The sequence below is a fragment of the Nomascus leucogenys genome, chromosome 24 (assembly GCF_006542625.1).
Source record: "Nomascus leucogenys isolate Asia chromosome 24, Asia_NLE_v1, whole genome shotgun sequence".
Lineage (NCBI taxonomy): Eukaryota > Metazoa > Chordata > Mammalia > Primates > Hylobatidae > Nomascus > Nomascus leucogenys.
Window position 1 is genome coordinate 13,874,284 of NC_044404.1, and position 288,358 is coordinate 14,162,641.

The 288,358-nt window shown below is 43.5% G+C and overlaps 2 protein-coding genes and 1 non-coding gene across 12 annotated transcripts in view; 2 read left to right on the forward strand and 1 right to left on the reverse strand.

Annotated features, from left to right (window-relative positions):
- The window catches only part of PDPN (podoplanin), a 44,792-nt gene extending 20,476 nt beyond the window's left edge, over nucleotides 1–24,316 (forward strand). Inside the window, 5 exon segments of the mRNA XM_030805532.1 lie at nucleotides 12,702–12,826; nucleotides 15,950–16,079; nucleotides 20,023–20,061; nucleotides 20,629–20,740; nucleotides 22,258–24,316. Of these exon segments, the coding sequence (XP_030661392.1) occupies nucleotides 12,702–12,826; nucleotides 15,950–16,079; nucleotides 20,023–20,061; nucleotides 20,629–20,740; nucleotides 22,258–22,264 (413 nt within the window). The 3' untranslated portion in view covers nucleotides 22,265–24,316.
- A 73,088-nt stretch (nucleotides 24,317–97,404) lies between these two features.
- Nucleotides 97,405–97,529, reverse strand: LOC115833118. The gene has a single exon (XR_004028559.1).
- Nucleotides 97,530–101,997: 4,468 nt separating this feature from the next.
- Nucleotides 101,998–226,142, forward strand: PRDM2 (PR/SET domain 2). Of its 10 annotated transcripts, XM_030805238.1 has the most exons (11): nucleotides 116,514–116,587; nucleotides 119,143–119,271; nucleotides 119,960–120,108; nucleotides 130,823–130,940; nucleotides 132,643–132,746; nucleotides 142,139–142,291; nucleotides 149,448–149,574; nucleotides 174,133–174,243; nucleotides 179,507–183,923; nucleotides 217,532–217,675; nucleotides 224,222–226,142. In XM_030805238.1, exons 5-10 carry the CDS (start codon nucleotides 132,738–132,740, stop codon nucleotides 217,650–217,652), a joined length of 4,938 nt encoding a protein of 1,645 aa, XP_030661098.1. In that variant the 5' UTR covers nucleotides 116,514–116,587; nucleotides 119,143–119,271; nucleotides 119,960–120,108; nucleotides 130,823–130,940; nucleotides 132,643–132,737; the 3' UTR covers nucleotides 217,653–217,675; nucleotides 224,222–226,142. The 10 variants fall into 10 exon arrangements, with proteins under 10 accessions (XP_030661103.1, XP_030661092.1, XP_030661097.1 ...); XM_030805232.1 differs by lacking the exons at nucleotides 119,143–119,271; nucleotides 119,960–120,108 and adding an exon at nucleotides 102,000–102,018; XM_030805234.1 differs by lacking the exon at nucleotides 119,960–120,108.
- The last annotated feature ends 62,216 nt before the right edge of the window (nucleotides 226,143–288,358 follow it).

The window sequence follows — 288,358 nt, forward strand, 5'->3', positions numbered from 1 at the left end:
TTCCCAAACACACCCCACTGAGAAGCTCTGCTCCAGGACAGCACTTCTAAAGCAGGTTTTTGTCATTTGGTACTAAGTGGCCCTCCCTAGAAGGGGAATGTTCATGACACCAGCCCTAGCTGAGTTCCAGAAAAGTTTATTACAGAGCTGAGATTTCAGTCTACAAAACTGTGAACTCATTTCCTCTTGGACTGAGAATGTTCTGCTTTGGTCAAGAGAAAAACGTCTCCCCAGGTTGAGTAATCTTGGTTGGGTTGTAATCAGCAGCCTCTAATGTGAACACTGAGCAGTTCTGAGCCATGTTTGTGCTTGATGAGTGTGTTGATTCACTCCCATGAACTCTGAAAACTATGAATGTCATTCAACCATTCATTCAGGCAGCAGAGACTGTGCTAGTGGCTGGGCCATAAACTTACAGCAGGATGGGGCGTTGCCCTCAAGGAGCTTGTAGATGCTGGTAGGGAGGAGGCAGTAAATGCCAAAATGTTATCAGATTCTGTACTAGTTTAGAGGAGATTACTTTCTCCTGGCAACTTGGAAGAGCTCTGAAGGGAAGTTGATTTTACCTGGGCAATGAAGGAGAGGTGGGGCTTGGAAGGGCACTGATTGAGCTAAAAGATGAACCTGCAGGTGCCCTTGGCAGCCCCTCCTCAATAATCTCCTACAGAAGCCGCCATCAAGGGCAGCTCAGTCTACTCCAGACCTTTCTTTAGAAGTAGAGAGGAATATAACAGGGAGCTGGTCAAGAGTAATCGGTGCATGTGAAGACACAGTGGTTGGGAGCATGGGTTTGAGAGTCTGAATAGATGGCAATGTCTAATCCATGCATTGGCACTTGCTCATTTCATGGGCAGTTGACTTAACCTCTCAGCCTTACCGTTGTCAGCTAAAAAATGAGGATGATACTAGTTTGCAAGACTCTGTAAAGAACAAGAGAGCGGCCAGGTGCGGTGACTTATGCCTGTAATCCCAACACTTTGGAGGCCGAGGTGGGCAGATCACCAGGTCAGGAGATCGAGACCACCCTGGCTAACACAGTGAAACCCCGTCTCTACTAAAAATACAAAAAAAAAAAAAAAAAAGCCGGGTGTGGTGGCAGGCACCTGTAGTCCCAGCTACTCGGTAGGCTGAGGCGGGAGAATGGCGTGAACCCGGGAGGCAGAGCTTGCAGTGAACCGAGATTGTGCCACTGCACTCCAACCTCAGCGACAGAGCGAGACTCCCTCTCAAAAAAAAAAAAAAAGACCGAGAGCATGCACCTGACGCCACAGTTTGCACATTCTCCCGTAAATCCAGCAAATAGCACTTGTTATTAAAACACCTCATGGATTATCTTAGAGGTTAAATGTAAAGATCTGTGAAAGATACACATGAGATGTCAGTTCTTTCCCTCTTGAAAGGGGAGAGAGAATAGATCTGATTGAGAGATAATGTCATACCTGTATTATGTCGTAAGGATCTTATATCCTATCCCTTCTTGATGATGTGGCTGTGAGCAAAACATCAATATTCAATTTGCCTAGTGACTTAATGTGACTCCTTGCTATTGAAAGGAAAATGGAGTCCCTCTCATTGGCCCCTCTTCTTCATTGCCCAGTTCAGCTGCAGAAACCCTCAAAGTGTTGCCCTCAACTTTGGGAGGTGACCCAAGGGGACACCTCCCCCGTCCCAAAGAGCCCAAAGCAAACTCTGGGGCAGGGGGTACTGTGCAGACTGCCTCCCAGTTTGTAGTCAGGGAAAGCGGTTTCACATCTTCATGTGCTGGATTTCTCCTGATTTCTCCAGAGGAACTAGTGACACGTGTCTGATCTCCTCAGCTTTGACATGTTTCTCTTACATTTTACAGAAGAGTCACACACCCCCAGTGCCATTAGCACACAGTCAGGTCTCATCTCGTCATTGGCCTCGTCCCACAGGGGCTGACAGGACCTGCCACAGTGAATGGGCATGGCGCTGCTCACGCGAAGTCGAACGGCAGGGCAGCCAAGTTCCCCTTCGCAGGTGCCGTGCTATCTTCAGCTACGCCGTCTCTTTTCATTACAGGGGAAGGTGTTTAACAACTCGGGGGTGAAGCCTGGTGGACAGCGGCAGGGACATTATAAATACAGAAGATAATTTTAAAGAAGTGTTCCGGCTGGGTGCAGTGGCTCACAACTGTAATCCCAGGACTTTGGGAGGCTGAGGCGGGCAGATCACCTGAGGTCAGGAGTTCGAGAGCAGCCTGGTCAACATGATGAAATCCCGTCTCTACTAAAAATACAAAAAATTAGCCGGACATGGTGGCAGGTGCCTGTAATCCCAGCTACCTGAGAGACTGAGGTGGGAGAATCGCTTGAACCCAGGAGGCGGAGGTTGCAATGAGCCAAGATTGTGCCACTGCACACTAGCCTGGGTGACAGAGCAAGACTCTGTCTCAAAAAAAAAAAAAAAAAAAAAAGTTCTACCTGAATGTATAAATGTACTTCTGCTGTCACTCAACAGGCATCTGCTAAATACCTACCATGGTGCCAGACTCTAGGAATCTATGGGGCAGTGTGGACTTCAGTTAGCGCTGTGTATGCCTGGAGGAAAATTCAGTGAGGGGACATGTCTGTGGGTACAGAGTGGCAGGCAGGCCAAAGCCTAGATTAATTCACAGTTCTCTAGATTTTCCAGGGCCAAACTTTTGGTCCAGTAAGCAATTTACCAGATCCATGGAAGGGGTGAAGGGGGGAAAAAATTCACTGGCCACATCAGTGATTATGTCGATCATGCCCAGTGGCTGCTCGAAGTTGAGGGCACACAGCTCTGGGTTTAGGGAGTGGCTTTCTTCGTGTAAAGGAGCTTTGGGAATTCAGAGGTTAGTGGTTGCATCAATATTCCAGACGAGGTCAGGCGTGTTCAGGGTGGTGTGGCTGTAAGCAAAACATCAATATTCCAAAGGAAGGCTTCAACACTAGGTCAGGAGATGGGCCAGGCTACGGGACATAAGGGGCAACTCAAAAGATACAGCTGATAGAGGGAAAATTCTAATGCCTTTCTCCTGATTGTCGGAACCCACTTCAGGATGACTGAGGGAAGCAACAGCAAACAGCTAAGTTTGGGACATTTTTGAACTGAGCTGAAGGACTGTAGAGAGATATGAGCACCTCCGTGACTGCAGTCGGTGGTCGGCAGAGTGCTGGAAAATGTTGGAGGTTGGCACCTTTCTACTGTTTGGGGTGTGTTTATTTTCAGGCTTCTGGGCTCAGTTTTGAGACGTGACAGAAAAATAATACACAAAAGCCTTTGTTTGGGCAAAAGAACAGAAGTAGATGTTTTTGTTTTTCAAATAGACATTTTAACATCTCTTCAAAAGCATAACTTTATCTCGAGTGTAATTGGGGAGGTGCTAGAGTTAATTATTAGTTATCCTAGAGTTCTATAGGGGAAAACCAGAACTTCCTAGAATATGAATTTAAAAAAAATTCTGCTTCTCAACAGCCACAAGTCATTCCAACACCATTTCGTCATCCATCTACAAAGACATTTATTTGTGCATTTAGACACAGGGCTGCCCAAGATGCTAGAAAACACTGAGCAACATGAAAGACCCCTTTAATCTGTTGACTAATACCCTAAGTTTCCTTTGAAAATCCCGAGGGTAACTCAGCTTGTATCTTGTTTACTTTAAAAATCAGCATCACCAGTTCAAGATAAAATGCTGTAGAAACTGCTTCTCCAGTGGTCAGATTAGGGAGCTGCAGGTCTGCAGAAATAGGAGTGAAAGAAACTTCTCACTCACTCACGTCAAGATGGAAATGGCACAGGAGCTCTTTAGCTAAATTTTATGTAGAGGACTTAACGAGAGGAAGTCCCCATCTAAAGACTCAGCATCGCAAAGGGGCAGCCTTCTTTGTTCAGTAGATCTGTTTCTACTCTAAATGTTGTTTGTCAGTAGAGCTGTAACAGGTGGTAAAATGAATTCTCACTTTGGGAGGCCAAGGCGGAAGAATCGCTGGAGCCCAGGAGTTTGAGACCAGCCTGGACAACATAGTGAGACCCTGTGGTCTACAAAAAAATAAACCCAATTAGCCAGGCATGGTGGTACGTACTTATAGTCCCAGCTACTCGAGAGGCTAAGGCGGGAGGATCACTTGAGCCTGGAAAATCGAGCCTGATCCTGGCACCTTCCCTGATACACACATTCTATTCACTTACTTGAGTTAGAGTGGCCTCTGGGCCTCAACTGAGGTCATCCCCTCCTCAACATCTCCTGGCTTCCCTTCACATGCCAAATGCAACTGAAACCCCATCCTTACAGCAGTTCTACCGAACCCCCGCTCCCCACCTCTCAGCCCCCTGTCTGCCCTCCTTAGCCCCTCCACCCGGCCACACTGACCACCCTCCCTCCCGTGCAGCGACCCATACTCGTTCTGGGCTTCGGGGTTAGTTAGCACTGGCTTTTCCCCTATCTGGAACTCACCCATTCACTCAACAGCTACTTACTGAGTGCCTGGTATGTGCCAGGGATTTCAGACATTGTGGACATTGAGATGAAGCAGCCTTTATCAAGCTTTTATATTCCAGTAGGACAGACAAGTAGCGAGTTAGGTAGCAGGGTGGGGGTAAGCATTCAGGTATATGTGCCGTGGAAGAGGGGAGGGGTACTCGCTTAAAAGGACAGTCCAAGAAAGTGCCCCCCTCTTTTTTTTTTTTTTTTTTTTTTTTTTTTTTTTTTGAGATGGAGTCTCGCTCTGTCGCTAGCCTGGAGTGCAGTGGCGCAATCTTGGCTCACTGCAACCTCCTCCTCCAGGGTTCAAGGGATTCCCCTGCCTCAGCCTCCTGAGTAGCTGGGACTACAGGTGTGCACCACCACGCTGGCTGATTTTTTGTATTTTTAGTAGAGGCGCGGTTTCACCATGTTGACCAGGATGGTCTCGATCTCCTGACCTTATGATCCACCTGTCTCAGCCTCCCAAAGTGCTGGTGGGATTACAGGTGTAAGCCACCATGCCTGGCCAGAAAGTTCCCTGAAATCTGAAGGCACGAGGGAAGCTATCTTGATGTGTTCAAGAAGCTATCTTTTCTTTGTTGTTTTTTTTTGTTTTTCCGACAGAGTCTTGCTCTGTCACCCAGGCTGAAGTGCAGTGGTGCAATCTCAGCTCACTGCAACCTCCACCTCCTGGGTTCAAGTGATTCTTGTGCCTCAGCCTCCTGAGTAGCTGTGATTACAGAGGCCCACCACCACACCTGGCTAATGTTTGTATTTTTAGTAGAGACGGGGTTTCACCATGTTGGCTAGGCTAGGTTCGAACTGCTGACCTCAAGTGATCCATCTACCTTGGCCCCCCAAAGTGCTGGGATTAATAGCTTATCTGATGTGTTGCTTATTTTTTTATGGTGACCCCACCCCACTCCAAGAGTACTCAAGTCCTTAAGAGTGGAGACCTTCCTTACCTGTTCACTTCTCTGTCTCTAGTGCTGAGAATGTGGCCCAGCGCATAGCAGGTGCTTGGTAAATATTTGTGGAAGGAATACAAGTGCTGGGAGCTGGGGCTGTAGAGGTGAACTCATGCAGGCTTCAGTCTTGGTTTTTGCTGCTGCCTTAACTTGCACAGTTAAGAGGAGAGAGGGCTGCTGCTGCTCAAAGAAACACCTCCTTTTAGAGTGAGTCATACCTTCCTTCTAACCTGCCGTTGCTGAAAGTTTAGATTCGTCCAGATTTCTCCTAGTAAGGGGACACACTGGAGGAGGTCAAGACTGTGGTCATTAAATAAGACTGGAAGATTCTAACAAGATGGGATTTCATAAGAGGCAGTGAGGTGCCAGGGGAAGCGATTGTTCTGGGAAGATGAGGATGGCACGTGGGCAGAAGGGGAAGGATCTCAGAACCCAGGGAGGGAGGTAGCAGGCATTTTAGCCCAAAGCTGCCAGGAGAGCACATCACGAAAATGCACAGCTGCTTTTTAGTTGTGTGTTGGTGAGTCCAGGGATGCGGTCAGAACATTTGGCTTTGTGTCCGCTAATGAATCACATGAACTTGGCGCGTCACTTAACTTTTTTTTTTTTTTTTTTTTTTTTTTTTTGAGATGGCGATTCACTCTTGTCACCCAGGCTGGAGTGTAATGGCACAATCTCAGCTCACTACAGCCTCTACCTCGGTTCAAGCGATTCTCCTGCCTCAGCCTCCCGAGTAGCTGGGACTACAGGCCTGCGCCACCATGGCCAGCTCATTTTTGTACTTTTAGTAGAGAAGGTGTTTCACCACGTTGGCCAGGCCGGTCTTGAACTCCCGACCTCAGGTCATCCACCTGCCTTGGCCTCCCAAAGTGCTGGGATTATAGACGTGAGCCACCCCGTTGGGCCACATCACTTAACTTCCAACCTTGTTAAAGAAACAATAATTCTGACACTTGTTAAAACTGTACGGAAGACTTTAGTCAAGACCACTGTAATAAGGGGCATTGCCATAGGGAAGAGAGCTCAGGTTCACCTCTGGGTGAAAGGAAAAGTGGGGATTTGTATCCCACAAGCAGAATGAGGGGGTCAGTGGGTGGAAAATTCCTAAGAGATGGGGTTGGGGGGACTCTTGCTAAACTGGCCTAACAAGATTCTTTCTGAAGGCAGGCTAAGGGCCTAGCCACCACAGTGCTGTTGTGAAATAAAGTCAGTTGGGAGACACCATGTAAACCCTACATTGTGAGTAGCAAATGTGAGTGAGAGGGTGTTAGGACAATGAGGTGTCTTCCACGTGAAGTGGAATTTACAATGATGGCGTCAGTGCCAGATCTTGAATGACCCCAAATGCACCTGTGTGAATACTTACTTTTCCTCCTTGCCCTAGACACTGAGTTTTATTCTAGCTATTCCCTGGTCACTGATTTAACTCAGCAGCTGTCAGCTGATGTGAGGAGGAAGAGGGAGCTTACAGTGAAGAGAGCACAGATTTAGAAACAGGTTCTAGAGACTCTGCAGACAGAGGGCCCATGTGGAGTGGGGATAGGTGGTAGTAGTGTCCAGGCCACTTAAGCTGGGCCTTGTGCTAAGTTTCTCCTGTAACTGTGACATAGTATTTGTTTGTGTGTTTTGGGACCATGTCTTGCTCTGTCACCCAGGCTGGAGTGCAGTGGCACAATCTTGGCTCACTGCAACCTCCGCCTCCTGGGTTCAAACGATTCTCCTGCCTCAGCCTCCTGAGTAGCTGGGACTACAGGCGTGTGCTACCATGCCTACTTAATTTTTGTATTTTTAGTAGGGACAGCATTTTGCCATGTTGGTCAGGATGGTCTCAAACTCCTGGCCTCAGGTGATCTGCCCGCCTTGGCCTACCAAAGTGCTGGGATTACAGGCCTGAGCCACTGCACCCAGCCATGACATACTATTGGAAAGGAAAGATTGTCTCAGTGAGAGCTAGTTTTGAAGCAATGGGGAAAAGAGGGTTTATCAGGGTGATTGGCTAATCTTTTGGGGGGAATTATATTTCTGTTTTATTATAATACTTCAAAATAAACATAAGACAAATAGAAATATTAAACATAAATACAATACCATAAGGAAAATATAGGTGAATATTTATATGATCTTGAGGAAGGGTTTGTGAGTGTGACGTCAAAGAGAAAACAAGTTTAAGAAGTTTGACTACTGATAGCTTGGTCATTTGCAGAAGAAAGATGTAGGCCGGGTGCGGTGGCTCATGCCTGTAATCCCAGCCCTTTGGGAGGCCGAGGCGGGCGGATCACAAGGTCAGGAGATCGAGACCATCCTGGCTAACACGGTGAAACCCCGTCTCTACTAAAAAATACAAAAAATTAACCAGGCGTGGTGGCGGGCGCCTGTAGTCCCAGCTACTTGGGAGGCTGAGGCAGGAGAATGGCGTGAACCCGGGAGGCAGAGCTTGCAGTGAGCCCAGATTGTGCCACTGCACTCCAGCCTGGGCAACAGAGCAAGACTCCATCTCAAAAAAAAAAATGCCAGCAGCATTTAGGCCAAAGAATACATTCTTAAGGTATAAACAGTGCTTACAAGAGGGAATGCCATATGACCATTACAAAAACAGTCACAAAAGAAGACAAATGGATGAAACAACTCACTCCACAAATCAAAGGAGTGTAAATAAAACCAAAAGACTGAAATCACGTATTCAAAAGATTTTTATTAAGAATTTGGACCATTACAATAACAGCCTGATAGCCTGATTGAATGTTGCATCTAAACTCAAAAGTACTTTTTTTTTTTTGTCTCCCAGGCTGGAATGCAATGGCTCAATCTCGGCCCACTGCAGTCTCTGCCTCCCGGGTTCAAGTGATTCTCCCACCTCAGCCTCCCGAGTAGCTGGGATTACAGGTGTGCACCACCATGCCTGGCTAACTTTTTTTTCATATTTTCAGTAGAGACGGGGTTTCACCATGTTGGCCAGGCTGGTCTTGAACTCCTGACTCAGGTGATCCACCTGCCTCAGCCTCCAAAAGTGCTGGGATTACAGGCATGAGCCACCATGCCCGGCCAACTCTAAAGTATTTTTAAAGAAATGGCAAGCTGGGCACAGTGGCTTATGCCTGTGATCCCAGCACTTGGCAAGGCCAAGGTGGGAGGACTGCTTGAACCCAGGAGTTTAAGAGCAGCCTGGGCAATGTAGTGAGATCTCGTCTCTACAAATGTATATATATATAAATAAAACGAGATGTCATCTTTATAAATACAAAGGAAAGAGAGAGAGAGAGAAAGAAAGGAAGGAAAGAAAGAAAGAGAAAGAAAGAAATTCTGTTTAAAAAAGAAATGCCCACTTTGGGAGGCCGAGGCAGGCGGATCACCTGAGGTCAGGAGTTCAAGACTAGCCTGGCCAACATGGTGAAACGCCATCTCTGCTAAAAATATTAATTATCTGGGTGTGATGGTACACACCTGTAATCCCAGCTACTTGGAAGGCTGAGGCAGGAGAATCGCTTGAACCCAGGAGGCGGAGGCTGTAGTGAGCCGAAATTGTACCATTGCACTCCAGCCTGAGTGACAAGAGTGAAACTCCATCTCAAAAAAAGACAAAAGAAATGCCATCCTGTAATGTGTACAATCTAAAGAGTTATTAGACATGAATGCAAAGATAAAACTTATTCATACTGATTTCATATAAATAAGCATTGCTTAAGTTTATTTGTTCTCAAAAATTAAGAACCCCAAGAGACAGTTGATTTATCAAATCATCTTCTCCTAGGAAATAGAAACTTCAGCCTAGCTTTTTTTTTTTTTAAGACGGAGTCTCACTTTGCCGCCCAGGCTGGAGTGCAGTGGCATGATCTCAGCCCACTGCAACCTCTGACCCCCGAGTTCAGGTGATTCTCCTGCCTCAGCCTCCCGAGTAGTTGGGGTTACAGGCGCCTGCCACTGCGCCCAGCTAATTTTTGTATTTTTAGTAGAGACGGGGTTTCACCATCTGGGCCAGGCTGGTCTTGAACTCGTGACCTCGTGATCCACCCACCTCCACCTCCCAAAGTGCTGGGATTATAGGCGTGAGCCACCGCACCCATCCCAGCCTAGCTTTTTAAAATAATCACAACAACAACAAATTTCAAAGTAAGTGGATCGTTTGCTGCCGCATTTGGAAACTTGCACTGAGCCGTGTTTGGCTGAGGCTGGGTGTGGCAGGAAAGGGTGTTTATGTGAGCACGCTGGTACACCACTCCAGAACTGAACCTGCAAGCTAGGCTGTGGGTATTGGTTTATGATGGCAAATTCGTCACTCTACGCTTGTAGAAACAATTGTGTGTCTGCACATATGTGCATCCGTGTATGTGTGTGTGTATGGGTGTGTGCGCGCATATGTATGCCTGTGCACACATGTGTCTTTAGGGAAAAGAGGATTGGAAAGTGAAGGCATCAGTACATGATTTGAATTTCACCAGGAAGGGGAAAAGAACATGATGAGATGCTGACTGGAAACTCAGCAGCTGGCCTAGTAGGAACTCTTCACCCAGGGAAGCCTTCAGCCAAGATAGTAAGAGGGACAACCGGGGATCTCTTGTTAAAGTTCAACTTTCCCATGGAGCAAAAAGAATGCCAGGGCGGTGAGACAAAAGACATGCATCTTAATCCTGACTGTCATTCATAAAACGCCTTTCGTCCATTCAGAGCGATTTTAGTACTTGGCTCTGTGGGCCAAGGGTAGAAAAGAACAAGAAGGAATTTTTATAAAGTTACGCTTTCAATGAACTGAGCTTTCTATGAAAGAATTCAATCTAACTTCATTGAGCACTTGATTTTTTTTTTAAAGCAAGGATTGTTTTAAGTTAGATACACCAAATAAGTAAGTGATTGTACTAAACAGCTCCAGAAAACATTTTTAAAATTGATGATTTGTTAACTAATTTCAAACCAGGGGAGGAAGAAAATAAAATGGGAAGCTTAATAAGTTTTTTAATAAGGACTACTTGTCTGGCAAAGGGATATTTCCCATTGAGCTCAATAAATACACACTAAACGTTTGCCTACACCACAAGTCATACATTTTTGTAGGAGCCAATCACCAACCCTCACCGCTACCCCTACTCCTGCAAAAGGCCACATGGAGAGGCAAACCATTTGCATGCACGGAAATATTCAGTTATTGCTAACTGGCAAACCCCTCGCTGTACACCCCCAGATTAAAAAAAATGTGTAGGTAGCTCATCCAAAGCCATCTCTACTGATTCTACTCTAGAATCAAAGAGCAGGCTCACAGAACAAGTGAACTTACTTCAGAGGCTTCCTCCCTCTAGGCATCAAAGAAGCTATAATCAAATATTTATTAGCTGTGCCTCTGGCTGGGCTGTCTAAGCAGTGGGGAGAATAAGGTATCTTAAGGCAAGGAATGGATTGCTAATATAAGTGCTGCCTAGAGACAAACAAACATCTGCCCTTTAATTACACAAAGAAATCTCCAAGCACCTCCCTCCCCTCGCTCCTGGGATGTGTATGCTTGTTTATTTTGCAACTGTATTTAGTCATGGAATTTCCAGAACCAGTGGAGTCTAGGGAAGAAGCCCATGGCCAGTGAGTCACATTTTTAATGCATGAAGAGGGTTGTTTGGTGATTTTTAGAGATGATGATTGAGCATGGTCATGAGTAGTTTGGGTCACTGCAACAGAAGTTGAAGAAGAGGATACTGCTGTTATCTGCTCTATCTCTCATTGTAGAATTCAGCCTGGTAGTCCACTCCAATTCCCTGCTCCAGCAGAAACCTTTTTTTTTTTTCTTTGAGACGGAGTCCTGCTCTGTCACCAGGCTGGAGTGCAGTGGTGTGATCTTGGCTCACTGCAACCCCCACCTCCCATGTTCAAGCGATTCTCCTGCCTCAGCCTCCTGAGTAGCTGGGACTACAGGCATGCGCCCCCATGCCCAGCTAATTTTTGTATTTTTAGTAGAGATGGGGTTTCACCATGTTGGCCAGGATGGTCTCGACCTCTTGACCTTGTGATCCGCCCACCTTGGCCTCCCAAAGTGCTGGTATTACAGGCATGAGCCACCACACCTGGCCCAGAAACCTTTCTCATTGGCATGACACATCATTTGTCCAAATGTTAATGCGGAAAAGCCAGGGCCGGGGGCAGTTCATTAGTTTGGCTCTTTTTCTTTTTTTTGAGATTGAGTTCAGGCTGGAGTGCAATGATGCAATCTCAGCTCACTGCAACTTCTGCTTCCTGGGTTCAAGCAATTTTCCTGCCTCAGCCTCCTGAGTAGCTAGGATTACAGGTGCCCACCACCACACCAGGCTAATTTTTGTATTTTTAGTAGAGACAGAGTTTCACTGTGTTGGCCAGGCTGGTCTCAAATTCCTGACCTCAAATGATCCACCCACCTTGGCCTCTTAAAGTGTTGGGATTACAGGCGTGAGCCACTGCACCCAGCTCGTTTGGCTCTTGGTGTACTAAGTGTTCTATTGGTATCTTGGCATCCCTAAGCATATTACTGACCCTCCCCTGTAGACAGTAATCTCAACTGTAAAGTAAGAGGTAAAACTACATGTCATCTACAAGGTCTGTTGTCAGAGCCTATGGTTCTAATTGTCCAAGTGAACAGCAGTCTTAAAATTAAGTGGAGAGAGAGTTTGCTTTTAAAAAGATGGAAGTTGGATGTGGTGGTGAGCACTTGTAGTCCCCGCTACTTTGGAGACTGAAGCGGGAGGATCGCTTGAGCCCAGGAGTTTGAGGTTATAGTGAGCTATGGTTGTGCCACTGCACTCCAGCCTCAGCAACAGAGGGAGAGCCTGTCTCTTAAAAAAAATTAATTTGAAAAGGTAGAGAAAAAAAGAAAAAGATGGAGACCCCACTTTTGCATGGAGTCTGCAAAGGGGTATGTTTAGAAATCTTTCCTGTTGACTCTAATTTAGAGTTTTTAGGTCTAGATGAATATATTAATTCATCATATGAAATGACACCAGGAAGAATCTGGTTCCTTACTGAAAAGGAAAGATGTACGTCCCCTGTCCAGGCCACCTCGGTGGGGCCCCAGGGAGGGGCTGGCTGCTCTACGTTTTAATGTTTTCATTTTCCTTTGCTTTGCAATGGAGATAACCAGGGTGTTGATGTGCCAGAAGTGCTGCAAGGAGAACGGTTTGGTTTCTGGCACCATAGTAAGCCAGAAAGAGGACCAAAAATAAAACAAAAATTTCCAAAAGAAATGGAAAAGAAAATAATCCAAATGTAGCTGACAAGTTCAGTCTGCTTATGCAATTTCCACCTTAAGCTCTGACTCAATCTTTCTTCTTCAGCCAGCACAGGCCAGCCAGAAGATGACATTGAGACTACAGGTATGGAAGGCGGTGTTGCGATGCCAGGTGCCGAAGATGATGTGGTGACCCCAGGAACCAGCGATAAGTCCGGCTTGACAACTCTGGTCAGTGTCCTGGGAAGAGAGGAATTTTTTCCGTAGGCATGTGATCACATGCAAGGCTATGATGTACATTAATTTACTTTATATATAAATAAATCTATCTATAAAATCAGCATGAGCCACCATACCAAGGAATAGTTATGTGGCTCAACAAAGAAGAATAAGTCCTCACTTAACGTTGTTGATAGGTTCTTGGAAACTGTGACTTGAAGCAAAATGACTTAGAAAGAAACAACATTATTTGAGGACCTGCTGCATGTCATTTTCCTTAAAGTCACAGTTTCCAAGAATCTATCAACAACGTTAAGTGAAGACTTACTGTCCTTCCCAATTTCATCCATTTAGCTGGTGTGCTGATCACAGGTGGTTTGAGAATAGAAGCCAGAGCTTCTCAAATTGGTAAAAGGAGCCAGGATTTTACATTTCCAATCTGTTACAGCCCAACTTTCAATACAGTGAAAGTTTTCTTGGGTGTTGTGGCAATGTCATTGCTATAAAGGGTTCTAAATATGTCTTCTTGGCCGGGCGTGGTGGCTCACACCTGTAATCCCAGCACTTTGGGAGGCTGAGGCAGGTGGATCACCTGAGGTCAGGAGTTCAAGATCAGCCTGACCAAGATGATGAAACCCTGTCTGTACTAAAAATACAAAAATTAGCTGGGTGTGGTGGCGTGCACCTGTGATCCCAGCTGCTCGGGAGGCTGAGACAGGAGAATAGCTTGAACTCGGGAGGTGGAGGTTGCAGTGAGCTGAGATCGCACCACTGTACTCCAGCCTGGGCAACAAGAGTGAATCTCTGCCTCAAAAAAAAAAAAAAAAAAAAAAAAAAAAGTAAGTAAGTAGGTCTCAATTTCTTTTCTCACTATATAGACTGGTAATAAACAGGACTAGAATCAGTCCACAGACCACAAGATTATAAACTATTTAGCCTCTCGACCAACACATTCTTAACCTGCTGAACTTTAATTAACTCATGTGTTACATACCTACCATAGACAAGACAAGGTACCAGGCATTGGGAGGGATTGAGGAGGTCATTGAGCCACATCCTCGACCTTTGAGGGAATCTATGATTTCTTTGGTAACAGAACAGAGGTTCCTGCCTGCCTGTCTGACCTGTACACCAGCATCTCCTTCACTTTCTCTTTTTCTGCCATCTTGGCCTTTCTGACCTTTGAACACACTAAGCTTGTTCCAACTTAGGCTTTTGTTTCCTCTGCCTAGAACACTGCCCAGATCTTTCCATGGCTGACTTTTTCTTAATAATTCTCAAGTTTGATGCCATCTCAAACAGCCTAAAGTAATCTTACCCCCACATCTGTTGAAAGTAAAGCTCAGAGTCACAGAGAAAACGAACACTTAAACAAAAGATTTTTCACCAAGGCAAATTTATTTCTGTAGAAGGGTGTTTCTCACAGGATGGTTGTCGCAAGAGCACACCGAACAAAGGAGGGAAAGGGTTTTTTTATTCTTAATGCAGTTTGTCCCTACTACTGTGTCCATTGGCTGGAGTTGGACAGCACAATTTGAACTGAGCCCGACTGGCTAACTTGAAAGACAGTTTTGGCGGGAAGAGTCGTTACAGTGGGAGGGGTAAATTACAGAATGGCTGACTTTTTCTTACACTTCTCAAGTTTGATGCCATCTCAAACAGCCTGAAGTAGTCTCACCCCCATCTCCATCAGAAGTCACCCTCTAGCCCTTAGGTCAGCAAACTACCCACCAGATTTGGCCCACCCACTGTGTTTATAAATGAAGTCTTATTGGAACACAGCAATGCCCATTCAGTTGAGAATTGTCTGGCTGCTTTCCTACTGTAAAAGTAGAGCTGATTAGTTAGAACAGAGACTGTGTGGCCTGTACAGCTGAAATATTTACCCATCTGGCCCTTTACAGAATAAATTTTCCAAAGGCTAGTCTAGTCTAGTCTAGACAAGACTAGCTTGTATTTCTTTCAAAGCACTCAAAATCATATCAAACCACCCTTTGTACTTACTTACCTACTAAATGTTCATATTCTGCTACCCTGCCCCAGAATGCCAGCTTCAAGAGAGCAGAGAATTTATATTATTCACATTATAGTCCCAGGGCTTGGAACCATGCTGGGCCCATAGGAGGTGCTCATTAGAATATGTTTTTTATTGTGGTTAAAAAAATAACATGAAATTTATCATCTCAACCATTTTTAAGTGTACAATTCAGTAGTGTTAAGTATATTCACATCATTAAACCGATCTCCAGAACTTTTCATCCTGTAAAACTGAAACTCTATACTCATGAAACAATAACTCATTCTTCCCTTCCTCCAGCCCCTGGCAGCCGCAATTCTACTTTCTATCTTGTGAATTTGACTCCTAGGCACCTCCTGTAAGTGGAATCATACAGTACTTGTCTTTTGTGACTGGTTTATTTCACTTAGCATAATGTCCTCAAGGTTCATCCATGCTATGGCATGTGTCAGAGTGTTCGTCCTTTTTAAAGCTGAATAGGCTGGGTGTGGTGACTCACGCCTGTAATCCTAGCACTTTGGGAGGCCGAGGCAGGCAGATCACCTGAGGTCGGGAGTTCGAGGCCAGCCTGACCAACATGGAGAAACCCCATCTCTACTAAATATACAAAATTAGCGGGGTGTGGTGGCACATGCCTGTAATCCCAGCTACTTGGGAGGCTGAGGCAGGAGAATTGCATGAACCTGGAAGGCAGAGCTTGCGGTGAGCCGAGATTGCACCATTGCACTCCAGCCTGGGCAACAAGAGCGAAACTCCATCCCAAAAAAATAAAAACAAAAAATAAAAAAATAAAGCCGAATAATGTTCTGTTGCATGTATAGACCATATTGTGTATCCATTCTTCTGTCCGCAGACGTTTGGGTTGCCACCACTTTTGGCTGTTGTGAATAATGCTGCTATGAACATGTCATAGCATGAGAATAGCATGAGCCCAGCATGAGGACAACTGTCTCTTCAAGATCTAATTGTTTCTGTTGGTTTTCTTATTTCTACTTGAAATTCATGCCATCATGTCTTCCATATTTTTATGCCACCTTAAATCCTTTTATAAGGCAGGGTATGTATTTTAAAGACAGTAGGCTTTATTTCCTGTTTTTCCTCATTTACACCTACAATAGGTGGCAACAAGTGTCAACAGCGTAACAGGCATTCGCATTGAGGATCTGCCAACTTCAGAAAGCACAGTCCACGCGCAAGAACAAAGTCCAAGCGCCACAGCCTCAAACGTGGCCACCAGTCACTCCACGGGTAAGAAAACCAGCCACCTCCATGGGGGCTGATCTACTTTTGCATGATCGATATTCCAAAGTCCATCAACAAATGTAATAATCAATAGGGGGCATATTGGGATGCAAGAGTGACTTCTGAACCAAGCTTTATATGGTAGGTTCAGAATTCGATTTGAATTGATACATTTGGTTTAGTGGATTGCTCAACATACCTCTCTACCTAGAATAACTAGTGATAACACCCACACAGGGTGAGTTAAGTAGCTACTGAGGTTGCGTGGTGGACCCCAAGCGGATAGAATGTGACGTGAAGAACTTTGTGTTGGCACCCAAGTGCATGACACTCAGCCATCCTCTGTAAATCTTAATAGATTCTCTAGGAATACTTAGCACCTTACCTTGAGTTCATGTCTGTATGCATGGTGCAAGAGTCTGTTCTCCGCCTGGCGCGGTGGCTCACGCCCGTAATCCGAGCACTTTGGGAGGCCGAGACGGCAGATCACGAGGTCAGGAGATCAAGACCATCCTGGCTAACATGGTGAAACCCCATCTCTACTAAAAATACAAAAAAATAGCCAGGCCTGGTGGTAGGCGCCTGTAGTCCCAGCTACTCGGGAGGCTGAGGCAGGAGAATGGCGTGAACCCGGGAGGCGGAGCTTTCAGTGAGCCGAGATCGCGCCACTGCACTCCAGCCTGGGTGACAGAGCGAGACTCCGTCTCAAAAAAAAAAAAAATCTGTTCTCAACCCATCTTGCCGGGATTTGGGTGGTACTTGTGGCTCACAGTTGGCACCTGCAGCAGCGTGAATGGAACTCCTTGGAAAAAAACTTTGCAGAAGTTTTTTGAGTCTTTGCTATTATTCTATCTAGACCATCACTGATGAGAATGAGGAAAAATGATTGTCAATTTAAGAAATAGAGATCACATCCTATGTCTAGAGGTTTCTTGAGAAATTTAGTTGTTTGGGATTTTTAAAAAATGCCTTATTTTATAGTGGATAAGGGTGGGAGAGAAAATGAACGAATCCTCTAAAAACCTCAATGAGTGCTGGCTAACTTGAGAAATTTTATGTGAATCTTTTAATCTAGATAGGTCTTACACAGAAAGATCATGTCGAAACCTGTGGTTTCCTAAACTAGTTGCAAATCTGAACACCTAGAAAGCTCTTCTTTATTGTCCCTTTTACATTTCCAGGATCAATCACCAATCTGGTTTTAAAAAACTATCATACTTTTTAGGATTTAAAAAAATGCTTTTGGCCAGGTGCGATGGCTCACGCCTGTAATCCCAGCACTTTGGGAGGCCGAGGTGGGCGGATCACAAGGTCAGGAGATCGAGACCATCCTGGCTAACACAGTGAAACCCCGTCTCTACTAAAAATACAAAAAATTAGCTGGGAGTGGTGGCGGGCGCCTGTAGTCCCAGCTACTCGGAAGGCCGAGGCAGGAGAATGGCGTGAACCCAGGAGGCGGAGCTTGCAGTGAGCTGAGATGACGCCACTGCACTCCAACCTGGGCGACAGTGTGAGACTCCGTCTCAAAAAAAAAAAAAAAAAAAAAAAAAGCTTTTTTTTTTTTTTTGTACCCCCATGTTTATAGCAGCATTATTCACAATAGCCAAAATACAGAAACAACTCAAGTGGCCATGGATAGATAGATAAGCAAAATGTGGTGTATATGACGGAATATTATTCAGCCTTGAAAATGAAAATGCAGACACATAATACAACATGGAGGAACCTTAAGGGCATTATGCAAAGTGAAATAAACCAGGACAAAAAAAATACTGTATGTCTCTACTTATATGAGGCCCCTTGAATGGTCAAATTCATGGAGACATAAAGTAGAGTGGTGGTTGCCAGGGGCTGGGGGAAGAGGAGAATGAGGAGTTACTGTTTAGTGGGTAGAGTTCCAGTTTTGCAAGGTGAAAGGGGTTCAGGAGGTGGATGGTGGTGATGATTGGACAACAGTATGAATGTACTTAATACCACCGAACTGTACATTTAAAAATGGTTAATTTAGTACATTTTATCCTGTATGTTTTACCACAGTGTTCGTAGGGGGGGAACCTTATAAAGGGCTTTGAGATAAAACCTGAAGCTCACTCCAAGCTGTTAAAGAAATGGTTAACATTTAAACGCCAAAGAAAGCCAAGTTGAGCTAAGCAATGAAAGAATAATCAATATAAATGATCATTAGAAAACATTTCAAAATTTTGGAGAATTGCTCATTTGTAACATGGGTTGACAGCTAATTAGCAGCAGAAAATTGTGCCATCCATGTTGAATATTCTGTCATACTTCATACTCCTTTTCTATTCCTTTAAAAAAAATTGTCACTTGCCTGGGAAATAACTCATGTTACCATTTCTTCCTGTCCCCTGCCCCACCCTGTCACAAAATTGCCCCTTCCTGTCACAAAAAATTGTGACTTAGTGCACATTCCTACTTAATACATCATTATCCCAACACATTTTCACATGTGAGCCAAAATGTCACTATAAGCATTCAGTTTTGAAGGGGTAATTTTATTAGGGCAGCAGATGTTCAGTTTTGCTGTGAAACACCCAAATACGATGACGTGCACATGTATGATGCATGCTCATGATCACAGTGCCATTGGGAGGGAGATGGGAAATATGGCACTAATAAACTCTAATTTAATAAGAAATCCTCCACAAACATTAGTAATATATTTTTTAACCAATGGTGTCTTTGATAATGGTATATTAAGAGCCTGGAATCAGCAGCCACGTGGTAGGACGTGATAAGCAAATGATTGCCTTATCTCTGCGGGCAGTTGACTTCTAGCAATGACATTTGGGGAGTTGATTTGATGCCGTCTTTGTTCTGGGAAAGCTCAAACCCAGCCGTGTCCTATATGGTGGGGTAGCACAGTCAGCATGAGCTCTTACGTGCTTATGGGCTCAGCTTGTGCACGGAGTGCTCGCTTCTGGGACCTGTACCCTGGGGCCATCTTGAGGAGGCGCCTTGTGCTGAGGAGAACCTTGGTACGAAAGGGATGGTTCATCTTTTACATGATAGTTGGCTAGTTTTACCACTGATTAAGGAAGCTACTGGATATCTGGGGTATTTTGCAAGCTGTGAACTAAGATTTTAGGGCAGGGCCTGATTGATGATTAACTTCTCCAATTTCTTAGTAAATCAAGGCATCTTGACTTTTTCTCTATCTGCAAACTAGTCAATAGCCACCACCCAGAGGACTTAAGGACTCGTTATATAAAGAAGTCAAGAAGAAAAAACATTTTTATTTTTAAATAGGTTATTGCATAAAATTATTCCAAAGAAACTCACAATGACAAATATTCACATTGTAACTATTAGAATGGATTTGACTGCAGATGGAAACGCTAAAATAACAGTGGCACAAACACAAAGGGTGTATTCGCTCATGAAACTTAGCTGGGCCTATTGTTGCCTTGTAAAAATCTGGATTTTGCTACCAAAGAAGCAGCAGGAAATAGATACTGAGACTAATCACAATCTTGGTCACATCTTCCCAAACTAAAGTATTAATCTCAAAATGAGTAATACCTCTTCACAGTCTGTCCCTTCTCCGTGATCTTGACATTGGACTAAGAATCCACAGCTCTGATTCTTCTGCTGCCTTAACCTCTGACACTTCTTGATCATTTATTTAAGATCTTTGTGGCTCAGTTTCCTTTACTCTGCTTTCTAAATTAGATGAGAAAAAATTAATACGTAGAAAAGTGCTATGAACCCATTGGTGTGAATAAGGGTTCATAAATTAGATAATGATAGTTACAAAGATGGTGTCACATCGGGGCTTGCTTAAAAATCCTGGATCCAATTTATTTAAGAAGCCATCCTCTTGGTTTATGTTTTGCTACTTTCCACTTGGGTAAATTCATCTTTGGCCAATTGTTAAATTATAGTTATTAAACCCTAATAATTCTACATTATTATATCTTTCTCTTCACAGAGAAAGTGGATGGAGACACACAGACAACAGTTGAGAAAGGTAGGCTAGATTTTGGCATCAAAATACTCTTACTGGAGGTTTTTAAAAATTTCTTTGAAGCTAATTGTTGAGATGAATTGCATTCTTTTCTGGATTGCAGTCAATGAGAGCAGAATAGAAAACCTTCCGAGAACAGATTTCAAGCCTTTTTTTTTTTTTTTAAGAGCGAAAAGGGAATTTCTTGTATTTGAAAATAAGCAAACCTCAGATGAGTCTATTCCCTTAATGTCAGATATGGGGAATGGTATCATATCACAGTTTATCATTACTAAGGATGAAAATAGGGGCCAACTTAATAGGCATACGTAAATACTACCCAAAAATTAACACTTAAGCCAATGTGAGCGTTATGTTGATAGATCCTCAGACCCAGAAATCTTCCCATTCGTAAAATAGGATTAGACTAGCCCAGATTTTCTCCTTTTGGAAGAAATGCTCTATGCTGAAATAACATAGAGCAATATTTGCTATGTACAGTAGGGAAGTGGCTTTGTTTATATATTACATGTTTTATCACCGATGTATTTTTTCTCTGGGGCTCATGCTTTTTTTCTCTCTCTCGTTCAGATGGTTTGGCAACAGTGACCCTGGTTGGAATCATAGTTGGGGTCTTACTAGCCATTGGCTTCATCGGTGGAATCATCGTTGTGGTTATGCGAAAAATGTCGGGAAGGTACTCGTAAGTAAATAACTTATACCCATGTGATAGGTAAATGAAGACTATCATGTCTAGAACTCAAATCTTTGAACTAACAAATCTCTAATATAAGCTGGGTGTGGTGGCTCGTGCCTGTAGTCTCAGCTGCTGGGCACCTGCAGACCAGCCTGGGCAACATAGTAAGACCCTGTCTCAAAAAAATAATCTCTGGTATAATGGTCATGTTCCAAAGTTCCTTACTTGGGGCTCTGAGTGCAGTGGCTCACACCTGGAATCCTAGTGCTTTGAGAGGCTGAGGCAGGAGGTTCACTTGTCCCCAGGGGTTTGAGGCTGCAGTGAGCTATGATTGTACCACTGCACTCCAGCCTGGGTGACAGAGCAAGACTGTGTCTCTTAAAAATAAGAAAAAGCCTCTTAATCTTCAAAAGGACTACATCTGAAGTTTCCCCAGAAGGACGAATGTCTACTTAGACCTTATAAATTTCCAAAATAAGAGAGTCAGAGCCAGAGGTGGCTTGTAAGTTGACTTCTGTTGAGATCTGACCACGTTTGATCTCTTGTTTTAATTTTCCAACTAACTGAACTTGGAAGAAAACCCAAACCGAGTTTTAACCTGATGCCTAATCAGCCTGTCTCCAACCATCAGAGATAGGTGGCTTTTAGAAAACCACCTGTCACAAAGTTAGCAGCCCATTCTGATGAGGAGTTCCACTGAGGATGGGGTCTTTTTCGTTGAGATCCCCTACTCTTGCCCTGCCTGCACCCACACACGTGGACATATAGACTCCTAGCTTTGACTATTGATGAAGGGAAGGAGTTTTTTCTCCTTATTAAGCTTCCTTAAGAATTCAGAATATCTACACTCATGGCCAGAGGAAACCTTTTTCTTTTTCTTTCTTTTTCTTTTTTTTTCTTTTCTTTCTTTCTTTTTTTTTTTTGGGGGGGACAGTCTTGCTCTGTCACCAGGCTGGATGGAGTGGTGTGATCTCAGCTCACTGCAACCTCTGCCTCCCAGGTTCAGGCGATTCCCCTGCCTCCGCCTCTCGAGTAGCTGGGACTACAGGCGTGCACCACCACACCCAGCTAATTGTTTGTATTTTTTAGTAGAGATAGGGTTTCACCATGTTGGCCAGAATGGTCTCAATCTCCTGACCTCATGATCCACCCGCCTCAGCCTCCCAAAGTGCTGGGATTACAGGCATGAGCCACCGCGCCTGGCCAAAAACCTTTTTCTTATATGTGTTGGAGGGATGATATATGATAGAGGTGAGGGGAGAGGACAAGTGATACACACCTGGAGGGTTGAGGGATACAGGTGACAACACAGCTGTGGACTTAGCGTGCTTGGAAAAGCCGGGAATCTGACCCTGCTGTGTGAGGACGAAGGCATGGAGGAGGAATGTCAGGAACAAGAGATGATCACCAGGTGTCAGAACTTGGAAGATTTAGAGCAAAGGACAACAGGAAAAAGGACTCACTGGGTTACTATTCACAATGCCAGTAAGAGACACGACCGTCACCCTTCTCTATTTTCACAGGCCCTAAAGAGCTGAAGGGTTACGCCCTGCTGCCAGCATGCTTAAAAAAGACCGTTTCTGACTCTGTGCCCTGTCCCTGAGCTCATGGGAGAAGATGACCCGTGGAACACTTGCCCGGCCCACTCAGAATCCACGGTGACCTCTCCGCTTGCCAAAATAACTGAAGGAAAGACCGTTCACCAGACTTTGGCTCCTCTAAACATTTGCTTTTCAAACATCTTTTTGAATATACATTCTATAAAAGATGATTTGAAAGACAAAATTCGTAGAAAATGGAGCAAAACTGTATAAACTGATTTGTAACTAAGACTGGACCATTGGATCGATATTATATGCTGTAACCATGTGTCTCCGTCTGACCATTCTTGTTATTGTTAAAATGCAGAGGAATCTGGAAATATTTATATCCACGGAGTCCTTGGATCCAGTGCTACGTCAGTAAATAGCACCAGCATTTTGCAATTGCTGATCTGCTGAAATGTACACATTCTGGTCTAGTTTGGTCTATCTTTTAAAGCCTGATCTGGTGTGAATAATCAAGTAGAAAATCTAAACTTGGATAACACGTGATGAACAACTGCCTTTAGCTGGTCCAGATTAATCATTTCAAAGACATCCATTTTAGATCACAAGCAGGAAGTCTGTAGTCTCAAAGGCACTTTGTTTCTCCCAAGTAGGCCACCAGGCAGCCTCTAGAGTTGCTTTACCCAAATCCTTCTCCAGCCATGACTTGGTGACTCCAAGCTTACTCCCACCTGCCCCCTCCACTTCCCTCAGATGATGAGGAACCAGGGCTAAGGGGGCAGCCTTCTCTCTTCCCAATGATGCACATCCTTCAGATTGGCTGCTTTGTTCTGGAATATGGATATCTCAGCCTGGATGCCGAGGAAGCTGCTGGATGCTTAATGGTGCTAGAGGCTCAAGTGTTTTTAAACCAAGAGCCAGTTGGCCCCCGTGCAGAAAGAAATGCTGTGTGATCCTCTGGTATGAGAAATAAAACCTGCCAGTTTTATGACATTCACTTTCTGCCTCTGAGGAAAGATACAGGGAACAAAAATCAATTTGTACAATCTTAATTTTAAAAGCAGCTGGACTAAATACCTGATCTAAAAATAGAAGATAGCCTCAGTCCTCATGACATGCCACAAGTATCTGTGGGGTCCTGTTGAACAAAATAAAGGAGCCCAAGGGGTCATTCTGTCTCAGCACCATCCAACCTGGCACTTCTCTTCCCATATATCCATTGGATTTTTTTTTTTTTTTCTAAACAAAGTTTTTATACCGAGCAGATGCTCTGTCATGATTGTGGTTGTGCAATTCTGGTATCCTCTAAATTTGTAAGCATTCATAAAACAGGAAAAAGTAAACTATCAGTCGGAAGCACGGCCCATTCCTCCCATTTTTTGCAATAATGTGTGGATGTTATTTTAAACAGTGTGTCTGTGTGTTCCCAAATCCAGCTGGCCCCACCAGCTCAGATTCCATTTTTTTTTTTTTTTTTTTTTTTTTGAAACGTAGTCTGCAACCCTGCCTCCCAGCAATTGTACGTGTGTCAGGACGTCGAAAAGCAATTCTCCTGCTTCAGCCTCCTGAGTAGCTGGGACTACAGGTTCCCGCCACCACACCCGGCCAATTTTTGTATTTTTAGTAGAGATGGGGTTTCACCGTATTGTCGAGGATGGTCTCTATCTCTTGACCTCGTGATCTGGCCGCCTTGGCCTCCCGAAGTGCTGGGATTACAGGGGTGAGCCACCGCACCCGACCTCAGATTCCATATTTGAACATCAGCTGATTGAGAGAAGGGGAATGAGAAAAGCTGGATGAGTTCAAATAACTTCCACTTTCATTGTTCAGATTCCTGAACACGAGTTGGGATAATGGCCATCTTTTCTTTCCTATCCTTTCTTCCCCCCTCACTGTGAAAAATACCAGTCCACCCCAAGTCATACACTGGACCCAGTGCCTGCGGGGACAGGACTGTGGGTTTCTTGGTCACACCTGTGTTGGTGCTCAATGCAGTGTAGACATGTTTTCAAATAAAACAAATGATTGTGTACAACAATGAGTCAGACTTTTGTTGGAAAACACAAGTCTGGGCCACACTTGGGAACATCTCCAGATAAGATTACAACTTAGGTAAATGCCTGCCTGTTGCCTTGCTTGAGAGTGGGTGATAGATGGCCAGGGGAAAGAATTCCACAGGAGGGAAACACACCTACACCTTTCAGCTAGGTCTGCCAAGGTAGAGAGGTCAAGCAGAAACGTGAGCAGGGGAGACATGTGGCACCTGGGGGCTGTCTCCCTCTCTGGTCCCAAAGGGTTAATGAGGTTTTGCCTGATTTTTTTTGTTTTGTTTTGAGATGCAGTCTTGCTCTGTCGCCCAGGCTGGAGTGCAGTGGTGTGATCTCGGCTCACTGCAACCTCCACCTCCTGGGCTCAAGCAATTCTGTCTCAGCCTCCCGAGTAGCTGGGACTATAGGCATGCGCCACCATGCCCAGCTAATTTTTGTATTTTTAGTAGAGACGGGGTTTCAGCACATTGGTCAGGATGGTCTTGATCTCCTGACCTCGTGATCTCTCCCTGCCTCTGCCTCCGAAAGTGCTGGGATTACAGGTGTGAGCCACTGTACCCGGCCACCTGATTCTTCATTTCTCAGCACTGGAGGGTAAAACCAGGGGAGGGAGCAATTTCATCTTGCCCCTGCTAGTCCTCCCTAGAAACCTCACCTCAGGAGAGGTGAATCCCTGTTGCTGGGGGTCGCCCCACAGTTCCTTGCTCACCCGACCCTGGAGATTGCCCTGGCCAGCTCCTGGGTGGGTGCTGCAGCTCTGCTTCTCCCGACTCCACCTCACCGTTCCATGTGCATTTCATCCTCCTGATGCGGGTCCCTTCCCTGCCAGCTCTATCCCCACTTGTAAGGGTCAGGCGCTAGGAGCAGGAGAGCAGTTAGCCCCATGACTTCCTCGAAATAAATATCCAATATTGTTAAATTAGGATTGTTGAAGTTGTCCGTTGTCAGTAATCCTGGGTGCCATTTTGAGTTCCAAACAAGGAACCATATTGTATGCCTGTAGTTCCCACTGTTTGGGAGGCTGAGGTGGGAGGATAGTTTAAGCCCAGGAGTTCAAGGCCAGCCTGGGCAACAAAGTGAGAGCACCATCTCTTAAAAAATGGACCAGGGTTCTAGTCCTGTTCTGCTCCTCCACACCTGTAACCCTTCAGGGAAGTCATTTAACTTCTTTGGGCTGCAGTTTCTTCTAAGAACTTTAATGAGATTGTCAGAAAGCATCCCTTTTCTAGCAGAAAACTAACAACGTCTACCTAGTCCAACAGATTGAAAGAGAATGGACCCTCAACTATGTTACATGTAAATTTACATTCCATTACATGCCACCCCCAGGAGATGACTGGAAACTGGTGGAGCTGCCAGGGTTCTGGAAGTTTAGGGAAACAGCTCTATCAGAGACATCTGGGAGCAGGGGATGCTGAGGTTAGCTCTTTGCATGATATAAAGGCCTTGTTTTTAACCCCTACATTTTCCTCTCAACCTGGGAAAACCAGTTGAAAAACCAGGGCTTAGTTCTGCTTCATGGGCCACCTTCAAGGCTTGGCTTTCATGAACAGGAAAGAGCGGGGAACTGTTAATCCCTGTGCTGTCTCTATTTTTATTTTAATTCAGATTTATTTAGTATTCAGGGCATGGGGCGGTTTGTGACATGCTTCGATTGGGGAATGATACACATTGTGATATTAAAACTTTTGCCAATTAAAAGTCCATTGAAAGTGGAAAAAGAATTCTCCCCAAAATACAGCTGCATATTAACACATATACTAAAAATAGAGCCATCCGCTTGTGTGCACTGGTGGACTTGTTCCCTGAAACATTGCCTTTTTCTTTGCTCTTCCTGAAGCTTAAAATCGGGTTAGAACATATAGTAGATCCTGGATTTTTCAACTCAGTAAATATAAATGATGTAAGTGTGGTTATTGGTCAACACTGCAGAATGAATCTCAAACCACACCCACTGGTGTGAATGGGAGTTTTTTGGTCCAGGGGCCCAGCATACAGGTACGTAGCTGGTACAGGCAAAGCCAGCTTCAAAGCACTAAACACTATTCCTCAGCACTGTTTCTTACTCTGAGATTATTTTATCAGATGCTGACTCAAAGCACGGCATGTTCTATTTCTGCATCCAAGGGCTCCGGGCCATAGTACAGACAGTCCTATGCGTGGTTCTGAGACCTTGCTCCTCCTCCCATTTTTTCTTTCCTACCTCCTTGTCTACTGCTGCCTCTGCCTTTCCACTGATGCAAGTCTTTGAAATAATCACGTGCCGGTCACATACTGGGGCGATCAGCAAATGTTTCTGAAGTGATGGCTTCCCTCTGGATGCTGCTGAAGTAGTCAAAGAGGTCGTCTGAAATATGTGCTTGAATAAAAGCACTTACGGTCCTCCACATGTAACCTCAGGAAGGTGTGCAGGTGTCCTGACCGAAGCAGGAGGTGGACCCCTTCCTCTTGCTCCCGTTCCCACCCTTCCACAGAGCATCTGTAGGTGAGGCTGGATCTGTGGATGGCCCAGGGCTCACTGGAAAGGGAGTACATGGTGTGGATGCTTGTCCAGCAAGATCCAAAAACAAAAGACACTCCTTTGGGTATAACTGCTGAAGAACTCTCACGGGACAGGAGTAATCTGTTCATTTGTTTATTTATTCCTTCAGACATTTATGTTCAGGCCCGTCCCAGGTGCTGGGAATCCATAGTGAATGAAATCAATGAAAATTCCTGCCCACATAGAGCTTACAATCTAATGCTGGAGACTACAAAAAAATAAGTAAATCATAGAGTGTGAAAATGAGAGACAATGGAGAAAAACCCAGGAAGGAGAGGAGGTTTGGAGGAGCTGCGGCGTGGAGTCTGGGGTGGAAGAAGGCCTCTCTGAGAGTCAAGCCATGTTCCTGAAGTGGCAGGGTGAGGAGTGATCCTGATGGGTACCTGAGGGAAAAGTATTCTGGGCAAAGGGCATAGCAAAGGTCTGAGGCAGGAGCACCCTTGGCATGTTTTAGGGAATGCAGGGAAGCTCAGAAGGCTGGAGCAGTCAGCACAGGGGACCATGGTAGGAGATGACGTCAGAGAGGTGGAGTGCCCTTGGAAGTGGGGAGCCATGGGAAGCTTTTGAGCAGAGGAGTGACATGATCTGACTTACATTAAAAAAAAGAATCCTCATTTCTGGTTGGGAACTGGCCAGTGTGAGAATCCAAGCAAGAGATGATGGCAGTTCAGACCAGGATGATAGCAGTGGACGTGGTTTAAGGTGGTCTGGTTCTAGTGATAATTTGAAGTCAACAGAATTGTCTAATAGATTGGATGTGGGATATGAGAAAAATGGGAGGGTCAAGATGACACCAAGGATTTTGACTTGGGCAACTGGGATAATGGAGCTGCTATCAGTTAATAGGGCAAGGCTGTGGTTGCTGCAGGCTTGAGAGGGCAGAGTTGGAGTTCTGTGTTGAACATGCAGAATTTGAGCTGAGTACAGATATCCAGCTTGGGGTATGAAGCAGGCAGTTGGGCACATGAGTCTAGAGTTTAAATGAAAGATGACTGGAGACATAATTTGGGAGTTGCTAGAACCTGACAACCATGATGCTGATGAGTTCACCATAGGCATGAGTATAAATAGAAATAGGCAAGTCCAAGAACTGAGCTGTGGTCTACCTCAAGGTTAAGAGTCAGGGATATGCAGAGAGATCACCAAAGGAGTCTTCCATCATGGATTGGATGAAATACATTTCAGGATTAGCCATTCCAGGTGTTCTCTTCTGTGCCATCGAACAGTCTTCTGATTAAAAATCCAGCTCCCAGCTGGGCACGGTGGCTCACGCCTGTAATCCCAGCACTTTGGGAGGCTGAGGCGGGCAGATCACGAGGTCAGGAAATCAAGACCATCCTGGCTAACACTGTGAAACCCCGTCTGTATTAAAAATACCAAAAAAATTAGCCAGGCGTGGTGGCAGGCGCCTGTAGTCCCAGCTACTCAGGAGGCTGAGGCGGGAGAATGGTGTGAACCCGGGAGGCGGAGGTTGCAGTAAGCCGAGATCATGCCACTGCACTTCAGCCTGGGCAACAGAGCAAGACTCCGTCTCAAAAAAAAAAAAAAAAATCCAGCTCCCCAAGTAGCTTAATACTGGAATAAGGGTGTCCTGGATAATGGACACAAATATTCCCACCACTGGAAAAGAATATTAGTTGAAAATTACTAACTTGGCATTTGGGGTTATAATCAGTTTCTTATGAGTTGATTGGCATGAGTTAGGTCCTAGGACCTGCTCAACCCTGGATACTGTTACGCAACTAGGATTTTAAAACTATAAATCTGCAGGCCAGAATGATGACCATATCAAAATACTCCTGCATGTTGGGCATCCAACTCTCTTCCCTAGACAGCACTTCTATTGTGAGTCCCAACTATAATGGTTCCTACTGACCTCTCAGTTTAGCGTCCATCCGCTGCACTGAGTTGCTCTGATCAAGCTTCCAAATGACCTCCTGTGTGTCAATTCCAGGCCCTCTTCTTGGTCTTGTCTTCATTCATCCTCTGCAGCCATCAGCCCTGTTTTTGGTCCCCTTCTTGAAGCCATCTTCTCTAGCTTGGTTTGCATGACATGCTCCCATATTGGCTGCCCTTCCTGGTTCTCTGCAAGCTGTTCCACTGGCTCTTGTCTTCACTTCCCCCTCTTTGCCCACAGGCATGCTTCAGGCTTACTTTTTGCTTCTCTGTGGTCTTTCCCTTGGAGAACTCATCTATTCTTAGAGCTTCAAATGGCATAAGCTCCAGAAGAGCAGGCATCTGTTTGGTTCTCAGCTACATCCTTAGCCCCTGCAGCAGTGACTGGCACGTAACAAGTGAACAGTGCCTCCCCCTTTACATGTGCACCACCAGCCTCCTGATTCAGATCCTCAAGCAAAATCTCATCACAATTGCAAACTTACATGCCCACATCCCCTCCTCCAATCTGATCTGCATTCTACCAATGGGATCTTCCTAAAATGTACTTTTTTTGTTTGCACATGCCACCACATTCTAAAAATGATCCAGTGATTTCCTACAAAATGACTTGATGGTCAAGAGCTTCTACACTTTTTTTTTTTTTTTTTTTTGCTTAAGAGATAGGGTCTTGCTATGTTGCCCAGGCTGGATTTGATCAAACTCCTGGACTCAAGCAATCCTCCCACCTCAGCGTCCTGAGCAGCTGTGACCATAAGCATGCACCACAGCACCCAGTGGCTTATACACTCCCATCCAAGTACCAGCCAGGTCCGACCCTGCTTAGCTTCTGAGGCACGTCCAGGGTGGTATGGCTGTAGGCGCTGGCAGCTTCTATACTTTATCATGGGGCTGATATCACGTTTGTACATCCACTGTATTCAAGTGAAAAGAGCATGGCTCTAGACCCTGGCTATTGCAGCTTTGGTTCCAGGCTGTCCTACTTCCAGTGTGGAGGAAATTGCTTAACGTTTTTACGTCATTGCACTCTTGATTTAAAGGAACCAAGACTCAGAAAGAAAGCATCCTTATGCAATGCTATGTGTTACATGTATACATGTGAATACATGGGAAATAAATCCTATGGGAACCCCCAAGCAGCCACATCGCTCAGCCTCCAGGAACTGAGAGTTTTCTATACAGCACTGGATTCTGGATTATCTTGACACCTCTACCACTGTTCTGGACAGTTTTCCTGTGCTCCGGTGAGTCTGGTCTCCACTTTTCCTCCCCTGACTCTGTGACCTGAGAGGTTGACTTGAATAGACTACATCAACCAAGCTCTCTTGCTCTCAAGGTTCTGGTTGGGTTTGGCCAATGGAAGGCACTGAGAGGTGATCCAAGGGCAGCAGAAGAGACAGGCTGAAGTATTTATTCTTCCAGCTTCTTCACTGCAAGGCCACATGCCGCCAGTCATCGTGTTTTTTTTTTTTTTGAGACAGATTCTCACTCTGTCACCCAGGCTGGAGTACAGTGGCACCATCTCGGCTCACAGCAACCTCCACCTCCCGGGTTCAAGCAATTCTCCTTCCTCAGCCTCCCGAGTAGCTGGGATTACTGGCGCGCACCACTACGCCTGGCTAATTTTTTGTAATTTTAGTAGAGACAGGGTTTCGCCATGTTGGCCAGGCTGGTCTCAAACTCCTGGCCTCAAGTGATCCACCCGCCTCAGCCTCCCAAAGTGCTGGGATTATAGGCCTGAGCCACTGTACCTGGTCCAGTCATTGTGTTTTTCTACCAAAAACCCCAGCTCCTGTTGGGTGGCCCTTTGCTTTTACCATAAGTCTCACCAGGTTCCAGGAACAAACTCCTCTTTTTGTGTCTTTAAACTTATGGATGCTAAGGGCTTCTTACAGTCACTAACCTTCAGTTGCTTCACCGTCCGTTTTTGGTTTCTTAACCCTGTGTTGCCACTGGTAAACAGTTCCTTCATCCGACTCTCTGTCATCACTCTTTTGAGGGTGCCATGTGTTTCCTGCTGGCACCCTAACTGATAAAACCACATGGGCATGTGTTGGTGCCCAATATTAGGGTGACCTAGCCCCTCATTTTTCTTCCCTTTGTAATTCCTACCACTACCAACCAATGCATTTATTTTCTGCTCTGAGCATCTATTCTCTACTTCCTGGTTTCTGTTTATTGATAATGTCCACTGATTCACCCCTTAAATCACACATGGACTGGTAAGGCCCCACCCTGCCCCCATGGCCTCTCTTTGTGTATTCTCTCAGCTTTAGCCCTGGCTACCAGCAGACTGATTCACTCCACATTTCCAGGACTTCTGATGTCTAAGGAAATCGGGTTGGCCTGGCTGGTCACCACGGCCTCTGTTGGCCAGAGCTTCCTGTGCCGGGCCTCAGGTCACTGCTTACCACAGACACCCACTCTGCCCCCGCAAGTCATTGTCCGTTCCTTGTTGACGGGTAGTTATGAAAAAACGAACGTCCAAAAAGGTGTGAAAAATAATACTTACATCACAAAGTTTTTATCAGCTTTAAAGTAAATAATGAATGCTTAATGCCTATATGAAAACACAGAGACTATTCTGTAATTAACACAATTATTCCAACAACCACTTCTTACTTCTATTATTACAGTCAGTTACTCTTATATCATCCCTGTGAAGCAGGCAGGGCAGAAATTATTTCCAATTTGCAGGTGAAGAAATTGAGATTCAAACAGTTACGTAAAACTAGAGTTACCCAGTGCCCGAAGTACTAACAGGATGCAGGTGTCTTGATTTGTTCTCCATTCCTCTTTTGATTCGTCTGCTTGTCTTTTTTCTTCTCTTTTCTTTTTTCTTTTTCTTTCTTTTTTTTTTTATTTTTATTTTTTGAGACAGAGTTTCGCTGTTTTTGCCCAGGCTGGAATGCAGTGGCACAATCTTGACTCATTGCAACCTCCGCCTCCCAGGTTCAAGCGATTCTCCTGCCTCGGTCTCCTGAGTAGCTGGGATTACAGGTATACGCCACCAGGCCCAGCTAATTTTGTGTTTTTAGTAGAGACAGGGTTTCACCATGTTGGCCAGGCTGGTCTTGAACTCCTGACCTTAGGTGATCCATCCGCCTTGGCCTCCCAAAGTGCTGGGATTGCCTGCCTGGCCCCACTTGTTGTCTTTAAAATCAGTTGTCTCCCCATCAGCTCAACAGTTGTGCATTTCAAAGACATAATTTCTGCAGCCAGTGGGGAATAGGGAAGTTATTTATTTATTTATTTATTTATTGAGATGGAGTCTCACTCTGTTGCCCAGGCTGGAGTGCAGTGGCATGATCTCAGCTCACTGCAAGTTCTGCCTCCCAGGTTCATGCCATTCTCCTGCCTCAGCCTCCTGAGTAGCTGGGACTACAGGTGTCCGCCACCATGCTCGGCTAATTTTTTTGTATTTTTAGTAGAGACAGGGTTTCACCGTGTTAGCCAGGATGGTCCCGATCTCCTGACCTCGTGATCCACCCGCCTCGGCCTCCCAAAGTGCTGGGATTACAGGCGTGAGCCACTGGGCTCAAGCGATTCTCGTGCCTCAGCCTCCCTAGTAGCTGGGATTACAGGCATGCACCACCACGCCCGGCTAATTTTTGTATTTTTAGTAGAGAAGGGGTTTTGCCATGTTGACCAGGCTGGTCTCAAACTCCTGACCTCAAGGGATCCGCCTGCCTTGGCTTCCCAAAGTGCTGGATTATAGGCGTGAGCCACCATGCCCAGCCTTTTCTTTTTTCAAATAGGAAAGGAATATTCTTGATGTTGATTGGGAATTTCTCCACGTAACATTTTATTCATTTTATTTTATTTACTTTTTATTGGTGAATGGTAGATGTAGATAGTTTTGCAGTACATTGAATACATTGATCTTTGAATACATCAATGAATACATTCATATAATGTGTAAAGATCAAATCAAGGTAACTAGGATATCCATCCCCTTGACACGTATCATTTGATCATCATCATTTTCAGAAAGTAACTGGAGCCAACCCCACTTGTAATGGGTTGAATGGTGGCGCCCAGAAAGACAGGTCCAAGTCCTTACCCCTGGTCCCTGGGAAGTTGACCTTATTTGAAAAAAGGGCCTTTGCAAATGCAATTAAGTTAAGAATTTTGAGATGAGATCATCCTGGCTTAACCGGGTGGGCTCAAGTCCAATAACAAGCGTTCTCATAAGAAGAGGAGACACAAACAGGAGAGGAGAAACACAGGGAGAAGGCCACACTAAGAGGCAGAGACTGGAGTGATGCTGCCACAAGCCAAGGAACACCTGGCACCCCTAGAAGCCGGAGGAGGCCAGAAGGCCCCCCTAGAACCTTCAGAAAGAGATGGCTCTGCTGACACCTGGATTTCAAACTCGATGCAAGAATACATTCCTGTTGTTTTAAGCCACCCAATTTGTGGTCATCTGTCACGGCTGCCCTAGGAAATGAATGCGCCTTCCAAACAACCATCTGTGAGGGCAGCTTCCCGCTACCCATCCAGCCCATCCCAGATGGAAAGCAGCACTGACCTTTGCACTCTGACCCCGCGCCATTCCCTTGATCCTTCCAAACAATGGATTGGCAGCCAGCGTGCTTCCTTTGTGACAGACAGATGTTACCAGACCCTTCCATACTGTCATTCCAATTTGTCACTCATGCTGGAGGAATCCATGGTGAAAGAAATGTGGCCGAGAACAATAGGCAGAGCCCACCCTTGCATGACGAGCGGAACACACAGGCAGACCTCGCTGCGTCAATTCCTCCACCCCATGATGAGTAACCCTGAATAACTTCCTTACCCAACATTCACCTTCAGTGGTCAGAAACACTTTGATGAATTAAATCTCAATGTCTATTTAGTGAGCATTGAACAGATATTCACTAAGTGTCTCCTCTAATTTAGACACTATGCCATAGATGTTAACATTGAGATGAAAGTACTCTAGGCCGGGTGCGGTGGCTCACGCCTGTAATCCCAACACTTTGGGAGGTCGAGGTGAGTGCATCACTTGAGGTCAGGAGTTCGAGACCAGCCTGGCCAACATGGTAAATCAGCCGGGCGAGGTGGCGGGCACCTGTAATCCCAGCTACTTGGGAGGCTGAGGCAGGAGAAGCGCTTGAACCCAGGAGGCAGAGGTTGCAGTGAGCTGAGATCATGCCCCTGCACTCTAGCCTGGGCGACAGGGTGAGACTGCATCTCAAAAAAAAAAAAAAAAAAAAAGAAAGTACTGTAATAATCTGTAAAGTATGCCAGTAAAAATATTCCTTTGGGTCTGTTGCTAAAGGAGAAATAATTTGTTTGGTCTGGGAGTATTGTTCATTTATGGAGCACCAGTGGCACTAACTTACATTATTGATGCTGTCTGCAGATTACAATCAGGCAGCCAACCACGCAGCAGCACAGTTTCAAAATCGAGGGCTTCTTTGCCACCTGCCCACCTCCCGTTTTTTCCCCACTCGCCCCTGGCTCCTAGTCTCTGCCCTATTCCCATGGGGTCTACCCCCAGCAGGCTGCCAACTGATCTAAGACAAGAAAACCATGCAGTAGCAGCAGTCAAGTGTGAGAAGACCTGATTTGCAGTTCACGTACAGACTATTACCTGTCTGTTTCTTTATCTGTAAAACAGAAATAATAATACAGTCCGGTCTAGCTCAGAAGACTTCATCTGGAGCAAACAGATAGTGCTTGTAAATGTTTTGTACATTATAAAGCAACACACAGCAGCAGTACAGGCTACTGTTTGGCAACCATCACGTCCAGGCACCATGCGTTCTCTACACACATTGCATCTGATTCTTACAGCAACCCTGAAATGTGGGTATCATTTTTGTCCTTCTTCAGGTGAGGAAACCGAGAGCTGGAATGGTTGAATTACCAAGGCCACCCAATAGTAGGTAGAGGGGTTGGGCCTTCGACTATGCCACTGTGTCCCCAGTATAAGGTATTATATCTGCAGAGGCTCACTCAGATGAAATACTGTGTCTGGTCTAGAGAAATAAATTGTTTTAAAAATCCAAGAATCAAAGGAATATCACCAATGGTGGAATTTCAGGCACTGGGACCGGTAGTAAAATATCTTTTTAAAAGAGGCCCTGCTGGACGCGGTGGCTCACACCTGTCATCTCAGCACTTTGGGAGGCCAAGGCAGGTGGATCACAAGGGCAGGAGATCAAGACCATCCTGGCTAACATGGTGAAATGCTGTCTCTACTAAAAATACCAAAAATTAGCCGGGCGTGGTGGTGGATGCCTTTAGTCCCAGCCACTTGGGAGGCTGAGGCAGGAGAATGGCGTGAACCTGGGAGGCGGAGCTTGCAGTGAGCCAAGATCGCACCACTGCACTCCAGCCTGGGCGACAGAGTGAGACTCCATCTCAAAAAAAAAAAAAAAAGAGGCCCTGCGGGACGTGGTGGCCCACTGCTGTAATCCCAACACTTTGGGAGGCCAAGGTCAGGAGATCAAGACTAGGCTGACCAACATGGTGAAACCCCGTCTCTACTAAAAATACAAAAATTAGCCAGGCGTGGTGGAGCATGCCTGTAATCCCAGCTACTTAGGAGGCTGAGGCAGGAGAACTGCTTGAACCCAGGAGGCGGAGGTTGCAGTGAGCTGAGATCACGCCACTGCACTCCAGCCTGGGTGACAGAGCAAGACTCTGTCTCAAAAAAAAAAAAAAAAAAAAAAAAAAAGAGGCCCTGCCAGAGTCACCGATTTTATGGCATGGAAGTGGCCACCTGCCCTCTGTATACACTTGATGTCTATGTCAGACCTGAGATGTGGTTTAATGCAGTCTTACTCTTTGTTGCAGCCCAGTCCACCGCTGCCACCTCTCCTGTTTATGAAAGTCAAGTCATTGCTATAGTGAATGTGTATTGTGCAGCCATAAAGCCTCAGGCGGGCACCACAGCAGGGCACACAGAGGAGTGTCCCTGCTCATCACTCACACCCCAGCACACAGCAGCTACCCAGAGCATATATCTGTAGCATGCCATGCACACTTTGTCTCTTAAAGTCAGGTGGAGCTTTTAGGGTGCCTTTAAAATGTTCCTATTTTTCTTATTTAGTGGGTATGGCATGGTTCCTCCAGGGAAGGGCCTGACAAAGGGCATGGCAGGTGGTAAGGAGGGGACAAGAGAAATTCTCGGGAGGAGGACTCACTTTGCTAGGTTTGGGCTCAGATTCTATTCCCAAAATCATCCATTCCCAGCTCAGTGCCCCAAATCATGATAATCCATATTTTCCAAGTCTCCAAGAGACTTGCAAGAATCAAAACACAAACTTATTGAGCTTCTGCATGTGCCCTGGGCTAAACTAGGTAAGAGTGTCAAGTTTGATTAGCCAAGCATGGTGGCTCAAGCCTGTAGTCCCAGCTACTCGGGAGGCAGAGCTGGGAAGATCGCTTGAGCCCAGGAGTTCAAGGCTACAGTGAGCTATGATGGTGCCACCGCACCCCAGCCTGGGCAACAGAGCAAGACTCCATCTCTAAAAATAATTTAAATTTGAGTATACTAATCAAAAACTTTTTTAAAAAATTGAGACAGGATCTCACTTTATGGCCCAGGCTGGAGTGCAGTGGCATAATCTCAGCTCACTGCAACCACTGCATCCCGGGCTTAGATGATCCTCTAACCACAGTCTCCTGAGTAGCTACTGCAGGCATGCACCACCATGCCCGGCTAATATTTCTATTTTTTTGTAGAGATGGAGTTTTTCCATGTTGCCCAGGCTCTGATAAAAAAAACTTTTGACCACATGTCCCTGGGAGTAAAAGATCTGTGAGCACTCGCACCTAATATGCTGTTAGGTTGAACCATATGAAATTGCCGTTTTTGTAGGGTGAAAAAGAAAAGTTCAACAATGACGATTCCATATTGTCCAATCCAATATATCGGGGGAAATTCAGCCAGATATCAGGTGAAATTCACCCCCAGTATTTCACATAGGTTCTTTTCTATTTTCCCTAAGTGTCGGCCGGTCTGAGAAATAAAGGGATAGGTATAAAAGAGAGAAATTTTAAAGCCGGGTGTCCGGGGGAGACATCACATGTTGGCAGGTTCCGTGATGCCCTACAAGCCACAAAACCAGCAAGTTTTTACTAGTGATTTTCAAAAGGGGAGGGAGTGTACAAATAGGGTGTGGGTCACAGAGGTCACCTGCTTCACAAGGTAATAGAATATCACAAGGCAAATGGAGGCAGGGTAAGATCACAGGACCACAGGACCACAGGGCCGGGGCGAAATTAAAATTGCTAATGAAGTTTCAGGCACACATTGTCATTGATAACATCTTATCAGGAGACAGGGTTTGAGAGCAGACAACCAGTCTGACCAAAAATTTATTAGGTGGGAATTTCCTCATCCTAATAAGCCTGAGAGCCCTGTGGGAGGCTGGGGCTTATTTCATCCCTATGGCTTGACCATAAAAGACAGCCGCCTCCCAAAGTGGCCATTTTAGAGGCCTACCCTCAGGGACACATTCTCTTTCTCAAGGGTGTTCCTTGCTGAGAAAAAGAATTCAGCGATATTTCTCCCATTTGCTTTTGAAAGAAGAGAAATATGGCTCTGTTCCACCTGGCTCACCGGCGGTCAGAGTTTAAGGTTATCTCTCTTGTTCCCTGAACATTGCTGTTATCCTGTTCTTTTTTCAAGGTGCCCAGATTTCATATTGTTCAAACACACATGCTCTGCAAACAATTTGTGCAGTTAACCAATCATCACAGGGTCCTGAGGCGACATACATCCTCCTCAGCTTATGAGATGACAGGGTTAAGAGATTAAAGTAAAGACAGGCATAGGAAATCACAAGGGTATTGATTGGGGAAGTGATAAGTGTCCATGAAATCATCACAATTTATGTTCAGAGATTGCAGTAAAGACAGGCATAAGAAATTATAAAAGTATTAATTTGGGGAACTAATAAATGTCCATGAAATCTTCACAATCCATATTCTGCCATGGCTTCAGCCGGTCCCTCTGTTCGGGGTCCCTGACTTCCCACAACACCAATATATGTTTCTAAATGGTAAATGCAGTAAATACATGGACCGCTGCTAATTTTCCTGTTGAATATTAGAAAGGCTTAATTTCTTTCTTTCTTAAAGATACAAACTAAATATAAAGAATTCTTGGCTGGGCATGGCGGCTCACACCTGTAATCTCAACACTTTGGGAGGCCAAGGCGGGAGGATCACTTGAGGCCAGGAGTTTGAGACCAACCTGGGCAATATAGTGAAACCCCATCTCTACAAAAAATTAAAAACTATTAGCCAGGCATGTTGGCACACACCTGTAGTCCCAGCTACTAGAGAGGCTGAGGTGGGAGGATTGCTTGAGCCAGGGAGGCCAAGGCTGCAGTGAGCTATGATTGTGACACTGTACTCCAGCCTGGGTGACAGAGCAAGACCCTGTCTCAAAAAAAAAAAAAAAAAAAAAAAGAATAAAAGAATTCTCACATCTTCTTGTATTCCAAAGAACCATGGTGTGTGTTCTCCACGCTGGAGACCACTGCTGCAGATGTAGGAGTGCCATGGACGCTATGACATGAAGGAGGGATATTTAAGCTGAGCCTTCAGAACGGGTGGAATTGCCTTTGTCCAGTGGAGGGACTTCTTGAAAACAGCAGAACCTAATCACAGAGGTGTGAAAGGGCGGTAGGCTGAGGGATGATGGCAATTGCGTGTCAATATCCTTAGGGCCAGCCAACCACTCACCAACATAAACACAGCCAGAACAGAGCCCCTTTCTGGAAAACCCTATTTGGCAGGATAGATAGCAATTAGATTTGTTTTCCCACATTCTGCTCTCTAACATTCTTGGACTAAGAGCACAGAAGAGAACGTGTCTGGCTGTAATGGGTTCCATGGTGGCCACCCCAAAAGCTATATCCACGTCTAAGTCCCTAGACTCCTTAAATGTGACTGACTTTATTGGAAAAAGGGTCTTTGTGAATGCAATTAAGTCAAGGATCTTGAGGTGGGGAGATCATCCTGGATTACCTAAGTGGGCCATGAATCTAGAGACAAGTGTCCTTCTAAGGACAAGACATAAGCGGAAGAGGAGGAAGCCATGTGACCGTGGAGGCAGAGACTAAAGTGATGCAGCCATAAGCCAAGGAATGACCAGAGGCCACCAGAAGCTGGGAGAGGCAGGAATGATTCTTTGCTAGAGTCTCCAGAGGCAGTGCACACCTTGATTTCAGACTTCTGGTCTCCAGAGCCATGAGAGATTAGATTTCTTTTTTTTTTTTTTTTTTTGACAGAGTCTTGCTCTGTCGCCCAGGCTGGAGTGCAGTGGCGCAATCTCGGCTCACTGCAAGCTCCGCCTCCCGGGTTCACGCCATTCTCCTGCCTCAGCCTCTCTGAGTAGCTGGGACTACAGGCGCCCGCCACCACACCTGGTTAATTTTTTGTATTTTTAGTAGGGACAGGGTTTCACTGTGTTATCCAGGATGACCTCGATCTCCTGACCTTGTGATCCGCCCGCCTTGGCCTCCTAAAGTGCTGGGATTACAAGCGTGAGCCACCATGCCCAGCCGAGAGATTAGATTTCTGTTTTGTCAGGCCACTGGGCTTGTGGTACCTTGTTATGGCGCCTCAGGAAACTAGTACAGTAGGCAAATGCCCTTCAACCCCCTGTGCAAAGATCATCTACCTTTGCTACATTAATGCAAAACTGGGTGGGGGGGAGAGGAGATCTATCTTTGAACAGCTCCAATCCAGCCCACAGAAGACCCTCCAAATGCAACCATCTTAGCATCACATTCAAGTCTCTGATGGAGCCTGCTCTTCCTGTTGCCCAGTGCTTTGCACCAGAGCATGACTGTTCATGGGGAAAAAGCTTTGTCGCCAGGCAGCCCACTTGGGGTCAGGACATGCTCAGTAATTCGAGCTCTGAAATCAGCTCTGGCTAATCCCAGCCCACCTTGGGAATCAATCTGTGGTTTATGAAGGAGTTCCACAGTGGGCAACAAGATGAAGAGGGGACACACAGCTAGGGGATGGGGAACCATCAGAGCGGATGCTGGTAGCAGCAAGGATCTAAATCACAGCTTTGGCTGCCCTCCAGCTGTAGCAGAGCCCACTCAGTAAATGAACCCCGCATCACCCCAGCTATGTGTCTCTTTGCATCTGTGGATTTAGGCATGGAACCAATGTTACAGACCCCTCTTGATAACAAACAGTTGGGTGAAAGTACAACCTCCTTGCTTGTTAAGCTCTCGATGCTGAGGAGAGAGTTAAACCCCTGTGCAAATCACATTTGAGGGCATTTCTATTTCATACCTTTGCTGGCATACGTTTCCAATGTCCAAGGGAGTCGTTCCCATCGCTTCTGCCTGGAGGCTGTCCCTCATGGGAACGGAGCATCCTGGGCGTGGAGTGGGAATGAGCATGAGGGAAGAGGAGCTGGTGTTTTTTAAATTGAATCAGGAAGGTTCTCTGCATTCAGTAAAGAGATAATATGCTTAAAGCACCAATCCCCTGCGGTTGTTGAAATGAAAACATCTTATCACATTGAATGCATCTTTCAGACACCTTGATACGGAAAGCAAAGATCTGCTGTAGAGAAAGCCTGGGTCCTTTAAGACTTCCAGGATCACTTTGTTGTGACTGGAGGGAAGCCAGAATTTATGTGTAGTGTGAGTGATCTGAACCCTGTGCCTGATCAGGTATACCGAGTTTCTTCAGAGACGGGTTTGTACCCCCCACCACTTGCCCTCCAAATGGTTTCCATCTTCCAAAAGCACACAGGGACTCTCATCTCTTCCTCAATCCCAGCTTCCTTCAACAGAACTCTCCAAGCTAATTCACTTTCTTCTTCAAAGCTTTAGTGAGGTTTTGTTTGCTAGAAAATTCACTGTGAAGACTTTTGGAAATTAAAACCCCAGGATCTGAGCTGGACCCTGGGATCTGAGCTGGACCCCGGGATCTGAGCTGGACCCTGGGATCTGAGCTGGGCTCTGGGATCTGAGCTGGGCTACAACCCTAGCAGAGACAGCACTCAGGTTATTCGATGCTCTGAATAGTCAGGAATAGAGAATCAAGAAGCAGAGCATTCCGCACCCATAAGGAAAGAAAGGCAGCAGCAGAGAATGTGAATGAAGAATCTGTTCACTGCTTCGTGAACTTCAGGCAGGATCCACCATAAATAGCTCGTTTCACATTAATGATGACTTCTTGAATTTCTAAGGTAGAAATTCAATACAAATGAACAATTACAGTATAAAGAGTACACTCTTTGGTGGCTTCAAAAATACTTAAAATTCTATTTAAAACATTACATACATCCAGTGGAATCTCGTTTTAGATAGCAGCTTGAGAAAATGCAATTTTGCATCCAAATACTATAGTCCAGAGAAAACCTCAAAATCTCTTTTGATGACACATAATTTATTCTGGCACAACACTGAAATTTGAGCTTTGGATTCTGGGCTCTCTGGCTTTTTTTTTTTTTTTTAAAGACAGGGTCTCACTCTGTCGCCCAGGCTAGAGTGCAGTGGCATGACCTCAGCTCACTGCAACCTCCGCATCCCGGGTTCAAGCGATTTTCCTGCCTCAGCCTCCAGAGTAGCTGGGATTACAGGCATGTGCCACCACACCTGGCTGATTTTTGTATTTTTGGTAGAGATGAGGTTTTGCCATGTTTGCCAGGCTGATCTCGAACTCCTGACCTCAGGTGATCTGCCTGTCTCGACCTCCCAAAGTCCTGGGATTATAGGGGTGAGCCACTGCGCCCAGCCCCATGACTCTCTTACATAAGAGTCATGCCACCTCATTATCTGAAAAGAAAGGTAAAGTCTTGACCTAAACCTTCAGAGTCAGGGTATATATTGCAGAGGACGCGGGATACAAACTTGGGATACTCATTTTATCTAAGATGAAGCAAGTAATGCTGTAATTTCAGAATTTATCTTTAATCCTTCATCAGTCATCATTTATCCTGAAAAACTGTAATTGCATTTAAATAATTGTTTCAGTGGCAGAAATGGGATCTGGATTTGATACACTTTTGGATCAAAGCTGACAAGCTAGCTTTAAAATGGGTGCTATTTTAAAGTTAGCTTGTCAGCTTTGATCCAAAATTGTATCTAGATTCCATTTCTGCCATTGAAAAATTACGGATGATTAGTTTGTGGGATGTGCTGCACCTGGTTCACCATACAAGTTCAACACACCCAAACTGGTCTATAATGGGACTTTTTACTGGCTTCAATAAGATCAGTCACTGGTCATAAGCTTGGATGTCACAGTAATGTCAAAGTGCTATAAAAATTTCTCAGTGTTTACTCTCGATTTCTGTATTTTCTTTTTTTTTTTTTGAGAAGGAGTTTTGCTCTTGTTGCCCAGGCTGGAGTGCAACGGCGTGGTCTCAGCTCACTGCAACCTCCATCTCCCAGGTTCAAGAGATCCTCCTGCCTCAGCCTCCCAAGAAGCTGGGATTACAGCTGCCCACCACCATGCCCGGCTAATTTTTGTATTTTTAGTAGAGATGGAGTTTCACCATGTTTGCCAGGCCAGTCTCAAACTCCTGACCTCAGGTCATCTGCCCGCCTTGGCCTCTCAAAGCGCTGGGATTACAGGTGTGAGCCACCACATTCGGCCCTGATTTCTGTACTTTTTGGTCATGAATGAGTAACAAACAGTTCTTAGGACAGCACTAGTCTACAAACTGATCCAACCTCTCCTTTTTTGCAGATTTATTTATTTAATCATTTGTTTATTCAGCAAATGCAAAGGCCCTGGGAGAGGAATGAGTTTGGTGTCTTTGAGAAAGAGAATAAAGCCAATGTGGCTGGAGTGGAGTGAGTGAGAGAGAGGGGAGTTAAGAGATGAGGATAGTTTAGTAAGGAAGGGCTGGATCACATCAGGCATTGAGGCAAGAAGTTTGGTAAGGACTTTAGATTTTCTTCTATGTGTTATGGGAAGGCTAATGGGGATTTGTAAGCAGGAAAGTGAATTTTCGATTTGCAAAAAAAAAAAAAAGGCTGGATCCAGTTCAAGTTGAGCAAGTTTGTGGGAATGACCCCAGTGATTCTCACCTTGTGATGGTCACACCCTCATGGAGACCTCTTCAACATTAAATAGGTCCAATCTCTGTAACCAACAGAATATTGCAGAAATGAAGGAGAGTGACTTTGAAACCTAGTTCATAAAAAACATTATGGTTTCCTTTTTGCTTTCACTTTTAGATCATTTGGCCTAGGGGAAGTCAGCTGCCATGTTGTGAGGATGCTCAAGCAGCTGTATGGAGACATGCACATGATAAAGAACTGAGGCCTCCTAACAACAACCAGCACTGACTAGCCAGTCATGTGAGTGATGCCACATTGAAGTGGATTGTCTGGCCCCAGTCAAGCCTTCAGCTGACCACAGCCCAGGCTGACATCTTGACTGCAACCTCATGAGGGACCTTGAGAAGAAACACAGAAACAGCTAAGTTGCTCCAGAATTCCTAATTCACAGAAACTATAAGAAAATAAGAACTTATTGTTCTTTTAAGATGCTAAACTTTGGAGTAACGTGTTATTCGGCAAATAGCAGTTGAGGCTAGAGCAGGGAACCCTTCAGAGATAGTCCTTACCCCTTTGTTGTGGTGGAGACAAATTATAAAAATAACAAATATGAAATATAATTTCATAGTAACTTGTTATGCAGCAACAGATAACTTAGTATGGGGAACAGTTTTGAATCTTGGAGATTAGTTTACCAACGTAGCTTGGAGGATAGGAGATCCTAAAAGGAAAGTTTTCTGGTACATGAAGGTAAAGATGAATAGTGAGTGTTTAGAAAAGCGCACTAAGCTCAACCCTTGTCAGTGAGAGTCCTACAAAGCAGGATGAAATGTGCATTAGGGAAAGTGGAGGAGAATGCATACTTTGGCTATCACACAAAATACTTGGGACAGCTCAGTGAAGATCTATTTCCCAATATAAGCAATCTCTGAAAAGAGACTAATCAGCTTTTCTGAAATAAGACAAGAGAACTGTGAAGCTGACCTCATTCATCCATTCAAGAAATATTTATTGATAGCCAACTCTGTGCCAAGTGCTGTGATAAGTATTGGAAATCAAGCAGGAAACACCATTTTGGCTCATGTTCGTATGAATATTTCTGTCATGGGATAGGAAGACTAACAGCAATCAAATAATCACACCAACAACTAGTTGGTGCGGTGGGGTAAGTACATTGAAGGATAAGGAGGTAAAACATGCCAGTGTCTTAGTCTGTTCGTGCTGCTATAACAAAATGCCCAAGACTGAGTAATTTATAAAGAACAGAAATTTATTTTCTAACTGCTCTGGAAGCTGGAAAGTCCAAGATCCAGGAACAGGCAGATTCAGTGCCTGGTGCAAGCTTCCTCTCTGCTTCTAAGATGGTGCCTTGCTGCTGTGTCCTCACGTGACCAAAGGCAGGAAGGTAAAAGGGACAAATGTGTGCTCACATGGCAGAGGAAACAGAAGGGCCAGGCAGCTCTCTGAAGCCTCTTTTATAAGAGCATTAATCTGGTCGGGCGTGGTGGCTCACGCCTGTAATCCCAACACTTTGGGAGGCCGAGGTGGGCAGATCACGAAGTCAGGAGATTGAGACCATCCTGGCTAACACGGAGAAATCCTTTCTCTACTAAAAATACAAAAAATTAGCTGGGCATGGTGGCGGGCGCCTGTAGTTCCAGCTACTCAGGAGGCTGAGGCAGGAGAATGGTGTGAACCCAGGAGGCGGAGCTTGCAGTGAGCCAAGTCACGCCACTGCACTCTAGCCTGGGTGACAGAGTGAGACTCTATCTCAAAAAAATTTAAAAAAATTTTTAAAAAAAGAGCATTAATCCCATTCATGAGAGTGGAGCACTTGTGACTTTTAATCACTTCCCAAAAGTCCCTATCTCTTAATATTATTACCTAGGGTTTTAAGTTCCACCACATGAATTTTGGGGGGACATATATACTCAAAACATAGTACACAAGGACATGAAAGCTAGTTTGGGGGGTTATAGAGGTCTCCCTGAGGAAATGATGTTTACATGGGGTCTGAGGGGCTAGCAGGAGTCAGGCCAAGACAGGACAGATGGAGGAGCATTCTCAGTAGAGGAAATAGCATGTGGCCAGGCTCTCAGGCAGGAAGGAGCCAAGGAAGGCCAACGTGGCTGTAGTGCAGAGACCAACGGGAGCAGCAGGAGAGGAGGCCGGGCCAGTGAGTGGAGTCAGGTCATGCCCAGCCTCACAGGCATGTGAAGGATTTGGGTCTTGATCTTAGTGTCAATGGGAAGCCTGATGATCCCGATTCTGCCATTGGGCCTCTGTAATATCAATTTAAACCCCTTCTTATTGACTCTCCAATTTGTTTTTGTGTGTTTTCCTAACAAGGTAACACATCCACACAGACCATTGGCCAAGTCCTAAAATATGAGAAGAGTGTTAGTTGATGATGGTAGAAGCTGGTGCCCAAAGGACGCCCATTTGCCTTCAGTTATAGATCAGTGCATGCTGTGAGTTATCCACACCACAGCTGCCCCAGAAATAACACTGCAAAGAGTCAATTTGTGGTCTGGCAGCATTGCTCCAGCTTGAGCTTTGGATGAAATTCAGTCCATTTATCCATATTTTAAAGAGGCTCCTTTAGAATAAAGGCTAAGTGTCTTCAGCCTTGCATTCAGCCCTGAAAACACAAACAAATATTTGCATGTACTGACCTTCCTAAATTTGTCAGATGACTGTCCACATAACCTATGATTACTGCTAATTTTTCTTCATAGCACACACAGTTTTCTTACCTCTGAACATGCATTCAGGAAATGAAAACATGACCATTTCTTCAACTGAACTGTTACTCTGGAGAATTACATTTTGTGCTGTTGTGAGGACAGTCAACGGCTATAGATTAGGAGGTCAGGGCAACACCATTAATACATCTATCAGAGTTGTATTAAAAGGACTTTGATACGTCCAGCAGTCATTAAAGTACCAAGCCTGACTGTCAAAGGAAGAAGAGGGACATTGAGCCTGTTCTATAGGGCCCTGAGGCTGCCGTACCTGTGCCCAGCTCACCTAGTGATAGTCTCCAACCACTGACAGCTGAAATCGTGGAATGAATTTTGCTATTCAGTGAGAATGGTCTAATCCACAGTGAGATGCTGCACCTGTCTCTGGCCATTATTGCTGTACAGACTTGTCATTCATAAAGAGAGGTGACAATCTGTCGTCAACTCCCCAACATCCATTGCTCCCAAGCAGTCAATCTAATTCAATCTGGATCTCATTTCCCTTGCCCGTGATTGATTTAGAAGAGGCATGGGGACTAATCCTGACCATGGAGAAGAGAAGAGAATTGTGTTGTGGGTGGGAGCCTCTGGGAAAGTTTTTCTTATTCCTAAAAAGAGGCCCAAGAAGAAGATGGCTTTTTTTCATTTTAGAAGTGGTTATTTCTGAGTGTGCTGCCTGGAACTACTGCTCCCATCTGGCATCCACCCATGGGACTAAGGCTCAGCCAAAAACAGAAGAGATGAGAGAGACAGAGAAACAAGGCCAGAGCCACAACAGACTAAGCCTGCAGCCTGCCTTACCTGTGGACTTATTGCTATGTATGAGAATCCATTCCCTTATGTTTGTCTTAGTCCATTTGTGTTGCTATAAAGGAATACCTGAGGCTGGGTAATTTATAAAGAAAAAAGGTTTATTTGGCTCATGGTTCTGCTGGCTGGAGGACTGGGCATCTGGTGAAAGCCTCAGGCTGTTTTCGTTCACAGCAGAGGGCAAAGAAGCAGGGCAGGCATGTGCAGAGATCACATGGCAAGAGAGGAAGTGAGAGAGAAGGGAGGTGCCAGGCTCTTTTTATAGGTTGGTGCAAATGTAATTGTGGTTTCAAACCATGAATTTTAAATCATTATAACTAGGCTCAAATACATCTTTATTAATCAAAATAGAAACCATTATAATCAACACATTTTTGCCAATGAGAAGTAAGTTTCTACATTCCTGTAGCATAAAAATTCATGCATCAGGATTCAACAAACTCTTGGAAAGTGTTTTCTGCATCCTGCCGGTTGTGGAAGCATTTTCCTTGCAAAACGTTGTCGAGATGTTTGAAGAAGTGGTAGTCGGTTGGCAAGAGGTCAGATGAATATGGCAGATGAGGCAAAATTTTGTAGCCCAATTTATTCAACTTTTGAAGCATTGATTGTGCAATGTGCAGTCAGGCATTGTTGTGGAGAAGAGTTGGGCCCTTTCTGTTGACCAATGCCAACTGCAGGCATTGCAGTTTTTGGTGCATCTCACCGATTTGCTGAGCATACTTCTCAAGTGTAATAGTTTCACCAGGATTCAGAAAGCTGTAGTTGGTCAAACTGGCAGCAGAGACCACCACACAGTGACCACGACCATTTTTGGTGCAAGTTTGGATTTGGGAAGTGCTTTGGAGCATCTTCTTGGTCCAACCACTGAGCTGGTCATCACTGGTTGTCATATAAAATCCACTTTTCTTTACTTTTTTTTTTTTTTTTTTTGAGATGGAGTCTCGCTCTGTCACCCAGGCTGGATGCAGTGGTGTGATCTCGGCTCACTGCAACCTCCGCCTCCCGGGTTCATGCCATTCTCCTGCCTCAGCCTCCTGAGTAGCTGGGACTACAGGCACTCACCACCACACCCGGCTAATTTTTTTTTTTTTTTTTGTATTTTTAGTAGAGATGGGGTTTCACCATGTTAGCCAGGATGGTCTCGATCTACTGATCTCATGATCCACCCACCTCGGCCTCCCAAAGTGCTGGGATTACAGGCGTGAGCCACTGCACCCGGCCTTAAAATCCACTTTTCATTGCACATAACAATCCAATTGAGAAATGGTTCGCTGTTGTTGTGTAGAATAAGAGAAGATAACATTTCAAAACGATGATTTTCTTGATTTTTGGTCAGCTCATGAGGCACCCATTTATCAAGCTTTTTCACCTTTCCAATTTGCTTCAAATGCCGAACAATCATAGAATGGTTGATGTTGAGTTCTTTGGCAACTTCTCGTATAGTCGTAAGAAGATCGGCTTCCACGATGGCTCTCAATTGGTCATTGTCAACTTTCGATGGCCAGCCACTACGATTCTCATCTTCAAGGCCCTCGTCTCCTTTGCCAATCTTCTTGAACCACCACTGCACTGTACATTCGTTAGCAGTTCCTGGGCTAAATGCATTGTTGATGTTGTGAGTTGTCGCTGCTGCTTTACGGCCCATTTTGAACTCGAATAAGAAAACTGCTCAAATTTGCTTTTTGTCTAATATTTCCATAGTCTAAAATAAACATAAAATAAACAGCAAGCAATCAATCATTAGCAAAAACATAAATAAAGTGAGAAATGCCCATTAAAATGATGTATAACAACCACATTTATTGTCATTTTAAAATGGATAGATAAATACATATTTTTAATTTTCTCAGTTTTAACTGCCAGTATGTTAACTATTGGCAAATATGCCACATAAACAAAAGCTCTCTCTGTAGGCCTTAATAATATTTGTGTATAAAGAGGTCCAGGCTGGGTGTGGTGGCTCATGCCTGTAATCCCAGAACTTTGGGAGGCCCTGGTGGGTGGATCACGAGGTCAGGAGATTGAGACCATCCTGGCTAACACATTTATTTAAGAACGTATTCCAATATCAAATGACTCCATTTCTTCATCTGTGTCTTCCCTGGAGAGCTGTTGCAAGGATTAAGTGTCACGCATAAGAAGAAGGTGCTTTGCTTCTGTAACATAATCTCATGTTACATGCAAACATTTACTTTACATGCAAACATTTCTTGGCCCCAGAACCCTTAGAAATTCTTGGACCAGGCTTTCTAGTGAGCTCTAGAATCATTGCTGTAGAAAACCAAACATCGATCCGTCGATCCAGAAACAAGCTACTGTCTTTCATGGAAAGTAAGTACTCCAGATAGAAGAGGTATGATGGGCCAGGCGCGGTGGCTCACACCTGTAATCCCAGCACTTTGGGAGGCCGAGGCGGGCGGATCACGAGGTCAAGACATCGAGACCATCCTGGCCAACATGGTGAAACCCCGTCTCAACTAAAAATACAACAATTAGCTGGGCGTGGTGGCGTGCGCCTGTAGTCCCAGCTACTGGGGGCTGAGGCAGGAGAATCGCTTGAACCCGGGAGGCGGACGTTGCAGTGAGCCAAGATCGCACCACTGCACTCCAGCCTGGGGACAGAGCGAGACTCCGCCTCAAGAAAAAGAAGAGGTACAATGGCTGATCCAGTCACAGACAGGACACCTGTCGGCCTACGGAGCTTTTTATTTGTGAACATGCCTCTGTGATGTACTTTAGAGTGAAACATACATTTGACACGTCGATGGGCAATGCATGCATTAAACTGGCAACTGAGTCAGAGAATCAGAAGGTCTCAGAGTCAACGGGAGCCTACGAATGACCTTGTAGCTCATGTTCTGTTCATGAATCTCTTGCTACATGAGAGAGTGGTGTGTTCAAAGAAGCAACGAAGTTGGGAATCCCCCCAATGCCATCTCACACACCATGAAGCAACTTGCTGCAGGCCACACAGTCCGTGATTGGCACAGCTCAGCTCTTCTTATTCCCAACCCAATGTGTTCACCGGTTTTCTTATGTTTGCTTTTTTTTTTTTTGAGTCCAGATCATAAAAACATGTCTTTTTATGTGCTTGCACTAAAGAAATATTTCTTTCTGGGAATTAGCAAACCAAATTGCTTGGTTTTGCTCTATATATTTTAGGCAGCCAAGGCAAGTCTGGGGACTATGGGACACATTTGCTAAATGAATTGCGTCATCCTGTTCCATTGAAGTAAAGGAGGGTTTGGAAATAAAATGTTTCTTTAGTACATAATGAAGACAGAACAGTTCCACAAGAGCCCCTCTCACTGACTCTTAGTGTGTGCCTCCTTTTTTGGCCTGTATGGAAAAGCCATTATCAGCACAGATGTCACCAGATGGTCCATCCGGAGGTGATATATTGATTATCTGAAATATTTTTGGCAAAGTGCCGTAACGATTGACATTTTCTTCTTCTTCTTCTTTTTTTTTTTTTTTCTTTGAGATGCAGTCTCATTCTGTCACCCAGGCTGGAGTGCAGTGATGTCATCTCAGCTCACTGCAACCTCCGCCTTTCTGGGTTCAAGCTATTCTCCTGCCTCACCCTCCTGAGTAGCTGGGACTACAGGCATCCACCACCATGCCTGGCTAATTTTTGTATTTTTAGTAGAGATGGGGGTTTTTAGTAGACATGTTGGTCAAGCTGGTCTTGAACTCCTGACCTCAAGTGATCCACCCACCTTGGCCTCCCAAAGTGCTGGGATTACAGGCATGATTGACATGCCAGCCAATGATTGACTTTTAGAAAACATTTTATTGGCCGGGTGCGGTGGTTCATGCCTGTAATCCCAGCAATTTGGGAGGCCGAGGTGGGAGGATCACAAGGTCAGGAGATCGAGACCATCCTGGCCAACATGGTGAAACCCTGTCTCTACTAAAATACAAAAAAAAAAATTAGCCAGGTGTGTGCCTGTAGTCCCAGCTACTCAGGAGGCTGAGGCAGGGGAATCACTTGAACCTGGGAGGCGGAGGTTGCAGTGAGCCAAGATCACACCACTGCACTCCAGCCTGGTGACAGACCGAGACTCTGTCTCAAAACACACACACACACACACACACACACACACTTTATTATAAACATTTTCATCACAAAAATATAGTAAGTAGGATAATTAAGCCCTATAGACCCATTCCTCAAATTGAACAATTTCATTGTTTTGATTTTCATCACACTTGCTTGATCTAACCATTCTTTATCTCTTTCTCTTTCCCTGCCTTTCTCTCTTTGTTTTCTTTGTTTGTCATTTAAGGCACATCTTTGACACCATGTCATTTCACCACAAAATATTTATGCCTTTGTTTGTTTAAATTGCTTTAAAAATTTTTTATTTTATGTTTGGGGGTACATGTGAAGGTTTGTTATATAGCTAAACTCGTGTCATGAAGGTTCATCGTACAGATTATTTCATCACTCAGGTATTAAATCTAGTACCCAATAGTTATTTTCTTCCTTCAAGTAGACCCCAGTGTCTGTTGTTCTCTTCTTTGTGTTCATGAGTTCTCATCATTTAGCTCCCACTTGTGAGAACATGTGGTATTTGGTTTTCTGTTCCTGCATTAGTTTGCTAGGGATAATAGCCTCCAGCTCCATCCATGTTCCCACAAAAGACATGATCTCATTCTTTTTTATGGCTGCATAGTATTTCATTCACCTCAAAATATTTCTAAAAAATAAGGCCATTTCTCATATCATTATCACGTCTAACTTACATTTAAATAATCCTAAATAAGAATGATTAGTCAGTTTATACTCAAATTCCCCCACTCATTGCATTTGATTATTATGGCTCTTAAGTCTTTTTATAACCAAGAACATCCCCACTTCTTTTGCCCCCTGTTTTCCTTATGTCCTTGACTTGTTTTGAAAATTGGATCCGTTTTGCTATAGAATGTCCCACATTCTGCATTTGTTCAATTACTTAACTTGCTGGTTTGTCTCTTGTTTCTCCCATAATCTGAAAGTGAGGTCTAAAGGCTGAATTAGATTTGGTTCAACCTCTTTGACAAGCACATGTCATGAAAAAATCCTATTTATGCATCAAACAATGCATAATCTGGTGCATACATTTAGTGAGGTGAGATGAGTCATTTGTTTCAGGTGATGACAGTCTGATCCTTCCACTGTAAATTTCCCTGTCCACCATTTTCCTTTAGGTTTTGCATTAATCTCATCTCTGGACCTATTATTCAATAAGGGCTTGAAAAAGATGGTTTTTTTTTTTTTTTTTTTTTTTGAGACGGAGTCTCGCTCTGTCGCCTAGGCTGGAGTGCAGTGGCACGATCTCGGCTCACTGCAAGCTCCGCCTCCCGGGTTCACTCCATTCTCCCGTCTCAGCCTCCCCAGTAGCTGGAACTATAGACGCCCACCACCACGCCCAGCTAATTTTTCTGTATTTTTAGTAGAGACGGGGTTTCATCGTGTTAGCCAAGATGGTCTCTTATCTCCCGACCTCGTGATCCGCCTGCCTCGGCCTCCCAAAGTGCTGGGATTACAGGCGTGAGCCACTCCGCCCGGCCAAAAAGATGATTTTTAACCATTTTTGTTCTATTATTCCTTCTATTAGCTGGAATTCTCCTGTAAAGAAGAACTTTCCCTGATCAAGTAGACCTTTTTAGTAACCTGGAAATACAGTTCAGATGTAACAGTCAGGATAAATGTTAAATTCTTTTTCTTAAATTCCCAATTCTCAGAGTAAGGAGTTGGTTCCCTAGCTTCCTTCAATAGAGCCCTGTGATTTTTTTTTTAGCTGCTATTGTTTCTGCCTCTGTTTTAATTTCTTTCTCAATCTCACCTCAGTTATCATTACAAATATATTGATTTTTTATATGCTTGCCATGTTTTAGTCAATTATGGTCATTCTTCTTTTTGATGCTCTAATTATTTTATCTTAGGTCAGGGGAGCCTCACAAATTGGCTTTTTGATGTGACTCCCATTAATCTTTGATATCATCCTTGCTTTCTAATACAAGAAGCCCCAGGATCAACTCATACTTTGCCTGCCTCCAGTTTGTGCTTAGCCATTTCTCTAAGGAGCCCCAGCTTGTTTTAGTGGGGAATGGTGTATTCATCGTTGTTGTTATTGCTTGTGTTGAGTAACCTAGAAAATGAATATTTTTAAAGCCTCAAAAGTTAATAATAATATCTCCATTTCAAATCTGACATTAAGTTTTGACTGAACTTGTTTTTTTTCTTTTTCTTTTTTTTTTTTGAGATGGAGTTTCACTCTCGTTGCCCAGGCTGGAGTGCAACGGCGTAGTCTTGGCTCCCTGCAACCTCTACCTCCTGGATTCAAGCCATTCTCCTGCCTCAGCCTCCCAGTTACTGGGATTACAGGTGCGTGCCACCACGCCCAACTAATTTTTGTGATTTTAGTAGAGACAGGGTTTCATCATGTTGGCCAGGCTGGTCTTGAACTTCTGACCTCAGGTGATTTGCCTGCCTCGGCCTCCCAAAGTGCTGGGATTACAGGCGTGAGCCACCATGCCCGGTTTGATTGAACTTCTTTAATTTTATATGTATGTGTCTTTTCTGTTGCACACACAAAAATCTTGATTTCTAACAATAGTTTTTATTTCTATAATAATGAATTAATCTTCAAAACATATATAATAATTCCAAAATTATAGTACCAACATTGCTACTAACAGAAAGACTACTGAATGAAGTTTACATATTTTTGCAGTTCTTTTTTTTGACCTTAGAATACATTCTACTAATGATGTACAGTCCAAATGCAGCATCCAAAAGTAACTTGAACTAGCTCTTTTATCTTTGTGGTACACCATCAATTTGATACATAATTTAGTACCTATTTTGGTTCATTTTCAAATTTTAGGAAATGCTTTATTTCCTATCTTTTGATTTAATTTAATTTTTGAATATATAAAATATTTAAATGATTTCAAAGTCAAAGCTTGAGCAAGATACATTCAGAGAGGTCTCATTTCCATTACTGTTTCTGCCTCTCACTCTTTCCTGCCTTCTCCCAATATTTCTCCCACTGGTTTATCCTTCTTGTGTTTTCATTTGAAACTATGAGCAAATTGTGTGTGTGTGTACGTATGTGTGTATTTCCCCTCTTTTTTACTGACAAGGTGGTGCACTATATACACTGTTTTGCAGGTGATATTTTATTTCCTTTTACTGATATACTCTTTTTATTCTTTTTTTTTTGAGACAGGGTCTCGCTCTGTTACCCAGGCTGGAGTGCAATGGCGCAGTCTCTGCTCACTGCAACCTCTGCCCCCTGGGTTCAAGTGATTCTCCTGCCTCAACCTCCCAAATAGCTGGGACTACAGGTGTGTGCCACCATGCCCAGCTAATTTTTGTGTTTTTTGTAGAGATGGGGTTTCATCATGTTGACCAGGCTGGTCTTGAACTCCTGACCTCAGGTGATCCACTGGCCTCGGTCTCCCAAAGTGCTGGGATTACAGGCTTGAGTCACTGCTCCTGGCCTTACTGACATATTCTGGATATCACTCCACATCAGTGTCTATACAGATTTCTTCTTTGTTTTTTACAGCTTCATTGTGCTCCATTATGTAAATTATTTTATACTTTAGTCAACCATTTCTTACTGGTGGATGTTTGGGTGGTTTCTAATCTTTTATCATTACAAATAATGTTGGAATGTACAATACAAATATGTCACTTTCTTGTGGTTTTTGTTTGTTTGTTTGCAAATGTATCACCGGATTACAGTCCTAGAAATAGGATTGCCACATCAAAGGATAAATGCATATGGAATTTTGCCAGATATTGCCTAATTCTCCTCTAGAGAGTTTACATTATTTTGTATTACTACTAACAGTTTATGAGGGTTCCTGTTTCCTCCACAGCCTCACTCCAGGCATTTGACGGCAAAGTTTTGAATTTTTGTCAGTCTGGTTAGAGTCTGAAAGAGTGTCTTAATGTAACTTTTCTCCAATGAGTGACGCTGAGTACCTTTTCATATCTTTAAAGATAATTTGCTTTCCATTTTCTGTGAATTACAACTTCCATCCCTTTAAAAACAATCAGTCTTTTCTCAACTTTTAGGAACCCTCTCTACAAATTCTTTAACATAAGTGGCAAATATTTTCCCGGTTTATTATTTGCCTTTTGGCTTTGCCTATGGTATTTTGACTATTCAGAAGACTTTGTAGTTGTTATTGTTGGGTAGTTCAATTTACAATCTTTTAAAAAATTCCTTCTAGATTTCAAGTCATTATAAGATTTTTTTCCACTCCTAGCCTACAAATGACCTTTTTTCCTGCTATTATGTAATTTAATTAATAACTTAGGTCTTTGGTCTGAAAATCATCTTGACTTGCTGTGTGATTGATAATTTTTTTCCTTTTTTCTAAAAATCTATGATTGTGCTTTTGGATCAGTTAATTAAAAGGGTTGATATTCAGATCATTAATATCTTTGGTGAGATTAAAATACTCTTCAAATTTTCAGCACATTATGATTGACAGGCTAACACTGAAGAATTTTCTTTTTTTTTTTTTTTTTTTTTTTTGAGACAGAGTCTCGCTCTGTCACCCAGGCTGGAGTGCAGTGGCGCAATCTCGGCTCACTGCAAGCTCCGCCTCCCGGCTTCACGCCATTCTCCTGCCTCAGCCTCTCCGAGTAGCTGAGACTACAGGCGCCCGCCACCACGCCTGGCTAATTTTTTGTATTTTTAGTAGAGACAAGGTTTCACCGTGGTCTCGATCTCTTGACCTCGTGACCCACCCAGCTCGGCCTCCCAAAGTGCTGGGATTACAAGTGTGAGCCACCGCGCCCCGCCTGAAGAATTTTCTAAAGGTCACAAGTCAACATCATAGGAAATTGTTGTTACTTTCTTTCAGCCCTGTTGTTTTGGAGTTCTCTAACTACACCACTCACCCTCCTCTCTCCATATCAGTGTGGTATGTAATGTTATACAGGAAACCAGGAAGAGTATATTCATGATTTTTTTGTGTGGTTATCTTTCTACCCCACCACTAATGCCTACTTATATGATTGACATTTAAATAGTGAGTCAAGCTGACAAGTCAAGCTCCATTTTTATTTTATTTTATTTTTTGAGTAGGAGTCTCACTCTGTTGCCCAGGCTGGAGTGTAATTGTGCAATCTCAGCTCACCACAACCTCTGCCTCCTGAGTTCAAGAAATTCTCCTGCCTTGGCCTCCCGAGTAGCTGGGATAATAGGCGCCCATCACCCCGCCCAGCTAATTTTTGTGTTTTTAGTAGAAACAGAGTTTCACCATATTGGCCAGGCTGGTCTCGAACTCTTGACCTCGTGATCTGCCTGCCTCAGCCTCCCAAAGTGCTGGGATTACAGGCGTGAGCCACCACGCCCAGCCACCCTCTCCATTTCTGATGCATATTATACACCAGATATCATGAGGGATAGGAGAATCTAACACTTGCTGTTGACAAAAACAATAACTCACATGCATCACAAAACATTGCCCATGGGAACACTCTCTGTCTCTGATCGCCACCAGAGCGAACTACTCTAAGTAACTCTTAGAAATGCCATAGCTGACACTTTAGGTAAATTAATTATGCACATTGCAAATAATGATATCTCTGACCTATTTTAATAATTTTTAGAGCAGAATATATAATGACAATAGTATAATAAAACAAAACTCAATTTGTGAAAATTCCCTAAGTATTTTGAAGGGTAATAATATACATGCAGCTCAAACAGAAATGGAATTATCAGGATATTTTTACCAACAGATACACCATTTCTTTGGTGAGTTTTGATCATAAAATCTTCTATCTTTCACTTGTTGAAGATAACAGAAGTGGCCAAAAGGTAGTAGAATGTAAACTTCTGTATTTTTTTTTCTCTTCAGTAATGGTGAAATACTTACAATGCTCCAAAGCTATAGCAGTATTTTCATTGACCTCTGTAAAGTGGCTGACTGTAGCCATGGGCTCAAAGGAACTGCACCAGACCAAGAAAGAATCAAAATTTTGACTTTAGGCCGGGCGCGGTGGCTCACGCTTGTAATCCCAGCACTTTGGGAGGCCGAGGCGGGCGGATCACGAGGTCAGGAGATTGAGACCACGGTGAAACCCCGTCTCTACTAAAAATACAAAAAAAAAAATTAGCCGGGCGTGGTGGCGGGCGCCTGTAGTCCCAGCTACTCAGAGAGGCTGAGGCAGGAGAATGGCGTGAACCCGGGAGGCGGAGCTTGCAGTGAGCCGAGATTGAGCCACTGCACTCCAGCCTGGGTGACAGAGTGAGACTCCGTCTCAAAAAAAAAAAAAAGAAAAAAATTTGACTTTAGCCTTATTAGTGGTATACTCTAGTCAACCAAACCAGCTATATTCTAACTGGAATTACAGTTAAGCAACTATTATCTATTACCAGGAAACTGATCACTATTTAAATGTCAATCAAATCATAAGTAGGCATTAGTGGTGGGGTAGAAAGATAACCACACAAAAAAATCACGAAGAAGAAAATAATAATAAAGAACAGAAATAAGAGGAGATAACTATACACTAAAGAGAATCAATAAAGCCAAAAAGTTAGTTCTTTGACATTATAACATTGACAAACTGCTGTGATTCAAATCAGAGAGAGAATTCACAGGTCATTAACGCCAGGAATGAAAAAAGGGGTATCATTATAGGTGCTACAGTCATTCAAAAGAAAATAAAACATTATCAAAAACTATATGACAATAAATTTGAAAATTTAAACCTAATGGACAAATTCTCATGAAAAATGACTCAGCAAAACTGATTTCAGAAGAAATAAAACACCTAAAAAGTTCTAAAGTTTCCTCAATAGGGTAAGTCTAACCCTATTGAAGAAACTGAATTGGTAATTTCAAAAGATTTCCATTAAAATTCCAGCCAGCCTCCACATGGTGGCTCACACCTATGATCCCAGCACTTTGGGAGACCAAGGCAGGAGGATCACTTGAGCCCAGTAGTTCAAGACCAGCCTGGGCAATATAGTGAAACCTCATCTCTATAAAAATTTTTTTTTTGAGACGGAATTTCGCTGTTGTTGCCCAGGCTGGAGTGTAATGGTGTGATCTCGGCCCACCACAACCTCCACCTCCTGGGTTCAAGCGATTCTGCTGCATCAGCCTCCCGAGTAGCTGGGATTATAGGCATGCGCCACCACGCCTTGCTAATTTTGTATTTTTAGTAGAGACAGGGTTTCTCCATGTTGGTCAGGCTGGTCTTGAACTCCCGACCTCAGGAGATCCACCCATCTCAGCCTCCCAAAGTGCTGGGATTACAGGCATGAGCCACCACGTCCAGCCAATTTTTTTTTTTTTTTTTTTGAGACAGAGTCTTGCTCTGTAGCCCAGGCTGGAGTGCAGTGGCGTGATCTCAGCTCACTGCAACTTCTGCCTCCTGGGTTCAAGCAATTCTCTTGCCTCAGCCTCCCGAGTAGCTGGGACTACAGGCGTCCACCACCATGCCCAGGTAATTTTTTTTGTATTTTTAGTAGAGATGGCGTTTCACCATGTTAGCCAGGATGGTCTTGATCTCCTGACCTCGTGATCAGCCCGCCTCGGCCTCAAAGTGCTGGGACTATAGGCGTGAGCCACTGCGCCCGGCCCAGTTTTTTAAAAATGAAGCAAGAGGATCGCTTGAACGTAGGAAGTTGAGGCTGCAATGAGCAGTGATAGCACCACCGCACTCTCACATGGGTAACCAAGCAATATCCTGCCTCAAAAGAAAAAAGAAAGAGAAGGAAAGAAAGAGAGAAAAAGAGAGAGAGAAAGAAAGAAATTCAGACTTAGATGAATTTACTGGTGGTTTTCACCAAACGTTCATATGAGACATTATTCTAGTTTCACGTATACTCTTTCACAGAAAAGAGCTTTCCCAACTCTTTTTGTGAGGTTAGCATAACCTCAATTCTACACCAAAACAAGATAGCCAAGAAAGAAAAAATAAGCAGTCAATCTCACTTGTGAACATGGAGTCAAAAATCCTGATACAAAAGTTAACAAATCAGATCCAGCATTAGATAAAATGGATAAGCTATGTGTTGGGTTTATACCAGGAATGCCAGGTTGTTTTATCATTTAAAAATTTCGTTAATGTTATTCACAATATTGAGAAATTAAAGGAAAGATATCATATGCTTGCTTCAATAGATGCAAAAGAAGTAATTGATAAAATTTCACCCACATTTATGAGAAAGCTTAGCAAAATAAAAACCTACACCAAATACATTAGTGGCAAAAGCTCTTTCTTTCCTATCAGGAGCAGGACAAAGATTGCTGCTATCTATCACCATCACTACTCATTGTAAAGGAGGCCAAGAAAATACAGTATAAGAAAAATATAACACAGTTTTATTTTTCAGGAAAATATAAATAGGCAACAGAGGAAGAGAAGAGCTTGTGTGTCTAGTTGAGGGTATAATAATACATTTATCAGAAAATGTATCATGTAAATATCACAATGCAAAATAATAAATAGTGGTAAATAGTAAGTAGTAAAAGAGAGCTCTGGCTAGCTAGTTCTGTTGGCTTTTTTTTTTTTTTTTTTTTTTTACGGAGTCTCTCTGTTGCCAGGCTGGAGTGCAATGGTGCAATCTTGGCTCACTGCAAACTCCATCTCCTAGGTTCAAGCGATTCTCCTGCCTCAGCCTCCTGAGTAGCTGGGATTACAGGCATGCGCCGCCACGCCCAGCTAAGTTTTGTATTTTTAGTAGAGACGGGGTTTCACCATGTTGGCCAGGATGGTCTCGATCTCCTGACCTCGTGATCCACCCACCTTGGCCTCCCAAACTGCTGGGATTACAGGTGTGAGCCACTGCGCCAGGCCAGTTCTGTTACTTTTTTTAGGGAGGACTTTTAACAGCACAAATTTGGGGATTAGTCTTTTTGTTATTTATTTATTTATTTTGTTTTGTTGGGGAGGGTATTTTTATTCAGATACCTTTGTCTTTAAGCTCTCTAGCCAAAAATAGGTACCATTTATATTATAAAATTCAAGACTAATAAAAAATAAGTTTGTGTGTTCGAGGTGGAAACGATATGAAAAACAGAAAATTCTAGTGTCAAAAGAGAGTTTAAAGAGCATCCCATTTAAAAGGACCTCTCTTCGGTGTTTGTAAGTGAAGCTACAGGCTGCAAACACCTGGGCAGGAGTGTGAGAACTGCTTCCTCTCTATTGATAAGCCAGACCGTGGACATGATTTAAGGGGATTATGCCAAACAAAGAGGAACGATCCACACAGGTTGACAAATCGTGGCCAGTTCAATGTCACTGCATGCTTACTAAATGGTAGCCTAGCACCAGCTTGTATCAAGAATTAATGAAGACATTATTTGCCAGGACAAATAAAGAGAACATTTGTCATAGGGAAATCTTGTATCTCACTGCCTTAACCTCTTTTTAGGTGCCTTCCACAGTACATAATTTTTACCCTCTTGACTAAATAATACAGACATCTTCATTTAAAATGGTGAAGGATGCTGTTCAGCTGAAAAACCAATGAGCAACTTGAGTGACACGGTTGTCAGAATCCTGGGAGGATAGTTGAGGATGGGGTGGGTAACGAAGGAAATAAAAGGGCCTTGTGTTTGTAAACAAATAAACAAAAAACTGTCCTTTAATCTGTGTAGCTTTCACAGATCTTGTTAGCACGTTGCAGTTTCTCGGTATTTCACCCTAATTTAGCCTGAAGGATACTCTAGCTGTCCTTGATGGCTGCTATTAACCATCAGACCCCAGCCCATTTATCACGTCTAATACTATGATGGAAAAGCTGGAATTTCAAACAGACTCACCAATCAGTCTATGAACCAGCTCTGACAACGTCTTGCTGGGTTTATACGGACAGAAAATTAAGGACTTCTATGGTGCACTTGACATTGGTGGCTATGTTGGCAGCTAACCTGCTTTGCCATTATTACTGTTTACACACTCAGGATATCTAATGAGTTGATACAAGAACACCCAGCATTAGTTCATGATGATTATGAGCTAGGATTAAACTGGATGCAATATCAATAGCTATTTTTTGTGGCTATAAAGAAAAGGATTGGAAAATGCATTCGCTATCCAAAAAAGGTTCTTTTATTTTTTAACAACAGCAGCAAGTTGTATTCCATAAAGCTTAAGATATTTTAATGAGAAAACAAAAACAGAACCTGTTGGGAGAAAAGCTGAGTGTTGGGAGAGAAGCTGATGCAGGGCTTGCACGTCTGCTAGACTCGCTGGCTCCTTGCTTCTAGCACTCCCATTCTCTCAAGCAGCCATATGTTTCTCATTCACTTGATACACTGTTTCCTTTCAACCCCCACATCCTCACCACCTGTTTCTTTGATCGTCAGTAAATAGCGTGGGCTCCCAGAGCTCTGGGCCTTGGCACAGCATCCACACTCGCGATGGCCCCCTGTTCCCACTTTCTCTCTCAAACTGTCTTTTTCTCATTCCTTTGACCCCCTCGGATTTCGTTGCCCCCACGACCTCGTGTTGGGTCTGATCACCCCAACAAAACCAAACCTTAGTCTCGTGTTTCTATCTAAAGACACCCAAAACTAGTTTTTTTCCTGCCCATCCCTTTCCTAGCTGCAACTTTATTTGTGACCATGTAATAAATGCCAGTTTAAAGATTAAAAAAAAAAGTTTAAACCTTTTTTTAAAAAACTAAACAATCAGGCTAGCAAAAAGGTACTCAATACATATTTTCCTTATATCAAACAAGCTAATACTTCAGTACAATATAACTATACAGAATATATACAATACACTTAACGTTCAGAAAGCAAACACTGTAGGCTCAGAACAGGTTTGAAAAAACATGATATTCACATTGATTACAATAATTCTAAAAATAACTGCAACATTGAAATGGCATTTAGTTTACAAAAAAAGTCATATATATATATATACGCACACACACACACACACACAGTCACCAAGAACTATGGGTCCTGTAACATACTAATAGCCAGATACTAGTCTGTAAAATGTGAAGTTTTGACATTGTATCCATTTTTTTGGAAATAAAACAAAATCCAAAACCATTTTTGTTATTGTCAAAAATCAAACATGCCAAGTAACTTAGCTATGGCCAGTGTCACCAAGTAAAGCCATACTTGAATGAGATGACAACTGGATACAAAGCTGGTGAACTGGGGCCTGGCACAGTTAAGAGTTGTACTAGTTCTAGGAAAGGGTTAGAATACATAAAAAGACTCATCTATGTAATTTAATTCACATTTTCTCCCCTGCATCACCTTCCCTTGAGGGTTTCACAAAATGCCAGTGCCCAGAAAGAATCATAATGCTATAACTGGCAGGGTAAAAAAAGTCCCCCCACCCCGACTTCCTTGCTGCCGGGCTATAGGCAAATATTAAAGCATGCATCAGTTACACAAAGCCATCAGTCACCCGTCTGGTGGTGTACAGTTTCCACCTAGGCTGGCTGCACTTTTAAAACTAAAATCCCAGGAAACAGAATTATCTTGTTAAGACTTGCATTTTAAAAGATCATTATCAAAAAATTAAAACTTTACTGGTAGAGCATTTTGTTCTGTAGTATTTCTAAGATCTGGCATATATTTTAAAAAGAGTCATACAAACCCACAGAATAATGTGTTTGTATTAAGAAATTATATATGTGTGTTGGCTGGGCATGGTGGCTCACGCCTGTAATCCCAGCATCTTGGGAGGCCCAGGCAGGTGGATCACGAGGTCAGGAGATCAAAACCATTCTGGCTAACACGGTGAAACCCTGTCTCTACTAAAAAATTTAAAAAACGAATTAGCCGGGCACGGTGGTGGGTGCCTGTAGTCCCAGCTACTGGGGAGGCTGAGGCAGGAGAATGGCGTGCACCCAGAAGGCGGAGCTTGCAGTGAACCGAGATCGTGCCACTGCACTCCAGCCTGGGCGACAGAGCGAGACTCCGTCCAAAAAAAAAAAAAAAAAAAAAGAGAAATTATATATGTGTGTCTATATGGATATATTTGTAAAATCCCAACACACAGTGAAGTTCCTGTTGGTGTGCTCTGGCCTCTGAAAAGTAATTGACTCAATGGTAATTGGCCTTTAGTGACAATGTACTTTAATGATAGTGGCTTATGTGACCTGCAAATGTTAAAGTCCCATGTCTTGCTGAGTTCCTTTGTGATAGTGAGTGATATAGTTTGGTTGTATCCCCACCCAAAATATCATCTTGAATTGTAATCCACATAATCCTCATAATCACCATGTGTCAGGGGGACCAGGTGGAGGTAATTGGATCATGGGGGTGGTTCCCCCATGCTGTTCCTGTGATAATGATTTTTCATGAGATCTGATGGTTATATAATTGTCTGGTACTCACTCTGTCCTGTCACCCTGTGAAGAAGGTGCCTGCTTCTCCTTTGCCTTCTGCCATGATTATAAGTTTCTTGAGGCCTCCCCAGAAATGTGGAACTGTGAGTCAATTAAACCTCTTTCCTTTATAAATTACTCGGGTATTTCTTCATAGAAGTGTGAGTATGGACTAATACAGGTTAGTTCTTCTACAGCTCACCTGCTACTCACAAGTGGAAAGAAGCAGCTCACAGACTCTTCATATCCAAGAGTCAGACTTTCAGGGCCTCCCTCAGCAAACCTGTATGGCTTCCTCCAAGGCAGAAGTCCAGGGAATTACTTATGACTAATGCAGTCAGACCCAAAGCAGTCACTCCACCCAATCTGAGGGAGTCCTATGCTGGCTGCTGCCTCCCCACCTTCCTCACCCCCATGCTCAAAACCATGACTCCCAGGTCATTGACACCTGTGTCTGCAGCTGGCAGGGCCACAGTTCTGATCACATTCACACATTCCTTCATTCATCATTTCATTCATTCACACGCCCTTATTTGAAAACTGACATATGGTGGATACTGATGTTTCTGAGATAAAGTCCCCAGTTTGCTGTTAATGCAAACTAAATACGGCCTGAGAAGGACTCCGTACTTCTATATTCGAGTCCCTGTGGACGAACTGTAACCTAGCCTAATAGGCAGACAAGGTTGAAAACCTAATTTAGGAGTATACACCTGGAACAATTACAATAGTTGAGTCTTGGCCAATCCCAGCAGCCATACTTCAACCACTCAGAGACTGCTAAGTGTTCAAACTGTGTTCAAATAAGAGAAACACCAGCCTGTAACCAATCCAGCTGTTTCTGTACCTCACTGCCGATTTCTGTATGGCACTTCCCTTTCTTTGTCTATAAATTTGTTCTGACCAGGGGGCATCCCTGGAGTCTCTCTAAATCTGCTGTGATTCTGGGGGCTGCCTGATTGGCGAATCATGCATTGTTCAATTAAACTCGTCTAAAATTAATTCAGCGGAAGTTTTTCTTTTAACACTGCCCTTACTAACTTTGCAGCCTAGTGGGGAGAAGTCATGTGACAAATACAAGTGAGGAAAAAACTCCTTAAATTCCTAAACTGCGCTACCAATGTGCTAATAACAGATTTACGGGGATTATCTCATTTAATCCTCACAACATGAGGAGGTGGATACCATTATTATCTTCATTTCACATAGGCACCTCACCCCCCACAAAGAAAAGTGGATTCAGCAACAGGCATAGCAATTTGCCCAAGATGACAAAGCTAGAAATAGTGGAAATTAGCCAGGAAGTCACGCTGACTCCAGACTCTGTGTAATTTACATGTCTCAGGCATCTTTAAAAGAAAAAACAAAAACCAGGCACAGTGTCTCATGTCTGTAATCCCAGCATTTTGGGAGGCCTCAGTGGGAGAATTGCTTGAGCCCAGGAGTTCGAGACCAGCCTAGGCAATCCCGTCTCAAAATAAATAAATAAATAGCTTTGTAATCCTCTAACCTAGCAATTCAGCTTCTAGAGGAATTGTTTATAATGGCAAATAAACTGTCCTACATGTCCATCAAGGAGAGAGTGTTTACAAGACTTGTAGTATGCTCACCCCATGAAGTATTTTACACACAGTGATGAAAATGAATGCACGATGGCCACATTCATAAATGTTAGAAACATAAGACTGAATTTTTAAAAGCCAAAGACCACACACCATATGATGACATTTTGAAAGCTCAAACCCAGTAAAAGAAGATAACACATTGTTTTGACAACACACAGCTTAGGTAAGCACTTTTTTTTTTTTTTTAAGTCAGAGAGTGATAAAGGCAAACTTTAGGGTAACAATCATCTGGGAGGATGGACCTAGGGAAGCAGAAGAAGGAATTAGGGGTGGGGGTTGTCCAGGTAAATGTGAGGCTTTTTGTAATGGTTTAATTCCAGGCTTGACAAGCTACAGCCTGCAGGCCAAATCTGGCCCTTCAACTGTTTTTGTAAATAAAGTGGGTTTTTTTTGTTTTGTTTTGTTTGAGTTGGATTCTTGCTCTGTTGCCCAGGCTGGAGTGCAGTGGTGCGATCTTACCTCACTGCAACTTCCACCTCCCAGGTTCAAGCAATTCTCCTGCCTCAGCCTCCCGAGTAGCTGGGGTTACAGGCACCCACCACCATGCCTGGCTAATTTTTGTATTTGTAGTAGGGACAGGGTTTCACCGTGTTGGCCGGGCTGGTCTCTTTGGTCAGGCTGGTCTTGAACTCTTCACCTTGTGATCTGCCTGCCTCAGCCTCCCAAAGTGCTGGGATTATAGGCGATAAAGTTTTATCTGAACACAGACACACCAATTTGTTTACATATTGTCTATGCCGGCACTCACTCTACAGCAGCAGAAATGAGTAGTTGCAATGGTGACTATATGGCCCATAAAGCTTAAAATATTTGCTATCTGACTCTTTACAGAAAAAGTTTGTTGTGACCTCTGTTCTTGCCTTAGATTGAGTAATAGAATCCTCTCTTTAATAGCAGTAAGACATTCATTCACCTCTCTGGTTCTCAGTTGCCCTATCTGTAAATAGGGATGATACTACTCTGTGAAGTAAGAACCTGTATCATCCTTTAATGTATGGAAAGTGGATTAGTGGTTTTTTAGGGCCAAGGGATGGTGCTGGGGGGAGATGAGAATATGGCAATAGGGACTGACTACTAATGAGTAAAAAGTTTCTCTAAGGGGGATAAAAATGTTGTAAATTAGACTGTAGTGATGATTGCACAACCCTACTGAAAGATCCACGGCTTCCTGCGGGATTTCTCAACCTCAGCACGGTTGAGGTTTGGGGTTGGATACTTCCTTGTTGTGGGGCTGTCCTGTCAATGTAAGATGGTGAGCAGCCTCCCTGGCCTCTACCCATTATAGGTAGTGATGCCAGTAGCACTCACCAAGTTGTGAAAACCAAAATGTCTCCAGACATTGCCACATATCCCTGGAAGCAGCAAGGGGGAGTAAAATCACCCCCAGTTGAAAAACCACTGTTCTATAATAATAACCTGAGAAATTTCCTCTGCACAGCATTACCATAGAAAGGAGAGTCAAAAGTCTTGGAGTAAATAGTAGGACCTTTTTACCATGGAATATGATCAGCTTTGAATCACTGGGCAGGGACTGAACTGGGCAAGTCTTTGCAAGGGCAACTTCCAAGGAGCAACAAAGGTGGCATTTGAGTAATTTGGAAAGTGATGTTAAGCAAGTTGGAAGGCTGCTGTGTTCCACTCATGAAAACATCTGCACCTAAGTGGTAAGAGTTAGCTGTGTGGTCCTGGCCAATTTCCAGCCCAGGTGACTGCAGTCTCCTGTTCTTAGTCTTCCCTCCAATTTCTGTAGGGCATGGTGCTTTTCTTTCCTTCTTGTTCCATACCTGATGACTAAGCCATCATCAGTCTCTTCTTGTGATTAGTTAGGAAATATTAATTTTAAATCAGCAAAGCACTAGGGGAAGAAAAGGACAACTTGGGTTTCCCTTTTCGTCCACAAGGGACGTAACAGTGCACCTGCCAAATCCTTGGTGTAGAGAGAAACCTCCTTGAAATTATCTTGCCAAAAGAGAAAAATGGATTAGCCAATAGTTCATAAATTTGAAAGCATAGGGCTTTCTTTTGATGAAGGCCAATTCCTAGAGGAATGGAGAGGAAGCTTGATCACAGAGTTTAGACACAGCTGAAGAACGCAGTGTGCCCCATCTCCCCTCCCACCCTTGTCTCTAATCTGATGGGCCCCTTACACCCCATTCTTGCAGGAAATTGATTCTCCTTCCAGGCTTTGCTCAATCCTTGCTCCCATTTATTTATTTTATTTATTTATTTACTTTGAGACGGAGTCTCGCTCTGTCACCCAGGCTGAAGTGCAGTGACGTGATCTCGGCTTACTGCAACCTCCACCTCCCGGGTTCAAGTGATTCTCCTGCCTCAGCCTCCTGAGAGCTGGGATTACAGGCGCCTGCCACCACACCCCGATAATTTCTGTATTTTTAGTAGGAATGGGGTTGCACCATGTTGGCAAGGCTGGTCTCGAACTCTTGATCTCAGCTGATCCACCCGCCTTGGCCTCCCAAAGTGCTGGGATTACAGGCATGAGCCACCATGCCCAGCCCCTTGCTCCCATTTAAACTGTCAGCCCCAAGCTTCAACCCTTAGAGGCCTGGTTTCTGCCCAGCATCAGAGTGAATGGGATAGTCCTAAAGGGACCAACTTGTCTAGATTGGTCCAAGACTTGGTGGATTTTAGCACTGAAGGAGGTCCCAGGCAATCTTTTGGTCCCCAACAAAACGAAAGGGTTGGATAGCTTAACTCCCTGAAGGCCTCCTCCATATTTCATCTCTTGTAACCTCAACCCTCTCTGAACACACCTGACAGCATCCAGGTCAGCAAGTGATTGTGTGTCTTAAAAAAACAGAGCAAACCACTTGAATGAGACAAGCAAATTTCAAATTAACTGCAACTCTTCCCGATGACCACCAGAGGGCTCCTTCTTCCACATAAACAGCCCTGCTGTGCCCAAAGGAACAGAACATTCCGGATTAGGAGCAATCAAGTTAAGACGGCTCTGACAATCACTGCCTCACAGCAGAAGTAAAAGAAGAGGGCTATGTCAATGTCATTTCTGCCTCTGTTAACAAACAGAAAACACTGCTTATGAAATGGGTTCTCCATTCATGTTCCAGGAATAGCCTTTATTCCAGGTCTCACCAGAACCTTGCAAAGTGGGAACCGCTGGTGAGTGGCCTAAGGTCACAAAACCATCAAACTTCAAAGACCGCAGTCTTTCCACTGTACTAAGTCACCTTGTTATTTCAAAGAACAGTGAAATGAGAGCGTTACAAGCTGTTCCCCAGGCTTAGGGCTGTGGGTGTGGACAAGGGAGAATGGATGTGGACCTAATGCCTGAAGGTGAATTTGGTCAACAGCCATAATGAAGAACAGGAATGGGGGTGGGCAGGCAAGGGCATTGCTTCACAGTGTGGACATCAACAGGAGCGAGAGAGTAATGGGGAGGCAGGCACAACCAGCCCTTGCAAATTCCCAACTCTAAGACAGCTGACAGCAGCAGCTACCATGGCTGCCCCATCTCAGGGAGCTCAGAGCACGCAGCAGATGGGATGCAGGCAGAGAGTTCATGGCTATTAGGCCTCAGCACTAACCAGGGAGTCCTTAAGAGAACCAGGTGGGACTGTGTGTGCCCCAGGCTCCAGGCCACCAGTGACTACCATCTGCCAAAAGAAACTGACAGAGTCACCCCAAACCAAATTAAGAACCAAAGTGCCAAGAGTACCCATAAAAAGAAAGGGTATCTGCCAGTTGTTGTTAAAGCAAAGAAAAAGGAAGAACGTGGCGAGTCTACAAATGAGCCATGATATGTGTTAACCCTGGAGTCAGTGCAGAGAACACACAACATTCTAGAAAGGGTTGGGGTAGCTGAGTGGGGAACTTCTCTTAGAACCGAAATCTTGCAATTCAGTTCGATTTAGACTCCTCTGCTGCTTTCACACTTTGCAGATAGGCCCAGCAGCGCTGGGGTTTGCTTGTTCTCACTTTCTTCTTTTTTGGAGAAAAATTCAGCATTAGGTTTCGCTATGGCATAGAATAGTTTCGTTTTTTTTTCTTTTCGTTTGTTTTTTAGTCAGTCCCTACCATTTTGACAATCACACTTGGAAGACCAGCTGAGCTGTCAGGAAAAGGACTCCTTTCTGCATTACTTTAACCAAAACAACTATGGTTTTTAAAACTATACATTAGGCTGGGCGCGGTGGCTCGCACTTGTAATCCCAGCACTTTGGGAGGCCGAGGCGGGCGGATCACGAGGTCAGGAGATCGAGACCACGGTGAAACCCCGTCTCTACTAAAAATACAAAAAAAATTAGCCGGGCGTGGTGGTAGGCGCCTGTAGTCCCAGCTACTCGGGAGGCTGAGGCAGGAGAATGGCGTGAACCTGGGAGGTGGAGCTTGCAGTGAGCCGAGATTGCGCCACTGCACTCCAGCCTGGGCGACAAAGCGAGACTCCGTCTCAAAAAAAAAAAAAAAAAAAAACAAAAAAAACTATACATTAGGCCAGCTGAGCATGGTGGCTCACACCTGTAATCCCAGCACTTCGGGAGGCCAAGAGGGGTGGATCGCTTGAGGTCAGGAGTTGGAGACCAGCCTGGCCAACATGGTGAAACCCCGTCTCTACTAATACTACAAGAATTAGCTGAACGTGGTGGCGCATGCCTGTAGTCCCACCTACTTGGAAGCCTGAGGCAGGAGAATCACTTGAACCCAGGAGACAGAGGTTGCAGTGAGCCGAGATCGGGCCACTGCACTCCAGCCTGAGCAACAGAGCGAGACTCTGTCTCAAAAAAACCCCAAAAAAACCCCCCTATACATTAGATTACTGTATCAGCCCTAGCTTGCCACCAAACGAACTAGGTTATCATTTCTAAGTTGCAAATAATCCTTTCCCCATGGATATATTTTTATCCAGAGTAACATCTCTCTAATTCAAGACTCGAAAAATAAAGCCCACGTGATTTCAAGAAGATGAGCACTTTTAAGTCGTGAAGCATGTTGTAGCCTAAAAAAGGAAAACGGGCCGGGCACGGTGGCTCACGCCTGTAATCCCAGCACTTTGGGAGGCTGAGGCGGGTGGATCACGAGGTCAGGAGATCGAGACCGTCTTGGCTAACACGGTGAAACCCCGTCTCTACTAAAAATACAAAAAATTAGCCGGGTGCAGTGGCGGGCGCCTGTAATCCCAGTTACTCAGGAGACTGAGGCAGGAGAATCGTGTGAACCCGGGAGGTGGAGCTTGCAGTGAGCAGAGATAGCGCCACTGCAGTCTGGCTTGGGCCAAAGAGCGAGACTCTGTCTCAAAAAAAAAAAAAAGGAAAAAGGAAAACGTAGTCTTCCAAGAGAACCATCTCTCCAGTAAGAAAAAAAAACAAGTTTTTTGACGGACAGCTCTTTTCAAGTGCAAATGAGAGTGACACAGCAAGAAGAGGTCTAAAATTCTCATTGGGTTGGAGGGTACTTTTGCTTTTTTAATGTAAATATTGATATGTAATCTGGGTTTGCCCTGTCAGAAAGCATTCATGCATACAAACATGCTCAGGTTTTTTTTGTTTTGTTTTATTTTGTTTTTTTGAGACAGAATCTCGCTCCGTCACCCAGGCTGGAGTGCAGTGGCATGATCTCAGCTCACTGCAATTTCCACCCCCCAGGTTAAAGTGATTCTCCTGCCTCAGCCTCCCAAGTAGCTGGGACTACAGGCACGCACCACCAAACCTGGCTAATTTTTGTATTTTTAGTAGAGACAAGGTTTCACCATGTTGGTCAGGCTGGTCTCTAACTCCTGACCTCGTGATCCACACGCCTCAGCCTCCCAAAGTGCTGGGATTACAGGAGTGAGCCACGGCGCCTGACTCACGCTCAGGTTTTGTTTTTTTTTTTTTTTTGAGATTGAATCTTGCTCTGTCGCCCAGGCTGGAGTGCAGTGGCGCGATCTTGGCTCACTGCAAGCTCTGCCTCCTGGGTTCACACCATCCTCCTGCCTCAGCCTCCCGAGTAGCTGGGACTACAGGCGGGTGCCACCACCGGCTAATTTTTTTGTATATTTAGTAGAGACAGGGTTTCACCGTGTTAGCCAGGATGGTCTTGATCTCCTGACCTCGTGATCCGCCCACCTCGGCCTCCCAAAGTGCTGGGATTACAGGCATGAGCCACCGCACCCAGCCTCATGCTCAGGTTTTTATACATATGCTCCAGTTCCTTTCCTAGGTAGACCCTGTATTCTTTTCTTTCTGTTTTGAGATGGGGTCTCACTTTGTGGCCCAGGCTGATCTCAAACTTCCAAGCTCAAGTGATCCTCCTGCCTCAACCTCCCACTTAGCTGGGATTACAGGCACGTGCCACTGTTCCTGGCCTGTCTTCTTTATAATGCCCTTCTGGGAAGGCAGAGAGTGTGCATTGTGGCTGATTTCAAGAAGGCAACTCAAGAGCACCCCAAAAACTTGCCCATAAGTCAGTGAAGGAGCCAATATGATTATATAAGTGACGATCTCACTGTTTTTCTGTCTGGTTAAAGTTTTTTTCACTAGACTTGTGAAAAAAGAAGTTGAATATACTGATGTCCAAAACACACACTTCCATATAGAATGGGAGGGAATGTTGTGAAGCCACCATGGACAGAAGGGTGACAACACGAAAACCTCAGTCAGTGTTTCTCAGACTAGCTGCATCTGTAGAGTATTTAATGGAGCCTTGCTGTATAGGCAGCTATCTGCATTTAGGTCAACATATTTTAAACTTCATTATAGTTCTTTGATATTTAAGCACTATAACAAAGGGGCATTTTAAAATTAAGAATAGTAATTGTTTGTATTAGTGAGCAGGATAATACTGTCTCTTCTGTTTTAAGAAGGCGTTCATCTTTTTGTTTTTTGCTTTCTAGTTAACACATAAAGTTTATTTATTTATTTTTAAATTTTACTTTAAGTTCTGGGATACATGTGCAGAACATGCAGGTTTGTTACATAGGTATACATGTGCCATGGTGGTTTGCTGCACCTATCAACCCGTCATCTAGGTTTTAAGCCCCACATGCATTAGGCATTTGTCCTAATGCTCTCCCTCCCCTTGCCCCCCACCCCCCGACAGGCCCTGGTGTGTGATGTTCCCCTCCCTGTGTCCATGTGTTCTCATTGTTCAACTCCCACTTATGAGTGAGAACATGAGGTGTTTGGTTTTCTGTTCCTGTGTAAGTTTGCTGAGAATGATGGCTTCCAGCTTCATCCATGTCCCTGCAAAGGACATGAACTCATTCTTTTTTATGACTGCGTAATATTCCATGGTGTATATGTGCCACATTTTCTTTATCCTGTCTATCATTGATGGGCATTTGGGTTGGTTCCAAGTATTTCTTTGCTATTGTGAATAGTGCTGCAATAAAGATATGTGTGCATGTGTCTTTATAGTAGAATGATTTATAATCCTTTGGGTATATACTCAGTAATGGGATTGCTGGGTCAAATGATATTTCTAGTTCTAGATCCTTGAGGAATCCCCACACTGTCTTCCACAATGGTTGAACTAATTTACACTCCCACCAACCGTGTAAAAGCGTTCCTATTTCTCCACAGCCTCGCCAGCATCTGTTGTTTCCTTACTTTTTAGTAATCAAGAAGGCCTACATCTTTCATTGATGATGGATAGGTTGAACCAAAATCTGGTTCCAAATCCAGTTGGTTTTGTCTTGTATTTCTTACTAGTTGCTATATTGGTCAGTCTGCTTTCTGTTGCAAGTGATAAACCTCAAATTAGCTTAATTTTTTAAAAAGGAATTCATTGACTTGTGTAATAAAAAAGTTCAGGGATACATCTAACTTCAGGCACGATGTCATCAAGAAAGGGTCCCTCTTTATCTCTTGACTTCCTGTTTTTGTTTTTGTTTTCTGTGTTGCCTTTATTCTAGGCCTCTGTTCCTGTGATGGCAAAGATGACCCCAAGCTGCTCCAGACTCACGTGCCTTACTGCCTGTGCTTTGAAAACGACAGAGAGTGTTCCTTTCACAAAAAACCCTGCGGCCGGGTGTGATGGCTCATGCCTGTAATCCCAGCACTTTGGGAGGCCAAGGTGGGCAGATCACCTGAGGTAGGGAATTCGAGACCAGCCCGATCAATATGGAGAAACCCTGTCTCTACTAAAAATACAAAATTAGCCGGGCGTGGTGGCACATGCCTGTAATCCCAGCTACTTGGGAGGCTGAGGCAGGAGAATCACTTGAACCTGGGAGGTGGAGGTTGCAGTGAGCCGAGGTCGCACCATTGCCCTCCAGCCTGCGCAACAAGAGAGAAACTCCGTCTCAAAACAACAACAATGACAACAAAAAACAACCCTGCAAAAATCTCCCACAGGGCAGATGAATCACTGATCCATCTTCCCAGATGTAAAGCTATCGCTATGCCCTAGAAATGCTGAGCTCACTGGACAGGTAGCCATCCCTCAAGCACGGGAGGGCGTCTACATGGACCACACAGCCTGGAAGCAGGGAGGAGTAATTTCCCAAGAAAAATGTAGGATGCTGCTATCAAAAAAAAGTGGGGCATGTCTGGGTGTGGTGGCTCACACCTGTAATCCTCTCACTTTTGGAGGCCGAGGCAGGTGGATAACCTGAGGTCAGGAGTTTGAGACCAGCCTGGCCAACATGGTGAAACCCTGTCTCTACTAAAAATACAAAAATTAGCCAGGCGTGGTGATGTGCGCCTGTAATCCCAGCTACTCGGGAGGTTGAGGCAGGAGAATGGCTTGAACCTGGGAGGCGGAGGTTGCAGTGAGCAGAGATTGTGCCACTGCACTCCAGCCTGGGCAACAGAGCAAGACTCTGTCTGAAAAAAAAGAAAAGTGGGGCATAATGCCTGGTAGGTAAAAACAACACTTGTCCACTTCATATACTAACTTAAAAGTTTCTAATTCATAATTTGTGACATTGAGAATGGCAGCAAGCATTTGGTGGCTCTCCCACACAGTTCTGAAGATGCAGCTAGAGCAAGGACTAGAAATCACAGGCAGATCTCTCAGGGAAGTCTCCTTCCCATGCTCCTTCCCAGGCTCACCCAACCAGCAAGTCCATTTGAAGCTGGAAGATTCTGTGTCCATTTGGGAGGTAAGTCGGCTGGGAATTCCTCTCTCCTCTTTGGCTGCCATTGTCAGGTAAGCATTCGTTTTTGTTGTGTTGCATTTAAATGTGTTACTAAGATTATTTCCAATAATACTTCATTGAGTTACTTCTTCATGGAGTATAGAAAATTCCTGATTTTTTAAATTTTTTTTTTATTTTTTAGTGGAGATGGGGTTTCACTGTGTTAGCCAGGATGGTCTCGATCTTCTGACCTTGTGATCCGCCTGCCTCAGCCTCCCAAAGTGCTGGGATTACAGGCGTGAGCCACCGCGCCCGGCCTTTTTTTTTTTTTTTTTTTTTTTGTGAAAGAGTGTCTCGCTTTGTCACCCAGACTGGAGTGCAGTGGTGTGACCTCAGCTCACTGCAACCTCTGCCTCCCGGGTTCAAGCGATTCTTCTGCCTCAGCCTCTCAGGTAGCTTGGGACTACAGGTGCCCACCACCACACCCGGCTAATTTTTGTATTTGTAGTAGAGACAGGGTTTCATCATGTTGGCCAGGCTGGTCTCGAACTCCTGACCTCAGGTGATCTGCCTGCCTCAGCCTCCCAAAGTGCTGGGATTACAGGCATGAGCCACTGCACCCGGCCTGAAAATTACTGATTTTTAAGGAAGAAGAAATCAAACCCTTTATGATTAGACCAGGTTCATCACAGTTTGATCTTAAAAATCTGAACCTCTTATAGCTTCAGTGCTAAAATCATGCAGTGTCATCCCTTGAGTAAGAGGCTCAGGTTGGCTGTGAAACTCAACACACACAGCACCAGTCTTGATAGAAGTCCTTCTGATTGTATTATCAGAGCAAGGAAGAAATATTTTTATTATCATTCAGTGTTGAGAATGTTTTAGTTTCCCTTTTGTTTCCTCTACAATCTATGAGTTGTTTTTTTCTTCTTTTTTTTTTTCCTTTTTTTGAGATGGAGTCTCGCTCTGTCACCCAGGCTGGAGTGCAATGGCACGATCTCGGCTCACTGCAACCTCTGCCTCCTGGGTTCAAGCGATTCTCCTGCCTCAGCCTCTCGAGTAGCTGAGATTACAGGCATGTGCCACCATGCCCGGCTACTTTTGTATTTTTAGTAGAGACGGAGTTTCTCCATGTTGGTCAGGCTGGTCTCGAACTCCTGACCTCAGGTGATCCACCCGCCTCGGCCTCCCAAAGTGCTGGGATTACAGGAATGAGGCATCGCGCCCAGCGAAGTTGTTTCTTAAAGTTATTTAGTTTTCCAGACATATGGTATTGCTGTGGTCATCTTTTGTTATTAAATCCTAATTTTATTGCATTGTAGCTGAAAAACCTGGTCAATATGTTATGTGTGATCCTGTTCCCTTGGAATTTATTGAGGTTTCTTTTATGGCCTAATTTATGGTCTATTTTTATTAATATTTTTTCCATATGTACTCAAAAATGTGCAGAAAAAGATGATATATTCAGCCAGGCATGGTGGCTCATGCCTGTAATCCCAGCACTTCAGGAGGCCAAGGCAGGAGGATCACTTGAGCTCGGGAGTTCAAGACCAGCCTGGGTAACAGCAAAATCCCATCTCTACAAAAAGTATTCATAAAATAATTAGCCAGGCTTGGTGGCACATGCCTGTGGTCCCAGCTACTCAGAAGGCTGAGGTGGGAGGATGGCTTGAGCCTAGGAGGCAGAGGTTGCAGTGAGCTGAGATCACACCACTGCACTTCAGCCTGGGCAACAGTGTGAGACTCTGTCTCAGAAAAAAAAAAAAAAGGTATATTCTGTTCTTTAATATATAGTTTCTTCTCCCTCTCACAACTGTATACATACATATTATACAAACGTATATTAATATAAGCAATATGTATTCTATATAAACATATGCATGTGTACATATGTTTATGTGTATATTTATATAGCTTGAATTTATTAATTATATTTTTTAGATCTTTGCTATCTGTGTTTTTTTCCCAAAGAGAAGTTTTTGTTTTTCTTTTTAAGAGACTATGGGTCTTGCTGTGTTGCCCAGACTGGACTCAAACTCCTGGACTCAAATGATCCTCCTGCCTCAGTCTCTAGAGTAGCTGGGACTAGAGGTGGGCACCACCATGCCCAGCTTTTATCTGTATTTTTGATCTTCTTGTCCTATGAGTTTCTATGAAGGTTTGTTGACATCTCTAATGATACCTCTTGATTCATCTGTTTTAAAACTCATTACTCATTGCTTGATGAATGTTGGAGCCGTAGAGTTAGCAGCATGTATGCTTACAACTGTACACTCTCAGTGAGAACGAGGATGAAGAGGAGGCAGTGTCTCTGGGCTGAGATCCACGAACCCTGGGAATCTGGAGGCAGAGGGTATTGTTGAGATGACCAGAAAGCAGCCAGTTGGCCCACATCTGTTTCATCAAGTCCTCAGCCCAGTGGAGGTTTGTGCTGCCCTCAGACACCAGTGACCTGGGACTTCTGCAGTCAAGAGGGAGCTAATAATGGTGCCAGGGTCACTTGGGGGAAGAAGCAAGAGCAGGACTTAAGATCTTTCCCCCAGTCTGAGCTCTTCATGCCACTGCCAGCTGCTTCTGCTCTGGCTGGAATCACCAACATCCCACAGCCCCTCGTGGGCAGCTTCAGTTAGGATGTCTAACTTCAGTTCCTGTTTTTGTTTGTTTGTGGAAACCATACTCTCTGTTTTTTAAGAAATCATTTCTCACAGGAGGCTGAGGCAGGAGAATCGCTTGAACTTGGGAGGAGGAGGTTGCAGTGAGCTCAGATCATGCCATTGCACTCCAGCCTGGGCAACAAGAGTGAAACTCCATCTCACAAAAAAAATTAATAAATAAATAAAATAAAATAAAAATCGTTTCTCCAAGGTTGATTTTGGGGGGGAAGGAAACTGCAACCTGCACTGGTTTGCCATTTTGACACAAATCAGAAAAATTACCCTTGCATCCAAAAAAAAAAAGTGTTCACTTAGTTTTCCCTTCAGTAATCTGTGATACTTTCCTTCTCAGCCTATGTATTCAAAGTGTTCTTACAGCTTATTTTATTGCACCACATGCTCAAAGGATGTAATTCAGTGATAGAGATTTGATTATCTTTGCAATTTTAAAAATGAAGGTAGAGTTGGCATATCATAAAATCACTCCATTAAACTACACAATCCAGTGATTTTTAGCATATGCACAAAGTTGGACAGCCATCACCAAATTGCAGAAAATTTTCATCACCCCAGAAGAATTGCAGAAAACGTTCATCACCCCATTTGCAGTCATTTCTTTCTGTCCTCAGCCCTGGCAACCACACATCTATTTTCTGTCTCTATGGATTTGATTTGGTATTTTGGCTAATTTGTATACATGAAATCATACAATCTGTGGCTTTTTTGTCTGGCTTCTTTCCCTAGTATAATGTTTTCAAGGTTCATTCTTACTGACTATTGGTGCTTCATTCTGTTTTACAACTAAATAATTTGCATTTTTGGGCTATTAGAAATGATGCTGTATTGAATCTTTGTGTGCAAATTTTTGTGTGAACATATGTTTTCAATTTTCTTGGATATGTATCTAGAAGTAGAATTGCTGGGTCACACAGGAACTCTATGTTTAACTTTTTGAGGACCTGCCAGACTATTTTCCAAAGCAGCTGCATTATTTTACATTCCCATCAGCAATGAATGACAGTTCCAATTTCCCACATCGTTGTCAACATTTGCTATTGTCTGCCTTTTTGATGATAGCCATGTCAGTGGTGTGAAGTAGTATCTTGTAGTGGTTTTGATTTGCATATCCCTAAAGACAAATGAAATTGAACATCTTTTCATGTGTTTATTAGTCATTTGTATATCTTCTTTGGAGAAATGTCTGTACAAATCCTTGGCCCCTTTAAAAATGGGGCCATTATTCTTTTTATTGTTGATTTGTAGCAGTTCTTTATATATTCTGGATTTCGGACCCTTATCAGATATATGATTTATAAATATTTTCTCCCATTGTCTGGGTTGCTTTGTACTTTCTTAATAATGTCCTTTGATGCACAAGAGTTTTAATTTTTTTTTTGGACTAGGGTCTTTCTCTGTTGCCCAGGCTGAAGTGCAGTGGTGCAATCTCGGCCCACTGCAACTTCTGCCTCCCAGGCTCAAGTGAACCTCCCATCTCAGCCTCCCGAGTAGATGGGACTATAGGCACCCCCCACCACGCCCAGCTAATTTTTATATTTTTTGTGAAGATGGGGTTTCGCCATGTTGCTCAGTCTTGAACTCCTGAGCTCAAGCAATCCACCTGCCTCAGCCTTCAAAACTGCTGGGATTACAGGCATGAGCCACTGCTCCCAGCCAAGAGTTTTTAATTTTGATGAAGTTCGAGTTATTTGTTTTTTTCTTTAGTTGTTTTTGCTTTTGTTATCACATCTAAGACACCATTGCCTACCAAATGCTATAGATTTACTCCTCTGTTTTCTTCTACAAGTTTGATGGTTTTATCTCTTACATTTAAGTATTTTGAGTTAATTTTCTTTTTTTGAGATGAAGTTTTGCTTTTGTTGCCCAGGCTGGAGTGTGAAGTACAATGGCGTGATCTTGGCTCACTGCAGCCTCTGCCTCGTGGGTTCAAGCAATTCTCCTGCCTCAGCCTCCTGAGTAGCTGGGATTACAGGTATGCGCCACCATGCCCAGCTAATTTTGTATTTTTAGTAGAGACGAGGTTTCTCCATGTTTGTCAGGCTGGTCCCAATTGAGTTAAATTTTATGTATGGTGTGAGAAGTAGGTGTGTTGCTCCATTTTGCATTACTATAAAGGAATACCTGAGGCTGGGTAATTTATCAAGAAAAGAGGTTTATTTGGCTCATGGTTCTGCAGGCTGTATAGGAAACATGGCACCAGCATTTGCTTCTGGTGAGGAGCTCAGAAATCTTCCACTCATGGTGGAAGGTGAAGAGGGAGCAGGTGCGTCACAGGGTAAGAGAAGGAGGTTGTTGGAGGATAGTGCCATACTCTTAAACAGCCAGATCTCCTGTGAACTCAGAGCAAGAACTCACTCATTACCAGGAGGATGGCACCAAGCCATTCATGAGGGATCCACCCCCAAGACCCAACACCTCCCACCAGCCCCACCTCCGACACTGGGGATTACATTTCACCATGAGATTTGGAGGGGACAAGCATCCAAACCATATCAGTTGGGGGTCCAACCTCACTTTTTGCATGTGGCTATGCAGTTGTTCCAGCACCATTTCTCGAAAAGCTTATTCTTTCCCCATTGAATTTTCTTGGCAATGTCAAAAATCAATTGACCGTAACTGTTTGGGTTTATTTCTGGTCTCTGGATTCTATTCCTTTGATGTTTGTCTGTTCCTATGCCACCATCACACTTTTTGTTTTGAGATTGGGTCTTACTATATTGCCCAGGCTGGAATCAAACTCCTGGATCCAAGCAACTCTCCCACCTCAGCCTCCTAAGTGGTTGAGACTACAAGTGTGCACCACTGTGCCAAGCTTTTATTTTCAAATTGTATATATTTAAGGTGTACAATATGATGTTTTGATATACATATACATAGTAAAATGATTACTATAGTCAAGAAAGGATTACTACAATCAAGCCAATTAACATATCCATCATCTCACATAGTTAACTTTCTTTTTTATGGTAAGAGCACCTAAAATTGTCTCTCTTAGCAAATTCTCAATATATCTAATACAAAATTATTAACTGTGGTACTCATGGTGTACATTAGATCCCTAGACTTATATTCATAACTGCAACTGTGTGTCCTTTGACTTTTATCTCCTCATTCTTTCCCTCAAATCCTGCCTCTGGTAACCACTGTGTTACTCTCTGTTTCTATGTATTTGACTTTTTAAAAAAAGATTCCACATATGTGAGAGACCATGCAATATTTTTCTTTCTGTATCTGGCTTATTTTACTTAACATAATGTCTTCCAGTTTCATCCACGTTCTTGCAAATGGCAGGATCTCCTTTTTATGGCTGAATAATATTCCATTGCCTATATATGCCACAAATCATTTTCCAGTCATCCATCAAACGTCGCTTAGGTTGTTTCCAGTACTGCACTCTTGATCCCTGTAGCTTTGTAGTAACTTTTGAAATCAAGTAACCAAGTATGAACCCTCTACCTTTGTTCTTCTTTTTCGAGATTGTAACATCAATATTTGGTATTTGAATATTTGATGCAGACAGCATGGATTACAATTATATCTGTTTCTTTTTACTCTTTCAGTAATTGCCACTAGAAAATTTAAGATTATGTATGTGGCTCACATTCTATTTTGATTGGACAGCACTGATCTGAGGTAGGGCAGGTTCCTGGGATTGGATGTTCAGGGCTGGGATCTTTTGTTATTCTCTCGGCCCTTCTCTCTTTTCTGTGTAAGTGTTATGCTCAAGCTGTTTCATGTAACATCACAAGTGACTGCAGGTAAAATTGGGGTGACATTCTTTTTTGTTCGTGTCTAACAGGAAAGAGGAAGAGAGAAAAAGAGACTATCAACTGTGGGATTTCAGCTCTTCCCTTCACTTGAATTGTCTCCAGAAATAATCATACGTCCAATCCCAGTACAATAACAGCTTCCAGGAGAATGGCACTGTATTAGTCCGTTCTCATGCTGCTAATAAAGACTTACCTGAGATTGGCTAATTTATAAAGGAAGAGGTTTAATGGACTCATAGTTCCAAATGACTGGGGAGGCCTCACAATCATGTTGGAAGGCAAAGGAGGAGCAAAGTCATGTCTTACATGGTGGCAGGCAAGAGAGAGCATGTGTAGGGGAACTGCCCTTTGTAAAACCATCAGATCTCTTGAGACTTATTCACTACCATGAGAACAGCACAGGAAGGACCCACCCCATGATTCAGTTACATCCCACCAGGTCCCTCCCACAACACATGGGAATTATGGGAGCTACAATTCAAGATGAGATTTGGGTGGGGACACAGCAAAGCCATATGAGGCACACACTGATTGGCTGCATTCTGATTTCCCCACCTATTATAGAAAAAGGAATGGGATTATCATGATTAGATTAGCCTACTCCAGCTCCACCTCCAAGACTGGATATCCTCTTGGGGAGGACAACTGAACAAAATATGGCTTCTGTTATGTAAGCAAAAAAGGTGAAGGCAACCTGTGCAGACAAACAGCAGAGTCTGCTCCATCTAATTTCAAACTTCTTTCTGTTGGTGTTTCTCTACTTAAAGAAGCAGGGTTACTTATTCAATTCATCTTTATATTCCTAGTGGCTAACACGAAACTCATGATGGTGGAGGTCATCTGACTCTGGTGGTAACAAAGCTTCATTGATGAGTTTTGGGGTTCCCATGGACAACAGGCAGATCTCATATAACTGAAGGTCCTAACTTTTTTCCCAGGTTTCCTGCAGTGTTTATTTGGAATTTAACTTCTAATGCAGACAAGAAAATAGAATCAAGGGGCCAGAGCTAAAGTGTCTTCACATTGTATTTTTTTTTTTTTGGTGTTTCTAACTGGATCTGTGATTTAAAGTTAAATCATTAATCTGTAAGTTCATACAGACCCTGGTTCCATAGTAAAAAGCTGATGGCAGGTACAGCTTGCTTTCTAGATCTTACTGAGGTTAGGCACAGAGTTTAGCTTTGATAATCAACTTCTCCATCTCTAGTTCATTCTGCTGTCATGTGACACCATAACTTCCCACAGGCTGGCTCCTCTGTACCCCATAGCCATATTACTTGACTGCTTTCTTCCCAACTTTATTGCCACCAAACTCATTTTCTTCTAATTGGAAAAACAGTTTCTTCAGAAACCTTTTTTTCTGCCAAGGATGGCGTCAGTTTCATTTTCCTGCATACTTTCCATGGGTTTGTTTGAATCACAGATGGCTTAACCTCTCATCTCAGTCTCTTCCAGCATCAGTACCTCAGAGCTCTTGGATATAACTTGATCCTTGGAAAAACAAAACTCCACTTTCTAGTCTGACTTTCAGTATCATTCATAAATTGCCAGTGCTGTATGGAATTTTCCTGCCTGATCTCTAAATGGAAAAGAGAGACATGGTATTGGGAACAATAATTGGCAATTTGATTTTCATTTTTTTTTTTTTTGAGACGGAGTCTCACTCTGTTGCCAGGCTGGAGTGCAATGGTGCAATCTCAGCTCACTGCAATCTCCACCTTCTGGGTTCAAGTGATTCCCCTGCCTCAGCCTCTTAAGTAGCTGGGATTATAGGCCCCCACCACCGCACCCGGCTAATTTTTTGTATTTTAGTAGAGACGGGGTTTCATCACGTTGGCCAGGATGGTCTCGATCTCCTGACCTTGTGATCTGCCTGCCTTGGCCTCCCAAAGTGAGCCACCATGCCCGGCCTTTGATTTTGATTTTTAAGATTTTTTTTCCTTTGTAAAGAATTTTAGGCCAAGCATGGTGGCTTATATCTGTAATCCCAGCACTTTGGAAGGCCGAGGTGGGAGGATGGCTTGAGCTCAGGAGTTTGAGACCAGACTGGGCAACATGGCAAAATCCCATCTCTACAAAAAATAGAAAAAATCAGCCAGGCGTATGCTTGTAGTCTCAGCTACCCAGGAGGCTGAGGTGGGAGGATTGCTTGAGCCTGGAAAATCAAGGCTGCAGTGAGCCATGATCGTGCCACTGTACTCCAGCCTGGGCAATGGAGTGAAACTTCATCTCATAAAAAATTTTTTTACCTTTAATATAGTTTTATCCCTGAAATGCTGAGAGAAGTAATAATCGTGAGATACTTTGATGTATTTTTATTATCTTGGCAAGATTCAGCTTAGCTTCAGCCTTGTTCTAGCTTCTGGCTCTCTGCCAGAGTGAGGGGTGCTCTTCACTTTCATATTCAAGAAGATACAATTTTTTTTTTTTTTTTTGAGACGGAGTCTCACTTTGTCGCCCAGGCTGGCATGCAGTGGCGTGATCTCGGCTCACTGCAAATTCTGCCTCCCAGGTTCACGCCATTCTCCTGCCTCAGCCTCCCGAGTAACTGGGACTACAGGCGCCCGCCACCACGCCCAGCTAGTTTTTTGCATTTTTAGTAGAGACGGGGGTTTCACTGTGTTAGCTAGGATGGTCTCAATCTCCTGACCTCGTGATCTGCCTGCCTTGGCCTCCCAAAGTGCTGGGATTACAGGCGTGAGCCACCGTGCCTGGACAAGGAGATACAATTTTTACAGCACACTGAACTCATAATCCCACCCCTCACGTATTCAATCCACAAACATGTTGAGTACCCGCTATGGGTAAGGCACTGTGGCAGAGGTAGAGGCGATATCCCTCTTTAATGAACACCATGCCACCATGTCCTACTATGTGACAGAGATTTCATCACAAATGGCTTATTTTTATGTGCATTGTCTCTAACTTCATAACCTCCCACTGGGGCAAGTATTGTTATTATTAAACCTTTGGCATTATCACTGTCATTCATGGAGAGCTAGTAAGGTTCAGTGACTTGTCCAAGGTCACACAGCTAGTAAGTGGTGGAGGCAGAATTTAAACCCAAGACTACTAAGTGCAGAGCGTAAAGCTGATTTTCACACTGCTATGAAGAAATACTCAAGACTGGGTAATTTATAAAGGAAAGAGGTTTAATTGACTCACAGGTCTGCATGGCCGGGGAGGCCTCAGGAAATTTACAATCATGGTGGAAGGGGAAGCAAGCACATTCTGCTTCACAAGGCGGCAGAAGAGAGGAGTGCCAAGCAAAGGGGAAAAAGCCCCTTATAAAATCATCAGCTTTCATGGGAACTAATTCACTAGCATGAGACCAGCATGGGGGAAACTGCCCCCATGATCCAATTACTGCCCACCAGGTCCCTCCTATGACACATGAACTACAATTCAAGATGAGATTTGGGTGGGGACAAAGCCAAACTATCTCAGGTACTAATTAAAAAGTGCTTTAAAGAGATGCCCATTGCAGGAGACCCAAGAAGGAGGGCTTCCACCTGGGAGGTCAGGAAAGGTTTCTCAAAGAAAAAGGCAGTAAATTGAAGTGTGAAGGCTAAGAACATATTTAGGAAGCAGAAATAGAGGAATAGAATTCTGAGGAGCAGTCATATTCTGAGCAAAGTTATGCAAGTCTGTGATGGGTTAGGGGAAAAGTGTGAAATGGAACTTGATGCGTCTGGATGTGTAAGGTGTCACGTCTGGACAGGGAGGTGAAATAGATATGTGGGAAGATCACAAAAGGATTAGGAAAGCATCAGAGAAGGGGTGATTTGAGATGTGAGGGAAGGGAAACAGGAGGAATAGATGTCTGCTCCCCAAGAAGATGACTGTCAAGACTGAAATTGTCTGACTGAAGATTGTTTGGGTCTGAAGAAGGCAGAGACTGAGGGCCAGAAAATGTTTCTCTACACCCTTTAAAATCAAGGTTATGGATCCAGATTTCTTTATAAGATTGAGATATTAATCACATCCTTCAATATTTAAGGGGAAGTAGGATGGAAAGTTCTCATTGCAAACATTTCTAGAACTGGAATGTTGTTGTTTGCACCCCAACTCACTTTTCACATCAGACTAAATGAGTTTAAGTGATTTGCCCATACCCATCCATTAATGTATTTGTCCCATAAGCATCTATCACATGCAGGGTGCTGTGACAGGTACAGTAACAGGAATAAATACCTTGGATCCTGTCTTAAGGGAATTAACAATCTAGTGGTGGAGGTAACTCATGTGTGCAAATACAGCTGATCCCCCACTTACAGTGGTTCGATTTGTGATTTTTGACTTTACAATGGTGCAAAAGCAATAAGCATTTAGTAGAAACCATATTTCAAATCTTGAATTTTGATCTTTTCCCAGGCTATCACTACGTTTCACTTTATTCACTTCATTATAGAATAAACTTTGTGTTAGATGATTTTGCCCAACTGCAGACTAAAGTGTGTTCTGAACATGTTTAAGCTAGGCTAAGCCAAGCTCTAATGTTCTGTAGGTTAGGTGCATTAAATGCATTTTCTATTTATCATATTTTCAGCTTAAAATGGGCTTATCAGGATGTAACCCCATGATAAGTTAAGAAGCATTCATAATGAAATTATAGGACAGAAAGTTCTAAATGTGATCAAAGAGGACTGATGAGCTCTAGCAAGAATAGACAGTTTAGAAATGGAGGGGGGCATTTCTCCACACTGTTGGGTGAGGAAGAACCAGGAATGGCTCACAAAGAAGCAGGTGGGCAGGGTCTTGAAGAGTGAAGAGAATGTGAACTCGTAGACAAGGAGAAGGGCTTCCCTGGAAACGGGGAGTTAGGAAGAGAAGTCATATGCCAGGGGCGGGAATGAGTGATGGGAGTAAAGGCAGATGAAGCTGAAAGGCAAGTTAATGTGATGGCGTGCGAGGCCTTGACTTCCAGGCGGAATACACCGCCTTAATCAGCAGATTGTAAATCCCAGTCCCATAAAGGCAGGGCCAAGGTCTGACTTGCTCACACTAAATCTCCCAAACCTTGCACGGTGCTCAATAAATCTACACCGAATGAATGAATGAATCTGGAATAATTGAATGTCACTTTGACACCTAGTTAATTTAGTGATACCCATAACAATTTTTTTCACAACTCTGGCTCAATTCATCTAAACCTGAACAGTTGGGTAAAAATAGGTAAAGGATGCAAGGTGGAAGGAAAGCAGCAGATTCTGTTCTTCCAGAAACCTCAAGAGAAAAAGGTTATTTAAGAGAAATAATAATTTTGACACTTGATGATGTTACATTTGCATTCTTCTTTTTGCTTTTAGTGACATCATTGTAAATTTTTTCCAATAAATGCCGTGTGTGTGTACGTGTGCATGCACTGGAACATAAGCATATTTTGTGTGAGAAATATACTTATACATATTTCTAACACAAACATGTACATCCTTTAAAAACATTATCAACCAATAAGAAATGTATGTGCCTATTTGTATATGTAAATATATTTACATTAGTATATGTAATTACATTTACATTTGTAAATGTATTTGTATATACAAATACATTTCTGTCTATTGGTTGATAATGTTTTAAAAGGTGTTTATATTAAAAATAAATACTTTATGTTATATAATAGTACTGAAGCAGTAACAAAAATTTCACTAGACCTCATGTCAAGACTCATCTGAGGCCGGGCACGGTGGCTCACGCCTGTAATTCCAGCACTTTGGGAGGTTGAGGCGGGTGGATCATCTATCGTCAGGAGTTTGAGACCAGCCTGGCCAACATGGTGAAACCCCGTCTCTACTAAAAATACAAAAATTAGCCGGGCATGGTGGCGGGTGCCTGTAATCTCAGCGAGCTGAGATCGTGCCATTGCACACCAGCTCGGGCAACAACAGCAAAACTCCATCTCAAAAAAAAAAAAAAAAAAAAAAAAAAAGACTCATCTGACTGCCACACAGTAATTTGCAGCTAAAGACATGAAAATGCTAAAATATCTATAAACATGATCACACTTGTCTTTACTGTAATGTATGCTTTTTTCATAGTAAGAATCTTTACTGGAAATTTTACATGCACAGGAAAAGAACAAAGTGTAACCAAATGCCGATTTGGCAGCAAGTATTTAGTGCTACCCTTTCAGATGAAATATTGTAGATCTGTAAAACCAGTAAAACCAACTTTATCTACAAGCATGGCCTCCAATACAGAAATCATTGATAGCAGGTATATATCAGATGCCATTTAATAGTATTACTGTATCGTTGTTTTGGTTTATTTATTTATTTATTTATTTTGAGGCAGAGTCTTTTTCTGTTGCCCAGGCTGGAGGGCAGTGGCGTGATCTTGGCTCACTGCAACCTCGCCTCCTGGGTTCAAGCAATTCTCCTGCCTCAGCCTCCCCAGTAGCTGGGATTACAGGCGTGCACCACCATGCCTGGCTAATTTTTGCATTTTTAATAGAGACAGGGTTTGCCACATTGGCCAGGCTGGTCTCAAACTTCTGATCTCAGGTGATCCGCCCACCTCAGCCTCTCATATTGCTGGGATTACAGGCGTGAGCCACTGCGCCCAGCCTGTGTGGGTTTATTTTATGTATCAACTTGGAGGGTGTTTCTGCATGAAATCAACATTTAAATTGACAAATTTAGGGTAAAGCAGATCGTCTTCCATAATGTGTGTGGGCCTCATCCAGTCAGTTGAAGGCCTGAATAGAACAAACAAACAAACAAAAAATGGCCTCCACGAGCAAGAGAGAATTCTCCAGCACACTGTTTTCAGACTTCATCTGCACCCTCAGCTCTCCTGGGTCTCAAGTCTGCCAGCCTTTGGACTGGAACTGGACTATTGGCTTTCCTGGATTTCAAGCCTGCCAGCCCATACTGCAGATTTTGGACTTGGCAGCCTCCACAATCACATAAGCCTATATGCAATTAGCATATATACATATATATTATCCCATTGATTCTGTCTCTCTGGAAAGCCCTGACTAATACAATCTTTTTTATTTTTATTTATTTATTTGAACATGTTTAAGGTGGGCTAGGCTAAGCTCTAATGTTCAGTAGGCTAGGTGCATTAAATGCATTTTCTATTTATGATATTTTCAACTTAAAATGGGTTTAGCAGGATGTAACCTCATGATAAGTCGGGGAGCATTGTTAATGAAATTATAAGGCAGAAAGTTCTAAATGTGATCAAAGAGGACTGATGAGCTCTAGGAAGAATATAGAGTTTAGAGATGGGGGTAGTTTCTCCACACTGTGGGATGGAGAAGAACCAGGAATGGCTCTTCTCCATCCCACAATATCATTGAGTAGCAATATTGATGTGATTTTAATGGTAGCCCTTGGCAGAACTGCGTTCTCTGATCTTAACTCTGTTGTTATGCTCCAGCTTGGGGAGGTTACAAAAATCAGGTGTAGGACACACAGTATATTCAGACTGTAAGGATGCTGCTGAGATAATGGTATAGAAACATCTGTTGTATTCACTGCTTTTTTTCTTCCATTTTGCTTTCTTTACCTATTTTCACCCTATCATACTGTACGTATGTGTGTCAGCCAGCCAGGTTATTTTAGGAATTAGATGGAATAGGAAAAAAAACCCAAATGAATGTATTAATGACTTTTCCTTATACATTTAGCTAAGAAATCTTAGCAGAAAATTTTCAGCAAAACTAGCAAAATTGAATCACCATTATGATATTGACTAGCCTCATACATACCACTCTTATAATTATATTCAGGCTTTTTGTATTGTAACTGCTTGTTAAATATACATTACAGACCTAGAGAAGATTTTTTTTTTCTGTTTTCAAGTCAACTTTTGTTCTATTATTTAGTAATCTTTCAACTCGGGGAGAGAATATGAATTTTTTGAATTAAAAAGGATGTTATAAGTGACTACTTTTGTCCTCTGATTCAAAATAGTGACATATATAACTTACATATTTTACGTTATATAAATATATTTGCCTATTTCATATTACACTTTCACATTATATTTATATGTTTTTATTTTGTATTTTACATATGTATTTATATGTATATTTTTATATATCCTTATACATATAAAGTAATGAGTTTTGTTTTTTTGTCGTTGAAAGAACATCCTCATTTAACTGCAAATGTAGTTAAAATCTCACAGAGACATCTTAAGAGGATTCAACATGAAGTCTCAAGTTATGTAATTGTGGTTTTCTTTGTTTTGCATTGTCCCCCATATGTCACCTGTGATAAAGCTGAATTGCATGTGATTTTTACTTCAATAGTTTTGTTGAAAAATACCAAAAGTTTTTAGAAAATGTGTATAAAATGTGTATTTTAGAGTGTTTCTCACAATGTAAGAGACAGCCTAACTACTACTCTATTTCTAACTCAAAATACCTCTCATTCTCAAATATTGCTGGTTTAGTTTTCAATTATAAGACAGTCCTGGGGTAATTTATAGAAATACAACCAGAATAATAGATTTTAGAACTGGAAGGGATCATAGGGGTTTAGTCTAGCTTCTTAATTTTACACATATAAAAATCATGCCCAGAGATGTTAGGTATCATAATTAAAATCATACAAATTCTTAAACCACAAATTCTTAGAAACAAAAAACACTAAAAAAGTTTTTAGAGGCTGAAAAAAATGTTTTCAAAAGAAACACACGAGTCAATTTTACAGGTAAGAGTCATTTATGATGTTACATCAAAGATGGGTTTATTCCCTGCTAAAATATTTGTTTGCTGTCATCTAACTATAGCCATAACATTTCACCATGGTCAACTATAAAAAGCAGTTGAGGTATTGTGATTTGTCAAGCCATGTGGGATATAAGAAGCAATTCATAAGAATGCCTATTGCTAATTTTAATCATGTCAGAAGAAGGAAAGTTTAACAACTTTGTCCAGGGAGTGCGGCTTCCTCTGGCATTGGTTTCTCTCTCTGAAAGTAGACATAATCCTGACTGGCATAAGAGAATGTTAATGAGGCTTCAGTCTTGCTAGTAAATTTTTTTGACATTTACTCTCAGAGTAGCATGCATAAAAAGAGTATTATTAATATTTAGCTTTCCATAGTGCCATCATTATGCATTGCATCATGAAATCAATCTAGAAGGAGACAAGGTCCCCCTCCAGCCTGCATGGAGCATGAGTTTGTTGATATTTTTAGATCAGGTACCCGCAGTAAGCAGAAGTGAAGCTCTGGTTTTCTCATTGTAAGGGGGTTTTAGTTGGTTGTCGGACATGCTGCTTCTTTGGCTCTGCTAAGCACAGTCTTTACGGATTTTATAATGAGGAGCCAGGTGGCATGACGAACATTCATTATTAAGAATAATGAGAAAATGGTATAATACAGAAAAATAAACTACAACATCCCTATTTTGACCAATGTATTTAACCTTTGCACTAATCAGCTGTTTCCTCCTTTAATCAGAATGTTATTGATTGGAGTTCATGCACTTTCAACAGGGGCAAAAACTGGTTTTCGAGGGTCACAAAATCTTAACCATAAAACAGTGAAAAATTCCTGGCCATGAATTCTCATAATAAAAACCAAACACCAAAAAGTTCTCAAAGGCTGAAACAGATATTTTAACCAGAAGCACAGGAGCTAAACTTATATTTTAAAACTGTTTATAAGCCCAGAAGTAAACCCACCCATATATGGTCAGATGATATTCAACAAGGGTATCAGGATCATTCAGTGGGGAAAGACTGTTTTTTTTACAGATGGAGTTGGGAAAACTGGATATCTACATGTAAAGGAATGAAGCTGGACTCTTACCTTACGCCATAAACCAAAGTTAACTCAAAATGGATCAAAGTTCTAAGCATTAAGAGCTGAAAATACAAAACTCTTAAAAACTTCGTGACATTAGATTTGGCAATAATCTCTTGGATATAAGAATAAAATCACAGGCAACAAAATACATTATAGATACACTGGTCCAGATCAAAATTAAAATCTTCTATGCATCAAACGACACAATCACCAGAGTGAAAAGGCAGCCCACAGAATAGGAGAAATTATTTGCAAATCATATATCTGATAAAGGATTAATAAAGAATCCTACCATCCAACAATAACAAAAACAACCCAATTAAAAAATGAGCAACAGACTTGAATAGACCTTTTTCAAAGAATATATACAAATGACCAGCAAGCACATAAAAAGATACTCAACATTACAAACCATTAGGGAAATGAAAATCAAAACCACAATGCAATAACATCCCACACCGATTAGGATGGCTACTATCAAAAACAGAAAATAAGCATTATCGAGCATATGGAGAAACTGGAACCTTTGTGCACTTCTGGTAAGAATGTAAAAATGGTGCAAACCCTGGCACGTACCTGTAGTCCCAGCTACTGGAAGGCTGAAGTGTGGGGATCACTTCAGTCTAGTAGTTTGAGTCCAGTCCAGGAAACAGAGTGAGACCCCCATCTCTAAAATAAATAAATAAATAAACAAATAAGGTGCAGTCACTACAGAAAACAGTATGGCAGTTTCTTAAAAAATTAAAAATATAATTATCAAATGATTCATCAATTCCACACCTGGGTATAAACCCCAAAACATTGAAAGCAGGGTCTTGAAGATATATTTGTACACTCATGTGCATAGCAGCATGATTTACAATAGTCAAAAGGTGGAAGCAACCCAAGTGTCCATGGGCCAATGAATGGATAAATAAAATATGGTACATACATGCAATGTAATACTATTCAGTCTTTAAAAGGAAGAAAATTCTCATACATGCTACAACGTAGATGAACCTTGAAGACACTATGCTAGGTGAAATAAGCCAGTCCCAAAAAGACAACTACTATATAATTCCACTTATATGAGGTAACTCATCAAATTCATGGAAATAGAAAGTAGAATGATGGTTGGCAGGGATTGAAGGAAGGGGGAATGGGGAACTATTGTTTAATGGGTATACATTTCGAGTTTTGGGCCGGGTACAGGGTCTCATGCCTGTAATCCCAGCATTTTAGGAGGCCAAGACAGTAGGATTGCTTGAGTCCAGGAGTTTGAGACCAGCCTGGGCAACATAGTGAAACCCTGTCTCTATAAAAAATAAACAAAAATTAGCTGGGCATGGTGGCACGCTCCTGTAGTCCCAGATATTTGGGAGGCTGAAGTGGGAGGATCACTTGATCCTGGGAGGTCGAGGCTGCAGTGAGCCGAGATCATCCACTGCACTCCAACTCGGGTGACAGGGCAAGACTGTGTCTCAAAAAAAAAGTTCGGTTTTGTAAGATGAAAATAATTCTAGAGATGGATGGTGGGATGGTTGTACAACAATGTGACTGTACTTAAGTGCGACTAAACTGTACACTTAAAAATGGCTTAGACTGTAAACTTTACATGACATGTATTTTTGCTGCAATTTTTTTAAAAAGCTCTTTATAATCTTACATAAAAGATTAGCTTATTGCCTGCTACTATATGTTTGTGCTCCAGTAACTGTAGCCATTAATACCTCACCAAGGTGTCTAAAGCACAGATATTCTATTAGTCCATTTATCATGCTGCTGATAAAGACATACCTGAGACTGGGCAATTTACAAATGAAAGAGGTTTAATGGGCTCACAGTTCTATGTGGCTGGGGAGACCTCACAATCATGGTGGAAGGTGAAAGGCACATTTCACATGGCGGCAGACAAGAGAAGAGAACTTGTGCAGGGAAACTTCGCCTTTATAAAACCATCAGATCTCATGAGACTTATTCACTATCACAAGAATAGCATGGGAAAGACCCGCCCCCATGATTTAATTACCTCCCACAGGGTCCCTCCCACAACATGTGGGAATTGTGGGAGCTACAATTCAAGATGAGATTTGGGTGGGACGCAGCCAAATCATATCAGATATTTATACAGTACATAAACAGATATACAGTACATCTATGATACTCAAATTTCATGGCAGCAGGCAGAGCAGTTAGGGAAAAACTGTCTAAAGAAGTCACTGGGGAGGGAAGGTAAGGGAAGAAGGGAGATATACTTCCTTTCCTTGATGAGTCTGCAGTCCATACTCCAACTGCATACACAAATGTCTAAAGGTGAGACTTGAAAGTCACATACCGAATAATCTACAGCAGGGTTTTAAAAAAGACATTTTTGGCCTGGCGCAGTGGCTCACGCCTATAATCCCAGCACTTTGGGAGGCCAAGGTGGGTGGATCACGAGGTCAGGAGATCGAGACCATCCTGGCTAACACGGTGAAACCCTGTCTCTACTAAAAATACAAAAAATTAGCCGGGCGTGGTGGCAGGCGCCTGTAGTCCCAGCTACTCAGGAGACTGAGGCAGAATGGTGTGAACCTGGGAGGCAGAGCTTGCAGTGAGCCAAGATAATGCCACTGCACTCCAGCCTGGGTGACAAAGCGAGATTCTGTCTCAAAAATTAAAAAGACATTTTTGATATCTGGGGCTGAATAATTCTGTGTTGTGGAAGGGGACTGTCCTGTGTATTCTAGAATACTCAGTGGCATTTCTGGTCTCTACCTGCCAGAGGCCAGTAGCAGCCCCCACCCAATTAGGACAACTCAGACTCTCTCCAGATTTTTTTTTTTTTTTTTTTTGAGACAAAGTCTTGCTCTGTCGCTCAGGCTGGAGTGCAATGGTGTGATCTTGGCTCACTGCAACCTCTTCCTCCTGGGTTCAAGCGATTCTCCAGCCTCAGCCTCCCAAATAGCTGGGACTACAGGCACCTACCACCACATCCAGCTAATTTTTGTATTTTTAGTAGAGACAGGGTTTCACCATATTGGTCAGGCTGGTCTCCAACTCCTGACCTTATGATCCACCCTCCTTGGCCTCCCAAAGTGCTGGGATTACACGTGTGAGCCGCCGTGCCCAGCGCTCTCCAGATATTTCAGAATGTTCCCTTGGGGGCCACTGCTCTCCAATTAGTTAAAGTTAACTATAACTTGGCCAATGAATGAGTTTCAAGTAGAGGCTCATATAGGTTGGTTGGCAGGCTTATGAATCTAGCTCAGGTGTCTCAGCCCTGGCAGGTGTTGGCAGGTGTTCGTCTTGGCTGTGACACCTGTATGGTTCCCTCAAATTGTTTAAATGATGACTTAAATGTGACAGAGGAATGCCATGCGTTTTTGACCCTGTTTGTGCAGCTTTGGAAAGGTATTGTTATTCTACTGTTAGCCAAAACATCTTATAATGACAATACAGTTTGAATTCTTAGGGAGGGGTGGAGGAGGGAAACATATAGTCAAGTTAAATTGGAAGAAAAATGAATTCAAAGGCAGGCCCTGAGTTCTTACTTAGCTATGGCTAATGTGTTTCTATTTCAGAGATCGTATTTAAATTACAAAATGGTTGTTATCAATCAACATTATTGTTGGAGGCAAGACTTGTCCTTACCACTGTTTGGATGGCGGAGATGTGTACAACTCTGTTCACACTCTCAGGGGCTTAAAATATGTTTGGGACTTAAGATATACACATACAGGCCAGGCTCGGTGGCTCACGCCTGTAATCCCACACTTTGGGAGGTCGATGTGGGTGGATCGCTTGAGCTTAGGAGTTCGAGACCAGCCTGGGCAACATGGCGAAACCTTGTCTCTACAAAAAAATACAAAAATTAGGTGGGCATGGTGGTGCATGTTTGTAATCCTAGCTACTTGGGAGGCTGAGGTGGTAGAATGACTTGTGCCTGGAAGGTTGAGCCAAGATTGCACCACTGCACTCTAGCCTGGGCGACAGAGTGAGATCCTGTCCAAAAATAAAAAAAGAAGAAAAATAAAAAAAGATACACACATACAGCAATCAGACCCCGAGGCGACACAGTATATGGACAATTGCTGATGGAGGTTATCCTTGGATTCATAAAATGAGGAAAGAATGAGTGTGGGCTCCACTCCTGTACTGGGCTGAACACTGTCCTCCCAAAATCCGTGTCCTCCTGGATCTCAGAATGTGAACTTTTTGGAAACAGTGTCTTTGAGATGTAATTAGTTAAGATGAGAATGAGCTGCGGTTGCGGTGGCTCACGCCTATAATCCCAGCACTGTGGGAGGCCGAGGCAGGCGGATCTCCTGAGCCCAGGAGTTTGAGACCAGCCTGGGGCAACATGACAAAACCCTGTCTCTACTGAAAAAAAAAAAAAAAAAAAAAAAAAAGATGAGGTCATACTGGACTAGGGTGGGCCTTAAATCTAATGACTGGTATTATAAAGAAAGCCATGAGAAGACAGAGAAACACAGAGAGAAGATGGCCAGATGAAGACAGGGACAGATTGGAATAATTTATCTACAAGCTGAAGAATGCCAAGGCAACCACCAGGATCTAAGAGAGAGGCATGAAACAGATTCTCCCTCAGACTCTGCAGAAGGAACCAACCCCGAGACACCGCTGAGGCTGTAAGAGAACACATTTCTGTTGTTTTAAACCAGAGGTCCTCAACCTTTTGGGCACCAGGGACCAGTTTCATGGAAGACAATTTTTCCACTGACTGCTGGGGAGGGGTGAGGTGGCAGGGATGGAGGGATGGTTTGGGGATGATTCAAGCACATTACATTTATTGTGTACTTTATTTCTATTATTATTACATTATAATATATAATGAAATAATTATACAACTCACCATAATGTGTTAGGCTGGTGCAAAAGTAATTGTGGTTTTTGCCATTAAAAAGATAGCGAAAACCACAATTACTTTTGCACCAACATAAAACAATCAGTGGGAGCCCTAAGCTTGTTTTCCTGCAACTAGATGGTCCCATCTAGGGGTGATGGGAGACGGTGACAGATCATCAGGCATTAGATTCTCATAAGGAGCACGCAACCTAGATCCCTTGCATGCACAGCTCAAAATAGGGTTCTCGCTCCTGTGAGAATCTAATGCTGCCACTGATCTGACAGGAGGCGGAGCTCAGGTGGTAATGCCAGTGATGGGGAGCAGCTTTATAAATACAGATTAAGCTTCCCTGACTCACCTGCTGTCCACATCCTGCTGTGTCGCCCAGTTCCTAACAGGGTATTGGTTTGTGGCCTGGGGGTTGAGGACCCCTGTTTTAAACCACTGAATTTGTTTTGTGGCACTTGGTTACAGCAGCCTTAGGAAACTAATTCAACCATGGGAAGATTTCATCAAAAAGCTGGCTTCTGAGGAAAGGCAAAATTTGGATGCAGGAGAGAAGGGGTGAGGAGTGAATCTTAGAAAGTGGGGTGAAGAAAAATGGAGAGCACGGCATTTCTAGAATGCAGACGGGGATGGTGAGAAGCACAGATCCAGGGTAAGAGATGATTCACCTGGGTGATGAGTGAGCACTGACTGGGTGGGTAGGACGGGTCATCTCATCTACAGACGCCCCTGTAAGGCAACACACTACAGCTTCGAATCTGGGGAAACAAATCCAGGCTTAGGGTTCTACTATCTCAGTGCAATCTGCTCATTTCTGGATCTGATTTATTTTCTATTCCTTCTCATACTGCTTGCTATTTCCAGCTGAAAAATATTTTCACTTTATGTCTTTGCTGTCAATGTATGTTTTATTCATGCTCTCAGGGTGGTGTATTAGTGAATGCATTCTGCCTTCAAGGAAGGCTTAAACTTCCGTTTGTATTCTCTGGAACAAACTACATGGGCCTTTGAGCTTGTTACACTAAAAGTTTTGAAAGGAGTGACATCTGTTTGGGAAATTCTGAACTTTTCACCTAATTTATTAACATGTCTGGTTTTAAAAAATGTGATATAAGAAATACAATGGAAAAACCTAGAAACAGTACTCTGGATTTTTTTTGTAGAATGGAGTGAAGTTATCTCTAGAGGCACATATTTCAATTGGTTAGAAATTTTAGCATCTTGGGCCGGATGTGGTGGCTCATGCCTGTAATTCCAGCACTTTGGGAGGCCGAGGCAGGCGGATCACTTGAGCCCAGAAGTTTGAGACCAGCCTGGGCAACATGGCAAAAATTCATCTCTACTAAAAATACAAAAATTACCCGGGCATGGTGGCATGTGCCTGTGGTCGCAGCTACTCTGTAGGCAGGAGGACTGCTTGAGCCTAGGAGGTCAAGGATGCAGTGAGCTGTGATTGCACTACTGCACTCCTGCACTCTAGCCCGGGTGACAGAATGACAGAGTGAGACTCTGTCTCAAAAAAGAAAAAGAAGAAATTTTAACATCTTCAAGTCAGTTTTCTTTTTTTCTTTTTGAGATGGAGTCTCGCTCTGTCGCCCAGGCTGGAGTGCAGTGGTGCAATCTTGGCTCACTGCAAGCTCCGCCTCCTGGGTTCACACCATTCTCCTGCCTTACCCTCCTGAGTAGCTGGGACTACAGGCACCCGCCACCATGCCCAGCTAATTTTTTGTATTTTTAGTAGAGACGAGGTTTCACCGTGTTAGCCAGGATGATCTCGATCTCCTGACCTCATGATCTGCCTACCTCGGCCTCCCAAAGTGCTGGGATTACAGGCGTGAGCCACTGTACCTGGCCTTTTTTTTTTTTTTTTTTTTTCTGAAGAGTAATACTGAAAAGGAAAAAGGTGTGGGGAGCGAGCCATCACGGAGCATGCTGGGAGCACAGGAATGCGGTTCTGGTTTCACACTAGGGCTAGCACGCTTTGCAAGTCCTGTCTCCTCCACTGGATCCTAAGTTCTTGGAGGACAGGGGTGGCGTCTTTGCCCCTAGTTCCTAAGAGCATCTTGATGACCTGAAGCAGAATGAACAGCGATTCATCATGGACTTTGACATCAGACAAGTCCTTGAATCCTGCTTCTCATTCTGGCCAGCTATGTCTCTCAACAATCTGAGCTTCAGTTTCTTCATCTGCAAAATTAGCAGCTGTTGTTGCTGTCGAGGTGATGAAAAGACAACGTAGTATAAAGTGCCGGCTCAGACTTGGGGCTCAGTAAAGGTCACCCCCTTTCCCTTTCTCACATAACTACATTTCACCACTGCCAAGATCTGCCTATACATTTTGAGGCTGCGGGGTTTTTCTCACAGAAACTACGCAGCCAAAAGTGCCTATGACGCGATAAGATGTATCTTTAGTCCCCAGAGTTGCTATGTCTGGACTTCAGGCGTGAAGAGTGTAAGCTTCAGATCTTTTAGTTGCTGGCGTGCTTGCTTGGATGCCATTCCTTGCTCAGGTAAATGACGTGGCAGAGGGATGGCGGGTGGGGAGAGTGAGGTGATGTAACAGAGAAGAGACGCTGGATCTCATGGAACATGATTTGCAGTCACAAGAAAAGGGTCTCTTTTTTTTTGTTGTTAAAGGTAAGCGATGTGTTATCTGAACAAAAGGTGAGTTCATTTGATTCAGCTGCACTGGATTCTCTTCCTCTGCCCATGCCTATGATCTTTTAATAGCTGTTCTTGCCTGACAGTCCAGGGACAGGATTTAGAATGGTGGCTTTATGCATCCAATGTTTTCTAATAATTCTGGCAATGAATAAAAAAAAAATGTAAACAAAATCCTTCCCAGCCCCTACCCTGAGTATGTTGGTGGAGGAATGACTAAAGTTAGGCACGTGTAGTAGCATGGTTGTGTGTGACAGTTCCTGGTCTAGCTCTCAGGCTTGTCTGTGTGCATGCATGCTCTGGGGGTGGGGAGGTTGCTTACTAGAGAGCTAAATGGTCTAGGTTCAAAACCCGATTCTATTATTTTTTTTCCATCTTAAATTGTCCTTCTCTTGCCTTGCAGATCTAGTCCTGTTCTCATGACGGCCTTCCTAAGCTGAGAGGGAAGTGGCTGTGTGTCCTGCCAAACTACCCTATTAGCTTGGTTGTATTACTAACAAGGCAAGTTTTTTTTTTTTTTTTTTTTTTTTTTTTTTTTTTTTTTTTGAGACAAAGCCTCGCTCTGTCTCCCAGGCTGGAGTGCAATGGCACGATCTCAGCTCACTGCAACCTCCACCTCCCAGGTTCCAGCACTTCTCCTATCTCAGCCTCCCGAGTAGCTGGGATTACAGGTGTGCGCCACCACTCCTGGCTAATTTTTTTGTATTTTTAGTAGAGACGGGGTTTCACCATGTTGGCCAGGCTAGTCTCCAACTCGTGACCTCAAGTGATCCACCCACCTCGGCCCCCCAAAGTGCCGGGATTATGGGCATAAGCCACTGTGCCCGGCCAAGGCAGGTCCTTGAACCCTTCCTAGCTTCAGTATCCTCAGCTGCAAATGAGGATAGTGCTTATCACACAGGTTATGAGGATGAGTGAGAGAGTGCATGTAAAATACCTAGAATAGAGCCCAGCAGAGAATAAGTATTGTTATCATTCAGGGAATTTGAAGTCCACTTACATTCTCATTGGCAATGTACTGTAAACTCTTGGATCTCAGCTGTAAGATCTGCAATCTTTTTGGAAGCGCTACAGGCATTCCAGCTGCTATGCAGGGCAGGAGTGCTGTGGTTCCTATTATACTAATATGAACAATATACTGTCATTTACATGCATAAGGTGCGGTCTACAACATAGATGTGTTGTAATACATCCACACTGAGAGGTCCATGGAGAAGACTTTTTTCCAATTAAAAATATCTATTTAGCATTTATCGTGTGCCAGACACTCTTCTGGGTAGTGGGATGTTGTGGTGAATGATGATCATGTCTTCCATAATGGTACTGCCGCAGCAAGGTACATAACCGGCCAGAACCGGTACCAGGTGTACCGGGGTAGAGTGGAGTTTCATTAATGTTGTTGACTTGGATAAAGAGTATATTTTTATACTTCCATCTCCATACAGAAACAGCCCGCAATACATTTCACCTTCTCAAAGGGGCAAAAGAGTGATATTTAACATATCACATGGATAATAAGTGCTCATTAAATTGCATTCTTGATGGCTCTCATCTTTTATGGATTACATAAATTATAGATAATTATTTACCCTGAGAAATAGCACAGGTTGAAAAATAGACATATGTTCAAGAAATACACAGATAAAAACCGCACAATGGCTGATTAAGGGTGGGGGGACCTCAGAAACACTGAGGAGACACCCAGCGTGGTAGGCCAAACAATACATTTTACCTTTCAAAGCAGCAAAAGAGTGATATTTAACATATCACATGGATAATAAGTGCTTGTTAAATTATTGTATTCTTGATGGCTCTGATCTTTTTTGGATTAAACAAATTATATTTAATTATTTACCCTGAGAAATAGCAGAGGTTGAAAAATAGACATATGTTCAAGAAATACACAGATAAAAACCACACGATGGCTGATTAAGGGTGGGGGGAGCTCAGAAACACTGAGGAGACACCCAGTGTGGTAGGCTAAATAATGGCCCCATACCTAAGTCCATATCCCTAACGTCCAGAATCTGCAAATGCTACCTCATGTGTAGTCTTGCAGATGTGATTAAGTGAAGGATCTTGAGATGGCCAGATTATCCGGGTGGGTCCTAAATCACATGTATCATTATGAGAGGGAGGCAGAGGGAATTTCACCACATACAGAGGAGAAGATGATATGAAGATGGAGACAGAGATTTGAAGATAGTGGCTTTGAAGATAGACTGATGCAGTCACAAGCCAAGGCATGCTGGCAGCCACCAGAAGCTGGAAAAGGGAAGGAGCAATTTTCTGCTAGAGACTCCAGAGGGAGCCTGGCCCTGCTGCCACCTTAATTTTGGCCTAGCGATACTGATTTTGGACTTCTAGCCTCTAGAGTTGTGACAGAATAAACTTCTGTTGTCAGGGTTGGGATAATTTGTTACAGCAGCCACAGGAAAGTAATATAGCCAGTCACTTTGGATTAATGAATTAATAACCGGAAAGACAAACACTGGCTACTCTGTTAACCAACCATCTAGTATCCATTCTGGTTCACTGTGCCACTTCCGATTTAACGTCCTTTATTTTCCTTTTGCATTCTATTGAATGCCAGGTGGCCCATAGCTTTTCTCTTAAAATGTTGATTTCTATGTCAGTGTTTTGATGGTGGATGGAAGAGTGGGGTCTCCCTATTTTCTTTATAGATACCCCAGATAATTTCGATGCATGGATCCAGTTGTAAGGTATTAATCTAGGTAAGGGATGCAGAAGTCTGATGACTTTGCTCCACAACAGAGAATACTACTTTGATGACAGGCACATGGTATCTCCCAGATCTAGGGTCTCTTTTCCTTGAATAGCGGAAGAAATAAGCAAACCGTTGAGGTGTGATTTCCTTTTTTTCCTTATTTTCTTATGCCCTGTCACTTCTCAAGGCCTTAATAAAATGTACTCTGATGAGGTGATCTTCATTTGTTTACTATAACTGACTAGATCATCAGCTATAGCCTTATTCTTTTTTTTTTTTTTGAGACAGAGTCTCGCTCTGTCACCCAGGCTGGAGAGCAGTGGGGCGATCTCGGCTCACTGCCAGCTCCACCTCCCGGGTTCCCGCCACTCTCCTGCCTCAGCCTCCAGAGTAGCTGGGACTACAGCCACCTGCCACCATGCCCGGCTAACTTTTTGTATTTTTAGTAGAGACGGGGTTTCACCGTGTTAGCCAGGATGGTCTCGATCTCCTGACCTCGTGATCCACCCTCCTCGGCCTCCCAAAGTGCTGGGATTACAGGCGTCAGCCACCGCGCCCGGCCAACACGTTTTCTTAAGATTAAACCTGTTACATAAATGATCGTTCATAATTTTTGGAAGCGCACCTGCCCTTAATATCCTGTTTTTCGACTGGGTGCATTCTGCAGAGGGCCAACGTAGCCATCACATTGGGATTCTTCCTGACTTCATTCTCAGAGGATTACTTTATCTTGAAGTGCTCAAGCCTCCAGGCACCATCTATAACGACAAATCCCAACTTTCCAGCTCATCTCCAGCCTGTGCTTCTCCCCGACTCAACTCATTTTCAACCAAGTGCTAGGCCTCTACCCTTGGATGTGGAAGAGCCATCTCCAGTTCCACCCAGTTCATCTTCACCAGAACATCTATGAGTCGTCGTCTCTGCAGTCCATTTGTTTGCCCGCTTGGGAACAGTAAGCTCCTTAAGGGCAGGGCTACTACCGCGCTCTCAGAGGCGCTGCACTGGAACAGCGCGGGCACAGGGCAGCGTCGGTCACTGCCCCTGGGTACTAGGGCAGCAAATAAACCCAGCAGCTGCGTCTGCCTGCCTGGAGTTGGATCTTTTTGGGCGAGGGTGTACTGGTCCTTCTGACACCAGCGAAGTATAAGGTCTACGTTTATGTATTTGCCAGATATTTAATGACCTCCAACGACAGACATGCCCCCTCAACACCTCCTCCAGTCTTTTTGATTCTTTGAGAACGTTTGAACCACGCAGGATCCTAGCCCTAGGGTGCGGTCGGACCTGCCGCGACGCCAGCCGCCGGGGCTCCTTCCCGAGGCGCCGACATGGGATCCGTGGTGACCTACGAGGGGCGGCTGGGTGGTGGCCACTGGGCGACGGAGCAGGGTCAAGGGCCGGGCTCCGGGATCGTGGGGAGACCGGGGGTCCCGGAGCCCCGCAGCCCCGCAGGCCACTGCCTCGCCGCCCGACGTCACTTCCGACTGGAGCCAAGATGGCGGCGGCGCGGCCGCGGGCGCCGGGGCCGGCGGAACAGCGGCGGTGGCGGCGGCCCTCGGAGCTCTGAGGCGCGGGCGCGGCGGGCGCGGGTAAGGAGCGGCGCGGGTGGGCGGCCTCTGGGCTGGCGCCGGGACGCTGGTCCCTCCCCCCGAGGAGCGCGGCGGCGACGGCGGAGGCGACACGCTGGGGACGAGGCGCCGCAGGGATGGCCGGGCCGGCGGACGCGCCCCCTCAGAGGTCTTGGGCGCGCTAGGGGCCCCGGGACGAGGCGCGGGCCTCCGGGTTGGTGGCCCCGCGGGTGGGTGGCGGCGCCGGGCTCCTCCCTGTCGGCCGTGGGGTCCCCGCGGCGAAGTTCGGGATTCGCTTTGTCGCCGTGAAGAGCCGCGCGCCCCGCGGGGGACGCGTGCGGGCTGCAGGGACTGGCCGGGTGCGGGCGGCGGCGGGGCCACCTGGGACCCCACGTGGGGCCGGGCGCCGTCCCAATTGTCAAGCCGCTGTGCTTTTCTCTTTTGTGTTCCCACTGAGTGTGTCTTGCACATTTGCACTCCTAATTTGTTTTGTGTCTTGCGTCTTTGTGTTTCCCAAATAGTTTTTGTGTGGTTTTAACCTGGAGATTGTCTCCCTCAATGTTCCCATAGACCCACGGGTGTGTGTGCGCGTGTGTGTGTGTTACAGACGTGCAACTCTATGTTATTAATTTTGCTAATAAAGCTATCAATGAACCTCTTTTGATGGTGGCAAGTGAGACATGAAGTAAACCTAACAGGTCAGTGTTATTCCCCAAACCTTCGTGGTTCCTTCGATCCACGCGTGAGCCACCGACCCTCCGGGCTTGTAGAGCTGCGGCAAAGACCCCACAGTTAACCGGGAAGTCCTGATTTCCTTAACTACGCAGCTGAAATTTCCCCTAACAGAAATTTCGTGCTGGCCCCTCACTTTTCTTTTAGTGTTGCATTGAGATTTTGGGTGTATTTGAGACGTGGAACGTCTTTTGCTGAATCCCAGTAGGTCCTTAGATCCCTTTAACCAGACACTAGAACAATCATTTTTACCCCAGAACTCGACTAAAATGTTTAAGTTTTTGTTTACTCCAGGTTTATTAAAAGTGACCGAAACTTTTAACAACAAATGGAACCCTTCAATGATTTCTTTTACAGTGGTACAGACTTCGCCTTGGTTTGATCAGTTGTGTCCAAGTATTAGAAAAATGTAGGCCTTTTTAAAAAAAACATGATAGGAAATTTACATATATTAAGGAGGAGGAACTGAGACACACAGTCATGCGTTCTTTTTTAGTAGGGTTCTGTGTTTTTGAGATGGTCCAAGCTGCCCCATCACTCTAGAGGCTTCCGGACTAACATTTATTGGTCAAATTTTTACACGTAGAATCTTAGTTTAGCCTTGAGATGACCTTGAAAGATCATTTTTATTAAACTCCCTCATTTCGAGCTATGGAAACAAATCAAAATTCATAGTGGAACTAAAACTCATTTACATTTTCTGTGATTCCAGGGCTCTTTTTACTCAACACATCTATTTTGGTTTGATTGAAGTAAGTTAATACATTTTAAGTGCTTAGAAAAGTGCCAGAACGTGATAATACTGCTCAGTAAATGTGTGCTTTTGTTGATTCTGAAGGTGGTTTCTTTAATTGAAAGGTTGGTATGTTCAGGTTTCTTTTTTCCTTATTTTGTGGACAGGGCCTGAAACAGTACAGTTTAAATCTGTAAGAATGTATTAGTTTTGTAAGTACAAAACATAACAAAAGATTCTCACTGTAGAAAATTGGAAAGTAGAGAAAAGCACAAAGAAGAAACAGAAATTGGGCATATCCTTCCCCTCTTCAGATAACCATTGTTAACGTTTGGCAGATCTTCCTGTCTCTCTTGGTGTGGATATGCGTATTTCTTTCCTTATTTTACAATTCATTCACATATATATATATTTACATTTTATACAGGATTGATAATATAGTGTATATATTGTTTGCGACCTGTCTTGCCTTATGATACGGTGAGCATGTATCCATACCACTAACTAGTCAATATTATGTTTAATGGCTATTTAATATGTGGATGGGCCATAAGTTATCAATCAAGTCCATATTGATCTGTAAGGTTTCTCAAGCCTGAGTTTTCTTTTCATTAAGATTTGTTTGAAAGTTTTTTTAAAGTTGTGAGTTTTAAAGTTCTGTAATCTTTTGAGATTACAGTGAAAAATGTAAATTCTGCTTTTTAGCATCTAAATACGCATTTTTCTTGCTGGTGCAGTCTTAAGAAGTAACACTCAATTTCAGCTTCCTTTCTTCCGTTCTCGGCTGTGGCTGTACAGTGATGTACATATATCTGCACATATTCTTTTGATGATTATTTTACGTTAGATGTTTATTTATTCATGGGACTGTTTCTTTAAGCAGCCTGTCTCTTTTCAAGTTCCAAACCTGATTTACAAACCCTTTTTAAGTCCTGTTAAATCATAGACTTTCCAGGATGGAAAGCACCTTAGGTTATTTACTATTTTCATGCCTTCTGAGTAGCTTTTCATGTTATTTTTAATACTCATGCAGAAAAAAAAAACCAAAACAGCAGACTTCTACCAGAAAACTCCATAATGGGGAGTGGAAGAGGAGGAGGTTGATGGTTGGGGGAAAATCGTCAAACTTGCATGACGATGGGTAGCTAAGGGAGTTTCCAGATGATGAAGGACATCACCTGACTGTCCTTACCACAGATAACTGCCGCCCTGTGTCTAGGGCTTCATGCTTTGTGCGCTGATCATCAGCTATGCTGTCACCTATCGTTACAACATTTGGTTAGAGACCTGGGGTGGTGGTCCATCTCTCTATTTTTGGAGCTACAAGTTTCTAGTTAGAGCTGTAAAAACCACCTTCATGGAGTGTCTGAAAGCTGTAGACTCCATTACTGAAAACAATACTTAGCTTCCATTAAAGCAGGGTTTCTCAACCTCTGCACTTACTGACATTTGGGTTAGATAATTCTCTATTGTGGAGGACTATCCTGTACACTGTAGGATGTTTAGCAGCATCCCTGTCCTCTATCAAGGAGATGCCAGTAGCCCCTCCTTCCAGTGTGACAGCCAATAAAATCTCCAGACATTTCCAATAGCACCTGAACCGCTGCAGTGAAGGAAGGTTCATCTAACTGTATGGTTGAATTATTGAAACAGATTATTGAATTTCTTTAAGAACTGTAAGGATAGACTAGATGTTTTACACCTTGAAGCCAAGAAATGGACTTCCAGGTCTGTCCACGTTCCTTTCCACCTTTGGTTTTGTGACCTTATTGAATGGTCAGTTTCAGCACTTTTGCTTCGGCGTCAGTTTTGTGGCATGAGGTAAAGCAATGTGAGGTATCCTGGAGATCATAAAGGAGTTTTCATGACGTGGAATCAGCATTCTTAGTATGCAGATTAAATTATGAAATTTGAATAAATTTGCATACAGTTGATGCGTGGTAAATAATTTAAGCATATAGACCATTATGCTGAACAGCGCAGAAACAACTGTATTCTAGAAAAGCAACTTGGTCCAGCAACCCCTTGAAGATTGATGGTAGAGGCTGTGCTGTAGTTTTCCCGAAACCTGTTTTTTTGAAAACAACCAATTTGATGTTATGCACAGAAACGGTGAATTTGCCCTGAGGCAATAAGGCTTACTTTTGAAGTGCTTACCTAACTTTAACTTAATACATTATAATTTAAAGATAGTTCATTGATCTTTGTGGAAAACATGCAGCATTAATGCAGCTTTCCTCTAGGGGGAAAAGTATAAGTTGCCAAATCCTTATTTGTAATCTTTCTAAGTGTAGATAGTATTGATTGAATTTTTATTGTGGCATACGTAATCTTTAGTCAGAATGTATTGATAAATAAAACATGTGAAAAGAGATGTGCTTTTGGAGCCACATTTGGTAGAGGTGGTTTTCTGAATTACAGAACATCTGTATAATTTCACTGGAATGAATGCATGTGTCGTTTAAATATTCTTTCTTAAATGCCTTTCATTCCCTACCCCCACCTTCCTGAGGCATGAATTAGAGTTATTGTATGTAGTAAATCTGGCTCATTTGGAATGAAATATGCTTACAATATTTTTCTTAGTACTGTATAGTATTTATTCTTAGAGTCTTGGTTCATGTCATGCCTATACTGTGTTTTCATTTATTAGTCCTTTGGAACATGCAATAAAGGAGATTTTACTGAATACTTATTATTTTCCAGCCATTTTGGTGAAAAGAATATTTTGTAGCTCTTGCAATAAATCATACTCTGGGTTTTGCTTTGAAAGAGCTGAATTACTTCTTGGCACAGCTTGTCTGAAATATGTAAAGCTAAGTGCAACTGTTAGTTTGATTATAGGGGGCAGTCTGTCTGGAAATTGGTAAAACCCACACATTTTATATGTGCTTATATGTAGTTCTACTAAGACCTATGTTAAACTCTGGTGGGATAATTCCATGGCACTTTCACATAATTTAAATGATGCCATGTAAGATTCACTAAACCCTTATATACTTCAGTATGAATCCTGCACATTGGCCAAGACCTTGTTAAGAGAATGTAAATTAAATATAAATTGGAGTATCAGTGTAAAAGTGACATTCTAAATGTCCCTCACTCTGTGAGGCTTATTTTTTAGGGACTTTGCTATAATTCTGAAAGACTTAGTTTTACAGTACATCTGAAAGTAGGAGTTTTCAAGAGGATGGCTCTTGGGGTAAATTTAGATTCTCAATTGTGAAGTTCTGTTACCACTTGTTAGACGGCAGGTCAGCTCACCTGCTTGGGGAGATAAATACATGAATGCACTCTCGAGTAATTTAATGGAGCCCTACCTCAATGTACAGAATGACAGTATCACAGATCAAGAATGGAGTACGAGTGATTTTTAGCTGTGGTGGGGGTAGGTAGGTCACTTGTCCCCTGTTGTCTCTTCCTATTTGTAAAGTGAAGACTATGATTAGTCTTTTTCATCGGGATGGTTTGAGATGAATAAAGAATAGGCAGGCAATTTGAGATACTTTAGGTTTTTCAAGAACATTAGTAACATTTTTTTCTTAGATATTTCTGCTAATACAGCGAGTGTTGTGAAATAACATGGCAGTTATTGTTGAGAGAAAAGCCTTCCCAGTTATCTATTGAGTCCTTAGGCATTTTGACCTTCCCTCCACTCTTATAGAACTTGGTGGAAGGGGCCACTATTTTTTCTAGCTCCTTCCATGCCTTTCACAAAGCCACATCCTGCACCGTCTACCCTCCTCTGTGGATATTTTTCCACTTGGCAATTTCCTTTCCTGAGGCACCCACCTGGGACTTCTGAATCTCCATCCCGATGTTGATGGCCTGTTTGTGCTTGGACCTGTTGTTCCGCTTGAGACTGATGTACTTTTCCCGGGAAGGTCGGGCATCTCCTTAGAGTCAGTAAAATGGAGCTCACTGGCCAGGCATGGTGGCTCATGCCTGTAATCCCAGCACTTTGGGAGGCCGAGGCTGGTGGATCACGAGGTCAGGAGTTCGAGACCAGCCTGGCCAACATGGCGAAACCCCATCTCTACTAAAAATGCAAAAATTAGCCAGGTGTGGTGGTGGACACCTGTAATCCCAGCTGCTTGGGAGGCTGAGGCAGAAGAATTGCTTGAACCTGGGAGGCGGAGGTTGCAGTGAGTTGAGATCGCGCCACTGCACTCCAGCCTGGGAGACAGAGCGAGACTCCATCTCAAAAAAAAAAAAAAATGGAGCTCACCACCTTTTACTTAAATATTGTCCCTACTCCTGACTGCTCTGTCTTTAAAATATATTCAAACCACCATTCCTGTTGTCACTCACATTCCAATTTTGGGACTCATCTTTGCCATTTCTTTTTTGCCTCCTGTTCAGTTAGCTAACATTCTGCCCATTCCTTCCCTCTGCAGTGTCAATCATATTTTTTGTTTCAGCTCTTGACTGCAGTTCAAACCCTAATTGCCTGTTCTCTTGGATTCTGAACCGACTTGCCCGGCCCCAGTCTTTCTGGCTGCCCTCTCCTTACCTACTTCCTTATTCTTTTCTGTCAACTTAATCTTCCTAAAATATTCAATTTTTCTTGTCGATGGTGCCCTCTTAGTCCAGAACTCCTGATTGCCCATTCCAGGTGCTAAAGCTGCCTTCCTAATGGACTGCCATGAAACCAGGCTCCTCTTACAGGTGATCATAGGCTCTGCTTCTCAGTCATTCTTCTTCCATCTTTCTCCACAGACTTTTTGGAACAGGGTGTGGAATAGGATAGTAACTCCTCACACGGTATCTGGGAACTCTACCACAAGGTCATGTTTAGATTTAACCTGGAACTCAAGAGCCCCCTAGAACTGCCCATCTGTTCTGTCCTTGCTCTGCACTGATGCTCACTTGAGTTGCACTGTTTTGCAGACTAAAACAGACAAACATCAAAAGACAGTCTTTCATCTTTTTTTTAAATCATAAATGGTTAGGCATTTATTTCTCTTTACCTTGAAACAAGAACTAATGATTTATTTTGAGGAAATTACATTTTTTTTTTCCAAAAAGAAGCTTGTGTGTGTAGTTTAAAGGGCCTCTTAAACTGTAGAATAGTGTACACACTTTGCTCTGCAAACAGTAGGCATTGCCATTATTTTTAAGTGCTTGTGAGAAGTAGTAACATATTTAGAGAGTAAATCCCAAATCTCAAATTATTTAAAATAGAAAAGTCACTTTCTACCAAAATTAAAAAAAAAACTTAATAAAATCTTCGGAGAAGACCTGTAGAATCTTGCAGTAATATGTGTGCCTGACACCATAGCAAAAGAGTTTGAGTTGTCATTTTATCTGTTATGACTTCCAGTTTTGCTTTAGGTTGTTCACCTGTGAATTCAGGAAGCCTCCCCATCATTTATGTGCAGGTTGTATGGAAGATGAGAAGAGCTCCGAGCAGCTCCTTGTAAGATGCTCCTGTTGCTCAGAGAGTCTTCCTGTGAGACGTGAAGACTTTGGTGCCAGGACCACTACCCTGTCTGTGCTGCTGTAGCGTTCTTCCGCTTTTCAGGAAATTCACAAATCTTTTGCAGGATTCCTAGACATCTCTTAATTTTAAAAGTAACATCTGCATTGGCAAATCCAGTGGAAAAACGGTACACAGGGGTCAACTGAGGATTCATTTTGTTTTGGGAATTGTGAAATGAGCTATCATATGGCATCTTGCTTTAGAAATTTTGTCTGAGTTAGAAGCTTGGCATTTGAGTGTTAGTCAAGATTTTGATTTAATTTTCCTTTTATAAGTTAAAGTTTTTATACATCTAATGTAGGGAAAATGTCAGAAAGGAATCTTTCATGGAAACTTCTGTTACTTTAATACTATTTTGCAGGAGGTAATAATGGCCTTGAATCTGAAGCATAGTTCTCATCAGAGAGCAAGGACTGATTGGAAAACTCTTGTATTCTGACCTGCCCCCAGATTTTTACATTTGTATTTCTTGGCAATTAGTCTTAAAAATAAGGAAAGGAAATTAACATTTTAATTCAAGAGTGCTTTGATTGGATGGAGTTACTTCATGCAGGAAAATTCACAATAATTCTTTTTTTTTTTTGTGCCGTTGGAGGGGAGGAATATCCTATAGTGAGAGCTAAGATAATATGTTTTAATTTCTTTAGAGAAACTGGGTAGTTTTAATAAGGGGGTTACAGGGAATTATTGTAGGAACCCTAAACAAACTTGAGATTTGTGATGTAATAAATTACATGTTCAGTGGAATATGACTTAGGTGTATAAATTTAATCAAAAGTATGAGGGAGAGCATATATTAATAGCTGTCAATAACAGCAATCAGTAAAGAATAAATAATCCGCAACTGCCATACATTTACTTCTGAGCTGGCTCATTATTAATGGATGCTTGGAGCAGTAGCTTTTGAAAATTTCCCCTTTAATCTTTTTTTTTTCTTTCCAAGTAAAGGAAGAGATATTCTGACAGGAAAAGAACCCTGGAATGCCACAATCTAAATGCGGATTTATAGTCCTTTCCTAGCATATCAGCAGGTCCCTTATTTGACATTCTGATACGGTGTTATTTAATTGCTCGAGGCCCATTGGAGCCGGAGGGCTGTTGACCTCAGCACTCTATAAACTTAAATATTCCAAACAAAAGCTTGAATCAGTCTCATTTTCTCACTGGAGCTCTGCAGCTCTAAAGCCACTGAGAACAGCAGACCCTTGGTTTTTCTAATCTGTTACATGGAAACTGTGTTATTAGTATCAGATCGTCCCACCTGGAGTAAACTCAATACACTCCACTTCGCTATTTACGTTTCTCTGCTCTATGCATTCGGGGAATCGGGGCCTGTGATAGTTGTCTGTCGTGTTGTAGGCCTCACTGAGGAAACTGATCACTGAAATGGGAGAAATTACTGGTTTATTTGTGAACATTCTATTCTTGTATCTCATATATTTGTAGGTAGGGAAATTGCTGTATGTGATATACTCTGTGTTAACCATTGTCTTTTGGTATTGGGAGAAATCCTTCGGTGGGTGAGAGGCGTGAGTGGTTTCAAGCAGAAGGAATTCATTGCCTCTGGTTCAGCAGCTTGCCACACCTTTCCTGTCTGCGCAGTCTCTCTCCACACACATAGAATCTCCTTAAAGTATCAGGTTTGATTTTTCACTTTATTTAATTTGGTAATATAGTCTGCATTTTAATACCAAGGTTGGGGCTGTATTTTTTAGTACGAAGCTAGATGATTACTCTTGTGAAATCGTATTATTTTAGAAAAGGAAAACTGATGAATTTTCATTTAGCAAATTCCTGGGCAGATTCAATATCTGTGCTTTTGTTTAATCTAACAAGTGGGTACTACATGTTTTCATATTGATATCTAAAGTTTACAGTTTTTTTTTAACCCAAAGTATTTTTGTTGCTATATTAGCAATGGGTTTTTTGGATATGTTTTTAAGGGCCACATAAAAATAGATTCAATGAACAAATTAAATTGAAGTCCTAGATTTAAATGTTTGGTTTAAAGAATTTTCTACAACAAATTTCAACAGATTCTAATTGTGGAGTCTTTCTGAAGAAAAAAAATTTCACAGATTGTAATTTAGGAATTGTGCGTGGTAGTTTTCTGTGACAATGAATACCTTAATAGCATTTTAAAATCAATAAAAACTGTTTTTGAGAAGTTGGCATATTTCAGACATTTTTATTATTTTTCTAGAAGTTTCAGGATTGCAAGAATCTTTTGGTCAGAGTAAGGTCAGTGTTAGACGACACTACAGATCTACTCTGCTAAAAGCCGAATCATCTCTGTATTTGCTACAGTATTTATTTGCCTTGAGAACTACTTTATGTGGTGATTAGCTTTAGAATTTTTTTTTATGTTGGCCATGAACTTTCTAAGACTCCTTTCCCAAAATGTCAACTTTTTTTCTTGTGTCTAGTCCATGTTTTCATTCTGGTCTTTTAAATTTGATAAAAACATATTCTCTTACTTATTTCTGTTTTACTCTTTATCCATAAACTTCCTGAATCATAAAAGTTAAAGTTTTTTCTGATTCTTGATGTCACAATGTAGAATTTTTGTTAACTTAAAATAATTATAAAATAGTATGTGACCTCTATGTGTTTATTGCAAAGTTAATTATTTTCCAGTTACTCCTCCCTCCCTGCCAGAGATCTAAAGTGATCCTAAAGAAAATTGTAAAAAATAATGTCAGTGATTTAGAGGTGAATGTACAAATCAAATATGTATTTTCCCAATTCTGTCCCTTCCCTCACAGACGTAAACTAATCTTAAAAAAAAATCTGTTGCTCCTACTTTGCCTTTCATATAGATTTGTAGATTTTTACAAGTCCCTAAAGGGCAGATATGAAGACAGTTTAAGTGTTACATGTATTACATTAATGCTAGTTTGTGTCTTTGTTTAGATAGACCTGCTTTATTTCAGAGGATTGGTAATAGAGAGTGCTGGGGCTGCAGGGCTGGTATGACCCAGGGAAAGGGCTGTCCCACATGTCTCTAGATTTTTTGGTCAGAAGACAGCAGCTTAACAGTTGTTGAGGTTGTGTTGACACTTTATGGGACTAGTATCTTAGTAATGACTCAAATTATTTTATTGTGGTTATATTGATACGGATCATTAATCATCAAATCATCTTTATGCTATTAATAAATGTTTCTAAGACTGATTTGTCTAGAACTTGAAAGCAATATCTTGAAAAGTTAAGTAAATAGAGATCAAGCTCTTATTTTCTAAGAGTGCATGCTCTTCTAGGACTGATAAATATTAAGGTAGGATAGAAGGAATATGTTAGACTTATTCAAGGGGTGCTGTAGAAATATTCAAGAAGGTTTGATTAGGCATGGAAATGCAGAAAAGAAACTAAGGCATAAGCCAAGGTCAGAGAAATCCTAGGGATTTAAAAATTTTCAGTATCTGCTGTTAGCAAAGCAGAGGCACTTAATTGTTCAGCACTTCAAAAAAGAGCATTTGGCCGGGCACGGTGGCTCACGCCTGTAATCCCAGCACTTTGGGAGGCTGAGGCGGACAGATCACGAGGTCAGGAGATCGAGACCATCCTGGCTAATGCAGTGAAACCCCGTCTCTACTAAAATACAAAAAATAGCTGAGCGTGGTGACGGGCGCCTGTAGTTCCAGCTACTTGGGAGTCTGAGGCAGGATAATGGCCTGAACCCGGGAGGTGAGCCGAGATCGCGCCACTGCACTCCAGCCTGGGTGACAGAGCGAGACTCCGTCTCAAAAAAAAAAAAAAAAAAAAAAAAGAGCATTTGGTAGAATTGTTAAGGTTTCAGTGATACACTTGGAAAGATTTCTCTCTGCCTCTGCACTGCTGGATTGATCATTCCGTTTCTCACATTTGATAAAACCTTGGCCTGGAGATACCATGTATTAGTTAAATGGGTGTGTAAAGACAGGACTGTTGAAGTCAACACTGAATATGAAAGTTATGTAGGATTGCCATGGCACTTCCACGGGGGTTTTGAGCAGTGCTGGAGGAATCTTAAGGAAGTTATCCCAAACATTTTTAGATGCTGTAGTTGCTTTAGAATACATTATTATCCTATTGCAGCTCATCACATGGCTACCACATTCAGAGGTTCTCAGTTGGCAGGGCATTTGAGAATGTGTGTACGTATTTTCGATTGTCACAATGATTGGAAGCACTGCAATGTTAAGTGCCCATAAGGAAAGGGACAGTTTCGCTCAAGGAGCTGGCCAGTCCAAAATGCAGCGTTCCTCTGTTGAGAGACTCCGCCCAGGTCTTACTTCTTTTCCTTTAACACCCCTTGTTTTTGATATAGTTGAATAAAGAATTAAGTTTTAAAAATAACATTTGAGAATTCACTGTCAGATTTACAGTGTTTTTGTTGTTGTACAATATTTTATGTATATAGCTTGACAATTTTGTGAGTCCAAGAGGGAGAGAGGAAAAAATGAGGGTCTGGTTTTTAGCAATTAGGATTTGGAAATAATAGGGAGGAGGCTCTCCCCACACAGATATATAGTGAATCTTTAAGAAAAAGATGTTATGATCTTTCTTTTCTCTGGAAAGAAATAATAAGTGCATTCTCATTTGGACAGAGAGGAAACAGGTAGTGTAGAAACAGAAGATTATTAATTATGTAACAATCTGAATTATATTCTAATCTTTTTTTATTAAGAAAAAGATGATAGCCTGGGCAACAAGGTGAGGCTCCATCTCTACCAAAAAAAAAAAAAAAAAAAAAAAAAAAAATTAGCCAGGCATGGTGGCGTGAGCCTGTAGTCTTAGTTATTTAGGAGGCTGAGGTGGGAGGATCACTTGAGCCCAGGAGTTCGAGGCTGCAGTGAGCTATGATTGTGCCATTGCAGTCCAGCCTGGGTGACAGAGTACTACACTATCTCCAGAAAAAAAAGAAAAACATGAGATTCCTTGAGATAATAAATCAAAGAATACAATGTTTTAAGTACTATTTTAGTTATTCAATATCAGATGTTAGGATGTCTCAGTTGTTTGAATTGTGCCTATGAGCTAGCAATGACAAAAGGTGAGGAAAAGAAAATAAGTGTTAAATAAAGAGGGAAAACATGAAAAACAGATGGTAAGAAGAAGGCAGCATCTCAGAAAACAGCAGCTCCATCCTCCTGTGCCCTCAGGACAAAAACCTCAGTGCCATCCCTGACTTCCTTTCTTTCTTTCATGCCTAAGATCTGAAAGTGCAGCACATCTTGGGTGCTCGAGACCATCATGGCCAACATGGTGAAACTCCGTCTCTACTGAAAATACAAAAATATTGACTGGGTGTGGTGGCACGTGCCTGTAGTACTAGCTACTCAGGAGGCTGAGGCAGGAGAATTGCTTGAACCTGGGAGGTGGAGGCTGCAGTGAGCCAAGATCACACCACTGCACTCTAGCCTGGCGACAGAGCGAGACTCCATCTCAAAAAAAAAAAGAAAAATCAAATCAAATCTATCCATCCATCTGTCCGTCTGTCCGTCCAGGATCCAGTTACTTTTCACATCTCTTCTACTGCCTGAGCCATGCCGCCATTGTCTCTTGGTTAGACTGGGCATCAGCCTCCAACATCACCTCTTCATGCGCCCCTCACCGACTGTGCACCAGCCACACCAGCATCCTGGCTCCCTCTCCGCTTCCCCAGGCTGCAGCCTTGTGAGGCTTCTCACTTTCGTTTCCACCTCCACCTCCATATAACATTTCTCCCCGTACTTTCCTGGTTTGAAGCTCATCCCTTTCCTGGCTTTTATGTTCACCGCTCCTTCTGAGTCCTTCTCTGACCACACTGTTGAATTTGCACACATAGAGGTAGAGACAGAGATTGTAGTAACTATCTACCTCTCCATAACTCTTTATTTTTTTCTAAAGCACTTTCATTTTCTGGCATGCCACATATTTTACTTATGTATTTACTGTGGCTCTCTTCCCCAAAAGGGCAGGGATCTTCCTCCTTTCCACTGCTCAAGGGCAGTGCTTGACACATAGCGGGTGCTCCTGGGGCGGCAGGAGTAAAAAATTGGTGAAATGTAGTTAAGATGCATTAGCAGAAACCAAAATTATGAGACCTTGACCGAATTATCTTAAGCTCTTGTTAATTGAGGGTGCTAGTGCTGTGCTTATTTTGGTGAAGGGGACCTGAGCTGGTTCACTGAAGGCAGCACAGTGCCTGCTAGTCCTTGGAAGAAGCTTCATAAATGATGGTGATGATGATGATACCGACGATTCTTGTGAGAGGGAAAAGGCAAACAAAGGGAAATGGTAAAGCATTATAGTTCTTTCCAACATCTTTTATTAAAACATTTGCATTTTACCGCAGATGTTTTTTGTTCTGTTCCTCAAAGAGAACTCCCCTGAGCTGGTGTTAATAAATCTACCTATAAAAGCTCTGTCAGAGGACATGTGAAACCCCTAACATCTTATTCACCTGGGGGAATGAGGTGTCACGCAGGGCCACCACGTGCAACTGGATAGTAGTCAGTAGGCATTTCTGGTTGAGGGTCAAGTGTGCACATCTGGGGGATCACTAACCTCATCACTGTTTAATACCTATATATATATATATATATTTTTTTTTTTTTTTTTTTTTGAGACGGAGTCTCGCTCTGTCGCCCAGGCTGGAGTGCAGTGGTGCGATCTCGGCTCACTGCAAGCTCCACCTCCCGGGTTCACGCCATTCTCCTGCCTCAGCCTCCCGAGTAGCTGGGACTACAGGCGCCTGCCATGATGCCCGGCTAATTTTTTGTATTTTTTAGTAGAGACGGGGTTTCACCGTGTTAGCCAGGATGGTCTCGATCTCCTGACCTCGTGATCCGCCTGCCTTGGCCTCCCAAAGTGCTGGGATTACAGGCGTGAGCCACTGCGCCCGGCCCAAAATATACATTTTTAACTTGATAACAATTTTACGTCTTAGAGAAGAGGGTTGATTATGTTCAATATATGATGTTTACTAAGGCAGGACATGTAAATATACATGAGAAAGATGCTCAGTATTAAAATTTAAAGGAATGGACTTCATGGTTTAACTTGCAATTCTCTGGCTTTGCTTTTTTTTTTTTTTCCTGAGTGCTTGCTTACCAAGAGTTTATATTGGTTTGGCTAGCAGTGAGCTGTCTAACAAGATGCAATCTCATGGAATACATCCTTATGCCAATTATGAATAAAAGTAGTTCAGACGGCCAGGCCCTAACTTAAATATAGTGCTTTTGGTGGTTAAGGGTGATCAGGTGAGTGGTTAAATAGATCAAGAAAAGGAAAGAAAAATCCAACTACCTTATTAAAAAACAAGGGTAAAATGTCAAAACAGTGGGTAGGCAGTAGGAAGAATGTCACTAAATTATGTATTCTTTGGGTTATTAACAATTGGAACATAACGTTACAATGTAAGCAGAGGCTTGTGGGTCAAGGAAGGAAAGATAAGTTATAAGCAAGTGCATAAAGAAATAGGAGAATTATGCCTAATGGTGTGTGTATGTAAACGTGGGAAATGTTTAGAACCTTACAGTGAAAGTTCTACTTAAAGTGTCATGATTTAATATATTATGAATTGCATCAAATGACTCAAGGCATACGTTGCAGAAAGGACCATTTTCAGAGATTATTATTTAGAAACAAGTATGTCATATGCATTTACAAGAAATGATTTTGTCTTCTTATTTTACTATACTATGAATACATTGAACACGGGTTTTTAAGGGACAGTGTAGCTGTTTCCCAACATCTTTTATTAAAATATTTGCATTTTACTGCCAGTTTTTTGTTCTTTTCCTCAGAGAGAACTCCCAGTGGCCAATGTTAGTAAATTCAACTTTCTAATTCAGGAACTTGAAAAACAGAATAATGTAATGGGGTCTAATGGTGTTTACGTTCAGCACAGTATTGGTAAAAGAAAAAGAAAGACATATTGCATAATAAGGTACTCAATAATGCTTTGTATTTCTATTAACAAAGCTAATTTATTTCTTCTTAGGAATGATGCAGTTCCAAAGCAAAGATTTGATGTTATCCTAATGAGTCTGCTTTCAGTTGTAGAGTACAGTGAAGCCCTAGTAAGGAGTAGTAAGAAATCTATTTCACTGGAGATAATAAATCTGACAAGGAAGCTCTCAGCATAGATTGAAGTTGATTTGGCATAGAGTTGCTTTATAAATAGCCCTTTGAGCAAACTCTACAGTTCTGTATGTGGTTTTAAATCCCTGTAAATTTGTAGGCAGGTACATATTACAATTGTCTGTTTTTCTTTTTAGGGTTCATGTAATCAAAGAAGTTTCTTTGTTGTATGTATCTTTACAGAACACAACAGGAATTGAAAATGAATCAGGTGAGTTTAAAAATCAGAATTTATACAAATACATGACCTAGATGTTAGACCAGCTCTTGATTTTTACAAGATAGTAGCACACACATTCATTTCTCCTGGATTCTCATTTTTGTTTCTTAATACCATTAATTAGTTCATTGCGTTCATACCGTGCATTTGTTCGTGGAGTGGAATGTGTGTTGTTTGGGTGTGGGTTGTCGTTTCTGTGGTTGCCTGAGGAGAGGACTCATTCTTAGGGATTTTCATTAAGACTTTTTGACCTCTCCCTTGCCACACTCTAGAGTGAGTTTTTTGTGCGTGTTTGTTTTGAAGCTTATTAAGCTTTCATTTTTAGCATTTTTTATTTTGTGATTATTTGTTGGTTGAAAAGAGAGGATTAAAAGTTATTTATAGAGACTGCAAATGATCAAAGAAGAAACTTTAAGCATTTGTCCTTGAAAAACCTGTTCTCAGAGTAAAAACAAGAGGGCAGATATTGAAATGTAAGATGTGTTTCTCTTTACAGGAGATGTGGGATTACCTGGTGATTAAATTATTCTGCTATGGATATTTTCATAGCCTCAAGGGTGTTCTGATAAGTAGAGCCAGTTATGTGGATCTAATAATATATTCTAGAGTAGGATTCTTATTTTCTGGTTTCAATATCATCTCACTGGTAGTTATAGAAATACGTGGGTGTCAGAAATGTTTTCTTTTTAAAATCTTCATAAGCACTTATTTTTAAAATATGAAGGACAAAACCCAAAATATGAAGTATGTAATTTTTTTTTTTAGTCCTTAGCTTAAAACTCTCAGACTTGAAAACATTTTGTATCCCTCATCAACTGAAACTTTAGACACCTTTTTATCATGTACAGGTGATTCTAACTAGAGATCACAAGTTCAATTTAATTAGCTGGGCCAAGTTTAATACATTCAGTCCTGTGCTGCATTGAGAGATGTGAAATTTTTGGATTCTTTTGATTTCTTTTCATTACTTTCTTTATCAGAAATGTTTATTTTAATGCAGAAGACATATACCATAAAAAACGAATCTGGCGAACACATGGGGCACATGCTTTCTATTATTTTAAAACTTGCAGATTTATTGACATGCTTTTGAAGGCAAATTATTTTTGAAATGGTGAGGTGGAGGAGGGAAAAGAGAACAGAGTGGATTTTCACAGTCATCGTGCATCAAAGTTATACTCATATATATTTCATAGATTTCATTTATTTTCCTATTTTAAGATTGATTCTTAATACGAACCTGGTCACCCAAAGGAGCTCGATTCTCTGCGGTCTAGGAACTGTTTTGTTGGAGGAGTCTTAATCCTGCGTTAGAATGGTTGTGAGTTCTTCCAAAGTGGAATCTAAATGTTGATATTGTTCTTGTTGCATCGCTGTTTAGAAATCATTTGATATGTCTACACCTTTAACCTTAGGATTAATTATGCCTTAATTCTTGTACAGTATTAGGCTTGTAATATTTCTAGTGTATTAGACTTGACACTTCAAACTTTTGCTTTGTATTTCAGTTATATCAAACTTGTGTTTAAAAAAGTCTGCATACCAGTCAAAAAGTGGTAGCAATAACTACTACTTTTTTTTTTTTTTTGGCTCTTTTACAATTTCATTTTGCTTTTGACAAGTTTTAATATCAGATCTGCAGAAGACTGCCTTTCATCCCAAATGCCAAGTATCAGTGGAAAAGTGTCCTCTTATGTTTCTAATGGTTAACACATTTCTGATTTGGGTGTAATTTAAATGGTCTGGTAGTAATGAAACTTATTTGGATTATAAAAATTGCCCACTTTGAGTAAAATTTTTAGCATCTTTTGTTATATTTTCATTATTAGAAGAATATTAGTTATATGCTGTTTAGACCTGACTGTTATGGCATAAAATCTGTCAGTGTTTTTCAGCAATCACCCCAGTAATTCTTCGGGGTTAAGACTTATTTCAGGATAATTTACAGTTTTCCCTTCTTGTATTTATTGCTGTCATCTTCAGACAGTGAAAATGAGCAGTAAATGCTTGAAAAACTGAAAAATAACTCTACACAACAAAATTCAGATATAAAAAAGTTTGAACTTGAAGAAGATTGACTTATAAATAAAATCCTGATGGTTATTTTAGGGTTAGGTTATTCTCCCCGGGAACGGATCAGCATTGCTTTGACGGGTTTTAGTTGTCAGTTCTGTTTCTTATGATGGGTATGGTCTTGAAGACAATAGCATAGAATAATTTGTTTTGTATATGCCTGACAGTTGAGTTTCAGGGACTGCAGGATCCTCGTCATAGGCATATCATGTTGTTTGTTATTGATTCCTCTAGAAGAAGCAATAGAGTCCACAGCCTGCCAGTGTTTTCAGCACTGACTGTTGAGGCGACATTCAGAACTGTTGCGCTCAGTTGTATCAGTGTGTTCCAAGTCGGTCCTAGTGTGATACCTCCCTCTGAGCCCAGCTCTCACAAAGCTCCCCGACCTACATATTCTTTGCTTTCTTTCTCTTCCCTTCTGTTCTTCACTCAAAACTCACCCCTTTCTTAATATCTCTTAACCTCTCAATTAGAGCCCAGCTTGCTTTGCATGTGAGTCTTCGATCCTTCCACTTGAGCCCATGCCTGGGTGGCAGCAAGAGCAGTAGTCATTGTGCCTCCTCCCCTGGCTCTCCATGCTTCCTTCTCTCCATTCTCAGATCGTAGGTATCCTACTTGCTTCATTAACATTCCACACCCATCCTGATACTTAACTTTTAGATGTTCCACTGTTTTCCTTCTTATTTTCCTAGACTTATTTAGGAATGGCTTTATTTCAGGAATGGTTCCATTATCTCAGTTGTCCCTAACATTCATTCATTCCTTCCCTCATTCATCATGCACAGACTGTATCCCAGCATGTTATGGGTTCTGCAGTGAACTAGGTGGGCAAGAGCTCTGCCAGTAACATACTCCAAGAGGGAGACAGTTAAAAAGCAGGAAGACAAGCAAGGTAATTTCAGATAGTGAAAAGTGCTGTGAATACAATTAAAGAAGATCTTGTTACAAAGGATGATGGGTAGAGGTGAAAGGAGGTCTTTGGATTACATGGTCAGAGAAGGCTACTCTGTGGAGGTGATTGCTAGTAGAACTGAAACTTAGGTAATAACCGGGAACCAGATAGACACATGAAGATCTGGAAAAAGAAAATTCCAGGCAGAGTGAACACACAGTAGTACAAAGGCCCTGGAGTGGAAATGAGCTTGGTAGTTCACGGAACAGAGAGCAAGCCATGGTCTGGAGCTTGGCCCTGTCAGGGGCTCTGGGATAAGAGGACATTGGTGTGAGAGGCAAGGTTTATAGGGCCTTTAGGGCTACGGGACAGTGACACAAGCTGATTTTCATTTTTAGGATGTCCTCCCCAATGTGCTACGGAGACTGGATTGTAAGGGAGCAAGAGTGTGGTGATAACGTGTGTTCACTACTGAGATTAACACCATGCTTTAGGACAGTTTCTTCAGTTGGACAACTTAATGCACCTGACAACTTTTTGAAAGAGGGTACTTTTTTGTATTTCAGAATTAATATGACTCCTGTTCTTTTTCAAAAATGGTGTATAAGCATTTCTTGGTTTGTGTTTTCATCTGTTTATTGTTACAGCAGTCCTGCTCATTTCTTAACCAAATATAATTTAATGCCATTTCAGTAAGCTGAAGCTTGTTTGGTTTTTTTCCCCATCGTTTGTACCAGCATAGTAGCTTAGATTCTTGTTTGCAAATCTATACAAAGATGGGTTCATAGAATTTTAGCGATTTTAATATGGTATGATTCTAAGCTGTTTTTTTGCTTGTAACAGTTACTTTGGTGACTATTAGTCTGTTGTAGCAATAATACGTATTTTAGTATGAATATACTATGAATCGTTCTTAATATTAAGGAAAATTGGTCTAATCTATTCTGTCATGTATTGCTGTCACTTTCCAGTTAGTTTTGATCAAGTCAATATTTGAAACTAGGTGCTTTAATTAAATAGATTAAACTGATATAATAATTGCTGATAATTCTCTGGGCAAAGCATGTAAAAGGAGTTACTTATATAAATTTAAATGAGACACTAATAAAATTTGCTTATTCTTACATATTTTTAAAAATAAAAACATTAGTATGTGTTGACCATGTAAGATGGTACATGCAGCTTTATATAACGGCAGCCGATGCCAATGTTATGCTGTAGAGCAGAGTTACCTTGCTGATTACAGTCAACATTTGTCTAAAGAGTATGGAGAGAAGGGCGGGGTAGGGAGAGTGGAGGAGGTTAGTTCTGTGGTTCACGTACCTGGAGCAGACCTGAGGAGGGTGGAGTAAATGGTCAGAGAAGTGTGGGCTCAGCTCTGGGGTCGGCAGAAGGACAGAGTAGACTTTGCCAGTGAGGTGGGGAACCTTTGGAGGGTTTTGAGGAGAGGGCTGTTAGAGTTGAGATAAAAAATTCTTAATAAATACGAATAATGAAACTATTCTACAGGGCAGAATCAGGACTTGGTTACTGGTTGAAAATAATAATAATAAAAAATAATAACTTACCGTGTTTCCTATATGTCAGGCACTAGCCTAAGTGCTTTGCGTTCAGTAAGTCATTTACTATTGACTGCAACCACATGAGGTGGGCACCATTACTATCCCTATTTAACAGATAAGAAAGTGAACACAATCGAAAATATTTTCTTGGTGCATTAAAGTTTCATTTGAACATGACTTAAAGATGAGAATTTTAGGATTTATTAACCTGTTTAGTTATTTGACTTTAAAAATCAACTTTGAGGTATAATCTGCATACAGTAAAAGGTAACTGTTTTAACGGTATAGTACAAGTTTCACACCCGTGTTAACTATCACCGCTGTCGAGTCATAGGAGGTGTCCGTCACCCCAAAAAGTTCTTTTCTACTGCTCTGAAGTTAGTCTTTCCCTGTCCAAGGTCACTACTGATCGGCTTTCTGTTCCTACACATTGGTTTTTCCTATTCTGGGGTTTCATAGGAGTGGAATACATATAGTCCTTTGCCTTTGGTGTTTGTCTCGTTTTGGTCTGCATACTGTTTCTGAGATTCAGCCATATTGTTGCATGTATCAGTAGTTCATTTCTTTACAGGAGCTGTTTTATGGGACACCATCTGACCATCTAGATAATGTCTATTCATAATCTTAATTCCAAAGAGTTAGCGAAACCCTGGGATGGCTTTCTTTCATCTTAGTTATCTCTCCCCCTTTTTTCTAATTCTAAAAATATATATGATATAAAAAGTTGAAACCACTTTCACTGTTTTATCATATTATTAATATAGAAGTATATTTTTATAGATAATTATAAATATGAATCTGATTTTTTCACTTTAAAAAAAGACTTCTAAGTAAGGTGGTTGCTATCTGTTTTGACTTAAACCTCAATAAATGTGTAGTTTAGGAAATTAGCATGTTGAATGAATAGTGGTAGCACTTGAAATCTCATTTTGAATCATGTATTCTACTAGATAAATTAGCAAATTTTAGAAAATCTGGGACCTTGTCTTTCTGAATGAAAATATTATTTGTGAAATTCAAAAAAAATTTAACAACCTGAATAGCATTTCCTTAAGTCACTGGAACGAGCTTGTGGCAAGAAGCCTTTCCTCTTATGTTAGGATAGTAACACTTTGGCAGAGAAAAAACCTGTGGGACTGTTTTTCTCTGCCTCTCCTTTGATGCCCTCTAACTCACTCTGCTTGGTCAGTTCTGGCAATGTCATTCCAGCTGTGTGACCTTGGGCAAGTCCTCAGCTTATTTGTGTTCGCTTTCTTATCTGTTAAATGGGGACAGTAATGGTGCCCACCCTATGTGGTTGCAGTCAATAGTAAATGAGTTTCTAGATGTAAAGCCCTTAGGCTAGTGCCTGACATATAGGAAACACCGTAAGTTATTATTTATTACTGTTATTTTTCAGCCGGTAACCATGTCCTGATTCTGCCCTGTAAAATAGTTTAATTACTATTACTGCTTGAATTCAGACCCAAACATGCCTTCTCTGGGCTATTACAGAAAGCTCCTGATTGATTTCCTCGCCAACAGTTTTCCTGCCTACGGGACCATTCTCCATAGGCCTTACAGAACATGCAGCTCACCATCTGGGAAATCAGAAAAGCCAGTGGTCGTTGCGGGTTGTTGGGAATGTTTTCGTGGAGGAGCTGGGATTTGAACTTGACCTGGAAGGATGTGGAGGATATTGACTGTCAGAAGAATTGAGGGCCAGGTGAAAGCCTAAATTGAGAAAGGCCCAGAGTAGCAAGGGGACCTGATGTGGTGAGGGTAGGAGGGGCCAGAGGGTGTGCCAGGAACCCAGATGCCTGTAGGGGCCAGGGATGACCTGTAAGAGTAAAATGGGGATTTTTCTGTGATTTCTTCCAATAGAATTTTTTTTTTTTTTTTTTTAAATCCATGGGTAGACCGAACAAACCCCATCTGAGATGAAAGGCTGTAGCCCACAGTTTGTTGCTTTGGATGAAGATAGTTTGAGAAGTTAAAACTCAGTCTTACCAGTAACAGCCTCAGTGGGAGGCGGTAGAAAGCTCTCCTGCTTACCAACCCCCTGTCCCCACCCTCACCCATTCCCATTCTCTATTAGAATCTTCTGGACAAGAGGAGGGGATGAGCCCTCAGGTGTCTTATTTTCTTTGCTTCTCTTGAATGTTGAGAGTCTCTAAAGCCAGCAGACGAACTACTAGATTTTATTTAGAAAGTTTAAAAAGCGTTTTGAATCAGATGCTTTGTAGATTGCTTATTCAAGAAGACAAAAGGTTCAGAGAAGTTGAATGTAGAGTAGCCTAGAAGCCAGAAAGCCTCACCGCATCTCGTCACTCTCCTGCCCAAACCCTCTTGTGTCATCCCACCGCTCTCTGAATTGAGTCCAGCTCTTTGCCCTGCCTTGGTTTTGCAGGTTCCAGTGGCGGCTGCCTCTGCTTTCTTCCTGGCTCTACTCTGGTGCAGCCGCGGTGGCCTCTTTTTATTCCTGAACAGCCCAGGCCCCTTCTCTCCTCGGCATGTTTGCCTGGACTGCTCAGTTCTTAATACATGAGTCATTTTCATCTCTCAAGTCCAAGCCCCTGTGTGACATCTTCTCTGAGAGGCCTCTCCCTGCCATCCTAACTAAAGCACTGCACTGTCCCATCCTCATCTCTCTTACATCACTCTTTGGGTCACTGAGACGTTGAACACCCCTAGTCTGCCACATTAGCTTGGGGTGCAGGTGGGCAGGACCTGCCCCTTCTCTTGGTTGCTGCGTTCCCCAGGTAGCGCTGCTCTAGCACACGGACACTCGCTGCTAATATGTGCAGGATGATTGGAGATTCCTGAATAACTTCAGGTTGGAAGATGTCAGTGGCAATGGGAACTGGAGAAAGGGATCGGACGTGACAGATTTTGAAGGATCAGCAGCTGGGTTTGGCTCTGTTGACCACCCTCACTTCCTGGAGTCTTCCCTGGCTTTGGTGATGCCATGTGCTTGGTGCCTCTTTGGCTCTGCGACAACTTCTAGGGCTGGGACTCATTTGCTGTGCTTTTTCTTCCGTTTCATTCTTTGATAAGGGCATTCTGAGGGCTTTGTTTTTGGCTGTTCTCTCCTTCTCTGCTTTCCATCGAGGACTCTCATCCACTTCCGTGGACTCCATGGCCAGCTGGGGCCATACTGCTCTTACAGCCATCTCTCTGTGCCCAGACCTCTGGGCAGTTGATTGCCAGGCATCTGTTTGCCCGTTCACAGTGACCACTGCTCTGAGCTGGGCACTCTGTGCCAGGCTGTATCGAGGCGAGTAAGCAGAGCCTGCTTGTCTACAGCCCTGAACTTGCCTCTCTGGAGAGATGATTAACCAAGCCAACCAGGAAGGGCTTTCACAATACACAGGGCACACTGTTGCAAGTTGTGGAGAGTGTTGTAACTGAGCCATAGGGGAAATCCTACCAGGTTAGGATAGTGGGGACTGGCTTCTAGGAGGCTAAAGTGTTCTCTGGGTAGAGCCCAGGCCTGGAATACAAATGCAAATTGGCCCCTTTTGGTAACCTCACCTTGCTGGGGTCTCAGCTTCACCACCCTGGGGTTTAAAGTATTGGGAACTTTCTTCTGCTTTTTTCTCCATTGCCTGCAGGAACCCAAAGGGGCATTGACAGTAAACTGTTGTGTTTAATACTCTGAAGCCATTGCAACTTATCTCAGTTTATTCTGGTATATTTTGCTTTTTCTCCTTTAGAGATTAGCAGTGAAACCCTTCAAATGAAAAAGACTCTTGTGCCTGTTTGGGGAAAGCAAATGTCACAGCCATGTTTTGTCCCCAACTTTGCATACTTGATGCTGCTCACTCTCTTTTCACGTGTACATTGATGTAGACAGTTATAGGAATTCCTTTTCATGGCTTTTTTTTTTTTTTTTTTTTTTGAGACAGTCTCACTCTGTCCCCAGGCTGTAGTGCAGTGGCACGATCTTGGCTCACTGCAACCTCCGCCTCCTGGGTTCAAGCGATTCTCCTGCCTCAGCCTCCCGAGTAGCTGAGACTACAGGCACGCACCACCATACTCAGCTAATTTTTGTATTTTTAGTAGAGATGGGGTTTCATCATGTTGGCCAGGCTGGTCTTGAACTCCTGACCTCAAGTGATCTGCCTGCCTCAGCCTCCCAAAGTGCTGGGATTACAGGCATGAGCCACTGCGCCCGGCCCAAGTCCTGTGTACTCTTTACCCAGCCTTTTCTAGCAGTAACATTTTATGAAGCTTTAGTACGATACGAAAGCTAGGAAATTGATTTGGTATAATAATGCTAGACTACAGGCCTTATTCATAAATCAGAAAAATTTAAAACATAAGATTAAGCAATCACACATTTCATAAGCCACCAGAATGATGACATTTTCACACATGATAGCCTCCAGAAAACTCCACTGTACACACCTGAGAGTGAAAAAAGGCAGACAACATCTTAGTGTTGTTATAGCAGTAGCTCTGACCTTGTGGGCCCCGGAAAGGGAATTCTCAGGTGTCCACGGACTGTGAGGTATGAGACCCCACTGGGTTGGTGGTTAGAATGTAGACTCTGGAATCTGTCTGGATTTTATCTTGGCTCCACTACTTCAAAACTATGTAGCCTGGGAAAGTTACTCAGCAGGGCTGCTCTGTGGCATAGTATTTGAGAATCTAGACCCTGAAGCGAGATTGTCTGGATTGAAATTACCTAGCTCTGCCACCTGCTGGCTGTGACTGTGGGCAAAGTTTGGTTTCATCTGTAACATGGTGATCATAAAAGTGTCTATAGCAATCGGTAGTGTGCAGATTAAATGAGGTGATAAGTGCTTAGAATTGTGCCTGACACATCTGGAACGCTCCATCTGTTTTAGTTGTGATTGTTACTGTTGTGATGATTAAATGAGGTAATGCATGTAAAGTGCTTAGCACAGATCTTGGCCCAGAGGATGGAATAAATGTTATACTCCCTAAGCTCCTCACTGCGTCCAGCATGGAAAGGTCATCCTGGGTCAGAGGAAATGTATCAGGAAAGCAGTAGAAGGGCCCTTCAGAGGCTCCCCAGCAAGGTCAAAACTCGTGAATCAAAATCTCTCCAAGGTTTCTTGTCTCAGGGAGCAGGAACAGAGAAGTTCTTCCTCTAGCCAGTGGGCTTCATGAGGAGGGGGTCCTTGATCCTTACCACCTAGCATGGTGCTAAGCTCTGAGCAGACACTCAGGGAGTATGTGTTAATGACTGACGGATGGGCTGAATGAAGGAGAGAGGCTTTGGCGATTAATTGGGGGAAGAGAAGCGAGTAGTGACTTTGAGTTTGTGGTAGGAAGTTGGAAACATCCGATTAATGAGATCAATTAATAGTTAATAACTAAATGACATTAAATTGACTTAAATTTAACATGTTTAATACATACTGTTCCAGATCTGTTCATTGTTACATGTTTAAAGACTGTACTTCATTAAACAGTCAAATAATGAGTCCTCATTGAGGTCAGCTAATAGGGAAGCAGAGAAGTCCTTTAGCTTCTTTCATATCACAGTGATCAGTGTTAAAAACCCATGAGACAGGAACATACTTCTATTCAGGGGCAGCAAGGATGGGGTGTGCTGGGAGACACCAGCAGCTGGGGTGCCTTGCAGAGCTTGCGATCTGCTCTCTGCTCTCTGCTTGATGACTTCTACTCTGCTTATTCTGGGTAGACGAGCAAATGGCGATGAGTGTTTCTCAGAGGCCTTACCCCTGCCTGCCCCTCCTGCCTGAGTTCTAGCTGCTTCTCCTACCTTCTCTGCTCTGGACACATGGGTCTTTTTGCCTGGATACTGTGTTTCCTCTTAATTTGAGATTTGGTCCTGGCTGTTTTCTTTTCCTGACATGTTTCCCCGACACTGTCACAGATTCCCTTTCTACTTTTAGAGAGGCCTCAGCATTCTGTCTGAAGAGGCATCCCCATCCCTACTCCATGACTGTTCCCATTTTTTTTTTTTTCTTTTTTTGAGACAGAGCCTCGCTCTGTCAGCCAGGCTGGAGTGCAGTGGCATGATCTCGGCTCGTTGCAACCTCCGCCTCCCGGGCTCAAGCAATTCTCTTGCTTCAGCCTCCCGAGTAGCTGGGATTACAGGCATGAGCCACCACGCACAGCTAATTTTTGTATTTTTAGTAGAGACAGGGTTTCACCATGTTGGCCAGGCTGGTCTCGAACTCCTGACCTCAGGTAATCTGCCCACCTTGACCTTCCAAAGTGCTAGGATTACAGGCGTGAGCCACCACGCCCGGCGTTCCCCTCTTTTTTTTCATTCGCCACTGATCAGAAGGCATGGGTCCACTTTTTTGTGCTTGAGTTTTCCACAGGGCATCAGCCATTGTATGTATGTGTTTAATTTTGTCTCTGTTTCTTACCAGAGTGATGCCTTGTTGAGGCAAGCGTGCTGCCTAGAACATTGCCTGGCCCATAGCAGGGATTTGGAAATATATAAATAAACAAATAGAGTAGATGGTGCAATTTATTTTAGACAAGATCAATCTGGGAAATAGTGCCAGGATCAAATTGTGATTGTTTAGTGTAAGAATCAAGATGAACCTCTTTAGATAGGATATTACATCTTATCCTGTCAGGATATGTACCAAGAAGAGATCCCAGTTTATGAGTATGTGGGGGAGAGAATTTTTTGAAAACATCCTTTGTTCCTAAGGTTCACTTGTACATTGGTTGCTTGGAATTAATGGCATACCACATTTTCTAAAAAAGGATCCTTATATTGATCCAGAAAAATACCTACCTCAAATTCAAGAAATTCAGGCACATGTGGAGGAGATACTTCCTGATAGATGACCCAGCTCTTTTATGTATTTCTATCCCTCCTTTTTAAAAAAGGCTTTAAGTTAGCTTACAAAGAGCCATGTACTCATTCAAGTATTTAAGTGACAACAAACATTTGAAATCTACTGCTAAGCTGGGGGAACACAACACTGAATAAGATAGACACCATCTGTCTTCACTGCAGTCTCACAGAGGAGGCACACAGTAAACACAGAGCTATACAAATAAGCATTTAAAATTGCGGTAAGAGCTATGAAGGAGAACCAAGGAAGAAAAGAGGGTGGTTCTATTTAGGAAGTCCAGCCCATGAAGTCTACCTTCTACTTCTCAAATGATTTTCTAGAAATGTTCTAGGCAGTTTGCAGCCATAGCCACGGCCATGGAGAGTGCAGCGGGGCTGTGGGGGAGAAGGGAGGGAGTGCCCTGGGGCTGCCCAGCGTCTGGGTTGTGCTGCTGTGAACTGAGGTGCTCCTGTGGTAGTTCGGTCCTTTTGTAATGTGAAGGATACGATAATAACAGAAAAAGCTTTCCTCTGCTGGGTGTATGAGTCCAAAAGGAAAACCAGTGGGTCGAGTGGGACAAGATGTGGAATAAAGGAGTAATTTAAAAGAAAAAAAAAAAAGGCAAAAAATAATGGGTTGACTTAAAACAGATAAACAAATGCATAGGATTTTTTGGTATTTCTTTTTCCCATGGCATCTCTGCTGAGGTCCTTCATGTACTCGGGCGCTTCAGAAATTTTAATACACGTGGTCTCTAACTTGTACTCGAGTTACACATTTCCTATGGGAGTGACCATTCCTGCCTTAAGCACCATCTCCTGCTGACATTTCCATGGAAATCTGGAAGTTTTAGGGCAGAGGTTCTTAGATGATATTCCAGCAGAATCTTAAGTGAAAACTCCATGATGGTTAGGACTGACTATAGGCACTCGAATCAGGCAGATAGGGGTTCAGATCCAGGCTTTGAGCCATTTAAGCAATGTCCCTAAGCTCTTAATTCTGTGCTCTGTGTGGCGAGGGAGAGACACTGATAATACCTGTCTCTTGGGCTATTTGGAGTACATTCTACCCAGCATGTAAGACAGCACAGTGCCTTGAGTGAGGAAGTTCTCAGTAAATATGAAGTTGTCATTAGAATTACTGTGAAAGTGCCTGGAAGTATCCGTTTAAGTTAGCAGACATGGTGACTTTTCAAAGCGGCTGTGCTCCTGGGGAGGATAAATGGTGCTGAGTGTTTGCCTAGGGTCCCAACTGAGACAAAAGAAGAAAACTCCCCTTTACTTTACTAAATGGCCAGTGCTGATAGGACATCACTCTGGCTAATATTTGTTAATGTCATTTACTTTATCAGTGTTATGAAATAATCATTATGTAGCTTAGGATGCCAATGCCAACTACCAATGTAATACCTTTTCCCTTTTTGGAAATAAATTGTTCACATTTCTAAAAATCCAGCTTATAGATTAAGAATTTAAAAATGGGGACACTATATTTAGAAGTGAAAAATGTCTGTGGTTAATGTATTCACACTTTAGCTAATTAAAAGTACCGTAAGACCATTTTCTGGCGCTAATTGGCTATCTTACGTTTTGAAAAATGTTTCAGGGATATTGTTGGGACAAAGGTGAAATCAAGCAGGAACAAAGCATTTGTGTGTCTGAAATGTAGGCTCAGTTGGCTTGGCTTTGCACAAGAGACAAACCTGTCTCTAGATGCCCTCTCTTGGGCTCTCGAGCTTGAAGCAGGCCAGAGAGTAGATGACCATGTTTATAATGACTGTGAGATTTATTTCTCTTGAAGTATACTGTTGATAATTAATAAACCAAAAATTGAAATGCTGAGAGTATGCCAGTTTGGATGATAATCTTTTCTTGGTACATATATTCTTGAAGATGACAAGAGCTTCATTGTTGCGGGAAAAATTAATGTTTTTTGTTTGGGGTTTACTTTTGCCTGTGTTGGTTCATTTAAAAGTCCTGGAGAAATGTTTCCCTGTGCAGTGAAATGAAACACACTCAGACTACAAAGCCTATCATTCTTAGCAGTGCCATGATATGCACATCAGTTAGACTTGATAAGCACATCAGCTCTGTAGTATATATGATGTACTGGTTACTAGACCCTTGGTGTTCCTTTGATTTGAAAGTTAATGAAAAAATAACAGTCATATTCTCCCAGTTGGCTCATATCTCTCCCTTCCTTACATACATATCTAATAGTAATCTTTTCTTAAGATTATGATGAATTCCAGCCTAAACTTTGATAAATAATTTTTAAAGATTCTCTGTTTCTTAGCAACTCTGTGATATCCTGGTGACTTTGCTGTTTAGTGACTTGGTAAACAGTGGTAAATTGCCATTTCCTGGAAAGGTGGCACTTGCAGTAAGGGACCACAATAAGTTGTCGTGTTTTGGGGTGGAATATTCAAGCCCCATCCAGTTAGGGGTTGTTGCTGGAGGGCAACATGGATGGGGCAGGGTTGGAGGGCCCCAGTAGCCTTTGTGGTGTGTGCTGAAAGCATTCATTGAAGTGGGCAGTGTTGGTTTTTATTTTTTACATGTGCTAAGGTACTGATGGTAGCCTTTGATTTAGAAGTAAGCTTATGCTATATTTTGCTGCCAGATTCTACTTGAGTTTAAAGCAGTATGGTGCCAGAGATTATCATATTTTGGAAATGGCCACAGGTGGCTGGAACAAAATAGAGTAACACAGACATGCTTGAAGGTTGCAGTGGTTTCCTTTAGACAGTTACAAACAAGCATCAAAGCAGCTCCTCAAATGCTTGACATCATCGTTTTGGTCTGGCTTGCCAGCTTCAGGTTTCGGTTACATTTTTGCATATTTGCTTATTGAACCAGAAAAAAAAACAAAACCCATGATTTGAGTTTTCTTTGCTATGATCCTTCTATTTCTTGACTTGCAGAACACTACTGAGCCTTCGGCGGCCACCGAGACCCTGGCTGAGGTACCCGAACATGTGCTGCGAGGACTTCCGGAGGAAGTGAGGCTTTTCCCTTCTGCTGTTGACAAGACCCGGATTGGTGAGTGCTCCTCCTGTCATGGAGCAAGTCAGGCAGTAAAGAGCAGGTGGCAGTGAGGCTTCCTGCAGGGGCATGTCAGGTAGGGAGCACACCATAAAAGCAGTGATTTACTCTTGACTTAGAAGATTATATGGTGTTGATGCATTTTCCAGTCAAGAATCCAGGTTGGACATGGGTTGTAAAAATAAAACCAGGAAAACACACACACAAACACACACACACCACACACACACACACACACACACACACACACGTAGGTCCCATCCCTCTTGCCCAAGTGTCCTCCTCCTCTGAGTCTCCCTGCTGAGCCTCGCCCCACAGAACGTGTTGTTCCCTTCTCTCTGATTTCACCATGAGGAGCATGATTGTACCATTATATTCACTTCATTGTTTTGTAGTATTTTTACACTTGGCCCTGTTGTTGCTTGTGAGTGCCTTTATTTCTTATGTATCTTTGTGCCTCCAGTACCAGATACTTTGTGGACCCTCAGTAGATACTTGAATGAATGACATGCTGTGAGTGTATCTAAATTCTTCTGGCTGGGATTTCTCCTTGAATACAAACCAAGCTTGTGTGTGTTTGGTCTTTTTGTGGCCTCATCTTTAGACAGAAGCTAAGGAAGTAAATTGTAAAACTTTAGTCAAAATACAGTCTTGGAATATATCATATTTATATCCCTGTTTCTTTTTTTTAGATATACTTCCAGTATTCCAATTTATATGTACATATGTATGAAAACATTTTAATACATGCTTTTAAAAATTCTCATTGGAAACTTACTCATTGAGCAGTTTGAATATATTGTTCAGACAAAAGTGGTTGATTTTGTAGCTCAACTGATTGTTAGTAGTGTTGTCAAATGCAGTTCATAGCAGACTTACAGAAAAGTGGAATTTGTACATCCTAGCAGGATAGGACTGGCCCAGCCTTTACCCCCCATTCTGTACATGAGGAAACTGAAGCCAAAAGGTGAGGGAACCGATCTAAAGTGATGCTGTGTGCCAGTTCCTTGACTGCTGGGCCAGACTCCTGCCATTTCACTGCCTGCTTGCTTATTATATCGCTTTCTGTTATGGTCAGTGCATAGTAGATAGAAATAACCCTAAGAATACTGTGGATGAACAGCTATTTTGGCTGTTAGAAACTCTGAAAAGTGAGCCATTCCAGTAGCTAAGTTTTCAGGAAGCTTAGTTAGGCAGGAAAGGGTTTTCTACTTTTAAGCAAATGAACTTCAAAAATATTTATTCATAAAACTATATTTCTAACCCTTTATAAGAACAAGTCATGTTCATTAGAGAAAATTTGAACTTTATAAACAAGCAAACATAGGAGTTTAAAAATCAGTTGTAGTTTCACTCCATTCCAGTATTTTTTCTCTTCAGTTGTTGTGACTGTGTTATTCAAGTATTGGTGATCCTACTGTATGGGTAGTGTTACATGTAAAACATTTTAAAAGTATATAAAACTTTTTTCTAATTATAAAACAATATAGGTTCTTTATAGAACAGAAGAGTATAAAGAAGAAAAATAAAAATCCCCATTGAGGACTTGACTTAATTTAACTTGATCTCAGGCTATTTAACATTAGCTTGATTTAGGCAGTCTAGCCTTTTAACTATTTTGTGAAACTTAATCGATTTTAATGGTTTCAATCTTTAAATAAACATGATACATTATAAAAATACTGATTTTATTTTCTAGGTGTCTGGGCCACTAAACCAATTTTAAAAGGCAAAAAATTTGGGCCATTTGTTGGTGATAAGAAAAAAAGATCTCAGGTTAAGAATAATGTATACATGTGGGAGGTAAGAAGTAATTCTGATTCTTTGTTTTTCAGAGTTTTATGAAATAATTATTCTGTTCTCTCAGAATTTGACATTTTGAATTTAAAGCAATCATTTTAATGTGTTCTTTAAAATCAAGAATATTTTTATTAAAGAGAAAATGTGTTTCCCTGGATACAGACTGCTATTTATATATGCTTTTGTATTTTGAAACTGCCTGGCTGTCCTCAACAATAAATGTCAAATCCATGTTTTATATTGCCATGTCCAGGGTGTTTTGCTTTGCAACTAAGACCTTGACTTCCTGTTTGATGGTTTGTCACTTCACAGGCTTCCACATAAACCCTGTAAAAGACACTCTATGGTGGCTGCAAAGAAAGCACTGTTAGGTTTTCTATATTTTAGAAAGTAATTTCTATGTTGCTAGGATATTCAGTTGGATATATTTAGCATATGGCACATATATAGAGCTTGTAATTTTTCAGGAGTTTTTCATCTATTAATTTCATGTTTTCCCAGCAGTTCTGGAAGACAGCAGGGCATCTGCACACTCCTTTGAGAGGAGAAGCAGTCAGGAGACAGAGCTGAGCTCTCCTTCCCTGGGGGGCTCCACCCGGGAGGCCTGTAGATGCAGAACTAGAATGCATCTCTCCTGCCTCACTGGGAGGCAGTTAAGGTTTTCATTGCATTGCCTGAGTTCAGATCCTACCTCTAGCTTTGTGACTTGGAGCAGGGTACATAACCTCTGGGCTAGAAAACCCTCAATTTAAAAAATAGAGATAAAAGATATCTCCTAGGATAGTTGTGAAGATAAAATTTGTCGTTGTTGCTTTTGTTGTTCCCTGGGGTATTGCATAGGAATTCAGCATTTGTGATGAGTTTAGTTAAGTCAGTGTCCCCTGGAAGCCCCCCTGAGTTCTTAAAGGAGCTCCATGGTGTGACTCCTTTTCAAAACAAGTTAAGTTTTTGGATGGTGAGGAAAAGCATTCCTGTGAGATTGTCTGAAATTGAATCACATCTGTTTTTTCACACATTAACGTATAAAAGCTTAAAAATAAAGTATGGCTAGGAAATGTGTGGACACTTTTCATCAAAAGTTCTGTGGCATTTGTATGGTTGAGGTATGCTGCTATTTTTCTTCATGCTCTAAGCTGTTTCCCAGCTTGAAAAAAAATCTGACAGTTTCTCCCAATTATTTTGAGTTCTTTGTTTCTTATGAATTTGTTATAATGTATCTTCTGACTATTAAAGGGGGGTGTCTTAGGAAATGAGGATTTACCACAAGAGTCATTGCATTCTGTTATTTCACCACTTTTGAGGTGTAAGAGTTCTGTATTTGTAGAAAAACTGCTCGGCCAAAAAATGTTAATTACTAAAGATAATGCCTGCATGATTAAAAATGTCTTGACCACAAAATTATGCTCCCAAATAAACTGCATTTTTAATTTTAGATGTTTCCCAAGGGAAACTAACAAATTTGTTTACCAGGTTTAGCACTACGTTTAGTGAGAATAATGTCAAGGAACCAGAAACTGCTTACTCTAGTGCTGTGTTTATAATGGTAATCTTGAACAAATGCCATCAATATTAAACTTGAGTTAGTAGTACCTATTTTATCCCATGTAACAACTTGATGTTGTTGGGCATATTGTATAATTTATTAATAGTGCTTTTTGTAAATTAAGCTTCATTTGCATTGACATTCATACATAGTATGACTTGATAGTTTGAAAATTTGGAACGATGACTTATTAGAATTTCTTCTATAAACCTGTTAACATCCCATTGTTAATGTAAGATCCTTCTTATATACTGTACTACTAGAGTTTGCAAATCCTTGATAGGAATCCTAGTTCTTATCAAGGGTGGCTTTTGTCTTCCTGCAATTAAAAAAAATCTCATTCAAGTAGTTCTGACTACAAAATATGCATTTGATATAGAAACCTGTAAGCCTTTTGCTCTGTTAAAAGTCAATAGATATGACATACATGTGTAAGTATGTATATGGCAAAGGAAGTATCAATTATAATGTAAATATTTCTTAGAAGAAAATGAACATTGAGGTAAGACTTAGTAGTTTCCCGTTAACTTATTCCAACTCTGCTCTTACCCTCAGACCTGCATCAGAATGCCTTGTATTAATGTAACAGAAATGGCTTATCATCAGAATCTCATCTTGGCATTTGTTCTTCCATCAAAGCCCCTAAGACCAGCTTATCTTTTAGCAGCAGGGTCTTAGACCCTAGCCAGAATTCCATTTTAAAGCTAATCTAAGACAAAGTGTTAAATTGCTCTCCTTGAGCCCTTGATTATCTAACCCAGTCTTAAGTCCTCTAAGCTTTCACTGAAAACATTCTGTTAAATCAGAAATAACAGGAGAGAAACAGTAGAGTATCCTCAGGGTGAATGCACAAAATAGGTTCTCAGAAGAAGAGAGCGTTCTTCGATGAGTTTCTGGCAGGGAGCTGGCGCTTGGGACTTGGTGTTTTCGTTCTCTTGACTCTCCCAATCCGCGCTGAGTAATCTGCCGTATTTTAAAACCACCTCTGATAAAAGCCTTTTGGATATACTTTTATGGGACTCAAATTGCTTCTAATTAACAGAACTTTAGAATTGCTTGGATAAGAATTATTTTAGTAAGCTTTTTTTTTTCTTTTCTTCTTCTTCTTTTTTTTAATACACTTAGTTGTTTTTGGAGCAGTTTTAGGTTCATGGCAAAATTGAGCAGACAGTACAGATAGTTCCCAAATACCCGCTGTCTCCACACATGCACTGCCTTCCCCCTTATCAGCATCCTACGGCAGAGCGGGGCATTTGTCAGCCCATGAACCTGCACTGACACATCGTTATTACCCAAAGTCCATAGTTTACATTAGCGGTCACTGTTTCTGTTATATGTTCTAATAAATCTTTTAAAATTTAAAATTAATACATGCTCACTGCAACATAATAGAAACAACACAGAAAAATATATACAAGAACATAAAGATCATTGAAACTCCTACCATCCAGGCGCAACCACTATGAACATCTTCCTGAACATTCTTTTAACTCCCTGCTTCACTGCTTCTCTATTTTCAGCCTCACACATACACTGGTACATTTACAACCCATATGTAGAAATTGATGCAATTGAGATCAAACAGCACATGCAGTTTGTAATGCTTTTTTTTCTTTCAGTATCTTGTGGACATATCTATATCTACTACTTATTTACGTTATTGTTTCTTTTCTTTTTTTTTTTTTGAGACAAGGTCTTGCTGTGTCACCCAGGCTGAAATGCAGTGGCGTGTTCACAGCTCATCCTCCGCCTCCTGGGCCCAAGTGATCTTCCTGCCTCAGCCTCCCGAGTAGCTGGGACAGGCCTGTGCCACTATGCCCAGCTAATTTTTGTATTTTTGGTAGAGATGGGGTTTCACCATGTTGCCCAGGCTGGTCTTGAATTCATGGGCTCATGGGCTCATGGGCTCAAGCGATCTGTCTGTCTCAGCCTTCCAAAGTGCTGGGATTACAGGTGCAAGCCACTGCACCTGGCTTATTTACATCATTATTCCTATGCCTACCCACAATTTCATTGTATACCATTCATGATTTATTTAACCAAGCCTTATGTTGGACATTTAAATTGTTTTAATGTTTTTATGATTATAAATACTTCTTCAAAGTATAAAACTCATTGTATATAAATATGTGTTGACTTGTCTGATTATTTTCTTAAGATGAATTTCTAGAAGTATAAATGTTGTCAAACAGTTATATACATTTTAACTTTTTATAAATTTTGCCAAACATTTTCTCTCTAGAAGGACTGTACTATTAATTATTTATACAACCACCAAGAGTATATGTTTCTTGCCAGCCTTTTAAAATCCAGTATTGTTAATCTTTTTAATATTAAATTGTTAAAAATATCAGTTTTTATAGAGGAAAACCAGTGGTCACTGCTTCTATTAATATTTACATTTTATTCATTCAGGCAACAAATTTTGAGGTCAGGAGGATAGAGGGAAGAAGTAGAATTGCATGTCAGTTAAAATTGATAGAGAAATTGTCTCTATAATGAGAAGACTTTAATGTAATTTTTAAAAGATATGTAAACTTTTTTATCAGTCGGCGCTGCTATGATTAAATATTAACAGGTGAGTTTTATAGTCCTTGCTATCTCAGTTCTTCTGATTTCAAATTATTTGTAAGTTAAAATTGCAGGCAAAAAGAAGAGAAGTCAACCAGCTGATTCTGCAGAACCTTTTCTCAGAAAGTACTTTTCAGCTCTCAGTGCTGCTTTCTAGCAGTAGGGAAAGGTTTGGATCACCAGGGAAATCCAACCTGCCACCTGTTTATTACAGCACTGGAACTAAGAATGGTTTTTACATTTTTAAATGGTTGGAAATATAAAAATGTTTTGTGACATATGAAAATTATATGAAATTCAAATTTCAGTTCATGAGTAAAGTTTTACTGGAGCAGAGCTCTGGTCATTCATTTAAATATTATCTATGGCTTCTTTTGCCCCATAATCACAGAGTTGAGCAGTGGTGATGGAGACCATATGGCCTGCAAAACTGCAAATACTTGTGTGTGGCCCTTTACAGAAAGTTTGCTGAGCCCTGGTCTTGATGTGTAGGGAAGAGTAGCAGTAGGAGTGAATGTGGTGATGTCTGGTTTCAGGTTTGCTGAGAAGCTGAGTGGTTAATAGCAGTGCATAGGTTTTGAATGAAGTAATTAAAGGTGGGATGGCTGTAGAATTGGTTGTCATAGAAACAGATGAGCCAATTACATTCCTCTTCTCTCAGGATCTGTAGGACAGACAAGGACATTGAAGTACAGAGAATTAAGTGATCTTTTTGAACAGGTTAACTTGTACTCAGATTGGCAGCTTGGTCTGGTGTAAAAAAAAAAAACTCTCTTTGGGAGTTTATTTATTCATTCATTTAACCCCTATTAAGCTTTTAGCACGTACCAGGCACTGTCTTAAGTTCTTGAATACCATGCTTGGCATAAAATGTTTGTGGTGTTATAAACTACTGGTAATACCTCATGGAAATTTTTATTTGTGGAATAAAGGTATACTAGAAGTGACCTAGATCTTTCCACAGGCGAGAAATCTGAGTTCTGTGTGGCTTCATGAAGTTCCTAACAAATCTGTTAGGAACTTACCCTCATTTAAAAGTAGGAATAAAGAAAAAAAAAGATGATCTCACTTTGGTAAAAAAGTGTTTCAATGAGGCCGGGCGTGGTGGCTCACGCTTGTAATCCCAGCACTTTGGGAGGCCGAGGCGGGCGGATCACGAGTTCGGGAGATCGAGACCATGGTGAAACCCCGTCTCTACCAAAAATACAAAAAAATTAGCCGGGCGTGGTGGGGGCGCCTGTAGTCCCAGCTACTCGGAGAGGCTGAGGCAGGAGAATGGCGTGAACCCGGGAGGCCGAGCTTGCAGTGAGCCGAGATCGCGCCACTGCACTCCAGCCTGGGTGACAGAGCAAGACTCTGTCTCAAAAAAAAAAAAAAAAAAAGTGTTTCAATGGAAAGCCATTTTTAAATAAAGGCGCTTTTAAAAATAATATTCTTAGAATATTAGTCCTGGAATCAGGCCAGGAGCCTGTTTCTTGGTTGCTTATTCAGTCTTCTTCCTGTTAGCAAAGCCCAGAGACTCTTAAACTTTTTTCGTGTTGTGGACCCTTTTGAGAATCTCCCCCGAAAGTACACAAATGCACATATGTACACAAAATTTTGTATGTTACTTATAGGGTTATATGGGATTCTTAAACATCTGTGGTTCATAGATAGAATTTCTGATTTAAGAGTGAAAATAAATTATTTGTCCAGTGGCTGTTCATTGGGGGTCTACTGTGAACCAGTCAACATTTGTTGTACATTTGTTGCTGGGAGATTTTCCAGAAACATTTGTGTAGTTGTAGTATAAAATCTAGTCAGTCTAATTTTAAAAGAGAGGGTCTGTTAGTGTGGCTTCAAGGGCTTGAGAGGCCAAGCTATTTATTTTTCAAACTTGTATTTCAGTATCTTTATAAAAGTAACCTGTGTTTTGGGAAATGTCCTCTGACAAGTGGGCTTATTGAAATAAAATGTGCTATCACCTGTTAGATTCTTTTATTTCCTTATTCCAGAATTTTCAGAACATTTTAGAATACAGTGATATATTAGAATAGTTCTTAAGTCTATGATCTCCTAAAGTAATCTGAGGAGTGAAGTAGTTGATATTGAAGACCCATTTTTGTCTGTAGTCACCAGAAAGTTAATTCTGTAGGATGTCAGTTTTATAATCTTCAACAAACCCTTCAGGTATCTAATTCTGTAACTGAAACACAACTGGAATTTGAACGTACCAAGAAGGTATAGTATTTTCTAGGTAGCAATATCAATAAAATCCTTTATTTTTTAAAAAAAGACTTTCATTGAAACACTGTTTTACCAAAGTGAGATTTTCTTTTTTTTCTTTATTCCTACTTTTTTTTTTTTTTTTTTTTTTTTGAGACGGAGTCTCGCTCTGTCGCCCAGGCTGGAGTGCAGTGGCGTGATCTCGGCTCACTGCAAGCTCTGTCTCCCGGGTTCACGCCATTCTCCTGCGTCAGCCTCCCAAGTAGCTGGGACTACAGGTGCCCGCCGCCACGCCCGGCTAATTTTTTGTATTTTTAGTAGAGACGGGGTTTCACCGTGTTAGCCAGAATGGTCTTGATCTCCTGACCTTGCGATCTGCCCGTCTCAGTCTCCCAGAGTGCTGGGATTACAGGCGTGAGCCACCGTGCCCAGCCTATAAATGCTTTATTCAATCATCAATGTATTGTGAATGCCTTTATGCTGATAAATGTATTTCCACAACATCCAGTTATCTTTGCTGTCTTCTAATTACAGAAATAATGCATGTTTATTGGAAAAAAATTTCAAGTATATAGGTATATCTAACAGGAAATAAATCTTGCCATATAATCTAATTAATCATTTGCACCACAGTACTTTTTAGTGTCTTAGGTTTCAGCTATATGGATGGACCATAATTTACTGAGTTAATTCCATATTGTTTTCCATTTAGTCATGAATTGGAAGCAATTTACAGTAAACCACACTTCTGTGAACATTTTTGTATATACATCTGGGTACAATTGTCCAATGATCTCATTAGAATGAATTCTTACAAGTGTATGTGCTGGTTAGTGTGTGTATATTTTAAAGATTTTTTTTTTTTTTTGGTCAGGTACTGCTACATTGTTTACAAAATCAATTTGTTTTCTGTTCAGCGGTGTTTGGGGGAATATCTGTTTTTTCACACCCTTTCCTATCTTTAAGACATTTTTTTTGTGTGCCCATTTAAAAGGTTAAAATTGTTTTACTTTCAAGTTATTTTTTATTAACTAAGTTTAGTATGAGGTTTTGGCTAGTGTATTCATTTGTGAATTACTTCTTGGCCTATTTTTAAAAATTAAAGTGTCATCTTTTTCTACAAAAGCAAGTATTCTCTTTTTGTACATCAGTCAGTATGACTTAGAAGATGCCTTAGTCTCCTTTGAAACAAAATGAGTTGTGTATGAATAAAAATTTTACTCAACTGTAACACTTTGCTTTTTGCAAATGGCTATATTGACCTGACAGCCAGGAAGTTGTGGCACAACCTGTATTTTTATCCTGAGGCAGGTAAATAGACTCCAGCAACCTTGTGAACTGTGTGGTTTTCTTGGCACCTATCTCTGTGTTTGCCTCTGCAGTCTCATCAGTCTCGGTAGCTGTGCCAGTATTCGGGTGGGGAGTGAATGGGACTTTGCCATCACTGCAGTAAATTAAAATGAAACTTCTTATCCCTGAGCCCAGGAGCAGTTTATATTGCAGATGGGGTAATAATGTAAGTTACTGTGTACAGATACTCTCCTTGGTGCCTATGATGATTAAAGTAACTACAATTGCACCTTCTAGCATGGTACCTATTATGCAGTAGGTGCTCATTAGATGTTGGTAGTTCAGTTAACTAGGATGGTCAAGGAAGGCAGTGACAAATAGAAGAGAAGCAGATCTGAGTCGAAGCCCTTCTTTATGACAATTAAACAGGTGACTTTGGGAAAGTTATTTAACTTTTCAGCCTCTATTTTTTTTTTGAGCCTCAATTTTCACATGTTGAAAGGAGAGCTAATAAGCCTGCTACATAGGGTTAAATGAGATAATATGTCAGGCATGTAGCATTATGCCTGATGTTTGACTTTCAAGAGGAAGAAGGCAGTGCTAGGGCCCAGTAAGGTGGATGCTGCCCCTTGGCAATCACAGGCCTAGACACCCAGGCATGCCCAGAAGAGCAGCATCCTCACCATCAGCGGGGGAAGTGGGAGCTTTGTTCCAGAAGGAAAGGTGCAGTAAAGAAAGGTGATTAATGTGAGTAGGGGAGGGAAGAAGGCATGAGTGGTGGGAATAATGAGGAAGAAATGGAAACATCTAGATTATAGCCTTTCTTCCTAAAAATAAAGTAAAAGACTCATTTCTTTTGCCCAGCACGTCTGTCAGCCAGTTGATTCTGCAGTTCTGTTTCAGTGCCTACTCGAGTGTTTGTAGACTGGTTTTGGGAAAATGTGTATATGTATACATGTATATACAAAATTAAAGTTAAAAATAGTTGCCAAATAGATGTTCTTTTAAAATGAAGGATGATTAAATGCTGGAAGTATCTGTGGGAGGAATTTGTGTGGGTGAGAAGGGAAGGCTTCTTGCAAGAGGAGATTTGATTTGACTCCTGAAAGGGGTTGAGGTTTTGGTCCTTTTCTTTTTGAAGGCCACTGATATTTCCCAGCGTCTGTTCCATCGCCCCTTCGTCCTTGCAGATGCTCTGGATGGAGTATGTTTTAAGGGTCAGTTGAGTTTGCAGAAGCATCATATCCTGTCACCCATGTGCCTGGTTCACAATGCATGTTCACTCCTGAAGTCCCTGCCAACCCTGCCAGAAAGGGACCTGCTGAATTGTATAGCCCTGAAGGGCCAGGTGCCATAGTCAATTAGCGGAGCAACCTAGAAAACTTGCGATCTGGATACTGCTGAACACCACTGCAAGCTGTTTTCCTTTCTAAGTCACACTTTACGGAGCATAGTTGTCATTTGCCTCTGTGTACATATTTGTAAAGCATTTGGAGATCCCAAGCAGGTTGACTATAGCTCTTTAAGTTTGTGTGTGGGGGGGCGGGGTTGGGGGGGGGCACGGGGGAAACAAGCCTAAATAGAAAAATAATGAGAATTACAGTTTTGAATTTCAGTTTTCACCCTGCATTTTTCTTTTCTTTGTCACTTGTTTTGTTTTTATGAAATGCTTTATATAGAGTACTTGCATATAATGAAAAAGAATTATCCTTAAAAGTTAAAAATGGAGGCATTTTAAAGATACTCCTATTTTAACAAAAGTTTTTTACTTTTCTCCATTTTCAAGGTGTATTACCCAAATTTGGGATGGATGTGCATTGATGCCACTGATCCAGAGAAGGGAAACTGGCTGCGATATGTGAATTGGGCTTGCTCAGGAGAAGAGCAAAATTTATTCCCACTGGAAATCAACAGAGCCATTTACTATAAAACTTTAAAGGTAACAGTGTTAGAATTAATTTACTGTTAGTTACGCTGCTTATGTTTTCCTTTTTCTTTTTTTGAGACGGTCTCATTCTGTCACCCAGGCTGGAGTGCAGGGGCTCCATCACGGCTCACTGCAGCCTAAGCCTCCCCAGGCTTGGGTGATCCTCGGACCTCAACCTCCCGAGCAGCCAGGACTATGGGCACATGCCACCACACCTGGCTGAGTTTTGAATTTTTTGTAGAGACAGAGCTTTGCTGTGTTACCCAGGCTGGTCTCAAACTGCTGGCCTCAAGCGATCTACCTGCCTCAGCCTCCCAAAGTGCTGGGATTACCGGCACAAGCCACAACGCCTGGGCCTGCTTCTGTTTTTCTAATGCTGTCCTTAGTTGTGACTGACAGTGACTTTGCAGACCTGGGAAGGATTATATTTGGAAGTGCTTTATCCACACTCTTAAGGTTCTGTGTTTTAATATATGGTTACCTGTGTGTGTCATGGAGCTAAAGCATGAAGATCGAGTTAAGTAATTACACACTGCATCTTTAAAGATACTGATGAGTTAAGCATGTGGCAGCTGCTTCCCTTCTCCTATGACACAGAGGCATTAGGAACTATCTGGCAGATTTGTCCAACTGTAAGAAACTATCAGTAGGTATGGTGGGTCTGTGTTAACTGAATACACACTGTTGGTCTCTGATATTAATGCAGCCTTGGATTAGCTTTTCTTTTCCCTAAATTTTACTCAGAAGAGAAATTGAACAGAACATGTTTCTTCCCTTCTGCCAAATTTTTCTTTGGAGATACTAATTGTTGAAAAGAAGAAGAAAGTCATGTTTTAGGATTGGTAATGAGGCTATGGAGCACATTCAGGGACATGAGTGTGAGGAAGCGTGGAGTGTTGCTGCATTTCTTTGTTGAGCAAAAGCCATATCTCCCTCATTTTCATGGGTCACATTCTTTAAGAAGACAGATCCGGATGGGCGCGGTGGCTCACGCCTGTAATCCCAGCACTTTGGGAGGCTGAGGCAGGCAGATCACGAGGTCAGGAGATTGAGACCTTCCTGGCTAACATGGTGAAACCCCCGTCTCTACTAAAAAATACAAAAAATAAGCCGGGCACGGTGGTGGGCGCCTGTAGTCCCAGCTACTCGGGAGGCTGAGGCAGGAGAAGGGTGTGAACCTGGGAGGCAGAGTTTGCAGTGAGCCGAGATCGCGCCACTGCACTCCAGCCTGGGTGACAGAGCAAGACTCTGTCTCAAAAAAAAAAAAAAAAAAAAAAAAAAAGACAGATCCTCACATTATACATGGAGATATTCTAAGGCAGAATTTCCAGCCTGTTAAGATGGATGGTTGTTGCTTTTTGCAATAGATAGAAAAATTGCTATAAGGCAAATTTCTCTTTATTCACTTCCATTAAAAATGTCATAGGTTGGAGAATAGTCTATGGAAAAAATGATCTCCATGGAGTTGAACACTTTTGATGGGCACACATTTCAAATTGTGGCCAGCTTTGCAGTGTGCTGTGTTTTGTTAGTGTAGTGGCAGTAGGCCTTCTGGAAGTTTAGTTAACCTGTAGCTGTTTAATTTTGCTGCATCTTTCCTGACATTGTTAGCCAACTAGACTGCCTTTTACCACGTTTATACCCAGGTCCTTGTATCTAATCCCTGCAGATTTTTTGTTAGACTTTCTTATTTAGGACTTTAAAAACCTTGTTTTCCATTTTTATTCTGCTGGATCGTAGTAGCATGCTTTTCTAGTAGGTATTACTCTACAGTTTTCTTATATTGGAGTTTGAAGTTGGATTCAAGAATGCATTCTGTTTCTCAAAAGTATTTAAAGTGAGAAATACATATGGTTGGATCAGTGAGGTAGAATCCTGGTGGAGATGAAATACTAGCTAGGGGATGAATATGAGACAATCAAGGTAATAGGAAGGAAGTTTTGAAGGCATGCAAGCTCATGTAGATATGAGGACACTGCAATTCCTTCATTATACTTCAAGTTAAAATGTGTTCATCTCTGATGCAAATTCACAGAAACACTGAGAAGCAAGTAGAATAGTGGTTGGGAGAGTGAACTCTGAAGCCAGACTGCCTGGATTAGATCTTGACTTGCTGTGACCCAAGGCAAGTAGGTGTGACCTTATTAGCTTTGTAACCTTAGCTAAGTCCCTCTTTGTGCCTCAATTCCCTCATTGTAAGATACAGGTAATTATGGTATTGACCTCATAGGGTTGTTGTGATGATTGCATGGGTGAATACAGATAGAGCTCCAGCACCTAGTAAGTGCTTATAAATGATTGCTGTTATTTTTCACAAGGTGGTATGGTGTCATGGTCGGGAGTGGGGACTCTGGAGCAGACTGTCTTGTGAGCAAATTTTGTCTTCTAGATATGTGACCATGCAAAGGATCTCTCTGTGTCTTAGTTTTCTCATCCATAAAATGGAGGTAATAATAAAACTGCTTCATAGTTTGTTGTGAAGGTTAAACAAGCCAATATATATAAGGTTCTGTGAACAGTTCTTAGTTCAGTGTAAGTCCTCAAGTGTTTACTAGCTATACTAGTACTATTTACCTTTGTCCGAAATAACATAGTTCTGATTTTTGCACACCTCCCCGAGTCTGTATCTTTGATATCTGTTCAAGTATGTACAAAGCCTTTCAGATTTTTTACTAGTGATTATCTAACTCTCTTCTTCTAGATTAAGTGTTCCGTGGGTTAGGTTTTGTGAAGAAATTACATGTGATGCTCTGTGGGCTCTGTATCTTCTCAACTTATTATTATACCCAGATAATTGGGAAATCTCAACACTGGTTTTGTTTGTAGTATGATTAAATATGGTTTAAAATTCCTGAAAGTTAGCTGTTAAATCTGCTATCTCTTCATTTCTCTGTTCATTAGTTTGGTGAATATTTATTGAGAGTCTACTGTGTACCAAGTACTCTCCTATAGTAGTGAACAGGACAGACAAGGTCTCTGGTCTGGTGGATGTTCCGTGTTATAGGGGAAGAGGCAGATAATAAGTAAATAAGAAAGTAATTTCCGGTAGCAATCAGCGTGTTAAGACAGGGAAATATGATAGAGACTAGCTAGGTAGGAGAGGGCTGCTTTGTCTCCAGTGAGTCAGGGAAGGCCTTCCTGAGGAAAGACGTTCGAACCCCACTCCTTGGATAGGAAGGAGCTGGCCATGCAGAGGTCTGCTGGAAGAGCAGTCCAGGAAGAGGAGTGGTAGGAGCAAAGGCATTGGAGTAGGAATAAGCTAATGGTTTTTTTTTTTTTTAGACGGAGTTGTGCTCTGTCGCCCAGGCTGGGGTGGAATGGTGTGTGATCTTGGCTCATTGCAACCTCTGCCTCCCAGGTTCAAGCGATTCTCCTGCCCCAGCCTCTTGAGTAGCTGGGACTATGGGCGCATGCCACCATGCCCAGCTAATTTTTGTATTTTTAGTAGAGACGGGGTTTCACCATATTGGTCAGGTGGTCTCGAACTCCTGACCTCGTGATCTGCCCACCTCGGCCTCCCAGAGTGCTGGGACTTACAGGCGTGAGCCACTGCGCCCAGCCTTTTGTTTGTGTTTTATTTTAAAGGAATAGAACAAAAGCCCCTGTGGCTGGAGGGAGGAGGAGAGGAATCTTAGGAGATGAGGCTGTTGAGGTCTGCAGGGATGGATGAGTTTTAGGCTTAAGTGCTGTTCACCCATTGGAGAGTTCAGGCCGAGATCTGACCTATGATTTTTTAAAAAGACCGTGCTGGGGACTGGATTGTAGGTGGGTATGAGTGGATGTACTGTGTGTGTTCGAGTGATTCTGGAATACTTCTCTAATTTTCTAGTATTTCTGACACGTTTTTCTAATATTCCTTACCCAGTATAAGGAATATTAGAACCCTTGCTTCTTCTCGATTTGTTTGGTAAAATTTCGAGTCTATTTTATATATGCTGATGTTTAAAGGAGAGAATATGGAGCAGATTCTTGGTTTTATACCTGTCTGAACCCAAAAAGAAAGTGGGAAGAGTTTAAAATCTTTGTTGTTGTTAAATTTTTTTAATATTAAAATACATTTAAAAAGAGGTTGCTTGGTCTTTTGACTTTTTTTTAAAATGTGGATTTATATTTCCTTTGTTGAAGGGAGTAGTTTTTCTTTTCTTCTGAACTTGACTTAAAAATGCTAACCAGTACAGAAGAAAAAAACCAATATATTATAATATGGAAGAAAACAAGCCTTGGTTTAAAAAAAAAACTATTATTTTTCCTCTTCATACAGTCTGTTGGTGTAGCTGTTTTAATATAAAGTTGTGAAGCATATATCGCTCTGTAATATAACCATTTCAAGTTGCTAATGATTTTTGTTTTGTTTTCTCATACTTGTTTGTTTATTTTTATTTACTTATTTTTTAAGATAGGGTCTCACTCTGTCTCACAGGCTGGAGTGCAGTGACACAATCTTGGCTCACTGCAGCCTCCACCTCCCAAGCTCCAGTGATCCTACTTCAGCCTCCTGAATAGCTGTGACTACAGGCACACACCACCACACCGTGCTAATTTTTGTATTTTTAGTAGAGACAAGAGTTTCGCCATGTTGCCCAGGCTGGTCTCAAACTCCTGCGCTCAAGCAATTCGCCCGCCTTAGCCCATAGTTCTGGGATTGCAGCCATGAGCCACTATGCCCACTAATAATTTTGAAGGCTGTTTAGCAGCTAACAAATATGTTCCTCTTGATCTAACACTTCACCAGTGCTAGAAATTTTATATTTGATTTGTGATACAGATTCTGGTGTGTTTTTACTTTGTGTGTTTTGCAGCAACAAGAATATCTTAGGACATGAGTGCCCTCTCAAGTAGAGTTTGTGTGGATATTTAACTTAACCAAGTTGCTAGTTCAGTTAGCACTTCACTGACAACTGCAGTGGAGTGAACGGGGAAACTTAAGCTCTTATTCTTAGAGGTATCTTGAAAATGTCCAGTGGTATCTTCTAGCCAGTTCTCTGGTTATGCCATTTCAGTGGGGGAATATATGGGGAACACATTTGTCTTCACTCCTTCCCATGCTCTTTTTTGCATTGGTTTGAAGATTTTACATATTTCTGAGAACTCTAGTCATTTCAAATATTAGTTGATACCACCACTTCTTAAATATGTGACTTATAACAAAAAATAGAGAAACTATACATTTGGAATTTACATAATCTAGAAACAGTTTACTTTAACATAAGCCTGTTCTTTCAACAGATTAGCTCATCAGAATGCCAAAAGGCATTTGTGATGGCTGTTTTAACTCATTAATATATGTTAAAGTAAGTTTTTTGGTTAGATTTAACTGGTTCAAGAAGGGAAATCATGTATTGGTTCAAAAATAAGAAAAAGGCAGATTTTAGCCTTCTTAGGGGTCGGGGAGAGCCAAGGAAACAGCTGCCTCGTTTCAATTTAAAGAATTTAGAATATTTTAAAATTTGGACTGTATAGACAGAGTTCTGCGGAGAATTAAACGAAGTAATATTTACTTTTAGGGGCTTTATCTAGACTAGAAGGTATGTTGAAGTGAGGAACTATTTTGTTTCTAAACTGTAGGTGGAATTTCCCTCCCTGCAAAAAAAAAAGAAAAAAAGAAAAACAAAAAACAAAAAGCAGGATCACTCTCTTGGATTACCATTGTGCAATGATCCAAATCAGCAAGCTAACAGCAACACTTATTTTATTAGCTAATATGTACACCTTACTCAAGTTCTGTTAATTGTTCCAATCATGTCTTTGTAGGAAAAGAAAACGTTTTCACGTTCAGTTGTCATGTCTCATGTGTTTGGCTGGTACCTTAGTCTTTGTCTTTTATAACCTTTCAGTTTTGAGAACTGGTTGGTTATTTTATAGAATGTCCCAAAGTTTGAGCTTATGTTTCATCATGATTAGATTCGATGTACGCATTTTGGGCAGAAATCTACCAGAAGTGATGCTCTGTTTTCTGTGCATGATATCAGGAGACATATGATGTTGGTATGTCTTATTACAAAAGTGTTGTTTTTTTCTTTTGTAATTAATAAATATTTTATGGGGAGATATTCTGAGCCTATGTATTTTGTTACTCCTCAAACTTTTACCTACTCTTAGCATCCATTTATGATTCTTGCCTGAATTAATCATTGCTGTGATGATTGCCAAATGGCGATTTTCTAATTCCAACATTTCTTTTTTACTGATTAGTTGCGATCTCCTTTAAGGAAGAGCTTTTCTTTTTATTTACTTGTTCATTCCTTCCTTTCTTCATTCATTCACATCAGGCTGGACTCATGGATTCTCATTTTATTCAGTGGGTTTTAGATAGGATTTTACTTGTATTGATACCCTTGTAAATTTTTTAACAGATCATTCGTTGTGAGAGAAACCAATAGGCTGTTTCCCCAAATTCTAGGAGTGTGAACTTTGCACGCAGTGGATCTTTTCTTCGGGATCTTGTTCTGGGTGGAATCAATTCGATGGTGGCCCTCACTACTTCCAGTCATACGTGGCTTAAGAATGTGATGGTTTAGGAGCATAATACATGGGAGATACTTCCTGCTGCATTTAAAAGTTAAAATGTGGAAGTTTGATGTCCGGTCGAAGGGCGAGGCACGGACCTCTCTGGACCAGAGCAGGTTGGTGGCCCCGGGCGGCCTCCCGTTGGCGGCTCTGGGATAGAAACCGCGGCGCATTTGTAAGTGCTTGCGCGTGGTTCCTCCTCGTTGTCCTGTTGAAGTTGCTCTTGGTCTGGAACGCGCGCTGGTCGTTCTTTCAGCACTCCGCTTTCCACGCCGCACGCTTTTCAGTTATGCTTTTACATTTCTCCTCGACTTACATTTCGTGAGCAAAATGGTCCCATGTTTTATTTTTTCTCGTGCGTGGGCCGTCGTGAGGCTTTAAACAGGAAGCTGGGATAGGACCCGGGCTCCGCTACCAGTCACCGGGCCTTCCGCGCCCCTCGCCCCACGCCGCGGGTGCGGTCCTCCCTCCAGCAGAGGGTTCCGGGCGCCGGCGCGGCCCGCACGGGGCCGGCAGCCCTTCCTGCCGGCCGGGTGCGCGCGGCGCCGCCGACAGCTGTTTGCCATCGGCGCCGCTCCCGCCCGCGTCCCGGTGCGCGCCCCGCCCCCGCCAACAACCGCCGCTCTGATTGGCCCGGCGCTTGTCTCTTCTCTCCCCGCAGCCAATCGCGCCGGGCGAGGAGCTCCTGGTCTGGTACAATGGGGAAGACAACCCTGAGATAGCAGCTGCGATTGAGGAAGAGCGAGCCAGCGCCCGGAGCAAGCGGAGCTCCCCCAAGAGCCGGAAAGGTAGGAGCCCCCCGGCCCGCCCGCCCGGCCCCGGCGCCACGCCCGCCCAGGACGCCGCCCTGCCGCCCCCGCTGCTGCTGGCCAGACCGCGAGGCGGGTCGCGGGCTCGGGCGGCGGCGCCCGCGGCGTCTCGGTGACCTTTTCCGGACTCGGCCCGGCCCCGCTCCCGCCCCGCGGTCCCGCTCGGGCCCTGCGATCGCCGCCCTCCCGCCCTGCCGGCCCGGCCCGGCTGCTGAATCACGGCCGCCGCGCGCTCGGGCTGTTTCCTAACTTGTGACTTAGCTCCTGGGCGGTAGAAAGTGCGCGGACGCCGCTCCGGGGCCGGACGTTCCCCTGCTGGCACCCCGAGCCGCGCTCCGCAGCCGAGCGCACGGCGGGCGCCCGAGCCTTCTCGAGGCTGGCTTGACAGCCCCGGCTCCGCAGACTCGGGCCCGCCGCGCAGGACGCGGGCCGCGTCGGCCGCGGAGTCGGGGTGGGGGAGTAGGGGAGGCAGAGACAGTGAGAGACAGAGACAGGAGGCGGCGGGGAGGGCAGAGAGACTGCGGGTGCGGTGGGCTTCCGAAAGGATGCCCAGGGGGATGTGGAAGTTAGAGAGCGTGTTGTTTTGTCGTTTGGACTCAATTCTCATAGTTTTACGACTTCTGATGATTTCGAACAAAAGGTAAAGTGTAGTCACACTTAAAAAGGGAGGGGATAATTTCTGGGTAGGAAAATAGTTTGGTTGGCTGTATCATATTTCCAGCTGGCATACTGACACGTTGGGGTTTTTTTTTTTTTTAATGAAGAATTTTAATGTGAATTCGGGAATAGTTCATAGATCCCAGTTTGAAAATATGCCAAGGCACAGTATGGTAGTTTCTTATTGATACAAATACAGGTTTGTGGTTTTTGTTTTTGTTTTGTTTGTTTTTGCTCGCCTTAGGTCTTAAGTAGATTTCTTTTTAGTCATCTGAACGAACGAGTCCATCCTTTACCCAGAACATTGCAAAGTGAGTTGTGGAAGTCATACTGTAAATAAAATCATATCGTAAACTCGATTTCGGAAAATGTTAAAATCGGCATTAAGGAATGTAGGCAAGAAGTCTGTTCTGATTTTTCAAGTATGTATTCTTTGTATATCACCACAAAATTGAAATAGAATTAATTCCCCCGTGGAACAGTTCTAGTAGGCCTTTTACTGAATATGCATTGTCTGTTTATTGAATGTGATTTAGTCACTGCTTCAGAGCGTTAAATGCTTTTGATCCTGAATCAGACCATCAGAGTCTAGAAAATTCCCATTTTTTTTTTTTTTTAACTTTTAACTGAGTTCTGGGATTTTGTTGATACTAGGCTTAGTGCTTAACTGCAGTGAAAACTTATTATGTAATTCAACTTGTTCCTTTATTTAGTATTCATTTTGTTTATAACTAATGTTACCAGCCTTCCACGTAAGTTGTTATTTGTAGGGGGCTGGAGATGGGGAGAACAGGACCCTCTTTACTGTGCCACTAATCATAACTAACTCCTGTACTTAAATAGATTTGTAGTTTAATGGCAACCTTATTTTAATGCTTTTCTCTGTTTGGCATACTTTGGTGTGCATGTTTAGAACATACGTCATTACTCTTGCTTTTTTGTTTATCTGTTTATTTTTTTCTTAGTTGGATTTGGGGAAAAACTTGAACATATACTTTTTGTTTTATTAGTGATATATGAACTTAATAGCTGCATTTTTATACCTGCGTAGACTGTTGGTGTTTCGTATTAAATAGTTTATATTTCTTATTATCCTATTATTTTGTACTACTCTGGGCAGCCTATAACCCAGAATCCTAGGTTTTAATTAAAGACATGTTTATGCAAAGCTCTCTCTTGGAACTTAGTCTGTTTTTAACAGCTTACTGGTAAAGAGACCTGTTTGCTCTCTAAGACTTAAACTTTGGAGAGTTTAAATAATGAGTCAAACTTTTTTTACTTTTAAATTAAATACTCAGTTAAAACCAATTTATAGCTTGCAAAGACCTGAAATGGAGTCTTTTTTTTTTTTTTTTAGTTAACTCAGTTCAATTTAGGTCTTATGTGTGACCTCAGACATTTAAATAATATCTTTTCAGGCAGTGATGTCAGAGAGTGAATCAACATAAATGTCATTCAGAGGCAATGTTAACTTAGTATTGCTGAAAGCCGCATGTTGAATACATAGAGCCGACAGGTAGATTGACAGTGGGCTTGACTTCATTTTCGTTATGAGACAGAGAGAAAAACAGGGCTGAATTCTTCATAGTTCTGGACCTCAGCTCCTTTGCGTGACAGCTGCTATACTTACAGCTGTGCATTGCATGTGGTGCCTTTCAGAATTCATCAGATCGCTGGTGGATCATAAGGCGTGTTTGGGTAGAGCAAAGCCCTGATTTCTTTACATACAAAGTAGTGGCCCCTTCTCCTCTCTCCCTTCATCACCTCTCCTCTCTCCTCCCCTCCCTTCCCCTCCCCATATTCATGCATTCATCTAATGTTTATTGAGCCCCTGCTGTGTACTAGGCACTCTGCTGGGTTGTAGCACACAGTGATGAGCAAAAAAGCAGTGGTAACTCTTCTTATGGCGCCTGTAGTCTAGTGGGGGAGACAAACATTAAATCAGTAAATAGCTGATCAGTGCCTAGACGGTTGGCATGTAGTAGGCCCTCAATAAATATTCATTGATTGGCAATGACTCACACAAATGTGTTAGGAAGGAAAAGAATGCAGTGCTTTGAGAACACAGTTCATATTGTCTGCGACCTTGGAGCATGCATTTTTGCCATGGGCCAAAGATGGATATACATCAGGCATTTTAAACTGGACTTTAATTTGGATTCCCAGCTTTGTAATTGAGCTTCACTTTTTATATATCTGAGCAGCCTTTATAAAATGGAAAATAAGTTCGCTAGATGGAATAGATTAAACTTTCAGGTAGAGAGCAAGGAGGGTTTTTAGTGTCAGGTGTTTCAGGCTATTTTAATGTGAACCACAGAAAAATTATAATTATAAAATAGCATAGAAACGGTCAAATTTAGAAGTATTTCTCATCTTCTTGATCTCTGTCCCCTGTTTGTTTTGGTGAGAAATGAGAAATTGAATTTGCTTGTTAGCAGTAAGCAATGACTGTTGGCAAATGCTCTTCCAGAGTGTAGATTATAATAGCAGAGTGTTTTCCCTGCTCTCTCAGTTACATAAGAGCCTTACCTGAAGTTCTTTCACCTGGAGAAACAACAGTGGCTTTCTACAAATGGGCTTAGTGGAAGGAATGAAAAAGACAGGATGCCTGGGCGTTTACCAGGTGTGCGATCTTGGACAACTCATGTCACCTTTCTGAGATGAAGTTTCCCTAGCCTTAAAAATGAATATCATCATATCGATGATGCTTGTGCCACCTAACCTCACAAAGTTGTCAAGAGCAAGTGAGATAATAGAAACATGCTCTGTGAAGCTGTGGGCTCTTGGGAACTGTAAGTAGCACTTCTCAGAACATGGCTGGCATTTACTTCCCTGCTACTTGCGGAGGAACTACTGAGTTGGTGACTCATTTAATCAATGGGGATTTATGGAGCACCTGTGTTAAGCCCAAAATAAGCACTGGGTCTCTTCTTTCCCTCTTCCTTCCTACGTCACAGCCTCATTCTGTGCTGATTCACCCTTATTTTAGGTTCTAACCTATTGACTTCGCTGTTCACAGCAAATTAAGAGAAAAGAGTTTATAGCGGCAAGAAGTTTTATACCCGAAAGCTGGACAGTGAAGGAGACAGAAAGTTTGTAACAAAATCGGTAATGAATTTTAAAGAACAAGTTCCTTAAGGTCAGTTAGTAGGTTCAGATAGCCCTTCCTAAAAACCGTAAGTAGTTCCTGAGAATATTAACTAGTTTATAATTATTTATCTCAGCGACTTGTAGTCACCGCAGAACAGTGAAATTATAATCAGCTTAGCAAAGTAATATTTTTATCTGTCTCTACGATCAGAATTGTTTAAATTAAAAACCTTGGTACTGTGAAGATACTCAAGTTTTTTGAAATTGTATATATTTGAAATTCTTCTCTAAAGGTGCTAAATAACAAGCCTTTAGAAACTTAAAATATAGGGAGGTAAGACAGCCACATGCAAAGATAACTCAGTCTAAGGTAGTCTAAAAAAAGTGCAACACGGATGGTATAGGCAGTAAGGACTATTGACCCTCCCTAAGAGAAGGAAAAAGGGATACTGAGCTGGGCTGGGCTGGCCAGGGAGCCTTTATATAGAAAGAGTGGCAGGATGGGGACATTTCAGAACAGAGAGAGGAAGGAGGAGGACGTCAAGAGGAACCTTGGGGGCTGAGAAGTTGTAACTGTGTGGATGGTCTTCCCCTCTGTTATTTAACAAGTATTCCTTGCGTCTGTGTCAGGCACTATTCTGGGTGCTGGAGTTTCAGCAAAGAACTAAAATGACAAGGGTCCCTGTTCACATGGAATCACATTCTGGAGAGTGGGGAGTACAGGCCAACAGGTGAAGTAGGTAAACCTTGTCATGTCAATAGTGTTTTGTAGGGTAGGTGGGGGAGGTATGGCCTGACTGTAGGTGGGACATCAGGGGTGACCATTCTGAGGTTGTGACATAAATGACACAGGAAGTTCTAGGGGCTGAGGGCTCCAGGAAGAGGGACCTAGTTCTGTTAGCAGTTCTACTCGTGTAGAAGCCTACGTGAGTATTTTTAGATTATGAAACTCAGTTCTGCAAGTGGACATATATTGGCCCTTTTTCTGCCAGGCGCTGCTCCAAGTGGCTGGGTTGGTTGTTGGGGGAGATGAGATAGCTGACTACAGCAGGCAGCATCCTCCTCCAGTGCGGAGTCTCCAGTCCGTTTCATGACAGCCACGTGCAGGTCATACTTGGTGTTCTGGTTGATGTGGGAGAGAAGGAAAAGGACACTCTCCAAAACTGGGTAACTTGTCCCAGATCACCCTACCAGTGAGTGTCACAGTCAGAGTTTGAACCGGGTTTCCCACGCCTTTTCTTCCACATGACGTGGAGCTTTTCGTCCACTCTTAAGTGAGTGTCACAGTCAGAGTTTGAACCGGGTTTCCCACGCCTTTTCTTCTACATGACGTGGAGCTTTTCGTCTACTCCTAAGTGAGTGTCACAGTCAGAGTTTGAACCGGGTTTCCCACGCCTTTTCTTCACATGACGTGGAGCTTTTCGTCCACTCCTGAGTGTCACAGTCAGAGTTTGAACCGGGTTTCCCACCCTTTTCTTCTACATGACGTGGAGCTTTTCGTCTACTCCTAAGTGAGTGTCACAGTCAGAGTTTGAACCGGGTTTCCCACGCCTTTTCTTCTACATGACGTGGAGCTTTTCGTCTACTCCTAAGTGAGTGTCACAGTCAGAGTTTGAACCGGGTTTCCCACGCCTTTTCTTCTACATGACGTGGAGCTTTTCGTCACTCCTAAGTGAGTGTCACAGTCAGAGTTTGAACCGGGTTTCCCACGCCTTTTCTTCACGTGACGTGGAGCTTTTCGTCCACTCCTAAGTGAGTGTCACAGTCAGAGTTTGAACCGGGTTTCCCATCCTTTTCTTCACATGATGTGAGCTTTTCGTCACTCCTAAGTGAGTGTCACAGTCAGATTTGAACCGGGTTTCCCACGCCTTTTCTTCACGTGACGTGGAGCTTTTCGTCCACTCCTAAGTGAGTGTCACAGTCAGAGTTTGAACCGGGTTTCCCACGCCTTTTCTTCACGTGACGTGGAGCTTTTCATCCGCTCCTAAGTGAGTGTCACAGTCAGAGTTTGAACCGGGTTTCCCACGCCTTTTCTTCACATGACGTGGAGCTTTTCATCCGCTCCTAAGTGAGTGTCACAGTCAGAGTTTGAACCGGGTTTCCCACGCCTTTTCTTCTACATGACGTGGAGCTTTTCGTCCACTCCTAAGTGAGTGTCACAGTCAGAGTTTGAACCGGGTTTCCCATGCCTTTTCTTCACATGATGTGGAGCTTTTTGTCCACTCCTACATGCGCTTGACAACAACAGAAGTGACAGCATTGGTTCCATTTAAAGTTGAACTTAGGGAATACATTTAATAAACGCAGAGAGTGTACGGGCTTCTGTGGAGTTTGATCTCCTAACCTTTCGTAGCAGCCAGCAGCTCTGTTTCAGGCTCCAGGCTGAATGACAGAGGCCTGGCTGTGGTGTCTGAGGATGATGGTAGATGGGCCCTGTGACTACTGGGTGCCTGGTGGGCAGGTCCTGTGCCCACTGACTTACAGGGCACTCGCCTGTGGTTCCTGTTTGCAGGTGCTGGAGCAGGATGTCGAGTGCTTGGACATGGCAGTGTTCCTGTGTCTGGCTTTATGCTGGCAAGCTTGTGGCATTAGACACAAATGAGCTGTTTCTGGGTTGGTCAGTCTTGGAGGGGCCTGTCTCTGCTGTAGCTTTCTGGCTGCCTCCTAGCTGAGGGTGCCTTTGCTGAGCATTGAATGTTCCGTCTGGTGGTTGCCTGCCAGGATGAACTCTGCTGCTGTATTGGTGGTGGTCTGTTTTTAACAGCTCAGGACAGTTTTAATTAGTAGTTTTTCAACAGTAGGAGTTCGGGAATTGTAAAAAAAATTTGCGGTTCTGCTGCTGCTACTGACTTGCTCCAAATTTAGATGAAAATGTTGGTCAGTAGTTTCGTTTTGTGCCTTTGATTCTTATGTCTATCCTTGTTTACAGGGAAATTATGTGGATTAACTTAATTTTTCAAAGCATTTTGCAAATTTTTTAGCTGTAATTTAGTGGGTGAATTTGCAAAAATCCTAACATATGCCATGATTAAAAAGTTTTAAATATCATAATTGAGTGTATTGGGAACCATGCGGTGCCCTATTCTTAGGTGGTTATTTTGGTTCTCTTGTCCATATGTAAATTGGAAGGTAACACTTGCCTAATACAGAAAAAAGGTTTGATTATGATTAAATTTTCTAAACTATATAAAATAGGTAACAAGATCCTATAGTAAGTTCAAAATACTTTAGTTGATTTTTACAAATCCACTTATAATTTGAAAGTAAAAAACCCAATTTCCTGTGTTTTCTTTAAATGTGAACACTAGGTTATTTTTCTAAATGATGAATTTTTATTGTTTTTTAAAACTCCTGCAGTATTTTTTTTTCCCTAGACAATTTCATGTTCCAGTTTACAGATAGCTGTTACGATATTCAAACCTAATGTTCGTGAGAGCATTATAGAGAGGAGGGTATAGTTATTTTATTTTTCAATCAAATAACTTTTAAAGTTTATTATTTTGTAGAGACAGGGTCTTTCTGTGTTGCCCAGGTTGGACTCGAACTCCCGAGCTCAAAGCTGTCTTCCTGCCTTAGCCTCCCTAATAGCTGGTATTACAGGCATGCACAAGGTATAGCTTTGTATTTAAAGTTGCCTCTAAAGAATTGAGGAATTGGAGGCTGGGCACGATGGCTCACACCCGTAATCCCAGCACTTTGGGAGGCCGAGGTGGGTGGATCACGAGTTCAGGAGATCGAGACCATCCTGGCTAACGTGGTGAAACCCTGTCTCTTCTAAAAAAAAAAAAATACAAAAAAATTAGCTGGGCGTGGTGGCGGGCACCTGTAGTCCCAGCTACTCGGGAGGCTGAGGCAGGAGAATGGCGTGAACCCGGGAGGCAGAGCTTGCAGTGAGCTGAGATTGTGCCACTGCACTCCAGCCTGGGCAACAGAGCGAGACTCCTTCTCAAAAAAAAAAAAAAAAAAAAAGAGAATTGAGGGCTTGGATAAATATCCCAAGAACACCATTGTGGAGGTTAAAAATAGACATTTCTTTTAGTTAAATGTTGTATGGAGAACTAAAGTTGAAGTTTCAGGTAGACTGGCATGGTACTTTGTTGGCATTCAGACGGCTTATGTTTCACATGCTGCCAAGTACAGGCCTAAAGTTTTATTTTGACCATCCATCTGGCTCAGAGTGTTGCATTAGTATTCATAATTTGGTTGAAATAGTTTAGAGGAGCTGAATGACATGGAGAAACAAAAGTTACTTGAAAATGCTATTGTTTCTCTAAGTGAAAAAGAGAAATACTGCAAGTAGCTGTTTTCCTTTTTGCCACTCAGATTAAACCAGTTTTCATACATTACAAGAGTTCTTGGCTGAATTCATTTATTACAGTGTATTTTGATATGGACATATGTCATGACTTGACACTTATTTGCACATCGTGTCATTATGCCATGAATCACTCATTTCTATTGATGGTGACAGTGACAGCAATTACACTTGTTTCTAGCATTATGCTGGTTGCTTTGTGTATACCATAGCTAATCCTCCCAATAACCCTGCAAAGTTGAGATCCGTATCCTCATTTGTAGAAGAGGAAACCGATGCTCCGAGGGGTTGCATGCTTTGGCCAAGTTCACACAGGTCCTAAATAAAAGGCTCTGTCTGTCTAAATCCAGTTTTTATGCATAATGTTTCTAAGTAGGACAGTTATACTGTATAAATTGCAGTGTTTTATTTGCTTTACTAACTAGCCAAGGTGAATTTTCACTGCTCACTGTAAGAAGTGCCCACTTTAATCCTAAATACCAGTTCTGTGATTAAGTGAAGTGTTTGGTGTAGGAAAGACAAGTCATGGTGACACCTTCAGCTGTTTTTGCTTTGGAGATTTATGGATTGCGTAGGTATATTGTATTCCTTCAAGCACCTCAAATAGTTTTTAAAAACACAGATTGCATTTTTACCCCTTTCTAGCTATTGTCAGGTGTTTTTTAAATGACATATTTGTTGGTTTAAGTTTCTAATGAATATTTTCTTTCTCTTAGGTTTTATATTATCTTTGGCATTACTTTTGAAACCAAAAGAGCACAGTAAGACATTGCTTTTGCCTAACTCCCTCTGCAGTGCGGAAGATCGAGTTTAGGATTATAGAGCTCTTTCATTTTGTCTTATTGATGAGAAGCTTTAGCTTCCAGCTCTGCAGCACTGGTCTTGTGTTGAGACTGGGTTAACAGTCTGGTTGTTCCACCAATAAAAATACACATTTTAAAGTTTTCTTAAGCTGAATGTTATAGACAGTGAACATGCTTTTTAATTAATGTGTAGTCTAAAGATTAATCACGGAAACTATAAGTGCAACTCTGGTTTCTTTGTGGATATACTTGAGTTACATCATGCTTGGTTTTTTCAGCTTTAGGTGGTGACATTTTGTTTTTGTTTTGCCAAAATGTTTATTTGCAGAGGTGGATAGCTTTTTTTTTTTTTTTACGTTCATTTAAGAGGAATGCACATGAACTATTTGAAGCAGTACCTTCTTAAGAGGTTTTGTTTGCTGATAAAGCTTTCCTATTCTAGCTGCTTGACTCATTCCAGAGGAGAAGCATTAAAGGAGACCAGAAGGTGAAAAGAGTCACCCTAACCTATCCGTGTGTGCTCTTGAATTTTCCTAAGGAGGGGCACGCGTTGATTTCCTCATTGTCTTTATCCCACAATAGATTCTTAGAATATGTATGTCTATATAAAATTTTTAAAGCTGCTTGAGTTTGTGGCCGAATGTAATGTGGCTTTTTCTACTTGGAACTTTTACTGAGAGTACTTTATTCGATTGTTAAGACTTAGTAAGTAGCGGCCAGGCGCGGTGGCTCACACCTGTAATCCCAGCACTTGGAGAGGCAGAGGTGGGTGGATCACCTGAGGTCAGGAGTTTGAGAACAGCCTGGACAACATGGTGAAACCCCGTCTCTTACTGAAAATACAAAAATTAGCTAGGCGTGGTGGTGGCTGGAGCCTGTAATACTAGCTACTCGGGAGGCTGAGGCACAAGGATCACTTGAACTCGGGAGGCGGAGGTTGCAGTGAGCCGAGATCGCACCACTGCACTCCAGCCTGGGCAGCAGAGTGAGACTTTGTCTCAAAAAACAAAAACAAAAACAAAAAAAACATAGTAGTTAACACCCCCGCCCCAACCACGCAAACATACTGTAGGCAAGGCAAAACTGCAGTTTGTAATCTAGGCTTTCAGTTTTCAAAGGTCTTTAGCATTTTTCTTTCTGTTCTAACCTGTTCTCTGAAAAATAGGAGAAGGTAACTTTGTTTAAAAGGTTAAAACTTGGTGCGTATATTAAGAAAATATCCTAAGGGATTCTGGGTAAGAGACTAGAAAATTCTCAGTGTTCTGGAGCATTTATTGTAGCAGCTTGCTATTCCTGCTTCTGTGGCCATGATCCTGAAATTTAAAAATATTTTGATGAAAGTTTTAATAATCTAGTTAATGCGTAGTTATTTTAGATGCTTATATATTAAAAGTACATACCATTTTTTATTTTTAATATAAGAATATTTGAATAGTTTCAGAGGCAAGAGATTTATTCTAATGAATAAGATAATGATACTGTGTGTGTGGTATATAAAAATAACACAGTTTATAAGATAAGAATATAACATCTAAAATACTGCTAATTTGATACTTTCATGACTTTCAATTTTATATGTTCTTGTTAGTTTAATCAGTGTCTGAATGATGAAAAACTAATTTCACTCTTAGTGAATTAGCTGTCTGTTACCAGTTATGGACAATAGCAAAGGATCGACTAAGTTAAAAAGAAAACTAATACAGCATTGCTTAGGCTAAAATTCCCCTGCCTTTTTTTTTTTTTTAAATTAAAACTGCAGCGATAAACAATCTTTTTTCTTGTATTTATAATCCTACCTCTTGTGGCAGTCTTTTGTAGATCTCCTGAGACACCACATGCCACAAAAATGAAGGCAAACTGGTTTGTTCACCCATGTTTAGAACCCCAAAATGGAATTATGTGCAGTGTTTGAAGTTGCAGTGCCGTTTAGAATGGGCAACAATGCAGTTTCTGAGCCTTTTGTTATTCTTTTTACCATTTGGCCTCTCAGGTTCAGTTTTCATTCTGTTGCCAGTTTGAGATGTAGGATATGCCTTTCTGGTTCTGTTGGCTACATTTTCATGTATGGGATTATCAGAGCCTGCTTCTCTGGAATAAAGAGATTACTGGCCATAAGCAGAATGTCTAAGGGCCTGTGAGAAATGAGGGTTCCTACTGTCCACCTCTTGTCTTGGTACTTTTGCCATGAGGATGTTAATGTTGGTCATAGCTGGGTCTCAAGTCTTCTAACCTTCTGTAGCAGGTTTATGCTGTGGGCAGCACCATGATGATAATAGTTGTAGTTTTGATCTTTTATATGTGGAACAATCTCCTTGACTATTTACACACAATGGACTGTAATTTTTGTAGGATTAGCACTAATGTTGAAATTATAATTTCCCTCTGACATCCAAGAAAATAAGGAAAAAGTATCAATAATAATAAATATGTTGTCAGTGGTTTCAATCTTGGATTTTTGGACCAGGGGTTTAAGATTCCAAATCTACTTGATTTTAGGAATTTTGTTAATTGCTAAAGGTGTGATCCGCAGTGTCCTTCCCTTGTTAGGTGGGTCGTGGGCATGTTTGATAACAAGATCAAATTTGAGTGGTAAGCTTAATACCTATTTTTAGTTATTATAAATCCAGGAATTCAGGATAGAAGATAATGTAAATTACTGTCTGTGTGCCAAGATAAAATTTGGGGTTATAGTAGAGTTCAGAAAATATTAAATCAAGAAAAAATGATACTTATTCAATTTCTGTCTGACCCTTTTAAGTTTTAAAGACAGGATCCTATAAATCTCATGGGTGATTGTCAGAAAGTACATGGAATTGGTGAACTTTGTTTTCATAGCAAGTGATTCTCGTGCTTCCCCCTACTCTTCAGTTTCTATGCTAAGCACATAAAAAAAAACCTGCCTAAAAATTTTTTTTAGTGGGTGGGAATATACTGCTTGGGCTTCACTGTTGCTTTTGCATTAGATGCAGATTGATCAGTACTTTGATAATGGATAGCTTGTTTAAAATGAGCCTGGAGTGTGCATGTATGTTGGGTGGAGGGGAGGGGGGAAAGTTGCTGACCCAGCTATACCTTGAGTGTTAGGAGATGTGCAGTATGCAGAATTTATTGTGATACACCAGAACATAGCCTTGGAATTAAGAGACCAGATTCACATACCAGCTCCACCAGTTAATCGCATTGTGACTTCGGATGGGTTACTCTCCATGTTTTAGTCTTTAATTTGCCTGTCTCTAAAATGGGAATATGAGCTACCTACCCTACAGGGTTGCTGTGAGCATTAAGTGAGAACATTATAGGAACATTCCTGGCACACCAACCTTTGGTTCATCCCGTTGTAATGGTAGGCACCAGCAAAATTCATTCTGTGGTAACTGCCATTCTCCGGCCGGTTGGCACACTTCTAAAAAAAACAAACAAACAAACAAAAAAACAGTTTCGCCATCTTGTGTAACATGTTCTCTTAAAATCCATATATTTTCCTTTTGCATCGTGGAGTGAATTAAGTTGGTTTCAAATTAGATAAGAGTAAAGGGCCTCTTTGGATCTGCACCTAAATAGCTACATCATGGCACTAAGGAATTCTTCATGTGCAAGAAACCTGCTTCTCTCTTAAAAGCAGTCTTGTTTCACTGTTAACCAAACGAGGACACCTGTGGTGACATAGGTTGGTGCATTAGGTTACTCTTGGAATTTGATTTGTTCCATTTGCCTGGGCAGAAGCAAACACGTCTCGCTGTTTGCTCCTGTTACCTTTATATGGTCCAAAGCACTCATGACGGTTATAACAGGATTTTATGTGAATGAATTTTTCTTAACATTTTCTTAGGTATTAAATTATCGGACAGCCCTGAAAGTAATTGTGTGGGAGCAGTTTCAGGGCTGTATATGACAGATTTTTTTTAACAGTCTTTCTGGGTGTGAAATCAGGAAAAAACCAAATGGACGAAAGGACCATTTTCTTAGAAGGTGCTAATTAATTTGATGATACCGGTTTTCCGGGAAGAAATGTCCCAATGATCTGTGCAGCACCTTGACTGGGCTTTCTGAGGAGTTGGAGTTCCTTCTCAGCAGTCGCACAGGGTACATTCCTTCTGCTGATACACAATGCTTGTACAAACTCAGAACTTAACTTTGTAATAACACAGGAGTCCCTGACCCCCAATGTTGTCTACCAAATGTTGTGTTTACATCCGTTTGTGACTGGGGAGAAGGGCCTTAGGTGTTACTTGATACATGGAGGGGCCCGAAGTCTCCTCTCCGAAAGATTAAGAACCACCACAGTGAACCAGTATGTTCAGTTTTCAAACTCAAGCAGAGACAGTTAGAAGCAGTAAAATCAGTAGGTTACAGACTTTAAAAATGAAATACACTCACAGCTTACAGTACTGTTAGAGCATTAGTATATACTGATGTGGACGTGAGTGACAGAATTCTCTCAAACTTCTGTCTTCATTGGATTTGTACATTTTTATAATAATATCTGGGTGGGATCCTGTGAATCATCGGAGAACAAATGAACAAAACAAATGGATGAATTAGGAATTGTTAGTGGAAGCAGAATGTCATTGTCTTCATATGAAGGAACATGTGCAGACAATTTAGATTTGTAGGCGTGCACTTTGTGTAATTTGTTTAGTAGCATCTGTGGATACTCCTTACAATCGATTCCATTTATTGAGTCTGTGCCAGGCACTGTGTGGCATTCGTTTTGTGCATTACCTCATTTACTTCTCTTTGACGACAGTATCCGATCAGTATTGCCAGTATGTATCAGAGCTGGTTCCCATCTGCCTCGAATGGGATTATTTCTTGTTAATCAAATCATGGCCCAAGGGCTGCGCAGCAGCGTTTCATGCTATTTCACTTTTATGGGTTTCTGTTTTTGAGGACCAAACTTACCTTGAGGACCTACTTTATTCTGAGTGCCACCACCACACTGGGGAAGGGGACAAGAGCCTAGCCCACTGTCTCACCTCAGTTAGGGTCAGCTCTTTGCAGGGAGCATGAGTAACCTTGGAGACACAGCAACCTGCTGGGAGCAGGTGAAATGAGTGTGTAGGTTGAGAGACCCTTTCCACCAGCCATGGATGCTGGCCTAGGAAAGACTCCTGTTTCAAGCCCTAGTCCTCTGTGAGCCCTCCTCCCAGGCTCAATTTGTTCCCTGTGGGCATTACTTTACCCCTATATTGGCAAAAAATAGAAAAGCCTCAGCTCAAGGACAATGTGCGATAATCCTTGGAGACCAGCACCAAGGAAGATTGCGTGCTTCTGAAAGGCTCCATTCTCAGTGCCAGAGCCTGTTAGCAAGGCCAGGTCCGCAGCGCGCGCTCCTCAGGCTTCTCTGCTTTACCTGGCTCCCTTGGTGGATGGTACTTTACATCCTCCCCTGCGATTATGTGGATGATGTGTTGGTCCGTAAGTGCTGACAGAGGCACGGCTGCAGGCGGGAGGTGGCTGGGGCACAGTTGAGATCTTTCACAGCAGTGGGATCTGGTTGATCAGCAACAGCGGAGCTGAGTCTGAAAACCTGTGCTGGAATAAAAGTGCCTCATTTCATGGTGGGCCGAGTGATTAGGTAGCTTAATATCTCTGTAAATGCTCTTGTTTTTATAAACCTCTGCTAAAATGCGGCATATTCAAATCTCGTTGCTTAGTCTTTGCATTTTTTAAGAGAAGCAAAATAAAAGCTGAGGTAAAGAATGATGATCACAGCCAACTGCCATGACATCGACCCTTAGGTTAATACCGGCAGGCATTCAACATGATTGTTTAAATTAGATATTTGATTTAAATAATGATGGGTATAATAACCAAGTGTGGTGAACAGGAAAAAGAATATGGGGTATGTGGCTGTTTGGAAAGAGGAAACAGATTAATTTTTTTGTTTGAAGTGATGATGTGTTGCATAGAATTGAAAGATTTCTACCAAACGGTTAACAGGGGTAATTTGAATGCTAAGCATTTTTGGCTATTTAATAGTATCTGTTGTATTTTTAATCCCTTTAAAGTCTTTATAACTGTGTGTCCGTTGTGGGTTTGATGTTACTGGGGATCGTGGTTTTTTTCCTGAACGGTTTTCCTGAGTCGTATTGGGTAGGCAGTAGACAACAGAGAAACACTTGAGCAGTACTTTTTGCCATCCAGGCCGAGTAGAAAGTAGAGGCTTTTTCCAAATAGCACTTGTAAAACTGCGTATTTCACAAAATTTTAAAATGTTATATTTTATCTCAACCAATAACATTTTCAATTATCTCATTAATTTTACTTTTGTTGGCATTTTCTTTATGAAAAATCATGTATTGATTTTTTTGTGTGTAATATAACCAAGTGCTCGTCTGAGAAAATACAATCAGATAGAAATATCATACCCTTATCAATACTCTCTCACTGGGAGCCACCTGCCAAAATTTGAATGTATATCTTCTTGATTTTCCTTAAATTTATCTCTGTGTACACATCGTAGCCTGATTTGATTAATTAGTCATATGGCTTGACCACTGTTCATATGGGCATTTCTGTAACCAAATGTGAAGAATGAATTTTGAGTGTTTTCATTGTATCTTGTTTCATATTTATGTCAAATTTTTACTCCTTGAAAATATTTTAAAACGGTGTTGTAGTTAATTCATCAGGATGCAGTATTGTAAAATTTGTCATGGGCTTTAAAGGGGGAAACATGATTTTCTTCTTAGTTGAGAGTAAGCGGTTCTCGAGGGTGTGGCCGTCTCTTCTGTTTTCAGGGTTGCCAGGCACTGGAAACACACCTCCTCTACAACACCTCCCACTTTGGTTTTTTCGGCCACGGGGGGCTGAGTCCATAACTTGAATTAGGTTCTTTATTTTGTAGTTGCCTCTTCACTATTTATATGTAAGGTTTTCAGATTTTAGGTACATTTTTCAGGCTACTGAAAAAACATGAGAAAGAAACCTAGAAATTGATTATGAAGTAGAACAGGTCAGCATCTTGTTTATATTTAATTATTCTCCCAAATCATTTTGTTCATGCCACAACACTTTTTGAGGCTCCAAAGAAGGTAAGGAAACTTAATGCTTTCTTATCTTGAATTTAGTGAAGTTTATTTGGGAAGCCCTTTCTTAAGATGTGGAATTATCCAGTCAAAACCACTGAAAGCCTTTTTCTGACAACATAAAAGCTCGGACTCCCTTCCGATGGATCTTTGCTGTTCTCCCATCAGCCTGACATTTGGAAGAGTTAGGGGAGCCTGCAGCCTCCACAGCTACAGAGGCTGTGCAACAGCCCCCCTGGTGGGAAGCAAGCATTTCAGGAATTTATACTGCAGTCTGCAGAACTGCAAAATCTGAAACTTTTCCATTGTTTCTGTTGGAAGCAAAACCTAGAGTTGTGTTTTAATACCATGAGCTACTTAAAACCAGAGAGGTTTTATTTTTATAATTTGCCTCCAGGATTACAGATAGTTCTTGGTTAGTTTAACTGCAGAAAAAGATTTGAAATTATGCCAAACAAGCTTAACAGAATTTTTTACTCAGATAAGTTTCAAAGTTATTTTAAGTGAAAAAGGAAACTATAGAAAATGCATGGCATGTTAACTTTTATAAAAACTAACTCTTGCAGCGTCTTACTACTTCAGATCTATGGGGCTTGCTTTGCCGCTGATTGCGCCTTGACCAGTTTTAACAGCCACTTGTGATACTTGTGATCCTCTGATAACCACACCTACCCCCCTGTGGACCTTTCTGAAAGCATTTCTGGTTGAGGCACACTGGTGCCCCCATCAGTCCTTCTGCCCAAGTTTCCCAGTTCTTTTGTTAATGACATTTGATGACTTCCAGAGTACCAAGTCATTCTCTTACATTAAAGCATACATTAAGAATATTGAAATGAACTGTTAATTCCTTGTGGAAAACTTAATTTTAGGTATCCATTTCCAGCTTCTCTCTTCCTATCATCAACCCAACTGCAGAACATTAAACTACTAGGCACATATGCAGCAGAGCTGAGGTTTAATTCCAGTCGACCTTCACCATCTCACACATAGCATCACTTGGCTATTCTTTTGTTTTTTTTTGCGACGGAGTCTCTCTCTGTCACCCAGGCTGGAGTGCAGTGGCGTGATCTAGGCTCACTGCAGCCTCCGCCTCCTGGGTTCAAGCGATTATCCTGTCTCAGCCTCCTGAGTAGCTGGGATTACAGGCGCTTGCCACTGCGCCTGGCTAATTTTTGTATTTTTAGTAGAGATGGGATTTCACCATGTTGGTCAGTCTGGTTTCGAACTCCTGACCTCGTGATCTGCCTGCCTCAGCCTCCCGAAGTGTTGAGATTACAGGTGTGAGCCAGCGCACCTGGCCTGCACTTGGCCATTCTTAAGGTAACAACTTCGCCATTATCCATTGATTCCCCTTCCTTACCAACACAATCTATTACAGATTGTAATTTTTAAAAATTTTACAGGAGTCATTTAACATGGACTTTATACTTTTCTCCTCCCAGTTAAGCCTTTTCATCTTGCTTTGAGAACTCTAACTTTACTCCAAACCAGATGTATCGTGAGTGATACTAGGGCCACAGCTGGCCTGCTGTCACAAAAGACATTTTTGACTTTGAAAAATTTGAAAGGCTGTATTATAATGTATTGCTCATTCTTACCTGAAGTGCAGGTGACGGAGATGACCTTCAAGGCTCTTTTTGCTCCAGAGTGTTCTGGTTCTTCTCTCAGCCTTGAGCATAGTGAGTTCAACATCTACCCTGTTCCCTAGGGTCCGTGCCCTCAGCTTAGTCATAATGCTTTTGTCAAAGCCTTTCTTCAACCTAGTGTGAAAGCATGGTTCCAGTCTTCAGTTTCCTAGGAAGGGCCCTCTTATCTAGGGGCAGGAAGAAGAGGAAGACTCTGCAAAAGGGTGAGATTCTAGATGGTAGTATCTTAAGGCTGGGAGGAGGAATTCTAAGAATGAAAGAAATACCAAATTGTCAAATGTGACAGAGAAACTTGGGGCAAATAAAGCCTCAAGAACTGTTGGGTTTTGTAATTATGGTATTAGTGATAGCCATGGGAATTGGATTCCTGTAGAGTACAGAGGGTGGGAATTCAGTTGCAAGGATGAAGGACTGATGGAGGGCAGAGGAACTGGAGGCAGCAGGCACAGCCCACCTTGGTGAGTTGGTATCAGCCCTGTTGGGAAGCCCATGTCCTCGATGACCGTTCATGGTACAGCTGTGGAAATCTCCCAGTTGGAGTCTTGTCTGATTTGGAACCAACTGTGAAGCTCCCCAAGTGAAGATCAGATGGACCTAATTTCTGTGCACAGATATTTAATTCTGATTTTATCCTTCAGAGTTGGATAGCTCCCCAGTGAGGAGGCAGCACATCTAGAGTTACATATAGTTTTAAATTTAATTCATTTAAATCACCAAATGCATGAGCCTTCACTGTTTTGATGAATTTTTAATGTAACTTGAGCAAGGCCCCCAGAATTTTGCATTCTCTCTACTGCCTGAACATTTTAAGGTGAAACATTATTCTCTAGAATTTCCTAGTGTGTCTGTCCAGTTTATTAGGATAGTAGAACATAGTCCAGACTTAGGTTAAATTTTTCATGTGATGCTTTAGGCAATTTTATTTTTGTAACTCATATCCCAGGCATCAGCAGTATAATGCTATACATAGTCTTAGAAAATAGCCATTATGCCTGTTGAATGTCTTTGTATGGTAACTATTTCACTACAAAATCCAGTTTTATTGATATTATTCAGTGGTGAATAATACTTGTTCAGATCAGGGTTCTGTGCTGTTGACTTGTTTCTGGCATAAGATAAAATAGAAATAAAAAAAGCATTCCAATTTGATTGTTGCTTTTTTTTTTTAAACTATAAATGCAGTTTAAGTCTTTGTTTTGTTTTTGAGACAATCTGTCGCCCAGGCTGGAGTGCAGTGGCATGATCATGGCTCACTGCAGCCTTGACCTTCTGAGGTCAAGTGATCCTCCCACCTCAGCCTCCCAAGTAGCTGGCACCACAGGCATACACCACCACGCACAGCTAATTTTTTCTGTTTTTTTTTTTTTTTTTTTTTTTGGTAGACACGGGGGTCTCACTATGTTGCCCAGGCTGGTCTTGAGCCCCTAAGCTCAAGCAGTCTGCCTACCTTGGCCTCCCAAAGTGCTAGGATTATAGGCATGAGCCACTGTGCCTGGCCAATGCAAGTCTATGCAACTTTTTTCACTTGCCCTTGAAACCAGTGAAATCATGGATGTAAAGTGCTTTGTAAAGTAAGGTATGCTGCTGGATGCCGTGGCAACCCCTGTAATCCCAGCACTTTTGAGAGGCCAAGGCAAGAGGATTGCTGAGCCCAGGAGTTAGAGACCAGCCTGGACAACATAGGAAGATCTTGTCTCTACAAAAAAAGAGGCAAAATTTAGTCAGGCATGGTGTCACATGCCTGTAGTTTCAGCTACGTAGGAGGCTGAGGCAGGAAGGATCACCTGAGCCCAGGAGGTCGAGGCTGCAGTGAATCTAGATCATGCCATCGCACTCTAGCCTGAATGACAGAGTGAGAGTAAGACCCTGTCTCAAAAGAAAAAAAAAAGTATGCATATTAAGTCATTATTGATATTAGGAAGTAACTGTAAGAGAAAGATCATTTTTAACATTTTGTCCTCGAGTTTGTTTTTTGTTTTTTTTTTTGAGACGGAGTCTCGCTCCGTTGCCCAGGCTGGAGTCCAGTGGCGCCATCTCAGCTCACTGCAAGCTCCGCCTTCCGGGTTCACGCCGTTCTCCTGCCTCAGCCTCCTGAGTAGCTGGGACTATACTACAGGCGCCCACCACCACACCCGGCTAATTTTTTTGTATTTTTAGTAGAGACGGGGTTTCACCGCATTAGCCAGGATGGTCTCAATCTCCTGACCTCGTGATCTGCCCGCCTCGGCCTCCCAAAGTGCTGGGATTACAGGCGTGAACCACCGCTCCCAGCCTTCTTTTTTTATTTTTATTTTTTTTAAGATGGAGTTTTGCTCTTGTCATTCAGGCTGGAATGCAGTGGCACGATCTCGGCTCACTGCAACCTCCACCTCCCGGGTTCAAGTGATTCTCCTGCTTCAGCCTCCCAAGTAGCTGGAATTACAGGTGCCCTCCACCATGGCTGGCTAATTTTTGTATTTTTAGTAGAGATGGGGTTTCACCCACAGTGTTGGCGAGGCTGGTCTCAAACTCCTAACCTCAGGTGATCCCGCCTGCCTCGGCCTCCCAAAGTGCTGGGATTACAGGTGTGACCCACTGCTCCCAGCCCTTGAGTTTTCATTCTGGCTTTGCAGCTACTGTAGTTGTGTGGCATTGGGCAAGTTATTTCACATCTCTGCTCTTTGGGTATCTCCCTTGTAAAGTGATTTATGCGTTGGGACTTTGGGGGCTTCTAGCAAAATGGATCCATTAAGTGGTAGGGGCATCAGTTTTACAGTAAGGGCACAGTACAGGCCCAAGAATGAATATACTACATTGGTCTTATTCTCAGCAACTAAGTACACAGTTAAACGTTATTTTTGGCACGTGAGCACCTTGATGCAGTAGATAACTGCTGTTTTCCTTCTGTTGTATTCAGTTTCTCATCTTGATGTATTCATTTCTTTTCCTCATGCACATAGTGTTGTCCTGTCCCTCTGCTGTTCCTTGTCATCATTTCCATTTCACTTTCCTTGTGTTTCATTCCTCTGTCTTTCTTGTCTAGACCAAGCGGAGCAGCCAGCTGGCAGTAGCGCCCTGTAGGACCCCCAGGACCCGATGGTAAGTGCACTTGTGTGCTTGCCAGGCTCCCAGCAGCTCCTGCTCCTCTGCCTCATGGAGAGAAGCTCACAAATGCCATCCCCCCTCTGTAAATGTCCTTATGGGTTTGGTTTTTTCTTTTTAATTTGATGACATATAGGACAGAAATCAGGTGTCAGAAGAAATCAGTACTGGTTTAAGGAAATGTAGCAGGTTCCACCACCTGTTGCTGCAATATTTGGCGGTTGTGAGGGACACCAAGCATGTGTACGTGTGGGCAGGACCCCTGGTTCTGCTTTCTGTTCTGCCATAGACTAATTAGTTCCCCTCTGGCACTGGCCTTCACTTTCTGCCACAAAATTGAAGGCAGGACAGGTGATTTCAATAGCCCCTTCATCTCGAGTCCAAGGCCCTCACGATAAGACATAACAACAGATGGTTCTCATGAAGATTGAGAACATTGTTCCAGGTATCAGATAATCTCAATTCCGTGGATGAATGATAGATTCGTGATAGACTCATTTCCTTGATAAACTAAGTGTGTTGGTGTTCACCAAATTTAGTTTGGTGATAAATTTAGTTCTTCATCGATCCATTTTTAGAATTTGCTTATTAGTGTTATTCAAGTACTTTTTAAATTTTTAATACATATGTCGAGTTTCATATGTCTTTAGTGGTCCAGAAATGCATTGATCTAGTCCAGTGGTTCTTAACCTGGGGAAATCTTCTCCCCAGGGGACATCTGGCCATGTCTAGAGACTTTGGATTGTCACAATTAGAAGGGGGGTGCCACTAGCATCTAGTAAATAGAGGCTACAGGTGCGGTTAAACATCTTCGAGTGCATCAGACAGCCCACTCCACAGCCAAGGATTATCTGGCCCAGATGTCATTTGTGCTGCGGTTGAGGCGCCCTGGTACCCTGTAGTGGTCTGTGGCAGGATACCCTCCTTAGTCCTCTGATAGGATACTGGAGATGTACCTACTGCAAATGGCTTCTCCTCACAGTGGATTAGGTTTCCAGGGTCATGGCCTTTAAAGAGGACACCTGGGGAGAGAAAAGGGAGTTCTCACTGATTAGGTTTTGTTTGTCCAAAAAAGGACATTTGACATTTAGTATCAGCTAGGTACTCTAACGTTCTTTTAGGTAGGGAATAAAACTTAAAATAGCACTTTACGTTTTAGACAGTTACGTGATTTAATTTTGAGTGCATGCATCTTTATGGTATTCAGATTGTACTTCCTTTTGTTAAGATACAAATCTAGACATTTTGCTTATTTAATACTCTATTTACATATAGAACAGTGTACTTTGCTTTTTATATGACCTACAGACTGGGTTTGTACAGCACTTGGGAGGTTGTAGAAAAATCTTTGCATTTCTTTTGCAAGTGACTGTATTACAACAAATTGACATCTGTTTTTCTATTAAATTTTACAGTGTGGCCCTTCTTTAAATGTGTAAGGTTTATGCAAGGAGTGAAGGTTTAGATTACATCTCTCCATTTTAATTTATTTTAAAAGCTCATACTAAGTAAGTACTAAGTAAATGATCAGTAAAAAAAAAAAAAGGCCACATTCCTTGGCCTGTTTGGGGATACCTGAGGGGTATGTCTTCTAAAAATGTCATTGTTTGGATTCAGGGAAAAAGTTTCTGAATATGATTTTTGAATCTGTGGGCTACGCCAGGAACTCTCTTCACATGGTAATAAAAGAAGCCGTGAATTTCCTCACACATCAGTTGCAGCACAGAGAAATTATGTTATGTCAGTAGTCATTTATATTTGCATTATGGATGTGGGTGGGCGATAAACATTTTGTTTGCTATCAGTAATCTAATACGGGCTGAGCATCACACACAGGCAGAGCTAGCTTATGTCATAAGCATAAGAAAACTGGTTGAAAGGGGGTAGAATCCAAATTCCCTTAAACAAAACTGGATCCCTGAAGAACCTTTGTCATTATCTGATTTAGACAAAATGCTGTTGACAAAGGGAGAAAGAGTCGCAAGAGGAGGTTATGCCTGTGGAAAGGTGCTTAGATGTTTGTGCCCCTTATAGAGGGGATTGGCTTATAATTCTTCATCAGGAGACGCATGTTGGTCATCTCCATGCAGATCCTTCACTCTTGTTATCACCAAAGTGTGGTCCCAATGAAGTGTGTGCTTGTTTCTTGAGTTCCATTTTAAGTGCCTTTGGAAATGAATGGATAGACAGGCTATCAGGAATTTATTTGCTCAAACCCTTATAAATGTAGTGGCAAAAAAATCGGACTTCCTATGGGCTGAAGAATTAGGTGTGTGGGCCGGGCATGGTGGCTCATGCCTGTAATCCCAGCACTTTGGGAGGCCGAGGCAGGTGGATCATGAGGTCAGGAGATCGAGACCATCCTGGCTAACACGGTGAAACCCCGTCTCTACTAAAATACAAAAAATTAGCCAGGCATGGTGGCGAGCGCATGTAGTCCCAGCTACTCGGGAGGCTGAGGCAGGAGAATGGCATGAACCCGGGAAGCGGAGCTTGCAGTGAGCCGAGATTGCGCCACTGCACTCCAGCCTGGGCGACAGAGTGAGACTCCGTCTCAAAAAAAAAAAAAAGTGTTTAAAATGGTATTTTAGAATTTGCGTTTTAAGACTAACAAGCAAAAATTTGACTGTTAAGGTTATGTCTCAAATTTTTGTCAAAATCTGGTGGTGTCTTTTAGGATTTGTTTTTGCTTTGTATTGTACTTGATGTTTCTACTTTTAATCTAGATGTTTTCAATGATGCTGTTTTATGTCTCTGACCTCATTTTTGTCTGTTTACATTTTTAGCTAATTATGCTTCCCAGTAGTGATTCTCTGTTATGGAGAATATAACTTTACATGTGTATAGCAGCTTTAAGTCGTTTTTAGTTTGATTTTACTAATGCAGAGGTAAAAGGTGTCAGAGGTTTGTAGTTCTGGAAGCTGGTGGAGGTTTGTCTGGGGGAGAGCAGTGGAGAAAAAGGAGGATTGTTAGGGAAGAATGGGGATCTGTCTGGATCTGAAGACTGAAACACCAGCTTCCAGAAAAATAGAAATCTGGTAATTAAAAAATGTAAAAGAAAGGTTACAAATTCTGGTTAAATCCTAAAGAAACTGGGCTTCTGACTTCTTCAGTATTATTACTCCTATAGACAATTGTTTCTTAGCTTCATGACTTTAGTTCTGTTGTTCCAGCTTATCAGAACGATGTTGCAATTTAATCTTACCTTGTAAACGTATGGTACCACTTGGAATGCAGTCAGTGTTTCTGAATTCCATCCTCTGAATTGTTAATGAAATATTGACCTGGACTGGACCTACAGTCAGATCCCTTAGGGCTCTCAGAGTGCCATGCTGGTGGACAGTGAATTATTCATAATTACTCTGCATTTGGTATTTGAGCCATTGTGAATGTGTATCTTTTGAAATTCAGCAGAATCTCTGCTTCTCTTGTTTTGCTTCCAACAATTATGGATAATCATGTCTTAGCTAAAAGGGCCCCAAGTTATAACATACTGTTTTTCTCTAATATGCTTCTTAAAAATAGCCAATCCCTGTTAGCTGTGTGGCATTGAAATTAGATGCTATTACTAATTTTCCTTTGACATCAATAGTAACGTTACCTCATAATTTGATAGTCATTATAGCTATGAAGGGAACTAATTAATGCCCAAGATTCTCAAAAATGCAAGATTGATGTGTTTCTTTCTTTTCCCTTCTGTCATAATTTATCTTTATAACAGAGTATTTACAGTCATCATTCATTCCCTTCTTCAGGAATCCAAAGTGGTAAATGCCCAGGAATATACAGTGTTCTTCATTGGATTAATAATTGTCTTCTTCAGTAATTCAGAATAACACATGAGGGAATGAAAGAATGAATGAATAAATAAAAAAAATAAATGAATGAATAAATAAAAAAAAATTGTGTTTCAGGGAAGAAAAAATCCCAGGAAAATAAAAACAAAGGAAACAAAATCCAAGACATACAGCTGAAGACAAGTGAGCCAGATTTCACCTCTGCAAATATGAGAGATTCTGCAGAAGGTAAGCTTGTGATATTGGCCTGGTCTGAATTCGGTGTGTATGTACCCAGTGAATCTAACTTTGTATCTCTTTATATTGTCCTTCTGAGAATCATTTAGGATCTTTATGAGGTTAAACAGCAAAAAAGCTGCCTAAATTTAATATGGTAAGCTGAGCCTTCTATATGCTACCTTCCCTTCAAACAATTGTGAAAGACTTTTCTTCTTAAAAATGAACTTGTTCCCTTGTTAAAATAAAATGAGACCAGGTGTGGTGGCTCACACCTGTAATCCCAGCACTTTGGGAGGCTGAGCCAGAAGGATCTCTTGAGGCCAGGAGTTTGAGGCCAGCCTGGGCAATATAGTGAGACCCTGTTTCTACAAAAGAAAATAAAATAAGAAAATTCGCTAAGATGATGGCATGTGCCTTAGTCCTAGCTACTTGACAGGCTGAGGTGGAGGATCACTGGTGCCCAGGAGTTTGAGGCTACATTGAGCTGTGATCCCCCCACCGTACTCCAGCCTGGGTGACAGGGCGAGACTCTGTCTCTAAAAAAATAGAAATAATGATAATAAAATGAAACATATGATTGCATTTAAAAATAGCATAAAGTTCAAAACCATCAAAAAATAGTGATAGCAAGGACATGAGGAGGCACCTGGGGTGCTTGTTGTTTTCTATTACTCATCTGTGGAATGGTCACATGGGTATATATATTTAGTGAAAATTTTATCTTGCTATATACTCAACTATTTGTATACTTTAATACATATATGTTTTATACTTCAAATTAAACATTTACTTACAATGTCAAAGACTTTGATTTTTGTATAACAGAACAAAAAGTGTACAGAATGAAGTGTGTTTCTGTTTTTTGTTAGAATTTAAATTCTTATTTTCTCTCTTCATGTTTCTCCCCTTAAAATTTTCTCCTTTATAGTCCCTCTGATGATAATATTCTAGGCCTGCCATGACGTAAGAATTCAACCAAGAGGCATGGATTGAAAGTTAATCAGAAAGACAGCTTGCCCTGTGCTCATTGCAGTTGGGCCACCATATTGAGACTATTGATACAGAAGGGAAGGAGGTGTGTCTTAATTTGCCATGGGCAAATTTTTGCAGATTGCAGCTTACTTGAGTTGTTTATAGTGACCCAAGTAGGCAAATTTCAGAAGACAGGTTTGTGACTCTTTTAAGAAATATTTGTAGAGGAAAATAACCAAAATATTTTGGATGCCTTTCATAACAATTTTTAAGCACTGTTTGTGATAATAACATTCATAAAAGATTATAATTTTCTGTGCCGTTTTATGAAACAAGAATAGTCAAGTTCATTTCCCAGAGTCTTAAAACTAAGTTCTGCCTCCTCATTGCAGGTTTGCCGAGAGTTTTTTTTGAACAACAAAAATTACTAAGGAACCTCACTCTTTGGTAGTGGTAGAATTAGAAAACAGATTCAACAGTCACCTACTCCTCTTCAGTAATTCAAGATAATTATTTTTCTCCTGATACAACATCAGGTCCCATGAAAAATGACACTTGCTGGCCCGGCGCGGTGGCTCACGCCTGTAATCCTAGCACTTTGGGAGGCTGAGGTGGGTGGATCACAAGGTCAGGAGATCGAGACCATCCTGGCTAACATGGTGAAACCCCGTCTCTACTAAAAATACAAAAAAATCAGCCAGGCGTGGTGGTGGGCGCCTGTAGTCCGGGAGGCTGAGGCAGGAGAATGGTGTGAACCCAGGAGGTGGAGCTTGTAGTGAGCCGAGACCATGCCACTGCACTCCAGCCTGGGCGACAGAGCGAGACTCTGTCTCAGAGAAAAAAAAAAAAAAAAAAGAAAAATGACACTTGCTCTTTACCCCCCAGTATGTGGCACAGCTGGTCAAAGTGGTGTCGTAGGCTTCCCCTGAATGTTCTGCATTGTCCTCAGCACATGGTCTGTACCATGAGCAAACAGTTCAGACTCTTTTTTGTGCTCCCAAACCTCCCTTTATGTCCAAAACTCCACAGACCACATAAAGTGTGTGGACCCACTCTGGCATGGGCCGTGCTTGTTAATGGAGCTGTGCAGACTTCGGTTTATGTTACTTTGGACAGTTTTATATCTCGGATTGTTTACCAGTCATGGGGAAAGACATTTTTTCCCCATCAAAAGAGGCCACAGATTTTGACTGAAAATGAAGTCTATTAGGAAATTTCTGAGCCTTAGAGTTGCATTTTCTGTTGTCTCATTTCAACTCTTTTGGCAGTATTCTGGGTCTCTACTGAAAATGTCTTTGAAAAGAGAGGTAGCTCCTAATTTGAAATACGTTACTACCGTCAAATGACTGGTTTTCCAGTTTGTGGAAAGCTCATGGAATTTATGAAATTAGTCTAGGGGGAGAGAAGGCTGTTTCTGTTAGGAGACAAACCTCATTGCTAGTAAATGTAGTAGCAGATGGGAAACAGTAATTCCCGATATTCCTGGGAAACAGCAAGGGGGCTAGAACTGAATAAGTGAGCTTGTATGAGTAATACCTGGCATTGACCTCTTCCCCACTGTATCCATGCAGTCCCCATCACTAGCAGGCCTCTCAGATCGTGAGAGTCTGGCTGCCCTTTTCTGCCTCCACTGCCTCTTCCCCTTTCTTCTTAGCACAGCAGCCAGCATCTCCATTCTCATTCCACTCTGCCAGTCTTGCTCCTTGGCCTCCAGTGATGACCTTACCCCATCCTTTCACCCACCCTGCAGCTGAATCTCCCAGACAGCAGTCTCCTGCTTTCAAATACCTTCAGTGGCTCCCCACTGTCCCCAGATAAGTCCACATTAATTTACAGTGTTCTCTATGTTTTGATTCTTTTCTGCTTGCTTTTCCTCTTCTGTCCTTAATTCTTGTATTCTTCAGGTTCGGTCTGCTTAGTCCTTTCTCTAAGAAGCCTTTCCTGATTAATCAAGCCCATATGAGATGCTTCCGTACCACACTGACTTCCATAAACACAGCCATTAATGTTCTATAGTTTCGTTGCCTTCCTGCTTGTATGTGGCTTCTATTAAAGTGAAGCTCTCTGTGGGTAAGGATCTTGACAGTCTTGTTTACCTAGTACTGGCAGATAGTGGGTGCTAAGTCAGTATTTGCAAGTGATTGGGGGAACAGCCAGGTAATGTAGCCTGGAGAAGAAGTCAGAATAGCTCTGCCTCCTCCGTGGAGCCTTTCTTAACTCTCCCAGTGCCTGCAGTGGAGGGGACCGCTTCTGCAGTGCAGCAAGTGGGACCGTCGCGACAGCAGCATTGGGGACCATTCCTACTAGCATGAAACCGCGATTACAGCTTCTGTCTTTAAGAATCCCCTGTTGTCCCTGTGTTTTCTTCCAGTCTCTCCTCCCATTTCTTTTTCTTTACAGGTAAACTTGAAAGAGTTGCTAATGGTCTCCCTGTCTCTCCTGTCTCCTTCCATTCTCTTAGGAACTCTGTTAGACATTTGTCCCCACTACTTCACTTGCTGTCACAATCACAAGACCTCTGCCTTGGCAGATGGAATGTTCCATTCTCAGTCCTCATTTTATCCAACCCATCAGGAGTTCTGGACGCAGCTGATCATTCCCTCCTTGAAGCAGTTTCTTTACTTAGCCGAAGGGCCACCACTCTCTTGGTTCTCTGGATACCTCACTGGCCTTTCCCCCAGCCTCAGTCGTGGAGTCATCTGGGACACAATCCTCTCATCCCTCTTCTGCTTGCGTTCACTTGCCAGGTGACCTCATCCAGTCCAGTGCTCTAAATACATTCTCTGGCCTTCTCTAGGACTTTGAAATTTCTAGGCCAGCCTCTTTGTTGAACTCCAGATACATATAAAGCTATCTACTTAATATATTCACTTGGATGTCTATAATCAGGTACCTTAAACTTTAGCACATCTGAAGTAAGCTCTTGATTTCCCCCACAACACGCACATGCACACAGACCACAGTTGCTTCTCTTGTGGTCTTGCAACATTTTATTAGCCAGGATTATCGCAGTTCCGTGGAATCTCCTCTTCTCTCTCACCACAGCCAGTCAGCAGGCACGTTGTCAACTTCATCGCCAAAATATATCCAGAGCACTTGTAGTCCCGCCCTGCTGCCACCCCTGTGCCACCATCCTGCCTCTCCTGGAGGATGCAGTGGGCCCCGTCCTGTCCATCTGTCTCCACCCTTGTCACCTAGGGTTCACTGTCTTCCTTGTAGTAACCAGAGTGATTCTCTTGAATACAAGTCAGATTCTATATTTCTGTTAGATCTTTCTGGTAGCTCCCTGTTTTCACTCAGAGTAAAAGCCAGCAGCCCGCAGGGGCTTGTGTAAGTAGGCCCCTGTTTGCATCTCTAGTCTTACCTCCTGCCCTCACTTTGCCCAGCTTCCCCACCTCACCGACGTCTTTGCTATTCTTTGAACACATCTAGTATGTTCTTGACTCAGCGCTTATGCATTTTGAGGGTTCCTCTATCCAGTAAGGCTCCTCCTCCCACCCCCCTTAACCCCCGCCAATATTTGCATGCCTCATTTTCCTTAGGTCTCTCCTCCACTGTCACCTTCTAAGCAAGTCCTTCCCTGACCGCCTTCTACCACCCACCTCAGGTAGGCTAGGCCTAGGGACTCTGAAGTGACTGCAGATTTCTATTCCCTTCAGTGAGATGCTCCTGAGTTCTTAATAAGTTGGCTAGGCTTAGAAGAGATGATCTCCAAAGATTGTCTAGCTTCAAAAACTTGCGATTACATGATTCTACAAAGTGTTCTAGCTTCTGAGTATAACGTTTCAATTAAGAGAGAGAGAGGATCATTTATTCCAGACAAACTTGCAAGGATCTAACCTGGTGATACGTCTGGTAAAGAACTGTTTCCAGTTTGGAGTCATGAGAAATTAGAATTTACAACTACTCCTAAAATGTAGTATTGACTACTCCAACACAATTTTAAACACTACAGTTTCTGTAAACAGAGTTGTGTCTATGTGCAACTAAACACAAAACCCCAGCTCCACATGGACATCCTTGTCTGTTGCGTTCGTGTGTGTATCCTCACTGCCGGAAATATTGCCTGGTACATAGCTGGTACTCTAAATACTTGTTGAATGAATGGATGAATGAAATGGATCCATATCCAATACAACTTTGTCAATTACATATATAAAGTAGAAGTAATTTATTGTTCATCATCATCTCCCTTATGTTTTAGGTGGTAAGAGAACTAACTTGAATCATTCAAATTGTTGACCAAGTAGCTGGTTTCCCATGCTTCACTTCCATGCTTCTGCTTCCATGTGCTTTCTAGGTCTTAAAGAAGACGAAGAAAAGCCTTCAGCCTCAGCACTTGAGCAGCCGGCCACCTTCCAGGAGGTGGCCAGTCAGGAGGTGCCTCCAGAACTAGCAACCCCTGCCCCTGCCTGGGAGCCACAGCCAGAACCAGACGAGCGATTAGAAGCGGCAGCTTATGAGTTGAATGATTTGGGGGAAGTGGAGGAGGAGGAAGAGGAGGAGGATGAAGAAGAAGAAGAAGAAGAAGATGATGACGATGAGTTGGAAGATGAGGGGGAAGAAGAAGCCAGCATGCCAAATGAAAGTTCTGTGAAAGAGCCAGAAATACGGTGTGATGAGAAGCCAGAAGATTTATTAGAGGAACCAAAAACAACTTCAGAAGAAACTCTTGAAGACTCCTCAGAGGTAACACCTGCCATGCAAATCCCCAGAACTAAAGAAGAGGCCAATGGTGATGTATTTGAAACGTTTATGTTTCCGTGTCAGCATTGTGAAAGGAAGTTTACAACCAAACAGGGGCTTGAGCGTCACATGCATATCCATATATCCACCGTCAATCATGCTTTCAAATGCAAGTACTGTGGGAAAGCCTTTGGCACACAGATTAACCGGCGGCGACATGAGCGGCGCCATGAAGCAGGGTTAAAGCGGAAACCCAGCCAAACACTACAGCCGTCAGAGGATCTGACTGATGTCAAAGCATCTGGAGAAAACGTTGCTTCAAAAGATGAATCGAGTCCTCCCAATCTTGGGCCAGACTGTCTGATTGTGAATTCAGAGAAGGCTTCCCAAGACACAATAAATTCTTCTGTCGTAGAAGAGAATGGGGAAGTTAAAGAACTTCATCCGTGCAAATATTGTAAAAAGGTTTTTGGAACTCATACTAATATGAGACGGCATCAGCGTAGAGTTCACGAACGTCATCTGATTCCCAAAGGTGTACGGCGAAAAGGAGGCCTTGAAGAGCCCCAGCCTCCAGCAGAACAGGCCCAGGCCACCCAGAACGTCTATGTACCAAGCACAGAGCCAGAGGAGGAAGGGGAAGCAGATGACGTGTACATCATGGACATTTCTAGCAATATCTCTGAAAACTTAAATTACTATATTGATGGTAAAATTCAAACTAATAACAACACTAGTAACTGTGATGTGATTGAGATGGAGTCTGCTTCGGCAGATTTGTATGGTATAAATTGTCTGCTCACTCCAGTTACAGTGGAAATTACTCAAAATATAAAGACCACACAGGTCCCTGTAACAGAAGATCTTCCTAAAGAGCCTTCGGGCAGCACAAATAGTGAGGCCAAGAAGCGAAGAACTGCGAGCCCGCCTGCACTGCCCAAAATTAAGGCCGAAACAGACTCTGACCCCATGGCCCCCTCTTGCTCCTTAAGTCTTCCTCTTAGCATATCAACAACAGAGGCAGTGTCTTTCCATAAAGAGAAAAGTGTTTATTTGTCATCAAAGCTCAAACAACTTCTTCAAACCCAAGATAAACTAACTCCTCCTGCAGGGATTTCAGCAACTGAAATAGCTAAATTAGGTCCTGTTTGTGTGTCTGCTCCTGCATCAATGTTGCCTGTGACCTCAAGTAGGTTTAAGAGACGGACCAGCTCTCCTCCCAGTTCTCCACAGCACAGTCCTGCCCTTCGAGACTTTGGAAAGCCAAGTGATGGGAAAGCAGCATGGACCGATGCAGGGCTGACTTCCAAAAAATCCAAATTAGAAAGTCATAGTGACTCACCAGCATGGAGTTTGTCTGGGAGAGATGAGAGAGAAACTGTGAGCCCTCCATGCTTTGATGAATATAAAATGTCTAAAGAGTGGACAGCCAGTTCTGCTTTTAGCAGTGTGTGCAACCAGCAGCCACTGGATTTATCCAGCGGTGTCAAACAGAAGGCTGAGGGTACAGGCAAGACTCCGGTCCAGTGGGAATCTGTCTTAGATCTCAGTGTGCATAAAAAGCATTGTAGTGACTCTGAAGGCAAGGAATTCAAAGAAAATCATTCAGTGCAGCCTACGTGTAGTGCTGTAAAGAAAAGGAAACCAACCACCTGCATGCTGCAGAAGGTTCTTCTCAATGAATATAATGGCATTGATTTACCTGTAGAAAACCCTGCAGATGTGACCAGGAGCCCGAGTCCTTGTAAATCCCTAGAAGCTCAGCCAGATCCTGACCTCGGTCCAGACTCTGGTTTCCCTGCCCCTACTGTTGAGTCCACACCTGATGTCTGTCCTTCATCACCTGCCCTGCAGACACCCTCCCTTTCATCCGGTCAGCTGCCTCCTCTCTTGATCCCCACAGATCCCTCTTCCCCTCCACCCTGTCCCCCGGTATTAACTGTTGCCACTCCGCCCCCTCCCCTCCTTCCTACCGTACCTCTTCCAGCCCCCTCTTCCAGTGCATCTCCACACCCATGCCCCTCTCCACTCTCACATGCCACCGCACAGTCCCCACTTCCAATTCTGTCCCCAACAGTGTCCCCCTCTCCCTCTCCCATTCCTCCCGTGGAGCCCCTGATGTCTGCCGCCTCACCCGGGCCTCCAACACTTTCTTCTTCCTCCTCTTCATCTTCCTCCTCGTCTTCGTTTTCTTCTTCATCTTCCTCCTCTTCTCCTTCTCCACCTCCTCTCTCTGCAATATCCTCTGTTGTTTCCTCTGGTGATAATCTGGAGGCGTCTCTCCCCATGATATCTTTCAAACAGGAGGAATTAGAGAATGAAGGTCTGAAACCCAGGGAAGAGCCCCAGTCTGCTGCTGAACAGGATGTTGTTGTTCAGGAAACATTCAACAAAAACTTTGTTTGCAACGTCTGTGAATCACCTTTTCTTTCCATTAAAGATCTAACCAAACATTTATCTATTCATGCTGAAGAATGGCCCTTCAAATGTGAATTTTGTGTGCAGCTTTTTAAGGATAAAACGGACTTGTCAGAACATCGCTTTTTGCTTCATGGAGTTGGGAATATCTTTGTGTGTTCTGTTTGTAAAAAAGAATTTGCTTTTTTGTGCAATTTGCAGCAGCACCAGCGAGATCTCCACCCAGATAAGGTGTGCACACATCACGAGTTTGAAAGTGGGACTCTGAGGCCCCAGAACTTTACAGATCCCAGCAAGGCCCATGTAGAGCATATGCAGAGCTTGCCAGAAGATCCTTTGGAAACTTCTAAAGAAGAAGAGGAGTTAAATGATTCCTCTGAAGAGCTTTACACGACTATAAAAATAATGGCTTCTGGAATAAAGACAAAAGATCCAGATGTTCGATTGGGCCTCAATCAGCATTACCCAAGCTTTAAACCACCTCCATTTCAGTACCATCACCGTAACCCCATGGGGATTGGTGTGACAGCCACAAATTTCACTACACACAATATTCCACAGACTTTTACTACTGCCATTCGCTGCACAAAGTGTGGAAAAGGTGTCGACAACATGCCGGAGTTGCACAAACATATACTGGCATGTGCTTCTGCAAGTGACAAGAAGAGGTACACGCCTAAGAAAAACCCAGTACCGTTAAAACAAACCGTGCAACCCAAAAATGGCGTGGTGGTTTTAGATAACTCTGGGAAAAATGCCTTCCGACGAATGGGACAGCCCAAAAGGCTAAACTTTAGTGTTGAGCTCAGCAAAATGTCGTCGAATAAGCTCAAATTAAATGCATTGAAGAAAAAAAATCAGCTAGTGCAGAAAGCAATTCTTCAGAAAAACAAATCTGCAAAGCAGAAGGCTGACTTGAAAAATGCTTGTGAGTCATCCTCTCACATCTGCCCTTACTGTAATCGAGAGTTCACTTACATTGGAAGCCTGAATAAACACGCTGCCTTCAGCTGTCCCAAAAAACCCCTTTCTCCTCCCAAAAAAAAAGTTTCTCATTCATCTAAGAAAGGTGGACACTCATCACCTGCAAGTAGTGACAAAAACAGTAACGGCAACCACCGCAGACGGACAGCGGATGCAGAGATTAAAATGCAAAGCATGCAGACTCCCTTGGGCAAGACCAGAGCCCGCAGCTCAGGCCCCACCCAAGTCCCGCTTCCCTCCTCATCCTTCAGGTCCAAGCAGAATGTCAAGTTTGCAGCTTCGGTGAAATCCAAAAAACCAAGCTCCTCCTCTTTAAGGAACTCCAGCCCGATAAGAATGGCCAAAATAACTCATGTTGAAGGGAAAAAACCTAAAGCTGTGGCCAAGAATCATTCTCAGCTTTCCAGCAAAACATCGCGGAGCCTGCACGTGAGGGTCCAGAAAAGCAAAGCTGTTTTACAAAGCAAATCCACCTTGGCGAGTAAGAAAAGAACAGACCGGTTCAATATAAAATCTAGAGAGCGGAGTGGGGGGCCAGTCACCCGAAGCCTTCAGCTGGCAGCTGCTGCTGACTTGAGTGAGAACAGGAGAGAGGATGGCAGCGCCAAGCAGGAGCTGAAGGACTTCAGGTAAGCTCAGGAGCTGGTGGGAGGGAAAGACCGGGAAGGCGACAGTATCCTTGCCTACGGGCGTTTTTGGTTTCTTGTTGCTTTTTTTTTTTTGTTTCCACTTAAAGGAAATAGCTGTTGCATAAGTTAAAGGCATGAAGGGTCATTGCTTTGGCTGCTTTTAGAGATGAATAAATAGCTCTAATTTCAGACTTAGGACTCACAAAGTGGTGCCACTTCTTTAATATGGCCAGATGTAAGTTGAATTTAAAACTATAGAAAAGCTCTCAAAAGTGCTCTAAGAAAAGATGAAATCTTCTCAAACTTCCTTTATGTCTTGGGTAATAGCTCAGTGTCACGTGTCTTATTTTCCGATCATGGAATATTTCTTAGGTTAAGACGGGTCACTAAGTTCATTAGTAAACCCTGTTACAATCTTGTTTAATATTTCTGTGACTTCAGCATAGATCTAGTACCTGAGACTTTCTTTCAGAATTGCCAATGCTTAAATTTTAACAATTGATTGCATTGTTCAAAACAAAACAAAACATAGTCCTTTAAAAAGGCCTTATGCCCTGTCCCCCACCTCCTGAGCTCAGCCATAGGACAGTAAACAAGTCAGGTTCTGGATGGGAAGCAGAGCAGGAGAGACGTGCTTGGAACTCCAGGCAGGACCCTTGTGGCTCTTTCAGGCGTGTGTGATACCCAGGGCATGTCAGCCTCATTTGTCAGTGCCTTTGTTTCCCCAGTAATGATAGAAGGATTTGTCTTAGATTTGAAGTGACTTTACTGCTTTATTCTCTGTGCTTCCTATATTAAGAACTGTTCTCAGTGACAGATGAAGAGAGAGGGCAGTGGTTAAATTTGTTACATTGGATTCTCAAACTTTCTAAGTCCTTTGTCCGAAGTGGATGTGTATTGGAATTCCTGCTGTTTCTGAACAGTTCAGTCTCATGTGAAAATTACTCATCAGATAGCATTTCTGCAAAATACTTTTAAGTCTTGTCTTTTCACAGTATGCCACCTGACTCTAGGCTTTCATGCTATAGCTTTTGGTGTCTGAAAATTCTTTGGTCTTTTAAGCAAGCAGAATTAGGGATCCTAAGTGTGGACGCGACTGCCATTTTGTAGAGGTCATGAGGACACAGAGGTGCCATTAGCCCTGCATAATTGATCAGGTAGAATTTTTAATGCTGGTGTGCCTTAAATCACAGCTAAAGATAGAGAAGAATCATTAGCTAAGGCTGATTTGAATGATTTACTGTAGGATTAATGGATCAGATTTTTAAAAAGCTACTTCATAAATGTGTTAAATATTTAGTTGCCATAGGTCTGACCAACGCTCTGTCTCTGGCCACGGCACATACATAGGTAGCATCTTGGAGATTAGCTCTGCTGAAAATAAGCACCTGTGTTATCAGCTGTCAAAGCTGCTTGCTTTTAGTAATTGAATTGTGCACCTGTTTGTGCTCAGTCTGTGTCTGGAGGTGCCACACCAATAGGACATGATCAAATTGAGTCCTTTTCAAGTTGCTTATGTCTTCAACAAGCAGAATGTGCCTTCATTTTCACAGATGGTACTATAAAACACCTCCCAGGTGGTTGATGCTTTAGAATGTACTGTTTCTATCCCTTTTGTCTTCAGTATTATCTAAAAGAAATGCTTGTTTTGTACTGGGCCCCACTTACACAGTTCAAGCTTAAAGTTGATTTGGAAAAATTAATTTCTGCAAAGAAAAGCTGTCAGAGTGACTATAAATTTATGAAGCCTATTCAAATAGCCTCTACCCAGTGTCTTTTGAGTAACCTTTAAGGCTACAAAGGACTAAAGGGCCTTAAAAATCATGTCTCTTCTTTGCTCCAGTTAATTTTCATTATTTTGCTTTGTTTGATAGTTAACAGAGGGTTACCTTGCTGGAGTGAAATTTGGCCTAAAAGGAAGCAAGCACAGAAGAATCAGATAAGAAAACATTGGTATTGTCCTAACTGTAGACGGTAATGACAGGCATTGGTGGCAGCTTTTCCTCCTCTGTGTGAGGTGCTGGAACTGTGCTGTGGACACATCTGTAGGTCAGGAATTTGATCCAGGGGTCCACTTACCAAGTCACCATAAACCTGTGATGTGTTCTTGGGAATTAGAAAATAGATGTTCATCAAGATATATTTTGACTATCTGGACACAAAAGTGGGCATTTCTTAAAGTGTTGGTTTTGGTCTTAGTACTTTGTAGTGAGTTTAGCACAAAACTGGGATTCCTAAACTTAGACCTGGGTAATATGATGATGGTCATTAACGTGTCGCCCAGGGCATCTTAGAGAGGAGGCCTCAGCCTCAGTGCATATTTGTTGCATTACACTAATAAGGAGTTGTTTGAACTACAGTCGTCTTCCTGTTTAAGTATACTTCTACTTGTAAGTTTTGTGTAGGGATGATTCCTGACACAGGGAATCATCACATCTATTACATGTCGAGGAATACTCACTTTCACTCTGTTTGCAGCTTGCTTTACCTACCCTGTTGGGTACACAGGGATTTCTTACAGAACAGGCAGCGCATCCTTGTCCTGTGTATTTCTTTACAGCAAGCTGTGATTAAGAGCTAGTTTTCGATACTCAGATATTTTACATGTGAATGCCACTTTCGGATTCCACAGTTTTTCAAGTATATGCTTGCAATCAGCCGTGTGATTTTTTCCATGAGTTTTCTACCTAACACTGAGGGTCATTTCCTGGAACACAAGCCATGGTGCCAGACAAGGTGTCAAAAAGCCATGTGCTCCAGATATTTTTCTTAGGACAAAACACAGGAAAGCAGGCATGCCACAGTCATTCAGGTTCTCCTGCTGCAGCTCTTACTACAGTGACCCACCCCCCACCCCTCACCATGGCTTTCTGGAGTGCTGAGTTTAAATCTGTTGCTAAAGGTTCATTTCCATGGGCTCCAATAAAGCAGAAAGGGAAGGAAAGAGGTATATTCTCTACTCACCTCCTACCCATCTTTCACCTTTGTAAACCCCATGGTGTTTTTGGGTTCCTTTTTTTTTTTTTTAAATGAGGCGGAGTCTCGCTCTGTCACCCAGGCTGGAGTGCAGTGGCGTGATCTCGGCTCACTGCAAGCTCTGCCTCCCGGGTTCACGCCATTCTCCTGCCCCCGCCTCCCGAGTAGCTGGGACTACAGGGGCCCACCACCACGCCCGGCTAATTTTTTTGTATTTTTAGTAGAGACGGGGTTTCACCGTGTTAGCCAGGATGGTCTTGATCTCCTGACCTCGTGATCCGCCCATCTCGGCCTCCTAAAGTGCTGGGATTATAGGTGTGAGCCACCGTGCCTGGCATTTTTGGGTTCTTTAGAGCCTCTTTTTTCTTTTCAAACCGAGTTCCCCTCGCAGTCAAGAAAACTTAAAGGTAGAGAAGCAAAATGAAATTCTAGACCAAATTTTTCCATTTACCGGGAATTGATTTAAAAAAAAAAAGGTGCTAATTTCTCATGCCTCCATCTCTGCTACACCCCTTGGAAATAAATGCGTGTAGTTCCTTGCAGGGTGTATCTTCTGGGTAGGACGCTCGTTCCTAAATGCCTTCAGTCATGTATGTGTTGTCGTCTTAATAACATTTGTCTTATGGTCTGTTCACCTTTTTCTTTAACATGGTCAATTCATGTAAGGTTATGTTATGTTGTCATTTATCTTCAGTTTTCTTATTTTCTAGGAACTTCCTGTAGAAAAGCCCCCAAAACAAAACAAACCTTAATTGACTAAAAGGTATTGCATGCTCAACTTAGGATAAGCACTACGGCAAAGGATACGAAATCTACCAAGCTTGCAAGACCAGTTGAAGCTGACTCAAAAATCCTAACATTGAACTGATTGCCGGCAGGCTTAGAGTCAGGCATCTGCTGCTTCGGTGGGGGCCCAACGTGCATGCTGGGCGCCCGGGTGATTGAGATCCAAAGAGAAGGGCACTCTAAGACAGGCCAGATGAACTGGCTCCTCGTCATGGGACTGGTACCTCAGATCTGAGCATGGCCCTTGTTTTTGGCACGTAGCGGAGAAAGGATTGATTTGAACTTAACCTTGCAAAGCAAGTTCTCTGTTTTAGCAGTAGTTTGTTGTAGGTTTCAGGGATGACGAATTTGGATGCACTCATTTAAAACGTTTTGGTCACATATCAGCTCTTGATGCCTTTCTTTTAAATTAATTATAGACAGAGAGAGGCATTTAGCTGATCTCTTACCCTGGTATTTCTTTTTTTGTTGTTTTCGTTTTTTTAAATCACAAGTAGATTGCCTGCGTAATGGAGAGGAAACCAGATTGGATACGGACTCTTTTTTATGCCTATTCTGGTGTTGCGTTTGTATATCCAAATGGACGTTATCCTCTCAGATTCTTATCTGGCACTAATTTATAACTATTATATTATCAGAGACTATGTAGCAATATATCAATGCACAGGCGCATCCCAGGCCTGTACAGATGTATGTCTACACGTAAGTATAAATGAATTTGCATACCAGGTTTTACACTTGCATCTCTAATAGAGATTAAAAACAACAAATTGGCCTCTTCCTAAGTATATTAATATCATTTATCCTTGCATTTTATGCCTCCCCCTAAATTAATGACTGAGTTGGTGGAAAGCGGCTAGGTTTTATTCATACTGTTTTTTGTTCTTGACTTCAAAAGTAATCTACCTCTTAAAAATTTGTAGTTTAATATTTGTTTGGTGAATTTGTGCCACTTTAATCCTTCCACTATCATTCCCATTTTGTTACATTTCTGTTATGGGGACTTTATGTTGAAATATTGTATAAAGCATTTGTAGCAGTTTAAAAATAAAATATTTAAAATTATTTAAATTGTTTTGGACGCTTCAATTGTATTATATGTGATTTACATTTCACTTTTTTTGTTGGCGTTGTTAACCCGGAGAGTGCTCCTGTATTGAACTTTGCTGTTAGTTATTTTATTGCTTCTGTTTGGAGAGTGCTATAAAAGACTATTCTAATGAAAACATTAAAATTTACAATTTGACATACAAAAAGGGGTTGTCCGTTGATTTTAACCAATGTAGCACCGAGAGAGAGAGAGGTTAATTATAGATAGACAAGAATGGTGTTTGCTGTGTTTCCCCTCCCAGCATTGAAATCACTGGGGCTTGTCAGATGCATTAAAAAAAGATTTTTTGTGCTATTGCTGCAAACACTTAATTAGAGGAGAATTTAAACAATGCATTTTATATTATTGTAACCAATAAAAAACTTTCTAAACATCTGTGAAAGGACTGCATTTTGTACATAATTGGGAGCAGTTAGGGGGTAAAACAAGGTATGTGGAGGACTGTTCAGAGCCCGCATTCTAATTTAAAAGTGCGGCGTCTACTCAGCCCACCTGGCGTCTGTTCACTTGTTTCTATTTGACAGTAACTGAATATGTGCTCATTCCGGTTGGAATTCTCTGTAGAGGGTGGACATGTAGTCAGACAACGGTGCCGAGAAGTACCTTGTGAACTCACTCGGGTAAGAGTAAAATACAAAATAATTTCATCTGTGGGGTCTCTGTGCTTCCTGAAAGTTTACTCTAGTTTGTGGATTGATGTTTATTTCTATGGGTTTCCAAAGAATGAAACCAAAAAGTTGTGACATACTCAGTTTATATGAAATTGCCGGGGTTTTTTAAGATTAAAAATGGCTGACTATAAGCCGTTTCCTATAGTTCATCATCATAGTGCTTTGCTAACCACATCTGTCTGTCACTCCTTGGGGAAAGGTGGTGAAGGGATAGCCAGCTTCCCTTGGCCAGATGTTCCCGTTTCTGGCATACAATATTTCTCCCTTAGAAAAACACGGAGAAGGAGAGAGGTTGGTGGGAATCTGGAAGTGGTCTTCGATATTAGTAGTCTTTAACAAATAGGCTTGAACACGCAGCAGTGCCCTGTGAGGAGTTGAACGTTGTAAGAAAGAGCATGGTCTTGGGGGACAACTGGATTTCCATCCTAACCCATCTGCCGGCCATTCATCCCTTCCCTGTGCCTTCAGTAAACGGGCCTCCAACAAGCGCCCTCCATGGCTGCGTCTTTAGTGTTTTAGCCTTGGGCAAGTTCCTTTACGTTCTGGATCATAGTTCCCAGTCTGCAAAAAGTAGGGAGTGGACTGGCTGGTTTCTGAGTGTGCCTTCTAGGAGGAGATCTTTTTTCCCGGATCTGGATGCTGTCAGACAAAAGCACTGGACTGAAAGGGTGGGATGATGGCTCAGGTCTCCACAGTGTCCCTGGTTCTGCCTGGAACATGACAGGGACTCAGATGTTTACTGGAGGAGTCACCAAGGAACCACATCACATCCATCTCACCAAGGGAGAAGCTGTCCTGTGTTTGGGTTGCTTTGGCTCTTTTATGATAGAGTTAAACTTTTTTAAAAAATCAAAAGCTAATTAAAGCCTTCCATCCCTGTTACCATTGAAATATTTCAGTGTTTCTGGTAAATGCCTTGCTAGGATGGCTGTCTTGTCTTGGTGGTTACAAGTACTTTCTAGCAAGATATTTTACAAAATCAACTTACTGTATTGAGTACTTGATGTATGTCTGGCTGTGTTCTAGGTGCTTAGGATACATCACTGAACAAAATGGACAAAAATCCTGACCTCTGTGGGGCTTTTATTTTCATAGTGGCTTTTTTCCCCACTTTATACTTCATATTCCAAACCTCCTCGCTGTCACAATTCCCCAAAGGCTAGGTGGTCAAGGAGATGCTTCTAGCTTAATATCTGAGTGCCAATAATCGAGATGACTGCGGCTTTTAATACTTGGGTTAAAATGACTCTACTAAAATTATAGCTCACTTAATGCATTTGATATTTTATTCATGTGGGTTTTGATTTGATATTGAACCTCGCTTTGAATATATTGACTTGAATCCATAAAAAAAATCATAAAGGGCAATTTACCTTGAAAGTGGATTAGAGCACAGGCGGATGAGAAAAGGGTTGACTCGGATATAAAGGCCACATTTAAAGTGCTTCAAAGACCAGGCTGATAGTTACAGAAAATGGTTTGTCGTTCCCCATCAGCCTTCACAGGCCCAGCTGTCACGGCCTCTTTCCTGCCTGATGGCACCACTCCTGCAGCTGCCGCTTTAGGCAGCCTCAGTGAAGGTTCTGGTAAAGCACTGCTGCTGAGCATATGTTCGAGGGCCTTGGAGGTGTGGATGGGCCATTCTGCTAGACTTAACAAAACGGGGAGCCACAAGCCCTGCCCTTCAACACCGTGGGTTCCACACTTCACCTGGGGAGCTTGTCAAAACTACTAGTTCCAAGGCCCTACAATGAGTCCATTTAGGGCTGGGGCCTGCCTGGGTAATATGTACTTTAAAGACCCCAGGTAAATTCAGGGCACAGGAGAATTTCTGAATTTAATATGGGAAAAATAACAGATGAGTGTAGCTCTCAATTGCTAGAGGATTGTGTGTGCTTTAGGCCTCGCAGTGCCACATGTCAATAATCATCCTGCAAAGTGGGCACTATTGTTTTCCCGTTCTTTCTAAGGCTGGTGGGGGCGTGCATCTGGCGTTGGGGCACCAGGGTTCTTCTGAAGCCAATCCTGAGCCGTGTCCACTTGGTGGAAAGAGGAGGTGGTGGGCCTTGAGGGTGAAGGAACCGCCGGCCTAATGTGTAGTTTCTCTCTGGCTTATGTTGATTCCAAGGCTCAAGCCCCCTTGGGCCCTGCCCTTCTGGTGGCTTGACCTTTCCTGAAGGGTTTGCCTCACAAGCAGAACCTTGAATACACAGTATTATGGGATAAGAAAAATAAAGGTCCAGATTGGTGGGAATGATGACATGTGACCATTAAGATTCTAGACAAAACATCTAATGTCAAAATAGAAGCTGAATACGGTTTGAGGTTTGAGTGGGTGGCATGTAGGGAAAAAAGTGTGAAACTGCTCCTTGGTGGTGCCATGGATCTCTGTGCTGCAGGCCCAGGCCCCAGGCCTGATCCTTGCTGCCACCTACACAGGGTCACGTCACTTCCTCCCTCCCCCCTTCTGCCTTTGTGCTGCTTCCTCTGAGTGGTGGTGGAAATGATGTGAGAAGCTTTAGGGTGGATTCAGCGTGGCTTTCCAATGCCTGCTGTGCGCTGGGTACCCTGCTGAGCATCTACAAAACAAGTCTTGGCAGTGACAGCCTGAGATTGGTGTCATTTACCGATGGAGAAACAGATTTGGGGAAAGTGATGTTCCGAGGGCACACAACTGTAAGGTGGCAAGTTGGGATTTGAACTCCAAGCTACACTCTGCAGTCCATTTTTATAGGTAGAGTTGTGTTTTTTTTTGAGGAGTTTTATTTCTTCTAAATGTAGAAAACAGGACGCAGTACCCTCTCCATAAAAGCTTTTCCAAGCATCAGTGAGCAGGTACAACAGTCATTTGTGGGTAAGGAAATCTTCCTGGTGCAGCGAGACTTATTAGTCAGGAGTTGCTCCTGGACCCATTTGCTTTTAGTTTCCCTCTCACTGGAATAAACTTCTACCCCATCACAGACCAATTAGTTCAGGTCAGTCAAGCTGGCTTTATAGAGCCATCTGCTTCATCAACGGCAACGTGACTGTTTAACAGAAGCCAAGCTCATTATTATAGTAATACCCTTTGATTTTGGAGACGATTCTAAAGGCCCTGGGATCCTCAAGCATCTCCTCAGATACCAGCGGAGAACCTTGAGCTGCTGGGCATTAACCCAAAAAAAAGTTGGTCTAGGCTGCCTTCCGACTTCAGCAAATAGTGTGTGTGTTACATGCAAAATAAACAGGTATTTACGTTCTGCTGATACGTTATTTTTAAAGTATAGGATTAGAATCTGGAGGGGGTGTGTAGGTTTCGTTTAGTTTTCTAGATTACGAATTGAGAAAACCGTCATGACTCGACATTAAATTACTGGCAGTTGCAAAAATTACTTTCAATTGTGAGTCATTAAAAGGTACCCAGAAATACTTTTATTAGAATAAACTTGTCGACCTGTTGCGGGTAATAGGATTTGTACATGCTTGCATTTCTGCCGCCATTATGCCAGCTGGATTTCTTTTCAACTGTTTTAAAATAGAAATTCAGGTGGACATTCTGGAGACCATAAAACATTTTACGGAAGACTGGTGCCTAAATGTGCCTTCCCATGTCCAGCTAATAAACCATGGCAGGAAGTCAACAGAACAAGCCATGTTTCTGAACATCCTTTCATAGGTGCCACCTGAGTTACTCAGTGAGGTGGGAGAGAACTGGAGTGTCATTTCAGCAACCACAGAAAGCTACAGGTGGATTTTAAAGCCCAGGTTTGTGTTCTGATTCAGAATATATTTAAGCTAAGAATATTTCCTTATTCATGTTTAAACAGGAGCATATGATATAATCTGGAATCCTACATCTACTGAGTCTTAGCATTAAATCTAAATGTACATTTAAAATAGGACTCTGTAAAAAAACCCTGGAATTTGTTGCACAGGTAAGTTAACAAAAGGGCATTTAGGCCTTAGGAGACAGTTGTGGCTATTTTAATTTTTTAACTTAAAAACAATTTCCATCTACAGCAGTTGAATTTGTCGTAGCATTTAATTATTGGCCCAAAATGTATTTTAATATTTTTTATCGGAATGAAGTTATTTAAAACTCATGGATTCAATTTTCCTTGCAGTAACATTCTCTTCTCATTTGCTTTTTATAATCGCATCCAATCCTTGCCAACCCAGCTAGAGTTTAGAACATTTTCAGATGGCTTCTATTTCCAGGCTATTATTGGACTTGTGAATTCAGGCACATTCTCCTCTTGTGATTCAGTCAGCCAGCCATTCAGAAAACAGCTTTCAACAGCCAATCTGAATCATCAGTGTCAGGCTGTAGATCTGAAGGACTTTGTCCTGGGACTCTTAGAGGACCCTCGGGGTGTAGCTAACCACCATGGAGGGAGTTGAGGATGCGCCTGGAGTGTCACTGGCCTTTCCAATGCATGGGGCACTTTTCTGAGTGCTTTACATTTTGAGCTCTCCCACACCTGACAGAGATGGTATTCTCATTTACAGATAGATTAACCGAGTCTGAGAGAGGCAACATCACTTGAATTATGTCCCATGGCTACAAGTGGGGACCCCAAACCCAGCCATCTGGTTCCAGAGCCAAGTTCAACTACAATTTGAAACCACCTAATCACTGTGCCCTTGGGTTTTAGAGAGACTTGCATGTACATAACTTGTTGTGTCCCCCCAAATGAGATGCTGACGGCCAGAGAGCAGTTTTACGGCAGAGAGAGTGTGTAGGATCATGGGAAGAACATGGGCATTGAATGCCTTCCCATCTGGATGTTCCTTACCTGGGTGCTGTTAATTACTGAGAGGCAGGGCATGCTGCCCGCTGAGTCCCAGCTTCCTGGCCCACAGGGGAGCTCTGTGCCCCCCACCTGCCACGTGCCGTGCATGTTACAGAAGGCAGCATGTGTTCCCAGTGAGGATCCAGTGGCTGATGGCTATGGTGGCACTGGTGATGACAGTGGACGCTTAATCCGCGTCAGGTGCTCAAGTCCTCACAAAAACAGACCTAGGGAGGCACCGCTAAGGAAACTGCCAGGTCTTAGTAGCCGGCCCCTGGTGGAAAGGGGCAGCATGTGGGGAACTTGGATGATGGTGGTCATTAAAGAACTTGGGGAAGAGGCTGTTGCAGAAACGACTCACTTTTCAAAAGCCCTGAAAGAGAAAAAAGCCCTTCGTGAAAACTGAGAAACATAAGTTTCTATTAATTTCATGAGTGGGTGGTTCTATCCTTTGGTGAGGCTAGAGCTTTGTCAGAATTTTTAAAACACTCCTAAAGGCTTCTAGAATGATGTATTCTTCTCTAGGTAAGTGCGGAGCAATTGAGCCACGGCTCATGGAGAGTATAGAGCAGGGATGTCCAATCTTTTGGCTTTCCTGGCCAACGTTGGAAGAATTGTCTTAGGTCACACATAAAACACAGTAACATGATAGCTGATGAGCTAAAAAATATATATATATATCGCAAAAAAAAAAAAAAACAACCCTGATAATGTTTTAAGAAAGTCTATGAATTTGTGTTGCGCTGCATGCAGCTCGTGGGCTGCAGGTTGGACAAGCTTGGTACCTGGGGAGCTCTCGACATTCATTCTCCTGGGATCCCCGCAGGCTTTCTCAGTCTGAGACCCAGGGCCCCTTATGGGAGCAATGCAAGTTGAGACAGAGCTTCAGTTCAGCCTGGTCTGCCATGATTACATAGAAATGGAAATTCAAAGTCAGGATTTCCTGAAGGCCGCTTGTATTCCACAAAAGAGATGGTGAGGTGCAGGCCAGCACTAGCCGGGGTTGAGGTTCTACTGTCTATAGGACAGGCAGCGGAATGTGGGTACGGGCATTGGCTCTGGACCTGGAAGGCTGATCAGCTGGCACCTCCTCCAAGAAGCCTTTCCTGACCATCAATCTGTCACACTGCCTGGTCCCTCATCCCTCTCCTTGCTGTGCTTTACTGTTCAAGACCCTTAAGCCTTCTGTACATTCTGTTATGGACTCATGTTTGTTTATGTCTCTCCCTTCTTAGATGAGAGTTCTACCCAGGCAGGGACTTCAGTTCCTTCACTGCTGTGTTCCCAGCATCGATTAATAGAACGGAGCCTGGCATGTAGTAGCTGCTCAATAAATATTTGTTGAATAAAATACTTGAATTCTGGCTTTATCACGTATAGTTCTGTAAGCGTAATCTATGCAAGTTACTCAACCTCTCTGAGTCCCAGTTTTCCTTTCTGTGGAAGGGCAGTAATCAATCTGACCACAAAGAATTGCCACGAAGACAACTTTAGAGCAGGCTGGAAGGACCACAGATGCTGTTCACCCCAGTGAGTGCTGTCAGTGTCAGCTGCTGTCAGCATCACTATTATGACTGAATGATGTCCTCTCTAATCTCAGTTTGAATCTGATGAAAAGTTGAGCCTGGCATGCCATGTATAAGATTTCATGACAGTGTGAGTTGTAGTAGCCAGAACATTCCCTCATTATCTCCTGCCTCTGCCCAGAGAGAAAGCTCTCAAGTGGCCTGTAACTCCTGGTTTGGCCACCAGTGACACCGAGGACCTTTGCTGTGTCTTTGCCAGGCCAGAGCTGTTCCTCTGTGGACCAGAGCTGCTTCCTTTTTATAGCAGGTGCCCCCACCCATCAGAACTAAAGAGAAGTGAGCTGTAAGACAGGAAATCATTTTTCGGTTCAAAGTGAGAAAAAAGATGATTCATTCTTATTCTATCACCCCCTCCCTGTAACTTTCTGTTTCTCTTGGTTTTGAATTTCAGTGTCAATTTTTAAAAGGTAAGTTAAGAAAGCATTTCATTAGCTCTGTAAAACCATGAAAACTAAATAACCTTGCTTTGCTGAAACAATAATATAAGGATGATCACCGATAATGCTTGCTGGCCACGGTGTTAAGGGCTTTCCAGGTAGTATCTCATTTAATCTTCAAAAGAGCCCTATGAATACTTTCATGTTCTCCCATTTTACAAATGGGGAAACTGAGGCACAGGGAAGTCAAGCAATTTGCCTAAAGTCATAGGTGGTAGGAGGTGGAGCCAGGAGTCAAGTCCAGGCAGTCTGGCTCGTCTCTTAATCACGAGTTTGTTCTACGTCTCGTCTGTGGATCTAGGAGTAAGGAGGTAGAAGGGAGCCCCTGGTCATGCCCCTGTGCCGCCTTCTAGTGGCATCGCCTTTAAGCAGCAAAGAATGTGACTTGTAAGCAACTTGTCTGCTGTACAAGAAGCACCAGCAGATTTGAAGGAGCTGAAAAGTGTGTTGCGGGTGAATGGATGTCTTAGTTCTTCCCGGGATGAACCCATTTTGTATGTTCTTGGGAAACCAGCATGTCTGAGGTTTCGGCCAGGCCTTGTTTTTACCAGGGATGGAGCCTCATCCCTCCAGCTTTGTTAGCGAAGGAGCAGATCTAGATACTGAACAGCCCAGAGGATGGATGAGCCTACTCTCTAGGGTCAACTTCTCCCCCTTCTATATTCACAGAAGTCTTTCCAAGCCAGGGTTGACAAGCAGGTTTCCATTTGTGTAGGGGGAGCAGTTGCCCAGGGTGCTGCATGGAACTGGATTCTGAAGCTGGATTCACACTCAGGGAAAGAGGGCTGGCTAAGTGACCCATGTCTGCCTTGTATGCAGGAAGGCGAGTGGTTCTGGAGTGCCAGGTATTTGCTGCCTGTGATCTCATTGTGTTTGCTACTTTTCTGCTTTTTAAAACGACACTGGACTCAATTTCACCCTTCTTTGAGGGTTCAAGGTAACCAGCAATTAATACTTTGTTGTAGAAAAGATGATTCTGGCATATAGGAGATCCTGACCCCACACTAGAGGATCCAGAAGCTTGAGATGTGACTTTTGAGAAGAACGTACTCCTCAAGATCTCCTTTTCCATCTGTCACTCATGGATATTGTCTGTATTTCCTGGCATCCTTCAGATATGCTTCTGTTAATTGTGGGCTGGGAAGCTAGATTGTGGTCCTGTTAACATCATATGTAAGCAAAGAGATGGTTAGCCCTGAGAGATCTCCCAACGACCTCCCTTGTAAGCAAAGTGCATTAATTCCAGAACATGGATTTGTGGACATGGTTTGCTCACTCATTAACAATAGATCTTGACCAGATGTGGTGGCTCACACCTGTAGTCCCAGCACTTTGTGAGGCTTAGGCGGGGGGGATCATTTGAACTCAGGAGTTCAAGACCAGCCTGGGCAACATAGTGAGACCCCATCTCTACAAAAAATAAAAAAGCCAGGTACAGTGGCATGCACCTGTAGTCCCAGCTACTCAGGAGGCTGAGGTGGGAGGATTGTTTAAGCCCAGGAAGCCAAGGCCGCAGTGAGCTATGATTGCACCACTGTGTTCCTGCCTGGGCAGCAGAGTGAGACCCTGTCTCCAAGAAAGCCAAAAACCAAAACACAATAGACTTTGGCTCTTGGTTCTGTGCTGGTAATTGATGTTGCTGGGACAAGTGACCTAGATAGGAGAGTATTAAGTATAACACACATATAATGGACTGCTTTTTTTCTTTTAAGCTCCCAAAACACATGAGTTAAAGAAATGATTTGTGGAGAGAATGAAACAAAAGTTTGGGTAAAAGTGCAATCAATTCCTTTCTCAGCAAATATTTGTTGCCAGGTGAAGTTCCTTAGTTCTGAAACAAGAGTTTCCTTCTCTTTACCATCCTATGTCCTTTAATTTATGTTTAGAATAAATAATCTATTTGGTGCCAAGTGGTTTAATCTTGATAGTTTTAGAGAGCTGGTCCTTACAAACCCATGGAAGTACCTATAGTTCACTACCTTTAGAAGAGATTGATGAACCTGCCCATGAAATGGATTTCTTTTATGGATTCAGGATGTTACTCTGGAATTGTTCTGGAATTTAATAGCCAATGTTTATGTTTACAGGTGTGAGTTTTATACTCTTACTGTCTTCATTCTTATGTTAGGCTCCTGTGATTTAATTTTACGAGTGAATTTAGTGAAAACAAATCTGTGTTACCTTTACCTTCACGTAGGAGCCAACCATTTGATGGGCCTCAACGAACTGGTGTCAGATATTGTAGTTGAAATATGTGCCGTGCCAGATTATTTCAACATTGTAATTAATGATAGGTTTATATCCTTTGAAAGTATTTTTAAAAGTTACAGACACAGCTCGTGAGTGCCAGCTAACAGCAGGTGTTTTATTAAAGTGTTGTTCCAAGTTGTGTGTGGCACATGGTGAGGTAAGAGCATTTTGTGGTTTGGTTTGCATTGTTAATTACAGCTTTAAGTGCCATTTCCTGTCTGTGTTCCTGGGTGTGTGATGGGGCCCTAGTTTGGATCATCTCCCCAGGATGTTTGCTCAGTGGACCACCTACATTAAAAAATCACCTGGGTGATTAAAAGTTTCAGACCTACTAAACCATAATCTCTGGGGTGGGACTTTGAAATCTTCATTTTTATCAGCTTGTCAAATGAGTCTTACCCAGACTTCACAGGGCTTTTAAAGTATTTTTTTTTTTTTAATGACATGGTATCACTCATCTCGTCACTTAATTTCTTCTGATTTTGATTTTAAATTCTTTTCCTTGTTTACCATCTCTTTGATATACTTACAGCAACATTTCAACTCTCAGAACACTTTCAATTATGTTTTTCCTTAATTCTTATAACAACCCGGTGATAGATGAGTCAGGGACAGCTCAGGAGCTGGGGACATTTCTGAGTGTCGTAGGTAAGAGGGAATTGGGGGTTCGCCAACACAGCGCCCTGCATGTGTGTGTTCACCTGCACCCACCGTAGGCCTGAGCATGTGGTAGGAACTCAGTATTTGTGGAAGAAAAAGAAAAAGAAATCCTCAAGAATAATAGAGCCAAAGCTACCACTCCGCCTCAGTGACCTACATATGTGACCGTAACTCATGACCTCTTGGTTTGAAATGTGAATGTTGGGGCAATTAACTGCTGGTGATTGAACAGAGAATGTCCGATCATAGGTAAACGATCCATTAAAATTAAGCCGAAAGAAAAGGCTGGTGATAGCTAATTAAAATTAGTGTTACTGCCTCTGGGCATAGTTCTTAAGGTTAAGAATGCATAATGAAAGCCAATCAGTAACCCATAGAGACCAGTATAAAACTGTGCTAGAAACCCGCTACAGCACAGTTTATTAATTCAAAGGTACTGGTGGAATTATAGTCTCCCCTCCCAGTCTACACTGGTACACACACCAAAGATTTGAGTCCTTACAGGCTGTCTTTGACTATAATTGAACATCATGGGGGTAGAACTATTCAACTATTCCTTCAGATTTCTAGATTCTTTTTTCCCTATTTTTGGACCTGAAAATAGGGTCACCCTTTCTGTAGTACCAAGCTTAAATTCCACCTCCTGACACTTGACATCTCCTAAGGGGTGGGAATGGGGGGATCCTTCCCTAGTAGAGCCTCCCAAAATACATAGCAATGGATGACTTTCCTTGCACATTTTCTGACTTTTGCTCAAAATAATGAATCATCTTCTTAGGGTTTAAACACCGATGGGTTTCATGGTGCCATGTGCATTTGAATGGGCTGTGTTAACAAAGCTGTTCCAAAAACTGGATCTGCAACATGGTATCGCTTGCCTTGGAGATTTCTCCTTCACCCTCATGAGTCAGAGCTGCTGGGTAACACGTGACTTAGTCAGCTGGATCAAAGGGTAACAAACACAAGCACTCCAGGCAAACACAGAGGTCTCCGCCACTTAACTTAGTCACTAAGTCCAGCATGTTCACCATTGCCTAAGGAAGAACAGAGAATTAAGAATTGTGAGGCCGGGCGCGGTGGCTCACGCCTGTAATCCTAGCACTTTGGGAGGCCAAGGCAGGTGGATCACCTGAGGTCAGGAGTTCGAAACCAGCCTGGCCAACATGGTGAAACTCTGTCTCTACTAAAAATACCAAAAATTAGCTGGGCGTAGTGGCAGGCGTCTGTAATCCCAGCTACTCAGGAGACTGAGACAGGAGAATCGCTTGAACCTGGGAGGTGGAGGTTGCAGTGAGCTGAGATCGCGCCATTGCACTCCAGCCTGGGCAACAAGAGTGAAACTCCATCTCAAAAAAAAAAAAAAAAAAATGTGAGAACATTTTGCAAAGCGCAGGGCCTTGGAAAGTGGAATAGGACCAGAAATCCTTCTGAACTTTTGTTGGAACGCCAACTGCGGATAAAACATACAGTTGAAACCCAACTGACTTTAGTTTGAGCAACCCACCGTATTAATGCATGCTCTTCATTGCCTCTGGAAATCCTGACCGCTGCTCGTGGCGAGAGTCCGTGTGCTTCCATTCCCAGCAGTCAAGTTAAATGCATGCCAAAGGTCAGTTGCATTTGTTCCCAAACCTGTTTATGCCACTTGTATTTATTATCACACTTGCACAATCTAATTAAATATTATACAAGCCGATGAATAGCATAGAGCTATTTATGAAAAACAAGTTGAATACTTAGAAAGGCACATAGTAATTTGCTTAAAAATTGCAGTCCAACAAGGTGTGGGTGAGAAAATTACAAATTTGCAGGGACTGGGGCAGAGATCATAAAGGCATAGGAGGATTTTGTACTCAGATTCCCTTTATAAGTGTCTTAGGTTCTCTCTGCACTTTTAACAAAAACTGGAAGTTACAGATGATGTCATGTGGGTGTGATTTAGTCCAGAAAGGCAGTGCAGATCTTGGCCATTCATTCATTCATTCATTCGTAAATGCGGGGCCTATGCCTGCTGTTACATGCCTGGCAGTGTTCTAGGTGCCAGGGGATACAGCAGTGAACAAAACTGTCACAATGTCCTACTCCACGGAATTTATGTTCTAGTTGGTGGAGACAGGAAAGCAAGTAAATAGATAGCATGTCAGATGATAAATGCTAGAGAGAGAAATAAAACACAGATGCGGGAATAGAGACGTCTGGAGTGGAAATGGGGAGTGCCTTGATTGCATGAAAGAGGATGGGGCCTGGCACCCATGGGAGGAGTGGGGCTCAGGAGGGGGCATCCCGCCTTACAAGGAAGAAGGCAGCTGGGAAGGGAGGCAGGGCACAAACTGTGGAAGTCTTGTTCCACCATCAGTGTGTGCCATAGGGAGCGAAATCGCTGGAGGTGAGTGAGGATGGGGAGATGTGGAGGAAGAGGGGAGACAGTGAACAGCAGCCATGTGGGTAATCAAGGGAACGGCATCAGGGAACAGAGAAGGGCTGCCAGGAGGCATATGCGTTGGGAGCCCACTGGAGTTTTGGGGTCATGAATTTAAAATGTGGTCAGGCAGCATGTTTGTGTGTGTTTCTCTATCAAAAAGGTTGGTAAACACACACACATCCCTCTCTTTCTAATTAAGAAATGCTTAAATGTACCCATACTGATTCCCTGCTTTGAGTGACCAGCTGCTGGGCCGGCTCTCACTGAAGGAGGGTTGGGGGGTTCTCCTCTCATAAGAGCCTCTCTGGATTGAGCTCCATTGTGCTTCCAGGCACCATGCAGGCAGAGTTGGGAATGCTTCCCCAGCTGTACAAAGTTGGCATTAGGCCCGTTTCATAAAGGAAACTGTGCTGAGGGGGCAGTACCTGCTCAGGCTGCTGGTGGTGGAGTTAGGACTGTCAGACTCTAAACCTCATGCTCTCTGCCTCTCCAGGAGCACCAGGTCAAACCACATGTGTCAAAATCCTCCACGTACCTAGTGTTCCAGTAGTGCCCCCTGGGGCTGGAGAGGAGGCCATGGTGGGGAGGGCACTGCAGGCAGGGACATCGGCGTGAGCGAGGACTGAAGTGACATCCTATGGAGGGGCAAGGGGAGGGTTTGGGCCAGGGCCCTTGTGTGCGGGAGGCCACTCTCCTGGAACTAAGTAGGGATAGGCTTTGACAAAGCCATCCCTTGCAGAATTCCCCTTGTGCGTTCACAGCGTATGTTTGCTTGGCTCAGCACTGTAACCCACAGTAACTGGCAGAGTGACCGGTCAGTGGCTATCAGATAACTAAGGGAAATATGTTTGGGGTAGATGACAACCTGTCTCCTCTTCTTAGGAATTTACACTGCCTGTCAGCACATGAAAGGCCCAGAAATTCTGCAGAGACACGCCCGTTTGGTTTCACAAGCCTGTGCACTGGAGGTAAATGGCTCGGGCTTCCATCCCAGTTCTGCCGCCTGCCAGCTGTGTGTTCTTGGGCAAGTTGCCTAACTTCTCTGTGCCTTAGTTCCTCATCTGTAAAATGCAGTAGTGCCCGTCTCCTAAAGTTCTTGGGAAGATTAAATTCATTATTCCGTAACAAACACTTGGCACAGTGCTTGGAACACAGTAAGCAGGAAATGTTAGCTGCAATTATGCAAATGATTATGAGGACAAATACAGCGTCTGCAGGAACCAGTTCCACTGAACCTGGTTTTGGGAAACGCTGGTAACATGGAAGAAACACTGGGAGACTTTTCGTTCCACATGCACCACCTGGCCGTCATTCTGTGGTCTCCCCAAATAGTGCCTGGCTGGGCTGGGTGTCTGTTTGAGCAGTTCTCAAACTAAATGGAGTGCAGGATCCTGGGAAGGTCTGAGCAGCCCAGGGTGGGGCCAGATGGCTGGAATCAGAGTCATCTGACACCTGCAGGCCTCCGTAGGCTCCTCGGGTGTAAGGTAGATTGAGCTGTCCCGTCCTGGCCACCTTACAGCCTGTTGGAGGACTTTGGGGATCACGAGCAGAAAGGGAGAAGGCACGAGGGCAGACTTGACTATTCAACCCTGGACCCTGGGCACATTCTGAGGATGAGACCTCCAGCCCCACAGCCCATGGTGCCCTTGGCCTTTGGGCAGCGTCATCCCCGTGTTGACCAACACCCGTTCAGGCACCAAGTGAGCGTGCCTTTCCCATGACAGTGCCAGCCCTGCGTCTGGGACGCCCTGTCAGCCAGGCACACCCAGGCCTCCCGAGACAAGCTGGTTTTGACCTCTTGGGTAGCAAGCAACCCCAAGCTCCCACAGGCTTCTTGAGCATCGAGGCAGGAGCAGAGAGCGCCACAGGGAGCAGCTGCCTCTCATTGTTAGCATCCCTGGACCGGCTCCAGGTCGTCCAGTGTGTGCATCAGGCATCATGTTCTGGAAATTCTGGGTCCAGGGCAGATGCCACATGAGGCATCTGAGACTGTCAGTCCCAGCTACTCCAAACCACACGCGGGTGAGCTCTTCTTTTCTTGGTCCTTGGGGTTTACGTAATCCCTTTGACTTCTTTGACCTAGATCATCTTTAAAAGATGGAACGGTGGCAGTAATGAAGTTTTAGTGTCCTTACAGAATCTTACCATCTAAAAAGGGCTCTTCTGCTGGATCTCATAAGGGACCATCATCTCTTGCTTCCCAAGTTGGGAATCTGCTTTTTATATGTTCGTCGGTCTTCACACGCTTTGTGTTCGTGTTTTCTTTTTGGCTTCCCTCCTACTCTTAGAAGTTGCCTTTTGAAGAAAGCAATCTGTTTCAGCTCCACAGAAGAGGAAAGAAGGGACAGGATTTGGGGCAGCCTAGAACCAGGTGGCTGCAGGGGAGCATGTGATGGGAGGTGTGAAGGCAGAGGAGGGAGGAAGCTGTGAAGCTGGAGGAGCCGCTCCTCCACCCTGCTGGGCTTCTCTCACCCGGGCTGGTCGTGTCACGGGCAGTGACAGTGTTTCCACCCGAGGTGACATTCTCCAGACTCGAACCCCTGTGCTGAATGGAGTGGGGAAGGTGGGCTGGAGAGGCCTGAGGGCTGTAGGGTTAGGTTCACAGAACTGTCGTAAAAATGGGGACCTTGTCCCCTGGTTTGGGTGGGACCTTGGCAATGAGAGAAACCTTATGGGAAGCCATGCTGGGAGGATTTGGTTCTTGAGCAGCATGGACAGGCACATTTCAGGTGTGAACCGCACCAGGAGCCTGGCTTTGCCATCCATTTGTTCAGGAAACGTTCTCTGAGCACCAGCCTTTGCTAGGCACCGTGGCAGTTTCGATGGGTGAGAAGTGAATAGACTCCAACTGTGCTCTCCTGGTGCTCCCAGTCCAGTGGGGCAGCCAGGCGGGTAGAGCCAGTTACAGAGATCTGAGTGCCCTCAGTGAGTCCTCGGGGGCTTCAACTACCCTTCTTCCCATCATCAGTGGCCCCAAATAAGCAGTGAGCCTAGTCCTGTCCCCTCACTGCTCCCAAGAACAACCTGGCGTGTGACTGTGAGCGAGTGCCTTGCTCGCTCTCCTCGGTTTCCTCATCTGTAAGGGAAGGGCTGCTCCCCTCCCCTGCACTGCTCGGGTCTTGGCAGCAAAAGAGGCAGCCACAGCTGGGGGCTTTCCCCGCGGGCAGGTTCCCCGGGCCGAGGTCACCGCAGGCCAAGCCGGGCCAGCCTCCCTGTCAACTGGGTCAGGTGTTACAAGCTTGTCACATGCTGGGTATTTAGAGTTCAACTCAAACAGGTCTGGGGAATTCATGGCCTCTGAAGACCTCAGAACCTGGCTTAGAAGCTCCACAAAGCAGGGGCGTGATTGATCTTTTGGGAGCGTGGAGGCCACATTGGGCACTCGGCAGTGGGCCCATGGCCTCCCACAGGGCTGATGAGAAGGAAGAAAAATGTGTCTGCTGAGGCCGACTTCAGCCCTGAAATCAGATCTGGGTATGAATCTTCCCTCCCTTTGTCCTTCTATTCACACCTCTTAAGTACATGAGTTACTTAACCTCTCTGTGTTTCTGTCCCCTCTGCCATAAAAAGGGTATAATAGCCCATCTCCTGGGGCTAAAGGGAGGATGACATGAAGACAGTGCATGGGCCGGTGTGTACTAATTCCTCATGGTCAGCTGTGGTGTCCCCACCATCCCCACCGGCGGTACTTGAGGGCTCTGTCTCACCTGAAGGCACTCCAGCGACTCCTTGGGCTGGTGGCGTCAAACCTTTACCCCCGCCCCCCAAGGCCCACGTTCATTCTCTCCCCTTCGGCCCCCTCATTTGGAGACTGTCTACAGTACTTCACCAAGCAGCAGCTCCTCTCCAGGCTTCGGAATGGGCCCCTGCTGCCCACTGCAGCCTAGCATGCTGCCCACACTTGAGGTGTCCCCCAGCCCCATGCTCTTGTGGCGTCTGCATGCGGATGCCTCTCCCAGGGATCTTCTTAAACTGCAAATTCTGACTCGGAGTGGGTGGGAGCTGACAATCTGCATTACCAACAAGCTCCGCGAGGAAAATGATGCCGCTGGTCTGGGGACCACACTTCGAGTACAAGAATCTAGACCAGTGGCCTGCAAAGGCACCTTTTAAACTTCCCAATGCCTGGGCTGTACCTGAAACCAACGAAATCAGAACTTGTTGGGATAGAAAGCAGGCATCAGGATTGGTTTAGTATCCCCAGGGGATTGCAGTGAGCACCCGAGTTTGAGATTCTCTGTTCCAGTGCCCTCTGAGCGAAGGTGGGTCCAGCCCAAAACAGACTGCCAGAGTCTTGAGTGGTCAATGCAGCTGCTCTATGGGCAAAGGCTCACCCCCACCTGGCTTTGGGATATTGGAAAGAACTCTTCAATCCTCACTATTGTGGGGACTGTGTCAGGGAGTGGGGTATGTATGGGCTTTGGTGTCAAATGGTCCTGGATTCAAATCTTGGCTGCTTCTCTAATTGGCCGAGGGAACTTGAGTGTCCAGCTTCTTTATTTCTCTGAGCCTCAGCATCCTCCTCTGTAAAACCGGGACCATCACAGGCCCTGCCTTATAGGACTGCTGGGAATTTGAGGAGCTCCCAAAAACTACCCAAAGTAGCTCCTGCTGCATAGAAAGTGCTCAGTGGATGATGTGATTATGTTTTTTCCCCCCCTTGCCTGACATCCTCATTTTACAGGCAAGACTTCTATGGCTCAGCGAGGTAGAGGCATTTTCCAGTGGCCACACAGCAAGTCATTAATGGAGCTAGGATTCCAGCTCTGGGCTCTGGAATCCCTACCCCATCCTCCTTTGGGTTCCTGCCCTGCTTCTTTCTTCTCTGTCTTCTCAGCCCTTCCCCCAGGCTGGGGACTTCATTTGAATGGGCGGGGGCTTCCTGGAGCACGTGGGCCTTCCCACTTGGGGACGGTGGGTCCTGCAGTGGATATTGACTGTTCCTGGAAGTGGCTGAGGGCCGATGGCTCCCACAGCTCCCACCTGTGGGCCCTCACCCAGCCTGCAGGGAATATCAGCATCATCACAGGCTTGTCTTACCTTTGCACCATCTCCCCACCCTCTGCCTCTCCCCTACCTTCAGCAAAAGTGCAGAACATCAGACACTGACTTCAAATGAATTGCACTCTAAGAATTTAGAGAGTTGTGTAAGACTTCTGCGGCCAGCGATGTGACCTAACCAGCTTTCTGCATGGCTGTCCCAGGAGATCCCTCCTGAAGACTGTGAGAAAAAGGTGCAAGGAGGGACCAGGGCAGGCAGAGATCCCAACCCAGTATACCCATGGCGGTCTGGCAGGGAGCTTGGAAGAGCACCGTGGCCAGGTGGGGACCCTGGAGCCCTGGAGAGCCCATGTCCTCTGAAAGCCAGCAGCTCCTTCCCTCCCAAACTCCTTTCCCTCCACCCTTCTTGAAGCATCCTCTGGGTTCCTGCCTCCAGCGTCTCTCCTCTCCTTCTCTCTTGAACTCACTTTCAGGGATTTGGCTCTTCTTCAGGAGCCATCAAACCAAGGTTACCAGCAGCCCCCAGGATGCTCAATGCAGTGGTTGGTTTCCAGTCCCATCTCCCTTGGCCCGTTTGCGGCGGTGGACGCTGTTAATCCTTTTCTTCCTTGAAATACTCTCCACCTGGACACCGCCCTCTCCCAGTCTCCGCACATTACCAGCTGCTGCCCCTCATCCCGCCTCCATTCCTGGGTTCTGTCCCCCCGCTCCGTCTCCGCTCCCCCTTGCTGATCTCATCCAGTCACATGCGTTAAATACCACCTGGATGCTGACCAATCCCAGGTTTCCACCCTCATCAGAGTCTCCATTCAGCCACCCACCTGACATCTCCCTTGGGTGTCTAGATTCAAATTTAATCTTTCCAAAATGAAACTGTCTCTCCATGAAGCCTCCCTCCCCTGCTGTGCTCCCTATGTGGGCTGAATGGAAACGGTCCTGCTTGGAGTCCAGCTACCAGCTAGACTCCAAGCTCTTCCTCCATCCCCACATCCAGCTCATCAGCAGATCCCCAGACGCACCCGGACTCCACAGCTTCTCCCAGCTCGGCCTCCTCAGCTGCCCTGAGGTCCAGGTCACCATCATCTCCCTGGATGGTGGCAGCCACCTCCTTGCTGGTGTCCCCAGTTCCTTCCCTGTCAACCCACGGTCTGTGCCCAGCACAGCAGCCACTTTGGGTCATGACATTCCTCTGCCCAGAAGGACAAAGCGGCTGCCACCTCACCTGAAGGCCTATGAGACCTTCCCCTCTGCCCACATCACCTCTGACATTCCTGGTGGGTCTCACCTCAGGGCCTTTGCACTTCCTGTCCCCACTTCCTGGAATGCACAAGGCCTAGTATCCGGACCGACTGATCCCCCCCACCCCAGGTGGTAGCCCATGTGCTGCCGTTTCCAATGTCACCTTTCCCTGTCTTCTCCTCCACTCTGACCTTCACTCCTGTTTCTGCAGTTTCAGTTTCTCTTGTATACCTCAGCGTGTCTGGATTTCTCCCTTATCCAAAACCACTGGGGGCTGAATAAGAATGTGGTCATTTGGGAGCCAGGAGGCCTGAGTCTTGGCCTCGTATGGGCATCAAACTCCTTCTGAAATGAGTATCTTTCCTCTCTAGGCTGTACTAAGTGACATGTAGAACTATGCTATAGGTAGGGAACTTGACTTGTTTTATTCACCAAAACTCCCACTGGCAAAGCAACTGGCACAGAATAGACACACCGTTCACCTGACAGATAGTGGATGACTGCCTACTGTATGCCAGCCAGCGGCCGGGGTGCTGGAGGTGCCTCAGTGACAAACCAGCCTCCAGTGCGCCCCCTCATGGAGCCTACTAGACAGACAGTAAACAATAACCAGTAAACGCAGGTCTGTTGATGGGGATAAGCACAACTGAGAAAGTAAAAGGGAGTCGAGATGGGGAGTGTCAGGGGGATTTGCGATTTCAAATAGAGTGGTTAAGCGAGGCTCACTGGGAATGAGACATTTGAACAGAAACTTGAAAGGGGGCCCGAGAGTGAGCCACAAGGCCACCTGGAGGAAGAGCATCCCAGGAACAGCCTGTGCCGAGTCCCTGATGCAAGAATGGGCCACTAGAAATCTGAATGACTGAATGAAAGAACGAATGTGTCCTTGAGGCCAGGAGTAGAGCAGATGTTCTATTTCTAGACATATTCTAGTAGACGTTCTATTGTATAGACAATGCCCTTGCATTGTCTTCAGACTAGCAAGGGATTCTGACAAGTAAGAAATTAGGATCCACAGGAGATGATGCTCCGAGGCACCATTTCTGAGCCTTCCTATGAGCCGGGAGTGGACCAGGTGTTTGAGATCTGCCCTCTGCCCAATCCTTCCCCATCTGTACAGATTGGATGGTGTATGACATCCCCCTGTGCTTTCAAAGTCCGTTACTTTTTGTTCTAAGTAAAATGTCCAGAAATTTCCCTCCTAGGGTAGGCAGTAGAGCACACCTTGCCAGGGGCCAGACACTTCTGGGCAAAGTCTGCGTGGGGCACACAGCAGGTTCCTCCTAACCCTGCTACTATGTTTAAAATGTTCAAACACTGTGTATGAAAATCTTACCAAGGTAATGCTACACCACCCTGCTTTCTAAAAACAGTTGATGCTGGACCGGGCGTGGTGGCTCATGCCTGTTATCCCAGCACTTTGGGAGGCCAAGGCGGGTGGATCATGAGGTCAGGAGATCGAGACCATCCTGGCTAATATGGTGAAACCCCGTCTCTACTAAAAATACAAAAAATTAGCCGGGTGTGGTGGTGGGCACCTGTAGTCCCAGCTACTCAGGAGGCTGAGGCAGGAGAATGGTGTTAACCCGGGAGGCGGAGCTTGCAGTGAGTGGAGATCGCGCCACTGCACTCCAGCCTGGGCGACAGAGCAAGACTCCATCTCAAAAAAAAAAAAAACCAAACAGTTGATGCTGAACTTGTTCAACCCTTTCTTGATGTCTAGGATTTAGGACTACATATCTCATTCGTTTTGCTGGGATTTAATGGAGGAACATCTTTGGGAGCATAGTAAGTCCGTTTTCCCTCCCCTGCACTGAACAGATTTCTCGGTGTCTGAGAACAGCTGTGCAGTGGGAATATCACGGAGTCTGGAATCGCTCATTTCTTCCTTCCTTACATGTTGAGGGTCTATTATTCACTCACTCACAATTAAGTACTAAGAATACAACGATGAACAAAACTCAACCACGCTCTGCTGTCAGAGACCTTACGGCCCCCTGGGGAGACCTGCATTTATCAGACAGTCACAGATGCATGAGAAACTGCCCGTGTGGGGGCAGGTGCTGTGGGAATCCGACCAGGGCCATGTTGCCTCAAGAGGGTGGCCACAGAAGCATCTCCAGAGCAGTGGTTCTCAACCCAGCTGCATGTTGGAATCACTGAAGAGCTTACAAATACCGTTGCCCAATCCTGCCCCAGAGATCCTGATGTCATGGCCTGGCGTGCAGCCCAGGCCTCTCTGGGTGAATCCAGTGAGGAGCCGGGGCTAGAGGCCACTGGGAAGTGGGGTCTACCCAGATTAGCTGGAGTAACAAGAACGGAAGGGGAGAGATGGGCTGGGAGGGCAGTGCAGGCTGGACTTGATGTATCAAGGAACTTGGACTGTGTCCTGCGAGCCATGGGGTTTTGATAGGTTGCAGCAGGGGCGTGTCGTGGTCCATTTTGCCTTTTGGGAAGATGGTCACACTTCTGTGGAGCAGATGGGAGGGAGCCAGTGTGGAAGTGAGAAGTCCAGTGAGGAAGGCGCCTTGCAGGACTCCAGGCGAGAGGTGGTCCCTGTTGGTGGTAGAAGAGGAAGGCAGGCAGACTAAATGGAGTCAGTGGCAGGTGATGTGTAGCATGAGAGGGTGACGGAGGGACCATGTTGACTCTCAGGTCTCTGGCTTTCAGGGCACAGATGCAGTGCTGTTCACCAAGAACAGGAGCAGGGTGGGGTGGCAGGCGTGAGGTGGGGTCTTATTTAAATTCAGGAACTGATTTAAGGGGCCTTCTAGATGTCCAAGAGATGTCATGTCAGTGCGTGAATGGAGTTCAAAGGCCAGATGTGGGCTGGGCATGGGTGCCAGTGAGTCATCTGTGTGAAGCTGGCCATGGACTCCAAAGCCATGGATGCATCACCTAGGGAGGGAGTCATGTGCAGAGATGACAGGCTGTGGTCCAGACCCCGTGTTCAGATCCTAATCTCACCAAGCATGACTCTGGGCAAGTTGTCTTAACAAAATTTGGGCTGCCATAACAAAATACTATGGACTCGGTGGCTTAAATGACACAAATTGATTTTTTCACAGTTCTGGAGACTGGAAGTTCAAGATTAGGATGCCAGCATGGTTTGGTTCTGGTCGGGGCTCTCTTCCTGGTTCACAGACTGCCACCTTCTGTCTATGTCCTCACATGACCCTTTTTGGGCACACGCATCTTCTTACAAGGCAGATGCACTAATCGCGTCATGAATGTCCCGTTCTCATGACCTCATTAAACCCAGTCACTTCCTGAAGGTCCCACCTCTAAATACATTCACATTGGGGGTTAGGGCTTCAGCATATGAATGGGGCGCAGGGGACACAAAGGTTCCATCTATAACATTAGTTAACCTCCCTCAAGTTTGTCGACCTCTCAGGTTCCCCAGGACAAAATTAAGCGTGCATGGAACCTGGGACATCACGGCACATACATGGCCTGGCACACAGTATTTCCCTGCCCTTGAACTTGCCCTCCTTTCCCGCTTCCAGGGAAGTGTCTGCTGTCTGCTACAGACTCTGTATTTGCTTCAATCTAATGGCTCTTTTCTTCTTCTTCTATTCATTTTGCTGCTTCTGATTGGCTGTGGACTTGTAAGCCATCAGCCGTATTCATTTGAATTGTGTGTACAGTAAGAGCAGCGTGCACTGAATGTGAAAGCTTGAGTTCTTTTTTTCTTTTTTTTTTTTCGAGACAGAGTCTCGCTCTGTTGCCCAGGCTAGAGTGCAGTGGTGCCATCTCGGCTCACTGAAAGCTCTGCCTCTAGGGGTTCACACCATTCTGCTGCCTCAGCCTCCCGAGTAGCTAGGACTACAGGCGCCCTCCACCACGCCCAGCTAATTTTTTGTATTTTTAGTAGAGACGGGGTTTCACCATGTTAGCCAGGATGGTCTTGATCTCCTGACCTTGTGATCCGCCCGCCTCGGCCTCCCAAAGTGCTGGGATTACAGGCGTGAGCCACCGCGCCCGGCCGAAAGCTTGAGTTCTGTGTGACTTTGTGCTCCTTAGGGACAGGCTGCAGGCCCAGGCACGAATTTTAGTGCCTGCATGCAGTGAGCTTCCGTCAGACTTTACAGATCAGGGCCAGGCGTGGTGGCTCATGCTTATAATCCCAGCACTTTGGGAGGCTGAGGTGGGTGGATCACCCGAGGTCAGGAGTTGAGACCAGCCTGGCCAACATGGTGAAAGCCTGTCTCTACTAAAAATACAAAAATTAGCTGGGCGTGGTGGCGGGTGCCTGTAGTCCCAGGTACTCAGGAGGCTGAGGCCGGAGAATCGCTTGAACCTGGGAGGCAAAGACTGCAGTGAGCCAAGAAAGCGTGACTGCACTCCAGCCTGAGCGACAGAGTGAGACTCCGTCTCAAAAGAAAAAAAAATTTACAGATCAGTGGGCACTGGTTGTGGATGGCTCAGACTTTCCACAACGTTCTAGGCTGTTCTCTGGATTGTGAAGGTTAAGGGGCCTCTGGGTAGGCGAGGCACTGGCTCATTAATGCTTACTTGCACAGTGACCATGCCATCACCATAACCCACAGGAAGCATCCTGTGACACTGTGCTCGCCCCCTGCTGGCTAATAGGGCATCTCCTTGTAACTGGGGGCAGTGTTGGGAGCTCACAGGCTGTCCTTGTGCCGGAGACTCTGGGCTCTGCTATTCCTGGGCAGGGGCCGGGCCTGGGGAGGGTGTGTGGTCCTGAGACCATGTTTCCTCCACCTGCAAACCAGGGGCATCCCTCATGGCTGCCTCCACCTACCCACCCAACATTTCCTGTGCCAGGTCCTGTGCCTGGGGACACAGGGGATTCCACTGTCAGCAATACTCAGTCCCTGCCCTCAAAGACATCCTCTTCTAGCGGTGAAGGAGGAAGCAACTCGACAAGCAAGGTGATTACTGTGGGAAAAGCTGTGAGTGAAAGGCCTAGAAAGTCACAGAAGGACAGAAGGAAGACAGAAGGGAACTCCAGAGGCTGTGGGAACAGGGCTGGGGTTGCCGCTAAGGTGGGGAGGTCGGGGAAGGCCTCTTTCAGGAGAAGACACTTAAGCTGAGACCCAAAAGGTGGGAGGGAGAGAGCTGCGGGTGGAGGAGGGCAGGGCAGAGGAAAGCCAGGCGGGGAGCAACCAGGTAAGAAGAGCTTGGCCTGGCTGAGAGACAAGTGCACAGGGTGAATACAGAGTGCGTGAGGGGACCGGGAGTGTCGCGAGCAGGCTCACAGCACTCTAACTGTGTGGGAAGGGTTGGGCCACTTTTGCACTGGGCAGTGACGTGGTCCAGTGTCGTGGTCATGTCCGGTGGTCCTTATAAAGGCCTCTCTTGTTGCTTAGTGGAAAATGGATTGGTGGGGGCAGGGGGCAGCGTCCAAGTGGGGACAGTGCAGTGGCAATTGCCACAGTCCTCATGGAACGTGTTGATGCCACAGGTTGTGCTGAGTGGTGGCAGTGGGAGTGGAGAGAGGTGTGTGGACTTGGAGGCAGAATTAAGGGACCTGGAGATGGATCAGCTTGAGGGTGAGCACAGCGGGGGTCTCACAGGCCCCATGATCACAGCACACTGCCCGATGGTGCGCCTGCTTCAAATGTGTGTGGTTTCTAGGTCTATGGCCAATCTGAAGCAGCAAAATGAATAGAAGAGGAAGAAAAGGGCTGTTGGGCTTTAGTTGTAACAATAACACGTTTGGCAGTGCCATTTCCTGAGAAGAGTGACAAGAGTCCAGTGTGGCTGGAGCCTGGTAGGGGCGGGAGCAAGGTGGGACCCTAGCATGTCCCACTTTGCCGTGTTAAAGTGAGACACTCATTAGACATCCAAGTGAAGGGGCCCGGCAGGCAGTAGATGTGCGGGTCTGGAGCCCTGCCCAGGAGTTTGAGCCAAAAGTCTGACCGAAGTGTTGACAAAGTCTTCCTTGACATTCAGTCTTTAAGGACCAGTCAGGACCCTGGCTCACCTCCTGCTCCGATGCTTCCTGGGGTCACACCCACTAGGAGCATCTCACATGTGCTGGATTCTTCCCAGAAAGCAAAGTGCTGTCAATCCTGGTCACCAAAATGCTTCCAGCCCTGCTCTCTATTGGCAGGCTGGCAGGGACTGTCTCCATTTTAGAGAGGAGGAAACTGAGGCTCCGAGGCCGAGAGACAGGGAGTGGGTTACCCTGAGCCATACAGTCAATGAGAATGAGGATCGGAGGCCAGCCCCAGGTCTCCAGCGGCCATACTGCATCCTTCTGGGGCGAGGACTTCTCCATATGCGTCCACCACCCGCAACTGCCACAGTCACAACACTGTGCTGATACCTACTGGAGTGCCAGGATGCCCTGCACGGAGACCTTTCTCCAAAGTTAATCATTACTGTAACCCCAAATTGGTCTTCCCGCTTTGCAGAAGATCAACCTGGAACTCAGACAGGTCCATGACTCGCTGAGGTCACACAGCTAGTGGGTGGGAACGAAGAATCATGAGGCTCTGCACTAACCGCTACTGTGTCCTGGAGAAGCACCCAATTCCGGAGCCTTGGTCCTCGGTATTTAACATCTCGGGGCTGGGGGCACTGTGCTGTCATGAGTTCTTTGACAGTGAAGCACTTCTTGATCAGGAAGGACAGTCCCCCACGACATCCTGTCCCCGTCCTAACAGGAAACACACAATTAGTGACCTGGTGTTTCTTCAAAATGGTGGCCTAAGGAGCTGAAAGGCCTGGGCTCTGCTCCCCTGCGAAAGTCTCCATATCCGTCTGGGCCTCAGTTTTCTCATCCGGGAAAGGGGTATAAAAGCACTTGTTCTTCCTACCTCCTGGGCCGCTGGGAGGGTTCAGAGAGAGAGCTGAGAAAGTCCTTGGGACTCATGGAGGCCATGTTCATGTTGGCCGGCGTGGTCCTCCATTAGGCCAGGCAGTGGATGAAGGGTGGCAGAGGGGCCTCTGCCTTCAGGGGTTTTGCCCCCGACCTGCTCTCTCCACCCACATGGACGCCCTGAGCCGGGGAGGAGGCGCGCCCCCTGGTGGAGACACTGTGGTTGCTGCATCCGCAGGAGCCCAGGCGGAACAGATGCTAAAGGGAGACGTACTGGCTGGCTAGAGAGGCCTGGGAGGTCGGGGTGTTATTTTTGTGTGGTTGATCTGGCTTTTGGATATTTAGTAGCAGAGAGAGGGAGAAGCTGGATACTGATGATGCAGGGCTTGTCTGTCTCTAAAGCTTCTGCTGGTCTTGCTACACCACTGTAGACATTTGCCTAGGAAGGGGGACATTGTAGGGAGGGGACCTGCTCTTTGCCAGCTCTGTTTCTTATTGCCCAACAGGACACAGGAGTCCATGTCTCCAGCAGCCTCCCAGCTGGCTGCCTCCTCCCAGGTTGGGTCTCCTGGGGCACCAGCCAGCTAGAATGGGGTTGGGGGGGGGTGGCCACTAGCTGCAGAGACAGCCCCTCAGTCAGGCCCCCTCATGGGCCTTGGTGGCCCGTCAGGAGCACGGTTGTATGAAGCATGGGTCCTCCGTTTCCTCCTTAACTCTTGCACAGGCGAGTAGACTGAGCTGACCGTGGGCCTTGGCTGCACAGCACGGGGGAGGAATTCAAACAGGGGCAGCCCTGACCTTGACAGAGAGCCAGGCCCTCGGGGGTGGCTCACTAGCAGGTCTCTTAGTCTCGTCTAAGGCTTTTCTCTGGCACCTTCTACATATGCTCATCTGTTGATGCATTTGCTTATTTTAATATTGATTGAGGGCTCCCTTGCCAACATTGGCACTATCAGCATTTGGGGTTGTTAAATCTTTGTTGCGGAGGCCTGTCCTGGGCACTGTAGGAGGTTTAGCAGCACTCCTGGCCTTACCCTCCAGATGCCGGTAGCAGCAGCACCCTTCCCTCAGGTATGAAAGCCAACTATGTCTCCACACATTACCAAGTGTGTGCCCGGACTGAGAACCACTGATGTGAGCTCTGCCACGTGCCAACTTTGAGCTGGACTCCATTCCCATCTCCTGTTCCCGCAGTCAGAGCTGGCTCTGCAAACACCTGAAGCAGGTGGGGTTCCGGGCGTGTTCGTCCCTCCTGCTTTCCTACCTGCCTGGCCTCCCACCTCCTCTGACCTGGGCCGCCTTGTCCAGAGGCCCCCCTCACTTTCCATTCTTCCATCTGGAGAGGCAGACAGGTGACAGGCTCTCTGTGCCTCAGTTTCCTCATCTGTAAATTAGGGATAATAACAGTATCCACCTGGGTAGGTTTTGTGAAGAGTTAGATTGTTTGTCTATGGAAAGTACCTAGCACAGTTCTGGACATGCAGTGAGCCTGTATGTATCACTCTTACTCAGTGGGTGTTTGTTTGTTTGTTTATTTATTTATTTGAGATGGAGTCTTGCTCTGTCGCCCAGGCTGGAGTACAATGGAACAATCTCAGCTCACTGCAACCTCTGCCTCCCGGGTTCAAGCAATTCTCCTGCCTCAGCCTCCTGAGTAGCTGTGATTACAGGCATCCACCACCACGCCTGGATAATTTTTTGTATTTTTAGTAGAGACAGGGTTTCACTATGTTCGCCAGGCTGGTCTTGAACTCCTGACCTCAGGTGATCCACCCGCCTCAGCCTCCCAAAGTGCTGGGATTACAGGCATGAGCCACCGCACCTGGCCGGATGTTTATTTTTATTGTGCCAAGCTGGGGATGCAACAATGAACAAGACAAAGATCTTGACCTTGGGATCTCAGAGCTCATGAGAAAGGCAGACACCTTGTTCTGGGCTTTTAATTCAGTGTAACAAGTGCTGGGATGGGGACACCTAAGGGGCCTGTTGGAGGAACACCCCACCCAGGAGTTAAAGAAGGAAAGCTTCCTGGAGGAGGTAGCATCCCAGCTGGGATATGAAAGAGAAGTACAAGTTAGCTGAGTGAGGAAAGGAGAGGAATAATGGTGTGGGTTATCTATCTTTTAAATAAATTTTTAAAAAGCCCTTCTGAAAAAATCAAATCCCATTTACTGGGGGTGGTGGGAGGGTGATTTTCTGTACAAATAGGGCAAAACCATGCCCCCAAAATTCCTAGATTCACCTCTTTGGGAAGCCATGTCACCCCTGTGAGATACTCAGCATGGAAGTGCTTGGCACAGGATAGATGTGGAGTGTGGGGTTAAGGGCAGGGAGGGGACCTGCCTCCATCCCCAGGAACCCAGCCCATGTGCAGGTGTGTTTGTACTTTGATAACAGTAACCTCCCCAGATGCTTTCTGCCTTATGGCTGTTAGGGCCTGGCAGGAGGGGAGAGCAGGGAGGCACGTGGGGAAATGGAATCAGAGAAGGGGAGAGCAGGGTGGCACGTGGGGAAATGGAATCAGAGAAGGGCAAAGCCGTTGTTTTGATGCAATCGGAGTCATTCTGGCGCACCTGCATGTCCACTGGGGGTCACCAGACAGCACTGCCCATCATGGTGTCTCAGAACCAGCCCAGTGGACACTCCTCTCGCCCGTGTTTCTGCGATCGCCTCCGAGGGGAGAGAATTGGTGGATTGGACAAGGAGAAGTGCACATTGGTGGTTAAAGCTCATGTCCTATTAGCTGACTCCAGGCACCTGGCCTCAAGGTGTCCAGGAAGTGCAGTCCTGCCCTCCGGGCCTGGGAAGTGGTGACCAGCACTAAGGAAGCCCCCTCAGCAATGTCTAGGGCACTGGGCTGGGCTCCTGGTGACAATGTGTGTTGTTCCTCTTCCTGCACAGCTACAGCCTCCGCTTGGCGTCCCGATGCTCTCCACCAGCGGCCCCGTACATCACCAGGCAGTATAGGAAGGTCAAAGCCCCGGCTGCAGCCCAGTTCCAGGGACCATTCTTCAAAGAGTAGACACTCTGCCTGCTCCCTGACAGGTACGAGGCAGGACGGAACAGCTTCTGGCACTGTTTGGGTGGGTCAAGGGGGTGTGGGCTTGGGTCTTGGGTGGGGAGGGAAGGAGAGAAAGCGGTGGGTGTGATTGCTTGTGTGTACCAGGCATGGTGCTAGGGCCTCCTTCCAGGAGGGCACTTAGCTGAGTGCAGACTCTGGACCACCTGTTTCACATCCCAGCTCTGCCACTTCCTGGCTACGAACTTCAAGCAAGTTACTTAGTCTTTCTGAGCCTCAGTTTCCACATTTGTACAGTGGGCACTACAGTAGTACCTACTTTATAGGGTGATTGTGAGAATTACAAGTGTCAAATGTACAAAGCACCTAGAAGAGTGTCTGCCACACAGTAAGCACTAAGTCATTACTGGAGTAATAATGATAAAAATAGAAATTATACTCAGTTCTCAATTGCCTCAGAGGCGTTAAGCCCAGAAGAGATGACAGAGTTCCTATTCTCACGATGTATTTGAAAGTAAAAATAATACAGGTGCAGTCACCCTAATCCAAAAATCCAAAATCTGAAACGCCTCAAAATCTGAACTTGAGTGAGGACATGATACTCGAAGGAAATGCTCATTGGAGCATTTCGGATTTCAGATTTTGGATTAGGGATGCTGAACCAGCAAGTATGTAATGCAAATATTCCAAAATCCAAAAAAAATTCAAAATCCAAAACATTTCGGGTCTCAAGCATTTCAGATAAGGGATATGTAATCTGTCCTGATCCATAAAATATAAAACTCAGATTGACATTGGACTAAAACAGTCTCTTCCTAGGTTTTCTGATGGTAAAAGCCTGGAATTACTCTAAGATTTCTGTTGGATAAAAACATGGAAACTAGACTTTTCATTTTTGGAGTACCTGGGTTCTGCTGGCGACCCATGAGCAGGCTTGGCCCTCCCTGTTGGTGACACCACACGACTGCATTCATTGTATCCCCAAGGCCAGCATCTCAAAGTGATCAGAGGACATCATACATCAGAAGATCTAAGATGCTGTTATAAATACAGACCTCAGAGTCCAGTTCCAAATGTACAAAATGGCCAAAATGGCTCAAACCCCATTTACTGGACTATAGTACGAATAGGGCCAAACTCCATTAAAAAATCTCGAGTTCGGCCAGGCGCAGTGGCTCACGCCTGTAATCCCAGCACTTTGGGAGGCCGAGGCGGGTGGATCACGAGGTCAGGAGATGGAGACCATCCTGGCTAACACAGTGAAACTCCGTCTCTACTAAAAATACAAAAAAATTAGCCGGGCATGGTGGTGGGCACCTGTAGTCCCAGCTACTCAGGAGGCTGAGGCAGGAGAATGGTGTGAACCCGGGAGGTGGAGCTTGCAGTGAGCAAATCTCGAGTTCACATCTCTGTGGGAAGTCACATCACCCCTGTGAGATACCCAGCATGGAAGTGGTTGGCCCAGGACAGACGTTGAATACGGGGTTAATGGGAGGGAGGGGACTGGCCACCACCCCCCACAGTATTGGTGGGTGGGTATTGATGGCACAGGCCCATCCTGGTGGGTGTGACCAGGGAACCTGCATTAGCAGATGGCTCCCTGGTTCTGGGACACACTTAGGTTTGGGGATGCCTGCTTGACACAAGGCGTTGGTTAAAACACAAGCCAGGGTCGTTTGGAATGAGAGTGTAGTTCAAGGCAAGAATGGGCTGAATTCTGAAACTCTGAGGTCTTTTGTATTATGCCAGGAAGAGAAGACCCTTTCTTCCTTCTGCCTGCCCTCCAACCCCAAGACTTCACTTCTTCACTTCTCTCTTTCCTTTTTTTTTTTTTTTTTTTTTTTTAGACAGTCTCACTCTGTTGCCAGGCTGGAGTGCACGATCTTGGCTCACTGCAACCTCCACCTCCCAGGTTCAAGCAATTCCCCTGCCTCAGCCTCCTGAGTAGCTGGGACTACAGGCACTCACTACTACGCCCAGCTAATTTTTTTTTTTTTTTTTGTATTTTAGTAGAGACAGGGTTTCACCATGTTGGCCAGGATGGTCTTGATCTCCTGACCTCATGATCTGCCTGCCTCTGCCTCCCAAAGTGCTGAGATTACAGGCATGAGCCGCTGCTCCTGGCTTTTTACTTCTCTCTTTCTTAAGCAGTTGGAGTTTCTGGCTTGGCTTTATTCCTCTGGGGTTTGGGGAGGTGAGCAAAAATAAAATCCACTCTTGCCCAGAGAGTCTGTTGTCAGCCGCTGGAATTGAACCTGTCTCTCTGGGGCCAGCTGCTCCCTGACAGGGAAACCTGGAGACTTGACCCTGAGCTGGAGTCTCATGGAACAATGTTGAAATAGACTCTAAGATAGTACAGAGCTGGGAGGCCCTGGGAGATGTACCTCCCATTTTACAGATGGAAAAATTGAGGCCCCAAGAGAAGAGTCACAGGATGTGGCTAGAATCTTCTGGAAAATGAGAGGCCATGCCAGGATGAACAATTCTGACTCTGGGAACCATTTGTGTCCAGCATCCTCCTTGTGGCCAAGGCTGCTGTGTGAACCTTCTGTGTTGATGGGCACCCAGGAATTGCTTCCACCCCAGAGCAGACATTCTCTGCAGCTGGAGGGAGAGCCAGGTGCAACTGGCTCTAAACAGACTGGGCCATTTCTGTTGGCCACTGCAGGCTTGGCCATGACGAAGATGAAATGTATGTAGCATTTGCCAAGCCTTATGAATTTAGGCTCTGCCCCAGTGCCAAGCACTGTCCTAGGTGGTGGCCTTCTTTTGGCTTCTTTAAAAACACATACAGTTTCCCAAGCTAAGCGATCAAATGAAGAGAGGCCTAACGTCATTTGCCTCTGCATCTTGTGGTCTCTGCTCACCAACAACGAAGGCTCCAAACTCATCAGTTTCATGTAACTTGCTCCTTAAAATCTTATGTAGCTTTTCCCCCATTTTTTAAATTGGTACTTACACCAAGCATGTGCTACTTATATTATTTTTAAAATAATTTAAAAAAAAATCTCTTTACACTGTTTGCCTTAGTTAGCTCAGGCTGCCATCACAAAATACCACTGACTGTGTGGCTTAAATATTGAACAGAAATTTATTTCCTGATGGTTCTTGAGGCTGCAAGTACCAGATCAGGGTGCCACCATAGCCAGGTTCTGGTGAGGGCCCACTTCCTGGCTTGCAGACGGCCACCTTATTGCAGTGTCCTCACGTGGCGGGGGCCTGGGGGAGAGCAAGCTCTCTGGTGTCTCTTCTTAGAAGTCCGCTCATCTCATCATGAGCCCTGTTTCGTGATCTCATCTAAGCCTAATCACCTCCCAAAGGCCCCACCTCCAAATACCATCACAGGGAGGGGTTAGGGCTTCAGCCTGAGGGTTTTAGGGAGACACAGTTCAGTCCATAGCACTGTTTAACACAGCTCCAGATTTATGAAAATGCCACAGCAAAGTATTTTAGTTCAGGAAGGTGTGTGCAGGCCAAAGCCCTCATTTTACAGAGACGGAAACTGACACGGAGGGGCGTGTGGCGGAACTGGCATCAACACTCTGGTCTTCTGATTCCTGGGATGGATCCTCGACTTCTAAATGGGCCGTGCCTCCTTGCAAAACTGTGTGTGCATGTGGGTTTTGTTCAGAAAAAAGGATGGCCTTCTCGAAGGACCCATGGCCTTGGCTGCTTTGCCTGCTCTTGCCCATTCCAGATTCAAGGCTTCGTCACCCGTCTCCCGGACAGTTTGAATGCAGCAAGAATGAACACAGAGGAGCTTGGTTTCTGGCAAGCCCTGCCTTTCACCAGCCTCTGCAGCACCCCCTTTACACCCCTTTACACAAAGTCCAGAGGTTTCTGTTCACTTTTAAGTGCAGAAAAGTGCCGCACTGTCCAGTCTATAGGGAGGCTTCCTTTGCACATCCTGTCTTCACCCTGCGTCTTTCCCACCCCAGGGGTTCAGCGAGAGGCCCAGGGAAGGGACAGCCTCTCACCTGTCTGGCCACCATTGTGATCCTTCTCTCAGCTGTTGCTGCTCCTTTGGCTAAGACCATCGGCCTCAGGGCCCGCTGTGGGCAGGATTTCTGACATGCGCTCCCTCCTGGGGTCCTGGGAGTGGGGTGTGTAGAGGTTGCCCATCCCGGCCCGTCTCCCTCGTATGAGAGCTCCCCTCTGCCTCAGGTCCAGCCCCCAGCTCCTGCTGCTGTGGCCTCCCCAGAGGGCTGCCCTCTCGGTGGGGGACTGGCAAGATGGCTCCTTTAATGGATCCCACGTGACCCAGGGGAGGCCCACACTTGCTAGCCACGCCAGGCCAAGGGAATGCAGCCACTCCATAGCTGGCCCCGCCTCTGCTTCCTTTTTTTCCCCCTGCCCTGGCTCATGGGCACAGGCAGACAGGCCAGTCTGCTGCCTAAGCAGGCGTCCCTCTGGGAAGGGATGCGTCCTCTCTTGAAGACATCCCACTCACCCGCAAACAGCCCTTTCCAGCCCCATCGGGACATTTCAGGGAATTGAAATGAACATAGCGTAGTGGTTAGGTGCAGCGTGTCTGGAGCTATCCCTTCAGTGGCTACTTCACTCTACTGTGTTTCAATTCACGCGTCTGTGAAATGGGTTAATAATAATAATAATACCTCTCTCATGGGTTTGTTGAGAAGATTGCATAGGTTAGTGAATGAAAAACCCTTAGCAAAGTGCCTGGTATGCAATAAGCCTTCCATAAACAACTGGTATTATTATTATTATTATTGAAATATTACATTATTAGCGGTAGTAATAATAATAGCAGTAGTTATTTTTAGTAATAGTAATGGTGACCAGGTGCACTGGGCAAGAGAACTGTATCCCTGAACTTGGCCCAGCCCAATTCAATCCAATGCAGTGAACGTTTATTTATTCATTTGTTTTGAGACAGGGTTTTACTCTGTCGCCCAGGCTGGAGTGCAGTGGTGCAGTCTCAGCTTGCTGCAACCTCTGCCTCCCAGGTTCAAGGGATTCTCCTCCTTAGCCTCCTGAGTAGCTGGGATTACAGGCACCCACCACCACACCTGGCTAATTTTTGTATTTTTAGTAGAGATGGGGTTTCATCATGTTGGCCAGGCTGGTCTCAAACTCCTGACCTCAAGTGATCTGCCCACCTCAGCCTCTCAAAGTGCTGGGATTACAGACGCGAGCCACCGCGCCCAGCCTGCAGTGAACATTATTAAGGATTCACCCATGTGCTCAGCTCTGGACTAAGCACTGTGAATCTGGTTTCTGAGGAGGAAGCATGTGGGAACAGCCATTGCCTCCCGACTGGAAGAGCACACAGACGCTGGAGTGAGTGAGCCTGACCTGGGTTCAAGTCTCACCTCTGCTGCTCATCATCGGCAGACTTGTTAAAGTTATTTCTCCTCTCTGAGCCTCCATTTCTTTCATATAGAATGGGGATCTGTGTTGCCTGCCATGAGGGTTGTTGTGAACATCCAAAGGAAATTAAGCAGGAGTACAATCACTTTGGAAAACTATTTGGCAGTGTCGACTGATGCTGAACATGTGGGTACCTCAGGACCCAGCAGTCCCACTGCAGGGGACATACTCAGCAGATATGTATCCACGTGCACCAGGAAACACCTATGAGAATGCTGATATGTTATCTATGGACATCCTACAACCCAGCATTTCTGCTTAGCAGAAATGCATACGTATATGCACCATACGTGTCCTCTAGACACATGCAAGAATGTTCTAGCAGCATGACTCACATGGCACCGAACTGGAAGTTCCCCATTGTGGATCAGCAGAGGAATAGATGGATAGAGGTGGTGTATTTCTTTTTCTCTCTCTTTTTTTTTTGAGACGGAGTCTCGCTCTGTCGCCCAGGCTGGAGGGCAGTGGTGTGATCTGGGATCACTGCAAGCTCCGCCTCCCAGGTTCACGCCATTCTCCTGCCTCAGCCTCCTAAGTAGCTGGGACTACAGGCACTTGCCACCATGCTGGGCTAATTTTTTGTATTTTTAGTAGAGACGGGGTTTCACCCTAGCCAGGATGGTCTCAATCTCCTGACCTCATGATCTGCTCGCCTCGGCCTCCCAAAGTGCTGGGATTACAGGCGTGAGCCACCACGCCTGGCCGAGCTGGTGTGTTTCTATTATAGCACACTACATAACAACAAGGTTGAAAACATCAACCACATGCACAGAATGGGTGCCTCTCACAGACACTCGGTAGAAAAAGCCAGACGCAGGAGGAGATTACTCAAGATTACTGATTGACCCTATTTATTTAACTTAAAAAATGGGTGAAATCAGTCTATGGTGTTAGAGGTGAGGACAGTGGTTCTTCCCAAGGGCAGGAGGGTTCATGGATCCTTAAAGGGGTCACGGGTCAGGGGCTGATGGGCGGCTGTCATGTTCTGATTCTTCATCTGGGTGCCAGCTCTGCAGGTGTATTCACTGTGAAAATCCATCAAGCTGTGCTTTTTGCTCTATGTATGGTATGTTTCAATAAAGAGTTTAGTTACAAAATTAAGTGCAATAACGCATGGACCACCGCGATCTGCACTGAATGTGTACTTACCATTATTCTTTTTATTTTCTTTTTCTCCTCAGCACCTGAAGTGACCTGGAATCAGTGAAGCCAAAGGGACTGGCGGTCTGCCCTGCAGGGAGTACCGACCTATCCCAGTTGTGTGAGCCTGCGAGAGAAAGGGAGTGCATGTGCGTACGTGCATGTGTGCGCGTGTGTGTGTTCACGTGTTCTCGTGCGGGTGCGTGAGTGGTCTTCAAACAAGGGTCCCGAACCCCGGGGCGGCAGGAAGGCGGCCGGCTCCACGCTGTCCTTTGGGATGATACTTGGATGCAGCTCTTGGGACCGTGTTCTGCAGCTCGGCCTTCCTGTTGGGGTGGGGCCTCTCCTACTATGCAATTTTTCAAGAGCTCCTTGACCCTGCTTTTTGCTTCTTGAGTTGTCTTTTGCCATTATGGGGACTTTGGTTTGACCCAGGGGTCAGCCTTAGGAAGGCCTTCAGGAGGAGGCCGAGTTCCCCTTCAGTACCACCCCTCTCTCCCCACCTTCCCTCTCCCCGCAACATCTCTGGGAATCAATAGCATATTGACACGTTGGAGCCAAGCCTGAACATTCCCCTTGGCCCCAGCACATGGAAAACCCCCTTTCTTGACTAAGGTGTCTGAGTTTCTGGCTCTTGAGTCATTTCCTGACTTGAAATTCTCATCAGTCCATTGCTCTTGAGTCTTTGCAGAGAACCTCAAATCAGGTGCACGTGGGAGAAAGACTTTGTCCCCACTTACAGATCTATCTCCTCCCTTGGGAAGGGCAGGGAATGGGGATGGTGTATGGAGGGGAGGGATCTCCTGTGCCCTTCATTGCCACACTTGGTGGGACCACGAACACCTTTAGTGTCTGAGCTTCTCAAATTAGCTGCAATAGGAAACAAACAAATTGGGAAATGAAAAAAAAAATGGGAAGATTAAAAAGCACAGGGGGAAGAAGAAGAGATTTCAGAGGCCGTCCTGCCAGGGGTGGACGGGGCTGACTTCAGTTCTCTGGAGGACAGTTAGTCCATGTCTCGGAGAAACGGGTGAGCTGAGCTTGGCGTTTGGACCCAGTTCAGTGAGGTTCTTGGGTTTTGTGCCTTTGGGGCAGACCCCAGACAAGGATGTCTGAGACCACTTGGGTGCTGTTTTCTCAGCTCCAATTTCAATAGTGAGCTATCAAACCCAGAGCGGAAGGAGGGAGCCCTGATGAGTACGATTTTTCACACAATAAAGGGATTTTTTTTTTTCAGGGCTACTATGGTTGATCTTGCAACTCTGTAAATATGTATGTAGACACTTTTAAAAGCACGTATTTATGTCCCTGACTGTAAATGCTCCATTTTTAAAGTTTTATAACTTGTGTTATTTAATGAGTCAGTCAATCGGCTGCAGTATGGGGTCTGATAAGGATCTAGGAGAAGGGTCTTATGCAGACCCTCACATGGGCAGAAAAATGGTGATCATTGGCCGACATCACAGTTTTCCTCTTTCCCACCCAGCTAAAAACCGTTGTTTGCTTTAAATTTTCATAAACCGGAATCCTTTCACCCGCTCCTACAGTTAACCCTCACGAGCATGAAGTGCGGTGGCTGTTCCTTATCCTAATGGTGCGCTTTTGTCCCGTAAATGTTAACACTCAGGAACCATACCCCGGCCTCTCAGTTCGTGAGGGCCTCCCCCCGCAGCAGCGAGGAAAGCTCACAAACCCCAAACCTGGCAAGTCACCTGCAGCCCATGGTGAGCCCTGGGAAGTGTGGTTGAGGCCTTGGGGTCACTCCTTTTTTGCATGTGCAAATGTGCTGGTCACCCTTCAACGCTCCCAGACGGTCAGGAAAACTGTTCCAATCATGAAAAGGGGGGATAATTTTGTAAAAGTGGCGTTTCCTGGTCAGTGGTGGTCTTCAAGGTGACAGCTCTGTATCTGCCATGTGAAGAGAATTAACAATAAAAGTGTGAAGAGCGATTGTGAGGAACAGGCGTGGGAGTGATCATTTTGGTTTCTGTGCTCTGTCTTCTGTGTTGGTGGTTTTGGTGGGAGTGGGGTGGGGGGTCCCTGAACGCTCCCTCCCAGCAACAGGAGGAACCAAGGGCTCAAGGAAACTCACTCTGGAAACGTCCCACCTGGTAAGTAAGGCTACTCTGGCACCTGCCAGCCAGCGAGTTGAACCACATCACTGAGACCAGAAAGAACTCTTTTGATTGCAAATACATTCTCGTCTTTAAACAGCTTTATTGAGAGTTAATCCACAGATCATACCACTTAACCACTTAAGCGTACACATCAGTGGCTTTTAGTATATTCAGTGTCGTGCAGCCATCTCCACAATTGATATTTTTTTTTTTTTTGAGAAAGAGTCTTGCTCTGTTGCCCAGGCTGGAGTGCAGTGGCATGATCTCAGCTCACTGCAAGCTCCACCTCCTGGATTCACACCATTCTCCTGCCTCAGCCTCCTGAGTAGCTGGGACTACAGGAACCTGCCACCATGCCTGGCTAATTTTTTGTATTTTTAGTAGAGATGGAGTTTCACCGTGTTAGCCAGGATGGTCTCGATCTCCTGACCTCGTGATCCACCTGCCTCGGCCTCCCAAAGTGCTGGGATTACAGGCGTGAGCCACCGCACCCGGCCTCCACAATCAATTTTAGAACATTTTCATCACCCCTAAAAAGAAACTGCATGCCCATTAGCAGTTACTCCCCATTTCTCCCAAAGCCCCTACCCTTAGGCAACCACAGATCTACTTTCAGTTCCTATGGATTTATCTATTCTGGACATTTCATAGAAGTCGAACTAGATAATATGTGGTCTTCTGTGACTGACTTCCTTTACTTAGCATAATGTTTTCAAGGTTCGCCAAGGTTGCAGCACGTGTTAATACTTCATTCCTGTTTATGGCCAAATGTTCCATTGTAGGAATAGACCATATTTCACTCACTCATTCTTCAGGTGATTTACTTTGGGGTTGGTTCTGCTTTTTGGCTATTAAGAATTTTGCTGCAATGAACATTCGTGTGAGTTTTTGTGTGGACATAGATCTTCTTGGATATATAGCTAGGAGGGAACTGGGTCATATGACAACTCAATAGTTCACATTTTGAGGAACTGCCAAACTATTTTCCAAAGTAGCTGCATTATTTCACATCCCCACCAGCCACACATAAGGATTCCAGTTTCCCCACATCCTTGCCGGCACTTGGCACTGTCTTTTTAAAATTTTAGCCACTCTACTGGGTGTGCATGTAAATGAATTCTTTGAAGGAACAACCATCCCCCTGATCACAAATCCTGGCAGAGTTAGGTGTCAGAGTACCAAGAGGATGGGGATGGGCACAGGGGGATTCTGATGGGAAGTGAAAGACAAGTGTATTCTTGGGTTTGGGTGGAAGGAGACCCCAAAATGGTCTTTGTCCACATCCAAATAGTGCAGAAAAGTAGGAAGAAGAACCCAAAGTTCTAGCTTTTCACTTAAACACTTCCTCTAAAAAGGAGAAGTGGTGATGTGTTAGAGTTCTCCAGAGAAACAGAACCAGAAGGATATATATATATATATATGATTTATTATAATGAATTGGCTCACATGATTGTGAAGGCTGAGAAGTCCCAAGATCTGCTGTCTGTAAGCTGGAGACCCAGGAAAGCCAGTGGTTTGATTGAGTCCAAGTCCAAAGGTCTGAGAACCAGGGGAGTTGATATAAATCCCAGTCTGAGAGCAGGAGAAGATATGAGACGTCCCAGCTCAACAGCTGGGGAGGGGAAAAGGGGCGAATTACTCCTTCCACCTTTTGCTCTATCCAGGTCCTTAATGGATTGGACGATGTCACCCATAGTGGGGAGGGCCATCTACTGAGTCCGCAGACTCAAATGTGAATCTCATCTGGAAATACGCTCACAGATACACCCAGAAATAAGTTTAATCTGGGTACCCTCGGGTCAACTCAAGTTGACACATACAATTAACCATCCGCTCTTTGGAGGAGGACAGTTATCTAGAAAGTAAACAAAGTAGAGTCCCAGTGAGATGAAATCCATGCATTCAGCTCATCAACATTGGCTCATCCCCTAGTCTGGGCAGACAGAGATGAATTTCACACAGGCCCTGCTAATGGGGGACTCTCAGGGGGTGGTGATGGCTGGGGGAGGTGGGGAGAGTAGATGGAGGAGAAAGTGAACAATTTCAGGGAATGAAGAGTGTGGAGGCCAATCCTGGGTGCATTGAGAGCATAGCAGTGGGACCTCAAATCCAGCCTGGGGCATCCGGGAAAGCTTCCTGGAGGAGGAGGGGACACAGGGGACTCTTGCAGATCCCAATGAGGTCTCCCCACCTAACCTCCACATTAGGCTTTAGAAAGATTCATGAAAGGAGAGAGGTTTTCTTAGTATTGCAAGTAGCCTGGAGTTAAAATGAAAATGACGACATCCATCAATGGACTACTTTTCAGCTTCATCAGATATTCCCACAAATAATTCCATCCCATTCTTCCAACGGGCTTTAAGGTGGGCAGGGCAGGTCTAATGTCTGTTCTGCACTGATGCAGCTCAGTGAACTGGGTGACTCTTCCAGGTCACACGTACCCAGCATCAACCCGGACCCAAGCCAGCCCTTGCCTCCAAGACCAGGGCTGCTATTCTCATACAGGCACCCTTTACTGAGCACTGTGATGTGCCAGGTATTTTCTCCACATCCCCTCTCATCTCACAACCCAGCAGTGTGAGTATCTCAATAGCTGTTTCACAGATGAAAAATGTGAGGCTCAGAGACGTTCGATGATTTGGCCAGGGTCACATAGCTGGTAGATGTGGGCCAGGTATTGGACGCAAGACTTTCAGGGCCCCAAGGCCAAGATGTCCTACTCACCCATCCTTGTCCCTCGCTGCGCCCGTTACCACTGTTTTAGCAATTCCTCATGATCTCAAGCCACCTTGCAAGTGGAAATATTATAACAGAGGTCAGTCCCTGACTCCCAGGGTACAGCAGTCAGCTCCTGGGCTTTTGCTTTGCCCAGATCTGTACCCATACAAGACACACAGGTTTAAAAGGTGTTGGAGCACCAGCCCCAGGTTAATCTCAGCTCTGCTCCATACTGGCTGTGACCTTGAGCTGGTCACTGGCCTCAGCTTGGTTCCTTGTTTGTACAAGGGGATGGTAGTCACTTCCACCTTTCTATGTTTCAGTGAGGATAAAAATTACCTACTACTGGGTCTCTTTAGGGTAAGTAAACTTACCTGTTTCTGGGATCACCTGGTCCTATTGTTAAAAGAGAGATTCTTGGTTTCCACCACAGCAAGTGTTGAATCAGAATGGGGTTCAGGTTGTTGTATTGTCAACAAGCTCGGCATGTCCCAGTAAGTTGAATGCCCGCAGTTTGAGGATTATGGCCATGGCAGTGATTGAAAATAGCATTCCAGCCTCCACCAGAACAACAAATCGAGGTTGCCAGAGGCTCTGGAGTTTGCACTCAACAGCGTCTCTGGTGACTCTTTAGAACATTGCACTGGGCCGCTCCTAGGAAAAGGGAGACTGGCTCCGGCAACGCCCACCTTCCAGGTGCCTCACAGAGCCTGCTGAACCTGATCACTTGTCTTCAGTGGAGAAACAGGACAGCGGTACTGAGACAGGGGTCGGGAAACAGGGAGCCCCATAGACCTCTATGGCAGCAGCACGCAGAATGCGGACAGCCTCGACTTCCGTGGGGCAGGTTAGAGGGAACCCAGTGGGGACTGCAATGTAGGATCCAGCACTTCGGTGAGGTCTGGGATTTGGCAACCTGCTGAGTGACCAGGACTGTACGTGTGTTTACCAAGGGAACGCGAGGAGGCCACACACAGCTCACCAAACACATGGGCGGTGGCAGGGACAGAGTCTTCTTGGGTACCGCAGGTGGGAGCGGGGCAGAGGAAGGACCCGACAGCTCACCTGAGGCTGTGATGCCACCTCCCGCCAGCAGATGGGGTCCTCCCTCAAGTCCAGGCCCCAGGACATCCGGCTTTTGCCCAGGCAGGGGTAGGTCAAGTAGGTGAGCCCAGTGCTCGTGGTTAAGGCTGAAGTTATAAGGAGCCGTGGGGGCCACAAAGCTGCTCAGCTGAGGGGTTGGAAAGCAGTCCCTGGACTCCCTACTCCAAACAGGCAGGCTTGGGGTCCCCGTCCAGCATGAGGTAAGGGGAGAGATGCAGTGATGTGAGGTGGGGTGCCCAGCTGAGGGTGAGAGTCCGCTGGGCTGAAGGACCGGAAACTCAAACTGTCCTGACAGTTTTGCTGGTCATGGCTCAGCTGAGAAGACAGAACTGCCGACCCCCAGCTCTAGGAAGCCTGTGCCCAAGACGAGAGCCTGGTCTGGAGTTTCCCCTCATTACAAGGCTGGTGGGGAGGGGGCAGAGGGCCAACCCATAGCAAACGAAACCTTCAGCTGGTCCCCGATGGGCTGAGTGCAGATTAAAGCTCTCCCATGCCCTCCCGATCCTTCCTCCTAGTCCAGAGCAGGTCAGACAGGGTGGGTGGGTTTGCTGAGAGGGTGAGGCTGGTCATGTGACTCAGTCATCAGGTGGCTTCTATACAGGGTTTGGGAGAAGGGACTGAGGGCCAGTAAGAGTCAGCGCGTAGACAGATCTGAGATTGAGGATCTCCTTGCATTTTGCACCCTGACCACCTTACTTGTCTGCCCCTAGTTCTGGTCCTGGCAGCTTGGGATGCTGTATGTTTCTTTGGGCTGTGTGCATATCTCTAAATCCAATCAAGTCATTCTAAAAATGCTCCAAAGTCTTCCCACGCACTTAGAATAAAATTCAACTCCCCTTTCTGGTTTAGATGCCCCCCAGCCTCACCCTGCACCCTTCCCCCCACCCCCATTGCCCTCTTCATTGCAGCCACAGTAGTCGTCTTTCTGCTCCTGGGCTACATAAGTTCTCTTCTGCCACAGGCCCTTTGCACAAACTAATTCCTCTGCCTGCAATGACTTTCTCTGCTTAGTCATGTGGCTCTCTTCTCAGCATCCTTCCCTGAACACTCAGTCCAAAGTAGCTCATCACCTCTCATTTGGGCCTGTTGGTTTATTCTTCCCACTTATCATTACCTGAGAATTTCTAGTCTCCCGGCTTCTCCTGAATGTCAGTCTTATGAGAGCGGAGGGACCACATCTGTCTTGTTCAATGCTGTATCTGGTGCCAATGACAGCACCCAGCACCTGTCAGTAGGTCCTCGGGGATCATTATGGGGCACATTGGGAGTCTTCCCTCAGAGAAATTGACCTCAGAGGAGCCCTTGCTGACTCAGGGATCCAAGGCAGTTATGTGAAAGTAGCTGATTTGCAGCTTCCAGGCTGGGCAGAGCACTTTGCCCAATTCTCAACCATGGCCTGCTTCTCTGTGTGGGTCTCTCTTGTCCACCTTCAGGACCAGGGGGAAAAATGAGGAAAATTTTGTTTGAAACATCACTACTTCACAGGTAGGGTACGGGATGCCCAGTTCCATTTGAATTTCAGATAACAAATAGTTTTGAAAGTACAAATATGTCCCCAGTATTGTATGGGACATATGTATGCTACAAAAAAAAAAAGGTTGTTTATTTGAAATTCAAATGGAACTGAGAATTCTGTTTTGTTATTTGCTAAATCTGGCAACCCTATTCAGAGGGCCAGGCCTCTCAATGACGCCCTCCTCTTCTTGGTCATCTTGAGGGGTTCCAGCTGGTCACTCTGAAAGCTCTCAGCCAGCCCTGGCCCTCCGCCCGGCAGCCAGGAAGCGGCTTCCTCTGCTCTTAACAGCAGCTCATGCCTTGGATGCAAAGGTCGCCAAATGTCAAGTGGGGCCCTGAGGACTCTAAAGAGTGTTCAAGTGGCTCTCGACTCCTGCCTACATCTTGGGATTGTGGCTCTGATCTTTATTTGATGCATATAATAGAAAAAATGTTTAAATAAGCAACCTCCCTTTCTTGCCATCAGATGTGAAAGATTGCATGACAGAAAGGCAAACAAGTAGACTGATTTTGGCATCGACTGGTAGGATTTTCAGAATAACGTCATTCTTGGGTATCTGCAGCTGTAGGTCCCCTGCTCCTTCCCAGGGCCATGCTGGGTGATCACTTCCAAACCGGATGTTGTGGAAATTTGGGCACTGATGTGGTCCATATATGTCTGTCTTACCCAAGTGCTATTAGGTGCTACCAGCAGAAGGCTGAGGCTGAGAGTGGAGGGAAGGCAGGGGCCTGGCACACACCAATGCCCTTCTTGAAGCCCAGGACAAGGAGGCCTCCGCTCTGAGCCATCTCTCCCTCTGTGACCTGTTAGGCCTGGGGTGTGCCCTAAGGAGCTCATAGCATGTGTGTCCTACCTCAGCACTGAGGCATGGGGAAATTCTTGCGTGTGATTGCTTAAACACAAAACTTTCTATTTTCTAATTAGAAAATGTACACGGTTATTAACCCCATAAAAATAGAGAAAATCAAAGAAATCCTGCCACCGATGGCTTTTTTTTTTTTTTTTTTTTTTTTAATGAGATGGAGTTTCCCTCTTGTTGCCCAGGCTGGAGTGCAATGGTTCAGTCTCGGCACACTGCAGCCTCCTCCTCCCAGGTTCAAGCAATTCTCCTGCCTCAGCCTCCCAAGTAGCTGGGATTACAGGCATGTGCTACCACGCCCAGCTAATTTTGTGTTTTTAGTAGAGACAAGCTATCACCATGTTGGCCAGGCTGGTCTCGAACTCCTGACCTCAGGTGATCCACCCACCTTGGCCTCGCAAAGTGCTGGGATTATAGGTGTGAGCCACCATGCCCTGCCTGATGGGCCCTTTAGTGCCTAATCCCTTAGGTTTTTATGATACAAATATTAGCAACTGGCTGTGACATCAACCTGCTGTGTGACCTCAAGAAGTTGTTGAACCTCCTCATGCCTCAGTTTTCTCATCTGTAAAGTGGGCATGATCATAGTTCCTTCCTCACAGGGTTATTAGGAAAATTGTTTGTTATATCAAAACACTTAGTGCCTGGTTTTGGATGTGAGCTATAAGTGTTTGGCATGATGTTAATCACACTGGGCTTTTAAACTTTAAGATGATTATTACTTCTACATTACCTTTAATGATGATGTTTGTGGGGGTACATAATACAGGCAGAATTTAGGTTACTTCTGTTTTCACACAGACACTGACAGTTTGGTACATATTTGCTCACAGTATGACTATTTGCTGAGGGAGTGGCATGACCGTGTCGAGAGGCAATGATAGATCAATCTTATTGGATACACACCATGTGCCTTGCACTGGAAGTGTTTGCCTTTAGGGAACCCTCTTGGAGGTGGGCTCCATTATTGCTTCTACATTTATGGAGGAGGAAACAGGCTTAAAGGGGTTGACCTCCCCTGAGGTTACAAACGGTGGAGCGAGCCACTGGTCTGGTTCTTGAAAGTGCAAGATGCCCCATGCTCAAATCCCAGTGGAGCATCCGCCAATGGCTGCAGCTGTCTGTGGTCCAAGGCTCTTCTCTGGCCTCCTAAGGCTCTGTGGTTTGCCTGATAACACTCCAGTTTCATCTCCTTTAAATTAGGGGACACTGCAAGGCTCCTGCTGGGAGAGGAGGGTAGGAGACACTTGGAGAGTGTCCAAGAGCAAGGCCCTCCTGGTACAGGTAGGGATCCAGGTGCAAACCAGCTACCCTGAGGCCCGCGCGACTGGGTTCCACTGTCTTGTGGAAATTACATTTTTACCAACGTGCCCTTTGTCTTCTGGGCACAGCCACGTGGAAGGGGAGGATTTGTATGCAGAGAGCAAGCATGGGCAATCTTTTCCCTTCTGGTTTGTTTGTTTGTTTTGTATTTAGATCTTTAATGATGCACACCTACTATGAAACCAAAGAGCCTGATTTCTGTGAAAAGTTGCTGCCCACTGTGCTATCCTGAAGCCATGGACTTGAGAGAGAGGCTGTTATCCAAGCAGAACAGAGGTAGACATGATGCCGGGTGACTCACCTGGGGGCTGTGCCTGCCATTCCCCATTCATTGTGCTGGAAAAGGGCCAATCATTTCTTAACATGGGCCTTCCGAGCCAGGCATTCTAGGTGGGCTTAGCTGGCACCAGCTCCGTGTACATCTGTTCTGCAGAGACCCTGCTGCTCCTGAAGGTCAAATCTGAATCTTGCAGCACAGCATCCCTGTGAAGGCACCTGCAGGGAGAAGGATCCTCAGGCAGGAGGAATGGGAAGAAGGAAGGGAGGGGCAGAAGGTGCCATCAGTGCTGCTGAAAAGCTGTACCTTGGATGGCCAGGGTCAGCTTTGTTTGCTTATTGCAGCTTCCCCCTACCTTGCCCTTTCCAAAATCATACACCTACTCACTGCTTCTGGTGGGATCTTTTCCGTGCGTGTGCAAGCTGGGAACAGGTATGTGCTCCACACTGCACCTGCTGAGCCAGTGGTTGGGAGGGGACTCTAGTTTGACCTTTCCTGCCAACTAGATGGGGCCTGGGCTGGGTATAGCTCCTCGGGGTCTCCATCCCCTCTTCTTGACATGAGGCCTATTCTTTAGTATGTCTCTGCTCTTCTGAACACCATCCCTCCCTGGGTCCCCAGTGGATGCTGTCAGTCCATGCAGGAGCAGCCCCAGTACGCAGCCCTTTTCCTTAAGAGGAGGAAGATCTTTTGAACCTGGAGAGTGTGAGGTTGTGTGAACAGGAAGAGAGGGGATGGGAAGGGCAATATGAGGATGTCATTGTCCCCAAATGCTTGCCATATTTTCCCCCAATACAGGACCCAATGCGTGGCCTCGGAACAGAGCTATGACCTGTGGCATTGAAGATATAAGGGAACAGATTAGCCTAAGTGAAGGCTTGATTACTTTTTGCTGTTTTTTTTTTTTTTTTTTTGAGACAGAGTCTTGCTGTGTCACCCAGGCTGGAGTGCAATGGCATGATCTCTGCTCACTGCAACATCCACCTCCCAGGCTCAAGCGATTCTCCTGCCTCAGCCTCCCCAGTAACTGGGTTGACAGGTACCCACTACAAAAAATTTTTGTATTTTTTTATAGAGATGGGGTTTCACCATGTTGGCCAGGCTGGTGTCGAACTCCTGACCTCAGGTGATCTGCCCACCTTGGCCTCCTAAAGTGCTGGGATTATAGACTTTTGATTGCTTTTCAATTTAAGAACATTTCAGGGATAGAGTCTTTATTGATGGCCCCATTGAGCTTTTCCATCCTTTCCATGCCACACTGAGGTCAGCACTATTGTACAGCCCACCTGTGATGTGCGAGGACAAAGGTTCAGAGCCAGTCCCTTGCTGGCTGCAGGATGCTGGGTGGAAGTGGGGGCTGAATGCAGCGCCCTTGGGTCTTTCTGCAGCAGTGAGGAGGGGTCAAACAGCAGCTTTGCATTTCTTTTCAGCCTTTCATGGTTTGCCAATTTTTCCTAAATTGGGCTCATTTAGCATAACGTTTTGTGAACCCCAAAAGTCTGTAACAGATCTCAGTCAATTTAGGAAGTTTATTTTGCCAAAGTTAAGGATGTGCACCCATGACACAACCTCAGGAAGTCCTGACGACACGTGCCCAAGGTAGTCCGGACACGGCTTGGTTTTGTACATTTTAGGGAGACATGAGACATCAATCAATATATGTAAGATGAAATTGGTTTTGCCCAGAAAGGTGAGACAACTCGAAGCAAAAGCAGGACAACTCGAAGTGGGGAGGGGGCTTCCAGGTCATAGGTGGATAAGAGAAAAATGGTTGTATTCTTTTAAGTTTCTGACTAGCGGTTCCAAAGGAGGCAATCAGATACACATTTATCTCAGCTAGCAGAGAGATGACTTTGAATAGAATGAGAGGCAGGTTTGCCCTAAGCAGTTGCCAGCTTGACTTTTCCCTTTACATTGGTGATTTGGGGGCCCCCAAGATTTATTTTTCTTTCACAGTTTGTTGCAAATGTTTTATATCTGGGATGCATTCAACCCTATGAAAAGTGAAAGGACCTCTTTGTAAAGGTGTGCTTGCATTTTCCATGCAGACAAATGACAAGAGCTGGATGATTGCTTTGGGGGATAGGATGGGGACGTGAGAGAGTCCCTTCTGAATCCAGGAGGACACTTGTGGGCTGGGAAAACTGTTCTTCCCATGTTCACAGCAGGAGACTGTGTCCTGGACCGTCCTCCCCAGACCTTGGTAGACCTGAAGGGTCCCCTGTAGATTTAAGAAACCTTGAAACTTGCCAGAGCAAGCTGGGTGACCCCCACTCTAGAAGAGCACTCTCCTGGAATCTCATCTGTTTGGAAGGTGGTAGCACCACGCAGGCTGCTGGAAAAGAGACACACGCAGCCAGCCACCCTCTGACACTGCCCATGTGGACCAAAGTGACTGATTTGTGCTTGCACCTGCTCGTCACCCCTGTTGGAAGCAGCCGTATCCCTTGCAGGTGAGGGTAGAGGTTCAGGGAGATCAGACAGTGATGGCAGAGGTGTGTTCTCTGCTGATGGAGCTGCCGCCACACCGAAATCCCCAGTCCTGCCCCTACTGAAACAGTGCTTATGCTCAGCGCTGGTTCTAGGCTTCCTGTTTGTCTCCACCCCCACTCTGTAAAGTGCTGGGCATAGGTAGGCAGCGACCTGCAATGGATGGTCGGCGCGGCTGAATGAAACGATCTGTTCTATTGGTGCAAGATCATCATCTGATGTTTTAGTGCACAACTTGTATCCTGGGGTGTACTAGTCTGCTCTGGTCACCATAGCGAAATACCTTGGAGTTCTGGAAGCCTAAAATCAAAGTGTCAGAAGGCATGGTCTCTCCTGAGTCCTCTCTCCTTGGCTTGCAGACGGCTGCCTTCTCACTGTGTCCTGACATGGTCTTTCTTCTGTGTGAAGACACGTCCCTGGTGTCTTTCCCTCTTCTCATGTGGGGACTCGTCCTATTGGATTAAGACCCATCTATATAATCTCATTTAGCCTTAATTACTTCTTTAGAGGCCCTATCTCCAAATATGATCATATTCTGAGCTGTATGTGGGAGTTGGGATTTCAACAGATAAATTTGGAGGAGTGGGGCATGATTTAGTCTGAAACCTATGCAGGGAATTTGTCTTAGTCATTGCTTACTTAACATGATCAAATGGTCCTCTGTACCCCCTGCTGCCAAGGGCACACTGCCATTCCTTGTTAGCTTCACTGGTTCTAAGTGAACCAATGGGCCCTGGAATTCAGACGACTTATCTATAAACTGTCCTACTGCATAAGTATTAGTCGGGATATGCTGATTACGCTGCTGTAACAAACAACAGAATCTTAGTTGCTGATGATAAATGCTTAGTTCTTGCTGATAATACATGTCAGTTGTGGACTGACTAGGAATACTTTCTCCTGTTTGCTAACTCCAGGATCTAGACAGACAAAGTAGCTGCTTTTTTTTTTTTTTTTTTTTTTTTTTTTTAACGTATCGTAAAACCATACACAGGTACAGAAAACCACACAAAACAAATGCATAGTTTGGTAAATTATAGAAACTCCCTTGTAACTACTTCCAGATCAGGAAGGGAATGTTACCAGCTACTCATTCCCAATCACAGCTCCCACTTTCCCTCCAGAAGTAATTGCTGTCCTAACTTTCATGGGGATCACTTCCTTGTATTTTTTTAATTAAACTTTTTTATTTTAGGATAATTGTAGATTTGCATATAGTTGTAAGAAGTGTCTTACATTTCTTTGCCCATATTCTAATTGGATTGTTCACGTCTAATTTAAGAAATAATGCAGAGATTCTGTGTGCCTTTGTCCAGCTTCCCCCAGTGGTAGCCATAATCCAACGTTACAACCAGGATATTGACAGTGATGAAGTCAAGATACATGACATTCCCATCACCACAAGGATCCCTCATATTGCCCCTTTATGGCCACACTAACTTCCCTCCCACCCCACCTTCCCCTGAACCCCTGACAACCACTCATCAATTCCTCATTTCTATAATTTTGTCATTTCAAGAATGTCATATAAGTGGAGTCATACAGTATGTATCCTTTTGGGGTTTGCTTTTTTTTTTTTTTTGAGACAGGGTCTTACTCTGTCACCCATGCTGGAATGCAGTGGCAGGATCATGGCTCACTGCAGCCATGAGCTGGGCTCAACTGATCCTCTTACCTCAGCCTCCTGAGTAGCTGGGGCTACAGGTGCCTGCCACCACACTTGGTTACTTAAAAAAAAAATTTTTTTTTTTGTAGAGGTGGTGTCTCCCTATGTTGCTCAGGCTGGTCTTGAACTCCTGGGTTCAAGTGATCCTCAGCCTCCCAAAGTGTTGAGATTATAGGTATGAGCCACTGCGCCCAGCTGGGGTTGGCTTTTTAACTCAGCATCATTCTCTGGGGATTCTTCCAGGTTGTGGTGTGTATCAATAGTTTGTTCCTTTTTATTGCTGAGTAGTGTTTCATGTTACAGACGTTGCACAGTTTGTTGAGCCATTTACCTGTTGAAAGGCATTCATTTCCAGTTTTTAGCTATGATCAGTATTACAGCACTACTCACAATAGTGAAGACATGAAATTAACCTAGATGCCCATCAACGGTAGACTGGATAACCCCCCCCTTTCTCTCCTTTCCCTCCCTCCCTCCCTTCCTCCCTTCCTCCCTTCCTTCCTTTATAGAAATTGCCAAACTGTTCCAGAGTGGTTGTACCATTTAATACTCCCGTCAGCAATGTGCAAGTGATTCAGTTTCTCTGCACTCTTGACAGTACTTGGTGTTGGCACTAATTTTTTTTTTTTTTTTTGCCATCGTGGTTTTAATTTGCAGTTCCTTCATGGCTAAGGGTGCACATCTTTTCATGTGATTATTTGTCATCTGTATCTCCTTCTCAGTAAAATGTCTGCTCATGTTTTGCCCATGTGTTGATTGAATTGTTTTCTCACTATTGAGTTTTGAGAATTCTTTATATAGTCTGCATATCAGTTCTTTGTTGGCTATGTGGTTTGTATATATATGTTTCTAGTCTACAGCCTGTCTTTTTATCTTTTTAGCAGGGTTTTTCATAAAGCAAACATTTTGAATTTTGTTGAAATCCGATTTATCAATTTACGCTTTTATGGATCAGGCGTTTGGTTTTGTCTATCAATTCCCCCTAGCCCTAGGGTTTTCTTATTTTTTTCCTACATGATTTATAGTTTTACATTTAAGCCTATGATGCATGTTGAATTAATTTTGTGTAGTGTGTAAGACTTAGGTCAAGGTTTTTTTTTTTTTTTTAACCTATAAATATCCACTTACTCCAGCATCGTTTGTCAAAAAGGCCATGTTTCCTCCATTGAAATGCTTTTGCATCTTGTCAAAAATCAGTTGGGCATATATGTGTGGGTGGGTCTATTTCTGTATTCCCTATCCTGTTTCATAGATTGTCTTTTCTTTTGCCTTCTTGTGGCACTTGGAACTTGACTGTATGCCAATGTCATGCAGTCTTAATTACCGTGGCTATGCAATAAGTCTTGTCCTTCCCTTCCCTTCCCTTCCCTTCCCTTCCCTTCCCTTCCCTTCCCTTCCCTTCCCTTCCTTTCCCTTCCCTTTCCTTTTTCCTTCCTTCCTTCCTTCCTTCCTTCCTTCCTTCCTTCCTTCCTTCTTTCCTTCCTTCCTTTTCTTTCTTTTCTTTCTGAAATCTCACTCTGTTTTCTAGGCTGGAGTGAAGTGGCATGATCTTAGCTCACTGCAACCTCTGCCTCCCAGATTCAAGCGATTCTCCTGCCTCAGCCTCCTGAATAGCTGAGATTACAGGTGCCTGCCACCATATCTGGCTAATTTTTTGTATTTTTAGTAGAGATGGGGTTTCATCATGTTGGCGAGGCTGGTCTTGAACTCCTGACCTCAGGCGATCCACCCACCTTGGCCTCCCAAAGTGCTAGGATTACAGGTGTGAGCCACTGCGGCCAGCCTTACAATAAGTCTTTCTTTTTTTTTTTTTTTTTTTTTTTTTTTGAGATGGAGTCTTGCTCTGTCGCCCAGGCTGGAGTGCAGTGGCGCAATCTCGGCTCACTGCAAGCTCCGCCTCCCAGGTTCACGCCGTTCTCCTGCCTCAGCCTCTCCGAGTAGCTGGGACTACAGGTGCCCGCCACCACGCCTGGCTAATTTTTTGTATTTTTTTTAGTAGAGACGGGGTTTCACCATGGTGTCGATCTCCTGACCTCGTGATCCGCCCGCCTCGGCCTCCCAAAGTGCTGGGATTACAAGCGTGAGCCACCGCGCCCGGCCAATAAGTCTTTCTTAAAAAAACTTTTATTTTGGGGCCAGGCACAGTGGCTCATGCCTGTAATCCCAGCACTTTGGGAGGCCAAGGCGGGTGGATCACGAGGTCAGGGGATCGAGACCATCCTGGCTAACACAGTGAAACCCCGTCTCTACTAAAAATACAGAAAATTAGCCGGGCATGGTGGCAGGCACCTGTAGCCCCAGCTACTCGGGAGGCTGAGGCAGGAGAATGGCCTGAACCCGGGAGGCGGAGCTTGCAGTGAGCTGAGATGGTGCCACTGCACTCCAGCCTGGGCAACAGAGCGAGACCCCATCTCAAAAAACAAACAAACAAGTAAACAAACAAACAAAAAACTTTTAGGTTCAGGGATACATGTGCAAGTTTGTTATACAGGTAAAGTCTTTATCACAAGAGTCTAGTGTACAGATAGTTTCATCATCTGGGTAATAAGCATAGTGCTGGACAGGTATTTTTTCTGATCGTCTCCCTCCTACCACCTTCTGCCCTCAACTAGGCCCCAGCATCTGTTGTTCCCCTCCTATGTGATCCATTGATCCATGTGATCTCGTTGTTTAGCTCCCACTTTTAAGTGAGAAAATGCAGTATTGACTTTCTGTTCATGTGTTGGTTCACTAAGGACAATGACCTGGAGGTCTGTCTGTGTTGCTGCAAAGAATATGATGTTGTTCTTTTCTACGGCTGCATAGAATTCCATGGTATATATGTACCACATTTTCTTTATCCAGTCTACTGTTGATGGGCATCTAGGTTAATTTCATGTCTTTGATATTGTGAATAGTACTGCATTGATCACACAGGTGCATGAATCTTTATGGTAGAATGATTTATATTTCTTTGGGTATATACCCAATAATGGGATTGCTGGGTTAAATGGTAGTTCTGTTTTAAGTTTTTTGAGGAATTGCCGCACTGCTTTTCACAATAGCTGAACTAATTTACACTCTTACCAGCCACGTATAAGTGTTCCCTTTTCTTCACAATTTTGCCAGCATCTGTTTTTTTTTTTATGTTTTAGTAATAGCCATTCTGGCTTGTGTGAGATGGTATCTCATTGTGGTTTTGATTTGCATTTCTCTAAAGATTAGTGATGTCAAGCATTTTTTAAATATGCTTATTGGCCACATGTATATCTTCTTTTGAAAAGTGTCTGTTCATGTCCTTTGCCCACTTTTTAATGGGGTTGTTGTAAATTTGTTTAAGTTCCTTATAGATTCTGGATATTAGATCTTTGTCAGATGCATAGTTTGCAAATATTTTCTCCCATTCTGTAGGATGTCTGTTTACTCTGTTGATAGTTTCTTTTGCTGTGCAGAAGGTCTTCAGTTTAATTAGATTCCATTTGTCAACTTTTGTTTTTCTTGCAATTGCTTTTGGCATTTTTGTTGTGAAATCTTTGCCAAGTCCTATGTCCAGAATGGTATTTCCTAGATTATCTGCCAAGGTTCTTATAGTTTTAGGTTTTATATTTAAGTTTTTAACCTATCTTGAGTTGATTTTTGTATGTGGTGTTAGGTAGGTGTCCAGTTTCAATATTCTGCATATGGCTAGCCAGTTATCCCTGCACCATTTATTGAAGGGGGTGTCCTGTTTCTGTCAGCTTTGTTGAAGAACAGATGGTTGTAGGTATACATTATTTCTGGGCTTTATATTCTCTTCCAATTGTCTATGTGTCTGTTTTTGTATCAGTACCATGCTGTTTTGGTTACTGTAGCCCTGTAGTATAATTTGAAGTCAGGTAACATGATGCCTCCAGCTTTGTTCTTTTTGCTTAGAATTGCATTGGTTATTCAGGCTCTTTTTTGATTCCATATGAATTTTTAAGTGTTTTTTTGTTTTTCTAATTCTGTGAAGAATGTCATTGGTAGTTTGATAGGAATAGCATCAAACCTGTAAATTGCTTTGGGGAGTATGGCCATTTTTATTATATTGATTCTTCCTATCTATGAGCATGGAATGGTTTTTCATTTGTTTATGTCATCTCTGATTTATTTGACAAGTGTTTTGTAATTGTTGTGGAGATTTTTCATCTCCCTGGTTAGCTATATTCCTATGTATTTAATTCTTTTTGTGACAGTTATGAATGGGATTACATTCTTGATTTGGCTCTCAGCATGGATGTTGTTGGTGTATAGGAAGGCTACTGATTTTTATACATTGATTTTGTATCCTGAAACTTGCTGAAGTTGTTTTCAGCTCACGGAGCTTTTGGGTAGAGACTATGGGGTTTCCTAGATATGGAATCATTCATTTACAAACAGAGATAGTTTAACTTCCTCTATTCCTATTTGGATACCTTTTATTTCTTTCTCTTAATTTCTCTGGCCAGGACTTCTAATACTATTTTGAATTCGAGTGGTGAGAGAGGGCATCCTTGTCTTGTGCTGGTTTTCAAGGGGTGCTTGTACTTCTGGCTTTTGCCCATTTAGTGTGATGCTGGCTGTCGGTTTGTCATAGGTGGTTCTTAATATTTTAAAGTATGTTCCTTCAATGCCTAGTTTATTGAGGGTTTTTAACATGAAGCGATGTTGAGTTTTATCAAAAGCCTTTTCTCCATCTGTTGAGATAATTGTGTGGTTTTTGTTTTTACTTCTGTAAATGTAAATGAATTACATTTACTGATTTGCACATGTTGAGCCAACCTTGCATCTCAAAGATAAAGCCTACTTGACTGTGGTGGATAAGCTTTTTTATGTGCTGCTGGATTCAGTTTGCAGTGTTTTGTTGAGGACTTTTGCATCTATGTTCATCAAGGACACGGGCCTAAAGGTTTCTTTTTTTGTTGTGTCTCTGCCAGGGATTGGTATTGGGATGATGCTAGGTAATTTATAAAGGAACTCACTCCTGACGGGAGATGATTGGATCATGCGGGCAGTTTCCCCATACTGTTCTCATGATAGTGAGTGAGTTCTCACGAGATCTCAGGGTTGTAGAAGTGTTTGACAATTCCTCCTTCACACACTTTCTCTCTCTCCTGCAGCCTTGTGAAGAAGGTGACTGCTTCCCCTCCTGCCATGATTGTAAGTTTCCTCAGGCCTCCCCAGCAATGTGGAACTGTGAGTCAATTAAACCTCTTTCCTTTATAAATTACCTAGTCATGGGCAGTTCTTTATGGAAGTGTGGAAACAGACTAAGACAGTAAATTGGTACTTCAGAGAGTGGGGTGCTGCTACAAAGATATCTGAAAATGTGGAAGTGACCTTGTAACTGGGTAATAGGCAGAAGTTGGAACAGTTTGGAGGGCTCAATAAAAGACAGAAATATGCAGGAAAGTTTGGAACATCCTAGAGAATTGTTGAATGGCTTTGACCAAAATGCTGATAGTGATATGGATAATGAAGTCCAGGCGGAGGTGGTCTCAGATGGAGAAGAGAAACTTGTTGGGAACTGGAATAAAGGTGACTCTTTCTATGCTTTAACAAAGAGATGAGTGGCATTTAGCCCCTGCCCTAGAGATCTGTGGAACTTTGAACCTGACAGAGACGATTTAGGGTATCTGGTGGAAGAAATTTCTAAGAAGCAAAGCGTTCAAGAGGGAGCAAAGCATAAAAGTTTGGAAAATTTGCAGCCTGGCTGTGATGTAGCAAATAAAAACCTGTTTTCTGGGGAGAAATTCCAGCCAGCTGCAGAAATTTGCATAAGTAATGAGAAGCCAAGTGTTAATCATCAAGACAATGGGGAAAATGTCTCCAGGGCATGTCAGAGGTCTTCGGAGAGCCCCTTCCATCACAGACCCAGAGGTCTAGAAGGGAAAAATTATTTCGTGGGCCAGGACCAGGGCCTTGATGCTTTGTGCAGTTTGGGGACTTGATGCCCTGCATTCCAGCTGTGGCTAAAAAGGGCTGACGTACAGCTCAGGCCATTGCCTCAGAGGGTGCAAGCCCTAAGTTTTGGCAGCCTATATGTGTTGTTGGTCCTCCAGGTGCACAGAAGTCAAGAATTCAGGTTTGGGAACCTCTGCCTATATTTCAGAGGGTATATGGAAATGCCTGGATGTCCAGGCAAAAGTTTGCTCCAGGGGCAAGAGCTCTCAGGGAGAACCTCTGTTAGGGCAGTGTGGAAGGGAAATATGGGGTCAGGGCCCCCACACAGAGTCCCCACGAGGGCCCTGCCTAGTGGAGCTGTGGGAAGAGGGCCACCATCCTCCAGTCCGCAGAATGGCAGATCCACTGACAGTTTGCACTGTACTCCTGAAAAAGCCACAGACACTCAAAACAAGCTCATGAAAGTACCTGGGAGGGGGGCTGTATCCTGTAAAGCCACAGGGGCAGAGCTGGCCCAAGACCATGGGAGCCCACCCCTTGCATCAGCTTGACATGGATGTGAGACATGGAGTCAAAGGAGATCATTTTGGAACTTTAAGCTTTAATGACTGCCCTATAGAATTTTGGACTTGCATGGGGCCTGTAGCCCTGTTGTTTTGACAGTTTCTCCTATTTGGAACAGGAGCATTTATCCGATGCCTATACCTCCATTGTGTCTAGGAAGTAATTAGCTTGGTTAATTTTACAAGCCCAAAGGCAGAAGGGACATGCCTTGTCTCAGATGAGACTTTGGACTGTGAACTTTTGAGTTAATGCTGAAATGAGTTAAAACTTTGGGTAACCGTTGGGAAGGCATGATTGGTTTTGAAATGTGAAAAGACATGAGATTTGGGAACGGCCAGGAGTGGAATGATATGGTTTAGCTCTGTGTCCCCACCCAATTATCACCTTGAATTGTAATCTCCTGATATGGTTTGGCTGTGTCCCTGCCCAAATCTCATCTGGAATTGTAATCTCCTGATATGGTTTGGCTGTGTCCCTGCCCAAATCTCATCTTGAATTGTAACTCCCACAATTCTCAAATGTCATGGGAGCAGCCTGGTGGGAGGTGATTGAATTATGGGGGCAGGTCTTTCCTGTGCTGTTCTTATGATAGCAAATGCGTCTCATGAGATCCAATGGTTTTAAAAACAGGAGTTTCTCTGCATAAGCTCTCTCTTGTCTGCCATCATGTGAGACATGCCTTTCACCTTCCGCCATGATCGTTAGGCCTCCCCAGCCACGTGGAACTGTAAGTCCAATAAACCTCTTTCTTTTATAAATTGCCCAATCTTGGGTATGTCATTATCAGCAGCATGAAAATGGACTAATACAGTAAATTGGCCAGTAGAGTGAGGTGTTGGTGAAAAGATGCCTGAAAATGTGGAAGTAACTTTAAAGCTGGGTAACAGGCAGAGGTTGAAACTGTTTGGAGGGCTCAGAATAAGACAGGAAAATGTGGAAAGTTTGGAATTTCATAGAGACATGTTGAATGGCTTTGCCCAAAATGCTGATAGCGATATGGACAATAAAGTCCAGGCTGAGGTGGTATCAGATGGAAATGAGGAACTTGTTGGGAACTGGAGCTAGGATGACTCTTGTTATATTTTAGTGAAGAGACTGGTGGCATTTTGCCCCTGCCCTAGAGATTTGTGAAACTTTGTACTTGAGGGAGATGATTTAGGATATCTAGCAAAAGAAATTTCTAAGCAGCAAAGCATTCAAGATGTGACTTGGGTGCTGTTAAAGGCATTCAGTTTCAAAAAGGAAACAGAGCATAGAAGTTTGGAAAATGCATGGCCTGACAATGCAATAGAAAGGAAAATTCAGTTCTCTGAGGAGAAATTCAAGCTAGCTGCAGAAATTTGCATATGTAACAAGGAGCTAAATGTTAATCCCCAAGACAATGAGGAAAATGTCTGCAGAGCATGTCAGAGACCTTTGCAGCAGCCCTGCCCATTACAGGCCTGGAGGCCTAGGAGGAAAAATTGGTTTCATGGGCCAGGCCCAGGATCCCCATGCTTTGTGCAGCCTAAAGATTTGGTGCCCTGTGTCCCTGCCACTGCAGCCATGGCTAAAAGGGGCCAATGTAGAGCTTGAGCTGTGGCTTCAGAGGGTGCAAGCCTCAAGTCTTGGCAGCTTCCATGTGGTGTTGAGCCTGAGTGGACAGAAGTCAAGAATTGAGGTTTGGAAACCTCTGTGTAGATTTCAGAAGATGTATGGAAATGCATGGATGCCCAGGCAGAAGTTTGCTGTAGGGGTGGGGTTCTCATGCAGAACCTCTGCTAGAGCAGTGCAGAAGGGAAATGTGGGGTGGGAGCCCCCACACAGAATCTCTACTGGGGCATCACCTAATGGAGCTGTGAGAAGAGGGCCACCATCCTCTAGACCCCAGAATGGTAGATCCAATGACAGCTTGCACCACGCTCCTGGAAAAAACCACAGACATTCAATGCCAGTCCATGAAGGCAGTCAGGAGGGAAGCTGCCTGCCTGCAAAGCCACAGGGGTGGAGCTGCCCAATACCATGAGAACCCACCTCTTACATCAGTAAGACCTGGATGTGAGACATGGAGTCAAAGGAGATCATTTTGGAGCTTTAAGATTTGACTATCCCTAGGTTCTTGGAGGCTGCAGCTTTAAGTGAAATTATATACCCTATAAAGAAATCAATTTACCATAGGTTAGTTGATATAAACAAGAGTTAAGTTCTTATGGCAGATAGTGTGTTGTTTCACTTAAAAGTCTCAGTTTCCGCGAACCTATCGACAACATTAACTGAGGACTTATTGTACAGTGGGTTTTGAATGTGTTATCAAAATGGTAAAGATATTTAATAAATTATCAAAAGCAAATGATGGTCATCAAAAGAGACATATAAATAGCTGAATGCTACAAATATTTTTGTATGACTTTTGGACTAAACTAAAACAATAAGTATAAAATGTATTAAGCACAGCCAAAGATGTCCTTTTTTTCCATCTGGATCTGTGAATTTTAGGAGGGATCTTTTTTTGCTGTCATAGCCATTAAATCCAGGTACTTGTAGATCATGCCCTTAAAGCTAAGACTATGAATCGCTGTGTCACAAAATACTAAACCAACGTTTCAAATATAATGAAGCACATTCAATAATATTGCTATGTTTAAACATATGAATACTTACAATGTTTTTCATAAAAGTAAAAGGGTTATTACTAAATTAACTTTAAATTACTCCAACATATAACAAAATGAAACATCTGTTAAAAAAAAAGATTTGACTGTCCCTTTGGATTTGGGACTTGTATGGAGCCTGTAGCCCCTTTGTTTTGGCTAGTTTCTCCCATTTGTAAGAGGAGCATTTATTCAATGTCTGTACCCCCATTGTATCTCAGAAGTAGCTAATTTGCTTTTGATTTTACAGGCTCATAGGTAGAAGGGAGTTGCCTTGTCTTGGGTGAGACTTTGGACTGTGGGCTTTTGAGTTAATGCTGAAATGAGTTGAGACTGTGGGGGACTGTTAGGAAGGCATGATTAGTTTTGAAATGTGAAAATATGAGATTTGGTTGGGGCCAGGGGTGGAATGATATGGTTTGGCTCTGTCCCCACCCAAATCTCTTCTTCACTGTAACTTCCACAATTCCCACATGTTGTGGGAGGTACCTGGTGGGAAGTGATTGAATTATGAGGACGGATATTTCCTGCGCTGTTCTCATGATAGTGAATGACTCTCATGAGATCTGGTGGTTTTAAAAATGGAAGTTTCTCTGCACAAGCTCTCTCTTTGCCTGCCACCATCCACATAAGATGTGACTTGCTCCTCCTTGCCTTTCGCTGTGATTGTGAGGCCTCCCCAGCCATGTGGAACTGTGAGTCCAGTGAAACCTCTTTCTTTTGTAAATTGTCCAGTCTCAGGTATGTCTTTATCAGCAGCCTGAAAGGGGACTAATACATCCCCCTAATTTCTACTTGTTAAGGGCAGGACCAGATGGAGGTAATTGAATCATGGGGGCAGTTTCCCTCATGCTGTTCTCATGATAATGAGTGAGTTTCATGAGATCTGATGGTTTTATAAGTGTCTGGCATTTCCCCTGCTTGCACTCACCCTGTCTTGCCACCCTGTGAAGAAGGTTCCTGCTTCTCCTTTGCCTTCCACCATGATTGTAAGTTTCCTGAAACCTCCCCAGCAATGTGGAACTGTGAGTCAATTAAACCTCTTTTCTTTATAAATTACCCAGTCTCAGGCAGTTCTTTATAGCAATATGAGAATGGACTAATACAGTAGTGTTCTGATGTTTCATATCTTAGCTGATTTCTTTCTGGTTATTTTATCAATTGTTGAAAGAAGGGTGTTAAAGTTTCCAACTATTTTTATGGATTTGTCTATTATTCTATCCAGTTGTATCCATTGTATTTCACATATTTGGAATTCTGTTGTTTGGTATATACATGCTTAGGATTTCTATGGGCCACGTAAAAAATACTTTGCCAATTTATGCCTTTTAATTCATATAATTAGATTATTTACATTTAATGCAATTGTTGATATGTTGGAGGTTGTCTATAAATTTTGTTTTTCTTTCCATCTTTGTTTTATTTACCTTTCTGTCATTTAATTGACCATTAAAAATCCAATTTTAATCTATTGGTACTGTCTTTGAGTGTATCTCTGTATCTTTTTACAGTTTTTTAGTGGTTGCTTTAGGCATTATATTATACATACACAACTATCAGAGTCTACTGGTATCATCATTTTACCACTTCAAGTGAAGTGTCAAAATTTTACCCACCTTATGCTCTTTTACCTTCCCCTATTTATAGCATAATTACATTAAATATTTCCTTTATATACATTCAGAACCAGATCCGACAGTGTAATGTTTGCTTTATCGATCAAATATAGTTTAGAAAACTCAAAAGAAGGAAAGCCTATTACATTTACCTATAATTTTGTTTACCCCTTTTTTTCTTTATTTCTGGCTGTATTAGTTGCTGCTGTAACAGATTACCCCAAACTTGATGGCTTAAGACAAAGCAATTTTTTATTATCTTATAGTTCTGGAGGCAGAAGTCTAAAATGGGTTGACAGGGCTACATTTCTTTTGAAGAATTTAACAGAGTATCTGCTCCTTTGCTGATTGTTGTAATGGAGCGAATCTGTTCTCTTGCCTTTTCTAGCTTTTAGAGGCCACCTGTATTCCATGGCTTATGATCCCTTTTTCCACCTGAAAGCCATTAGTGTAGCATCTTTAAATCCTGCTCTTTCTTTCTGCTTCCATTGTCACAGTTTTTTCTATTCTCTCTCTCCTGCCTCCCTTCTAAAGGGACCTCTATAATTACATTAAGCCCATCTGGGCAATCCAGGATAATCTCATCTCAATATCCTTAATTTAATTACATCTGAAAAGTTCTTTTCATTATGTAAAGTAACATGTTCACAGGTTCCTAGGATTGGGATGCAGACATCTTTGGGAGGCCATAATTCTTTTTACCACAATGTTATTCCAAGTGTAATCTTTTTTTCATTTCCTTTCTGTTTAGAGAACTTTTAGCAGAGAATGGGTAGATTACTGGTGACAAATTCTCCTACTTTTCCTTCATCTGAGAATGTCTTGGTTTGCCCTTTATTCCTCAAGGATATTTTCACTGGCTGTAGGATTCTAAGTTGACAGTTCTTTTCTTTCAGTGGTTGAAAACTTTGTCACTCCTTTCTGGCATCCATGGTTTCTGAATGAAAAACTCTCTGTCATAGAAATTGCTTTTCCCCCATAGGGTATAGTTTCCTTACTATCTTATGTGCCCAGGCACTTTTTGTACATCTCCTGCCCCAGACACACCTGGAATCAGCTATTTCTCCAAGAAACCCTAGTTTCTTCTAATGAGGAATGTTGCTTCACAGTGACAATTGGGTGCTAGGCAATGCTCCTTGCCACTGGTCCTGGAATACAACCAACATTTTGTCTTTTTTTTTGTTCATTTTTTAAAAAAAATTTATTTTAGGTTTTGGGGTACACGTGAAGGTTTTTCATATAGGTAAACACATGTCACAGGTTTGTTGTACATATTATTTCATTACCCAGGTATTAAGCCCAGTACCCAATAGTTGTCTTTTTTGCTCCTCTTCTTCCTCCCACCCTTCTCCTTCAAGTAAACCCCAGTGTCTGTTGTTTTCTTCTTTGTGTTTGCAGGTTCTTACCATTTAGCTCCCACTTATAAGTGAGAACATGCAATATTTGGTTTTCTGCTCCTGCATTAGTGAGATGGTTTGGCTTTGTTTCTCCACTGAAATCTCATCTTTAATTGTAACCCCATGTATTGAGGGACTTGGTGGGAGATGACTGGATCATGGAGGAGGTTTCTCCCATGCTGTTCTTTTGATAGTGCGGGAGTTCTCATGAGATCTCATATTTTAAAAGTGGCAATTTCCCCTGCCTGCTCTTTTTCTCCTGCTGCCATGTATGAAGGTGCTTGCTTCTCCTTAGCCTTCCATCGTGATTGTAAGTTTCCTGTGGCCTCCACAGCCATGTGGAACTGTGAGTCAATTAAGCCACTTTTCTTTATAAATTACACAGTCTCAAGTAGTATCTTTATAGCAGTATGAAAACAGACTAATACAGAAAATTAGTACCAGGAGAGGGGTACGCTCTAAAGATAATCTGAAAATGTGGAACTGACTGTGGAACTGAGTAATGGGCAGAGGTTGGAACAGTTTGGAGGGCTCAGAAGAAGACAGAAAGATGTGTGAAAGTTTGAAAGTTCCTAGAAACTTGTTGAATAGTTTTGATCAAAATGCTAATAGTAATATGGACAGTGCCAGGCTTAGGTGGTCTCAGATGGAGATGAGGAACTTCTTAGGAACTGGAGCAGATGTCACTCTTGCTATGCTTTAGCTGGTGGCATTTTGCTCCTGCTCTAGAGATCTGTGGAACTTTGAACATAAGAGAGATGATTTAGGGTATCTGGTGGAAGAAATTTCTAGCAGAAAAGCATTCAAGAGGTAACCTGGCTGATTCTGAAAACATTCAGTCATATGTGCTCACAAAGAGATTATCTGAAACTGGAACTTTTATTTAAAAGAGAAGCACAGCATAAAAGTTTGGAAAATTTGCAGCGTGTCCATGAAATAGAAAAGAAAAACCCATTTGCTGGGGAGAAATTCAAGCCACCTGCAGAAATTTGCATAAGTAAGATGAACAGAATGTTAATCCCCAAGACAGTGGGGAAAATGTCTCCAGGGCATTTCAGAGATCTTCATGGCAGCCCCTCCCATCACAGGCCCAAAGGCCTAGGAGGAGAAAATGGTTCTGTGGGCTGGTCCCAGGGCCCTGCTTCTCTGTGCAGCCTGAGAACTTGGTGCCCTGTGTCCCAGCCACTCTGGCTCCAGTCATGGCTAAAAGGGGCCAACGTACAGCTCAGGCCATTGCTTCAGATGGTGCCAGCCCCAAGCTAGGTGGCTTCCATGTGTTGTTGGGCCTATGAGTGTGCAGAAGACAAGAGGTGAGTTTTGAGAACCTCTGCCTAGATTTCAGAGGATTTATGGAAATGCCTGGATGTCAAGGCAGAATTCTGCTGCAGGGGTAGAGTCCTCATGGAGAACCTCTGCTAGGACAATGCAGAGGGGAAATGTGGAGTTGGAGCTCCCACATAGGGTCTCCACTGGGGGACTGCCTAGTGGAGCTGTGAGAAGAGGGCCACTGTTCTCCAGTCCCCAGAAAGGTAGATCCACTGATATATTGCACTGTGCACCTGAAAAAGCTGCAGGCACTCAACGCCAGCCCATGAAAACAGCCTCAGGAGCTATACCCTGTAGAGCCACAGGGACAGAGCTGTCCTAGGCCTTGGGAGCCCACACCTTGCATCAGTGTGCCCTGGATGTGAGACATGGAGTCAAAGGAGATTATTCTGGAGCTCTAAGATTTAGTGAATGTCCTGCTGGGTTTTGGACTTGCATGGGGCCTGAGGCCCTTTGTTTTGGCCAATTTCTCCCATTTGCAATGGGAACATTTGCCCAATGCTTGTACTCCCATTGTATCTTGGAAGTAACTAACTTGTTTGTGATTTAATAGGCTTATAGGCAGAAGGGACATTCCTTGTCTCAGATGAGACTTTGGACTTGGATTTTTGAGTTAATGCTGGAATGAGTTCAGACTTTAGGGAACTGTTGGGAAGGCAAGATTGGTTTTGAAATGTGAAAAGGACATGAGATTTGGGAGGGGCTGTGGTGGAATGGTATGGTTTGGCTTTGTGTTTCCACCCAAATCTCATCTCAAATTGTAATGCCAACATGTCAAGGGAGGGACATGATGGGAGGTGATTGGATCATGGGGGTGGTTTTCCCCATGCTGTTCTTGTGATAGTGAGGCAGTTCTTATGAGATCTGATTGTTTAAAAGTGGCAGATTTCCCTCTACTCTCTCTCTCTCTTCTGCCACCATACATGAAGGTGCTTGCTTCTCTTTTGCCTTCTGCCATAATTGTAAGTTTCCTAGGTCTTCCCAGCTATGTGGAACTGTGAGCCAATTAAGCCTCTTTACCCAGTCTCAGATAGTATCTTTATAGCAGTGTATGGACTAATACAGTTACTTTGCTAAAGATGATAGCCTCCTGCTTCATTCATGTTCCCACAAAAGACACAATCTCATTCTTTTTTTATGGCTGCATACTATTCCATGGTGTATGTATACCACATTTTCTTTATCTAGGCTGTCATTGATGGGCATTTAGGTTATTCCATGTCTTTGCTACTGTAAATAGTACTGCAATCAACATTTGTTTGCATGTGTCTTTATGCTAGAATGCTTTATATTCCTCTGGGTAAATATCCAGTAATGGAATTGCTGGGTTAAATGGTAGTTCTGCTTTTAGCTCTTTGAGGACTTGCCATACCGCTTTCCCCAATGGTTGAACTAATTTACATTCCCACCAATGGTGTATAAGTGTTCCCTTTTCTCCACAACTTCATCAGCATCTGTTATTTTTTGACATTTCAATAACAGCCATTCTGATTGGTGTGAGATATTTCATTGTGGTTTTGATTTGCATTTTTCTAATGATCAGTGATATTGAGCTTTTTTTCATATGCTTGTTTGCTGCATGTATGTCTTCTTTTGAGAAATGTCTGTTCATGCCTTTGCCACATTTTAGTGGGGACTTGCCTTGTCTCAGATGAGACTGAGACTATTTTTTTCTTGTAGATTTGTTTAAGTTCCTTATAGATGTTGGATATTAGACCTTTGTCAGATGCATAGTTTGCAAATATTTTCTCCCATTCTGTAGGCTTTCTGTTTACTCTGTTGATAGTTTCTTTTGCTGTGCAGAAGCTATTAAGTTTATTTAGATTCTACTTGTCAATTTTTGCTTTTGTTACAGTTGCTTTTTGTTCTTGTCATGTTACAATTGCTTTTGGCTCTTGTTATGAAATCTTTGCCAAATCCTATGTCCAGGATGGTATTGTCTAGGTTGCCTTCCAGGGTTTTTATAGTTTTGGGTTTTACATTTAAGTATTTAATCCACTGTGAGTTGACTTTTGTATATGGTGTAAGGAAAGGGTCTAGCTTCAATCTTCTGCATATGGTTAACCAGTTATCCTGGCACCATTTATTGAATAGAGAGTCTTTTTCCCATTGTTTGTTTTTGTCAGCTTTGTCAAAGATCAGATGGTCATAAATGTGCAACCTTATTTCTGGGCTCTCTATTCTTTTCCATTGGTCTATGTGCCTGTTTTTGTACCATTACCACGCTGTTTTGGTTACTGTAGCCTTGTAGTATAGTTTGAAGTCAGGTAACATGATGCCTACAGGTTTGAATTCAGGTAACGTGAAGCTACAGCTTTGTACCATTACTATGCTCTTTTGGTTACTGTAGCCTTGTAGTATAGTTTGAAGTCAGGTAACTTGATGCCTACAGTTTGTCCTATCCATGAGCCTGGAATTTTTTTTTTTATTTGTGTCATCTCTGATTTTTTTGAGCAGTGTTTTGTAATTCTCATTGTAGAGATCTTTTACTTCCCTGGTTAGCTATATTTCTAGGTATTCTGTGTGTGTGGCAGTTATAAATGAGATTGCCTTTCTGGTTTGGCGCTTGGTTTGACTGTTGTTGATGTATAGGAATGCTAGTGATTTTTGTACATTGATTTTGTATCCTGCAATTTTGCTGAAGTTGTTTATCAGCTGAAGGGGCTTTTGGGCTAAGACTGTGAGGTTTTCTAGATACAGAATCATGTCGTCTGCAAATAGAGATAGTTTGACTTCCTCTCTTCCTATTTGCATGTTCTTTATTTCTTTCTCTGCTTGCCTGATTACTCTGGCTAGGACTTCTAATACTATGTTAAATAGAATATAACCAGTGTTTTCAATGGGGCATGTGCTACAATCTTGAATTTTGCTAATCACCAATGCAGAGAAAAAGGGGACTCTGGAGGGTTTTACCTCTGCAACTAAATGCTCTGTCATAGAGTGATGCATGTTACTTCCATTCCTAACTCATTGGCCAGGACTAGTTGCCTGGCCTTATCCAATCATAAGGGGCCCAAGAAATGCACTCCTATCATGAATCTTGGAAGCAAAAATGGAAAATATTTGAATGGTAGTAATATATCTCACAGTATGAGAACCCCATATGCAGCCTGGTCTAATCAATTAGATATCAAATTAGTGTTTAGAAAATGTATTGAATCAGAATTAAAAGTGGTAGGGACAAACACAATTTTTGAAGTCAGATCTATGTTTGAATCTTGATTCCTTGGCTACCTAGTTCTGTTTCCCTGAATGAGTTATAAATTGTTTCTTTCCGTATTTGAACTGGAGATGAAGATTGCATATTATTTTGTGGGATTATTTTAAGGAATAATGGAGAATGCATGTAAAGCTTCTAGCCTATTTTCTGGAACAAGGTAAGTGCTCAATACTTAGTAACTCTACTATTTCCTCTTGGCAGAAATTTCTACCTATATTTTCTGAAACTTAAAAAAACTTTGTTTCTTACTACCTAACCTGCCATGGTGAATCATAATTTTTTAAAAAATAAAGTAATATGCATTCGTAGTTTAAAAGTTAAATTATCATGTCTGGTAACAAAATAGCAGAACTCTTGCCGACCTTTTTACTGCAAATTTTCATTTCCAGAAGAAACTACTTTTAATATTTTTAGTTGCTTCTGGTATTACCCATTTATATATGGTACGCTAATGTCACCTAAAATTGAAAAAGATCAGTGAGTATTATCTATTATAGTTGGCCCTGAATATCCATGGGTTTTATATCTGTGGATTCAACCAACTGTAGATAAAAACCTGTGGATATGAAGGTTGACTATACTACGCCACTTTATATAAGGGACTGGAGCATCCCCAGAATTTGGTATCCACAGAGAATCCTGGAACCAATCCATCATGGATACAGAGGGCTGACTATACACATCTATAAGAGAAAATGAGGATTAAGCTTCCATACCAACCTCTCCCACTATAACCCATAAATTACAATTTTGCATTGAATTAATAGTCAATAGTCAGTCTCTGTCATGATGATGCAAACATGTTCTATGCTGAGCCAGTAATACATTGTCTTTGCCTTTTTTTTAACTTCTCCACCCCTGCATTTTGTTTTATTTGCTTAGTTATTTATTTGCCTTATTTTCTGTGCCCATCCCCAGAGTCTTTGCCAGATCTGTAAAACACCTCAATATGGTCAAACTGGTTCTCTCGCTTTCTTGTTCTTGCTCTCTCTCTCTCTCACTCTGAAATATTACCCCTAAAGTCCTAATCCTTTTGTTACCAACTAGACTGGGCGCTCCCTAGGTGTCTCAACAGCTGCCACTCTTCTTGGTCTTCCTTTTACTATCATTTCAAGGATTCATGTCATATCCTCTTGTGTTAGGATCTCAGAAGCAGGAGTTCCATGGGGCCACCTTTCTTGGTTTATTCCCTTGCTTTATTGGATTCTACCTTTTAGTAGCTTCCTGAAAAGGGTGCATGGGAATGAAATTTGAGTCTCTACTAATCTAAAAATGTTTTTTTTTTTTGTACTTTCAAGCTTCTTTTATAACTTAACCCAGCAGAATTCTAGGTTGAAAATTACCTTTTTAAGGGCTTTGTTTCATCCTTTTTCAGCCTCCAATGTTCTTGCTGTCAAGAAATCCAGTATACTGGATGCCATACCTGTTTTTCTTTAGAAGCTTTTAGGATCTTCTCTTGATCTCTGATGTTCAGACAGAAACTTCACAACATGGCTAGGTATGAGTCCCTTTACATTTGTAGTACTTGCTGGGTACACTGCTGGGACTCTGAAATGTTGTTATAATTTTGGAATATTATGAAAGAAGTGTTTCTTTTCTCTTTCTGGAACATTTATTATTTAGATATTTAGCTCCTGGAATGATCTATCTGTTTTGCTCTTGATTCATTTGTTCTATATATTTTTTTGTGAGACTTTCTCAATATTAGACTTCAAGTCATCTCTTAAAAATTAAATCACTTTTGCTTTTTTTTTTTTTTGAGACAGAGTTTCACTCTTGTCGCCCAGGCTGGAGCGCAATGGCACAATCTCGGCTCACTGCAACCTCTGCTTCCTGGGTTCAAGCGATTTTCCTGCCTCAGACTCCCCAGTAGCTGGAATTACAGGCACCTGCCACCATGCCTGGCTAATTTTTGTATTTTTAGTAAAGATGGGGTTTCACCATGTTGGCTGGGCTGGTCTTGAACTCCTGACCTCAAGTGATTCACTCATCTCGGCCTCCCAAAGTGCTGAGATTACAGGCATGAGCCACCATGCCTAGCCTCATTTTTATTTTTTAAGATGTCTATTTTTTTGTTTGTTTATTTGTTTGTTTTTATTTTATTATTATTATACTTTAAGTTTTAGGGTAGATGTGCACAATGTGCAGGTTTGTTACATACGTATACATGTGCCATGTTGGTGTGCTGCACCCATTAACTCGTCATTTAGCATTAGGTAGATCTCCTAATGCTATCCCTCCCCCCTCCCCCCACCCCACAACTGTCCCCAGTGTGTGATGTTCCCCTTCCTGTGTCCATGTGCTCTCATTGTTTGATTCCCACCTATGAGTGAGGACATGTGGTGTTTGTTTTTTTGTCCTTGTGATAGTTTGCTGAGAATGATGGTTTCCAGCTTCATCCATGTCCCTACAAAGGACATGAACTCATCATTTTTTATGGCTGCATAGTATTCCATGGTGTATATGTGCCACATTTTCTTAATCCAGTCTATCATTGATGGACATTTGGGTTGGTTCCAAGTCTTTGCTATTGTGAATAGTACCGCAATAAACATACATGTGCATGTGTCTTTATAGCAGCATGATTTATAATCCTTTGGGTATATACCCAGTAGTGGGATGGCTGGGTCAAATGGTATTTCTAGTTCTAGATCCCTGAGGAATCGCCACACCGACTTCCACAATGGTTGAATTAGTTTACAGTCCCACCAACAGCGTAAAAGTGTTCCTATTTCTCCACATCCTCTCCAGCACCTGTTGTTTCCTGACTTTTTAATGATGGCCATTCTAACTGGTGTGAGATGGTATCTCATTGTGGTTTTGATTTGCATTTCTCTGATGGCCAGTGATGATGAGCATTTTTTCATGTGTTTTTTGGCTGCATAAATGTCTTCTTTTGAGAAGTGTCTTTTCATATCCTTTGCCCACTTTTTGATGGGGTTGTTTTTTTCTTGTAAATTTGTTTGAGTTTATTGTAGATTCTGGATATTAGCCCTTTGTCAGATGAGTAGGTTGCAAAAATTTTCTCCCACTCTGTAGGTTGCCTGTTCACTCTGATGGTAGTTTCTTTTGCTGTGCAGAAGCTCTTTAATTTAATTAGATCCCATTTGTCAATTTTGGCTTTTGTTGCCATTGCTTTTGGTGTTTTAGACATGAAGTCCTTGCCCATGCCTACATCCTGAATGGCATTGCCTAGGCTTTCTTCTAGGGTTTTTATGGTTTTAGGTCTAACGTGTAAGTCTTTAATCCATCTTGAATTAATTTTTGTATAAGGTGTAAGGAAGGGATCCAGTTTCAGGTTTCTACATATGGCTAGCCAGTTTTCCCAGCACCATTTATTAAATAGGGAATCCTTTCCCCATTTCTTGTTTTTGTCAGGTTTGTCAAAGATCAGATAGTTGTAGATATGCAGCATTATTTCTGATTCTGTTCCATTGGTCTATATCTCTGTTTTGGTACCAGTACCATGCTGTTTTGGTTACTGTAGCCTTGTAGTATAGTTTGAAGTCAGGTAGTGTGATGCCTCCAGCTTTATTCTTTTGGCTTAGGATTGACTTGGCAATGCAGGCTCTGTTTTGGTTCCATATGAACTTTAAAGTAGTTTTTTTCCAATTCTGTGAAGAAAGTCATTGGTAGCTTGATGGGGATGGCATTGAATCTATAAATTACCTTGGGCAGTATGGCAATTTTCACAATATTGATTCTTCCTACCCATGAGCATGGAGTGTTCTTCCATTTGTTTGTATCCTCTTTTATTTCATTGAGCAGTGGTTTGTAGTTCTCCTTGAAGAGGTCCTTCACATCCCTTGTAAGTTGGATTCCTAGGTATTTTATTCTCTTTGAAGCAATTGTGAATGGGAGTTCACTCATGATTTGGCTCTCTGTTTGTCTGTTATTGGTGTATAAGATGTCTATTTTGTTATTCCTCTGTATTAACACCTCACAATTTCATGGGTACAAAATCATCTCTAACTCATCTTCTTTTTTGCAGTCATCTGATATATAATACATTGACTATTTCTAGAGAGCATCTTTTTTTAGCTTTTACTTAAATTATATAGTTCTTTTGTATTCCAGTAACTATTCTAGGTGGTTTTACAAGTATTTACTTATTTTATAATCTACCAGTTATGAGGAAGGTATTATGAAGTGATCCAAAGTCATTTGTTCAAGTCCCACAGATTGCAAATGGCAGAGAAGGGATTTGAACCCAGGCCTTTGTCTCCAGAGCCCATGCTCTTAGCCACAATAACTAGGAGCTACATGCTTCCCTCAGGGGTCAGTCATGTCAGAGTGGGCTGTTTTGTCATACTTCGAGAGACACAAATGCTGGCAGGAAGCCTTGTATGCATGGGCGATGCTTGTCTACTGGTGAGTCTCTCACAGGGTGTTTGGATAAAGACCTAGACATTCAGCAGGGACTCCCAAGTGTCAGTATCTCAGGAGTATCCTGAAAGGAGATGTATTGGGGTGATAAAGAACTGGCTTTAGCATTCTGATTGCTGAGTGGAGAAATACAATATATAAGCTTTTTCTTAATTTCCCTGTTTTTATTACAGCCTTTTTCTTGCCTTTAGCTGTGCTTGGCATTCATGAGTCCTGGGACTTTCTGGCTTGCTACTCTCTGCAGTGTCCTTACCATTTAAAAAAAATCACATTGCAGGAAGGGGGATGGGCAATCTAAGTGTTCCTTACAAATTTTTGATTCATTTTCCTATTTTTCAGCCCTCTTCCAATACCTACCTTCAGAAATGCCCTCTGCCTCTAGTTCCGAGCCTTTCTGGATTTCTATGATGTGTGTTGCAGCTTTCTGTTGACTGCCCTCCACTCCTCCTTGCCACCCCACTCCGCTTTCAGCTTTCTCTGCCTTATGATGATCATCCCTTAGACATCTCCCTTCCAGCTCTCAATATTTGTTGACAATTTATCTTCTCCCATCTCCCTTCTTCTTGTTGCCTTAGTGGGTTTCTACTTTTTTATTTAAAAAATTATCATTCTGCCCAGGCATGGTGGCTCACGCCTGTAATCCCAGCACTTTGGGAGGCCGAGGCAGGTGGATCATCTGAGGTCAGGAGTTCAAGACCAGCTTGGCCAACATGGTAAAACCCTGTCTCTACAAAAATACAAAAATTAGCTGGGCATGATGGCAGGTGCCTGTAATCCCAGCTACTTGGGAGGATGAGACAGGAGAATCGCTTGAACCTAGGAGGCGGAGGTTGCAATGAGCCAAGATCACGCCATTGCACTCCAGCCTGGGCGACAAAGTGAGACTCTGTCTCAAAGAAAAAAAAATATCATTCTATTGGAGTTATGGGAAGAGATTATTATAAATGCATGTTTAATCTATCACATTTAAACTATTTATTTATTTATTTCGAGACAGGGTCTTGCTCTGTCATCTAGGCTGGAGTGCAATGGAGCAATCATGGCTCACTGCAGCCTCAACCTCCCAGGCTCAAGTGATCCTCCCACCTCAGCCTCCCAAGTAGCTACAGGTGTGTGCCAACATGCCCGGCTGATTTTTAAATATTTTTTTGCAGAGATGAGGTCTCACTGTGTTGCCCAGGCTGGTCTCAAACTCCTGTGCTCAAGCAATCTTCCCACCTCAGCCTCTCAAAGTGCTGGGATTACAGGCATGAGCCACCATGTCCAGCCTGAAAAACTACTTTTAAAAGAGGGAAGCACTTTATTTTTACAACCATCCAGACCTGAGCCTGTAGGTGAAGACCCCTTGAGAAAGAAGGCACAATGGAAGGGCAAAGCATTTGGGAATGATGGCTTTGTGCAGTACCTGGTATGTGATAGCAAGTCATTTGTCATCTATATGAAGAAGGTGTCACTTCACATTAGAAAAGAGTAAAGAGTAAAAGAAGGATAAGAAATGACTCTGATCTGGGATAAATAAAAGATAAGACAAGTATGGATTAGGGAATTCTACTTCTTGTAGCTTTTCCATTTTCTAGCCTAGCCCCCTGGGAACCTGTTTCTGGCATAGGATATAATCAATGTCTGGAGTCCTCTCTGCATGTGAGGTCAGTTTTTATGTGTTGCAGCTATTGAAATATGTTTTCAGCCCAGAGTTACCTGGAGGATATAGCACCTGTCTTTGCTTGGATACTATAGGGAGAATAATTGCTTCATAGTCTTTCAAAGGGTGAACTTTCATTATGTGGAATAGACTCTGGCAATGGTGCTAGCTCAGCACTCATATTCTCTTCCTAACAATTTCTTGATATTTTCAGGGATTACTTCTTCCCCTGTGTGGGTGCTTTAGTCAGGACACGTCAGGTCAGTTCTTCCCATGCTGTTTAGTTGCTGAGAGGGCATTTCCTTCCTCATGCCATCCTAATACAGCCTGGGAGTAGGCAGGGGACCCAAGCTCTGTCAGTCAGATGCCCTTGTCTGAGACTTTGGATTCTGAGAGTGATGCAACAGCAGAAAAAATGGTTGGCAGTCATGCATCTCAGCTGTTGTTCACTGATCAGATACTTATGCCTTATATGTATAGTTGGCTTCTGCAGTCTCTGCTTCCAAGTCCCTAGAGATATCTTAGATGTTCTTGTACCAATTAGGGTTCTGGTTGCAAGCTACAGTACTGACTGTGGCTTTCTCAAGTAGGAGCAAGGAGTGTATTGGAAGGATATGGAAACTAGAAATTGGTGGGAGGCTGAAGGACCAGACTTAGAACCTGGGCATGAACCAAACATACTCTAGAGTGTTAAGAAGTAGGAAGCATGAAAATCAGATTTTAACAGAAACAGTCCACCAGAACAAATTTGCAGCTGCTGACACATGCTGCTATGTCATTAAGCCACCCCCATAGCTACTTTGGGATTATTCTTTCTTTTCTTTTTCTTTTTTTCTTCTTTTTTTGATATGGAGTCTCGCTCTGTTGCCCAGGCTGGAGTGCAGTGGCGCAGTCTCGGCTCACTGCAAGCTCCGCCTCCTGGGTTCATGCCATTCTCTTGTCTCAGCCTTCCAAGTAGCTGGGACTACAGGCACCCACCACCACGACCAGCTAATTTTTGTATTTTTAGTAGAGATGGGGTGGGATTGTTCTTAATTGTCCTTTTGTCTCTACCACTCTCTGCAGATTCAAAGTGTCAGGTGGGATGGAGGGTGTGCCAAGACCGGGTCACATACCCACCCACTGATTTCAGATTCTACACAGCCAGAGGCGGGCAGGCCCACCAAACTGCTGATTTCCACTCCAGGTTTCCCTAACTTCATGTGGGTTCTGCAAATTCCCAGTTTCTTTCCAATAACTTCTCTTTGTTCACCAGCCAGAAGCCTGTGTCTTATATATAAAGATCCCCCTACAATGCGGTAGGTATCATTCTTCCCACTGAACTGTTTATTGGTGCATCTTAGAACTTTGGAAATCTTGAATTCTAGACTGTGAATTTGTTCTTGATCCATTAGCTTGATTATAATGTTTAGGGGAGAAAACAATTTGTACGTCTTTTGCTTACAGCAGTTTATCGAGGACCGGCCACAAAGAGCATTTTTCTATGTTCTTGGCCCAGGAGCTGGCAGTTTGCACTGAAGTGTCAGCAGTGAGCAAAGGCGCCAGCACTTGGAGATGGGCCTGTAAAATGAGTCACTGTGGCCAATCCATTCTCACTGGGCACATTCAAGCTTGAGTACTTTTCTCTGAGGAGCTCATCATTGTGGGGGTAGGGAGGCAGTTTCAGGCAGTTTCATGTAAACATGAACGAGAAACCACTTTGCCCGCTACCATAATTTGGTTCAGGAGATTTAACTAGTTCTGGGGAACCAGAACTCCCTGGGAAGCTGTGTGTAAAATGTTCTTGTGTGTAGGCTCGCATGCTAACTTTTTGGAGGAGAGGGTCCCTGGTTTTTAGGAACCAATAGGGGTCTACAATACCCAAAAATACCCATTGAATTGTGTTGTGAATTCTGAGCTTCTTAAAAATGAAGAAGTGGTGATAGCCACATAACTCTGAATTTACTAAAACCTATTGAATTGTATGTTTAAATGGGTAACTTGCACGTATGTGAATGATAGCTCAAGAAAGCTTTTAAAAACTAACCCTTGGGCTGGGTGCGGTGGCTCATGCCTGTAATCCTAGCACTTTGGGAGGCCAAGGCGGGCGGATCATGAGGTCAAGAGATCGAGGGCAACCTGGCCAACATGGTGAAACCTCATCTCTATTAAAAATACAAAAATTAGCTGGGCGTGGTGGTGCATGCCTATAGTCCCAGCTACTCAGGAGGCTGAGGCAGGAGAATCGCTTGAACCTGGGAGGCGGAGGTTTCAGTGAGCCAAGATTGCACCTCTGTGCTCCAGCCTGGCAACAGTGCGAGACTCTGTCTCAAAATAAATAAATAAATAAAAATAAAAAGTAAAAAGTAACCCTTTAGTACTAACCTATTTTTGAACTGGGGATTGCCTGAACGATGGGCTCATCTTGGGTCCTCAATGAATTTGGGTATTATTGAGCTTCTTGGGATGTCATTGCCTGATACCCAAAAACAGTCATTTTGTGGTGCTTCTAAGTGAGTTATTGGCTTTCAGTCCTGGACCGAGGACCATATCTAATCCTATGATGAGTAAAAGAAAAAGCTCATTTCATTTGCTGCCCTAAAAATGGTTGTAGTTCTGGTAATGGGTGAAGATATGAGTGCACTGAAAGTTTAGCCAAAATCCTTCACTTTAATGAGCCTCAGTTCCCTCCAACTGGTACTTGTCACCCTGTTAAGTGATCAGGACTCAAGATATTTTGTATTATTTGGGGGGAACTGCTACGTAGTGATATTGGGGACTATTGCACTCAAACTGAAACAAAAAACAAGAAAAATTAATGTTGGACCCTCCTGGGATCCTACAGAACACATCAGGCAATTAGGAGGTCAACATAGCGAGCATTAAGTAAAAATAAGTCAAATCTATCTTGTGTGTAGCCATAAAAATGCAAGCCTGCCCGTATCCTGTTCATGGCTAATTCTTGGGTGGCTTCCATCACAGCTGCACAGAGTCTAAGCATGTTACCATGGCCTGCGTGGCCCTCTGACCTTGGCCCATTGCTCTGTTCCACCTGCTCCACGCCACTTGCCCCTCCTAGTCCGCCATGCTCTTTTTTCATCTTTGAAGCTTTGATTATGCTTCTCAGGATCACTCCCTTCCTCCTAGCCAGCTCCTTTTCTTTTCCACCCTGTAAAAGTTTGCCTGCTATTGTCTCTTCCAAGAATCCTCCATGGCCCTGGAGAGTGCTTAGGTATCCTACTCCCAGCTTCTTACCATCACTTCCTTTACCACCCTGTGCCATTTGTAATGCCACTTCCTTACACCCACGTGCGCTTGTGTGGGCAGGAGGCTTTTTGAAGCTGTAGTGCCCTAAGTTACTTATACACGAAAATCCTGCAACTGCTCTCTCCCTGGGTAGTAGCTACTCTTACAGCTACCCTCATTGAAGAGGTCAGTGAGAGGCAAGTCTGCCTGGAGATGGGGTAGAGGAGATCCCACTGAGACTTGTGCTCTAGAGAACAGCTGGCTCCAGATTCTGGAATTCAAGGGCTATGTTAGTTTCCTAGGGCTGCCATGACAAATTTTCATAAACTGGGGGACTTAAAACAGCAGAAACTTATTCTCTCACATTTCTGGAGGTCAAAAGTCCTAAATCAAGGTATCAGCAGGGCCATGCTCCCTCCAAAAGCTCTAAAGGGGGTCATTCTTTGTCGCTTCCAGCTGCTGGTGATGGCCAGCAATCCTTGGTGCTCCTTCCCTTACATAACTCCAATCTCTGCCTCCATCTGCACGTGGCCTTTCTCCTGTGTGTCCCTGTGTCCAGATTGCCTTCCTCTTATAAAGGCACAAGCTACTGAGTTAGCATCACATCCTAATTTGGATGTAGGGGGGATGTGGCCCACCCTAATCCAGTATGACCTCATCTTAACCTGATTACATCTGCAAAGACCTCATTTCCAAATAAGGTCACATTCACAGGTTCCGGGCAGACATGGATTTTTTGGGGGGTTACCGTTCAACCCAGTCTATGAGCTTCTCCTTCAAATGTTCCCCCTTAACTAAATAGCTCATGCATCCTCTCATTTGCCAGCTTTAAAAGCCTGGAAGTCACTCGTAATATTCTTTTTTCCCCTCTTTATACTGTCTCTGAAATAGATTCCACATTGATCACATTTATCTGTCTTTCCATTTCTTCCTGACCACCCTGGCTGGGGCTACAATCATCAGAATGACTTTCTTTGCTCCCCCTGTTGCCCTGCTATGGCCCATCCTCTCTTCTGCAGCCAGGGATATCTGTTTGAAACTTAAATCAGGACGCTACTTGGATTGACCCTTCCAAAGCCTGCCCATTGTGCATTACAGAAAACCCCAAGACTTATGGCTTGTGAGGCTCTATGTGGTCCAGCTGCTGCCTCCTGTCCCAACATCACTTCCTGCCACTCTACCTCTGGCTATGCTCCAGCCACAGTGACACCTTTCGGTTCCCAGGACACCTTTGCATGTCCTTTCCTTAGCACGTGTCCCACCTGTCCTCCCACAACCCCCAAAGCCTACCCCTTTACCAGCTAATTAACCAATCATGCAGGTATTTGCTTCAATGTCACTTTCTTGATTTAAACACTTCTCTGACCCCTGAGTCTACAGGGGTGACCCTATCAATCTCATTATGCCCTTTGTGGGGACAATGCACTTGTCCCTTGCAATTATGCTTCTGTGATTGCCTGTTTAATCTATGTCCACCCTGTTAGACTATTAGCTCCATGAAGGCGTGGGTCATCTTGTTCACAGCTATATCCCTTGTACCTGGAAGAACATCCGGCACAGATATTTGCAGGAATTAATCTTAGCCATCACCTCCCCGTCTCCCCAGTTATTTCTTTGCTCATTAGATATTCAAGTGCCCATTCCGTGCTTGACCTTGTGCGGCACTAGGGAAGATAGATGTGTGACACTCAATCTCCTTTCTGTGTTGTACTGGGACTCTTCCTTTTTTACACAGTGTCCTGTGGCTGGTTGGAGCAGGCCTCACGCTGTACAAAAACACGTGCACTGGACATGTGCCTTGCAGCTACAGGCTCCCGTGGCCTACTTTTCTGTGCTGTTTTAGGTTCCTTCCAGCTTGTCCCCTAGTGTGCCTGTGAGACTTCTCATCTCTCAGGGACAAATCCAGGAGGAGCGGGCTGTGGCCCCAGGAACCTCCTTCTGGAATCCTGGCATAACTGAGTTACTCTTCTCAGGGTGGGCACTATCCTAGAAACCTTGCACCTGGATTTTATTTATGCCCTACTATTAAAAGGTGCTGATTATTTTCTAGGTGAGGCATCGAGGCCTGCAAAGGGTTGGAGTTTCACACTGTGTGGCCCAGCCCCTCCTGGCCAGGGAGTTTGACTCTGGAGATGACGCTCTTAGCTGCCCCACTGTCACCGTCTGGGTTCTCCGGGATGTAGACTGTGAGCCAGAATTAACACTAAGGGAGGTTTTAGGGAACTGCTCTTGGGGCCCACCTTAGGGAGGAGGTAGAGTCAGGACTGGACAGAGGGAGAAGTTCATTACCACGCAGGCCCCACAGCCTGGCTGACCCCATAGGTTGCTTGGAAGCTGAAATGGCTTGTTGGAGTGCCCCACATTGAGCCCGAATGGCCAGGCCATCTTTAGATATGAGGAGTGGAGGGTTCGTGGGGGCAGGGGGAGGAGGGTGGGAGCAGGAGGGATGTACCCTTGGGCCTCTCTGCAGCAGAGGCCATCCTGCAGGAACTTCAGCACCACTAGCAGCCCGGCAGCCAGCCCTTTCTGGAAGGAGGGATCTGGGATCTCATCTGCTACACTCACTCCTCCTACTCTCTTTCTTTTTGTGGATAATTCTAGAACTTTCCACCATTTATCTGTAAGTGGAGTTTTTCTCACCTTAGATAATTGTTGCAGTTCTTGAAAGTGAAATACCCTTTAAAAATTGCTAGTGGGCATTTCAAGGATAATCTGGCCCACCTAGCTGTATCATCCCAAAGCTTTTAGACTTATTTATCTGTCAAAGCCAAGGGCCATCTGCTCAGTGTGGCAGAGAGGGCTGTGGAATGGCGGCAAACCAAGACTCTTGATAAGGAATAACTTAAAGGGGATTGTTTGCAACGTAGGAGCCCCTTAATCTGAACGCAGAGCTAAGTCTTAGTAGTTAAGCAGAATGAATAGAAAAGGAGCATGAAGAGAAAAACCCAGCTGAGCTTCTGCTAAGTAAAAAGTCAGCAGGGGGCCCACCCCATACATTCTAGCTGCCCTGGTGATCTGCCACGGGAAACTTGTCCTGTCTCCTCCCACCTCCTAGAAGAGCTGAGAAGTCATTCTTGTTTGGGAAATCAAACGTAATTCTTCATCTATATCAGGGAACGGCAAACTTGTTTTGTAAGTATATTGTTCTGTATGTACATTCTGTAAATGTACATTTATAGAACATACGTATATTCTTCACAGTTATATCTAAGTTGGCATTAAAAAAATGAAACTGTCCTGTTCCTTCTCTGTGTGACCAGCCAGCACCATTAAACTATTGCTATGTGCCAGGCTCTGAATAAGTGCTTTGAATAGGGTATTTCTTTCTTTCTTTCTTTTTAACTTTTAAGTTTGGGAGTACAAGTACAGGTTTGTTACATAGGTAAACTTGTGTCATGGGGGTTTGTTGTACAGATTATTTCTTCACCCAGGTATTAAGCCTGGTATCCATTAGTTACTTTTCCTGATCCTCTCCGCCTCCTATCCTCCACCCTTCAAAAAGGCCCCAGTGTGTGTCGTTCCCCTCTGTGTGTCCATGGGTTCTCATCATTTAGCTCCCACTTGTAAGTGAGAACATGTGGTATTTGGTTTTCTGTTCCTGTGTTAGTTTACTAAGAATAATGGCCTCCAGCTCTATCTGTGTCCTGCAAAGGACATGATCTTGTTCTTTTTTGTGGCTGTATAGTATTTCATGGTGTATATGTACCACATTTTCTTTATCCAGTCTATCATTGATGGGCATTTAGGTTGATTCCACGTCTTTGCTATTGTGAATAGTGCTGCAATGAACATACATGTGCATGTGTCTTTATAACAGAACTATTTGTATTCCTTTGGGTATATACTCAGTAATGGGATTGCTGGCTCAAATGGTATTTCTGTCTTTAGGTCTTTGACGAATCGCCACACTGTCTTCCACAATGGCTGAACTAATTTACACTCCCACCAACAGTGTATAAGTGTTCCTTTTTCTCCACAACCTTGCCAGCGTCTGTTATTTTTTGACTTTTTAATAATCACCGTTTTGACTGGTGTTAGATGGTATCATAGCGTGGTTTTGATTTGCATTTCTCTGATGATCAGTGATGTTGAGCTTTTTTTCATATGCTTGTTTGGACACATGTATGTGTTGTTCTGAAAAATATCTGTTCATGTCCTTTGCCCACTTTTTTATAGTTTTTTTTTTTGTAAATTTGTTTAAGTTTCTTACAGTGCACAGGGCATTTGATGGAATCCTCACAACCCCATGAGATAGAATGCACCCATTTTTCATAAGATAAAAACCAAGGTTTAGAAAAGTTCACCAAATTGCTGGGAGCTACACAAATAGAGAGCAGGAAATAATAGAATTCTGTCCTGGGTCTGATTCTACAGCTGTTAACCTTGCTCCTTATACGTCCTATCAGAACAGGATTCCTGTCTGTGCTTCCTCTGCATGCTCCTGACCACGTACAGTTTCCTTCCTGGGGGGGAGTTGGCTGGGAAGGGGAGTGAGCATTGTGGTCATTGTGTGTCATGGGTAAGCAAGTAAGCCACCAACTAGACTAGAACCAGCACACATTGGCCAAATATGGCCCATGGCTCTCGAATGGTTTTTACATTTTTATTTATTTATTTTTAACTTTTATTTTAGGTTTGGGGTACATGTGAAGGTTTGTTACATAGGTAAACACGGGTTGTACATATTACATATTGTACATATTATTTTATCACCCAGGTATTAAGCCCAGTACTCAATAGTTATCTTTCCTTTTCCTTTCCCTCCTCCCACCCTCCCCTGTCAAGTAGACCTCAGCGTCTGTTCTTTCCTTCTTTGTGTTCCTAAGTTCTTATCATTTAGCTCCTGGGTTTTTACATTTTTAAATGGCTGAGAAAAAAATCAAAAGAAGACTACTTTGTAACACATGAAAATTACGTGACATTGAAGTTTCAGTGTCCATAAATAAAGTTTTATTGGCACACACCCATGCTGATTTGTTTACATGCCATCCATGGCTGCTTTTGTGCTATGACAGCAAAATGGAGTACTTGCAACAGAGACTGGATGGCTTGCAAAATATTTGCTATCTGGCCCTTTGCACAAAAATTTTGTTGACTCCTGATCTAAGATGAAGAATAATGTTTGATCTCTCAGATAAGAATGACTTTCTAAGCTCTTCTGGGAGGTGGGAGGAAATGGGACACTTTTCAGGGGGCAGATCCACAGGGCAGCTGGATACAAAGTCAGATTAATTGAATTATATATATGCTTATATGCATTGTTCTGGAACATTCTTTGCAGTAACCAGGTACTTGCTTTTCAATAGGTCTTGAGCGAATGTCTCTGTGGTGGCTGTGCTCTGATGAATTAGTGCTTTTCCCGCAAGCTCTTGCCTTGAAGCCTGATGTGTTTCTATTATGTCATGTTCCTCTCCAAGTGCTGGCACCCTTGAGCAGCTTTGTCAGCACAGGATGCTTGTCAATTTGACAGCTCTTGCCACGCAGATCAAAGCAGCATTACTTAGTGATTAGCACGAGGAGTTTCTACTCAATAAACCAGTGAAGAGCTGCCATGTACCAAGCCCTGCACTAGGTGCTGAGGGCATGAAGGTGAGTGACAGCCACGGTTCTTAGGCCGTCACTACATAGAGTGATGGGTGAGATGTCAGAGGATCTCAGGGTTCTTTGGTTGTAAGCAACAGAAGAAGATTCTGGCTAATCTCAGCCAAAGACTGTGCATAGGGAGGCTATGGAATAATTCACAGGAGAAGCTGAGCAGCCAGGCTCACAAAGGACAGGGATACATAGCTCTGGGGACCTAAAAAGAGGAAATACAGTCAGTCTCTTCTGGAGTCTATGCCATTGGGACAAATTTGTTCTCACCATTTTTCTCAACTTCATCAATATCAGGTTGCCTCAGCATGAGAATCTGGCCTGACTTCAGTCCTGTGTCCACTTCTTTGGCTAAAAGAGAACAGGACTCATGATTGACAGTGTGCTAAGGCTGTTGCAGGGGTGCAGGGGACTTCCCAAAGGACATGAGGTTCTGTTGTTGGAAAAAGGAGTAAGTGCTGTTGGGCAAGGAAAACCAGGTTCCGCAAGTCCTACGCATTATGGAAGCATAGAGGAAGATGCCCAACCCAGCCTGGTAGGTCAGGGAAGACTTCCTGGAGGAGGAAACAACCAAGCTGAAACCAGAATGAAAAGTCAAGTTAACCAAGGCAAAGGACAAGAAGGAAATAAAACACTACAGGCCAAGAGAATTACAGGTGCAAAGGCCTGGAGGCCAAGGGCATTAGCGTTGTCTGCAGAATAAAAGCTCTTCCCTGTGGTCTGTAGGAGTGATGGGTCACTTTGCCCAAAGACTTGTACTTTTAAAGATCAGAGTCCATGCTCCCTCCATCCCCCTAGAGTCCTTGAGCTTCCCAAGGTCAACTGAGCCTCACGAAAAACCTCAGTCTGTAACTCCGTCCCTCCCAGGGAGTCTGCAGGCTTAAATGAAATCTTGAACCTCCAGCACTGAGACTTGATAGGAAAAAAAAAAAAAAATGCTGCTGCAGCCTTGAGCATTTTTATTGCTCCTCTTTGGCTCCAGTCGGGGAGGCCTCCAGTTGAGAGCTGCCTGAACTGATTCACACTGGCCTTAGTCACAAATTGTGGCTTGACATTTATAGCAGCCACAATCCACGTGTATCGATTATTTAGAAAAAGAAATGAAGAGATGGCCGAGCAGCTGCCTCCTTAAAGATCTGCTCTTGTCACATTTCATCCTGACAGAAGAGGGGGCTCAAACTGGGAAAGGGAGAGAAAGCTCTATCCCCAGTTTAGATCTTGTTTGTGTCTCGGGAGATAGCCAGTGGCTTTTATTCACTGTCTTTGATTAATCAGTTCCTCTTTATTCATGTGAAAAATCTACAGTCACCTGGGGGGCTCCTTGGAAGGATTCATTGTTCTTTGCGGGCTGGGCTCAATTGCTTCTGTTCTGTGTTCATGGGGCTAATGAAAGTGGAGCGGCTGTCTCTGTGTTGGCTGTGTTTTGATGAATTGGTGCCTCTCCTGAAAACTATATTTCTCTGATTAAGCTGATGAGTTTGCTTCCTCCCTTCCCCTCGGTCATTAGGAGGTTGTTCCTTCCATGCTAATGATGGTGGGAGCTGTGGGGAGGAGTTTGGGCCTCCTTTCCATTCAGAGAACACTTGGTCATGCAATTATAGTCCAAGATCCTTCCAATGGAGTGACCCCAGAGGTGAAAAAACAGAACCCGCAGTAGCGCCAACCCTGGAATGGAGAGAAGCCGAGTTAGCACCTGCGGTTGAAGAGTTGAATGGCGCCTTGACCAACAGTGGGTGTGCTCTTCAGTGCCACGTGGGAGGGAGGCAGACCACCCCACTTCCCCCAGCCAGCTTGACTGGAGCTGGCCAGATTTGATCAGATTCTGGCCAAGCTCTGCTTTAACTCGGACAAGTCACTGGCTCTCTGTGATATAGCTGCCCCCTATAAAATGAGGGGATTGAACTAGATACATGTGTTTGTCTGCCCAGGCTGCCATAACAGAATGCCACAGACAGGGAGGGGGCTTAAACAACAGAAATTTATTTTCTCACAGTTCTAGAGGCTGAAGTCCAAGACTGAGGTGCAGGCAGGGTTGCCTTCTGGTGAGGCCTCTTTTCCTGGTGGGCAGGTGGTTGCCTCCGTGCCCTCCCTCGGCCTCTCTCTGTGCTTGCTCAAACCGATGGCTCTCCCGCGTCTCAGGAGGACACCAGTCCTATTGGGTTAGGGCCCCACCCTTATGATCTCATGTAACCCTCATTACCCTCTTGTAGATCCCTTCTCCAAACACAGTCACATTGGGGGTTAGGGCTTCAACATGAAAAAAACAATTCAGTCCATAACAATGAGAAAACTTGCACTCCAAGAAGGTAAGGGAAGTGGTTGACATTTCCATACGAAGAATCAATTGTTGGGTGATGGGAGAGGACTTTTTCCAGCTATACAATCATCCCTCACCCCATTCCTACTTGAGAAACCCCTGCCATGCTGAGCTAGTCTCACTGACGCCATGAGGAGCTGCTATCACGGGTGGCTGTGTTTTCCCATCCCTGTGTTGAGTTGTAGCAAACTGCACTGGTTGCCCACCCAAAAGCTATTTACCCCCTCTCCTTTGTTGGCTGAAGGGTCCCCATGATGACTTTTGTGGGTCCTGGGTACTTTGGCCCTTGGGGGCTCCATTCCTCTACAAAAAACATTTAAAAATTATATAAGTGATGTTTGAAGTAGACACCTCGCTAATTGTGAGAAGTAAACCATTTCTGTGGGCTCCTAAAGGTGCTGATGGCTCTAGGCCCTGGTGCCTACTCTGCTGCACAGGTAAGTCAAACTGGGGTCCACCCTTCCCTGCCTTCTGTAGGGAAGGATGACCTTCCACCAGCCACATGGGGGTATCAGCAGCTGCTGACCTGGCCTAGCCAGGGAATCCTATCTGGCCAGTGAGATGGGAGGGACGGTTTCCCAGAGAACTCCTAAAAAGGGTTTCTTTTCCCTTAATGAGATGCATGAGGGAGAAATAGCCCTTCTTTTCCTGGGCCCTCTCACGCCTGTGTGTGGCAGCTATTTGGATATGATGAGGCAATGCTGACTCACCCGGGGTGGAAGGGACCTGAGTCCCAGATGATGCCGTGGAGCCATGGCATTAACCATCATGGGACTGTCTTGGTCTCTGCTAGGGCTGCTGTGATGGTAACGAAGTACCACAAAAGAGATGGCTTAAACTACAGACATTTACTGAATCTCAATTCTGGAGGCTGGATGTCTGAGATGAAGGTGCCGGCAGGGTGGGTTCTTTCTGAAGGCTGTGAGGAAGAATCTGTTCCATGCCTCTCCAACTTCTGGGGGTTTTTCTGGCAATCATTAGCCTTGCTTTACCTGTAAAAGCATCCCCCCGTGTCTGTCTCCATCTCTACATGGCTTTTCCCCTCTGTGTGTGCCTGTATCCAAATCTCCCTTTTTAAATAAGGACATCAGTCATATTGGCTCAGGGCCACTCTAATGCCCTCATTTTAACTTGATGACCTCTGTAGAGACCTCATCTCCAAGGCTGCATTATGAGGTTCTTGGGGGTAGGACTTCTACATAGAAACTTTTGGGGACACAGTGCCATCCATAACACCTACCTTGAGACTGGTTTTGGGGTGACAAATCCCCTTATTTTTTATTTTGATTTTTTTTTTAAGAGACAAGGTCTCTCTCTGTCACTCAGGCTAGAGTGCAGTGGTGTGATCATAGCTTGCTGCAGCCTCCAACTCCTGGGCTCAAGCGATCCTCTTGCTTCAGCCTTCTGAGTACCTGGGACTACAGGTGTGTGCCACCATGCCTGGCTAATGTTTTTAGACCAGTTATTGCTCAAAGCTTTTGAGTTGGGCTTTTGTTACCTGTCATCTGACTGATGCCCGAATTGCTGAAAGAGGTCTCAGTAGGGCTGTCCTGCTCTAGCCTCTGGCATCATGGGTTTCCCTTCTCATCCTCAGGCCCTACTAGGAATTGTTTTTGTTTTTGTTTTTGAGACAGGGTCTTACTCTGTCGCCCAGGCTGGCATGCAGTGGCTTGATCTTGGCTCACCGCAGCCTTGGCCTCCTAGGCTCACGTAATCCTCCCACCTCAGCCTCCCGAATAGCTGGGACTTACAGGCACATGCCAGCACACCTGGCTAAGTTTTATGGTTTTTTTTGTTTGTTTGTTTTTGAGATGGAGTTTTACTCTTGTTGCCCAGGCTGGAGTGCAATGGCACGATCTTGGCTCACTGCAACCTCCACCTCCTGGTTCAAGCGATTCTCCTGCCTCAGCCTCCTGAGTAGCTGGAATTGTAGGCACCTGTCACCATGCCCAGCTAATTTTTTGTATTTTTAGTAGAGATAGGGTTTCATCATATTGGCCAGGCTGGACTTGAACTCCTGACCTCAGGTGATCCACCCGCCTCAGCCTCCCAAAGTGCTGGGATTACAGGTGTGAGCCACTGCGCCCGGCCAGTTTTATGTTGTTTTTGTAGAGACAGGGTTTGGTCCAGTTTCCCAGGCTGATCTTGAACTCCTAGGCTCAAGTGATCTGCCCACCTGGGCCTCCCAGAGTTCTGGGATTACAGGCATGAGCCTCCATGCCCAGCCCCCTACTAGGAATTGTACTATCTCATTTTCTTGCTGTTGGAGATGTTCATGGGCGGATCCATGAACCAAAGCCCTGCACAGACATTCCAGCTAGAGATCAGCATACGCAAAGGCCCTGAGGGAGGAAAGAGCTCAGGGTTTTTGAAGAAACCACAGAAATGAAACGGCACTGATATCCTTCCCTCTTCTGGTAGCCACCTGCACTGCCTGGCTGGTGGCCCTGTCTTCTGTCTTCCAAGCATATGAACCGGGCCTGCCTGGCTATGCAGGATCATCTCCCCACCTCGAGCTACTTCACACAGTCCCATCTGCAAAGTCCCTTTTGCCACATAAGGTAACATATTCCCAGGTTCTGGGTATTAGGACATGAACATCTTTGAAGGGGGCATTATTTAACCTACTACAGGGAAGAATTAGACTGTCACATGTATTGATTTATCTCGTAGTGCAATGGCTGCTTAGAAGTGGCTGCTTTCCTGACCATTTCTGCTCCTGGTGTTGAAGTAATTACTTTCCTATACCTTGATGCAGGGTCAGAGGGTGGGAGGTGAGGTGAATAAACTCTAAAGCAGTGCTTCTCAAAGTGTGGCCCTGCACCAGCAGCATCAGCAGCACCAGTGTCTCCCAGGAGCCTGTTAGACATGTAGATCCTCCGGCCCCACCCCAGACCTCGGAATCAGAAACCCTGGGGATGTGGCTTAGCCATCTGTACTTGAAGCCCTGCCTTATGACCCTGCTTTTATTCAAAATTTTGATTTTTGCATTCAATTTGAAATATTTGGAATTAAGATACTACTTGCCTTGACTATTGAAATTTTTTGGTTTCTCCTTCTCTTTTGCACCTGGGGGAATGCCTCGATTGCCTTACTGTAGGAAACAAAGGTCACTGAATCTCAGATCAAAACCTGAGTTCCCCCAGGAGGTCCGTGTCGTGTGTGACACAGACCTCGACCTACTCGGGCAATCACGGATGCCTTCTATGTGGACATGATGTCAGGACTGAGAACTGAAGGCTGGAAGGAGTTAACCTGGTGAAAAAAAAGTAGGGGCATCCCAGGCAGAGAGAGACATAGAAGCAAAAGCTGGATGTTTGTAGGGAATGCAGCAAAGAGAGGGCCTGGGAAGAACACTATGTGTGTGATTCCTTTAATAAATATTTACTGAGCTCCTATTGTGAGCCCTGGGGTCTCCTGGCCTTTAACAACCCAGAATTCCCCCGACATATTGACTTGGAAGAGCCTAAGAGAGGCAATTGGAACAAAGGTTAGGTCTCGGCGTGCCTCGGTCACGTTGGCAAAGGATGCCCCAGGTACTCTTCCGCCCAGAAATGGTATTTGGCACCTAGCAAATCAGCCAGGGAAAGTACAAAAGGCCCTGCATCTCATAAAAGATGCATTTAGCACAGGTTTCTATTTCAGAGCTAATGGCATTAGCCGTTTTGTAGAAAGTAAGAAAGCACAATTACCCTGTTTTAATAACATGGTTGACAGCGCAGCTCTAATCCCGGGGGATTCTGGGTTTGCATTTTGAGGTTTGTGTAGCAAGCAAGTTCTTAGTACCAAGCTAGCGTGTAGCCTTATATCCCAGTTTGCCTAAAACACTCCTGGTTTATACCTCATATTTATTAATAGCACCCCCTTTCACCTTCTAATGTCCCAGTTTGGGCAATAAATGACACAATCACCTTAGTGACACAAAACTGAGAACGCTAAGCCCATGCTTGATGGAGCAGCTCCCCACCAGCTCCTTAGAGAAATCCACCCCTAGCAAAAAAAAGAATTCACCAAATCTCAGACTGTTCCCCTTCCTCCGTTAATATTTGAGGCCATGTCCATGCTAGGTATTGCTCTAAAATTCAGGCAAAAAAGACTTCCTGGGATCCGATATCAGACTTTTCATTGTACTCAGGAAAATGCTTAAGTAGAACAAGGGGAAACAAAGACATCAGTAAGATAAAGTAGCACTCACTTTAATAGGTCACTCCTCAAATGTGAAGCCTTTTCCAGTGACAGTGGTTGGGGAATAGAAAACCTTCCGGTGAAAGCGAATATATTGCTCCAATTCAATGTTTAATTGTTTAAAAAATTACAACTGTACAAGTTTGTTTTGGACAATTCAAAGGAATAATGGCAATGCTCTCAGCTGTCCTACTGCTTTAGGGTGAGAGTTATTAAGTTTGATTTGAATCCACCCAGACTTTTAAAAGTAAATTTGATCGAAGCATAACAACAGCAAGAACACAGATGGTAAGTAAGACGGAGCTGCTGTGTCCAGAGACCATTGCAAGCCCCAGGAGCCTCACTCGGGGGTCCTCTCAATTACCAGCCACCATCCTTAGAGGGGACTACCACCCTGACCCCTCAGGCTAATGAGTCTATGAAGTCCAAAAAGATAAAAGTAAATATAGGCCGGGCGCGGTGGCTCACACCTGTAATCCCAGCACTTTCGGAGGCCGAGGCGGGCGGATCACGAGGTCAGGAGATCGAGACCATCTTGGTTAACACGGTGAAACCCCGTCTCTACTAAAAAATACAACAAATTAGCCGGGCGTGGTGGCAGGTGCCTGTATTTCCAGCTACTTGGGAGGCTGAGGCAGAAGAATGGCGTGAACCTGGGAGGCGGAGCTTGTAGTGAGCCAAGATCTTGCCACTGCGCTCCAGGCTAGGCGACAGAGCGAGACTCCGTCTCAAAAAACAAACAAAAAAAAAACTAAACTAAATATAGTTATACATGTATTTTATGTTTGGCTTTTTCTTCCAACCTTGAGAATCATCCATGTTGTATGTATTTTGCTCACTTTTATTCCTGGGTGGGTTCCATTGTATGGATATACCTTTTCATTTTGTTCTGCTGTTGATGAAAACTTGGATTATTTGCATTTGGGGGCCACTATGAATAATGAATGCATCTGTGAGCATTCTGGTACTATGTTGGTGCACCTGTGAATGCATTCTGCCAGGTCCGTACCTGGGAGTAGAACTGCTAGGTCATAGAGCAGATGGATGCTCAACTTTAAAATGTAATAGCAGACAGTTTTCCAAAGTGTTTGCATGACTTGATGCTTACACCAATAGAGCCTGAGAGTTCCTATTGCTCCACAGCTTTTTCAACACTTGGAATTGTCGATCCAATATTGGCTATTATATTGGGTATGTGTTTGAATTTCATTGTGGTTTTAATTTGCTTTTCCCGATGAATAATGGGGGGTGAACATCTTTTCATATTGGCCACTTAAATACCCTCGTTTGCGAAATGCTTGTCCAAGTTTCCTGTCTATTTTTGTTTGTTTGTTTTGTTTTTGTTTTTTTGAGACAGAGTCTGGCTCTGTTGCTTAGGCTGGAGTGCAGTGGTGCAATCTCGGCTCACTGCAACTTTAGCCTCCTGGGCTCAAGCCATCCGCCCACTTCACCCGCCTGAGTAGCTGGGACCACAGGCGCACACCAATATGCCTGGCAAATTTTTGTATTTTTTTTATAGAGACAGGGTTTCACCGTGTTGTGTAGGCTAGTCTCGAACTCCTGGACTCAAGCAATCCTCCTGCCTCGGCCTCCCAAAGTGCTAGGATTACAGGCATGAGCTACTGCATCCAGTCCTGGCTATGTTTTAATTGAGTTTTTTGCCTTATTGATTTGGGGGAGTTCTTTCTATAATGAGAATATGAATCTTTTCTTGGTTGTAGGTGTTACAAATTTCTTTCCTTCATCAAGAGACAATAATACGAGAGTAGAAAGACCAGTCACAGAAATGGGAGTTCTTAATTTTGATATCTAATTTATCAGTCTTTTCCCTAATTGTTGGTGCTTTTTGTGTCTCATTTAAGAAGTATTGCCTGCCCACCTTTAACACAGCCATAGAGGTATTCTCTATCATTGTCAAGATTAGTTTTGTTTTGGCTGGGTGTGGTGGCTCACACCTGTAATCCCAGCACCTTGGGAGGCTGAGGTGGGCGGATCACTTGAGGTCAGGAGTTCAAGACCAGCCTGGCCAACACAGTGAAACCCTGTCTTTACTAAAAATACAAAATTAGCTGGGTGTGGTGGCAGGCCCTGTAATCCCAGCTACTCGGGAGGCTGAGGCAGGAGAATCACTTGAACCCAGGGGGTGGAGTTTGCAGTGAGTGAGCCGAGATGGCACCACTACACTCCAGCCTGGGTGACAGAGCAAGACTCCGTCTGAAAAAAAAAAAAGTTTTGTTTTGATTGCACATTGAAATCTACAATCTGCATATAACTCACTTTCATCTATGGTGTAAAGTGGAGGTCAGGTTTCACTTTTTTTCTCCATATGAATTTCCACTTGATTGACTACCATTAAAGCATCTCCACTGCCCTGCAGTGATGGTGTTTTCCTACTGCCATGAGTGAGTCAGCTTCTGGACACTTTATTCTCATTATTGATCTCTCTGTGTATTCTTAGCCCAGTACCACGCTCTCCTAACTACTGAAGCTTAATTTTCTGTCTGGAGGATCTGGTGGAACAAGTCTTCATTTCTGGTGGCCTTCACCAAGAGCTTTTGGCCCTTTGCCTTTCTAGTTAAATTCTAGAATCATCTTGTCAATGTTTACAGAAAATGTTTTAAATTTTGATCTGATTAAATGTGTAGATTAATTTGGGAGAATTGAAGTTTTTACAACATTGAGTCATCAAATTATGACTCAGTGGTGCATATCTTCATTTGTTTAGGTTCCTTTCCTTTCTGCCCATCTCATAGATTTCTGTAGAGTGATCTTAAGGGCTTTTTGTTAGATTTATTCCTTGTTATTTGATATATTTTGATGTTAATGTTATATTTTCTTAAAGTTTATTTTGTTTCACGTCCAGAAATATAATTTACATTTTAACATGTACCTTATGCTTATGTAGCAACATCCTAAGTTTATTCTAATAATTTATCTGTACACTTTTCTTTTGGGATTTTCTACCACAATCATGCCAACTGCAAATAGTGACAATTCTATTTTTCTATTTCAAACCTCAAATCTTATCTCTTTTACTTCCAGTGTAATGTTGTATAGAAATGATGATAGTGGCCATTCTTGTCTCGTTCCTGATCTTAAGAGGAAGCCTTCAATATTTCATGAATGTTGTTACTGATGTTTTCTGTAGGCTTTTTAATACAAATTATTTATCAGATTAAAAAAATTCTCTGTATTCTTATGACACTTTTTGAGATGTGAATTAAGGTCTGGCAAAGGGACGATTTTTGTAATGTTCTCTGTGTTTTGCTTTTTTTTTTCTGAAAAGAAGTATACGCTGTACTCGTCAGGTACAACTGATCCATTATATATGTCTGTTGGTCAATACATTAATTATGTTCAATTTTTCTATATTGTTTGCTTTTTGTTTAGTTTTTCACTTCTGGGTTTATTGTTTTGCAGTTTGCCAATTTTTTGCTCATGTTTGGAGGCTTGTTAAATTGATCATTTTGTTGTTATGAAGGATGTTTTTGGTTGCCAGAACTGTTTTTTTTAATCTTTAAGTCTACTATGTCTGATAACAACATAGTATACTAGCTTTCTTTACAATTCTTTTTTCTCTCCTTTCCTGACATCTTTTGGATTGATTATTTTTATACTCATTTTCCCTTCCTATTAGTATGGTGATTTTTTATGCTTTTATAAACTTTCAGTGGTTATACAAGAGATTATAGTATGTATCCTCAACTTATTAAGCTCTAATATAAATTAATACTTATATTTTTCCCTGGACAATGCAAGGACCTTAGAACATTTTAATTCCATTGTTCTTCTGTCAACTTCTAAGCTATTTTTGCTCTGTATTTTATTTCTATATATGCTTTAAATCCTACAGTGTATTATTGACCTATTAATGTAAGATAAATTAATGTTAACCATTAGTAATTATGAATTCATAGTCAACATTATATTTAATTTAGACTTAGCCACAATTAACTTTTTCACAGCTCTTTGTTCCTTTCCATGGCTCTGAGCTTCCATTTGGCTTCATTTTTCTCCTCCCTGAAGAAACTCCCTTTAGTGTCTTCTTGATGTGTCTGCTGGTAATAAATTTTCCTAGATTTCTTTGGTCTGAAAATGTCTTTATTTCACCTACATTATTGAAGGATATTTTCAATGGGTATAGAGTTCTTTGTGGCAATGATTCTCTTTGAGCACTTTGAAGGTCTCATTCACTGACTTCTGGTTTCCCTAGTTGGCATTGAAGTCAGATGTGGGTCTCTGTTGTTGTATTGAAAGTTCTTTGTTTTCTCCTCATCCTGACTTCTACAGCTGCTTTTAAGACTTTCTCTCTTATTGGTTTTCAGCTTATTACTATGATAAGCCTAGGTATGATTTTCTTTTTATTTATCCTATTTAGGGTTCATTGAGCTTTTTAAGTATTAATTTACACAGTTGCAAAGCTGTATTGATCAAGGTTCTTCAGAAAAACAGGGCCAATCGGATATATATAGACATAGAAGAGGAGATTGATTATGGGTCTTGGCTTGCATGATTACAGAAGCCGAGTAGTCCCATGATCTGCTGTCTGCAAGCTGGAGACCCAGGAAGGCTGCTGGTGTCATTCAGTCCAAGTCCAAAGGCCTGAGAAGAAGGGGTGCTAATGTTATACTCCCAGTCCAAGGTTGAAGGCCTGAGAACTGTGGTGGGGGCTGCTGGTGTAAGTCCTGGAGTCTGAAGGCCCAAGAACCAGGAGCTGCAGTCTCCAAGAGAAGGCAAAGATGAATGCCCCAGCTCCTCAACAAGACACACAGAGAGGGAGTTTACCTTCTCTCTCTTTTTTTTTGTTCTATTCAGGCCTCAACATAGTGGATGATGTTCACCCTCATAGGTGAGGGTGGACCTTCTTTACTGTTGCTGATGCAGACACTGACCTTTTCCGGAACCACCCTCACCAACACACCCAGAAGTAATCAGCTATCTGAGTATCCTTTAACCCCATCAAAAGCCTCTTACAAGAGGAGATTTGATCTGACTCCTGAAAGGGGTTGAGTTTTGGGTCCTTTTTTCTTTTTTTAAGGGCACTGATACTGCCTAGAGTCTGTCCCATTGCCCCTTCATCCTTGCAGATGCTCTGGATGGAGCATGTTTTAAGGGTCAGCTGAGTTTGCAGAAGCATCATATCCTGTCACCTATGTGCCTGGTTCACAATGCGTGTTCAGTCCTGAAGTCCCTGCCAACCCTGCCAGAAAGGGACCTGCTGAATTATATAGTCTTAACGCTGTCGTGTTGACACACACAATTCACCATCCCAGGTATTAACAGTTTTCTCTTGGTATTGCTTCTACTCCTTTTCTCCTACTTCTTTTCTTCATCCTCTCTTTCTTATTTGTTCTTTCTTTCTGGGATGACAGTTAAACCTGTGTCAGACCTTTTAACTGAATCCCAATGTCTCATCCTTTCCACTGTCTTTCCTATCCTGTTGTCTGTGCTTCACTCTGACTTTCTTCTGACTGATCTACCATTTCACTAATTCTTTCCACCTGTGTCTAATATCAATTTGGTAAATTTTTATAGTTTTCCCCCAAATCCTGTACCTTGCCCCATTTCCCTAACCATGTTAAGCAAACTTATTGTGGTCTGTGTCTGATATCTGGGTTGCTAGTGGTCCTTCCTTCCCGCCTTCCCTCCCTCCCTCCTTCCCTTCCTTACTTCTCCTTCTCCTCCTCCTCCTCCTTTCCTTCCTTCCTTCCTTCCTTCCTTCTTTTCTTCCCTCCTTCCTTATTTTCTTCCCTCCTTCCTTATTTCCTTCCTCCTTCCTTCTTTCCTTCCTTCCTTCCTTCCTTCCTTTTTTCTTTCCTTCCTTCCTTCCTCCCTCCCTTCCTTCTTCTTTTTCTTTTGTTGATAGGGTCTTGCTCTGTTGCCCAGGCTGGAGTGCAGTGGTGTGATCTTGGCTCCCTACAATCTCTGCCTCTCAGGCTCAAGCTATCCTCCCACCTCAGCCTTCTCAGTAGCTGGGACTACAGGTGTGCACCACCATGTCCAGCTAATTTTTGTATTTTTTGTAGAGACAGTATCTCACCTTATTGCCCAGGCTGGTCTTGAACTCCTGAGCTCCAGCAATCTGCCCACCTCAGCTTCCCAAAGTGTTGGGATTACAAGCATGAGCCACTGTGCCTGGCCTGGTGGTTTTCTTTTTGTTGTTTGTTTCTCTTGCCTTTTGACCATGTTGTCTTTGTCCAACTAATTGTTTTTCTTAAACTGTAGGAAAACTGAGAGAATAGTATAGTAAACATTCCTCCCACAAGTCATTTGAGAGTCTGCTGTAGACATGATGCTCCATCATTCCCGAATGTTTTAGTGTGTGTTTCCTGCACATCAAGGACATTCTCCTACTAACCACAGCACAACTATCAAATTCAAGGAATTAACATTGATCTGTCACTACTATCTAATCTGCAAGCTCCATTCAAGTTTTATTGGAACAATTCAGGATCACAGGCTGCATTTAGTCCTGTTGCCTTTTTACTTGCTTTCTATTTGGAACAGTTCCTCAGATTTTCCTTAACTTTTATGACCTCACCACTTTAAAAATTATAGGACAGTTATTTTGTAGGCTGTTCTTCAGTGTGGGTTTATAAAACGTTTTCCTGATTAGCTGCGAGTAATAGATCTTTGTCAGGAATACTGCAAAAGTGATGCTGAGTTTTCTTATTGCATCCTTTTAGGTGGTACATGGTTTTGATTTATCCTATGACTAATGATGTTAACTTTGTAACTAACTTTGATTAAGATAGTGTCTTCTAGGTTTGCCCACTGCAAAGTCACTCCTTTTACTTTTTGTGATTAATAAAGATTTTGTGGGGACAGAGTTTGAAGCTGTAAGTTTACTGTTTCTCATCAAGCTTTCACCCACTAGATTTAGCATTCATTGACATTTCCTGCATGAATTATAACTATGAGAGGCTGTCAAATGGCAATTATCCAAGTCCATCATTTTGTGCATCTATTGGTTGGCATTTGACTGTAAAGAAGAACTTTTTCTTCTATCTCTCTATGCATTTATTTGTGGATATATTTTTGTATCCATCCATTCATCCATCCATCCATCCATCCATCCATCATCCATCATCCTTCTATCCATATGGACCTATAGATTTCTATTCAATGAGTTCTAATTTATTATCATCACTTTTATATAAAAATTATTCTTGATTTGGCCAGTGAGAGTTTCTTCAAGCTGGCTACTGTGTGTTTTTGGAATGTCTCCATCCATCTTGGAGAAGTTCCTTGCTTTCTGGCTAAACAACATGTCAAGATATCTTTGTGTTTTTCATGCACCAGCCCTGGACCAATCAGCTCTGGTTCTTTTTAGTGGAGGAATGATATTTAGAGCATAGATCTTGTTTCTAGGATAGCTCATTGCTATTGGGGTATCTCTGTTCCCAGGCCCTCTCAGTGGACAGAATTAGGGAATATAGTATATATATTCTGATGGATACACACATACATCTAAATCTAGATTTATTTATGTGACTATATATAGATTAAAAACCAAGAGCTTATACCAATGTTTATAATATCTATTCTGCATCACAGATTTCATTCTAGCTTTCCCTTGTCTCTAACAGCGAGAACTGGCTCCCATTATCCTCAGTATATTTACTTATTTGCTCAATCTCATCCTGTATAACCAATCTTCTATTGCTGTTGCTGCTTCTTGTGTGAATCCCTTTACTCATCTTACTTGGGCTCTGACCCTAAGGGATTTCTGTCATCCCTCCTTACTTCACAGATGTTGTAAGTTTCTGCAGTGCAGTGATTATCACATTTGCCTAACAAATGCCCCTTTATCTTGCTTGGGTTCTGACTTAGTATTGGGCTCCACCACCTACTCCTTTGGCAAGGATTTCTACCTCTCTTGCCCAGTGTTTTGCATTGAGTTGAATTATTCAGGAAGGAAGGAAGGAAGGAAGAAAAGTAGATACCTTGTTATTTTAAATTCAGTGCTAGACAGTATTTATGAAATTATAAAAATAATTTAAGACCTAGGGATAATGATGATGAGTGATGATACTGATATTTCTCCAGAGAAACATTATGTTCATTCCTATAGGTTCTGTTGTGGCAGAATAAAAGACAATGTTAGCTCTTTCTGGCCTGGATCTATTAATCAATGATTTCTCTAGTCAAAGAAAGGGTTAACTTTATAAATAAGTCTGTTTACAGCATGGTACTGGTACCACAACAGAGACATAGATCAATGGAACAGAATAGAACCCTCAGAAATGATGCTGCATATCTACAACTATCTGATCTTTGACAAACCTGACAAAAACAAGAAATGGGGAAAGGATTCCCTATTTAATAAATGGTGCTGGGAAAACTGGCTAGCCATATGGAGAAAGCTGAAACTGGATCCCTTCCTTACACCTTATACAAAAATTAATTCAAGATGGATTAAAGACTTAAATGTTAGACCTAAAACCATTAAAATCCTACAAGAAAGCCTAGGCAATACCATTCAGGACATAGGCGTGGGCAAGGACTTCATGTCTAAAACACCAAAAGCGATGGCAACAAAAGCCAAAATTGACAAATGGGATCTAATTAAACTAAAGAGCTTCTGCACAGCAAAAGAAACTACCATCAGAGTGAACAGGCAACCTACAGAATGGGAGAAAATTTTTGCAACCTACTCATCTGACAAAGGGCTAATATCCAGAATCTACAATGAACTCAAACAAATTTACAAGAAAAAAACAACCCCATCAAAAAGTGGGCAAAGGACATGAACAGACACTTCTCAAAAGAAGACATTTATGCAGCCAAAAAACACATGAAGAAATGCTCATCATCACTGGCCATCAGAGAAATGCAAATCAAAACCACAGTGAGATACCATCTCACACCAGTTAGAATGGCCATCATTAAAAAATCAGGAAACAACAGGTGCTGGAGAGGATGTGGAGAAATAGGAACACTTTTACACTGTTGGTGGGACTGTAAACTAGTTCAACCATTGTGGAAGTCAGTGTGGCGATTCCTCAGGGATCTCGAACTAGAAATACCATTTGACCCAGCCATCCCATTACTGGGTATATACCCAAAGGACTATAAATCATGCTGATATAAAGACACATGCACACGTATGTTTATTGCGGCACTATTCACAATAGCAAAGACTTGGAACCAACCCAAATGTCCATCAATGATAGACTGGATTAAGAAAATGTGGCACATATACACCATGGAATACTATGCAGCCATAAAAAAGGATGAGTTCATGTCCTTTGTAGGGACATGGATGAAACTGGAAACCATCATTCTCAGTAAACTATCACAAGGACAAAAAACCAAACACCGCATGTTCTCACTCATAGGTGGGAATTGAACAATGAGAACTCATGGACACAGGAAGGGGAACATCACACTCCGGGGACTGTTGTGGGGTTGGGGGAGGGGGGAGGGACAGCATTAGGAGATATACCTAATGCTAAATGACGAGTTAATGGGTGCAGGAAATCAACATGGCACATGGATACATATGTAACAAACCTACACATTGTGCACATGTACCCTAAAACCTAAAGTATAATAAAAAAAAAAAAGCTAATGAAGCTCCTTTTGAGCCAATTACTATTTCAGCATCTGCCATTTTTAAGGTTACTAGAATAATAGGACTTAGCTCTGCATCAAGACGTTAGAGCCCTCATACACAGCTGGTGGGAATGTAAAATAATAAAGCCACAGGAAAACACTTTGGCAGTTCCTCAGAGCATTAAACATAGTTACCATATGACCCAGCAATTCTAGTCCTTGATCTATACCCGAGATAAATAAAAACACATGCCCACACCAAAAATTATACACAAATGGTTATAATGGCATTATTCATAATAGCCAAAATGTGGAAACAGCCCAATGTCTATCAACAGATGAATGGATAAACAAAATGTGGTATAGTCATACAACGAACTATTATTCAGTCATTAAAAGAAATGAAATATTGGTATATATTACAAGTTGAATAAACCTTGAAAAGAAGCCAGACACAAAGGTTCACATATTACATGATTCTATTCATAGGAAAATCCAGAATATGGAGATTAATTGATACAGAAAGTAGATTAGTGGTTGTTTAGGGTTGAGAGTGTGTCGTGGAGTAGAGGTGAGAGCTAAAGTGTACAGGTATCTTTCTGAGGTGGTGAAAGGGTTCTAACATTGACTGTGGTGATGGTCATGCATGTATTTGCATATACTAAAGATCACTGACTTGTACACTTCAAGTGGGTGAACCGTATGACATGTGAATTATATCCCAATAAAGCTGCTTCAGCATTAAAAAACAAATAAAGACATTCATTGTGACTTGCTAGGAACCTTGGATCAATCTGGAAACATTTGTGGAATATGAGTTAATAGCACAACTTCTCAAGGACATAGATAATAGCTAGTTTCAAAGCAGAGGACGAACCTGTAGGCCCACTCATCCTGTAGATTACTACGAATGACTGTATAACTTTCTGCCGGGTAATCTTGGGCAAAGGATACGAATTTCTCTAAGCCCAGGTTTCCTCATCTGGGAGGAGGGCACATTAGTATCTGTCATTAAATAAGAATGTTTGTGGAGCTCCTGATGCCCTCCAGTTCATGTCACATAGCAGCCTCCACTTACTGATAATTTATTATAAGAAATAAAGTATCATAAAACAAGTTGCTCTAAGCTTGGTGTCATGTTTTCCTAAATTGCTCTTCATTTTATCTCTGTCTATAACAGCTGGCTGGGGTACTCTGCACCATTTGGGAACTGTAGGTGATAACAGCTGATGTGCTGAGCCTGAGTTGATGTGTGCACGCTGCTCTTAACTCCTGTGAGAGTATAAGTGTGAGCGCAGTCAAGGGAGAGCCCTTTGGGGCGAGACAATTGAAATCCTATAGAACTGAAAACGTACTAAGGAGATTGTTGGGTCGGTCCTGAGGACCCTGGCTGATGGATGAAATGAGTACTCAGACAGAGGTATGCAGTGGCTAGGTGGCTGCCTGGGTTTAGTGGCCAGAGAGCAGCCCCAAGAAGCTGGAGCTGCTTGCTTTGATTCAGTGCAGGCACAATGCGGAAAACCTGGAGCCAACACAACCTGTAGGTAATTAACATTGATTGTTCCCCTTTCAGGGAAGGTCTTGGGCGGATGATCAAAGGTCAGTTCCCGGTCAGTGTAAGTAAACAAGCCTGATTAAGATAAATTCCCCCACACTCCCTTGTACCTACTCCTTGCCCTCTGCCTCAGGGTTATAGGACGGCTGCCTTCAGCTATTCTCTCCCGGGGCTCTGCAGAACCTTCTGAACTTTCAGGTTTGTGTCTTTTCCCTATAGTTTTTCCCACCACTCTGACCGATCCCCTACAGGATCTCTTAAAAATAAGGAGATAATTATTGATTTGAACCAGAGCAAATTTATATTATTTCTTATCTAAAAAGCCCGAACTAGACTTTAAAATGTTTTCAGTATAACATGGTATTTATGCGAGCCTTGTCCTAATGACTTGCCCAAATTACCTCCCCAACCCAATCCTCTTCCTTCTACTGAAACAAATCCTACTTCTCTTCCTAGACCCCGGTCTAACACTGCCTCCTGTAAAGCTCTCCCTGAAGGCTCCAGCTGTCACCTGTATTAGAATGACAAGACCTTTCATGGCCATAATTCCCAATGTGGTTTCATGTCTTCCCACTTGTGTAGTTAATCACTCTTTGTGTTTATCATATATACATAGATACATTTTGTGTTGCTTTTCCCACTGTCTCTTCATTCCTTCCCTCTACCACTTTCCATGCACACCACTATCCCATCTACCTGTGGTTAGCCTAGGGTTAGGGATCAAATAGATATTAAATAAATGAGCCTTATTAATGCAGATGTAACAAGAGTCCTATACCTCAGTTAATGACTTCTCCTGTGTGACTTTCTTTTGACCTCTATCTCCAGAGACACTTCAATACCTGAACACATCTCTGTGAGGAATAGGCTTGTATTGTAAGTGAATGCAGACCATGCTGGGTGTAACAGGATGGCAAGCATTCCATATAAAAGGGGCAATTGCTGCTCCAATTTATTGTGGCATGAGACATGAAGGCTCAACACTATCAAATCTGACTTGTCTTGAAAAATTCAA

Excerpts from the sequence above, each read along its gene's own strand:
- PRDM2 (XM_030805232.1), top strand. The coding sequence starts at position 116,546 with ATGTATCTTTACAGAACACAACAGGAATTGAAAATGAATCAG. Across the intron at positions 116,588-130,822 it reads AGGAATTGAAAATGAATCAG|AACACTACTGAGCCTTCGGC; the intron begins GTGAGTTTAAAA and ends CTTGACTTGCAG. Across the intron at positions 149,575-174,132 it reads CTCCCCCAAGAGCCGGAAAG|GGAAGAAAAAATCCCAGGAA; the intron begins GTAGGAGCCCCC and ends ATTGTGTTTCAG.